This window comes from Pleurodeles waltl, chromosome 6 (genome assembly GCF_031143425.1).
Source record: "Pleurodeles waltl isolate 20211129_DDA chromosome 6, aPleWal1.hap1.20221129, whole genome shotgun sequence".
Taxonomy (NCBI): Eukaryota; Metazoa; Chordata; class Amphibia; order Caudata; family Salamandridae; genus Pleurodeles; species Pleurodeles waltl.
This window is the reverse complement of record NC_090445.1, coordinates 1,648,973,229-1,649,261,586: the sequence shown is the minus strand read 5'-3', so window position 1 is coordinate 1,649,261,586 and position 288,358 is coordinate 1,648,973,229. Positions and strand designations below refer to the sequence as shown.

Here is a 288,358-nt window from a genome sequence, read left to right as displayed (position 1 = left end):
GCACTATATCCCCTTCAGACAAAGACATCATGTTTCAAGTAAAAACAAGAGAAATTAATTATATTCCCTTGGCATGTGATGTGCGCACCCTAATATCAGGGGTGGCTCCTCTGCAATGGCAGAGGAGTGTTGCCCCACTGGCTAAGAGCCAGCAGCTGAAAAATAAAATGATATTTCATTACTGTTTTATTTTTCAGCTGTTGGCTCAGCCGGCATGTGCAGGGAGAGACGGGGCTGGACCATGGGAGGGGGGGGGAGTGGCGTGTACTAAGTGCGCATGTCACTTCGGCCGGCCATCTTAGGCAGACCAAGCCAGTCAGACTAATCCTGGCACTGCTCTCATGCTAGGAATAGCATGAGAGCAGGCCCAGATTGCGTGGGGAGCCTGTGCTGGTGTACCAGGGACCACTGGGACACCAGGGGTGCAGAGGAGCGAGGCAGTTTATGGTAATGGTAAGTTTATTTTGTTTAATATTTGTGTTTCCCCGTCCGCGTGGTCTTCCCCCCCACCTCTTGACATGTGCAGCAGCCACCACTGCCTGATATAGATGAAATCTAAAATAGACATTTGTATTGTGTTGTTATATTTATCATGCCGTCATTATGGAACTTCAGCAAAATCGAAGTACCGCGATGTCAGCAAGGTTATCGTCTTGTGACATACTGGAAAGATTCAGGGACAAATGTCAATTCCTGGGGTGTTATTGAGGTCAAAGAGTGAATGGTATCCCTTCTGCTCAGCGATCTTCAGAGATTCATTATTTCTGCAACAGAAGCATCTGTAACACGAGATGCTGTACAGAAAGTCTCATGGAAACCAGAATATGACGGGAAACAGGATCAATGTTGCTTTTGACATTACATAATGATCCGCATTCTCTTCAAACCTGTGAATTTTGTCTGCTCTGTTTTTTTGCGGTGTGAGCTTGTATCAAAACGAGGATCTGCCTTTCAGTTACTAACTTGTAATTTTGTTAATAAAGTGGGCATTCCTTGTTCTCGTTGCCAGGCTCGTCAGAAAAGATGGAGGGCAGAGGGGTTATTTCCCCTAAAGCCCCTCTCCTGCATATTTATGTATGGATTTTAAAAAACAAATCTGCCGTTTTTGTTAATATGAGCCAACTAGGACGGCTAATTCCACCATATGGCGCCAGATGCTAATCTGTCTTGTGCACTTTTCCCTCCAGGACATATTTAATTTTGAAACAAGTTCTCTTCCTATAAAGGCCACCGCTTCAATATGGGCTCAGCAGATTTCTGACATGGCTGCCTCTTGCCTCCAGTGGAAAACATTTGCAGTCATTTCCTTTACCGCCTTTGTGCCTTACATCATCTGCTTCGATTTAAAAAAGATTTAAAACAGCTTAATATTAATAAAATAGAGGCTTCCTGATTAAACATGACGACACTTCTATGCGTTTCCAGGTCCTGTCAGTTGATTGTACAGCCGCTTACACCATCATAATGTCCAATCAAAGAGCTGAATGTGGGCAAAAGATTTGAAAAAAAAGATCGATGGATGCAGCACAAAAGGAGGGGATGAGGCAGGGAGGTGGAAGGAGCCTTGAGCACTGAGTTGGGTTCCCCTAAGTGCTAGCATCCCACTGCACAGAGCTGTAGTGTAATGACATTAGCTGGTCCTAGGAGTTTCATGGACCATCCTCAGTGCCCACCAGACTGTCCATGAAGCTATACCTTTGAATGGTATGTAACTGAGCAATGAACCTGGCATGCATATGACACTTTTCTTTGAAACATCAAGCACAGCTCTGTTTACTTGCTGGTATCAGGCCAGCTCTGGTGCTGTCAGCGGGGACCTGGGGTTCTCCCTGACATGGAGGAACACGTTTGTGTCTTTGTGCATTTCTACACCTGAGCTAGCTTTAGTCTTGCTCTTTTCTTTCCTCCCTCATTTGTGTATGAGTGACCCACTGCTACTGTGGTATATTTCTTCAGTTGAGGCCTGGTGATGTTGATTGCTCATCCCTGCTGTCTTGTACTTCCCTTTGGCCCAGTGTATTCTCAGGCAGCAGCAGATCCACTGCTTGGACTCTGGTGGTGCAATGACCTTGGTTCTGTTTTCACCTCGGTGGTCTTGTTGCCTGGTGACTTTGTGGCTCTTAGTGGCAACTATTCTATTCTCCAAGATTTATAGAGTGCATGGCTACCCAGAAATGCTTCCCGGCGCTAACTAGCCACAGGAAAGCTATCATGCAGAAGCTACTGGAACAGTCAAGTCTTTAGAAGTTTCATAAAGTTCAGTTCTGATTCCATTGGTCTCATTTATTGTGGAAGAGAGTTCCAAAGTTTCAGGGCAAGGTGAGCAAAAGAGCGACCACCGGCACTGGCTTTCTTGATTCTGGGGAAAGTGAGCAGAAGTTGATTAGTGGATCGTAACAATCTCATTAGAACTTAAGGAATATTAAGGTTTTGGATCAATTTAGAACCTTTGTTGTGGATTGCTTTATGTACAAGGCATAGAGTCTTAAAATTAACTCTCTTGTCCACTGAGAACCAGAACAGGGCTCACAATTCAGGGCTCCCGGCTGCTTCACAACTGACAAGCCAACACAGTGACATGTTTACTGTCTTCACGTTTCCTGTTTTGACTGCTGTTCAATGATGGTATTACAATTTAAAGTTCAGGTGTTGCGTTCTATGTTCTCCTAGAAGGTGCAAATCCTTTCTCGGGTGTGGCCACAGTGTTTTCAGTTCTACTCTCTTGCAGGTAATTCTGATATCCAGGATATTTGTTTCTTTGCACCTATTCTGTATTTTTGTTTTGATGTGTAAGTGGCTCCAATGTCCTTTTGGTTACGTGGCCTCTCATTTTCCGCTTCTCATCAAAGTGGTTTGTACTTGCTTGATCTAACAAGCAGCATGGCCTTACTGACCAACCATTCTTGGTTTACATTGATGTCCTGGCTCACGGGTATTTGCACCTGTTCTTTGAACGTGTTCCAGCTGCCTCCTTCCTGGTTGCTGTATGACCATCTACCTGCCATTGTACTTTTGTATCCCCACTCTAGTAGGTTTTGTTCCTGTGCTACTGAGGTGCTTCCCTGTTTTCTATCAATGCTTCGGTCCTACAAGGGTATGTTTTATAGCTCCTAAACATAGCTCAAGGTGAATGTCATGTGTAGCATTGGTTTGATGATTCATGAAAAAGTGGTTCACCTTGATGACTGAGTCTGCCAAAAGCTGTGCAGACTCATGAGGAACTACAAAGAGGTGTCAGTCGAAGACTAAATTAAACTTGCTTAACCCTCGTGATATGAGTATTGGCTGTGGGTAGGAAGAGGGACAACATGGTATTGCTCTAGTTACTTACCAATAATCCTCAATAAAGCCTAATCTTTTTTGACCACGTCTTGGGTTACCTCCTTTGTCTTCAACCATGATGGTGCTGCTTGGGTTTTACAAACAGAACTTCCAGGTGAGAGGTCGAGGCCCAGATTTACAAGCAATTTGCATCGGGTTTGCGTTATTTTTTTTACTTAAACCTGTTGCAAAGTGTTGTGGGATTTACCGTTCAGCACGTCGTGATTTGTGTTGGATTGTAACTCAAAATAACTAAAAGCTATGTTTTTATTGTCTTGCGTTACTTTGCATCAAGGGAGTTTCATGCGTGGTCCGTGCACGTTCCCTTACAACCACCCATCATTTTGACAGAAATATACATCTACTAGGCATTGAAGAAGGAATTGACAACTAAATCCTGCACCTCCTAAAATCATACATAATGAAGAGAAATGTGAAAAAGAAGTTAGTTGATCCCCCCAGCATTAAAAGTCGAGACTAAGGGCCAGATGTAGGTAGGGAAAAATTTGCGACTTGCAATTTGCGAGTCTGACCGACTCGCAAATTGCAACTCGCAAAAGTGCATGCAGAAAGGTGTCTCAGACACCTTCTGCGACTCGCTATGGGGTCGCAAAGACCCACCTCATGAATATTAATGAGGTGGGTTGCAATTTGCGAACCCATAGCGAGTGCCGAAGACAGCAGACCTCCATGTCTGTGACTGCTTTATTAATAAAGCAGTTTTTTTTTTCTTTTTGCAGCCCGTTTTCCTTAAAGGAAAACGAGTTGCAAAAAGAAAAACTTCCGAAACCATTTGGTTTCGGTTTTTTCAGAGTAGGCAGTGGTCCATAGGACCACTGCCTGCTCTGAAAAAACATTTTTTTTGTCATTCACAAAGGGGAAGGGGTCCCCTGGGGACCCCTTCCCTTTTGCAAATGAGTTACCACCCACTTCAAGTGGGTGGTAACTGCGAGTTGGTTTGCGACCGCCTTCGCGGTCACAAAGCAACTCAGCATGGCGATGCGGTCGCAAATAGGAAGGGAACATCCCTTCCTATTTGTGAGTCGCAGCCTCAAATTGCGACTCGGTACCGACTCGCAATTTGAGGTTGTGCATCGCGTTAGGCCTTTTGCACGTCTCAAAATGCGTTTTTCACAGTTTGCGACGTGCAAAAGGCTTTCTACATCTGGCCCAAAGTATCTTGCTGCTTGAATACTGATTTTTTAATACAGACAAATTTCTTCCTATTGGTTGTTACAACAATTAAGGCTGTTTATGCTTAATTTATCCAAGTTCTTCAATACAAAGATTTCAGAACATAGCCGGGCAGCAAAAAAATAGCCCATTCTCCTGCAAAGCAAAAAGTCAATATATTTCCGATCTAACAAACACGAACTTGTCTGCTAAAAATACAGGACACGTTCACAATCCAACTAAAGTGGATAAAGAGCAAAATACCTGACATGCAAGCCCATGATTCCTGTATCAATGTGTTTAGATGCCTCTAGTTTGGAATCCTGGAATTTCTACAGATTCTAATGGACGCACCCACTGAAGAAGGACGCCTACTACAAGACGGGATGCATTGCCCTGTGTTAGCAGATCTGCACCAGATGTATAATGATCACTTTCTCAGCCCATACTGCACTCTCATCCAAAGACCACAAGATGAATTCATCTAAAATAATCACCAAGGAAGATGTCTGGATGGACACTGGGCACTTCGTAGGAAGCCAGGACTCCTCCTGTGGTACGGCGGCTGGATAAAGTGACTTCCTTCCACCAGAGACAGGCACTCTATTGCAATTATCTCTTATTTAAATTCTGCTAAATGTGTCAACAAGACCTCCAGAAGACCTCTACACCACTGATGTGCTGGTATATTACATGTGCATGAAGCTCTTAGCTGCAAAAAATGAAGGATGAGACCTATGAAGTTCAATGTCAATACCTTACTGTTCACTTATATTTTATTTTGATATCGTCTGGCAAATAACTTTGGAATCATTTACACATTCAATGAGCACGAAACAATAGAAATGGGCAGATCCTCCTCTTTGACCGATATCTCGGCCGAGGTCTCCTCTTGTCTGTACCCTTCCGCTATTTTCAGAAGATTAGAATTATTATCACAGACTTTATTTGGGCTTCCAAGGGAGGAATGCATACAGGAATTAAATGTTAAGGGGTCTCATTCCTAGGGCAGCAGTAGTCCCAGTATGGCCAATCTCAATAGTTACCGGCCCAATCAGAATTAAAAGCTTCTAGATCTCCCCTGGGGATCCTGGCTGCTAGAATCACAGTTCTCGGGCATTATACAACAAAAATGTAATGCAGGGCATATCCTTATGCCACCAGAGTTACCAGTGCGTCTGTTATCCATAACTCAGGAGTGGGAAGAGAATGTCGGGCTGAAATCTGCCTGCCTTGCAATCCTACTTTATGACCTACTTCCCACACCCCAGACTTAGGATACCTGATGTCAGATTTTATTATTCAGCTGAACTAGTCTGCAGTCCATCTTCACACAAACACTATTCAGAGTTTGCTGCTTAGTAAAGTGGCCAAACACAAGGATTGGCACATGAGAAATTCGATCACCGCATGTATTTCGAGAAAATTTGCCAGAAAATGGTGCTAACAATGGTTCAATACTTGGTAAGATATTGACAGATATTGAGATGCTTGAAATCCGCATGATAACCTAATTACCACTGTGGAACAACTCTCTAATCAAGATACAATTTTACACTTCATGTTAGACAGCAAGGTGCTTACTGGATTCACTCAAGCAATATCAATGTAACCCAAGTATGATACAGAAATATCTACAAATTCGTTTTCAAGCATTAATTTATAGTGACATAGTTATCCCCATAGGGGGAGTCTGAAAAAGCAGTTTATCATACTAGAATTGGTGACCATTCTACCTATTCCATCAACTGATGGTCATTTGGGAAACATTGTCACAGATGTTGAAAGAACAAAACATTGATTTGGGTTGTGCTATATTTGTGGTCGTCGCTCTCATTGTTTCCCCAACCCTGGTATTATTTTAATACCAGCTAAGGTACAGTCACAGCGCTAGTTTACCACATGCTCCATTTTGAGAACACCGCACAGTTTGTTTACCAACCTTAGAATAGATTAGATGTGGCAGGGGAGGAGGAAGCTATGTTATCCTACATCATGGGCAATACCTCTCTAGTATACAACGAGGGGGCTGTAATATGTTCAACGCTTTCAGCGATACGCCTGTGCACTCTAGAAAGAAGTCTGCACATAATTCTACTTACATATAGTTAAACGTGTACCAATAGAAGCATTGTTAGGTCTGTGTATTGACAGTGTAGTTTTCAACCTAGCTTTTTGCTTAATATTCTCACAGAGTGAGCTTTCGTCCATCCCATTCAACCATTGAATTTGTTGGACCAGGTTTCCCGCCATTAGCTTGAGACTTTGTCAATCAACCCTTGGCTCAGCCTGTTGAGTATTTGTCTCCTACTTAGGCCCAGATTTATGTTTTTTGCCGCAAAACTGCGCTAACGCAATTTTGCCGCAAAAGGTTTAGTGCAGGCATGAGTCATTTTACAACACCAGCCGGGCACCATATTTAAGTAATTGTGAATGCCGCCGCTAAGATTGGGCTAGGGTCATCAAAAATGACACTAGCCGGGTGGGGTTGTCGGTATGGGGCGAGGAGGTTGTGCACTACAAAATGACATTAGGCTGGTCATTTCCAGGTGCACAACCATCCTAAAGCATGACTCTTGTCTTAGGAAAGACAGGAGTCATGTCCACCACCCCAATGGCCAGCACAGGGGACCAGTGTCCCCTGGGTATGGCCATTGCACCCAGTGCTCTGACCCCATGTTAGGGCTCCCAATGGCACTTAAAAAAAAAAAATACTAACAAAACTTAGCAGAGATGGGGTCCCCCATCCTCTGGTGTGGGTGGGGGTGTTCCTGGGGCTTCGGGTGGGCGCCTGTGGGCCCATTCCATGGTGTCGAGGGAGACTTGGATAATGTCTCTTTCGTTTCTAGTCTGGCTTTGATGTGCTTAAACTTCATAGGTTAGTACTGTAACACCAGACCTTTTGCTTCACCCAATGCTTGTTTTTATGCCATGCTTTGACCAGGCTAATATTAGCCCACCACTGGACTGGATCCATTCCTCTCAATCATCTTGAATGGCTGAATACATTGATTGACTGCTCTATTCTGGGCAGAACATTCACAATACGGAAATTGAACCAGGGAGAATTAGCGAAGGGGATGATTTTACTATGCCTTTGAAATTGTGGAAATCCAGCCCGTACATATGGCAAATATCTAGACCTAGGATTGGTTGTGTTATTTGTATGCTTTTTGTTCCCATTGTTTGATGTTTATAGAATATACCTCGTAATTTACTAAATGTTCTGCTTGGTTTAACCAACTGTATTTTTGTATTCTTTCTATACTTGCCGTTTTACCCTTTTGCTACTTTTTGGTGCACCTCTTGATGTCAGTAAAAAATGTAAACTTTTCTTAGAGTTAAATATCAGAAGGAGATGCAGTATACTGGAGACAAAAGAGGGAGCAAGGAAGAGATGTAGTTGAGATTGGATTGCCAAAAGACAAGAAGTAGCAGTTATTATGTGAATCCTTGGGGTCATGTACAAAGAAGCTGGTCCTGGGGCATCATGTAAAACAAAACTGGTCCTTGGGCCTCATGTGCAAAGAAGCTTGTCCTTGGGTGTCATGTACAAGGAGCTGGTCCTTGGGCATCATGTACAAAGAAGCTGGTCTTTGGGTTTCATGCACAAAGAAGCTGGGCCGTGGACCTTATGTACAAAGAAGTTGGCCTCTGGGCCTCATGTACAAAGAAGCTGATCCTTGGGCCTCATGTACAAAGAAGCGGGTCCTCGGGCATCATGTACAAATAAGCTGGTCTTTGGGTCTCATGTACAAGAAGCTGGGCCTTGGGCATCATGTACAAAGAAGCTGGTCTTTGAGTCTCATGCACAGAGAAGCAGGGCCTTGCGCCTCATGTACAAATAAGCTGCTCCTTGGGTCTCATGTACAAATAAGCTGCTCCTTGGGTCTCATGCACAAAGAAGCTGGGCCGTGGACTTCATGTACAAAGAAGCTGGGCCGTGGACTTCATGAACAAAGAAGCTGGGCCGTGGACTTCATGTACAAAGAAGCTGGCCTCTGGGTCTCATGTACAAAGAAGCTGGTCCTTGGACCTCATGCACAAAGAAGCTGGGCCGTGGACCTCATGTACAAAGAAGCTGGGCCGTGGACCTCATGTACAAAGAAGCGGGTCCTTGGGAATCATGCACAAAGAAGCTGGGCCGTGGACATCATGTAAAAAGAAGCTGGTCTTTGGGTCTCATGCACAAAGAAGCTGGGCTGTGGACTTCATGTACAAAGAAGCTGATCCTTAGGTCTCATGTACAAAGAAGCTGATCCTTAGGCCTTATATACAAAGAAGCTGGGCCTTGGGCATCAGGTCTGAAGAACTGGTCCGTGGGTCTCATGCATAAAAAATATGGTCATAGTTCTCTAAGGCCAGTCTCATTTTTTGGGGTGTGAGTGTGAGTGCATGGGCACTTTGCAAAAAGTAGCAAAGAACCCACCTTAAGTATAATAATAGGTCACGAATTGGCTAGCAACTCGTTGCAGAACTTTGTGAATACTGGGACGGAGACCTGTCTGGGTAAGCAGACCTCCATCCCAGAAGTCTCACTGACAACGTGTCTGCATTGCACCCATGTTCCTTAAAGAGACAGAAGTCAGAATGCCACTAATACTGGCACACAGTGACTTGCACACCTGGTAGTACATGCAGTGGCCTGAGTGCCACTGGCTGTCTGACTGTATACCCTCTCTATGCGCAAGGACAGTGTAAGCTTAACCTTGGGAATGCTTACCACATGCTCGGCAGATGCTAACCATTCCTACTTTGCAAATGCAAAAATGGTTGAAAAAAACGAATTTTTGCATACATCTGCAAGTCGCAAAGTGAAAAAATGCACCACGGCCACCCCATTTCCTTTGCAACGTGCAAGGGATCACAAAGTGTGCATTGTGACTCGTAATAGAAATTCTCAATGACAAAGCAATTCTAAGCATTGTTAATTGAGTCCTTGTATGTCCAAGTCGGCTACATTGACTGTGATTGCAGGGCCTTTTGGACAAGAGGCTCTGCGTCTCCTTGAACTAATGCATTAACCCACTTGGCTTACCAGAGAGTATTCTGAATTTCCACAACAGATGGAAATGTTCATCCAGCTACCCCAAGAAAAGAATCTCAAAGTGACTTAAGGCTGTCGTGCGGTGATGGCAGCAAACACATTGTATAAGGTGGAATGCTAGTGGGATATCTATCTATCTATCTATCTCTTTACCTTCCTGTCTATCACTTTTTCTCCCTGCCTGTCTTTCACTGTTTCCCCTTCATCCTCTCACACTCGCTTTCTCGTTCTTTCGCTCTCTTTTTCTTTGTCTCTCTCAATATCGCTATCTTTATCTCTTTCTCAGTTTTTCTCTCTGTTTCTGTATGTTTCTGTCCCTCTCTTTAGTTTTATATTGCTATCTCCACGTCTTTGTACTTCACTTTCATTCACTCACACACTCTCTGTCCCTACCTGCCTTCTCCATGTATCCCTCTGTCATGTCCGGCATGTCCTCCAGTGCATGCCTGCGTGTGCTGAGCATTCTAAAACCCGGGTGTGTGGTGATGCGGGTTCTGGATTGGTCGGCACGGAGGACAATTGGAAGAGTGATGCGGTGGTGATAACAGCTTTCCTGTCGCTGCCCCATATCTGTCCTACATAAATAAACCCACTTTTTGGTAATTACCTTCAAGTCTCTGACAGCTTTACCTTTATTGCGACACTGGCGACGCGGATGGGATTCGAACCCACGTGGTGGGGTCACATGAGCAAAATGAAGAAGGTCCTCGGGGCATATTTATACTTTTTGATGCAAAACTGCATTAAAGCAGTTTTGCATCAAAAAGTTTAGCACCGGCTTGCGCCATTCCTGAGCGCCAGCCAGGGGCCAAGTTTATGGAATGGTACAAGCCGGTGCAAAAGGAGGGTTAACGTAAAAAAAATGACGTTAGGCTGGTTAGAGGCAAAAAAATGCCTCGGACCAGCCTAGCTTCATTTTCTGACGCGAAACCATCCATACCACATGACGCCTGTCTTAGAAAAGATAGGAGTCATGCCCAGCACCCCAGTGGCCAGCACAGGGGACCAGTGTCCCCTGGATACGGCCATTGTACCCTGTGTCATGCAGGGGGGCCCAAGTTGGGCCCCTGCTGGCACTTTAATTTAAAAAAAAATACTTACCTATACTTACCTGGGATGGGGTACTCCATCCTCCGGTGTCTGTCTGGTGTGGGTGGGGGTGTTCGTGGGGCCTGAGGAGGATACCTGTGGACCCATTTCATGGTGTTTAACCATGGAAATGGGTCCACAGGTCCCCTAACGCCTGGTCTGACCCAGGCGTTAATTAATGGTGCAAAGCTTTGCACCATTATTTAGCCCCTCCTCCCACCCGTGTGTCATTTTAGCATGAGGGGATAAATAAGGGGGTATGGGGTTAGCACCATTTTTTAGATGGGAAAGCCTACCTTGCATCTCATTGACGCCCGGTAGGTTCACGCATCTAAAAAATGGTGCAAACTCCAATATTTTAACATTAGGCATGTCTAACATCAAAATATAAATATGGAGTTTGTTTTTTGCCGAATTTGCGTTAAAAAAAGATGCAAATTCAGCGCAAATGGAGTATAAATATGTCCCTCGAATGCCTGGTTGCAAACGTATTTTGTGCGTCTCAAAAGCATGTGGGTGAAAATTAATGAAGGACAGAGTTGTCAGCAGATAGCACACTTGCCAAAGTCATGAGCTATGTAGTGAAAGGCTGGCCATGTGAAAATACTAAACCCACTCAGTACCAAACCTACAGCAAGATGCAGAATGAAATTAGTATGAAAACAGGTTTATTTTTTTCATAGTGACAAGTTACTTCCTCCATGTAAAACCGGGAACAGGCTGTTGGAGTTCTCTAGTGATGGACATATGGGTATGACTGCCAGTAAGATGAGGTTGAGAGAAAAAGTTTGATGGTTTGCAATTGTCAGAGACGTTGAGAGTTGGATTGAATGACGTGTGGTGTGCACAGCCAATGATAACGGTTTGCAAAGCAGGACTCCTCCTCTAGGGAGAGTAGAATTTCCAAGTGAGGTATGGGAAAAATTAAGCTTTGATTTTCTTGTTCATTTTCAGGTTTTGCATCCCATCAAAAACATGCCATTGTCGTGGTAGATTATGTCTCAAAGTGGCTGGAGGTAAGATTTCTGAGGGAACCTAATACTAGGAGTGTGATTGAGTTTTTCACTGATATTGTTTCTAGAGAAGTTTTTCCATCAGAGATTGTCTCGGATAACAGAGTGAACTTTACATCTTCTGAAATGAATGTTTTTTTTTTGTGTGATGCTGGTATCAAGCATAAGAAGTGCAGTCTGTATCAGCCCAAGAGCAATAGCCATGTGGAAAGGATAAACAGTTTGGTCAGTGAGTGCAGTAGAGGCAGTTGCATAACAAAACTTGAGAAGCCCCGCTCCCCCCCCCATGCAAAGCTCATGGAGGGGGGCTGAGGCAAACTAGCACCTTGTTGCAGTCCCCCCCACCCACACACTGTATACTTTTTGCCTAGTTTCCAGATGCAACTGGAGTGCACTGGAATCCTGCTAACCATGTCCCTAGTGCCAGAGTTCTTTCCCTAACAATTGCAAAGGTATTGATACAATGGGCACCACCTTTAGCTGCCACTGTAAGTCCCTAGTAAATGGTACTTAGGTACCCAGGGCATGGGGTACTAATGGTAGGCCCTTGTGGGCAGCAGCACAGATTATTCATCAAGGGAAACAAGTTCAGGAGAGAAGTTGTTTCTTCTCAACAAAGTTCTATGGATTGCGTTTTATCATGATTCATGTTTGTTTTGTTGGTTTTGCTCAGGACTTTTATCTTCTAAGTCAAATATTTATTTTGTTATGGTTTCTCAGATTGTTTTATTTAATCTTATTTATGTTCAGCTGGAAGTAAGGAGATGTGTTATGATCGGCATGTCCTCCAGCGAGTGCCTGAGTGGGTTGAGCATTCCAGAACCCAGTTGTGCGGTGATGCGGGTCCTGGAATGGTCAGCAGGGAGGACGATAGTTAAAATAAGGATGTGGTGGTGACAACAGCTTTCCTGTTGCTGCCACTGCCCCATGTCTGTGCTACATAAATAAATCAATTTTTTGATAATTACATTCAAGTCTCCATCGATTTTACCTTCATTGTGAAACCCTCTTTATCTTTGTCCCGTCTCTTCCTCTCTCTTTATTACTGTATTTTGTCCTTCTTCATTTTGTTTCCCCTTCATCCGCTCCTTCTTTCTCTCTGTCTCAGATCTGTCTCTGCCTCTCTCTCCCTTTCTCTTTGTTTCTCTTCCACTACCTCCCATTCCCGCTCTGTGTCTCTCTCTCTTCTTATCCTCTTCATGCTCCTCACAATGTATATTTCTCTTTTTCTCACTATCTCTTTCTCTATATTTTTTTCTATCTTCATTTCTTGTTCCCTATCTATATCTTTTTTTCTGCCCCTCTCCCTGTTTCACTCTGTCACTTTGCTGTCCCTCTCCACTGTCCTTTCCTCATTCTCTCTACTCCTTCTTTGTTTCTCTCTGTCTCTTTTTCTGACTAATCCAGTTTCCCTCTCTTTTTTCACTTTCTCACTCTCTCATTTTCCCAATATGTTTCTTCCACTCTCACTGTCTCTTCCTCCCTCTTTCTCTTTCTGTCCGTTCCATTTTAAGACATTTTAGAGTCCTGGATAAGACATACTGTGGGGCTCCCAGTTGGGAATAACTTTGTTTAAAAAGTGTTAGCACCCAGAAAGGTAAGGCTGCCAGGCACATAGTATCACAGGAAAGCATGAACAAGCATTGACATTTTTTCTTTTACCAGATTTAGTTTTTTTGCCTTACAACAACATTTTTAAGTGGACTCTGGGGCCATATTTATGATCCATTTGCATATATATATATATATATATATATATATATATATATATATATATATATATATATATATATATATATATAATATATGTGTATATATGCATATATATATATATATATATATGTATATATATATGCATATATATGTATATATATATATACAGTCACACAAAAAACAAAGGTTACAGGGAGGTTATAGTTAGGTTTATATTTTACATGCACAGAACCATTGAAATGTAGCAGTTATAGTCATCTCAAGAAATTATAACTAGTGCCCGCCCACCATGCACCCTTTTCTCATCAATAATCATATTGCAAAAGTTGCAGTGATATTATTAATTATCTCAGAGGAGATGTCATCATTGAAGTAATATGTGGGGAATTAGCAGTGCATGGCAAGGGCACAAGTTATAGTTACCCCGGGTGGCAGGGTAGGGGGACCCATATCCCTCTATGCCCTATGGAAGGGTCCCATAGGGACCCCCCTTGGGCCAAAATATATATATATATATATATATTGTTTTTTAAAGTTGTGATCTAGCAAGACTCCCAGAAGAGTAGGTTTTTTTAAATTGCCCGTCAGTGTTTATATTTTTATATTCTTTAGGGTAGGAGAGCATACAGCCACCCTCCACAAGCCAGAGGTGGGCCTTCAGAACTCCATTCCCCAGGGCTAAATTAATCAAAAGGGGAGTGTGTATGCACAGCCCCCATTCACAAGCATATGAGGCGCTTAGGACCCTATCCCCAACTAAAGGTTGATCCCCTTCCAGCCAACTCTTCCTTTCTTGATACATCTCTCTCTCTTGAATTCTTACCACCCACTCTCCCTTACTTTACCAGTCCCTCAGCACTTCTTCATCTTTCTCACCTGTAACAATGTACTCTTTCTCTGTGGCTCTCTTCATCCCATTTTATGACCCCACCACTGGGGTTGAGGATGCTGGACTGCTGCAGGACGTTTGGCTCTGGTGTCCAAAATGCTTCAACTCCCCATAAAAATAAAAACAAAATGCTCCAACCCTGCTTTCTTTTTCTCCTTTAACTTTCTCTCATTTCGTTCCAACCTTCTCTTAACTCATCTAAGTGCCTTCCTTCCACTTCCCCCACCTCTCCATAACCCCATCTTTGTTCACTCGCCCTCTTCGCCAATCCCTCGTCAATGCCAACTTACCTGCCCACTTCTGTATTTACATCAGACAGTCTCACCCCTGAACCCTCATCCTCCATCTTTGTACCTCTCTCTGCAGTGGCCCTGCTTCTTTTATTTAGCGTCTCTGCCCAGCTTGGCTCTCCTCCCCAGGTCTGTAGCGTCAAACATACTCGTTCCAAAAAGTTGATCACTTACTCCGGCATCTGAGCCGGCGTTCATTTCAATCCCCATCAGAGTGAATCGAGGCAGTCAGCAGGTCACGACCTAACCTGCTACCTGTATCTGCATACAGGTCTGTGCCGCAAGCCCACTAGCCTGCTACAATAACTAAGCGGCCTTACTGTGCGCATGCCTCCTCATTGTCCTATCTCAGATGGATGTATAGGTGCAAAATAAAGCTAATATGCAAAGTTTTTGAACCTCGGTTGAAACCTCCTTTCCGTCTTTCGTCACAACCAACAACCCACATTAAGAGACATAAAACTCAATAATGGAAAATGAATTAATAAATACATACTGAAGAACAACTCAACAAGGACTGCAGCATGCATACTACAGACAGAATTCGGTCTAGTCAGTCACTTGTTGACTGCAGAACAAGGAGATCAGAGGTCTAGTCATGGCTTAACCCCCTTGGCCAAATTGTGTGATCCTGGGCAAATCACTTGAGCTCCCTACCCAAGTTTACTCATCTCCAACAGTTTACCCTTCACCAAAAATGTAAATTTACATTCAAATGACTTACCCTTGCAAACAAGCAGAGCTACGCCAAGCAGCATTAGAATCCCAGACATTGTTACCAGCGCACTCCGTCAACTCCTGGATCCTTTAGGGTCTGTATGAAAATACTTCTGCCTCGTTGACTGCCATCCTGTCACTTGGAAACCCTGCTTTCCGATTGGGAATGGATTCTTTTGTCCGCACCAGTAAACCTCAAGATTATCTGGTTCCTACTCATGTAAGCTTGTTCGCTCTACACGCGCACTAGGGAATTGTGTATCTAATCATGGTTGGAAAACCAGTGCTGATATCCCCCCTCGTCGACTGGTGCGTGTGAGGAGGTACACTGGGTGCTTGAAATGAATTCCCACCTGCCCTAGATCCTCAGTCGGCTCTGCGTTGATAACTGGTACGCCCCCCGCCAGCTCTCCGAGGCAAATTCTCCTTAATAAAGATTTAGACCTAAATCCAAGAGAATACTGTAATTCGACCGGATTAGGGAAGAGGCTGGTTTCTTTGTGTTTCCTTTGTGTTCATCATGTTTCCATCTTTTGTGATAGTTCGGGGTGTGGTAGTGGACATTGTGCGCCATCCAACCAGCTGTAGAATCGTGGGCTACGTCAGGTGTGTGGAATGATGCTGTTCGCTTACTCTTCCCAAAAGTATTAATTTCCTCTCTGTCTGCTTTTCAATCTTGCAACAGCATTTTCATAATCCCAGACGCTCAGTTTAATGCTCTTACCATCATCCCGCCTCGGCTGCGGGAAGATACCTTCCCTTGTCTCCGGAAAATTGTTTTTGTCAGGTGCAGTCTGCTAAATGTGCATTGGTTCGCGATGACTCCCTATTTTAAAGCAGATTTAGAAGTCTTCTCTGAAAGAAAGAAGTGTCAACGTGACAGGTTTTTAGGTTCTTGTCTCCTAGCAACAAAATGCGTGCAATTCCTGCAATATTTTTCAAAGCACACTAGTTTTGGGCAAGCCAAGAACGTGGCCATGAAACCAAAGAATTACACAATGGACGCGTTTTCTCTTTATTGTTAGGAATGTTTATTTTTTATACTTGGACTATGTTAATGACCCTCTCACATCCCCTCCCTCACAGACACACAAACACTGCGACGTCACCGAAGGCTACAGTGATTTATGGCCCATTTTACAAGCCTGCCGTCCTCTGTACAGTGAATCGAACCGGTCTAGCTGTTGGACAGGTAGATTTGAATAATGTTTACCTTCATGTCCAGAGTTGTTCTCTGCCACCTAAGGGTTAAACCCTATACTAATGTTTGGACGGGTAACTTTGCTCCAGAATGTGCCAGTCCCATCTGTACTTTGATTTTGATACTATTTTCTACTGCGTCATTCCACGTACCTGCAATTAATGCATGTTCTTCATAGAAGGGACAGCTCCGGAACGACGTTCACTTATAGGCCCATATTTATACTTTTTTAGCGCTACATTTGCGTCATTTTTTGACGCAAAAGAGGCGCAAAGTCACAAAATATAGGCCCATATTTATACTTTTTTTAAGTTAGCGGCGCTTTTGCGTCACAAAATGACGCAAATGCGACGCAAACAAAGTATGAATAGGGGCCATAATTGTGTTTTGTAAGTTTGCGCTGCTTTTGCGTCAAAAAATTATGCAAATGCGGCACTAAAATAGTATAAATGTGGGCCTTAGTGAGTTATATACAGTGGTGTGCAGTGGGGAGGTTTCGGACCCACTAACACTTCCTGGCAGGGGCGTAGCTCGGTCAGTGAGGGGTGTGAGCTTCAGATTTTCTAACAATCATGCTGGCATGTGATATTAAAATACATTTTTTAAGACTTTCAAAACAGAGAGAGGGAAAGTGTGTTTGTCTGTATGTAAACATTTCTTGTGAAATCTGACAGACAACTGCCATAACCGACTGAAAACACGTTTATTAGGGGAAGTGGGGTGTAGAGTAACACCCCAAACACCCCCCTTGAAGCTACGTTCATGCATCCTTGAGTAAATCACTGCTCGACTTCACTATCCCTTGAGAGTCAACTGCCCAAAAGGATTAACTTGGTTCTTCGGCTCGTGTGCACCAGTACGGGTCGCTACAAGGCACCAGTGGGACATTGACGGTAGCCACCAGGGTTGCTGCCAAGAAACCCCTCACTGCCCCAGGATCCAAAGAGCAGGCCTCTAAGATCATACTCAAGCAAGCAGCTAAGAACACATTGCTGTGCATGTCTACACGCATCCTGCACTCTCTCATTATCTTTTGTAACATTCCAAGTATGAGGCTCACTGCATTTGGTGTCCATCTGTGTTTGTGTGGCAAAGAGTGATTCACAGGCTACACCCTCCGTGACCCATTTCTTCTGGTCTTGAGGAAACTGCTCTGATGCTGATAAGTCTTTTCATCCTCACTCAGGTGGAGCTGCTCCGAAACCCCTCTCCATCTTCTTTCAATAGAGGCAAGGAGTGTCATGATCTCCCTCCCCATAAACTATAATCTTCACTTCTTACCCCCATAGTTTTCCCCCAGCTACAGCATAATCTCCAGTCCCAAGCCAGATGCGGCCAATTGAACCTCTGCCCCTCGCGCCCTCACATGCCTTCCATTTCCATAAGTGGTTGATCATGTCAGGATGGCAAAAGCTCTTGAACTATTTATGCCTGGTGGTTATTCTCATCCAGGGCTCTCAGTCATTCCTTACTTGCTATCTAGTGTAGACTATACTTTTGGCTAGTACAAGACCTAATTGTCAGCTGTGTAGGAGGAGGAAAGTTTATTGGTGTGATCGGGCTGGAATCCGTTCGAAGGACTTTTGCTAAGGTCCTTAGAACGGATCTAAGGTCTAAGATCAGTCGGTAGCTTGACAGGTTGTTCACGTCTGTATCGGTGTGGGAGTGACTATCAGCTTTTTTATTTCGGTGGAACCTCAACTTCGAGAAATGACAAATTTGTACAGTCGTTAAAAGCTGCGGCAAGAGTAATCATTTGAACTTGGATGCAGCTGGCTGTATGAGAGAGTTTATGGGCCAGCAAGACTTTACTATTCCTATTTTAATTTTTCACTTACACTGGAGTTGAATTGAAAGTGGCCGAAATGGTGTGGCAAATGCTGGAGTCATCACTTTGAAGGAAGTTGATGCTGATTAGCTGGCAATTTCTTTGCTCGTTGCCACTTTGTTGATAAAAACTGAAGTGAGCAGCTCATCTTCTAGGTCTTGGGAAGGGGTGATCATATTTTTCACATGGTTAGGTGTCATGATTTCTATCAAAAATCCTTCATAATTCTGTGGTTGTGTACCCAGTATACTCCATCTCGAGTCCAGATTTCTGCAGTGGCTTTCAAAGGTTGTTCCACCCATGCCTTTGAAAGTCAGGCATCTCTCTTAAACTATTTGTTCACTGTCTTGTGTTCACATTTGATTTTTGTTTCTTGTGAGAAACCCATACATCTAGATTCCTATTAGTTCCTCACGGCAATTGTTCAGGATCCCTCTTGGAGCTGGAGTTACCTCCATGTTCTATGGGTGCTAAGGAAGACTTCACTAGTTACTTAGGCCCATATTTATACTTTTTAGCGCCGCATTTGCGTAATTTTTTGACGAAAAAACAGCGCTAACTTACAAAATATAATTGTATTTTGTAAGTTTGCACCGCTTTTGCGTTAAAAAGCGGCGCAACTGCGGCACTGAGAAAGAATAAATATGGGCCTTAGTGATTTGGAGTGCAGCATATCTGCCTGGCTGGATTAACCATTGAGCAAAATCGGCACATGCTTAGGGAATCAAGGGAAGGGGGGCACCCAGGAAATTTCCACTGATGGATGGACCATATGGTGCAAAACTGCAAATGGTGCAGCTGAACCAGGTTCCACAAAAAGGGGCCCCCACAATGAATGAAAAAATGCATACATATATAGATACAATAATAATAGAGGTTAATAATATATATTAATTTTAGGAATACAACAAAATTAGAATCTGGTAATTGCCACACAGTCTGAACTCAAGTTATGTGCTGATCGGTATGGATTTTTAGCTGACCAACTGTGCACCTCATGAGATGAATTCAAAAGATATGAAGCAGCTACAAAGGAAATGCTACCAGATGTTGATTACAGGGCACCTCAAGCTCACAAATGTATCAGAAAGAAACTACCCAATGATGGAGATGCTGCACCAGAAGTATATCTGAATGCCACCACCTATCACACAATTGTTGACAAACTTAAAACTGAGATAAACAGAAGAGGAGAAATATACAAAGATATACAAAGAAACAGCAGAGAGATGTTCTTTTCTGATTGATGTGCCACATAATGTCACTTCATCATCTACTGAAATTGATAGGTATTCTCGGCTTATTGGTGCTCACCCAGAGGACTTGGACACTGATTTCTCAGCTGAGCTTAAGCAGGTTCTCTCATATGTGCATTATAAGTTCAGTTCAACAAAAAAAGTAAAAACAAGATTCAGTCATTTTGAACTTAATAAACTAACTGTAGAAGACAATATTGAGTGTGCCTTTCCAAATGTAGACATTTGCTTTTGTATATTTGTAACATTAATGGTCACAAATTGCTCAGCTGAGCCTTCATTTTCTCAGATGAAGTATATTAAAAATCCAAAGAGAACATCTATGCAAAAAGGCAGGCTGGATGCCTTACCTCTACTAAGCATAGAAGTAAATGTGTTACGTAAGAATAGTTTTGAGGATCTGATCAAAAACTTTGCAATTAGAAAAAGTAGGGGTAAACTTTCCAAATATAAATAAAGTGGAACTATACAAAAATAAACATTATTTTCCATCTTACTGTAAGTTTTGTTTCATTTAAAAAAGTATATATATATATATATATATTTTACAGTTTATTATTGTTGTTAATATTCTGAATTTTATATATATATATATATATATATATATATATATATATATATATATAGGGGCACCAAAATCTTTTAAGTGCTTAGGGCCCTCTAATGATCTTAATCCGGCCATGCATGTCTGTGATTGTCTTTGATTGGTAGTTCGTGTCATTGATCGGTAGTGGTGAATTTCCACATGTGAATAGAGAATGGTCCGATCAGAAATGAGGGAAGTTTATATCTTATACCTCAAACCCCATGTACTGGGTTATACGTTTATGGAATGTTCTGGTAACCCTTAGTTGGACCATTCAAGGAACTTTGTGACATTGCCTGCCACTTAGCTATGTCTTCAGTGATGAAGAGAAGCCGCATATGTTTTGGCCTTGTGACTGTTATCTTCTGTCATCGCCCTCAGGTATCTTTCCATTGTCGAAGTCTTGGAACTTTTTTTGGTGCTGGCAGAGATGGCGTCTCTGGGGTAGACTATTTTAACCTTTCACACCATAGTATCTTGCCTTGTCTGTATTACTCAATTACCGTTCAGGGTGGTGGGGTATAGGTTCAGGGCAGATGGTAGGTGGACAGGGGTAAGAATATGAGAGGCCTTCACTACAAGCAAGCTGGACACAAAGGGCAGTGAGTATACCAGTGATTTATTTGATATCTTTTTTATTTCTCATTCATTTTATTGTTTATATTTTGTATTTAAGTTTAATTGTTCAGTTATCAAGGTTTGGTTAGAGATCTAGAGGCTTAAAGAAAGGAGCTCCTTTGCAGCAATACTGGGTATCAAATAACTGTTCAGAGACAGATGTACAATCTCTTTAAAAAGCATGGTCCATTCATTTTGGAGATGTGAGTGTTCTATCACGCTTACGACATGATGCCAGTTACGGTAATGTCACTCTTGAAAATTTTGCCATTCACCCCTGGCAGGCTTCCTCACAAAAACATAAAAATGATTTAGGTTACAAACATGAAAAAAATCAGAATAGCAACAGCGGGCTCTGAGAAGCTGGCTGCACTTCAGCCATATGTTCAATCTATTTTATCCCTTCATTGAAGATAACAAAGGGTAGTTTATCGCACACATGCTATAAACAATGAGGGGCATATTTATCATCATATCACACAGCGCAACGCAGCAAGTCACCTTGCCGTGTTGCTTGAGAGGGAGAGGGCAAGCATGCGCCATACTGAACATTGTACGTTGCATTTCTGGCTTTTCCTTGCTTCGGTGCATAATGTGCTGCCTAGCGCCAACACAGGTACACTTGCACTATGGTGCAAAGGTGCCTGGGCTGTAAGCAGAATTTGTTTTGTGCAGGAATGGACACTTTCAATCCCCTGAGGCATATTCTCCTTTCTATGTGTGCTGCAGAAAGGGGAAGCAATGAGTAGAACTAAAGGTATTTCTCCTCCTTACGTCTCACCCGGGGAGGCACAGGTTTTTGACTCAATCCCAAGTCTACCAGTGATGGTAAACATGGAAATGCACCAAACTCTGTTTGTGGATGCTTGGGAACATCCACACATGGAGCACCTTCCTAAGGCAGAGTAAATGCAACCCAGCGATTTACCCTGCGTTGCGGTTCTCTAGATTTATCAAGCCTGGCAAGGCCATGCAAGGTGATCTTGCCAGGCTTGATAAACGTGCCTTAAGATTTGCTTCACGCTTGCACCACATTGGTGAAAGAGCAACGCAAATCTTTGAGAAATATGGCTGTGAATGCTTTTATCTGCCCAACATTTGCACCAGCATCACAATGTTCACTCAGAAGAGAGGTGTAGATTGATTGATCAGGTTGAGCAAGGCTTGAGATTTCTACCAGAAGACATGGGGTTAACTTACAGAGCTATAAACATGAATGGCTATAAAGACCAGTGTGTGACTGATAAGAATGGTAACTAAGTAGAGGGTTTCTTTTGCAAGAATGAAGATATGCAAGAGTGACACATGCATGCGCAATCTTGTAAGGAGAGTCTGGAATGCTCTGAAACAATAAAGTCATTGTAGATGTGGCTCTCAGCATGAATGTCAGACCCCCTTAGGGTGCCACACGCAGAAAGGTGCTATTGTGTCCAACCATTGGGAGTTGAGGTCATTCAATCAATCATTTCATTTGTAGAGCACAATGCTGTACCCCTTGGGGTATGTGGGCCCTGGGGTGCGGTGTCTTTGTCAAAGAGCCAGGTCTTGAGTCTCTTGCTGAAGTCTGCAAGCAAGGGTTCTGTTCTGAGGGGAAGGAGCAGGTTGTTCCAGGTCTTGGCAGCAATGTGGGAGAAGGAGCGGCCACTGCTGCGGCGTATTCTGGTGGTGTGTGCGAGGGACAGTGAGGAGAAACGCAGTTGTCAGGCAGGCTGTAGGCTGATCCTTGGTCATGTAAAGCTTTGTAGGCATGTGTGAGGAGCTTGAACTGGCATCTCTTCTGGACAGGAAGGAAGTCTGTAGTCTTGTGAAGAGCTGGGTGGCGATGTCGGCATAGAGTACGTTGCTGTAGGTCGATGGGGATGGTGATGAGGGCATGGGTCACGGTTTTCCTGGTGTTGAATGGACCCCACTTAAAGATTCTGCAGAGCATGCAGAGGGTGTGGAAGCAGGAGGAGGAAACTGTATTGATTTGCTGCTTCATAGTCAGCTCTCTGTTGAGGACGATACTGAGGTTGTATGCATGATCAAGTGGTAGTGGGTCACAGTTTGGCTGGCCACCAGCTGTGGTCCGATATGGATATGTTTATGTCAAAGATCAGTGCATCCATTTTGTCGGAGTTGAGCTTGAGGCAGTTTGTTTTCTTCCAGTTGAATACATTGGTCATGGCATTGCAGAAGTTTGTTCTGGTGGTGGAGGGGTCCTCAGTGAGTGAGAGGATGAGCTGGGTATCATTTCCATAGGAGATGCTGTAAGAAAGTGGGATCTGACAAGGTCAGCCAGAGGGAGTCATGTAGATGTTAAACAATATGGGGCTGAGGGACGAGCAATTCATGTTCTTGGGTGCAGAGGTGAAGGGAGGCAGTCGGGCGCGCTGGGTGTATCCTGTCAAGAAGGAAGCAATCCACTTGAGGGGATTCCCTTGTATTCCGATGCTTTAGAGTCTGTTGATGAGGGTGTGGTGAAAGAAGGCGTTCAATGCCGTGGGTAGGTCAAGGAGGGTCAGGGCAGCGGTTTCTCCATGATCAAGAAGTGCTCTGATGTCATCCGTGGCAACGATGAGTGCAGTCTCAGTGCTGTGGTTGGCGCCGAATCCTGATTGGGAGATGTCCAATCGGTTGCTTTCTTCCTAGTAGTTGGTGAGCTGTTGATTGATGGCTTTCTCGAGTACTTTGGCAGAGTAGGGACGGAGAGAAATGGATTGATGAATTGGTAATTTTTGAGTTTGCTGGGGTCAACGGAGGGTTTCTTTAGGAGGGGTCTGACTTCTGTGTTTTCCATTTGCCTGTAAAAACTGCCAAGATGATGGAGAAGTTGAGGATGCTGGTGAGTTTGGTACTGGTATGGGTGATTCCGAGGTTGAACATGTGCTGGGGACATCGGTCACTTACCACTGGTGACCTGGAGTCCATCCTACTGTGGTTCTGCAAACTGGGCTAGTACAAAGCTTTGCACACTTGACTTTCAGTGTTCTGAGGACATTGAAGTCACAGGTTTATCGGGGAGTTGGTGTGTGAGGCACAAGCCCAGAACTCAACAATCAACCAAAAAGAGTTCCTTTTTAATCTTACAGCAATGCTCAGTACCACACATACAGGGTAGTATTAATCCTGGTCACGCTGTCTTGTGGTCACGACTGTCTTGTGGTGCTAAACTCCTTATCTCCCTCTGTGCTATGTCCCGCATGGGTGACCCTAGATGAAAAAGTCCCCCTGCAATTTATGGCATAAGTATGAACAAGGCTCAAGTGTAGATTGTAGTGCCCCACAAGTCAAATATGCAATCAGTTCACTTGTTTGCTCATGCTCTTACCCCTGATGGTTTAGTGGGATGAATTCAGTCTCTTAGTCTGTCATGCCTGACTAGCGCAAACTCTTTGGCTTGATCCCACTGTAGGTGGAGGACCACAGTGATTGGACACAGTCTCTTGGATGCTTGGATTAGTTCAGTGTTGTTTGGCAGTCCTGGATCCACTGTTGACATGCTGGATAAACAGCTCCAGCTTTGACCTAGCTACTAATATTGTCAAGGGAGGTTCCGTCCCAACTGGGCGAGTGAAAGCATCAAGGCAGTTGCAGCCCTGACTGGACAAATGTGCAGGAACATATTGACATTTTGTGGTTCTCAACAGGAACCGCAAGGCGATCAGGAGACTCTTAGAATGCTTATCTCCTGGCTTCACTCTGAGGCATGCCACTTTCTCTGGCTGTTCTTCCAACCAGGAACACATTGGACTTCTGCTTCTGGATAGTCTCTACTGCTGTAGGGCCAAGCAGAAGCCTTCCCTAGATATACCTTCAGATCACCCAGCAAAAAATGCAGACTTTAGGTGATGTTACCTCACCACTTCTAAACAGACATCAACCATGGCCATACAGCAGTTCTTAAGTACTCTGCAGAGCACACCCTTCCCTGGTCATGATGATCTTGGAACTGAGTGGGGTGGTTTGGGTTCCACTTTTATACATAATTTCTAGACAGGGAGTGTAGATCCACCACCTCAAACTGCATAAAAGTTTTGTGGTGGGTCTCTTTCAAGTGTAATTTACAGGCTGCTCTCCAGATATAGCATTTGCGTAAAGTGATGCTTCTCACAGCTGGTAGTACTGGGGCTGACTTCAAACTGCAGCACCCACAACATGGGCACAATGAAGTGTGAAACTTCTGTAGTTCACTTTCATCAGCCTCTCAGAAGTAGTAATCAGGGATAGAAAGTGGGAAGGCATGACCCATAAACTTTTTCACCCTGAACAACAGAAACCACACTTCCAACCTTCAAACCACCATGTACCAAATGACAGTGCTCAAGAAGAAGCACATCTAACCGGCAATAATTTGCTAACAAGTCGTCATGGAATTTCTAAAAGTATTCCTGTGTATATCCTCCTGTCTTCAGCATCTAGACCTTCATCTTCTAAGCAGAGTAATGCAAGCAATACACTTACACTGTATGGGGAAGCAGTCGTCACCCTCCATCTTGTGCCATACTAAACCAAAAGGAATACCACTGGCTTCACTATGCAGATGTGTACTCACACCAAGTCCTACTACTACACATGTGCCACATGCACAAAACATGAGCACTCACATGAAGTGGAACTGTACACAAGAAGGCAAGTTGTCAGTGCTTAATTTGAGCCGGAGGTTTCTGGTGCAGGGCACTGTCACTTATTTTTGAGGGCTGGCACTTATTTTTCTGCCTAAAGCATTTACTGAGAGCAAAAGACACATATGGGAAAGACGGAGGAAGAGAAAAATTAAAAAGCTTCACAAAGGGAGAAAGTATAAAGCTGCAAGAGTGAGCTGAAGGGGTAGGGAGTGGCCATAAATGGATTAAAGAGGACCAATATGGCTTTAGTATTACGCTACCTCAGTATTCCATGCTTGCACATTTAATTGCAGCAGCCGCGTGTTTCAGAGGAAGGCTTTGGGCACCTGCACGTTTTTATTTACGAATTAAGCACTTCAAGTAGTCAACTCTCTCATTGACTCAGATAAAAATGTCTGAGCACAATATCATCTCAAAACACAGTGTGCTTCCATCACCACTTTATGTGCTACACCAAGAAATGGGAGAGAAGACCTTTGTCCAGTATGAGGGCAGGGTTATTAAGCCCCTGCAGGTCACATAAGAGGCCTGGCCTTAGTCAGGGAAAGGCCTATGTGCAAACGTTAGATTAGTCTGATGAGAGCGCCAAAATTAAAGTAAGCGCCCCAAGTCCATATTTATAGTTTTTGTTGCTAAACCGCGATAACGCAGTTTTGCATCAAAAACTTTACCGCCGGCTTGCATCGTTCTCAGATGCATGCCAGGTGTCATATTTATTGAACTGTGCAAGCCGGCAGTAAGGCCTGGTAGAGTCCTGAAAAATGACACTAACTGGTGGAGGTGGCAGTGGTGAAGGAGGCGGTTGTGCCTCAAAAAATGGCGTTAGCCTGGTTAGAGGCAAAAAAAAATGCCTCTAACCACACTAGTGCCATTTTCTGGTGCACAACCACCAAAAACAAGACCCCTGTCTTAGGAAAGACAGGAGTCATGCCCACCACCCCAATGGCCAGCACAAGGGACAAGTGTCCCTTGGGCATTGCCACTGCACCAAGTTAGGGTCCCTGATGGCTAAACATTTTCTATTAAAAATACTTACTTGGACTTACCCGGGATGAGGGTCCCCGATTCTCCGGTGTCCCTCTGGTGGGGGTGTGGCGGGGCTTGGGGAGGGCACCTGTGAACCCATTCCATGGCGTTTAGCCAAAGAAATGGGTCCACATGTCCCCTAATGCCTGGTCTGACCCAGGCATTAAACAGTGGTTCTAGGCAAGCATAGCACCATTATTTACCCCTGCCTTCCACCCGTGCGTCATTTTAGCAGAGGGGGATAAATATGGCGCTATAGGGATAGCACCATTTTTTGGATGGGAACACCTACCTTGCATCTCATTGACACAAGGTAGGATCATGCAACCAAAAAGTGGTGCAAACTCCATTATTTTGACGCAGACGTGTCTAGCGTCAAAATATAAACATGGAGTTAAGTTTGCGCTGCATTTGCGTTGAAAAAATGACGTAAATGCAGCGCACGCAAAGTATAAATGTGCCCCCAAATGCACTAGCAGTATGGCGCTCTGGGCATGGGAACCTGTCTATATAACACGTTAGACTTTCCAGGCCCAACGAGTGACGCTGAAGATTCTGGAAATGAGTTGGCAAGAAGTTAGATAAGGGTCTTTGAGACATAGGCATTGAAAAGCAACAGTGAAAAGCAACAGTGTCTTGTACCATGTTACATCATTGGGAGACATATTTTTCTTGACGTCTCTTGACATTTATGTACGATACAAATAGCAGAAAGCGTTCCACCATTGAACTAGATGAGAACCTTCACCTAGTCCAGGAGACAACTTCTTTTGATACGCTGACACGTCACTCACTTCTAGCACAGCACATAAGTCCGACATAAGCTGGTCTGGCCGCTTTAGGTTCCCTTAGCAAACCCTAGCACACCTCTGTGACCATGAAACCTTTCTCTGCAAAGAAGGCTTAGCTCCTGCTTGCACCAGCATATGTTTTACCATTACTGTGTGGTCTTTCTCTCCTTGCATTTACTATCTTGCATTGAATCGCTTCGAGATAAAGCACCACATTGCAGGGTTTGCTGCTTTGGTCAGTCAACATTCTACACGTTCTCACTTCCGCCTGTGTCATTTCCTGTATCATAGATTGAAAGCAGTTCACAACATGGACGACGGACAAGTGAGAAAAGAGCTAAAAAAACATTACGAATAAGATACCTTTTGATTGGTACTTCTGGTAGGAAGACAAGAAATTGATTGGAGCATTACATTTACTTTTAAGAAAAATGTATGTTCCCATATCAGAGGATCCTTATGAAATGTTTCTCCCTAGCAGAAAATTCAACTTTTTTTTCTCGCAAATTGATTATAAATTCAAGTGGTGGAAACAGAACTGGCAAGCTCTCTGCACATCTGGTCCTGTGCTGCAGAGGCTGGAGTCACTTGATACATGTGCAGTATATGGGAGTGCATTTCCCTGACATCACTTCTATTTGGAAGAGTCTGGTTTCTGGAAAGTCCCGCGCGTGGGCGAGTTTGTTGAAAAGGTTGTCAAGTATGCATGGATCTTACAATGTGATTAGCTAGAATTTTCCCAATTCAAGGCATTGAGCTGGATAAAGTTTTTGTTTTTGCTTTTCAGAAATCTACCGTCAACCCATATTTCTTTTCATGTAAGTGCCTAAAAATAAAAATAGCAAATTATTTTCTGTAATGTTTGAGTTCTCTTGGCCTTCCTCCAGTTGTGGAAGTGTCTGCAAAGCACATACCTCACAGAGTTATGGGTTGTGTTTCAGACACAAGCATTCCAGTTAAGAACATTGCCTCTCCATCAGCAGTGAAGTGGCAACATTGCTTCCCTTCCAGTACAAAAGCTATGCTTGACAGAACACACACACCCTTTCACTAAGGTGCAAGAGTCTGCACGTTGGAGCACTGCAGCCAAAACTGCTCCAGTGTGGGAAGAGAAAACCAATGGCATATGTTATTGCATCGGGCCATGGACGTCATCCAGTGGTCCATGTGACCCCTGGCACTACCTTTGCGACCCCTGGCCTCAGAGGTGACAAAATCAGTCCCAGGCACACAAGCACAGCCCCAAAGTTCCTTCTTTTTTGGTCAATTCTTTATTACACTCATTGTGAATAATATATTCATATATTATTCACTAATTGTGAATAATATTTATTCCCAATCAGTGTCATAAAGAATTCATTACAGTTAGCTGGAATATGACCCTCCCTGGCAGCTGAGGTAAGTAAAAAATGATTTTAAAAGTATGTTGTGTGGGTACTTGTGGGTTAGTGTGAGAGAGAGTGTGTGTGTATGTATGAATGTATGTGTAGGCATGCATGTGTAAGTGAAAGTAAAGGTTAAATGGAGTGTGATCTCACCTCCGCTACCCCAGGCATTTTGGTGAATTGACGTTCAAGGATCGGGCACTCTCCCTTTGACATAACACTGCACATCAACTTTAGTTGCTATGCTGAATTGCTTCACATTTTAGTAAACTTCCCCAAGGATTTTTTTCTCAAGGCCTTAGGACCGCAATCTTTTGCACTTCTTCCAACAGCAGTTTGCTTCTTCCATCAGTGTCTTTCTTTTCAGTACTATAAGAGAACAGCAGTATGTGCTTCCTCCATCAGTGTCTTTTCAGTATTATAGGACCCCCAGCAGCTTGTGCTTCCTCCATCAGTGTCTTTTCGGTACTATAAGACCCCCGGCAGCTTGTGCTTCCTCCATAAGTGTCTTTTCAGTAATATAGGACCCCCAGCTGCTTGTGCCTCCTACAGCAGTGTCTTTGCAAGGATATGTGTGTTCTCTGAAGCTTAGGTTTTGACCAGGAAGGAGTTTCTTCCAGTATAAAAATCTTTGTTTTAAGGCTCTTCCCACTTTGTATGTGTGGTATACCATGCAGCAAATATGTAAAAAAACGAGGAGAAACTGGCATTTCTTCTTGTGACCGCTGATTTGAGAAGGTGTAAGATTTTGGTGCAAATTCAAAATAATGCAAAGAAGAGCATAGGGCAATTTTGCGTCCTCTCGGCTACTATGCCACAAAAATATTGTTTTGCGTTGGATAATAAATCTCAGTCTGACACTTTGTGCAACATTTGCATCACAAAATGGATGCAAGCACAGTGCAATGCATTAGTAAACCTGGACCTAGGTGTCAGTAAGCATGAATGAATGAGAATGAGGGGGATTAAGAGTGAATGCAAGTCAGTGAGTGAGAATGAGTGTAAGGAGGAGTGAGAGTGAGAGTGTGAGGGATAATGAATGAGAGTGAATGAGTAAGTGAGTGTGAATGCGTGCATGTGTGTGTGAGCAAGGATGTGATGTGATGTTATCGAGTTTGTTGTTGGCCCTAGTATACTGCAGGTAATTATTGTCTTACAAACATACCCAGGTCAAAATACTGAGGCTGGCATGCTTGCAGCAGTACTAAGCATAGCATACATCTGTGACAAAATACTGGCACTGGCTCACTGGTGTAACTGTCGGCATGAAGGGCATCAATGGTAAATTAATGGTACTGGCAAACTAAAGGAAATTTGTGGCATTAGCGCACCCTTGGAAAAATAATGCCATACTTGAGGAAATACGTGGCATGTGAACCCCAGTGGCAGAATCCTGGTGCTAGCACAATGGAGGTAAACATTGGCATAAATGTGAACAACCTAGGATATGGGAGGGTGGCAACTATGACAAAGTCCAGGTCTTAAAATACTGAGGTATTTTTTTTTACATAAGGGTCATCTATGGTATATAGACAGCATGCATTCCAAAGTTCTAGTACTCGCATATTTTATGTATCATTTTTGATACACGGGGGGAGGAAACATGACAAAATGCTGGGCCAGAAACAATGGGGGTAATTTTTCACATATGGAGGCACTCATAGCACATTCTGAATAAAGTGGAGTCACCTCCTGGGGAATGTCAGGTTTCATTGGCTTGGTACACCATGAAAGGATTTGACTATGTAATGAGTGCCCCCTCAGTGCCTACAGCATTTTAGCAAACTTATGTGAAAACTGTACTTTAAAATACACAACTTCACCTCGTTCTTTTCGTATTTTTCTCAGAGGGAGAAACCCCCAAAAGAGGTCTGGCTTACTCACTTTGCTCAGTCACTACAGATTATGGCAAGTCAGATGCCCGTGAACTTTCAAAGATCAAGGACCAGATGTAGCAAAGGGCTTTACTCATTCTGTGTCTATGGGAAAATGCTTTAGTACATATGGCTCCAAGTCAGCACCATCATATTGGTGGCATCTAAAATAGACGTTTGTCTGTGTCTTGCTGTTATACTAATTTTCCCCTTATTATGGAACTTCAGCATTGTTGTGAAATGTTGTGATCTGAAGGTCGTGTGATATGTCCTCCTGGAAAAAAATCAGGGCCAAGGAACATACAATGTCACTTCCTGTGATGTTGTTAAAGTCAAAGGATATTTGATGTCACTTTCGCTACCTCTGCCATTTTGGTGAAACAAGGCCCATGGTCTTACTTGATCACGTATTATGTTTTTCCTGTTTCAGCTGTGTTGGTGAATGTATATGTCATATAACTCAGTGACTGCAGATATGTTCATTTAAATCACTGCTACCAAGCCAAATGCTTTTGTTGCTTCAAATTATGTGGCCACAAGTGATTTGGAATATAAGCTTCAGTGAAAGTTGAAGACTTTTGGCCAGTCTTAGAAAAGTGGTGCTGCATCCAATAGAGTGCCACTTTTCTTGCACCCTTTATTGCCCCCTCTAACGCCACCATGTGTGGGCCGTAGTAAAGATAGGGAACTAGAGTCAAAAGTTTTTAAACTAGTTTGGCGCTTTGCAGGATTATTGTCACAAATGTTAACGCTAATCCTGCAATGCACATTGAAGCCTATTATAAATAATGGTGTCTCTCCTTTTAATGCCTGCTTCGTGCAGGCATTAAGAATGCAGCAAAAAATGGCGCAAATATTTTTTTTAGATTTCTCTGCACCATTTTTTCAGCCCTCCGAATGGGGGAACACCTCCTTGCATACATAATACCCGATAATACCTGGCGCAGGCATAATGTGGTGCAAGGGGTTCCAAAGTGGCACCATGCATGCAATGGGCCACATTAGCGTAAAATAAAATGACGCTAATGTGGCTCAAGGAGGCTCTCTTAAATCTGGGCCTTAGTGCTTTTAAAATTAATTGAAATTAGCAACAAAAAAATTCTTCACACTTTGGATCGAATTTATAGCCCCTTTACAGGCATCATCATCATCATGTATGTGGCAGTATTGCAACTTGGTGCTGTTTTCGCATAACATCTGTGCTGCAATCCAGCTAGGTCTTTTCTTGGCTCTGGATGTGGCAGTCTTTCACGGTAAATAGGGGCTATTCACCAGCTGCATAAAAGTCACATCTCAATAATATTTGCACAACGATATTTCGATCTGGGCCTCCTTGGGAACCAGGGCAGGGATGGAGGCCTGCAAGGGACAGCAGACCTCCACCTCTGCGTTAGTTGTCACAGCGTTCTCAAATTGTCATCGGTGTGAGGCACAGAGCTCCCGGTGCTAAAAGGGATGCCACAGTGCAGTGTTGCCATAGTGATGGGAAGCAGACAGGAGTTCAAGGGGACGATTCCACCAGTGAAACAGTCCACTACGTATGATTCAACTTTGGGAATGTCTACTGCGATCAGTAAGGGGTGGTGAACGCTACTGTACCAGGTCCTTCTCCTTTGCAGCTTGCAGGCATTCCTAGTCTTGAAAAGGTGCTTTAAAAAGCTGCATTGCAATGTCACTTTTGTACATTGCACAATGGAACATTGCAATCTGGCACTTTGCGTGAGTAAGACATGTAATTTTGCAGAGTCCAGACTGGTTTGGCAGAAGTGGTGCTAAGATGTTCCGCTGTAATATAATGGATCCCCCGTTGAGATTTATGTGGCTGCTGTCTATTGGAAGAACCATGGATTTGAAAATCCCTTTGGTGCCTTTGGTGTCACTATCATGTATTTGTGCTTTATGGAAATTTAACCTGTAACACATATAACCACTACTTACATTTGTGTACACATTATTTTACACTTAGACTTAGTGAAGTAAGTGATTTATATGTTTTTGTTTAACTATAGTTAGAATATGTACATCTTAGCATAGACATGAGTGGGACTAGGCCGTATTTATACTTTTTTTGGCGCCGCTTTTTGAGGCCAAAGCAGCGCTAACTTGCAAAATACAGGGCCATATTTATACTTTTTGACGCTAAACTGCGCTAACGCAGTTTAGCGTCAAAAAGTTTTGCGCCGTCTAACGCCATTCTGAAGCGCCATGCGGGCGCCGTATTTATGGAATGGCGTTAGACGGCGCAATCAGACCGGCGCTGCCTGGTTTGCGTGGGAAAAAACCACGTAGACCAGACAGCGCCGGCGTAGGGGGAAAATGGCGCATGGGCGTCTTAAAATGGGGCAAGTCAGGTTACGTCGAAAAAATCGTCTTAACCCGACTTGCGCCATTTTTTAACGACGCCCATCCCCCATCAACATGACTCCTATCATTGTAAAGATAGGAGTCATGCCCCCTTGCCCAATGGCCATGCCCAGGGGACTTGTGTCCCCTGGGCATGGTCATTGGGCATAGTGGCATGTAGGGGGGCACAAATAAGGCCCCCCTATGCCACCAAAACAAAATATAAAAAAAAAAAAATTATACTTACCTGAACTTACCTGAATGTCCCTGGGGTGGGTCCCTCCATCCTTGGGGGTCCTCCTGGGGTGGGCAAGGGTGGCAGGGGGGGTCCCTGGGGGCATGGGAGGGCACCTGTGGGCTCATTTTGAGCCCACAGGCCCCTTAACGCCTGCCCTGAGCAGGCGTTAAAAAGTGGCGCAAATGCGCCGTTTTTAGCCACGCCAACTCCCGGGCGTCTCTTTTGCCCGGGAGTATAAATACCACGTAAAGTCCTGGGAGTCATTTTTTAGACGGGAACGCCTCCCTTGCATATCATTAACGCAAGGAAGGGGTTCACGCTAAAAAATGACGCACATTCCGGGAACTTTGGCGCTATTCGCCTCTAACGCCATAGTATAAATATGGCGTTAGTTGGCGTTAGTTTTGCGTCGAAATTGCGTCAAAAAAAACGACGCAATTTCGGCGCAAACGGAGTATAAATATGGCCCACAATTGTATTTTGTAACTTTGTGCCGCTTTTGCGCCACAAAATGATGCAAATGCGGTGCTAAAAAAGTATAAATATGGACCCAAGTGCCCAACTCCATCGTTTCAGGCAGTCATCATGCCGTAGTTAAAAATTGTTTCTGTTAGCTTACCTTGTGCAAGTCATCTTTATTGCAAATAATTGGCTGACGATGTTTCTCAGCACCTGCAGAGGAGGTGAGCACTCCTTTGTGAGAAATCGTGACGGCTGCAATGATGGAAAAAAATGCCATTGAATTATTGGTGAGAAGGAGATTGACAGAGCACAACAAGAACACTGGTCTTCGATTGGTTCTTACTCGCTGGGAAGCTGTAGAATGTATTATTGTGAGGAAATGTAGGCCGATATTTATACTTTTTGAACACTGCATTTGCGTCATTTTTTGACGCAAAAGCAGCGCAAACGTACAAAATATAATGGTATTTTGTAAGTTTGCGCCGCTTTTGCGTCAGAAAATGGTGCAAATGCGACGCTAAAAAAGTATAAATATGGGCTGTAATGTTTTAACTGTGTGAAGGATTTTAATTAGTTAGAATACTTGCCCCTGTCCCCCTTTGCAGGCAGATGTCTCTTTCTCTCTCTCTCAAGACCCAATGCTCCTTATATTTTTGCTCATAGACATACTTTGTTTTAGAGTAAGCAACTTTCTCCTTTTCTTGATTGGGAACCTTCATTTGGTTCTGCTTTCGAAGCTATGTTCGCTGACACCTGCTGCTTCTAAAGTCCCTGTCTTACCCATACCCTTAGCTTAGCAGTACTGAGGTTCCCTTTTTGAGAAATAAGTTTTACCTTACATTGCCTATGCTGTCCTTAATAATGTGTACTTGTATTTGCCAATTAGAACTGACTGGATTATCTTCATAAATGCTGTTTTCAGGTGACTATTGATGTATTCTTAATTGATTCGATTTGACATTGGAACTTTACTTTATCTATGATTCTAGCCTCAGTTCAAGAGAACAGTCCATCCCTGTAGACATAGTGGAGATTCTAGTTTGCACCAAATTTATGCAAAGTAAACACCAACGACGGCTCCTCCCCTGTGGTGGAGGAGCCCCCCTCCTTCCCCCATGCCAGCATCCTCAAAAGTTGAAAAATAAAACAGGTTTATTATTGTTTTATTTTCCATGTTCTAAGGGCCAAGCTGAGTTTTGGGGGCAGGGCCAACACGGTGACGGGGATGGAGGTGGCGTGGTGTGCACTGTTATCAGTGCTTATGTGGGTTTGGCTGGCCATCTCAGTTCAACCAAATCGACATGCGCACTGAGCTGTCTCCAACCCGAGCTTCGTTGCTGCGCTGGAGACAGCAGGCACAGGCTCCCAGTCTCTCTGGGAGTGCAAAGTCAGGGCACTCAGGCCAATCCCGATGCTGCTTGCATGCTGCCAGCAGCATGTGAACAGCATCTGGATTGGCCGCAGGGGAGGTTGGGAGCTTGTGCTCAGTGGAGAGGACCAGAAGAGCTTCGATGCGGCGGACAGCAGGTAAATTCTTTTATGTTTTTTTTTGTGTTCATCTGTATGTTGTGTTTTTTATGTTCCTGTCATCCACTCCGCCCTGCCACGCTGCCCTAACACCAGCCGCTACTGTTAAACATCATCCTTATCTCTAAATGCAATCACCTGCTGGCAGCAGATACAGAGGTGATGATCATTGTGCGCACACATATACGATTAACACTTTAACATAGGGTTCTCAAATAACTCCATACAACAACAGACATAAGACCAGATTTTGGAAACCAAAAACCAGGACATTCGACAAATATAGAAGAAGGGCTATAATTTGCACTGTCGAAGGAGCACAGAATAACTTAATTGACCGCACTGCCCACCTTGAAAAACACAGATAATAAAGGATTGAATAGTGAGAAAAATGTTGAGCAGGGTGGGAGAGGTAAAGATAGATGGAAGGGAACTGGGCCACAGGGGAGAAAGTTAGAGAGATGTAAGGCCTCATTATGAGTTTGGTGGTCAGACAAGCCAACTGCCAAACACGCGGGCGGGACGTCCTCCCCCCCTTAGTCTATTACAATGTTCCCGCCAGATGACTGGCTGGAACATTGTATTGCGCCGTTCCTGCCAGGCTGACGGACAGGAACAGTGCTGCAGTGTTGGGCTCGGCTCCGAGACCAATAACGCAACACACTAGCACTATCGGAATGTGCACTGTCTGCAAATCAGACAGTGCACATTTTGATGGTGCTGGGGAGGGGGGCCCCCGGCACTGGCTTTCCGACAGCCTTTCCATGGTTGGGTGACCACCGTGGAAAGTCTGGCGGAAAGCTGAGTTGTAATCAGCATGGCGGCACTGAATTCAGCACTGTCAGCCTGTTGGGAACGATGTTCCTTTCAGGGACAGCGGTCCCCTGGCGGGTCCGCCCCCCAGGGTTGTAAAGTGGCAGTCAGACTGACTAGAGTGCGGCGGTCCAACCAGCACTGCAAGTGTGGCAGTGTTCCGACTTCCACGCTCGTAATGAGGCCCTTAGTAAGAGTGATGATCAAGTAGGGAGATTTTGTGAGAAATGGGAATGCTCCAAATTTCTTTTTTAAAAACCTAGTAAAAAAACAACACTTTTGCTTTCTTTTTTGGATAAAAAATTCACTATGATGCTTGGAGGGTGTATGTGAAAGGATTCATTGCACTTCGCACATCACGTATGCCAAAAATGGACTGTGTAATAAAATAATTGACTGTATGTGTTATTGTGCACATATCTACTGAGAGTATTGCGTTGTTCTTAGCCCAGTTTGCAAGAACTTCACAAAACATGCCTGTGTTTGTCTGTATGTTGCCTACCCAAGGGCTTTGAACTGTGATGGCGAACTTGTACAAGCCCTCAAGCTCTCCTCACCATCAGAGTGTTCTCTGGACGTGCTCTTGATGTCTTGTCCCTGTCAATTTTCCGAGACGCCCAGGAGCAGATGAGAGAGCAAATGGATTTCTCAAGCACGACTAATGAGGCAATCATGTACCCAGTTCCAAAGTCTTTTAGTTGCCTTCTCAAGCATCCTCTGTGTTTGGATACTTGCAGTCATTAATCTTAGTTTAAAAGTCTAATTAATCCCAGTTACAGTTTATTCTGTGCAGAACGGAGGTGGGACCAGGGTGTATGCCAGCCATGGTATAATGCAGCTCAGCACGCAAAACCTCTGTTTACTAATGGTGTTTTGTAATGACGAGGCATTGAAGCACCACAGTATGTTTCGTACAAAGACTCTTACTACACGGAGATACCGCTGCACAGAATACAATTGCATCCAGGTTCCACTACATAAACTTTTTTAAGTTTGCGCTGCTTTTGTGTCAAAATGCGGCGCAAATGAGGCATTCAAAAAGTATAAATATGGGCCCTAGGCCCTTATTTATACTTTTTTGGTCCAAAACTGCACTAAAGCAGTTTTGCACCAAAAACTTTAGCACAGGCTTGCACCATTTATGTGCACCAGCTGGGCACCATATTTATGGAATGGTGCAAGCCGGTCCAAAGGGTAGGCTAGAGTAAAAAAATATGACTCTAGTCAGGTTGGGCTGGCGGTTTAGAAGAAGGGGATTTAGCACCAAAAAATGACTTTAGGCAGGTTAGAGTTAAATAAAATGACTCAAACCAGATTAGCGTCATTTTATGGTGCTAAACCTACCATGCCACATGACTCCTGCCTTCAAGCCCACCACCCCAATGGCCAGCACAGGGGACAAGGGTCCCCTGAGCTGGCCATTGCACCCTGTGCCATGTATGGGGGCACATCACAGGGCCCCCATGGCACTTTAAAAAATAAAATGCAATACTTACCTGTACTTATCTGTACTTGGGGTCCCCCATCCTCCGCAGTTCCTCTGGTCTGGGTGCCCCTGTGGAGGACACCTGCGGGCTTATTCCATGGTGTTCCACCATGGAAATAGGCCCAAAGGTCCCCTAACGCCTGCCCTGACCCAGGAGTTAAAAAACGGGGCAAAGCAAGCTTTGCAACATTTTTTGACCCCTCCTCCCTCCCGTGCACCATTTTTGCACGGGAGTATAAATATGGCGTTAAGGCCATATAGTCTTTTTTGCACAGGAACACCTACCTTGCATCTCATTAAGGCAAGGTAGGTTTCCACTTCCAGAAAATGACTTCAACTCCATAAGTTTGGTGCTAGACGGGTCTAGCACCAAAGTATAAATATGGAGTTAGTTTTTCACCGAATTAGAGTGAAAAAAAAAATGATGCTAATTTGGTGCAAACAGAGTATAAATATGCCCTTTAGTTGGTTAATCTCCTTACTCCATACATACTTAAGTCTTCTGACATTGTAATTTTAGTTCTTAAATGTTGATAGACATCCAGCTGCATAAAGCTTCACTTTTGAATTCATATACTGAAGTAGGTTTTCACTAGCTTTGAGAACCCCATTGTAAAGCCCTTGTGAGAACCTGGCAGATAAAATATAGCCAATATAGCCAAGGCAATTTACTATTCCTCTTAAACTCGAGTCAAGAAACTCAGCTAAAGTTGCTGTCAGCATAGGAAAATCCTTAGTCAATCCCTCCTTCCTACATACTTCTGTATGCCCATCCCTTGAGCTTTGGAACTTTTTCAGATTACTTTCATAATATTGAAGCTATCCGTACCGCCTTTTCCACTGTCTCTCAGCACTCCTATAATCTCTAACCCTTTTGCTTCTCTGTTTTTTCACCTCCTTGTCTTTCTTAGACCAGTGATCTGTGCAATCTCATCAAATCTGGCCCTTCACTGTATTGCCCAGCACTTGTTTTCCTCTCAGTCATTGCCCCAGCACTAAAGGATTTCTGTAAATATAACAAAGGTTCACATTGCCTGGAAAAAAGCTCTCAGATTGCATGCCAGAGGATCATGGCATCATAACTGCCATCACCCATCACCCAACTAGTCACCAAACTAGCCTCAGTCAGTAGTCGAGGACAGCTGGACAGCTCCTCGCCCTTCCACTGCAGGAAAGATCCTTGGCAAGTGGATCAACGAAACCCTCTTCTTTTCTGTGCACATCACTCGCACTTCTGCTTCTTGTTTCTACTACATCCGCTGGTGTGTTGTGGTATGTAGTATGTTTTAATGTTACCCTTGTGATGTAGAACCACTGTGTAATGATTTAAATGCTGCCCGTGTGCGTGTGCGGAATGGTAGATGAAGACTCCAACAGCAGCAGCAGGGGGGGGTTCTGAGCTTGCTGCACGCTCCACATCATGGTCTAAATCCTTTAGAAGTAAATCCTACTTATCTGCATTACCGTCTGCCTTTGTTCTTCACTGCATTTGGAGACAGAACTCTGGATTTGCCCACTGACATTGCCGCTCTGGAGTTGTGGCTGCTTACCGGGCTTTCTGTTCATTGGTTTCTCGCTCTGCTTCATTGACATGGTTTGGGTGGTGAGTCTTTCCTTGAGGCTCCAAGTATGCTGACTTAATTCTTTGGAAGGTGGTTGTCCGATGTTCTGGGATATTATATGTGGTGTATTTTGTAGATCTAACTGTAGTGCCGTTGAGTCTGTGCTGTGTGAAGCAATCGCAAGCTCCTGTGGCACGCTACAGCTGTGAACTGCTCCACCAAGAGCCATCCTCGACCATGTGACAGTGGTTCAGAACTCTCTGTCATCGCCCCGTGGCATGTGCTTTGACAGTGCCCATGTCTGTGCTCCCCTTGACGGCCATCTTAGTTTGGGAGGCATCATTTGCATGGCGTGAGGGTCATAATAAAGAAGTCCTACAATACGGTTGCCACAGAGTACTGTTTATCATTGGCACTTTTTAATAAGCGGCAGTTTACATTTTGTGGTGAAGGTATGAACTTGATTTAACTCAAATTTACAGCATCCATTTTAGGACATCCTCACTCTTCACTCCTCATCCCTACTTCTCATTCCTGCTTCTCATCCATCATTCCTGCTTCTCATCCATCATCCCTACTTCTCATCCATCATCCATCATCCCTACTTCTCATCCATCATCCCAATTTCTCATCCATCATCCCTACTTCTCTTCCATCATCCTTACTTCTCATCCCTGCGTCTCATCCCTGCTTCTCATCCATCATCTCTACTTCTCATCCCTGCTTCTCATCCATCATCCCTACTTCTCATCCATAATCCCTACTTCTCATCCATCATACAGCATCCCTACTTCTCATCCGTAATCCCTACTTCTCATCCATCATCCCTACTTCTCATCCATCATCGATCATCCCTACTCCTCATCCATCATCCCTACTACTCATCCATCATCCATCATCCCTACTTCTCATCCCTGCGTCTCATCCACCATCTCTACTTCTCATCCATCAAACATCATCCCTACTTCCCTGTTTCTCTTCCATCCTCCTTACTTCTCATCCCTCATCCCTATTTCTCATCCATCACACATCATCCCTTCTTTTCTTCCATCATCCCTGCTTCTCATCCTTCATTTCTGCTTCTCATCCCTACTTCTCATCCCTCATCCCTGCTTCTCATCCCTACTTCTCACCCATCTTTCATCATTCCTACTTCTCATGCCTCAGTCATCACCCCTACTCCTCATCCATCATCCCTACTCCTCATTCCTCATCCCTCAGTCATACCAGCACATTTTCAGTTTTAAATGCATCCCGTTTTCCTTTAAAGAAAACGGGCTGCATTAAAAAAAAAAGATTGCTTTATTTAAACGCAAACACAGACATGGTGGTCTGCTGAGCCCAGCAGGCCACCATCCCTGTGGTTGTAGCCATTCGCAATGGGTTGCAAATTGCGACCTACCTCACGAATATTAATGAGGTAGGTCCATTTGTGAGCCCTTGTGAATCTCTATATTTAACTCCTGGAGTTTCATACATTCCCATAGTGATGACTGAATTGTGATTTGCAAAAAATCGCAATTTGGTAATCCCTATCAGAAAGAATGATAAATCTGGCCCTATATTCCCGAGGTATCATTGAGAAAAGTGATTCATCTCAGTGAGTTGACCTGTGGTGGTGGCGTGAAAAAAAATCAGGGAAAATCAGATTGTGCATTGATTTACACACCCTCAAAAGGTACGTATTGGTAGATTGTAATCCCCTTCCCAAGATACACAAGCTGCTAGCCAATTTGGGTGAGGCAAAATGGTTTTCTGTTATTGGCTTAAGGTCAGCTTTCCATCAGATTGCTTAGACTCCTGAGTCTCAGGAACTGACAACCTTTGTAATGCTATTTGGGGCCTATAAATACCTCAGATTACCATTTGGCCTCGCACCAGCTGCCTGGGTATTCCATAAATTAATAGGTAATCATTTTGGTGATCTTAAAGGTGTACAGGCGTATCAGGATGACATCTTGTTTTTTTTTCTGATAGCCGGGAAGTACATAATCAAATTTAGGTCAATTTCTTGTGGCACCTGTGGAGTATGCACACAGATGACACATTCAACCCAGGTAGATATTGGTATCGTTAAACCCTGGGAGCAGAGACACCATTCCAATTGCAATAGTGACTAATTAATATATTTTATCTCTTGCCCATGTGGCCTAAGATACATTGGAATGACAACACGCAAGGTCAAGCCCCGCATCATCTAGCATAGAAGCATGATAAGGTGCAGGAGACAAGTGACTAAGCAAATCAATCACTTCTTATAGAAATGCCACTCAGCAAAGGATTTACGACGGACTGTTCTGGACAAACCAGACATACCCTCATCAGTGACCAACATAACACAATTCTTGTTTATTAAAGAGCAACTGTGGGTGTTCCTTCTATGAAGTGACAGGATTGGCCTGAATCATGGCTGTCCATTCTCTGATCCATATTAATAGCGCTTCTATGAACAACATAACATTGTTCATATGCACTCTATTACAGTATCTGCACTTATCAGTGTATAGCAGAAGTTGCTGTTACCATCATGCTTAGTTTGGATTTCCCCCTAAAAGAGCACTTCCCAACATGAGGTGAATCACATTTGACCTTATTCACTGTCCCTCTTAAATGTGCTTGAGTGGCTGCAGGATGACTAAACACTAATGTGATCTATTACAAATTAAACACTGCCTGGGGTGTGTTCTTCCTGATTTGTGGGGCATTGTGCCAGCAGGATACGATTAACAGCTCTTTAGCAGAGGGTGGTTAAGCCTCTTATGTTATTTTCAAAAACAAGCATGTGAGCTGTCTGTGATATGGGTATCTCAAGGACAAAATCCACCAAGCCCTTGCACGAGTGTTGGTGGGCTAATTGTTAAACCACTAAGTAGTTTCACTTGGATTAACTAGGTATGGCTTTTAACATACGGCAACACCCTCTACATAGGAACCACGGCCCAGCTCCAGAAAAGACTACTACGCATACAGAATGCCTCCACACGCCTCATCCTGGATGTCCTCCCCTACAGCCACATCATAGCCCACTTGAAAGACCTGCACTGGCCCCTCCTCAACAAGAAAATCAAGTTCATACTCCTCACCCATGCCCACAAAGCACTGCACAACACCAGACCAGAATACCTCAACAGACAGCTCTCCTTCTACACACCGACCTGACAGCTTCGCTCCGCTGACTTTGCCCTCGCCACCGTCCCACACATCCACAGAACCGCCACCGGTGGCAGATTGTTCTCCCACCTCGCCACCAAGACGTGGAACACTCTTCATATTCACCTGCGACACACACACAGGACATACTAACCTTCTGGAGACACCTCAAGACATGGCAGTTCAAGCAGTAGCAGCACGCCCCCCCACCTCAACTCCCCCTCAGCACCTTGAGACCCTCAAGGGTGAGTAGTGCGCTTTACAAATGCTTTGATTGATTGATTGATAGATTGATTGACATGGGAGGAACTACAATTGCCAAGTATCTAAACTATCAAATCGTACTGGTGCAGCACTAGTACTAACTACACTTCCGGGCAGGCCGGGGTCACGTGTCATGCCACCAGACAGCAGCTCCCAATAGAGTCAGCAATAGTACTGCCTACATATCCCAGCAGTTCAGTACTACATGACTTGCCCTTAGACAACTGCTTTTAATTTAGCCAGCACTTTAAGTAGTATAAAGACTACAAGACGCCAGGTGATTTTGTTGTGTCCCTGCCCGTGAGGAGGAGCAAGCACAGTGACCCACCACGCCAGGTGAGGACATCTCTACAGCGTCACTCAGGGTAGACAAAGAGGCACTCATTTCTTTTACTGAGGTGCCTAAGGGTGGGACATAACCTTTCACAGTTGTCATTACCCTTGGGTTTAACATTTAGACCCTTTGATTCTGGTACTGTTTGTGCCCACTTGAAATTCTTTGGAACACAGCCTTGGCACATGTGTGGTGGATCTTAGCCCATTGGGTCACGTAGTCTGCCACGAGTAGCACTGGCCCATGTTATGTTGTGGGACCACTCCAAGTATGGAGGGGTGAAGTTCCACTGAATTAGGTGTCGCACCCCTAGTGGGGACAGCACAATGGTATGCCCCTGACGCAAGGGGCTGAGTTAATAAAAGAGCCCACGGTTCGGCGTGAAGGGCGAATCTTACTATCAACCAATGTATGTGTCATAATTACGAGCACAGCGCAGCGTTGAGGGCAAGGCCCTTTAATACTGGCACACACAACAAACTGGCGACGAGGGCCACCACGATGGCCCATGCATGCTCTACTGAATGGGAAGCCTGGCAGAGTCTACCTCAGCACCTTACGTCCTTTGGTCCTCCGGTGAGCGGTGGTGCACAGGCTCACGGCTGCCTCCATTCTCAGGCGCGCTGCCCCCTGGCACTCCTGGCAGTGCTGTTTTACCCTGTCCTGGGTGGCAGTGAGAGACAGGCAGAGAGGGGAGCACCTCACCACATGCCAGAACAAGGCAGAGGACGCACTGAACGCGCGCATCATGACTGAGCTGTAGCCCCGCCCCCACAAATGGTGAGAACACACGAAGAGGAGTGTCTGCCCAACAAAACAGGCTACTGAGGTGTCGTCCAGCTCTGAAATGCCGGCTGGGCATTTCAACTAATCCTTCATAGTGAGCAGGCCCAGTGCACACACCTGCAGTTCACACAAGCGTACGCTGGCACCAACCACACCGCCCACTGCACCCACAAGGAGAGGAGGAGGACCCTGTTGTTACTATCACAGGTGAGCTGGGTGAGCACACTTTTTGCAGAACTAGCAGAAAAAAAAGGGGCAACTAAAATAAAGGAGCAAAGCCACAGCTCTCGGTCACACCTACCTCATCAGGCCTCCAGCTCCAACGTGCCATGGCGTCCATTCCGGCACTGGAGGCGTTTGTGGTCAAAGGACCCCCGTCAGCTCAGGCCGTGAGGTGGAAAACATGGGTCAAGAGGTTGGAATATTACCTTGAAGCCGTGGCACAGGACCCTGACCGGAGATGGCCCATGCACATCAATCTCAGAGGTGCCACCAATAAAATCAGCAAGTTGGCAGTGGAGGAAGGTCCACCCTACTCCTATCAATCCCTGGAGCGGGCCTTCACTGCCTACTTTGAACCCCTCACCAACCCGGACTACGAGAGGTTCCTTCTTCAGGCCCGGCAACTCCCAGAGGAGTCAGTAGACACTTTCTATGCCCAACTCAAGGACCTAGCCAGCAGCAGCACACTGCCCGACACAGATGACAAGTTTATTCAAGGATGCTACTCAACCAAGCTGAGAGAACACAAGGGGCTTAGTTAATAAAAGAGCCTACGGTTTGGGGCGAGGGGCGGATCTTACTACCAACCACTATGTGTGTCATAATTACTAGAGCAGCATTGCGGGCAAGGCCGTTTAATACCGGCACACACAACAGCCCAGTTGTAATTCTGGAAACCAGCCGGCAGGGTTGATCCATCAGCCCCAGCCAGGCGAATTGAGTGGTATATATGTGCTTGAACAGCGGGAGTCCTGGCCCCCCCCCTCACTCTAGTATTTTTTCATCACACTTTTGCTCTCCCACATTCTGTACACATGAGACACTTGTGACAATGATCAGAGCTTTGAGGCATTCTGGTTATTTACAATACAGTAAGGGTCTCTGAGATATGCCTCACATCAATTTAGGGACACTGTATATTGCTTTTGCTTGGCTTGAGCCACACCGTTCTTTTTTGTTCATGTTCTCAGAAATGTCTGATTTTTACCTACTGCTATAGAGGTGAACAGTACACCTGGGCTCTTCGACAGGGCCTGAGGTGAGGCGTTTAACCTCAACCAACTATGGGTAAGTGACCCTTTGTTAGTTTCTTTTTATGTTTTTATGTTGTTATGAACCTATTTGAGTTCTATAGATATTGAAACTTTATGCACCCCTACAAGATACATTACAGACTCATCTATGTGAGGGGGCGAGATGCCCTAATTCCATGATGTGTGCCCCTGTATAATGTTTTGGTTTAGCTGTGACACTAAAATTCTGTCATAGTATTTTATTTTTATTTTTTTCACAGGTTCCGCCAGTGAACTGCAGTAACTGCGTCAGCCTGTTTGGTAAGAGTCAGGAATCACTGTATGGTGCTGTACATATCTTATACACAATTTAGTTCACTAGTCTATTAAGCGTACAGAAAGGCAGAAGTTTACGTTAGGTACTGAGGAATGCCGCTACACCTCTGAGGAGGATGACAGGCAGAAACATGTCGACCACTTTTATTGTAAATACAAAGGGTTAATGCTGTGCTGTCATGGTTTTAAGAGATGCACACATATAATTCTTTGGCATACAATGGAGTTAGTTTTAATGCACATCACTGCTTTCTCCTTTACATTTTGGCTTTTCCTACTCATTAGTTTACACTCTGCTCCCACACCACACCTGACTTTTCAAGAAAGGTTGTAAGTACCTCTTGAAAACATCCATAAGTGGAAGGAGTTGTAGCCTGCACCGTGATTAGCTATCACAGGGCGAGGAGGTTCCCTATGATGAAGAATGCCACCTGTAGGTGGGTAAGACAATGTATCCTATAAAATGGATATCCCTATTGTAGGAAGTTGGCTCTGTATATACTATTTCAAAGTAAGAAATAGTGTGCACAGAGTCCAAGGGTTCCCCTTAGAGGTAAGATAGTGGCAAAAAGAGATAATTCTAATGCTCTATTTTGTGGTAGTGTTGTCGAGCAGTAGGCTTATCAGAGGGTAGTGTTAAGCATTTGTTGTACACACACAGGCAATAAATGAGGAACACACACTCAAAGACAAATTCCAGGCCAATAGGTTTTTATATAGACAAATATATTTTCTTAGTTTATTTTAAGAACCAAATGTTCAAGATTTACAAACAATACTTTAAATGAAAGGTATTTCACTCAGGTATTCTAGGAACTTTGAATAATCACAATAGCATGTACAGATTTGAAGACAATGGCAATAAGCTATTTTAAAAGAGGACACAGTGCAAAAATCAACAGTTCCTGGGGGAGGTAAGTAAATGTTCAGTTCACAGGTAAGTAAAACACTTACAGGGTTCAAAGTTGGGTCCAAGGTAGCCCATCGTTAGGTGTTCAAGGCAACCCCAAAGTTACCACACCAGCAGCTCAGGGCAGGTCAGGTGCAGAGGTCAAAGTGGTGCCCAAAACACATAGGCTTCAATGGAAATAGGGGTGCCCCGGTTCCAGTCTGCCAGCGGGTTTCGGAGGGCAGACTAGGGGGGTTTTGTAGAGCACTGGGGGGACACAAGCAGGCACAGAAACTACACCCTCAGCAGCACAGGGGCGGCCGGGTGCAGAGTGCAAACTGGCGTCAGGTTTCTAATAGGAATCAATGGGGAGACCCTGGGGACTCTTCAACGATGCAGGCAGGCACAGGGGGGCTCCTCAGGGTAGCCACCACCTGGGCTAGGCAGAGGGTCGCCTGGGGGTCGCTACTGCACTTGAGCTTGGTTCCTTCAGGTCCTGGGGGCTGCGGGTGCAGTGTGGTTTCCAGGCGTCGGGTTCCTTGAAGCAGGGAGTCGCGGTCAGGGGGAGTCTCTGGATTTCCTCTGCAGGCGTCGCTGTGGGGCATCAGGGGGGTCAACTCTGGCTACTCACAGGCTCGCAGTCACTGGGGAGTCCTCCCTGTAGTGTTAGTTTTCCGCAGGTCGAGCCACAGGCGTCGGGTGCAGAGTTGAAAGTCTCACGCTTCAGGCGGTAAACGTGTGGTCTTTAAATGTTGCTTCTTTGTTTAAAAAAGTTGCAGTTTCTTGAACAGGGCCGCTGTTCTCTGGAGCTTCTTGGTCCTTTAGATGCAGGGTAGTCCTCTGAGGCTTCAGAGGTTGCTGGACCCTGTTGGATGTGTTGCTGTTGCAGTTTTCTTCGAAGTAGGGAGACAGGCCGGTGGGGCTGAGGCCAAATCAGTTGACGTCTCCGTCTTCACTGCAGGGCTTCAGGTCAGCAGTCCTTCTTCTTCTTTAGGTTGCAGGAATCTATCTTCCTCGGTTCTGGGAGCCCCTAAATACTCAATTTAGGGGTGTGTTTAGGTCTGGGAGGGCAGTAGCCAATAGCTACTGGCCCTGAGGGTGGCTACACTCTCTTTGTGCCTCCTCTCTGTGGGGAGGGGGGCACATCCCTAATCCTATTGTGGGGAATCCTCCTTCTACAAGATGGAGGATTTCTAAAAGTCAGAGTCACCTCAGCTCAGGACACCTTAGGGACTGTCCTGAATGGTGGGTGACTCCTCCTTGTTTTCCTCATTATCTCCTCCAGCCTTTCCGCCAAAAGTGGGGGCAGTGGCCGGAGGGGCGGGCATCTCCACTAGCTGGGAATCCCTGTGGCGCTGTAACAAAGGGGGTGAGCCTTTGAGGCTCACCGCCAGGTGTTACAGTTCCTGCATGGGGATGTGAGAAGCATCTCCACCCAGTACAGGCTTTGTTCCTAGCCACAGAGTGACAAAGGCACTCTCCCCATGTGGCCAGCAACATGTCTGGTGTGTGGCAGGCTGGCACAAACTAGTCAGCCCTCACTGGAAGTCGGGTATGTTTTCAGGGGGCATCTCTAAGATGCTCTCTGGGTGTATTTTTACAATAAAGTGCACACTGGCATCAGTGTGCATTTATTGTGCTGAGAAGTTTGATACCAAACTTCAGAGTTTTCAGTATAGCCATTATGGTCCTGTGGAGTTCGTGTCTGACAGACTCCCAGACCATATACTCTTCTGGCTACCCTGCACTTACAATGTCTAAAGTTTGGCTTAGACACTGTAGGGGCATAGTGCTCATTCACAACTGCCCTCACTTGTGGTATAGTGCACCCTGTCTTAAGCCTGTAAGGCCTGCTAGAGGGGTGACTTACCTATGCCACAGGCAGTGTGAGGTTGGCATGACACTCTGAGGGGAGTGCCATGTCGACTTAGTCCTTTTCTCCCCACCAGCACACACAAGCTGGCAAGCAGTGTGTATGTGCTGAGTGAGGGGTCCCTAGGGTGGCATAAGACATGCTGCAGCCCTTAGAGGCCTTCCCTGGCATCAGGGCCCTTGGTACCAGGGGTACCAGTTACAAGGCGCTTACCTGGGTGCCAGGGTTGTGCCAATTGTGGAGACAAAGGTACAGTTTAGGAAAAGAACACTGGTGCTAGGGCCTGGTTAGCAGGGTCCCAGCACACATTCAAATCATAACTTGGCATCAGCAAAGGCAAAAATTCAGGGGGTAACCATGCCAATGAGGCATTTCCTTACACAACCCCCCCAAACGAAAGAGGATGAGACTAACCTTTCTCAAGAGAGTCTTCATTTTCTAAATGGAAGAACCTGTAAAGGCCATCTTCATTGGCATGGGCAGTCCCAGGTCTGTGTTCCACTATAATGTACATTCCCTGTAGGGATATGGACCACCTCAACAGTTTTGGATTTTCACATTTCATTTGCATTAGCCATCTGTGAGGTCTGTGGTCAGTTTGAACTACAAAGTGAGCACCAAAGGTATGGTCTCAGCTTCTTCAGGGACCAAACCACAGCAAAAGCCTCCCTCTCAATTGCAATCCAACGCTACTCCCTGGGAAGTAACCTCCTGCTAATGAAAGAACAGGCTGGTCAAGGCCATCATCATTTGTTTGGGACTGAACTGCCCCATTCCATGTTCAGAGGCATCAGTCTGCACAATTAACTGCTTGGAGTAATCTGGAGCTTTGCGAACTGGTGATGTACAAATAGCTTGTTTCAGGGTGTCAAAGGCCTGTTGGCATTATACAGTCCACTTTACCTTCTTGGGCATTTTCTTGGAGGTAAGTTCTCTGAGGGGTGTCACTATGGATCAATATCCCTTCACAAACCTCCTATAGTAACCAGTCAAGCCAAGGAATGCCCTGACTTGAGTCTGGGTTTTTGGAGCTACCCAGTCCAGAATAGTCTGGATCTTGGGTTGGAGTGGCTGAACTTGGCCTCCACCTACAAGGTGTCCCACGTAAACCACAGTACCCTGCCCTATCTGACATTTGGATGCCTTGATAGAGAGGCCTGCTGCTTGCAGGGCCTGCAAAACCTTCTTCAGGTGGACCAGGTGATACGGCCAGCTGGAGCTAAAGACAGCAATATCATCAAGATAAGCTGCACTAAAGGACTCCAAGCCAGCAAGGACTTGGTTCACCAACCTTTGGAAGGTGGCAGGGGCATTCTTCAAGCCAAAGAGCATCACAGTAAACTGATAGTGCCCATCAGGTATAGAGAATGCGGTCTTTTCTTTTGCTCCTGGTGCCATTTTAATTTGCCAGTACCCTGCTGTCAAGTCAAAGGTACTCAAGTATTTGGCAGCACCCAGTTTATCAATTAACTCATCTGCCCTTGGAATGGGATGGGCATCTGTCTTGGTGACAGAATTAAGGCCCTCATTCCGACCCTGGCGGTCAAAGACCGCCAGGGCCGCGGGCAACGGAAGCACCGCCAACAGGCTGGCGGTGCTTCAGTGCCCATTCCGACAGCCGCTGTCGGAAAACCGGGTCCGGCGGTTTCCCGCCGGATTAGCCCCGGCTGGGCGAATCCTCCATGGCAGCGCTGCAAGCAGCGCCGCCATGGGGATTCCGACCCCCTTCCCGCCAGCCTGTTTCTGGCGGTTTTCACCGCCAGAAACAGGATGGCGGGAACGGGTGTCCTGGGGCCCCTGCACTGCCCATGCCACTGGCATGGGCAGTGCAAGGGCCCCCTAACAGGGCCCCAGTATGCTTTTCACTGTCTGCTTAGCAGACAGTGAAAAGCGCGACGGGTGCAACTGCACCCGTCGCACACCTGCAACACCGCCGGCTCCATTCGGAGCCGGCTTCTGTGTTGCAGGCCCTTTCCCGCTGGGCTGGCGGGCGCTCCCTTGGCGGGCGCCCGCCGGCCCAGCGGGAAAGTCAGAATGGCCCCCGTGGTCTTTTGACCGCGGAGCGGCCAATTGGTGGTTCCCGCTTGGCGGGCGGCAACCGCCGCCCGCCAAACTTGGTATGAGGGCCTAAGTCCTCTGTAGTCCACCCAAAACCTCATTTCTCTCTTGCCATCTTTTGTGTGAGGTTTGGGGACTAAGACCATTGGGCTAGGCCAGGGGCTGTCGGAGTGCTCATTGACTCCCAATTCCAGCATCTTGTGGACTTCCATTTTGATGCTTTCCTCAACTTGGTCAGACTGTCTAAAAAGTTTGTTTTTGACAGTCATGCTGTCCTCTGTATCCACATCATGGGTACACAGGTGTGTCTGACCAGGGGTTAGGGAAAAGAGCTCAGCAGCTGTTGTAGGACTTTCCTACAGTCAGCTTGCTGTTGGCCAGAGAGGGTGTCTGAATAGAGCACTCCATCTACTGAGCCATCTTTAGGGTCAGTGGAGAGGAGATCAGGGAGAGGTTCACTCTCAGCTTCCTGGTCCTCCTCTGCCCTGTCATTAAAGAGTTTGAGGCGGTTCACATGGATCACCCTTTTGGGGGTCCTGCTAGTGCCTAGGTCTACCAGGTAGGTGACCTGACTCTTTCTCTCTAGTACTGGGTAAGGACCACTCCATCTGTCCTGAAGTGCCCTGGGAGCCACTGGCTCCAGAACCCAGACTTTCTGCCCTGGCTGAAACTCAACCATAGCAGCCTTTTGGTCATACCACATCTTCTGGAGTTGCTGGCTGGCCTCAAGGTTTTTACTTGCCTTTTCCATGTACTCTGCCATCCTGGAACGTAGGCCTAGTACATAGTCCACTATATCTTGCTTAGGCTCATGAAGAGGTCTCTCCCAGCCTTCTTTCACAAGAGCTAGTGGTCCCCTTACAGGATGGCCAAACAGAAGTTCAAAGGGGGAAAACCCTACTCCCTTCTGAGGAACCTCTCTGTAGGCGAAAAGCAGACATGGCAAGAGGACATCCCATCTCCTTTTGAGCTTTTCAGGGAGCCCCATGATCATGCCCTTCAATGTCTTTTTAAACCTTTCAACAACACCATTGGTTTGTGGATGGTATGGTGTGGTGAATTTGTAAGTCACCCCACACTCATTCCACATATGTTTAAGGTATGCTGACATAAAGTTGGTACCCCTGTCAGAAACCACCTCCTTAGGAAATCCCACTCTGGTAAAGATACCAATGAGTGCTTTTGCTACTGCAGGGGCAGTAGTGGACCTAAGGGGAATTGCTTCAGGGCACCCACTCTTTCAAAGGGGACCCCCACCACTGGAAGTGGAATGCGGGGGGCCTTTGGATGGCCACCTGTTTTACCACTGGCTTGACAGGTGGCACAGGAGGCACAACACTCCTTTACTTTCTGGGACATGTTGGGCCAATTGAAATGGTTGACTAACCTTTCCCAAGTCTTGGTTTGTCCCAAATGCCCAGCAAGTGGAATGTCATGGGCTAAGGTCAGAATGAACTCCCTAAACTCCTGAGGCACTGCCACTCTCCTAGTGGCACCAGGTTTGGGATCTCTTCCCTCAGTGTAAAGCAGTCCACCTTCCCAATAGACCCTGTGTGTTCCACTGACTTTTCCTTTTGTTTCCTCAGCAGCTTGCTGCCTAAGGCCTTCAAGAGAGGGACAGTTTTCTTGCCCCTTACACAGCTGTTCCCTTGTGGGTCCCCCTGGGCCTAAGAGTTCAACCTGATAAGGTTCCAACTCCATGGGCTCAGTTCCCTCAGAGGGCAGAACTTCTTCCTGGGAAGAGAGGTTCTTTTTCTTTAGCTGTGTTGAAGCTGGTTCCCCAGTCTTCTTTCCCTTTCTCTTGGAGGGTTGGGCCATTATTCCAGGCTCCAACACCTCTTTTTCACCCTGAGCCTTGCAATGTGCCCTTGTCTTGACACACACCAGTTCAGGGATACCCAGCATGGCTGCATGGGTTTTGAGTTCTACCTCAGCCCATGCTGAGGACTCCAGGTCATTTCCAAGCAAACAGTCTACTGCAATAGGTGGTAGGATTCTCTGCTGTTTCAGGCCAGTGACCCCTCCCCATTCTAAAGTTACCATAGCCATGGGATGTACTTCAGCCTGATTGTCAGCGTTGGTGACTGGATAAATCTGTCCAGTCAGGTATTGTCCTGTGGAAACCAGTTTGTCTGTCACCATTGTGACACTTGCACCTGTATCCCTCAGGGCTTCTACACTAGTCCCATTAATAAAGAGTTGCTGCCTGTATTTTTGCATATTAGGGGGCCAGGCAGCCAGTGTGGCTAAATCCACCCCACCCTCAGAGACTAACATAGCTTCAGTGTGAACCCTGATTTGCTCTGGGTGGCTACACCCTCTTTGTGCCTCCTCCCTGTGGGGAGGGGGCACATCCCTAATCCTAGTGGGGGGAATCCTCCTTCTACAAGATGGAGGATTTCTAAAAGTAAGAATCACCTCAGCTCAGGTCAGCTCAGTAAGAGTCACCTTAGGGGCTGTCCTGACTGGTGGGTGACTCCTCCTTGTTTTCCTCATTATCTCCTCCAGCCTTGCCACCAAAATTGAGGGCAGTGGCCGGAGGGGCGGGCATCTCCACTAGCTTTGTTGCCCTGTGGCGCTGTAACGAAGGGGGTGAGCCTTTGAGGCTCACCGCCAGGTGTTACAGTTCCTGCAGGGGGAGGTGAGAAGCACCTCCACCCAGTACAGGCTTTGTTCCTGTCCATAGAGTGACAAAGGCACTCTCCCCATGTGGCCAGCAACATGTCTGGTGTGTGTCAGGCTGGCAAAAACTAGTCAGCCCACACTGGAAGTCGGGTATGTTTTCAGGGGACATCTCTAAGATGCCCTCTGGGTGTATCTTTACAATAAAGTGCACACTGGCATCAGTGTGCATTTATTGTGCTGAGAGGTTTGATACCAAACTTCCCAGTTTTTTGTAGCCATTATGGTGCTGTGGAGTTCGTGTTTAACAGACTCCCAGACCATATACTCTTATGGCTACCCTGCACTTACAATTTCTAAGGTTTGGCTTAGACACTGTAGGGGCATAGTGCTCATGCACTTATGCCCTCACCTATGGTATAGTGCACCCTGCCTTAGGGCTGTAAGGCCTGCTAGAGGGGTGACTTACCTATGCCACAGGCAGTGTGAGGTTGGCATGACACTCTGAGGGGAGTGCCATGTTGACGTAGTCCTTTTCGCCCCACCAGCACACACAAGCTGGCAAGAAGTGTGTATGTGCTGAGTGAGGAGTCCCTAGGGTGGCATAAGACATGCTGCAGCCCTTAGAGGCCTTCCCTGGCATCAGGGCCCTTGGCACCAGGGGTACCAGTTACAAGGGGTTTACCTGGGTGCCAGGGTTGTGCCAATTCTGGAGACAAAGGTACAGTTTAGGGAAAGTACACTGGTGCTGGGGCCTGGTTAGCAGGGTCCCAGCACACTTTTATATCATAACTTAGCATCAGCAAAGGCAAAAAGTCAGGGGGTAACCATGCCAAGGAGGCATTTTCTTACACCTATCACATCTAAGCCACGACATTGACACATTCTCAGCTATTGGCTCTTCATTCCCTTCTTTTGCCTTCAAGTATTTTGGCAATAGACCTAGGTGTTTTACAGTGATATTTTAAGTTCTTATCACACCATGATGTCAAACTTTTGAAAGTGGCTGTGTATTCACCATCTTCAAATGGTTTGGTGGAGAGAGGAACAAGCTTATAAAAGAAGGAATAAAAACTGTGGTCACATCAAGTCACGATGTGTGACTTCATTAAGCGCAAAGTAGGGAGTTTTAATACATCAACACACAGTACAGCTAGTATGACTCGTTTTATCGCTACTGATGGGGAACGAGGATCACACTTGGTTATTTTCTTTGTGGTATGAAGAGCATGGGTGGAGAGACAATGCTGGGATGCACAAAAACATCAAAGAGGTCACATCAAAAGTGGTTTGTAGTCAAGCTAAAATGAAAAGTGACATTCATAAAACAAAACACAATGTGAATGGCCAAAATCTAGTTGCTGGTGACTGGGTGATGATTAGAAGTTTGCAGAGGCGCAGTTTTGCTTGAAAGTAAAACGTGGTGGAATATGAAGCCGTTAGTGAAGCTCCTTCAGCAACAAACTGAAATCATTGGAAAAAGAACTTGTTCTAATGCTGAATCTGGTTGGTCATGTTATTTACAACCCATGGAGAGGTTTCAAGCACAGGCTGAGGTCAATAATTCTGCATCAACGCTTGCAGCAGGTCTTGAAGGAAGGATAAATGGTGACGTTACTGGGGATGGTGTCAGGAGATGTGTTGGGTCTCCCAGTATAAAGGTTCCTATTAAGTATAATGATTAGTTAAGGTACTGAATGTTTTTTTTTTCTTATTTTAAGTTTGTGGTAGTCTTGATTTGTTTCTAAAGGGTGGAATGTTATGTAGTATGTGTTATTGTTACTCATGTGATGTAGAATTACTGTGTAATGTTTGAAATGCTGTCCGCATGCATGTGTGGGACGGTAGGCGAGGATTCCAGCAGCAGTTGCAATGGAGATCCGAGATTGCTATACACTTTACATTGTGGGCTAAATCCTTTAGAAAAAAACCCTGCTTGTCTGCATTACTGGCTGCCTTTGTTCTTCACTACATGTGTCAAAGTCTTTCTTTCCTTACTGAGGATTGCATGAAAACTGTCATTCAAATTCTGTAAAATGGCAGCTGGCCCTGTCTGGTTCCACCAAAGGCATCTCTCACTCAACTTTAGGTGATACAGAATGCCGCTGCCCACGTCCTGTGGCATTCTGCCAGGGCAATCATCTGTGGTCCATCTTCTGCCCAAATTGCACTGGCTACCTATTGTGAAATAGATCTTACTAAAATCTCTGCCTCTTCCTCTGAGAATAATATTATAGGGAGCTCCTTTACTTTTGAAAATCTGTTTCACCTCATACTCTAACTTGCCACCTTCACACCTCTCATCTCCACCTCCTCCCATTACCAAAGACAAGAAATCTCACCCTGGGGACCTGCTCTCTCCTGCAGTGCAGCTAAACATTGGAATCTAGTTCCTGGCTTCATTAGAGATTTGTACTCTCACGTGCAATATCCAAAGTCTCTAAAATCTTGCCTCTTCTCCCTATGTGGCTAATATGGTCTTTCTGACCCTGTCCATTTACTGCCAGGACACTCTCTGGGTGACAGCAGAGCACTACAAATACCTACATATAGATAGATATGGTAGGACAACACAGGTCTTTCGGGCTACCACTAGAACCTTTATCTCTACATTATATAAAATAACTAGTCTTGCTCTTTCAAATGTATACACAGCAATTTTTTCAAATTTCTGACTTTTGTATCTTCCAGTATGTAAGGGAATGAAGAGAGAGCAGAGGCTCACAGGAAATGGTATCACTGGTCCCAAAGATTGGCATCAAGGCCTTTTTGGAGCCTACTTGGGGCTGACTTTCGGTGTTGACTTTTGAGTTGAGTCCAACTTTGAGGATGATTGAACAGCGACTCTAGGCTGAGCGGGTGTTGTCAGGAGACAAGGCTCAGTGCTCTTCACTGAAGGCTTTCCTGAATTTGAATGGGTCTCTTGAGGTCAATAGGTCTTGGAACCAGAAGCCAAACCTGAAGTTCAGAGCCTTATGTGGTCGGTCTTGAGGCTAGACACCGGACTTCCTCAGGAGCAGGTCTCTCCCTCCAGCTTGGACCTTGTCAAGGCCAGTCCCCTCTGGGTCAATGCTCAAGTTGGGGTCAACATATAGTGGCGGTATGAGGGTAATCTTTGACTTAGTGTTAGAGAGCAAATATTATTAATAAAATATGAGTAAATAAATTATATAAATTACATGTACTAAAAGGCCTAATTAGAGAAACTTGTAATAGAAATGTAAAACGTGCATGTTTGAAATAAGTTTGACATGGTGTTCACCAACTCGAGTTCTAGATTAAATAATACATAACTTTGAAAACATATTGTGATGAAATCATAACCATTTGTACTGACAAAAAAGATAATATGGATGAATACAACTAATTATTTGAAATGACTATTGACTGATTAAATAATGTACTAAATATGTTTTGAAATGCTTGATACTAATTAAGAGTCAATGAAAACTAATTATAAGGCTTATATGGTTTAAATATTGAATTTGTTGTATTCTTCATGTATTAGCATTAGTCAAAAGGCCTAAGCTTTAGTATTTTTCCACAACACAGTGTTGAGATGTTATGCTGACAATTTAAATCCTTTTGAAAAATGTTGTCTATTAGCTATTCCATTCAAAGCTCATAGTGGAAAACTGGTACCTTTTTCATTCTGTTCGTTCTGTACTTCCTTGTAATAAATATTGAATGTTTTATCAATGGACATTAGTTTCTGGTAGGAAGTAACGTTAGTAAATTGTCATGTTCTGTGCTGTGTTTTCTATAATGTTAATATTCTGTGGAAACTGTCGCCCGGAGAAGAGTATCAACATGGGCCAATCTTGAGAAAGAATGGGAACAGATACAAAATGGAGAAATAATGAAATTCACGTGGTTGCTCATTGTCACACCTCGTAGATTGTCCAATAGGATCTAGCTAGTAGGTTTGGGACTTTAATTAAGTAAAATTCTAGATGAAGTTGGGCAGATGTCAGTTCCGGATGGTGTAGTACAGACTTACATGTTTATGATTCTAACAGCTCAGATACCTTAGGCCCAACACTACAAATCTGTTTCCCTCACCCTCCTAGACCTATCTGCAGCTTTTGACACTGTAAGCCACTAAACCCTCCGTGCACGCCTTTTCAATGCCGGAATTCACCACAAAGCCCTGAACTGGCTCACCTCCTTCCTCTCTGAAAGAACCCAAAGAGTTTGCCTCCCTCCTTTCTGGTCTACAGCCACCAAGATCATCTGTGGGGTCCCACAAGGATCCTCTCTCTGCCGCACCCTCTTCAACATGTACATGGGTCCTCTCGCCAACATCCTCCACCCCCACAGCATCACCATCATTTCATATGCTGATGATACCCAGCTCATCATCTCCCTCACTAGCCAAGAATAACCTGCACGCCGTACTCCTCGACATCGCCAACTGGATGACAGCAAGCCACCTCAAATTGAACTCAGACAAAACAGAGATCATCATCTTCAGCCCCAACAAGGCCGCATGGAACAACTCTTGGTGGCCCACCACCCTCGGACCACCCCCAACACCCACCACCCACCCACGCAACCTTGGCATCATACTGGACTCATATCTCTCCATGACCCAGCAAATCAACGCCATATCATCCTCCTGCTTCAACACCCTTCGCATGCTACGCAAGACTTTCAAATGGATTCCTTTAGAAACTAGAAGAACAGTCACCCACGCCCTCATAAGCAGCAGACTGGACTACGGCAACGCCCTCTATGCAGGGACCAGAGCCAAGCTTCAAAGAAAATTCCAGCGAATCCAGAACGCAGCTGCACATCTCATCCTCAACCTCCCTCGCCACGAACACATATCCACCCACCTCAGATCCCTACACTGGCTGCCCATCAACAAAAGGATAATTTTCAAAATCCTTGTCCATGCTCACAAAGCCCTCCACAACACTGAACCGGCCTACCTCAACGAACAAGTCATCTTCCACATACCAACTCGACAGCTCCGCTCCGCCGACCTCGCCCTCGCTACAGTCCCACGCATCCAACGCACCACCTCTGGCGGCAGATCCTTCCCCACCTCGTCGCCAAAACCTGGAACTCCCTCCCCACCAACCTACGCAAGACCCAGGACCTCCTAACCTTCAGAAGGCATCTAAAAACATGGTTTTTCGAGCAGTAACCGCCCCCCCCCAGCGCCTTGAAACCCTACAGTGTGAGTAGCGCGCTTAAGAAATGTATTTGATTGATTGAGTCAACAAGAGAATCACCTTCAAACTCCTCACCCACGCTCACAAAGCACCTCACAATACTGGACCAGAATACCTCAACAGACGACTCTTCTTCTACACCGTGACCCGGCATCTCCGCTCCACTGACCTCACCCTCGCAACCGTCCCACATGTCCGCAGAACTACAACCAGCGGTATATCTTTCTCGCACCTTGGTGCCAAAACGTGGAACACTCTTCCCACCCACCAGCGCCAGACCAAAGACCTCCTTACTTTAGGAAACTTCTGAAGGCCTGGCCGTTCAGGCAGTAACCTCCCCACATTCTCCCCCCTCCCCTTCTTCAGCACCTTGAGACCCTCACGGGTGAGTAGTGTGCTTTACAAATGCCTGATTGATTGAGATTGACAACATAAATGATACTCATGACAAATCAAGACCAAGATTAAAAAGGGAAAGCTTTTCAAAAATAGTTGGAGATATATTTGGAGCAATAATTCCTTCTGTAGGAGGTGTTTGGTCAACCATTGTGGACAGAATGTTATCAGATTTTTCTGGGGTGATACTTCTCATGGATACAAAAATGGCTGCGGTCCATTCCATGGTTCTTCAGAATCGTCTTGCATTAGACATTCTTTTAGCAAAAAAGGGCGGAGTCTGCAAGATGCTTAAGGTGCAACATTGTTGCACTTTTATTCCAGACAATAGTAAAGAAATTAGAAGCTACCTTAAAAATTTGACAAATTTGAATTCTGATGTAAAGGACTTGATACAACCAAGTAAGTGGGAAAATGTAGGTAAAATGTTTACAAAAATGGGAAATTGTTTGGGAAATCTTGGTCAAGGTTTTGTGGGAATGATACTGAAACAATTATTAATAGTAGTTGTGTGTCTGATTTGTATAATCAGATTTTACAGCCTGTACAGAGTCATACAAATACAAAGGATAAAACATAAACAGAGGAGGGAAGAAATAGAAATGGAAAAAATGAGAAGCAAATACTTTCGTGATTTGAGACATTTTGGAGAATGGCATAAACCTAACTGTAGATATACTAAACAAACTAAGCTTTGAATTGTCACATAAATTAAATGTTCTTTTGTGATGCCACATATAGCCGGCAGAGGAGATATTGTTAGAGAGCAAATATTATCAATAAAATATGAGTAAATATTCCCACCCACCTGCGCCAGATCAAAGACCTCTTTACGTTCAGGAAACTTCTCAAGACCTAGCTGTTCGGGCAGTAGCAGCAGCCCCCTCTCCACCATCTCCCCCCTACCCTCCTCAGCGCTTTGAGACCCTCATGGTGTGTAGTGCACTTTACAAATCCCTGATTGATTGATTGATTGATTGAGATGGACAACATAAATGATACTCATGACAAATCCAGACCAAGATTAAAAAGGGAAAGCTTTTCAAAAATAGTTGGAGATATATTTGGAGCAATAATTCCTTCTGTAGGAGGTGTTCTGAATGACATGAAATTCAGAAATTGTCAACCATCGTGGACAGAATGTTATCAGATTTTTCTGGAGCAATACTTCTCATGGATACAAAAATGGCTGTGGTCCATTTGATGGTTCTTCAGAATCGTCTTGCATTAGACATTCTTTTAGCAAAAAAGGGCGGAGTCTGCAAGATGCTTAAGGTGCAACATTGTTGCACTTTTATTCCAGACAATAGTAAAGAAACTAGAAGTTACCTTAAAAATTTGACAAATTTGAATTCTGATTTATAGGACTTGAAACAACCAAGTAAGTGGGAAAATGTAGGTAACGTTTACAAAAATGGGAAATTGGTTGGGAAATCTTGGTCAAGGTTTTGTGGGAATGATACTGAAACAATTATTAATAGTGGTTGTGTGTCTGATTTGTATAATCGTATTTTACAATCTGTATAGAGTCATACAAATACAAAGGATGAAAAATAAACAGAGGAGGGAAGAAATAGAAATGGAAACAATTAGAAGCAAATACTTTCATGATTTGAGAAATTTTAGAGAATGGCGAAAACCTAACTGTAGACATACTAAACAAACAAAGCTTTGAATTGTCACATAAATTAAATGATCTTTGTGACAGCACATATAGCCGTCAGAGGAGATATTGTTAGAGAGAAAATATTATTAATAAAATATGAGTAAATAAATTGTATAAATGAAGTCTACTAAAAGGCCTATTTAGAGAAACACATGCTAGAAATGTAAAATGTGCATGTTTGAAATGTGGTTGACATGGTGTCCACCAACTCGAGTCCTATGAGAAATAATAAACAACTTTGAAACCATTTGTTGATGAAATCATAACCATTTGTACTGACAAAAGAGATGATTATATTGATGAATAAAATGAATGATTTGAAATTACAATTTACTGATTAAATAATGTACTAAATATGTTTTGAAATGCACAATATTAATTGACTCAATGAAAACTAATTATAACACTTATATGGTTTAATTTTGAAATTGTTTTATCCTTCATGTATTAGCATTAGTCAAATAGCCTAAGCTTTAGTATTTTTTCACAGTAGAGTGTTAAGATGTTATGATGACTTCATTAAAATCCTTTTGCAAAACATTGTCTATCAGCTGTTCCATTGAACGTTCACAGTGGAAACCTACTGCCTTTTTCACTCTGTTCATTCTGTACTTCCTTGTGATAAATATTGAAAGTTTTAACAATGGTCCTTAGTTTCTGGTAGGAAGTAACGTTAGAAAATTGTCATGTTCTGTGCTTTGTTTTTTACAATGTTAATATTCTGCGGGAACTGTTGCCCGGAGAAGAGTGTCAACATGGGCCTATCTCGAGGAAGAATGGAAAAAGTTGCAAAATGGAGAAAGAAAGAAATTCAATTGGTTGCTCATTGTCACATAGTCACATAGTCTTGTCCAAGAGGAGTCTAGCTAGTAGTTTGGGGACTTTAAGTAAACTTCTGGATGAAGGGCGGCAGATGACAGTTCCAGATAATGTCGTTAAGACTTAAATGTTTATCATTTTAACAGTTCAGATACCTTAGGCCCAACTCTACGGAACTGTTGCCATTTCATGTTCCTGATGCTGATCGTTGAAGACCTGCTGTTCCTTTGCTCCCCTGATGAAGACTTTGCTAACTGTTGTCTCTTTTAATAGAGGTATAACCAATGTGCTTTTCTTTGTAGGTTTTTCCTTAGAAATCCACCCGCATTTTTGATAGTGCCATAGTTTAGATGTTTTCCAAATTCATTTTTACCTTATTTTAATTTTGCATGTGCCAAAGCCCAGCCCCACACGTTTTTCTTAAATTAGAAGTAGAAATATGCTACCCAATAATTGAATTGAATATTTATTAATTGATTATGTTTGATTCAGCTGAACAATTAATGAAAACGGTTGCTATTTCTCAAGCAATTATTTTGTTATTTTGTATCATTCTTTTGGAGTATTTAGTAGTGATTGCCCTTGTCAGATTAAGATTCTACAGATGTTTTGGACAGCCTGTGTTGTTTCTGTGTTGCTATCATCTGTTTTTGCGTATTATTTATGTGACTTTAGCATTGTTAATATAAGGGTAATAAATGTATGACTTTACTAAATTGGTGTAGTGATTCACGGCCACGGAGATCATGGTTTGTATAAATTACTGACTTCTTTTTTCATATTATTGTTGTTTATGACTATTGGTTCTTATTGTTTGATTTGATGATCTTATAACTCCTATCTGAATCGAAAGATTCAAGTCAACCTCTGAGGTTAGTAGATGTCACTGCCCTATTACGTGTCACCTAAGCCTAATTTAGGATTCACATGCCCAAACTGGTCTCTTGGTAGGCTGTGGGACATGGGATCTTTCTCCAGTGCCTCTCTTTTTTTTTGCATTGTCTCATCCCTGATGGACCACCACTATTTCTCTTCAGCCTCCTCCATAGCCTCAGCACCAAAGGTGTCCGGCAAATCAGTCATGTCCTGGTGCTGCATGTTCTGGGGATGGGCGAATGTGTTAATACCAAAGTGTCATCTTGTTTATGAAGGCCTGGCAGGCAGTGCAGAAGGACTGTTTGCTCTAGAGAGATAGGCAGAGGTTACACACCCTGTGATGATCAGACCAGTAACACCTTATGCAAATCTGGATGGGTGTTTTCTCCTTACCACCCTCTCCCAACAGTCATTCTAACTATGACCTGAGTCTTGGAAGGGAAAAGCTCCTGGGAGGTTTAGAATTGGACATGCCCTCGCCAGTGTTCAACAGTGATGCTTCCTCCAACGATGTCCAGGAGCCTTGATGACTGGAGCCGAAAGAAACAGAAATATCTGAACCTGATGGCAGAAACAAACAATCCAAGGATTAGTAATTTCTCTTGCTGCATTGTGAGTTAAGGGAAGGGTCACAGAACATCGTGTGACTAAAGGTTTTTCGATCAAAACCAACTTGTAAATGTCCATGCACACACTAGATGACAGGAATGACAGGAGTGTGCATTGCATGAATATCTACAGCCATGCATGCTTTGAACACCAAAGTACAAACCAAGGTAGGTAATTTAGCCAAATGTAAGAAAAAAATATACAGACCTAATTACATGACTAAATGGCCTCCTTGTAATGGAGTATTTAAAATCCAATGCTATTCTTCTGGGCCTTCAAGTCAAAAACATCTCTGTCATTTTCACAGACTATCCTAAATATATAGAGGATTTCAGTTTTCTATTTACCAAACAAATGATCCTGCTGCTAGTTACAATTAAGAACTAATAAAGCACTATAGCTCACAGACTGACTCAGACACACTGAGAAACGTCTTACAAAAAGTGTGAGCAACAGATCTTTGATGATCTACGGCTTATCATTGCAAAGCAAGCAGTAGCCAGTCTAGAGAAAAGTCCACAACATAACCTTGAACCAAAAATTGAACACGCTGAAGAACGACCAAAGGGTTGAATATGCTTATTTCTCTGACAAATTTACCAACAACCCACACAAGGTAAAGTCTTGGCCTGGCAATATGACTGATCAAACGTAGCCCTGTAAACCTTGAAGCATCCTGATTATGCCTACCCAGGCGATGCTGCATGGATTGATGATGTAGGCAACCATCTTGACTACAGGCAGAGAACAATCAGAACCAGAGCAATGAGCAATGGATACACTTTGATTGAATAAGGCTGCAACCTGAAGAATATACACTGGACCTTGGTGAGTCTAGGTAGAGGCCCTCTGGGCACAACAGCAGGTGTAGGCAGATACAGCAGCAGAGCAGGGTGCTGGACCCTCTGAGTTAGGAGTGTAGAACTGCTTGCGGACATATCAGGCCTTGTCAGAACAGGCGTGTGGAGCTGCATACCAAGGAGAAAGGGCACTACAGAGAATCAAAGAAATGCAATCAGATGCAATATTATAGGACTCAAGCAATAAGAGCAGGAACGAGGGTGCTGGTAGAGGAGTGCACCGAAGCTGAGTTCCATATTGAGAAAGACTACCTGCGGCCTTTCAACTGGTCATGTCCCCAGAAGTGAAGATGGTGACACCTGGAACTGTCTGGAGCTATGAAACCTGATCCAAGTGCAAACAGTAAGAGACCTATGCAGAACAGAACAGACTGCATGTGGCAACCATACTAGACCATGGCTCTCTTAGATTATTGGAAAATCAAAAGTGCTGTGATACGAGTTGCCCCAAAGAGGTGCTGAAGAAATATTGTGAGAAAATCAACCCTCATAAGCATGCCCAATAGTTAAAAAAAAAAACAGCACAGCAGCACAAGTCAAGAAAAACAATTAGTGTGTGTCAGTGCTTGTAGTTGAAAAACGAGAGACAACACAGCATTCACAAGGGTAATCATCTGGATCTTCACAGGTGCATATTTTTCAGAAAATTGAGTGTTCCAGAGCATCGTTTGAGACCAAAATTTATACGATATCTTTATAAGTTAACATTCTCAGGGCACACGAGCTAGAAACACAGGAAGCAGTTGAACACATATAGGGGGTCATTACGACCCTGGCGGTTGACTGAGAAGTGGCGGTTTTACCGCCAACAGGCTGGCGGTAAAGAAATTTGAATTATGACCATGGCGGTTACCGCCATGGTCATCCGCCACTTCTCCGATCAGACCGCTAGGGCGGAGACGACCGCTGGGCTGGAGACTTGGGTCTCCAGCCCGGCGGCCGTCACAAGACCGCCAGCGGTATCATGACCCGGCTTACCACCATGGATTTCATGGGGTTTGGAACCGCCATAAAATCCATGGCGGTAAGCACTATCAGTGCCAGGGAATTCCTTCCCTGGCACTGATAGGGGTCTCCGCCACCCCCCCGAGTCCGTCCCCGACACCCCCCACCCACCCCGAGTCCGTCCCCGACAACCCCCACCCCCCCGAGTCCGTCCCCGACACCCCCCCACCCCCCTGCTACCCCTCAAAGGTGGCAGGACCCCCCCTCCCCACCCCTACCCCTGACATCACAAAACAGACACACACCCGACATGCATGCAGGCACCACCAACACACATTCCCGCACACACATGAACAAACATGCCAACAGACACACACACAGTCATACACGCACACTCACATTCAGATATACACGCACACATCCATACAGACATACATACAGACAGACATGCACACATTTCCATTCACACTACACACCTGCATGCATACACGCACTCACGCACCCTCTCTACATACTCACACGCACACCCCCATGCACCCACACATCACACGTGATACCCCTCTCCCCTAATGGACGATCAACTTACCTTGTCCGTTGATCTTCCGGGAGGATCCATGGGGGCTGCTTCGCCGCCACCACACCGTCAACAGAACACCGCCACGCCGAATCACAGAACGTGATTCGGTGGGCGGTGTTCTGTTGACGTGGCGGTGGAGGTGGAGCAACCTCCACTTTCCCGCCGTCCGCCAGTATGGCTGCTGGCGGCTCCCTGTCCGGAAATGGACGGAGGGCTGCCAGCAGTCATAATACACCGAGTGGAAACCCGGCACCACTGGCGGTCTCTCGGCGGTCTTGTCAAAAGACCGCCGAGGTCAAAACGACCCCCATAGACAGATGTGCTGGAGATTCTACAAAGAGTGAAATCATAATCCGAGCTCACTTGTGTGCTGGAGATAGGAGCAGAAGATGGTACAGGCAGATGAAGAAGAAATAATCTTAGGCTTGTAGGTTTTCAGGAATGAACAGATGGTGCATCTGCAGAACTATTCTTGGAGTTCTGGTTACAGAACTACCTTATACCAAAAGGTCAGTCCACGTTCTTTCAATTAACAGAGCTTACAGGTTGTTGGTGCCAACACCACACCTGTGGTGCCAGTGAGGCCTATCATAGCTAAACTGCTTACTACATTGACAGGCATAATATTGCAACATGTCAGAAAGACTGGCACACTTAGATGTGAATAACATATTATGAAATTCCTGGACTAACGGCAGAAAATATAAAAACTCTGGAAGCCAATTGTAGAAGTAAAATAATAGTGCTGCGTTACAAACATATATGCTTCTGCACATAGCTAAGCTTCGAGTGCTCTATGACACAAGGCACACTTGTTCCCTGGACCAGCAGCTGTGTGGGAATGGTTGGAAATAGGGTAAGGAGAATGACTACTGTTGATCTCACCAAATGGCCCAGCGGGTAACTCAGGAGGGAACAAGCAGTAGCAGTGGAAAAACTAAGGGGCTCATTTACAAGCTCATTTTTTGATGCTATAGCGGCAGCTATAGCGGCACAGAACTGTCCCCCACCCTGCGGCATATTTACAAACTGGTGCAATGGGACAATTGCGCCAGTTTGTAAACTTTTGCCCCACATTATACTTGTGCCATGTATAATGTCTGCCAGGAAGGCGTTCCCCCGCTAGGAGGCCTGCAGGAATGGCGCAGTAAAATCTAGAAGATTTCACTATGTCATTCTAGCGTCATTTTTTTTTATACCTGTCAAGGACAGGCATTAAAGTGATGCTAGGCTGTTTTAAATGGGCAATCCCTGAGCTTGACACTAGTCCAGCGAAGTGCCACAACTGCGTCAGAAATTCTAGTTTGTTGATGCTGAACGCTTGGATGCGGTCATCCAGATCCATGACCTCTACCTCGAAAGGACTGAGAGTTCTGTTGCTGCATCCCTCTTTGGAAATCTAAAAATGAGCAATATTGCTGGGGAAACTGCTGTAGAGGCAGTGTAAGGCAAGAAAGCAAGTGATCATCATCAATGATCTTTATTTTGATTTAAACAATAATCCATAAAAGAATAAAAACATACACACACAGTGCATACTTTAAATAGCCTTATTGCCATTATTAAAATCAGCATCATTACTTAAAGTGCCTAGAATCTTATAGGGCTTATAGTGCACATAAACACTTTAGTGTGCAAACAGTCATTGGCCGTTATAAATCAGTATCATGATTCAGTATCAGTATCATGATTCAGGTTATGTAAAATCTTATAATAACTATTTGTTGCGCTAATAATCACGAAACGTGAAGATAAACAGAATGTAATGCAAAACGGGCATATGTGCAAACTGGCAATAGCCAATAAGAACAATACAGACTTTACGTAGGCTTATCTCCATTATTAAAATCAACGTACTGCTTTAAAGTGCATAAAGTCTTATAGTGCAAAGAACATGCTAAAGTGTAAACAAACACTGACTGTTGAGAATCAACATCCTTGCAATAAAAGCCTTTTGTTGTACAGATAGTCACAGGACGTTAAAATAGAGGGATTATAGTGCAGAATGATCTTATGTGCACACTGACGATGGCCGATGGAAACATCATTGTAATATATTTCCAATTACATTTTAATCAGATAAATACCATCACTAAAAAGTCAAATTTGTTATCCAGGCAAAACACAAGATGCTGAGGATGAGGGGAGACACATATTGTTGGAAAAGTGATAAAAACATTCTAAATCATTCTGCAATAGTGACTATAGACTTTGCATTCCTTTATTCTATCTCATATGATGGTCTTTGTAGGTATAAAAGGGATTTCCATCCCTTGATCACAGACTTAATGTATGCCAATACTGTATAACATATACGGACATTTGACAGTTTACATAAAAAAGGAAAAGTGTACTAATAATAAATAGGTTTGTTCTCTAAAAACAAGGCGTGCAAAACGCTTGTTCTGATGTCCTTGTAGAACTTGCAAAACAGCATAAAATGAAGTGTGGCTGGTTTTCCCATTACATGGACAGCTGGGTAGCTTTGCTGTTCGTGCCTCAATGTTTGGAAAAGTCAACTGATAATCCAAGAGGCTAAATTGCATTCTAGTTAAATAAAACCTTTCTTGTTCTTTAGTTCTGGCAATCAGATACCCATGTATTCCCTGTTGTGTAGGTCCTGAGTAGTATCTATTCACTGTTGGCTTAATTCTCTCTCTATGGGCTCTACCAGCCTCTCTTTTCCCTTTTAAAATCAATTTCAATTCATTGTTACTGTATTGCAAGACACTGCTAGGTGCCTTCATGTTAACATTTTCATCAGTTTCCTGTAAGGCTTTATTTATGTATGCCAACCATGAAATGTTGTCACAGTGCTCTAATTTTCAACTCCTTCTGGTATGTCCTTTGTAAACTTTGTACCCGCCTTGCTCCTGATACTATCCCAGCAAATCACCAGACTTAACTATATCACATCTTCTAGCTATGGAGTATGTAATTCTCTATGGGTGACAAAGGGTGAAGTAGAATGAGGGACTGCAAGCGGTCTATATAAAAAGGAATTCTCCTGCGTTTGCAGCATCACACTATTTGTCGTGCCCCAGACTGTCGTCCCATAGGTAGACATTTAGGTGGTCATTACAACCCTGGTGGTCGGTGTTAAAGCAACAGTAAAAACACCAACAGGCTGGCGTAAAAAAAAAATTGAATCACGACCGTGGCGGAAACCGGTAACAAAGACAGCCACTTTAACACTCCGACCGCCAAGGCGGTACAAACAAACACCGCGGCGGAAACCGCCAACAGACAGGCGGAGGACAATGTATCACAGTATCACAAACTACCAATCCGCCACCTTACACGGGGCGGATTCACAGCGAACAAAAACACGGCGGAAACAGGACTTCGAAGGGAAAACGCTCACCTCTACACACCCCACGAGGAACCAGGACACCATGGAACCAGAGCTTCACATTTTTCCTGCCCTTATCTTCTTGCTCCTCTACTAGGAGCATGAACGCCGGCGGTGAAGACCACAGTGAGTACTGCACCTACGACACAGGGGAGGGGGAGGGAAAAACCAGGGACACACACATGCAACACCCCTCCACCCTCACCCACGACAACACACACACTAATACAGCATGATACATTACAGTTACACCCCCCAACCCCTCCTGAAGAATGCAAAGACAAAAGGAAATGAGTGTAACCATTGTAATCTATTAAAATCCAGTACGCAAAAATATACACTATAAACAAATGTATACACCAAGAATTCAAGTCCAGGTATTGCTCCATTGAAGTCAGTGGCACACTGGGCCCACACTGCATGGACGAGGCCCACACTCAATACCCGAACATTACGGAGAGAACACTGCAGGGGGATCCAATAGCAATAAAACAGGCACCTCAGGTGGAAGGGAAAGGTGGGGCACCTCAGCCGGTTGAGTGCACGACGCCAAATCCACGAGGGGGCCCCATGCCCACTGTTCAATCCTGGGGAGTGCAAAGCCAGTCTCTCAAGTCTCTACAGGGGGTGGTTTGCCCACTGTTCAGTCCTGGGGAGTGCAAAGCCACAGTCTCTCAAGTCTCTACAGTGGGTGGTTTGCCCACTGTTCAATCCTGGGGAGTTCAAAGCCAGTCTCTCAAGTCTCTACAGTGGGTGGGTTGCCCACTGTTCAATCCTGGGAAGTGCAAAGCCACAGTCTCACAAGTGGATAACAGTCTCCACTGGTTCTGGAGGGGGCTTTGTGGCCAGAGTGCTTCATCCTGCCAAGGACTGAGGTGGTGGATGAATCTCTCCACTGGTTCTGGAGGGGGCTTTGTGCCCAGAATGCTTCATCCTGGCAAGGACTGTGTGAGTGGATTTATCTCTCCAATGGTTCTAGAGGGGGCTTTGTGCCCAGAGTGCTTCATCCTGCCAAGGACTGTGTGAGTGGATGTATCTCTCCACTGGTTCTGGAGGGGGCTTTGTGCCCAGAATGCTTCATCCTGCCAAGGACTATGTGAGTGGATGTAACTCTCCACTGGTTCTGGAGGGGGCTTTGTGCCCAGAGTGCTTCATCCTGCCAAGGACTGAGGTAGTGGATGTATCTCTCCACTGGTTCTGGAAGGGGCTTTGTGCCCAGAGTGCTTCATCCTGCCAAGGACTGTGTGGGTGGATGTATCTCTCCACTGGTTCTGGAGGGGGCTTTGTGCTCAGAGTGCTTCATCCTTCCAAGGAGTGAGGTAGTGGATGTATCTCTCCACTGGTTCTGGAGGGGGCTTTGTGCCCAGAGTGCTTCATCCTGCCAAGGACTGTGTGAGTATATGTATCTCTCCACTGGTTCTGGAGGGGGCTTTGTGCCCAGAGTGCTTCATCCTGCCAAGGACGGTGTGAGTGGACGTATCTCTCCACTGGTTCTGGAGGGGGCTTTGTGCCCAGAGTGCTTCATCCTGCTCGTGGTGGACTCAGTAGCGTCAGTGCCCTTGGCGCTCATGGGCCAGCGGTGCTTGTGGTGGTGGTGTCCTGTCCAGCGGTGCTTGTGGCTGGGGTGTCCTGTTCAGCGGTGCTTGTGGCGGCGGTGTCCTTGGCAGCGGTGCCTGTGGCAGAGGTGTCCTGTTCAGCGGTGCTTGTGGCGGTGGTGTCCTGTTCAGCTGTGCTTGTGGCAGCGGGGTCCTGTTCAGCGGTGCTTGTTGCGGCGGGGTCCTTGGCAGCGGGGCTGCTACTGGCAGTCCTGTCTGGGCCAGCGGGGCTGCTGCTGGCGGTCCTGTCTGGGCCAGCGGGGCTGGTGCTGGCGGTCCTGTCTGGGCCAGCGGCGCTGGTGCTGGCGGTCCTGTCTGAGCCAGCGGGGCTAGTGCTGGCGGTGCTGTCTGGGCCAGCGGGGCTGGTGCTGGCAGTCATGCCTGGGCCAGCGGGGCTGGTGCTGGTGGTCCTGTCTGGGCCAGTGGGGCTGCTGCTGGCGTTCCTGTCTGGGCCAGTGGAACTGCTGCTGCCGGTCCTGTCATGGCCAGCGGGGCTGATGGGGGTGCCTTCTTGGCCAGCAGGGCTGATGGCGGTGGCCTCCAGGCCAGCGGGGCTGATGGCGGTGGCCTCCAGGCCAGCGGGGCTGATGACGGTGGCCTCCTTGGTAGCGGTGGCCTCCTGGGCAGCGGGGATGATGACGGTGGCCTCCTGGGCAGTGGGGCTGATGGCAGTGGCCTCCTGGGCAGCGGGCTGATGGCGGTCTTCTCCGCCGTGCTGCTTTTCCCAGACTTGCCGGGTTTCTTGTGCCCCTTCCCCACCTTGGAAGGTGTCACAGCTGACTCCACACTCCCACCCGTACTCCTGGGAGCGGCTTTGGTGGATGGAGTCTTCCCCCTCTCTCGCCGGGCACTGGCCAACTTTTGATGCTTGACAGGTGGGGGACTGTCCGTGCTGTGGCTCCAGAATCCGGTGACTACTGGCACCACTGATCCTGCCGATGTCGTGACTGAGGTGCTAGGTTGGGACCTGGAGAGTCGGGCCATGGAGACTGACGGGGTGGGGGAGGTGAGGGAAAGAGGTCAAGGGTGGACAGGAAAAGTTTCTTGGGAACACTGGGACGGGTAGCTGGAGGGGGTTTGGGAGTGGAGGAAGAGGTTGTGGTTGTAGGAGGTGTACGTTTGGAGACATTGGGTGAAGGTGCATGCGCTGGAGGCTGTCGTGAGGTGGATGGCTGTTGGGTGGGTGTGTGCCTGCGTTTGTGTACCTTTGGAGGTGGCGTCACAGACACACTGGGAGAGGACACAGGGGATGTGTGAATGGTAGTGGGGGTGGTGACTGCACGACAGCGGGGTGTGGTGGTGTGTGTGCTGGTGATGGAAGTAGTGGCTGTAGATGTAGTGTATGCAGGTGTGAGTAGAGACGAGACTGGGAGGGAGGAGGGAGACGAGGAGGAGGGGGACACAGTGGAGGCAGTGGATGTTGGTGTGTCTGCATGTGTGTGATGCTTGCGTGAGTGCCTGTGGGATGTGTGGTGCTTATGTTTGCCTGAGCTTCCTTTGTGTGTTGAGGTGTGTGCATGCTGGTCTGATGGTGTGCTCGGGGTAGGCTGAGGTACAGGGGTGTGGGTCTGGGTGGAGGAAGTTGGAGGGAGGAGGCTAGAGACAGGGACAATGGCTGCCATCAGTGCTGAGGCCAGAGTCTGAAAAGCTCACTGAAGGGCTGCCTGACCAGAATGAATGCCCTCGAGGAATGCATTGGTTTGTTGCAACTGCCTCTCCACACCCTGGATGACATTCAAAATGGTAGACTGCCCAACAGTGAGGGACCTAAGGAGGTCAATGGCCTCCTCACTGAGGGCAGCAGGGGTGACTGGGGCAGGACCTGAGGTGCCTGGGGCGAAGGTGATGCCCACCCTCCTGGGTGAGCGGGCACGGGGCAAAGGCTGAGGGGCTGCTGGGAGGGCGGTGCTGGTAGGGGGGGTGGCGGCTGTACCTGTAGATGCGGGGGGCACAGATGTGGCCGCCACCACAAGGGAGCTCCCATCAGAGGATGAGTCCGTATCACTGGTTTTAGCTCCTGTCCCCGCCGTGGAGCTCCCCTCGCCCTCTGGTGAATTCAGACTCCGTAGTGTCGCCCTTCAGGGCCATGTGGGATGCAGCTCTGTTGCCACTGCTCCTCCGCCTGATGATGCTAATGCACACAAGAGCAGGGAGACCACAAAAAGGGGGGGAACGACAGAAGAAAGACATGTTGAGTGCATGCATTACCGCTACCGTTGGCAGACACGACAGACACAGAAGCCCCCTGCACTACGCCGCGCACTTGGGGTCCACTCTTCAATCCCTGGGACATGGCCTACAAGGCTATGACCGACATCTGCACACATGGATGTCACAGGAGCCTGACTAGGTGTAGATGGCACTGTATGCAGGTGGGGTGGGATGCCACAGGGTCTGCCAGAAGAAGGGGACCTAACTAGCACACTCACCCTAGCCTAGGGAAACCCACAGCCCACCTCCCCCACCCAGGCACCTCCACTGCACGCTGAATCAGCTGAATGAGAGTGTACTCACCCCCTTGTGGCTGCTGTGATGCCCTGAAGCGCCCATCCAACTCTGGGTACGCCACCGCCAGGATCCTAATCATCAGGGGGGTCATGGTGCGACGGGCCTCCGCCGTCTTCTTGCTCCAGCTGCGAATGTCCTCCCATCTCTAACGGCAGTGGGTGCTCCGTCTGTGATAGACCCCCAGGGTCCGGACGTCCTTGGCGATGGCACGCCAGATGTCCTTCTTCTGGTGGGCGCTGACCTACATGAATTGTACAGGGGAAAAATAAAAGTTATTACCAACTGCACTGTCACACTCATTGGCCCCTATCCCTGCCCTTGCCATGTGGCACATGCACTCACCGTCGTTTCATGCATGCCTCATTCTCCCCCACCCATCTTTCATCCACCCCACTCCACACAGGCATAGCCCATACAGCATGTTCCCAGTGTACTTACCTGTTTGTCTGGAGGACCGTAGAGTAGCGTATACTTGGGGAGGACCCCATCCACGAGTTTCTCCAACTCCTCCGTGCTGAAGGCAGGGGCCCTTTCCCCAGACGCACAAGCCATTGTCTCTTCCAGACTGAGGTCACAGCAGCACTTGCAGTGTAAGTCCTCTCCTGTCGAAGATCAGGTATCGAGTGATTGAACAGATAGAAAATGGCGGTCACCGCCAGCGTACATCGTCATTGGCTCCTGGGACCCATAGGGTCCAATGTAAATCAATGCAGAATTGCACCGCCGTCTTTGACCGCCTACCGTGACGGTGTACAACGCCAGCGCAGTTACCTCACATCCCATTGTCCCACTTTACAGGTCAGGCAGCTGCCATTTCAGGGGCCCACATGGCTTAATTTTTAACTGTGTCACACATACCTAGACCTTGCCTCAACACTCATCCATGCAAATTTCGGATTATGAATCGTGTTTTGTGTAAGCTGTGTGTATGTACCTCTGAGTTGGTTGACTCTGTGCTCGCTGTTGTCCTTCATAGGCACCATCCGCTGGGACATGTGAGGCGATGGCAGCATCCTCCGGTATACAGAGCGCTGGTGGACCTGTCGACAATGGAGGAAAGACATGTTATCATCATCTACAGGCTTGACCGTGCCACAATCCTGGAACTGTGTGCCCAGTTGGAGCCAGACCTGATGTCAGCTATCCACCATCCCACCGGAATCCCCCCTCTAGTGCAGGTGCTGTCAGTACTCCATTTCCTTGCAAGTGGGTCATTTCAAACAACAGTGGCCATAGCATCAGGGATGTCCCAGCCTATGTTTTCCAACATGTTGTCCAGAGTGTTGTCTGCCCTGCTGAAACACATGTGGAGCTACATCGTTTTCCCTCAGGTGGAGGATTTGCCACCAGTGAAAGGTGACTTCTATGCCCTGGGACATATCCCCATCATCATAGGTGCCAATGATGGGACACATGTGGCTTTGGTACCCCCCCCGCAGGAATGAACAGGTGTACAGAAACCGGAAGAGTTATCATTCGATGAATGTGCAGATGGTGTGTTTGGCAGACCAGTACATCTCCCATGTGAATGCCAAATTCCCTGGCTCAGTGCATGACACTTACATCCTGCGGAATAGCAGCATCCCTTATGTGATGGGTCAATGGGTCAACTCCAGAGGCACCGTGTGTGGCTATTAGGTGAGCATCTGGAAGCAAGTCAGTGGGAATGGTTGTCTGGGTCTGGGGATATCCCTACAGGTTAGTGTGTGTCTAACAGTTGTCCCTCGCCATTTGCAGGTGACTCTGGTTACCCCAACCTGTCATGGCTACTGAACCCTGTGAGGAATCCCAGGACAAGGGCAGAGGAACGCTACAATGAGGCCCATGGGCGAACTAGGAGGATTATAGAGCGGACCTTCGGCCTCCTGAAGGCCAGGTTCAGGTGCCTCCATATGACAGGTGGTTCCCTATTCTACTCACCAAAAAAGGTGTGCCAGATCATCGTGGCCTGCTGTATGCTTCACAACTTAGCTTTGTGATGACAGGTGCCTTTTCTGCAGGAGGATGGTCCAGATGGAGGTGTTGTGGCAGCTGTGGAGCCTGTGGACAGTGAAGACGAGGAAGCAGAAGAAGAGGACATCGACAACAGGAACTCGGTGATCCTGCAATACTTCCACTGAGACACAGGTAAGAATACAAACCTGTCTACTACATGTACTTTAACACTACTACCTCTCTACTGTCTGTCGTTTTCACCCAGTGTATGGTCACTGAGTTGTCACTTTCCCTTACGATTTCACAGATGTGGGTCCCACTGTGTGAAATCTGCTATGTTTCCTCATGGACTAGAGCTGTGTGACATAGGTATGTTGACATTACAATTGAAAGAGCATTTTGTCACTGTAATTGCTAATACACTATTTCGAAATCACAGACAGACTCCAGATTGTTTTGTGCTTTAAGGGTGTTTATTTAAGTGCTCAATATTGGAGGGTGCTGTAAAATGGTGAGGGGTGATGGTGGAGGAATGTCCATGGCAGGGTGCAGTCTATTAGTCTCACAGGTGCATTGCCAAAAGGGGCATAGGAAGTGGAGCTGGGGCAGTTTGAGGATGGACAGGGTGACAAGGTGGGACAAAAGGATGATATTCAGGGTGGTCTCATCTCTTGGCGGGGGTCTTGGCATCGTTCTCTGTCTTTGTCCTGGATCTCAGGGACCGTTTGCGGGGTGGTTCTCTATCTGCAGGGGGTGGGGTGCTGGTGTGGTGGTCCTGTGGCGGTGCCTCCTGTTCACTAGCGCCGGCGGAGGTGGTGGGCAGTTCATCATCCAGGCTAGTGTCAGGGGCCCCTTGTTGTGCCACAGTGTCCCTCCTGGTGTTGAGGACTTCCTTCAGCACCCCTACGATGGTGCCCAGGGTGGAATTGATGGATCTGAGTTCCTCCCTGAAGCCCAAATACTGTTCCTCTTGCAGCTGCTGGGTCTCCTGAAACTTGGGCAGTACCATTGCCATCATCTCCTGGGAATGGTGGTAGGCTCCCATGATGCTGGAGAGGGCCTCGTGGAGAGTGGGTTCCCTGGGCCTGTCCTCCCCCTATCGCACAGCAGCCCTCCCAGTTCCCCTGTGTTCTTGTGCCTCTGTCCCCTGAACGGTGTGCCCACTGCCACTGCCCCCAGGTCCCTGGTGTTGTTGGGGTAGTGGGTTAGCCTGGGTTCCCTGTAGTGGTGGACACACTGCTGATTGACGTGTCCTGGGGACAGAGGTATGGGCCCTCTGGGTGAGTGCTGTGATGGTGTTTCCAGAGGGGGGAAGCTCTGTGGTGGCCTGGGCAAGTGTGAGGGGAACCGACTGTCCCAAGGTCCCAGATGGGCCGGGCTGGTCATCTAGATCCAGTCGGACAGAGCTGCTGTCATCACTGTGGGCCTCTTCTGTTGGTAGTGTGGACATGTGTGGACCCTCCTGTCCGGTGACGTTGGGTAGGGGTCCTGCAGGGGTATAAAAGGATGTTTATTGCATCTGTGTGTGCCATGGTGTGCTATCGGTGGGTGACCGTTTACCCCAGTGCTTTCATTCCTGTGTGGGACCTTGTGTGATGGTGGTTTAGGGGGGTGTATGGGTATCTGCAGTGGCCATGCTTTGGTGATGGGTGTCCATGCTTTGTTGTTGCATGCAGGGCTTGGTGTTGGGATGTGTGGTTTGTGATATTGGGACATTTGTGAGGAGTTGGAGTGATGGTGGTGGGGGCGAGGGTGGGGGTATGTGATGGCATGCAGGTAGTGTGGGGGATATAGTAGTAAAGCATTGCCTTACCAGAGTCCATTCCTCCATCTACTCCTGCGAGGCCATCAGGATGCAGAATCGCCAAGACTTGCTCCTCCCATGTTGTTAGTTGTGGGGGAGGAGCTGGGGGTCCGCCGCCAGTCCGCTGAACCACAAGGTGGTGTCTTGATACAACAGAACACACCTTCCCCCATAGGTCGTTCCACCTCTTCCTGATGTCATCCCTATTTCTTGGGTGCTGTCTCACTGCGTTGACCCTGTCCACGATTCTTCGCCATAGCTCCATCTTCCTAGCTATGGAGGTGTGCTGCACCTGTGATCCGAATAGATGTGGCTCTACCCGGACGATTTCCACCATGACCCTAAGCTCCTCCTCGGAGAACCTGGGGTGTCTTTGCCATGCCATGGGGTGATGTGTGGGGTGGTGTGTGTTGTGATAAGTGGGGTGAGATTTAGTGATGTGTTGTGTGAGGTGCGTAGAAGTTATGTGGGTGATGGTATTGTGTGCCTGTGGATGCTTGGTAGTAGTTTGTAGTCTCTCTCTCTGGCCTTCTTTCGGTATTTTGGTCGTAGGGGTTTGTGGGTGATGTGGGTGGGTGTTTTATATTGTATTGGGTGTGTGGGAGTGGTGTGTGTGTATGTGTATCAGGTGTGTGTATTTCGATTTGTCCAATGTGGCTGTGTTTTGTAAGAGTGTGTGTATTTTGAGCGCGGCGGTGTGTACCGTCAATGGAATACCGTAGTTGAAAGACCGCTGTGTGGATTCATGGGTCGTGATAGTGTGGGCGTATTTCTGTTGCCGTGACGGTGGAGGTTTTGTTTTCGCCAGTTTATCACTGACCTTTGGTGTGGCGGACTTGTGTGGGTGTCTAAATTTTGGCAGATTCCGAGCAGTGGGTCATAATGACCGTGGCGGAATTCCACTGCCGCCAATGTTGTAATGAGGGCCTTACTCCTGTACAATTACAAGATTTCTCTGACCGGTTTAGTACCTATCTTTTTTGCGAATTCAAATAGGGCTTCTGATGTCCTTGTACATTTGAGTTCCACAATTCTTATCTGTGAGCCCCAATTGCCTCCCAGTGAGAAAGAAATGCCAAAATGGCTTACATTTTGCATTTCAGCTCATTTATAGCCCTTCACATATTGGGCCTTTACCTTGGTTTACCCCATTCCATAAACTATTATATAAGTTGTTGTTAGTTTTAGTTTTAGATCTTTCTCCTCCACGAAGATGACAAAATGGTTGATCCAGTGTTTGCAGTCCATCTGCAGTCCTAGAAAGCAACACCCCATCATCTGCGTAGAGGAGAATTGGGGGTTAAACGGATTCCCACACCGGGTGAATCTGCTTTTACCTGTTGTAAAAGGCTAGCCACCCCATTTATATATAATGAAATAAACAGGGAAGAACGCAACCTTGCCTAATTCCTCTCGTCACCCTAAATCCCTGGGTGCATTCCCTGTTCATGCCATGCCGTACTCGTGCTGTGAGGGATTCCCATGTCTGTGACAGATATGAAATGATATAAACGGGTGCTCCCATTTCACCCATAGGGTGATGCACTGTGCATGGTTCACTAGGTCAAAGGCACTACTCAGGTCAGCAAAGCAGAGGTAAACATGCCCTTGTTGGTGACTGTACATTTACTAATTAGGAGGTTCAGGTTGTTGCACTGCTTCACTGTATCAATATCCCATCCTGTGTGTCAATCAAGGCCTGGGCCCAGGTTTACAGACAGTCTTGGGCTGCGTTGCGTGACAGGGAGGGAGCATGAGAGCGCCATATCTACAGAGATATGGCACCCTCCACCCCGCTTCCTAGCGCCTGCGTACATTTTAGCCGCTCTGTGCCATGCACACACTTTTGTACCATACTGCAAGGATGTGTGTAGGTCTAGCATAGGCTTTGTGCTGGAATGGTAACCTTCCAGTACAAAATACTATGCTTAGACTTAATGTAAAACTTTCCCTACTTTTTATGTGTGCTGCACAGTGCAGCACGCATGCAATGTCAGAAAAGAAAGGAGAAATATTAACATTTCTCCTTTTTACATCTTCTTTCAAATGGCGTTAACTTTTGGTGCAAAAACCTGTCTACTATTGTTAGCAGATAGGGTTTTGTGTCGAAGGGCATGGGTGGTTGCATGGAAATGCCCATGTACCACCCATGCAATGTCCTTGGCTCTAAGTAATGAACAACAGTGCTTTGAGCTGCGTTGCATTACTTTTAGGGTATTTTCCACTGGAAAACCAGTTTAGCACTGGAAAGTAAATTTGGAAAGCAACATTTTGTGCTGGTTTGCATCACTTTTGTGAAACTAACCCAGAGCAAAATGTTTGTAAATATAACCCTGGTTCTCTAAGGCCAAAGTTTCTAGCCTCTCTAAAATAACTCTACCCATTAGCTTAGCAGATGAGTCCAATACAAATTTTGGATGGTAGCATTTTGTGTCTTCTCTACCCCCCTTCTTAAACTTGGGGACTATTATACTATCTCTCCATGTAAGTACCATTATGCTGCTGTGTTCCAGATTTACATCAAAATTGGTGCCCAGAGCATTATATGGGATTTAAAAGCGTCTATTGGAACCCCATCGTGGCCCAGAGCTTTCCCATTCACAGATGTTTCAATGGCTAAGATGACCTCTTCTATACAGGGAGTGCAGAATTATTAGGCAAGTTGTATTTTTGAGGATTAATTTTATTATTGAACAACAACCATGTTCTCAATGAACCCAAAAAACTCATTAATATCAAAACTGAATATTTTTGGAAGTAGTTTTTAGTTTGTTTTTAGTTTTAGCTATGTTAGGGGGATATCTGTGTGTGCAGGTGACTATCACTGTGCATAATTATTAGGCAACTTAACAAAAAAAAATATATACCCATTTCAATTATTTATCATTACCAGTGAAACCAATATAACATCTCAACATTCACAAATATACATTTCTGACATTCAAAAACAAAACAAAAACAAATCAGTGACCAATATAGCCACCTTTCTTTGCAAGGACACTCAAAAGCCTGCCATCCATGGATTCTGTCAGTGTCTTGATCTGTTCACCATCAACATTGCGTGCAGCAGCAACCACAGCCTCCCAGACACTGTTCAGAGAGGTGTACTGTTTTCCCTCCTTGTAAATCTCACATTTGATGATGGACCACAGGTTCTCAATGGGGTTCAGATCAGGTGAACAAGGAGGCCATGTCATTAGATTTCCTTCTTTTATACCCTTTCTTGCCAGCCACGCTGTGGAGTACTTGGACGCGTGTGATGGAGCATTGTCCTGCATGAAAATCATGTTTTTCTTGAAGGATGCAGACTTCTTCCTGTACCACTGCTTGAAGAAGGTGTCTTCCAGGAACTGGCAGTAGCACTGGGAGTTGAGCTTGACTCCATCCTCAACCCGAAAAGGCCCCACAAGCTCATCTTTGATGATACCAGCCCAAACCAGTACTCCACCTCCACCTTGCTGGCGTCTGAGTCGGACTGGAGCTCTCTGCCCTTTACCAATCCAGCCACGGGCCCATCCATCTGGCCCATCAAGACTCACTCTCATTTCATCAGTCCATAAAACCTTAGAAAAATCAGTCTTGAGATATTTCTTGGCCCAGTCTTGACGTTTCAGCTTGTGTGTCTTGTTCAGTGGTGGTCGTCTTTCAGCCTTTCTTACCTTGGCCATGTCTCTGAGTATTGCACACCTTGTGCTTTTGGGCACTCCAGTGATGTTGCAGCTCTGAAATATGGCCAAACTGGTGGCAAGTGGCATCGTGGCAGCTGCACGCTTGACTTTTCTCAGTTCATGGGCAGTTATTTTGCGCCTTGGTTTTTCCATACGCTTCTTGCGACCCTGTTGACTATTTTGAATGAAACGCTTGATTGTTCGATGATCACGCTTCAGAAGCTTTGCAATTTTAAGAGTGCTGCATCCCTCTGCAAGATATCTCACTATTTTTGACTTTTCTGAGCCTGTCAAGTCCTTCTTTTGACCCATTTTGCCAAAGGAAAGGAAGTTGCCTAATAATTATGCACACCTGATATAGGGTGTTGATGTCATTAGACCACACCCCTTCTCATTACAGAGATGCACATCACCTAATATGCTTAATTGGTAGTAGGCTTTCGAGCCTATACAGCTTGGAGTAAGACAACATGCATAAAGAGGATGATGTGGTCAAAATACTCATTTGCCTAATAATTCTGCACTCCCTGTAGTTACTAACTTGAATGGTACAGCTGCCAGTAGATGTGATTTGCCCATAATTAATGCAACATCAGCGTTATTAGAATTAAAAATCCCTCCAAAGTGGGCAATCCAATCCTCACGTGCATCATGTGCCGCTACTTTGCGTGAAAAAATGTCCCAGAAAAAAGGACTATTTATTGTTTTCCAAAACAAGGAGGAATTTCTAGTTTCAGGCGCCTATTCCAAGCTGGCCCATGCCTGCTCTTGAAGTTCATTTTTCCACATGTCCACTGCTTGCAAATAAATCGCCCCTAGCGTTTTAACCTCCTATCTATTTCTAGGGATTGACTGTAGTACTCTTCTTAGATTTTGATTTGCCTTTTAGCAATGCTGGTCAAACCAACCCAGATTCCTTTCATTAGTGGCTTATGTGGGGCTCTCAGTTTGTTGGCAATTGCAGAGGTTATGTTGCCAAATGCTGCCAACAGCGTTTCTGGAGGGGACATGCTCTTTGGTACAGGTAATAAAATCTTCAGTGTTCTTTTACTATTGTTTCCAGTAGCATGGATTCATTTACCCCGGTCTACTTAAGGCTTATCCTATTTGTACCTGCAGTTTCAATATGTGCCGCTGGTAGCACCCTTCTCTTTGGTTGCGATGAATGTTAAGAGTAATGGTCACTGTGCAAAGAGTCCAGGGGTTTCCTTACCAGTGGACAGGGGCTTCCTCTAGCAATACCAACGTGCTCTTTTAGGGGGTAGTATGGTTGAGCAGCCTTAGGTTTATCAGAGGACAGTGTTGGACATCTGCAGATACACACAGAGTCAATAAATGAGACACACAACTCAATAATGAGATCCACACCAATTTATAAAAATAAAAAGTACCTTTATATACATGTAGGCACCAGAATCAATACTATCAGTTAAGTACGTTTCACAAGAAAAACCTTTATAGTTTTGAAAAGTCGGCAGTGCAATTTTTGGAAGCTGCACTGTTATCCTATAGAGGAAAAACAAATACTGCAAACAGATACAGCACAGCGATTTACAGGACTAATCTGCTGGACTTAAGGTAAGTATTGGTCAAGGGTCAGGACCACACCGGGTGGCTGGGTGCAGAGGTGTAGTATGGTGTAGGGTGCTCATTGTTAGTTAATGGGGATCGGTCTGGTTGAAAAGAGGCTGCAGGTTTGGACAGGGAGCCCAGTCGAGGAGAACCAACAGGTGGGTTCAAGCCTTGAGATGCTTAGGGAACCGTGGACACCTTCAGTCCTCTTCTCCATGGGCGACAGATGTAAAGGTGTCCCGAGGCATCGGGTTTTCTTCACTGGGAGCTCTCGTGGTTGAGGGGACCTGTGAACAGATGCTGCATGCAGGGGATGTCAGGGAGTCCACATTGGGTAAGACCAAGGTGAGCTCTGTCCCTGGAGGGCTGGGGGACCACATTGACACCATTAACCCACTTCAGCTCGGGATATATGGCACAAGATGCAGTGGTGCTTTCCAGTGTTGGGCTTTTTCAGTCTGCAGTCCTCACAGGTCTCTTGGGGTGCCTTTGCTGCTCCACTGGAGTTTCTGGTTCTTTGTTGAAGGCAGGCAGTCCTCCCACACCTATTGAGGCACAGCAGCTTGCAGGACAAGTCTAATTTGGCTCAAATTGGCGGTAACAGCAGACAGGCTAGCAGGGATGAGGCCAAGTCAGGTGCTTCTTCCTCCTTTTTTGCTATTGCTGCTCTTAGGTGTCCTTCTTCATCAGTCAGCAGGAATCAGCTTTTCTGGTGTCAGGGGCTCTCCCAAATACTGAATTTAGGTGTGTTTCAGGCAGTTTAGAGTAGTAGCCAATGGGTGCACTCCACCTTCTCAACACAATTCCTCCCATCATACTTAGCTTTGCAGCTGCCCTGGTAACTCCCTTCTGTCCTGCACACTAGTCGCCAACCACCTCTCTCACCTGGGTCCATTCAATGTTTGCAACCCCAACCATGCTGGTTTGAGCTCTGAACATGGGACCCTACCCTTCAACATGGTGACTTCAAGGTGATGGAATTAGTAGTATTATGATTTGCCCACCATGTTTCTCTCATTGTCCGTGATGACCACACATGAATACCTTCACATGCAAACATTTCTGAGGCAATCAACCACAATACCAGTGTTCACAGCACTTACACAAGTTACCACCCATTTGGTTGTATAGTTAACCAGTAGTAAAACATACCATTCCCTAGGTGACAGCAACTCAACCCTAGTTTCTTCCAAGGCTATGCAGGAATCTGTTGGAGAAAGTGGTGCAGCATGGGTCACCTTGCTCTTTTCATTTTTGGCACTTAGCCAGCAATCCTTAACTTGTTCAACCAGTCAATCAAAGTTTGGCCAGCAATAGAATTCATGCATCCAAGATTTCATCAGAGTTCTTCCAGACCTGCATGCCCTGAATTTATAATGCTTTCCTGAAAACTTACTGGCAGCACAAGATGAGTCGCTCTGAATAGGTCACCGCCAATAAAACTCAACTCCCTTCTTACATTCAATTTTTTTTTCACTTGACTAGACATCTGTAAGACCAAGCCACCACCTCAACACATACTCTGTCAAGATCTGAAAATTATCATCACTCCCCCTTGCCTGTTCTAAGTCCTGCTCTCACTCTTTCCTTCCCCCATGACACAGTCACAGCATCTGCTATCAACCCTGGTTAAGTAGTTTCCTCCTCACCCTTAATGGGTAGTCTCGACAAGCAATCTGCTGACATTACTCTCACCTGGTAAATACTGTACTTGCAAATTATGCTTTATCAAGCCCTCCATCCATCTCCTAATTGTTGGTGTTAGGTTACCATGATCAGTACAGGTAAAGATTTGCACTAATGGGTGATGATCAGACAACACTATGAAAGGAATATCCCACAAATAATATCGTCGTCTTATACATATCAAAATGTCCCATTGTGGGCAGTTTACCAATGGATTGCTTGACCGACTGTAAAGTTACCTCACACTCATCAGACCATGAAAAAAACACACCTTTCTTGAGCAAACGTCTCAGTGGTTGAACCACACTTGCAAAATTATCAATGAACTTTGAACATAATTCTGCCAAATCAAGGAATGATCTCACTTGCTCCCTCCTTTTTGGGGGTGGTTGCCTCAATGATACTTTTGGCCAGACGTAGAAACCGTGTGCCCAAGATACGTGACCATTGTAACAGTGAGCCTGCATTTCTCTTTCCTCATAGTTAGACCAGAGGATTATAGCTTTTCCAAACCATGCCTCAAGATGTTATCATGATCTGCCTTGCCCTAGGCATACACCTTAATGTCACCCTGGAAGAACAGAACTTGTAGAATACCTTCCAACACCTTCTTCATCACCCTCTGAAAAGAGGTAGCCGCAAATACTAATCCAAATGGCATGCTTTATAATCAATAGCCGCCTACATGCATTGCAAACAACGTAACATGCCTTTATTCCACAAGCAGCATAGCCTATTGGTAGACCAAGGCCAAATTCATAATACTGAACATCCCAGCCCCCCTGAGAACTGCTGGAATCTCTGAAATGTTAGGAAGGGAATGGCAAACTACCCAAATGTGCTTGTTTAGTCCCCTGAGATCCACCTGCATCCACTTTTTCCACCATCTTTAGGAACAAGAATCACTGCTGCAAGCCTTTCTAAAGACTCAATTTCCTCAATAATACCCAATTACAAAGGTTTCCCAAATTCTGCTTTCAGTGGTTACCTCATCAAATTTGGTACTTTACAAACCTAATATACACAAGGCACAGCATTTATTTTCAACACAATCTTGTCTTCAAAGCCATGTAACAATCTTAACCCGTCACCAAGCAGTTTGGGAAACTCATTCATAACATCATGCTCATCTCCAGTGTTTGCCACCAACAGAACTGGCTCCAGGGTATTAGGTCTAACAACAATAGCCCTAAACCCCTTCATGTCGCCAACCCTGTAAATCATTCTCACACTTAGGGCCATATGTACCAACAAATTTTCCCATAGACACAGAATGGGTAAAACCCTTTGCTACATCTGGCCCTTAGCCACATATAATTTGCTCAGTCTGTCACAGAACTGAATTTTCATCACCTTGTACCCAAACACCTCAATCTTAGCCACACCATAATGTACAGGATTGATACCGGATGGTAGTAGTTTAATTCACCAAAGTGTTCACTCTGTTGTTCATCTTCCACCATGGTGTAGGGAGACACTGAATCCATTAAGACTCAATGTCTCACCCCCAAAATCCACCACATTCTCCCGCATTTTTAACACACCACCAACCACACTACCACCTGTCACTGTCAAAACTACTTTGTTTCCAACCTCTAGTGCCTCCTCTATAACATTCACTCTCCCACTCTTACATACTCTAGCAAAGAGCCCTTTTGTCACCACATTTCTTGCACCACGCATATCTGACATAACAATTTAAATTGCTAGAAAGGACTGCAGTGCTACCACACCTGTAAAATTTCACATCTTTACTGTCTAGGTTCATCTGACGGGTTTTAACACTGGGTTATGATCCTTTGTTGTCTAATCATTACTCTTTCCTGACACCTCATTGGTCGCATCAACCAAAGTTATGTGTTCCAAACCCCTTCTATTTTGCATTGTAACCATGTGAAAAATTGTGTCTCTCAAGAACGATGTTTATCCTGGTGCAAAAAAAATGTTTTTCCAACATCATAGACATCTCAAACTGATCTCTAGCCTCCCCATCCACAGGACCCAGAGGCAATTCCTCAAAAGCTTTCATAAAAATTCCTCCCCTTCAAGCCAAGACTGTGCAGTAAAACTATGTGCTTCCTAGTTGCTGAAAATCTTTCTCTAACTGTGGCAACCAAGTAGCAATTAAACAACTTCATCCATTGTTCCCCTTTTTCAGACAAAAATTCTGGAGGCTGGGACTTAGCCCCTTCGGTGCCGGGGACGTCCTCGGCAGCACCGCTTGGGTGCTGAGGACATAACTGTTACGTCCTGCACCAGGCCCATGGGGGGAGCGCTTGCACTCCCTACTGGGCCTCCCACTCCGCTCCCCTGGGCAGGGATGGAAGAGGAATCTCTTCCCCTACCACCCCTCTCCTAATGACGTCTGTGCATGATAGTCCGCTGACATCATTAGAGGCCGCCATCGTGCTGGAGGCCATTTGCTTCCAGGGCATCTACAGTGAAACAGGTAAGGGATTGTTTATGAAAGAGGCATCGAGGCAAAGGAGAGGCCTTGCCTTTCCCTCAATGTCTCTTTCAGCATTCCTGCTGCCTGATCGCACTGCGATTGGGCAGCAGGAATGCCCACTAGATACCAGAGATTTTATTTTTGTGTCTATTACATGTGGGGGGTGTGGCAGCCCTTTGAGTAAGGGTCACTCCCATTGGGGGGGCATATTATTTATCACTGTTTCTGCCCCTCCTTGGGGGCGGATCGGCCCATTATTTTTAGGCCGATCTGCCCCCAAGCGGGGCAGAAACCACTAGGACACCACGCATTGTTTGTTTTTTGTGTGGGGGCGGCCCCTTGGACAACGGTTGCCCCCCAAAGGGGGCACAGCACTGTTGGGCAGTTCTGACCCCTTTGGGGGCAGATCGGCCTAAAAATAATGGGCCGATCTGCCCCATTGGGGGCCAGTAAACACTTAGCATCAGGGATCTTGTGTGTGTGTTTTGTGTAGGGGGGTGGTCCCTTGGGCAAGGGTCGCCAATATTACTTACCCCATTTCTGCACCCCTTGAGGGCAGATCAGTCTATTAATTTTAGCCCAATATGCCACCCAAGGCGGTAAGAAGCCACAGTGACGCCAGGGAGTTTTGCTCTTTGATTTTTTTGTGTGGGGAGGGGTGGCCCCTTGGGCAAGGGTCGCCACCCAAAGGGGGCACAGCAATGTTGGGCATTTCTGCCCCCGTTGGCACATCGGCCTATTTTTTTTTTTTTAGGCCCAGCATTCCCCTCAGCCTCCCAAGTAAAATGATACCTCACTTGTGTGGCTCCCCAAAGGAGAGTCAGCCTAAAAATGTATATATAAAAAAAGAAATTGTGCTTATCAACTCACTGTGCTATCCCCTCAATCTCTACACGTTTTTGGTCTTTTTCTGTTGCAGGCACCCGGGCCACCCACACAAGTGAGGTATCATTTTTATCTGCAGCCCGAGGGGAACATTGGGTGGTAGGAAATTTGTACCGGTACAGTGATCGTACAATGAAAAGTGTGGAAAATATTATAATTTTTTGCTATATTTGAGGTTTGCAGAGGAGTCTGGGTAAGGGCATTTGGGAGGATCCACGCAAGCCACATCTCCCTGGACTCCTCTGGGTATCTAGTTTTCAAAAATGTCAGTGTTTGGTAGGTTTACCTAGATTACCGCCGCACCTAGGACCAAAAACACAGGTGCCCCCCCCGCAAAAGCAGGAGTTTTGTAATAGATCATTTTAATGTGTCCATGTTGTGTTTTAGGGCATTTCCTAACGAGGGCACTGTGTCTACCCACACAAGTGATGTACCATTTTTATCGGGAGACCTGGGGGAACGCTGGGTAGAAGGAAGTTTGTGGCTCCCCTCAGATTCCAGAACTTTCCATCACCGAAATGTGTGGAATTTATTTATTTTTTTGCCAAATTGTGAGGTTTGCAAAGGATTGTGGGTAGTAGAACCTGGTGAGAGCCCCACAAATCACCCCATCCTGGATTCCCCTAGGTGTCTAGTTTTAAAAAATGTACAGGCTTGGTAGGTTTCTCTAGCTGCTGGCTGAGACAGAGGCCAAAATCCACAGCTAGACACTTTGCAAAAAACAGGTCAGTTTTCTTTGGGAAAATGTGATGTGTCCATGCTGTGTTTTGGGGCATTTCCTTTCACGGGCACTAGGCCTACCCACACAAGTGAGGTATGATTTTTATTGGGAGGTTGGGGGAACACTGGGTAGAAGGAAGTTTGTGGCTCCTCTCAGATTCCAGAACTTTCCATCACCGCAATGTGAGGAAAAAGTGTATTTTTTTTGCCAAATTTTGAGGTTGGCTAAATATTCTGAGTAATAGAACCTGGTGAGACCCCCCACAAGTCACCCCATCCTGAAATCCCCTAGGTGTCTAGTTTTCAAAAATGCACAGGTTCCTAGGTGCCGGCTCAGCCGGGGGCCAAAATCCACAGCTAAGCACTTTCCAAAAAACAGGACAGTTTTCTTTGGGAAAATGTCATTTGTGCACGTTGTGTTTTGGGGCATTTCCTAACGCGGGTCTACCCATACAAGTGCAGTACCATTTTTATCAGGAGACTTGGGGGAACACTGGGTATAAGGAAGCTTGTGGCTCTCCTTAGACTCCAGAACTTTCCATCACTGAAATGTGAGGAAAAAGTGTTTTTTGCTAAATTTTGAGGTTTGCAAAGGATTCTGGGTAAGAGAACCTGGTGAGAGCCCCACAAGTCATCCCATCCTGGATTCCCCTAGGTGTCTAGATTTACAAAATGCACAGGTTTGGTAGGTTTCCCTATGGGCTGGCTGAGCTAGAGGCCAAAATCCACAGCTAGGCACTTTCCAAAAATCATGTCAGATTTCAATGTAAAAATGTGATGTGCCCATGTTGCATTTCCTGTCGCGGGCATTAGGCCTATCCACACAAGTGGGGTACCATTTTTATCAGGATACTGGGGGGGGCGGGGGGAGGGACACAGACCAGAAGAACAAGTGTTATTACCCCTTGTCCTTCTCTACATTTTTTCCTTCTAAATGTAAGACTGTGTAAAAAAAAAAAAACATCTGTTTGAGATATACCTTGTAATTTACATGCTAGTTTCGAGACCCCGGAATTCAGAGATGTGCAAATAATCACTGCTTCTCAACACCTTATCTTGTGCACATTTTGGAAATACAAAGGTTTCCTTGATATCTATTTTTGAATCTCTATATTTTACCAAATAAATTGCTGTATACCCACTATACAATGAAAACCCATTGCAAGGTGCAGCTCATTTATTGGCTCTGGGTACCTTGAGTTCTTGATGAACCTACATGCCCTTTATATCCCGCAACCAGAGGAGTCCAGCAGAAGTAACGGTATATTGCTTTTGGAAATCTGACATCGCCGGAGAAAGTTACAGAGTAAACCGTGGAGAGAAGAACAAGTTACCTACCTTCGGTAACGCTTTTTCTGGTGGATACAGTAGCTACCTGTGGATTCCTCACCTTATGAATTCTCCCAATAAACCATCATTCGACGGAAATTTTCTTCCTAGCTCTTCACAAGGACGTCACAATTGCCCGCCTCTGCACGCGGCTCCGTCTGACATCATCGTGGCAATAAGAAGTCCTTGCCGGCGTGCTGACGTCAGTTTCACCATTTTTTATGTGCCTTTGAGGCGAACAGGTGAATACCGACTTCACAAGAACAATATATATATACCAATCCAAATATAAATCACAATATTTGTTTATATAAAAAAAAACACCCAAAACGTATATACATTTATAGCAAAAGAAGTCTTGGTATGACCAGACAGGCAACGGGGAGGCAGGTGCCACTGTGAGGAATCCACAGGTAGCTACTGTATCCACCAGAAAAAGCGTTACTGAAGGTATGTAACTTGTTATTCTGATGGATACAACTACCTGTGGATTCCTCACCTTATGAGTAGAATCCCAAAGCAGTCCCGCACTCAGAGGTGGGTGCCTGAACAGTCTAACCACGAAATCCTGCAAAACAGAACGTGCAAAATGGCTGTCTCTCCTAACTTCGAGTCCAAGCAATAATGCTTTGCTAAAGTGTGGAGAGAAGCCCAAGTTGCGGCCTTACAAATACAGCAACTGGGACACCTTTAGCCAAGGCCAAAGTAGCAGACTTAAGCTGGTGGAATGGGCCCGAATTCCTTCAGGAGGAACCTTCTGTGCCAGTGAATATCAAATCTTTATGCAAAGAATGACCCACCTGAAAGGGGTTCTCTTGTGGACGGCTCTGCCCTTCATCTTGCCGACATATTCAACGAAGAGTTGACCATCAATACGAAAGTCTCTTCTCCTTTCAATGTAAAAACTCAGAGCCCTGCTTGGATCTAGGCGATTAAGTCTTTCCTTCTCCTTTGAAGGATGGGGAGGAGGGTAAAAGGACGAGAGTGTTATAGATTGCCCCATATGAAAGGGAGTGACAACTTTAGGAAGGAAAGCCGCCCTGGTTCTCAGCGCCACTTTGTCAGCATGAAAAAATGTAAAAGGAGGTTTCAGGCTAAGAGCCTGGAGCTCACTCACATGCCTAGCAGATGTGATAGTTGTGAGGAAAACTGTTTTCAAAACTAAAAGCCTCAACGGGCAAGAATGCATAGGCTCAAACGGTGAACCCATTAAAAAAGTAAGAACCAAATTCAAATCCCACTAAGGCATGAGAAACGGAGTAGGAGGAAACTTGTTAGTCAGGCCTTTCAAGAACCTAATAACTATAGGGGATTTACATAAGGAAGGCTGATCAGAAAGGCCGATAAATAACCCTTCACAGTCACAACAGCACATCCCTTCTGTGCCAAGGGAAGGGCGAAAAGCAAAACATCAGACAAATGGGCCTTTAGGGGATCAATTTTCTTCTCTCCACACCAAGCAACAAATTTTGCCTGTTAGTATAGACAGTCTTTTTGGAGTGTCACCTGGCCTATAAGATAACATGCACCACTTCTGGAGGGAGAGGAAAGGAACTCAGATTGCCCTGTTCAATCTCCAGGCATGTAGGTGCAGGTTCTCGAGGTGGGGGTGTAGAACCTGTCCCTTCAACTGCGAGAGGAGGTCTGCCCTGAGAGGGAGACGGAGTGGAGGGTATAATGACCGTTGGAGAAGGTTTGTGTACCACACCCTTCTTGGCCAATCCGGGGCTATTAAAATGACTTGAGTTTGATCTTGGCGACTCTTCCCCAGAACCCGAGGAATCAAGGGTATGGGGGGGAAACACATAAAGTAACTTGTTGCACCAAGACATCTGAAACACGCCGCCCAACGCTCCCTGCACCGGATACTGGAGGCTGCAGAACGACAGGCAGTGCACGTTCTCCCAAGTGGCAAACAGGTCTATCTGTGGAAATCCCCACATCCGGAAGATGTGAAGAACCAGGTCTGGATGGAGACGCCACTCGTGACCGGCCGAGAAATGCCAACTGAGACTGTCTGCACGCACGTTGAGAACTCCGGCCAGATGGTTTGCCACTATGAAAATCTGATGGTCCTGTGCCGCAGAGCCTCTCTACAGAGAAGATACAACCCTACTCCTCCCTGCTTGTTGATGTACCACATCGCAGTAGTGTTGTCTGTCAAGACTTGAACTAATAGACCACGAAGAGATGGGAGGAAGGCCTTGAGAGCCAGACTCATTTCCCGTAATTCCAACAGATTGATATAAAACATCTGTTCCACTACAAAGTCCATTCCCTGTAGGGATATCGACCACCTCAACAGTTCAGGGTTCTCTCCTTTCATCTGCATGACCCATCTGAGAGGTCTGTGGTCAGTCTGAACTAAAAAGTGAGTACCAAACAGGTATGGTCTCAACTTTTTCAGTGACCCAACCACAGCAAAGGCCTCCCTCTCAATGGCACTCCAACGCTGCTCCCTCAGTAATAACCTCCTGCTAATGAAAGCAACAGGCTGGTCAAGGCCATCATCATTGGTCTGGGATAGGACTGCTCCTATCCTATGTTAAGAGGCATCTGTCTACACAATGAATTGCTTAGAATAATCTGGAGCTTTCAGAAACGGTGCTGAGCACATAGCTTCCTTCAGGGTGTCAAAGGCCTTTTGACAGTCCAAGGTCCAGTTAACCTTCTTGGGCATCATTTTGGAGGTGAGTTCTGTGAGGGGAGTCACTATGGATCCATATCCCTTCACAAACCTCCTATAGTATCCAGTCAAGCCAAGGAATGCCCTGACTTGAGTCTGGGTTTTTGGAGCTTCCCAGTCCAGAATTGTCTGGATCTTGGGTTGTAATGGTTGTAATGGCTGCACTTGGCCTCCACCTACACGGTGTCCCAAGTAAACCACTGTACCATGCCCTGTCTGACATTTGGATGCCTTGATAGAGAGGCCTGCTGCTTGCAGGGCCTGCAGAACCTTCTTTAGGTGGACCAGGTGACCCTGCCAGTTGGAGCTAAAGACAGCAATATCTTCTAGATATGCTGCACTAAAGGACTCCAAGCCAGCAAGGACTTGATTCACCAACCTTTGGAAGGTGGCAGGGGCAATCTTTAATCCCAGGGGCATAACAGTAAACTGATAATGGCCATCAGGTGTTAAGAATGCTGTCTTTTACTTTGTTCCAGGTGCCATTTTGATTTGCCAGTACCCTGCTATCAAGTCAAAGGTACTTAAGAATTTGGCTGCACCTAATTTGTCAATTAATCTGCCCTTGGTATGCGGTGAGTATCTGTCTTGGTGACAGAGTTGAGCCCTCTGTAGTCTACACAAAACCTCATCTCTCTCTTTCCATCCTTGGTGTGAGGTTTGGGGACCAAGACCACTGGGCTAGCCCAGGGACTGTCAGAGTGCTCTATCACTCCCAATTCCAGCATCTTGTGGACTTCCACCTTGATGCTTTCCTGGACTTGGTCAGACTGTATGAATATTTTATTCTTGATAGGTAAACTGTCTCCTGTGTCCACATCATGGGAACACAAGTGTTTCTGACCAGGGGGTCAAAGAAAAGAGCTCAGCAAACTGCTGTAGGACTTGCCTACAGTCAACTTGCTGTTTGCTAGAGAGGGTGTACGAGTAGACAACTCCATCCACTGAGCCATCTGTAGGGTCAATTGAGAGGTCAGAGAGGCTCACTCTCTGCTTCCTGATCCTCATCAGTAACCATCAACATAGTTATGTTTGCCCTGTCATTGTAGAGTTTAAGGCGGTTAACATGGACCACCCTCTTGGATGTCCTGCTGGTGCCCAGGTCCACTAAGTAAGTGACCTGACTCTTCTTTTCTAGCGCTGGGTAAGGGCCACTCCATCTGTCCTGGAGTGCCCTGGGAGCCACAGGCTCCAGAACCCAGACTTTCTGCCCTGGCTGAAATTCAACCATTGCAGCCGTTTGGTCATACAACAACTTCTGGAGTTGTTGGCTGGCCTCAAGGTTTTTGCTTGCCTTTTCCATGTACTCTGCCATCCTGGAGTGGAGGCCTAGTACATAGTCCACTAATGAAAATGTCACTTACCCAGTGTACATCTGTTCGTGGCATCAGTCGCTGTAGATTCGCATGTTTTGCATAGCTCGCCATCTGGTGTTGGGCCGGAGTGTTACAAGTTGTTTTTCTTCGAAGAAGTCTTTCGAGTCACGGGACCGAGTGACTCCTCATTTTGTCTCCATTGCGCATGGGCGTCGACTCCATCTTCGATTGTTTTTCCCCGCAGAGGGTGAGGTAGGAGTTGAATTGTAGTAATAGTGCCCATGCAATGGAGTGACTAAGTATGTACCTATTTAAGGTTGAGATGATACATATACAAATAGTTGAAGGTAACTTCCAAACTGCTACAGGCTCCCGGGGAGGCGGGTGGGCACATGCGAATCTACAGCGACTGATGCCACGAACAGATGTACACTGGGTAAGTGACATTTTCAGTTCGATGGCATCTGTCGCTGTAGATACGCATGTTTTGCATAGACTAGTAAGCAGTTATCTCCCCAAAAGCGGTGGCTCAGCCTGTAGGAGTGGAAGTAGTTTGAAATAATGTTCTTAATACGGCTTGACCTACTGTGGCTTGTTGTGCGGATAACACATTTACACAGTAGTGCTTGGTGAATGTGTGAGGCGTAGAACATGTGGCTGCCTTACATATTTCTTGCATTGGGATGTTTCCTAGAAAGGCCATGGTAGCACCTTTCTTTCTGGTTGAGTGTGCCCTTGGTGTAATGGGCAGCTGTCGTTTAGCTTTAAGGTAGCAGATTTGGATGCATTTAACTATCCATCTGGCTATACCTTGTTTTGATATTGGGTTTCCTGCATGAGGTTTTTGAAATGCAATAAATAGTTGTTTAGTCTTTCTGATGTTCTTTGTTCTGTCAATGTAATACATTAATGCTCTTTTGACATCTAATGTATGTAGTGCCCTTTCAGCTACGGTATCTGGTTGTGGAAAGAACACTGGAAGTTCCACTGTTTGATTTAGATGGAACGGTGAAATAACCTTTGGCAAAAATTTAGGATTAGTCCTTAGGACGACCTTATTCTTGTGTAGTTGTATAAAAGGTTCTTGTATTGTAAACGCCTGAATCTCGCTTACTCTTCTTAGGGAAGTAATGGCGATGAGAAATGCAACCTTCCAGGTTAGGAACTGTATTTCGCAGGAGTGCATGGGTTCAAAAGGTGGACCCATAAGTCTAGTTAGGACAACATTTAGGCTCCATGAAGGAACAGGTGGTGTTCTTGGTGGTATAATTCTCCTAAGGCCCTCCATGTATGCTTTAATGACTGGTATCTTATATAGGGAAGTTGAATAGGTAGTCTGCAGGTATGCAGATATTGCTGCAAGGTGTATTTTAATGGAAGAGAAAGCCAGGTTAGATTTTTGTAAGTGAAGCAAGTAACCCACTACATGTTCTGGAGTTGTGTGTAATGGTTGTATTTGATTAATATGGCAGTAGCAAACAAACCTCTTCCATTTACTTGCATAGCAGTGCCTGGTGGATGGCCTTCTGGCTTGCTTTATGACTTCCATACATTCTTGGGTAAGTTGTAAGTGCCCGAATTCTAGGATTTCAGGAGCCAGATTGCTAGATTCAGCGATGCTGGATCTGGGTGTCTGATCTTTTGGTTGTGTTGTGTCAACAGATCTGGCCTGTTGGGCAATTTGATGTAGGGTACTACTGATAGGTCTAGCAGCGTTGTGTACCAGGGTTGCCTTGCCCAAGTTGGTGCTATTAATATGAGTTTGAGTTTGTTTTGACTGAGTTTGTTTACCAGGTAAGGAAGGAGAGGGAGAGGAGGAAAAGCGTAAGCAAATATCCCTGACCAGTTCATCCATAGGGCATTGCCTTGGGACTGTTTGTGTGGGTATCTGGATACGAAGTTTTGGCATTTTGCGTTCTCCTTCGTCGCAAACAAGTCTATTTGAGGTGTTCCCCAGAGTTTGAAATAGGTGTTCAGAATTTGGGGGTGAATTTCCCATTCGTGGACCTGTTGGTGATCTCGAGAGAGATTGTCTGCGAGTTGATTTTGGATCCCTGGTATAAATTGTGCTATTAGGCGAATTTGGTTGTGAATTGCCCAACGCCAAATTTTTTGTGCTAGCAGGCTTAACTGCGTGGAGTGCGTCCCCCCTTGCTTGTTTAGATAATACATTGTTGTCATGTTGTCTGTCTTGACGAGAATGTATTTGTGAACTATTATTGGTTGGAAAGCTTTTAGTGCTTGAAAAACTGCTAGAAGTTCTAGGTGATTTATATGCAGTTTTGTTTGATGTACGTTCCATTGTCCTTGTATGCTGTGTTGATCGAGGTGTGCTCCCCACCCTGTCATGGAAGCATCTGTTGTTATTACGTATTGTGGCACTGGGTCTTGGAAAGGCCGCCCTTTGTTTAAATTTATGTTGTTCCACCACAGAAGCGAGAGGTAAGTTTGGCGGTCTATTAACACCAGATCTAGAAGATGACCCCGTGCTTGAGACCACTGTGATGCTAGGCACTGTTGTAAGGGCCTCATGTGCAGTCTTGCGTTTGGGACAATGGCTATGCATGAAGACATCATGCCTAGGAGTTGTAATATCATCTTTGCTTGTATCTTTTGTGTTGGATACATGCGTTGTATGATGGTGTTGAAATTTTGAATTGTTTGGGGACTTGGAGTGGCTACTCCTTTTGTTGTGTCTATTATGGCTCCTAGGTATTGTTGTACCTTGCACGGCAGAATGTTGGATTTCGTGAAGTTGACGGTGAACCCTAGTTTGAAGAGGGTTTGTATGATCTGATTTGTGTGATTTGAGCACTCTATTAACGAATGGGCCTTGATTAGCCAGTCGTCTAGATATGGGAACACATGTATTTGCTGCCTTCTGATGTGTGCAGCGACTACCGCTAGACATTTGGTAAAGACTCTTGGTGCGGTTGTTAATCCGAAAGGCAGTACCTTGAATTGGTAATGTATTCCTTTTAATACAAACCTTAGGTATTTCCTGTGCGATGGGTGTATTGGTATATGGAAATACGCGTCCTTGAGGTCTAAAGTTGTCATGTAGTCATGTAGTTTTAGCAATGGTAATACTTCTTGTAGTGTGACCATGTGAAAGTGGTCTGATTTGATGAATGTGTTCACTATTCTGAGGTCTAGGATTGGTCTCAGCGTTTTGTCCTTCTTTGGTATCAGAAAGTACAGTGAGTAAACTCCTGTGTTTATTTGTGTGTTTGGCACTAATTCGATTGCATTCTTTTGCAATAGTGCCTGCACTTCTATCTCCAGGAGATTGGAATGATGTTTTGTCAAATTTTGTGCTTTTGGTGGTATGTTTGGAGGGAATTGTAGAAATTCTATGCAATAACCATGTTGGATAATTGCTAGAACCCAAGTGTCTGTAGTGATTTCCTCCCATGCTTTGTAATAATGACTTATTCTTCCCCCCACTGGTGTTGTGTGGAGGGGGTGAGTGACATGTGAGTCACTGCTTAGTAGTAGGGGTTTTGGGGCTTTGAAATTTTCCTCTATTCCTAGGGAATTGCCCTCCTCTATATTGTCCCCGAAAACCTCCTCTGTACTGTCCCTGGTAACTGGACGGTGTTGCCTGTGAGGTGCTGGCTTGTGTGCTCTGACCCCGAAACCCCCCTCTAAAGGGTGTTTTACGGAATGTGCTGTAATTCCCTCTGCTCTGTGGGGAGTAGAGTGCGCCCATGGCTTTAGCAGTGTCCGTGTCTTTTTTGAGTTTCTCAATCGCTGTGTCCACTTCTGGACCGAACAGTTCTTTTTCGTTAAAAGGCATATTGAGAACTGCTTGCTGAATCTCTGGTTTAAATCCAGACGTTCGGAGCCATGCATGCCTTCTGATAGTTACAGATGTATTAATTGTCCGTGCAGCTGTATCTGCAGCGTCCATGGAGGAGCGGATTTGGTTGTTGGAAATGGTCTGTCCCTCCTCAACCACTTGTTTTGCCCTATTTTGTAGGTCCTTGGGCAGATGGTCAATGAGATGTTGCATCTCATCCCAATGGGCTCTGTCATAGCGCGCAAGTAGTGCCTGGGAGTTAGCGATGCGCCACTGGTTTGCAGCTTGTGCTGCGACTCTCTTACCAGCTGCATCAAACTTGCGGCTTTCTTTATCTGGGGGTGGTGCATCTCCAGATGTGTGGGAGTTGGCTCTTTTCCTAGCTGCTCCTACAACGACAGAGTCTGGTGGCAGCTGTGTAGTGATGAAAGCCGGGTCTGTAGGAGGCGCCTTATACTTTTTTTCCACTCTTGGTGTGATTGCCCTACTTTTGACCGGCTCCTTAAAGATTTCTTTTGCGTGCCGGAGCATACCAGGGAGCATAGGCAGGCTTTGGTAGGAGCTGTGGGTGGAGGAGAGTGTGTTGAATAAAAAGTCATCCTCGACCTGTTCTGAGTGGAGGCTTACATTGTGGAATTGTGCTGCTCTAGCCACCACTTGAGAATACGCAGTGCTGTCCTCTGGTGGAGATGGCTTCGTAGGGTATGCCTCCGGACTGTTATCTGACACTGGGGCGTCGTATAAGTCCCATGCGTCTTGATCTTGGTCACCCTGGCTCATGGTGGTGTGAGCTGGGGAATGTGATGGAGTTTGTGCTGGTGAGACGTTAATCACAGGTGGAGGAGAGGGTGGTGGGGTAACTTTTTTCACCACTTTTGTTTGTGGTGTTTGTTCAGTTTGGAACTCCAATCTTCTCTTTCTTCTAATAGGGGGAAGGGTGCTTATTTTTCCTGTCCCCTGCTGTATGAAAATACGCTTTTGCGTATGGTCTACATCAGTTGAGTGTAGCTCTTCCTCAAACCTATGCTTTTGCATTTGGGAGGTTAGCGAGTGCTCTTCTGTATAAGAGCCTGAAACTGGGTCGGTTGCAGTTTGTTTTGGCACCGAAACCCTGTCTGCATCTTTTTTCGGCTCCGAGGTGACTTTTTTCTTTTTCGGGGCCGAAACCTCTCAGCGTCGATCTTCTTCGGTGCCGCTGTCTCGGCGTCGAGCCGTGTCTACACCGGTATCTCGGTGTCGATGCTTGTCTCCAGCACTTTCTCGGTCCCGAGAAGGCTGCGTGCCGGTGTCTCGACCGGAGTCGGACGATCTCGGCACTGTTTGGGCCTTTTTCGGTGCCGACGGTCGGTCACCGAATTTATGGGTCGAGCCATGGCCTGGTGGCAGTGGCGTCCCCTGGGCCTTGTAAATCTTCTTCTGAGTGGTTTTCGACTTCTTACTCACTGTTTGTGTATCGTCGAATCCTTCGGAGTCCGATTCTTGGATCGAAAAGGTTCCCTCCTCTTCTTGTTCCTCGAACTCCCGGTGGGCTGTCGGCGCGGACGCCATCTGAAGTCTTCTGGCTCGACGGTCTCGGAGTGTTTTTCGGGACCGGAACGCACGACAGGCCTCGCAGGTGTCTTCACTGTGCTCAGGTGACAGGCACAGGTTGCAGACCAAGTGTTGGTCTGTATAGGGGTATTTATTGTGGCATTTGGGACAGAAACGGAACGGGGTCCGTTCCATCGGCGTTCTTCTGCACGCGGTCGGGCCGACCAGGCCCCGACGGGGGATCGAAAAAATTACCCCGAAGGGCACCGGAGCTCTTCGATCTTAGACGCGGTGTTGAATCTAACTACGCCGATCCCGAACGCAACAATACCAACGAAAATCTTCCGAAATTAGCTATCTTTCCGTTCCGAAACTCGGAGCGACAGGAACACGTCGAAACCCGATGGCAGAAAAAAAACAATCGAAGATGGAGTCGACGCCCATGCGCAATGGAGACAAAAGGAGGAGTCACTCGGTCCCGTGACTCGAAAGACTTCTTCGAAGAAAAACAACTTGTAACACTCCGGCCCAACACCAGATGGCGAGCTATGCAAAACATGCGTATCTACAGCGACAGATGCCATCGAACATCTTGTTTAGGTTCATGGAGAGGTCTCGCCCATCCTTCTTTTGCAAGTGACAGTGTTCCCGTTACAGGATGGCCAAACAGAAGCTCAAAGGGGGGAAAACCCTACTCCCTTCTGTGACACCTCTGTGTAGGCGAAAAACAGACAAGGCAGGAGGATATCCCATCTCCTCTTGAGTTTTTCAGGGAGCCCCATGATCATGCCTTTCAATGTCTTGTTAAATCTTTCCACAAGCCCACTGGTTTGTGTATGGTATGGTGTGGTGAATTGGTAAGTCACCCCACACTCATTCCACATTTGTTTCAGGTAAGCTGACATGAAGTTGGTACCTCTGTCAGAAACCACCTCCTTAGGAAAACCCACCCTGGTAAAGATACCTATGAGTGCTTTGGCTACTGCAGGGACAGTAGTCGACATAATGTGAATTGCCTCAGGGTACCTGGTATCATGATCCACTACTACCAGTATATATTGGTTCCCTGATGCTGTGGGAGGTTCAAGTGGATCCACTATGCCCACACCAACCCTCTCAAAGGGGACCTCCACCACTGGAAGTGGAATGAAGGGGGGGGCTTTGGATGGCCACCTCTCTTGCCACTTGCTTGACAGGTGACACAGGAGCTGCAATCTCCCTTACCTTCTGGGACATACTGGGCCAATAGAAATGGTTGACTAATTTCTCCCAAGTCTTGGTTTGTCCCAAATGCCCAGCAAAGGGAATGTCATGGGCTAAGGTGAGGATGAACTCTCTAAACTCCTGAGGCACTACCACTCTCCTAGTGGCACCACGTTTGGGATCTCTTGCCTCAGTGTCAAGGAGTCCATCCTCCCAACAGATCATGTGGGATCCACTGACACTTCCTTTTTGTTGCTCAGCTGCTTGCTGTCTTGCTTCAATAGTGGGACAAGTCTGTTGTCCCTGGCACAGCTGTTACCTTGAGTGTCCCCCTGGGCCAAGAGCTCTACCTGATGAGGCTCCAGCTCCATGGACTCAGTTCCCTAAGGGGATAGGACATCTTCCTGGGAAGAGAGGTCCTGTTTCTTTTGCTGTGTAAGAGCTGGTCCCCCAGTCTTGTTTCATTTTCTCTTGGAAGGTTAGGCCATTATTCCAGACTCCAACACTTGTTTTTCACCCCGTGCTCTGCGATCATGTGCATGGCTGCATGGGTCTTGAGCTCTACCTCAGCCCATGCTGAGGACTCCAGATCATTCCTTGGCAAACACTACTGGAATTGCAGAGGAGACTACCATCTGTTTCAGGCCAGTAACCCCTCCCCATTCTAAAGTCACCATTGCCATGGATGGACTTTAGTTTCATTGTCAGGATTGGTGACTGGGTATGTCTTTCCAGCCAGATACTGTCCTGGGGAAACCAGTTTGTCTGTTGACACTGGCACCTGCATCCCTCAGGGTTTCTACCTTATTTCCATTTATCAAGACCTGCCGCCTGTATGTTTGCATGTTAGGCGGCCAGGCAGCTAGTGTGGCTAAATCCACCCCACCGTCTGAGACTAAAGTAGCTTAACTGTGAACCCTGATTTGCTCTGGGCACACTGTTGATCTCACCTGGAGGCTGGCTATTTCAGTGCTAACTGGAGTAGTAACTGTGGGACTTTTCTTGGGTAAGGCCTTGTCTCCAGTTTGGTATCCATGCTGTCTACAGTTGTGACACCAGGCCTTCTTGGGATCAAAGTTTTTACCCTTATACCCATTTGTGGACTGCGAAGAGGCTCGGGCCCATCTTCCTGCACAGGTTTTTGGGGCCCTTGAGAAGACTCTTTGTTTTTGTCCTAGGCTGTCTCACCACCATCCCTAGGGAGGCTGTGTGACCCCTTTCTTTTGGTCATCCCCTGTGGAAGTCTTGTTCACTCTTGTCTTGACCTAGTGGTCTGCCTGCTTACCCAATTCGTGGGGAGAAATTGGACCTAGGTCTACCAGATGTTGATGCAGTTGATCAGTGAAGCAATTACTTAACAGATGTTCTTTCACAAATAAATTATACAGCCTATCATAGTCACTTACTCCACTGCCAGTTATCTAACCATCTAGTCTTTTGACTAGAGATGTAAACAAAATCAACCCAGGTCTGGTTTGAGGTTTTAGGAGCCCCCTTGAACCTAATCCTGTCCTCCTCAGTTGAGAATCCAAAGCCCTCAATCAAGGTAGCCTTCATGAGGTCATAGGATTCTGCATCCTTACCAGAGTGTGAGGAGTCTATCCCTACACTTTCCAGTGAACATTTCCCAAAGGAGAGCTCCTCAGTGAGATCTGCTTACTTTTCGGGTTGCACAAGCCCTCTCAAAAGCGGTGAATCATTTGGTGATGTCCTCATCTTCATATTTAGTTACAATCCCTTTGGGGATTTTTAGGATGTCAGTATTCTCTCTGACCCTTTGTAAATTGCTGCCACCATTTAAGGGTGTTAAACCCATTTCTTTTCTTTCCCTTTCTATAGCTAGGAGCTGCTTCTCCAAAGCTAATCTCTTGGTCATCCTTGCTAGAAGGATGTCCTCTTCATTGAGGCTGCCCTCAATGCTTATAGAGGTACTAGTCTCCCCTGTGAAAGAACCAGGCTCTCTGACTATAATTTGTGGAGACAGGGTTCTAGGAGCCCTGGTCTGCCTAATTAGGACAGGAGAGGTGAGTCCATCGTCCTGTTCACTAATTTCTTCCCCATCTGAGGGAGGATCCTCTAACTCAGAGGGATGGTCCCTTGTATACTCTGCCAAGAGCTCCTGGAGCTTGACTTTGGTAGGGTTGGACCCAGTTTTGATCTTTTTTTATCTTACAGAGAGACCTTAGCTCTGACATCCCTGGATGCAGATAAGGGGTGAGGTCGAGTTCCATCACCATCTCATCTGTGTTACTCATGACTCTAAAAGTTGGGATTACTTTTTAAGAAACTAAAAACTACTTATAGTACTTAAATCCTAACTTTTAAACTTTAAAAATAAATGTTAACAGAGACTTACACAAGGCCCCAGCAGGACTTTTAAACATTCAGAAAAATAGTAAAAAAATTCAAAAATCAGTTTCTAATGACAATTTTTTTAATTTTGTCGTGTGATCAGGTATTGCCTGAGAAGTCCAGCAAATGCACAGTCTTAGACCCCACCGCTAATCCGCCAATGTAGGAAGTTAACTCTGTATATACTATCTCAAAGTGAGAGATAGCGTGCAGAGTCCAAGGGCTCCCCTTAAAGTTCGATAGTGGCAATAATAGATAATACTAATGCTCTATTTGTGGTAGTATGGTCGAGCAGTAGGCTTATCAGAGGGTAGTGTTAATCAGCTGTAGTACACACACAGGCAATAAATGAGAACACACACTCAAAGACAACACCAGGCCAATAGGTTTTTATATAGAAAAATATTTTCTTTTATTTTAGAACCACAAGATTTAGAATTCAGTTAAGTACATAAATTGTAAGGTACTTGGCATAGGTAAATATAGTAAAACAGTAGTGTACACAGTTTGGCATAAAATGGCAATAAGCTATTTTGAAACTGGACACAGTGCAAAATTCAACAGTTCCTGGGGGAGGTAAGTAAAGCACTTAGAAGTTCAGTCTGCCGGGCATAGGTAGCCCACCGTTGGGAGGTCAAGGTAACCCCAAACACCCAGCACCGGCAACACAGGGCCGGTCAGGTGCAGGGGTCAAAGAGGGGCCCAAATAACATAGGAGCCTGTGGAAACTAGGGGTGCTCCGACTACAGTCTGCTAGCAGGTAAGTATCTGCGTCCTCGGGGAGCAGACCAGAGGGGGGTAGTAAGCCACTGGGGTGGGGGAGGGAAGAGTCCCAAACAGGCACACAAAATACACCCTCAGTGGCACAGGGGCAGCCGGGTGCAGTGTGCACAGAAGGTGTCAGGTTTTGTGTTAAAATTAATGGAGGGACCCAGGGGTCACTCTGGTGATGCAGGCAGGGCACCGGATTGGGGCTTCTCGGGCCAGCCACCGACTGGGCAAAGATAAGGGCCGCCTGCTGGTCACTCCTGCACCAGTAGTTGGTTCCTCTCTGGTCTAGGGGCTGCGGGTGCAGTGCTTCTTCCAGGCATCGGGTTCTTGGTTACCAGGCAGTCGCTGTTTGGATTCTCTATGCAGGCGTTGCCGTGGGGGTGCAGGGAGGTTGTCTCAGGGTGGACACCTCGTGAGAGTCCCCTGGCAGTCCTCGCTGCAGTGTTGGTTTCTCTGGACACAGGCCGGGGGCGTTGGGTGCGGAGTGTTGGGGACTCACGCTTCAGGAGTGAGGTGGGAGTCCATTTAAAGACGGTTTATTTTGGGATGTTTTGGACAGAGCCGCTGTCCAGGGAGTTTCTTGGTCCTTTGAGCTGCAGGGCAGTCCTCTGGGTCGGCAGAGGTTGCTGGGCCCCCTGGATGCGTCATTGTTGCAGGTTCCCTGAATCTGGAGACAGGCCGGTAGGGCTGGGGCCAAAGCAGTTGTCGTCTCCTCCTCCTCTGCTGGATTTTCAGGTCAGCAGTCCTTTGTTTTAGTTCATCTGGAATCTGATTTCCTGGGTTCAGGGTCGCCCCTAAATACTAGTTTTAGGGGGGGTGTTTAAGGCAGGAGGGCAGTAGCCAATGGCTACTGACCCTGAGGGTGGCTACACCCTCCTTGTGCCTCCTCCCTTTGGGGAGGCGGGCACATCCCTAATCCTATTGGGCTAAATCCTCCAAAGCAAGATGGAGGATTTTCTAAGGAAGGGGTCACCTCAGCTCAGGACACCTTAGGGGATGAGGGGGACTCCTCCTTGTTTTTCTTATAATCTCCTCTGGACTTGCCGCCAAAAGCAGGGGCTGGGTCCAGGGGGAGAGGGGGCATCTCCACTAACTGGAGTGCCCTGGAGCGTTGTAATACCAGACTTGAGCCTTTGAGGCTCACTGCCAGGTGTTACAGTTCCTGCAGGGGGAGGTGTGAGGCACCTCCACCCAGGACAGGCTTTGTTCCTGGTCACAGAGTGCAGAAAGGCACTCACCCCATGTGGCCAGAAACTTATCTGAAAGTGGCAAGCTGGCAGAGACCGGTCAGCCTAGCACCAGCAGTTTGGCTGGCATGCAGGGGGTATGTCTAAGATGCCCTCTGAGTGTATTTTTCAAGAAATCTCACACTGGCATCAGTGTGGATTTATCGTGCTGAGAAGTTTGATACCAAGCTTCCCAGTATTCAGTGTAGCCATTACAGAACTGTGGAGTTAGTGTTTGACAAACAGTACCATGTCGACTTAGTATTTTTCTCCCCACCAGCACACACAAACTGTGAGGCAGTGTGCATGTGCTGAGTGAGGGGTCCCCAAGGTGGCATAAAACATGCTGCAGCCCTTAGAGACCTTCTTGCCACAGGGCCCTTGGTACCAGGGGTACCATTTACAAGGGACTTATCTGTGTGCCAGGGCTGTGCCAATTGTGGTAACAAAGGTACAGTTTTAGGGAAAGAACACTGGTGCTGGGGCCTAGGTAGCAAGGTCCCAGCACACTTTCACTCAAAGCTGGCATCAACAAAAGGCTAAACGTTAGGGGGTAACCATCCCAACAGTGGCATTAACCTACAAACCACAGATGATGTTCTGTGCAAAACGAATGAGAGGGAGGGATGGGAAGGGGAAACACCCGAAAAGGAAGGGCACAACCTTTCCCCACAGTATTCAGCACCCAAGAGTTCGATGTGACTAACTCCCACTTGTAGAGAAAATGAAATAGCGACCCACAGCGAAACCCCCTGAACCTCCGAAAAGATCTAAAGAGTGTGGACGCTGAAGCCTGGAGCCCCAAGGGCCTTGCAGTAGCCCTGCTGTCTTTAAAACGTTCCAAGTCAGAGTCGGCCTTGGATCCAAACAACTTCTCCCCAAATGGAAGGTCCAACAAAATTGTCTGAACGTTCGTGGACAAGCCAGAAGACCTAAGCCACGCATGCCTCCTGGTCACCACCGAAGTGCCCATTGCCCTGGCAACTGAATCAGCTGTATCCAAACCCGACTGGATAACCTGCTTGGCTGACGCTTGAGTGTCCAACAGGAGCTCATCAAGCTGCCCCTGCAAATCCTGAGGCAGGCTCGGCACCACAGCTCTTGCCGTGTCCATCAGGGCATGAATATACCTTCCCAACACACAGGTAGCATTGACCGACTTCAACGTCATACTGCATAAGGAGAAACCTTTCTTAGCTGCTTGCTCCAGCCTCTTAGACTCTCTATTCGATGGAGTAGCAGGGACCGAATCAGATGCATATCGGGCAGAACAAGATGCTTGCACCACCAAGCTCTCAGGTGTTGGATGCTGAGACTAAAATTGTGGATCCCCAGGAGCAAATCTGTACCTCCTAGTCACAGTCCTGGAAATCGCTGGAGTCATGACAGGTTTCCTCCAAAAGTCTAAAATGGGCTCAGTAAGGGCATCATTAAAAGGGAGTAGGGGCTCCACAGACGTAGAGGAAGGATGGAACACCTCAGTCAAGATGTTCGTCTTCACCTCGGAAGCTGGTAATGGAAGTTCCAAGAATTCAGACGCCTTCCTTTTAACACTGTGATAAGATGCTGCCTCCTCTGAATTCGCCCGGGGATGAAAGATCCCACTCAGGAGATTTATCTAGGCCACTTGCAGGGCCCAGACCCTGAAATTCCCCCATAGGCTCAGGAATCTCCACTGTCTCCAACAGCTGTTGCTGATACTCCTGCTCTTCCATGAGCCTCAAAGCCCTCCCTTCTTGACCTCAGTCTGGCCTCCAACCGCGGTGTCCACAGGATTAGTGGACGTCTACGACACGGTTTCAAACCAGATAGACACTCTGGTGGAGGAGATCGTGGAGATATACTGCATCCCGATCGTGATCCATCTGGCGCCGGCATCTACTCCATTGGCAACATCTGGGGCGACGTCATCAGCACCGAACCAGCACCTTCAGCTAGATAGAAGGGTACAAACGGGGCCTGTTTGTACGGCGCTGGCAAACCCAGAGAGAAAGCTAATGGACCCATAGGACTAGCTGGTGCACCAGCAGGGGCCACAGCCCTGTTGAAAATGATAAACATAGCATTAAGAAACACCGCTGGATCCGCTCCTGGAGTCAGGAAGGCACAAAACCTCTGCTCATCTTGAGGCACTTGGGCCAAATACGAAGCCTGTGCCACCGGCTCCTGAGTGAACAGGTGAAAAGTGAACCGGAGGACTCGCCGGTGACTCGAAGACCTCAATCAACGATGGCACCGGAGAAGCCTGTGGACTCTGAGGCTGAGGAGTGATCGTTAGACTGACTTCCCATGCTGCCGGCGCCGTCTCGCAGGGGACCGAGACTGATCTCTGGAAGAAAGGCATCAAGAATCGTGTTGGCGCAACTTCTTATGAGATCTCGAGGACTTATGTGAGGAAGAGTCCCTCGCCTTAGATCTTCGATGACCCTTATGCCCATTCTTAGCTTTTGCCAAGACAGCTTAGCCTCCCTCCCTTTCAAGGACTTAGGGTTCATCTGCTGGCAGGATACGCACCCCTCCATGTTGTGGTCCGAGCTTAGACACCACAAGCAGTCCTAATGAGGATCTGTGACCTACATGCGACCCCCGCACTCATGACAAGGCTTAAAACCTGATTTCTTCGGTGGAGACATTGTAATTAGTACAACAAGAACACCTTCGAAACAGTAACTGTTCCAGAGGCAGGAAAAACTGTTAGCATCGAAGGTGCGGAAAAAAGGGAACGGACGCCAGCGAGGCCCTCTTCTTGCCACAATGACATCCAACAGATTCGTGTGCGGAGCCGTGCAATTGCCATGTCCTCGTAGATGTGAAGAGCTAGGAAGAAAATTTCCGTCGAATGCTGGCACATTGAGCGAATTCATAGTGCGAGGAATCCACAGGTAGCTGTATCCATCAGAAATAGCAGGTTTTTTTCACCTCAATTTCATTTTTTATTTTTTTTATTTCAGCTGTTATTTTCTGGAGGAAACCCTTGTAGGTCTACACAACCGAACACTTGCTGAATTCAGAAATGTGTTTACTTTTCAAAAACCTGTAACTGTCCGGGATCCAGCATTGCTTTCACACCTGTAGGAAAATGGCCCTTGTTTCAGTTACCCCCTCCTCCCCCACACACACTTTTTGCCTGATATTGATGCTGACTTGACAGTTTGTGCTGGGTCCCTGCTAACCAGGCTCCAGCACCAGTGTTCTTTCACTGAAAATGTACCATTGTTTCCACAATTGGCACACCCCTAGCACACAGATCCTTTGTAAAAAGGTACTAGTGGTACCAAGGGCCCTGTGGCCGGTGAAAGTCCATAAGGGCTGCAGCATGTGTTGTGCCACCCTAAGGGACCCCTCACCTAACACATGGACACTGCCATTGCAGATTGTGTGTTGGTGGGGAGAAAAAGGCAAAGTCAATATGGCATCCCCCTCAGGATGCTTCACACCTCCCCCCTCCAGGAATTGTAACACCTAGCGGTGAGCCTCAAAAGCTTAGGCTTCGTCTTACAATGTCCAGGGTACTCCAGCAAGTTGAGATGCCCAGCCCCTGGACCAAGCCCCACTTTTGACAGCAAGTCCAGAGGGATAATTAGGAGAATAAAAAAAACAAGGAGTCACCACCTCAGCCAGGACCACCCCCCTCCTTGCAGAATCCTCCATCTTGGTTTGGAGGACAGGGACCAATAGGGATAGGAATGTGCTACATTCCCCAAAGGGAGTGAGCACAAGGAGGGTGCAGCCACCCTCAGGGACGGTTGCCATTGGCTAATGCCCTCCAACACCTAAAAAAAAAAAAAAAAAACTAAATCTTGTATTTAGGGCTCCCTAAACCAAGCTAGTCAGATTCCTGATGACCTCATAAGAAGGAGGACTGCTTAGCTGAAACCCCAGCAGAGAAGGAAAGGAGACAACAACTTACTTGGCCCCAGCCCTACCGGGCTGTCTCCTGCTTCAAAGAATCTGCAGAAGAAAGGCGATGCGTCCTGCAGGTCCAGTGACCTCTGAAAAACCTCAAGAGGACTGCCTGCATCACAAAGCATCAAGAACTCCCGTGGACAGCGTCCCTGTCCAAAGAAGAAACCTCTTCTAAAGGACTCCTACCTCACTCCAGAAGAGTGAGTCCTAACCACTCTGCACACGACGCCCACGGCCCGAATGCAGGTAGCTCAACCAACTAGAGAGGATCCCCAGGCGACGGCGACCAAGTGCCCACCCTGGTTGCCCTCTCCACTGCTCCACAACACCACCTGCAGAGGGAATCCTGACCGCAATTGCCCCGGACGAAGATAACAGACGCCAAAGGACAAACTGCACCCGCTGCCCCCAAGGCTTCGGAGAACTCGACACCCAGTGCAGCAACGATCAACAGGCTGCCCTCTTCCCTGTCTGACATGTTGTGGTGTGCCCGAGACACCCCCCTGGACCTCGTTAGCAGCACCTGAGTGACCCCTGGGGTCCCCCCCCATAGTTTCATTTGAAACCTGACACCCTGTACCAGGTCGCCCCAGTGTGGCTGAGGGTGTGGGATTGGTGCCTACTTGGGGCCCCTCCAGTGCTCCTCTAATCCACCCCCCCTCCCCCCCCGGACTGCTCTACGAGCCACTGGTACTTACCTGCTGGCAGACCGAATTCCGAGTAACCAATGTCTCCACAGAAGCCCACATTCAAATTGCTCGACTTCGACCTCTGCACCTGGCCAGCCCCGTGTTGCTGGTGGTGGGTGGTTGGGGTTGACTTGAACCCCCAACGGTTGACTACCTATAAACTGGAGACTGGAACTATAAGTTGTGTACTTACCTCCAAAACTGTACTTTATTTTCTTCCCCCAGGAACTGTTCTGAAAATGCAGTGTCCACATTTAAAATAGATATTCTGTTTTCTTAAAAACTGTTACTTGGCTAAAGTGAAACAAAGTTACATTGATGTCTATGCTAAGTACTCACCTACAACAGTATTTACTTCTGAACTGAGTCTTGTGGTTCTAGTAATAAAGTATCAAATATATTTTTCTATATAAAATCCTATTGGTCTGGAGTTAGGTCACTGAGTGCGTGTTTCTTGTGTGTGTACAACAAATGCTCAACACCACTCTCTGATAAGCCTAACTGCTCAACCAACGTGCCACAGAGCATAAGTAAGATCTATTATTGCCTCTGTCAAGCCTCTGGGGAACTCCTGGACTCTGGGCACACTATATCTCACTTTGATATAGTATACACAGAACCAGCTTCCTACCAACACCCATTTCTGTCACTAACTGGAAGGAGGCTTAAAACCCCAAAAAAGTAGTAAAAATGGGGTATGCCCCAGTAAAATGCCAAAACTGTGTTGAAAAATGTGGTTTTATGATTCAAGTCTGCCGGTTCCTGAAAGCTGGGAAGATGGTTATTTTAGCACAGCAAACCCTTTGTTGATTCCATTTTCAGGGGGGAAAAACACAAGCTTACTTCTGCAGCACTTTTTTTTGCTGTTTTTTTTTTTTTTGTAAAGCAAAAAAAAAAAAACGAACGACATTTTAGCTGTAAGCTGTATTTTGGCTAATTTCTTGGTCTCCTCCAGGGGAACCCACAAACTCTGGTTACTTTTAGAAACCCTATGATGTTGGGGAAAAATGATGCAAATTTAGCATTGGTAGCTTATGTGGACAAAACGTCGTGAGGGCCTAAGGGCAAACTACCCAAAATAGCCAAAAATAAAGTCTTGGCACCGGAGGGGGAAAAGGCATGGCAGTGCAGGGGTTAACTGGTGGTCACCAAGATCCCAGAAGGTGCTTGAGAATACATGGTCACAAATGGTAAGGTTTATGCAATCTATATGTGACTCACAATGGAAAGAGTGAAATTAAAAAAACAATAATGGTCAAACCTGGCTCAGCGATTCAGTCCACAGGGAAAAGATATAACATATCGTGTTCGGACAAGAGTTCCAGTAATGTTCCAACCATCAAGTACTGAGTCGTCTGAAAATCAGATTGAATCTGTATGAGGAGTTCCTAATCCAAAATGGCATCTGTGTGTTTGATATCAACACAGTACACGCTGACGTGAGGAGCAGACTTTATAAAAGTAACACCAGTGTCCAGGATTCAGCGTCAGAATAGGTGGTGCAAGAGGAGGAAAATAGGCTCAAGCTTAATAAGCATGTTTGAATAATAACACCTAATTCTACTTACACTAAACCTTTGAGAAACCACATATTAAAATAAAATAAAAAATGTAAATTGCCAGGTTTACTCTATGGTCTTGTCTCCCGCCACCATACACCAAAAGCAGGCGCCGAGTGAGTCTCTAAAAAGGCCTTGCACTCAGGTGTCTGGTGACAGTCTCTCCAATATCTTTTCACTAACCAAATAATCGGTCAGGATCTTTACATGAAACGTCAGTGCTGCCCCAATGGGGGAGCGCGAAATCATTCAATTCGCCAATTGCCTTTAAAAGTTCAGACCCATCAATTAAGGCTACAAGGATGATTTATCAAGCAGCGTCAAACACCACATTTAGATTCCATATATGGTTGAGTTTTCGGTTGGTGGTCCGGCAACTACAGTATACAGACACACTCATCACCAAAAGTGTTATGGTGTGCAGCAGGAACAGAGACACGATCCTCCAAAGCCTTTAAATACATTTATTAGAATAACTTTGGAACAGCAGGAACACACAACCATCAGCAAAGGCACCAGCTCCAATTGTATTGTTGATAACTTTGATTCCACAGGCTGATGAATCCTAATTTCAAATTCTAGCACTAAATTAATCTGGCCCTGGTCTGAACAGTACATTAAAAGATCCTAACCATAAAAATACGGCTCCAGCCACAACAGGATAGAAAACCAATTTTAACTCATTCATTTAGGGTGAGACCAAGAAGCTTAAAACAGATCTGCTTGGTGGCAGCTGGTTATTTTCATTTTGAAACAGTGGTTCCTCTGTAATTTTAATGTAATTTGAAGAATAGATCGTGCAAACTGAGGTAGCGAATTGAATGAACATTTATTGGTTCGGGTGGCAGAACTTCTCTTCTCACTGGTAGTGCACAGGGTAAATATAACCCCCTCACATCCTAAGACCTGGACCTTGGAACATTCCATCTGGAGAATGGCCAGCTGAAGAAGGATCCTGACCTCGGACTCCTGATGGAAGGAGGGCATGCACAGGGGCTCGAGGACCCCAGAGTCCTGCTAGCTTCCAAAATATTGAACTACTCTCCAAGAGTCAAGTGGTTGGTCTTTTGTATATATGTTTCAGGGACACAAGCAGAACGTCTCCTACATGCCCATCTGACTTAAGAGAGCTAGACCCTGGAGGAGCACTTGCTAAAGACACCTGGTGCCCAGAACCCAGTCTTGAAGAGCTTGGGGCTGCAGGACTGACCAAAAAAACCTCTCCCAGCAGTCGGAGACAGTTTGAAGGTAAAATGTTCGACAGGGACAATCTGCTTACTGTATCCTACCTCCGCTCCATTACAGTCAGCCTGAAATTGTGCCTAGGTCCAAGCCCACTGCAAACTGTTGTTCCATAGTGCCTGACCTTTTCTAGGCTGTGTTTGCCACGAACCTTAAAAAAAAAAAAAAAAACATATACATGGTTTTCCTTAACCTATTTGGATAATATAAATATATTTTTGGACATTAAATTTTTCCTCTATATTACTGAATGTTGTGAATTTTGTTGAGCTGTTCTTTACTTTTAAATTGGTATCATCACTTGAGCATAGCACACTTTTCTCGGGATTACCTACTGCTTTTCCTTGCTACCAGGAGCGAAGCATAGCATCTATCTTAACTGTGTTTTGGTCTAATCGAAATGGATTTATTGAGTTGGCAGGTGTACCTCATTCAAATATTTATGAACACATTACCTACCTTCAGTAACGCTCTTTCAGGTGGTTAAATTAACTGCAGATTCCTCAACTTAGGATACTCCAAGCGCCAGACTGGACCTGGAAAATCGATCTGGAAAACTCAGCAATAGTCCTGCACATAGCTAAGTGGCACAGTGTAGCTCTGCGTTGGCTCATTACCTCCCTAGAAGTTAAGAGTGAAGCAGCTCCTAAACGCCACCTCTGTGTGCTGTCATTCTTGCTTGCCCTCTCACACAAAGCATGAAATAATTAGTGGAACCAGTGTGCTGACCTGTAAACTGATTCCTTTTTAGATCTCAAAGAGGCCACTCTACAGGATGAGGGGGCAGTAAGAAATATGCAATTAGATGCAGTATCTACCAGGAAGATCATTGATGCAAAACCAAAGCAGTAAACCACGATGTAGACACAAAACATAGGTGCACCAAAGGATTAAGGGTTACAGAGAACTCAAGAGGCCCAGACAAATATCACCATGCAGCATCGACTCTGAGCCCCCACAAAGCAAGCCAGACCCCAACAGCAGAAGAAAATCTATTCATGCAGTTGATGCCCATGCACATTGCCAAATAAGCCAGGAGTCTCTACAACTCATGACTCAAAAGACTTCTTCAAACAGAAACAAGTTGTACATGTACAAGACCAACACTGGATGGCAGGAGTATGCACAGCAAGTATATCTACAGCTACACATGCCATGAACAGTGTGTGATCAAGGATAAGTAAGTTTTTCCTTCTGAAGGATACTTCTAACCTTAGATTCATCACATTACAATGGATAACAAAGCAGTAATTTACCAAGGGGAGCCGTCTGAGGAGTGGGTTTTGAACAAGAAGTTCTGCAGTACCACTTGGGTAAAAGTTCTTTCCCAACAGATTTGGTTATCAATGCAGAACTCTGTCACAGCCTGGAAGATATCATAGCTGTACACTCCACATGCCAATGTAGTGGTAGCAGCCTTCACTCTGCTGGAATAGACTTTCAGATCTTCTGTGGGCTGTTTTTGGCTAGTGCATAGATCTTAATGCAGAAAACTATTCACCTTGACAAGGTCCTCTTCTGCAGTCTTTCCTTTCTTTGTCTCTGACAGGCTTACAAAAGGCTGACCATCCACATGGTTTCTTGGCATAATCAATGTAAACGCTTAAATGACTGAGGGACCAGCCCATGAATCCTCTCCTTCCCTTTTGAGGGGTGAAGAATGCTAGCAGGGCGGTGGATTGCTCAATGTGAAAAGGAGTTACAACTTTAGGCAACTGGAGGCAAGAATGCCTACAGTCCTCAGTGCCAGTTTGCCTGGAAAAAAGGTGGTACCAAGAGTGCCAGGAGTTTACTCATGCAATGAGCTGAAAAGATAACAATAATGAAGACAGTCTTTAAAGTCAGACGCAATGAGTAAGTGTGCATTGACTCGAAGGGTGCACACATCAAAAACTTCAATACCAAGTTAAGGTCTCTCTGTGCCGTCACAAACAGTTTGGGAGGAAACATATTGAACCTGTAATAATGAAAATGTCACTTACCCAGTGTACATCTGTTCGTGGCATCAGTCGCTGTAGATTCGCATGTTTTGCATAGCTCGCCATCTGGTGTTGGGCCGGAGTGTTACAAGTTGTTTTTCTTCGAAGAAGTCTTTCGAGTCACGGGACCGAGTGACTCCTCCTTTTGTCTCCATTGCGCATGGGCGTCGACTCCATCTTCGATTGTTTTTCCCCGCAGAGGGTGAGGTAGGAGTTGAATTGTAGTAATAGTGCCCATGCAATGGAGTGACTAAGTATGTACCTATTTAAGGTTGAGATGATACATATACAAATAGTTGAAGGTAACTTCCAAACTGCTACAGGCTCCCGGGGAGGCGGGTGGGCACATGCAAATCTACAGCGACTGATGCCACGAACAGATGTACACTGGGTAAGTGACATTTTCAGTTCGATGGCATCTGTCGCTGTAGATACGCATGTTTTGCATAGACTAGTAAGCAGTTATCTCCCCAAAAGCGGTGGCTCAGCCTGTAGGAGTGGAAGTAGTTTGAAATAATGTTCTTAATACGGCTTGACCTACTGTGGCTTGTTGTGCGGATAACACATTTACACAGTAGTGCTTGGTGAATGTGTGAGGCGTAGACCATGTGGCTGCCTTACATATTTCTTGCATTGGGATGTTTCCTAGAAAGGCCATGGTAGCACCTTTCTTTCTGGTTGAGTGTGCCCTTGGTGTAATGGGCAGCTGTCGTTTAGCTTTAAGGTAGCAGATTTGGATGCATTTAACTATCCATCTGGCTATACCTTGTTTTGATATTGGGTTGCCTGCATGAGGTTTTTGAAATGCAATAAATAGTTGTTTAGTCTTTCTGATGTTCTTTGTTCTGTCAATGTAATACATTAATGCTCTTTTGACATCTAATGTATGTAGTGCCCTTTCAGCTACGGTATCTGGCTGTGGAAAGAACACTGGAAGTTCCACTGTTTGATTTAGATGGAACGGTGAAATAACCTTTGGCAAAAATTTAGGATTAGTCCTTAGGACGACCTTATTCTTGTGTAGTTGTATAAAAGGTTCTTGTATTGTAAACCCCTGAATCTCGCTTACTCTTCTTAGGGAAGTAATGGCGATGAGAAATGCAACCTTCCAGGTTAGGAACTGTATTTCGCAGGAGTGCATGGGTTCAAAAGGTGGACCCATAAGTCTAGTTAGGACAACATTTAGGTTCCATGAAGGAACAGGTGGTGTTCTTGGTGGTATAATTCTCCTAAGGCCCTCCATGAATGCTTTAATGACTGGTATCTTATATAGGGAAGTTGAATAGGTAGTCTGCAGGTATGCAGATATTGCTGCAAGGTGTATTTTAATGGAAGAGAAAGCCAGGTTAGATTTTTGTAAGTGAAGCAAGTAACCCACTACATGTTCTGGAGTTGTGTGTAATGGTTGTATTTGATTAATATGGCAGTAGCAAACAAACCTCTTCCATTTACTTGCATAGCAGTGCCTGGTGGATGGCCCTCTGGCTTGCTTTATGACTTCCATACATTCTTGGGTAAGTTGTAAGTGCCCGAATTCTAGGACCTCAGGAGCCAGATTGCTAGATTCAGCGATGCTGGATCTGGGTGTCTGATCTTTTGGTTGTGTTGTGTCAACAGATCTGGCCTGTTGGGCAATTTGATGTAGGGTACTACTGATAGGTCTAGCAGCGTTGTGTACCAGGGTTGCCTTGCCCAAGTTGGTGCTATTAGTATGAGTTTGAGTTTATTTTGACTGAGTTTGTTTACTAGGTAAGGAAGGAGAGGGAGAGGAGGAAAAGCGTAAGCAAATATCCCTGACCAGTTCATCCATAGGGCATTGCCTTGGGACTGTTTGTGTGGGTATCTGGATGCGAAGTTTTGTCATTTTGCGTTCTCCTTCGTCGCAAACAAGTCTATTTGAGGTGTTCCCCAGAGTTTGAAATAGGTGTTCAGAATTTGGGGGTGAATTTCCCATTCGTGGACCTGTTGGTGATCTCGAGAGAGGTTGTCTGCGAGTTGATTTTGGATCCCTGGTATAAATTGTGCTATTAGGCGAATTTGGTTGTGAATTGCCCAACGCCAAATTTTTGGTGCTAGCAGGCTTAACTGCGTGGAGTGTGTCCCCCCCTTGCTTGTTTAGATAATACATTGTTGTCATGTTGTCTGTCTTGACGAGAATGTATTTGTGAACTATTATTGGTTGGAAAGCTTTTAGTGCTTGAAAAACTGCTAGAAGTTCTAGGTGATTTATATGCAGTTTTGTTTGATGTACGTTCCATTGTCCTTGTATGCTGTGTTGATCGAGGTGTGCTCCCCACCCTGTCATGGAAGCATCTGTTGTTATTATGTATTGTGGCACTGGGTCTTGGAAAGGCCGCCCTTTGTTTAAATTTATGTTGTTCCACCACAGAAGCGAGAGGTAAGTTTGGCGGTCTATTAACACCAGATCTAGAAGATGACCCTGTGCTTGAGACCACTGTGATGCTAGGCACTGTTGTAAGGGCCTCATGTGCAGTCTTGCGTTTGGGACAATGGCTATGCATGAAGACATCATGCCTAGGAGTTGTAATATCATCTTTGCTTGTATCTTTTGTGTTGGATACATGCGTTGTATGATGGTGTTGAAATTTTGAATTCTTTGGGGACTTGGAATGGCTACTCCTTTTGTTGTGTCTATTATGGCTCCTAGGTATTGTTGTACCTTGCACGGCAGAATGTTGGATTTCGTGAAGTTGACGGTGAACCCTAGTTTGAAGAGGGTTTGTATGATCTGATTTGTGTGATTTGAGCACTCTATTAACGAATGGGCCTTGATTAGCCAGTCGTCTAGATATGGGAACACATGTATTTGCTGCCTTCTGATGTGTGCAGCGACTACCGCTAGACATTTGGTAAAGACTCTTGGTGCGGTTGTTAATCCGAAAGGCAGTACCTTGAATTGGTAATGTATTCCTTTGAATAGAAACCTTAGGTATTTCCTGTGCGATGGGTGTATTGGTATATGGAAATACGCGTCCTTGAGGTCTAAAGTTGACATGTAGTCGTGTAGTTTTAGCAATGGTAATACTTCTTGTAGTGTGACCATGTGAAAGTGGTCTGATTTGATGAATGTGTTCACTATTCTGAGGTCTAGGATTGGTCTCAGCGTTTTGTCCTTCTTTGGTATCAGAAAGTACAGTGAGTAAACTCCTGTGTTTATTTGTGTGTTTGGCACTAATTCAATTGCATTCTTTTGCAATAGTGCCTGCACTTCTATCTCCAGGAGATTGGAATGATGTTTTGTCAAATTTTGTGCTTTTGGTGGTATGTTTGGAGGGAATTGTAGAAATTCTATGCAATAACCATGTTGGATAATTGCTAGAACCCAAGTGTCTGTAGTGATTTCCTCCCATGCTTTGTAATAATGACTTATTCTTCCCCCCACTGGTGTTGTGTGGAGGGGGTAAGTGACATGTGAGTCACTGCTTAGTAGTAGGGGTTTTGGGGCTTTGAAATTTTCCTCTATTCCTAGGGAATTGCCCTCCTCTATATTGTCCCCGAAAACCTCCTCTGTACTGTCCCTGGTAACTGGACGGTGTTGCCTGTGAGGTGCTGGCTTGTGTGCTCTGACCCCGAAACCCCCCTCTAAAGGGTGTTTTACGGAATGTGCTGTAATTCCCTCTGCTCTGCGGGGAGTAGAGTGCGCCCATGGCTTTAGCAGTGTCCGTGTCTTTGAGTTTCTCAATCGCTGTGTCCACTTCTGGACCGAACAGTTCTTTTTCGTTAAAAGGCATATTGAGAACTGCTTGCTGAATCTCTAGTTTAAATCCAGACGTTCGGAGCCATGCATGCCTTCTGATAGTTACAGATGTATTAATTGTCCGTGCAGCTGTATCTGCAGCGTCCATGGAGGAGCGGATTTGGTTGTTGGAAATGGTCTGTCCCTCCTCAACCACTTGTTTTGCCCTATTTTGTAGGTCCTTGGGCAGATGGTCAATGAGATGTTGCATCTCATCCCAATGGGCTCTGTCATAGCGCGCAAGTAGTGCCTGGGAGTTAGCGATGCGCCACTGGTTTGCAGCTTGTGCTGCGACTCTTTTACCAGCTGCATCGAACTTGCGGCTTTCTTTATCTGGGGGTGGTGCATCTCCAGATGTGTTGGAGTTGGCCCTTTTCCTAGCTGCTCCTACAACGACAGAGTCTGGTGGCAGCTGTGTAGTAGTGAAAGCCGGGTCTGTAGGAGGCGCCTTATACTTTTTTTCCACTCTTGGTGTGATTGCCCTACTTTTGACCGGCTCCTTAAAGATTTCTTTTGCGTGCCGGAGCATACCAGGGAGCATAGGCAGGCTTTGGTAGGAGCTGTGGGTGGAGGAGAGTGTGTTGAATAAAAAGTCATCCTCGACCTGTTCTGAGTGAAGGCTTACATTGTGAAATTGTGCTGCTCTAGCCACCACTTGAGAATACGCAGTGCTGTCCTCTGGTGGAGATGGCTTCGTAGGGTATGCCTCCGGACTGTTATCTGACACTGGGGCGTCGTATAAGTCCCATGCGTCTTGATCTTGGTCACCCTGGCTCATGGTGGTGTGAGCTGGGGAATGTGATGGAGTTTGTGCTGGTGAGACGTTAATCACAGGTGGAGGAGAGGGTGGTGGGGTAACTTTTTTCACCACTTTTGTTTGTGGTGTTTGTTCAGTTTGGAACTCCAATCTTCTAATAGGGGGAAGGGTGCTACATCCGTTGAGTGTAGTTCTTCCTCAAACCTATGCTTTTGCATTTGGGAGGTTAGCGAGTGCTCTTCTGTATAAGAGCCTGAAACTGGGTCCGTTGCAGTTTGTTTTGGCACCGAAACCCTGTCTGCATCTTTTTTCGGCTCCGAGGTGACTTTTTTCTTTTTCGGGGCCGAAACCTCTCGGCGTCGATCTTCTTTGGTGCCACTGTCTCGGCGTCGAGCAGTGTCTACACCGGTATCTCGGTGTCGATGCTTGCCTCCAGCACTTTCTCGGTCCCGAGAAGGCTGCGTGCCGGTGTCTCGACCGGAGTCGGACGATCTCGGCACTGTTTGGGCCTTTTTCGGTGCCGACGGTCGGTCACCGAATTTATGGGTCGAGCCATGGCCTGGTGGCAGTGGCGTCCCCTGGGCCTTGTAAATCTTCTTCTGAGTGGTTTTCGACGTCTTACTCACGGTTTGTGTATCGTCGAATCCTTCGGAGTCCAATTCTTGGATCGAAAAGGTTCCCTCCTCTTCTTGTTCCTCGAACTCCCGGTGGGCTGTCGGCGCGGACGCCATCTGAAGTTTTCTGGCTCGACGGTCTCGGAGAGTTTTTCGGGACCGGAACGCACGACAGGCCTCGCAGGTGTCTTCACTGTGCTCAGGTGACAGGCACAGGTTGCAGACCAAGTGTTGGTCTGTATAGGGGTATTTATTGTGGCATTTGGGACAGAAACGGAACGGGGTCCGTTCCATCGGCGTTCTTCTGCACGCGGTCGGGCCGACCAGGCCCCGACGGGGTATCGAAAAAATTACCCCAAAGGGCACCGGAGCTCTTCGATCTTAGACGCGGTGTTGAATCTAACTACGCCGACCCCGAACGCAACAATACCGACGAAAATCTTCCGAAATTAGCTATCTTTCCGTTCCGAAACTCGGGGCGACAGGAACACGTCCGAACCCGATGGCGGAAAAAAAACAATTGAAGATGGAGTCGACGCCAATGCGCAATGGAGACAAAAGGAGGAGTCACTCGGTCCCGTGACTCGAAAGACTTCTTCGAAGAAAAGCAACTTGTAACACTCCGGCCCAACACCAGGTGGCGAGCTATGCAAAACATGCGTATCTACAGCGACAGATGCCATCGAACATTGCATTACAAAAGGTGATTTAAACAAAACAGTTGCTCTGGCAAATACAGAAATGGCGAATGGGCTGACAACCTTCAATACTGCCCACGGTAAGACCTTGCTGGGCCAAAGACAGAAAGAGCAGGATAAGACATTTTAGCTTTAAAGGGTTTGTCTCGCAAACTCAATACCAGGCCACAAATTTGTTCCAATTTGGAGCCACAAGAATGACTTGGGCTCAGTCACTCCTGATCTTTTCAGAACTCAGGGGAAGAGGGGCAGGAACAAGTACAGGAGTCCCAGTGAGTACAGGAGTCCCTTGTTCCATTTCACCTGGTACACATCTAGCAAATGTCTTTGAGGTTTTATCCATTGGAGTTTCTTCAGACACTGCCCTTTTGACAGAGGTTCTCTCATGTCAGAAAATGCCCTGTGTTACCTCAGGGAGTAGCTTCCATTTGTAAGCTGCCAGGGGCCACCTGCTTCAGCTTGTGTCCCCTGGCATTCAAGGATCCCACCAGGTGGTCTGCGACTAGGGAAATGTCCCAGTGCTGCAGCCCAAAGCAAGAACCACAGCGCCACCTGGCACAGGTCCCAGGACCCCCATACTGCCCTGCTTGCAGCAGTACCACGTGGTAGTGTTGTCTGTGTGAACCTGCACCAGCCTCTCCTAGGACAGTGGGAAAGATTTCAATTCCAGACAGATAACCCCAACTCTGACAAACTAATATGGAGCCAGGCTTCGTCAGAGACCAGTCCCCCTGACCTTCAAACCAGCAGTGTTTCATCAGTTACCACTGCTGGCTCAGGATGGGGGAGGGGGAGGATTCCATTGGCAGGGCCAAACGCAGTACAAGCACCACAACTGAAGATCGATGTCATCCGGATTTCAAGAGAGATGACTCCAGTCATATTCCCTTGGTGCTGGGCCCACTGGATTAGCAAATTACATTGCAGAGTCCAAACGTACCACGTGGAATAGTGGACCAGGGAGATGCAGGAGGCTGTGGCCAAGATGCCTCGTTGATGGTGAATTAAGTCAATTTTCGAACGACCAAGGTTATGGAGACAAGGTCACAGCTAGATAAAAACCACTACTGAATAGTGGATTTGGGCAAGTAGGAAAGGATTATTTATGTGACACAAACATATTGCTGAATCTTTAAAGAAAGTAACATATTAGAAGGGCATGAGTGTAAGAAGGGACTACAGACGTGACAAACTTGTTGCTTAAATTCCATGTAACATTAGCAGGGCAGGATATTGAATAAGAAAACTGTGGAAGGGACAAGGATATGCTAAAATGTAACCAAGGAAACAGGGATGAGGCGGTGTGACAAAGTGGTCATTCGAAAACAGGCATCTGTGGAAGCAGAGAAGGAGAGCCTGTGACCTGAAGAAAGGAGTCATCCTCGGTAGAGTCATGTGACAAACAGCTATTCTGCCAGATACAGGATAATTATCTTTTGACCATCATCGTAGGCGTGTTTGCCACATATATAAATTGAAGCTAAGTAATACTTCTTTGTTGGACATCAAGAAGTTTGATTATATTAATGAAGAGGCAGGCTGAAATTTAACACCACACATTACAACTATTTTCACAGAGATACAGGACATAACCTGAACGTCCTCAATTTGCTGCAGTAGAGAGCACGGTCTCTGAATATTGCCTCAATGAATGACCACCTCTGTGAAGGAGTCAGGTACAATTAAGAGGAACTGAACTGGAACCCCGAAGATGTCAAAAGGTTTGCCATCATCTGGTGGTGGTCCATGAACGACTGTGTTGAGTACACCTTCAACAGCCAGTCAGAGATACGACAAAATAGGTATCCATCACCTCTGAAGGTGGTCCCACAATATAGCCATTACCTTCATGAACACCCGAGGGGCACTGGTGAGGCTAAATGGGAGTAATGGAAATGCTTCTCTCTGACCTTGAACCTCGGGTAACATCTATGGGACTACAAAACAGGTATATGAAAATACAAGTCTGCAGGTCCAAAGAGACCATCTAAAACTACAGACTGGTCAAGATCGGACCCAATGTAAGCATTTTTATTTTAACTGGTCATTCCACAGGAAGGCATTCGGAGTTCAAATGTCCAATATAGGCTTAATCCTTCATTCTTTTTTAGCAAAATGAAACAGCGAGAGTAACAACCCTCTTCTTGGTCTCTCTCAAAGTCAGGCATCCTCTTTATAGCACCTCTGGCGACCAGTACTTGCACCTCCTGCAGCAGAATAGAGAAATGCTCCTCTGCAAACCAATCAGGTGAGGGGGAGATGTGGCACAGCAAACAGAAAATGCTGGGCATTAACTATAGTGAACGATTTTTGATGGAAACCCATCCTGGAGGAAATACTAGATCCTGCCCTCCACATGATAGGTTTGTGGTGTTAAAGGCAAACAAAAGAAGCTTGGAGGGAGATGTCTCAGCTGAGGGGAGTTGGTACTCCTGCTGATCTGTGCAATGTTTGCCAGACCAATGTTTTCAGCCTTTTAAGGACAGAGGTAACTGTTGCAGTAGTTAAGACAATTTACACTGACTGAATGCCAGCCCCCTGGAGTAGTTGCTGACTTTCTTAAAACTGATGTCGGCACTGCTTGGCGGGAGTCAACTGTCCAAGGGAAGGTATAGTGGCTCTAGTGAGCTTAAAATGGGCCAGGGCAGAACTTGTTTTTTTTCACCAAAAAGGTCAGATCTAGGAGACAGGCTTGCACATCTCTAGAAAATCCAGCGAATCGCATTCAGGCATAGCAGGGGAGCAGAATGCTGGTGCCAATTGCCCCCCCACAGGGACCGTACTATTTATGCCATCATGAATCACATACGTGGCCATGTTCTGTCCATATATTTGCTGGCCACGTCCAAGACAGTATACATATAGCAGCCCTGCAAACAGTGCATTGACCACTTTTACTACCAGACTTGACAAAGAACATTCATTGCTGCGTTTTAGTAACTTAGGAGTGCAACATCAGGCTGAAGTTGGTTCGGAATGAGACATTAGGATCAGAATCAATCCTAAGGTACCATTAGCACCAGCGTTTGCGAGTGGTAGCAGGCGCAGGTCCAGACGCTGGAATAGGTGTCTGTACCACAGTGGGTACTGGACACAGAACGGGACCTAAGGGGTCAGGTAGCATTGGACAGGTCCCTAAGGGGTCAAGGCAGCATTGGGGAAAGGGCCACTGGAAGTAACTCAACTGGCGGCACTAGCGCATCATTTGTCGCAAAGGGCATCAAAAAACTGATCAAGATTTGCAGCATGGCTTCTGTTTGCTGCAGCATCGCTACTGGCCCTAGAAACCCAGGGTGTACGTGGATCAGTTGTGGAATCTACTCTGCTTTCAGGAACTCCAGGAAAGAACTTGTGTCTTTTCTGCGGACATAGAGTGGCAGAAAAGGGGGGGGGGGGGGGGGTCTAGGCTTCAATTTCCACTTACTGGAGGGCTGCGACAATGCAACAGACCTCTTGCAAGAGCACACACGTGACCTGGAGCATGCGTGGGTCTCAAAGATATATTGAGTTTAGCAATGCACAGCTTTGCCTCCTGGTCCCGGATCACTTTTGGTTGCATGAGAGTGCACTTGCAGCACAACTTCAAGTCATGTCCTGAACCCAGACGAACAGTGTTCAGGTCCATGTTTTCTGCACTCATTACACGACACTTGAAGCCAGTAGTTTTAGAAGGTGCCAGCGTTCTTTTGCATACTGGTTATAACGTTTTAGAAATCGTAGTAATGCTGACAAATGTGTGAACCAAGCTCTAGCTCTGTATCAGAATGCATACGAAGGGGGTGGGTGGCAATATCAGCATGCCGGCCTGGTGCTTATTATGCAGCGCATACTGTGCCAGCTAGTGAAATACATGTGCACTGCTGAGAACGATTCTGGATCCAGACTGATCTGGGAGCATTCCAAGGTGAGCAATCTGCAGTTAGAAGTATCTTTCAGAAAATCAAATTCTGACACTAAGGTACACTGCGGCACAAGCCCGTGCCTTACTATACAGAAGGACATGAAAAATAAATGGCAGCGGTCAAAAGTTTCTAATTCAATTGTGCATGGATATTTAGTCTCATAACTTTAGAGCCATGGCAGTTTCCACTACCACTCTCTAGATGGCAGTATTTACCATCACAATCATCATCCTTTTAAAAGGAAGGAAGCTATATATAGACATTGACTTACTTTCCTACGTAATTCAAAAACTTTTGTTGGTGTCGGCTACAAGTCTTGTCTAAGAACATGCAATAACTTTGCTGAAGTTAAAATGAGAAACACTGATGGGTATTTACTAGAAGCGCGTGCACACATACAAAAAACCTCACTTTGATTTTATTACGGCTCACGGTTCTGAAGTTTAATGTCACATACTGCTTAAAAAGTGACGAAAAAACACAAGATACCGCATCTAAAAGACAGAGCCATGCCACTGCAGCAATACTTTCCAATACTATGAATATTTAAAATATGAAAAAACAGATTGCTTTTTTTTAACACCTAAAAAAACTGTCAAATTGGTTCACACCTTAAAACTGAAAAAGAATGTCTAACAAAGCAGGTATTGTTTAATGTAAAATGTTCTAGGATTGCATCTATTTGCACACACAGCAAGAAATGTAAGCAATATACAGACAGGCAAAATGCAGATATTAACTGGAAGGCAGTTTTGCACTGATTGAAGACTGAAATTACATTATTGGTTTTATTTGGTCACAAAAAGAAAGCAAAAGTAAAAACCGTCAGAACACGGTGTTCAATTGGTCTTCATACAAGACCAAACTACGTTGCACAGAGATTCATTTCCTGATATTCCTGGGACTACTCCGATATCACAACACGGTAAACAGTCTTTTTTCAGTGTCCAGGTCTAATTCCATTGTTGACTTTAGATTCATCCTCGCAAACGGGTTCATACCTACCCCCAAGGTAAGGTGGTGGTCCAAACTGTTGATGCAAATCGTGGAAGCTGCATCTGCAGGTTGTGCTTTCCAGTCCGAGTACAGTATGCGTACCCACAATAACACCATTTCCTCAAACACTTCTGTGGTTTGAAGACTGGGACGAAGAAAGTGAAGGCAGGTTCTATCCCCAGGACTGAGCTTCAACCTTTATGATGTTCTAAAGGCTCTTCTTCGAATCTTTGTTATGGTCTCAAGATCAAGATGTGATAAACTTCAGATCAAAAGTGCACCTGCAAAACCTTCAGATTTTGTACAACTCGTCCTTTGCACCACAGGTCATCTTCCATCAGTTACAGTTCTCCAAAGTAGTTTGTGAAATATTTTAGCAGTCACTTTTCCACAGCTTGATGGTTTTGTCGTTCTCTAGTGCAGCTGATGCAATTATGTTTTCTGTTGGATGACAGGCAGTTGAGATCACAACATCTGCAGAAAAAGAAAAATCAATGCTCAATCAGCATTCAATCTTGACTTGTAATAAATACATCCTAAGAAAAACTGAATATTCTAATACTTTTTGCAGATATGGTCGCCAATATGCCATCCCTAAACGACTAACCCCACCCACAAATATTCTACCTCAATTAATCTCAAATTCCACAGACATTCAATACTCCATTTCCCTCTACCTACACTAGCACTCTATGAACACGAATACAAGAAGAAAAAAAAAGTCTGGAAAAGGCCATTGGTCTGGATTTAATGAGATAACTCATGCAACATAGGGCAAAGGAAAGACTATTAAAAGGTTTGCTTACCTTCAATAAAGTTCTGTTGTTCCCTTAGTCGAATAAAGACAAACTAAGAAGCGCATGTTCATTACAGTTCTCCAATAGTTTCTCAAAAACAGAAAGCAAGGGCTATAATAAAGTTTCCCTTCCCACACACCACTCGATAAATACAAAGAGAGGCCTGTAATGAAGGAAAGGGAACCTTCAAGATAACCCAATCCTTTGCGCATGGGCGTCGACTCCATCTTAGATTGTTTTCCCCGCAGAGGGTGAGGTAGGAGTTGTGTATTATAGTAATAGTGCCCATGCAATGGAGTAAATATGTATGTACATGATGTGGTTTCAAGTGATATATTTACACATTTTCAAGATCAATTTCAAACGGCTACAGGCTCCTGGGGAGGCGGATGGGCGCATGTGAATCTGTAGCGTCTCATGCCACGAACAGATGTACACTGGGTAAGTGACATTTTCCGTTCGATGGCATGTTTAGCTGCAGATACACATGCTTTGCATAGACTAGTAAGCAGTTATCTCCCCAAAAGCGATGGTTCAGCCTGTAGGAGTTGAAGTTGTTTGAAACCGAGTTCGCAGTACTGCTTGTCCTACTGTGGCTTGTTGTGCTGTTAACACATCCACGCAATAGTGTTTGGTAAATGTATGAGGCGTAGACCATGTGGCTGCCTTACATATTTCAGTCATTGGAATGTTTCCTAGAAAGGCCATGGTAGCACCTTTCTTTCTAGTGGAGTGTGCCCTTGGTGTAATAGGCAGTTCTCTTTTTGCTTTGAGATAACAGGTTTGAATGCATTTAACTATCCATCTAGCAATGCCTTGTTTGGATATTGGATTTCCTGTATGAGGTTTTTGGAAAGCAACGAACAATTGTTTTGTTTTGCGAATTTGTTTTGTTCTGTCAATGTAGTACATTAACGCTCTTTTGATGTCTAATGTATGTAGTGCTCTTTCAGCTACAGAATCTGGTTCTGGGAAGAACACTGGTACTTCTACTGTTTGATTCAAGTGGAACGGTGATATGACTTTAGGTAAGAACTTCGGATTTGTTGGTAAAACTACTTTATGCTTGTGTATTTGAATAAAGGGTTCTTGTATGGTAAATGCTTGTATCTCACTTACTCTTCTTAGAGATGCGATGGCAATTAGAAATGCTACTTTCCATGTTAAGTATTGCATCTCACATGAGTGCATGGGTTCAAAAGGTAGACCCATGAGTCATGTTAAGACAATGTTAAGGTTCCACGAAGGAACTGGTGGCGTTCTTGGTGGGATAATTCTCTTTAAGCCCTCCATAAATGCTTTTATGACTGGTATCCTAAATAATGAAGTTGAGTGCGTAATTTGCAGATAAGCTGAAATTGCGGTAAGATGTATTTTAATGGATGAAAAAGCTAGCTTTGACTTTTGTAAATGTAGTAATTAGCTTACGATGTCTTTAGCAGATGCGTGTAATGGCTGAATTTGATTATGGCAATAATAAGCACATCTTTTCCACTTATTTGCATAGCAATGTCTTTTGGTTGGTTTTCTTGCTTGCTTAATGACCTCCATACATTCCTGTGTAAGGTCTAGATGTCTGAATTCTAAGACTTCAGGAGCCAAATTGCTAGATTCAGTGATGCTGGATTTGGATGTCTGATCTGTTGAGTTAACAGATCTGGTCTGTTTGGAATCTTGATATGAGGCACTACTGAGAGGTCTAGTAGTGTTGTGTACCAAGGTTGTCTTGCCCAGGTTGGTGCTATTAGTATGAGTTTGAGTTTGTTTTGACTCAATTTGTTTACCAGATATGGAAGGAGAGGGGGAAAAGCGTATGCAAGTATCCCTGACCAACTCATCCATAACGCATTGCCCGGAGATTGATCTTGTGGGTATCTGGATGCGAAGTTTTGTCATTTTGCGTTTTCTTTTGTTGCAAATAGGTCTATTTGTGGTGTTCCCCATCTTTGGAAGTAAGTGTTTAGTATTTGGGGGTGAATCTCCCATTCGTGGATCTGTTGGTGAACCTGAGAAAGATTGTCTGCTAACTGATTCTGAATCCCTGGAATAAACTGTGCTATTAGGCGAATGTGGTTGTGAATCGCCCAATGCCATATTCTCTGTGCCAGGAGACACAACTGTGTTGAGTGTGTTCCTCCCTGTTTGTTCAGATAATACATCGTTGTCATGTTGTCTGTTTTGACAAGAATGTGTTTGTGGCTTATTATGGGTTGAAAAGCCTTCAGCGCTAGAAATACTGCCAGTAGTTCTAAGTGATTTATGTGAAACTGTCTCTGCTGAGTGTCCCATTGTCCTTAGATGCTGTGTTGGTTGAGGTGTGCTCCCCACCCTATCATGGAGGCATCTGTCGTTATCACGTATTGAGGCACTGGGTCTAGGAAAGGCCGCCCTTGGTTTAAATTTATATTGTTCCACCATTGAAGCGAGGTGTAGGTTTGGCGGTCTATCAACACTAGATCTAGAAGTTGACCCTGTGCCTGTGACCATTGTGATGCTAGGCACTGTTGTAAGGGCCGCATGTGCAACCTTGCGTTTGGGACAATGGCTACGCATGAGGACATCATGCTTAGTAGTTTCATCACCATCTTGACTTGTATTTTTTGTTTTGGATACATGGCCTGTATTACATTGTGAAATGCCTGTACCCTTTGTGGACTTGGAGTGGCAATCCCTTTTGTTGTGTTGATTGTCACCCCTAAGTATTGCTGTGTTTGACACGGCTGAAGGTGTGACTTTGTGTAGTTGAGTGAGAAACCTAGTTTGTGGAGGGTTTCTATGACATACTTTGTGTGTTGTGAACACCGTTCTTGCGTATTGGTTTTGAATAACCAATCGTCTAGGTACGGGAACACATGTATTTGCTGCCTCCTGATATGAGCAGCCACTACTGCTAGGCATTTTGTAAAAACTCTTGGCGCAGTTGTTATCCCGAATGGCAACACTTTGAATTGGTAATGTACCCCTTGGAATACAAACCTTAAGCACTTTCTGTGTGAAGGAGGTATCGGTATATGGAAGTATGCATCCTTTAGGTCCAGTGTTGTCATGTAGTCTTGTTGTTTGAGCAATGGGATTACGTCCTGTAATGTTACCATGTGAAAGTGATCTGATTTGAGGTAGATATTTAATGTTCTGAGGTCTAATATAGGTCTTAGAGTTTTCTCCTTTTTGGGTATGAGAAAGTACAGCGAGTAAACTCCTGTTCCTCTCTGATGAATTGGTACCAGTTCTGTTGCACCTTTTTGTAACAGCGCTTGGACCTCTAGTTGTACAAGATCCATGTGTTGTTTTGACATTGTGTGTTTTCGGTGGGACATTTGGAGGGAATTCGAAAAATTCTATGCAATAACCATGCTGGATAATTGCTAGGACCCAAGTGTCTGTTGTTATTTCCTCCCAATGTTTGTGGAACTTGGTTAGTCTCCCCCCCACAGGTGTTATGTATTGGGAATTTGTGACGTCGAAGTCACTGCTTGTTTTGAGGAGTTTTGGGACTTTGGAACTTCCCTCTACTCTTTTGGAATTGGGCCCCTCTATATTGTCCCCGAAAACGTCCCCACTGATATTGGCTCTGATAAGTGGGCCTTGTTTGTGAGGTTGTGGGTTCCGTGCTTTGTCCTCGAAACCCCCCTCGAAATTGTGTTTTACGAAATGTGCCTCTGCTCTGTGGGGAGTAGTGCGCGCCCATGGCTTTGGCCTTATCAGTGTCCTTTTTAAGTTTTTCTATAGCAGTGTCCACCTCCGGCCCCAAACAAATGCTGTCCGTTAAATGGCATATTCAGCACGGCTTGCTGTATTTCCGGCTTGAATCCTGATGTACACAGCCATGCGTGTCTCCTTATAATCACTGCTGTATTTATTGTCCTAGCAGCTGTATCTGCTGCATCCATTGCCGAGCGTATCTGATTGTTCGAGATACTCTGTCCTTCCTCCACCACTTGTTGTGCCCTTTTTTGGAACTCTTTGGGCAAGTGTTCAATGAAATGTTGCATTTCGTCCCAATGAGCCCTATCATATCTCGCCAGCAATGCCTGTGAGTTGGCAATGCGCCATTGGTTGGCCGCTTGTGCTGCAACCCTTTTCCCCGCAGCGTTGAACTTGCGACTCTCCTTGTATGGAGGTGGTGCGTCTCCCGAGGTGTGCGAGTTCGCTACTACCACAGAGTCTGGTGTTAATTGCTGTGTGATGTATACAGGGTCTGTTGGCGGCGGCTTGTATTTCTTCTCCACCCTTGGAGTTATGGCCCTGCCCTTCACAGGCTCCTGAAACACCTGTTTGGAGTGTTTTAGCATTCCAGGTAGCATAGGGAGACTTTGGTATTGGCTATGTGTGGTGGATAGTGTGTTAAATAAAAAGTCATCCTCAATAGGCTCTGCATGAAGGGTGACATTATGAAATGCTGCTCTTGACACCACCTGTGTGTAGGCTGTACTGTCCTCAGGTGGCGACGGTCTCGCTGGATAGCAGTCTGGGCTGTTATCTGATACTGGCGCATCATAAAGATCCCATGCGTCGGGATCATCCTGACTCATTCCAGTATGAGTCGGGGACTGCATCAGTGGTGGAGTGGCTACCGGTGATGTTTGTGTTGAGCGTGGTGGAGATGGTGGCGGGGTTACTTGTCTTGCCACCTTTGCCTGTGGCTGCTTGTCTTTTTCTTGGAAGGCAAGTCTTCTTTTCATCCTGATTGGGGGAAGAGTACTTATCTTCCCTGTGTCTTTTTGGATGTGGAGCCTTCGGAGTGTAATCTGGCTCCATTGACTCTAGTTCTTGTCCGGACCTATTTCCTTGCATTTGTGAGGACAGTCCCTGTTCCTCTGTGTAGGAACTTGTTTTCGGTTCCGAGGCCGGATGTTTTGGTATGTAAACTTTTACGGCAGTCTTTTTCGGCTCAGACAACACTTGAATTTTCAGCGTTATGGTCTCTCAGTGCCGAATTGTTTCGGTGGCGAACTTGCACTGACCCGCTGTCTCGGGGTCGAGTCTGCTCTGTGCCGGTATCTCGACCGGAGTTGGATGCCTTCGACACATGCGTGCCCTTTTTCTGTGCCGATGATCGGTCACCTATTTTTCGGGTTAAGCCATGGCCTGCTGGCGGTGGCGTCCCCTGGGCTTTAGTGGTCTTTCCCTGAGTTTTGTGTGTCGACGTCTTACTCACGGTTTTCGGCGTCTGTTCGGGATCAACCTCATCAGAGTCCGAATCCTCAATGGAGATGGTTTATTCTTCTTCCTCCAAGTGCTTTTGTCCTGTCGGCGCAGACGCCATCTGTAGTCTTCTCCCTCTTCGGTCTCTTAATGTCTTCCTCGACCGAAACGCTCGACAGGCTTCACAAGTATCTTCTTTGTGTTCTGGAGACAAACACAAGTTACAGACCAGATGCTGATCTGTATAAGGATACTTGTTGTGACATTTGGGGCAGAAGCAGAATGGGGTCAGTTCCATTAGCCTTGAAGAGACACGTGGTCGGGCCGACCAGGCCCCGACGGGGGATCGAAAACCCAAAAGGGCCACCGGAGCTCTTCAAAATTCGGTGTCTATCTGTTGTAACTAACCAGATACCGAATGCAAACAATACCGTCGATTTTTCCGAGATTCTAACTATCTTTCCGAACCGAAACGCGGAGCGAAAAGGAACACGTCCAAACTCGATGGCGGAAAGAAAACAATCTAAGATGGAGTCGACGCCCATGCGCAATGGAGCCGAAAGGGGAGGAGTCCCTCGATCTCGTGACTCGAAAAGACTTCTTCGAAGAAAAACAACTTGTAACAATCCGAGCCCAACACTAGATGGCGGGATGTGCAAAGCATGTGTATCTGCAGCTACACATGCCATCGAATATATATATATATATATATATATATATATATATATATATATATATATATATATATATATATATATTAGGTTGAATTTTAGTAGCTTTTATACATAATTAGGCTTTGAACCGGCAAGGGGAGGATGTTGTGCAGCTATTTTAGTTATAGCTTCATACAAGTTATTTTAGCGAACTAGGCTTGCCGTTGTGCACTTTAACCTAGACATAATTTATTTAGCTTCGTTTATTATTTTAACAATAGCCACAATTGCGGTCTTGTTTTATTTTCTAACTTTGTCTAGGTAGGAACTATTCTAAGAAACCGTAGTGACAATATGGTAGTGTTATTTTTAGGTTTCACTCTCCTTGTCACAATTTTAATCTGGTCATGCTTCATCGTCCTAGTTATTGCATTACATGTTTTATTATCTAAGATGGGTACTTCAATAAAACCTTATTGAACTGTATTCTGCCTTAGCGTGTCCTTGTATACGTGTGACTAACGTAACAGAGAAACTGATGCGATCTGAGTGACCACGATTCACCTGAGGAGTCATCTGTGTCATGCGCCCGGTTGCCCAATCATCCCTGCTCTTGGATGGAGATGAGGCACTGCTAGTTAGCCGGAACAAAACCCGGATTAGGCAGACAGGTGTTGTAGGAAGTTGGCTCTGTATGTGCTATTTCAAAGTAAGGAATAGCATGCACAGAGTCCAAGGGTTCCCCTTAGAGGTAAAATAGTGGTAAAAATAGATAATACTAATGCTCTATTTTGTGGTAGTGTGGTCGAGCAGTAGGCTTATCCAAGGAGTAGTGTTAAGCATTTGTTGTACATACACATAGACAATAAATGAGGTATACACACTCAGAGACAAATCCAGCCAATAGGTTTTGTATAGAAAAATATCTTTTCTTAGTTTATTTTAAGAACCACAGGTTCAAATTCTACATGTAATATCTCATTCGAAAGGTATTGCAGGTAAGTACTTTAGGAACTTCAAATCATCAAAATTGCATGTATACTTTTCAAGTTATTCACAAATAGCTGTTTTAAAAGTGGACACTTAGTGCAATTTTCACAGTTCCTAGGGGAGGTAAGTATTTGTTAGGTTAACCAGGTAAGTAGGACACTTACAGGGCTCAGTTCTTGGTCCAAGGTAGCCCACCGTTGGGGGTTCAGAGCAACCCCAAAGTCACCACACCAGCAGCTCAGGGCCGGTCAGGTGCAGAGTTCAAAGTGGTGCCCAAAACACATAGGCTAGAATGGAGAGAAGGGGGTGCCCCGGTTCCGGTCTGCTTGCAGGTAAGTACCCGCGTCTTCGGAGGGCAGACCAGGGGGGTTTTGTAGGGCACCGGGGGGGACACAAGTCCACACAGAAATTTCACCCTCAGCGGCGCGGGGGCGGCCGGGTGCAGTGTAGAAACAAGCGTCGGGTTCGCAATGTTAGTCTATGAGAGATCTCGGGATCTCTTCAGCGCTGCAGGCAGGCAAGGGGGGGGATTCCTCGGGGAAACCTCCACTTGGGCAAGGGAGAGGGACTCCTGGGGGTCACTTCTCCAGTGAAAGTCCGGTCCTTCCGGTCCTGGGGGCTGCGGGTGCAGGGTCTCTCCCAGGCGTCGGGACTTTGGATTCAAAGAGTCGCGGTCAGGGGAAGCCTCGGGATTCCCTCTGCAGGCGGCGCTGTGGGGGCTCAGGGGGGACAGGTTTTGGTACTCACAGTATCAGAGTAGTCCTGGGGTCCCTCCTGAGGTGTTGGATCGCCACCAGCCGAGTCGGGGTCGCCGGGTGCAGTGTTGCAAGTCTCACGCTTCTTGCGGGGAGCTTGCAGGGATCTTTAAAGCTGCTGGAAACAAAGTTGCAGCTTTTCTTGGAGCAGGTCCGCTGTCCTCGGGAGTTTCTTGTCTTTTCGAAGCAGGGGCAGTCCTCAGAGGATGTCGAGGTCGCTGGTCCCTTCGGAAGGCGTCGCTGGAGCAGGATCTTTGGAAGGCAGGAGACAGGCCGGTGAGTTTCTGGAGCCAAGGCAGTTGTCGTCTTCTGGTCTTCCTCTGCAGGGGTTTTCAGCTAGGCAGTCCTTCTTCTTGTAGTTGCAGGAATCTAATTTTCTAGGGTTCAGGGTAGCCCTTAAATACTAAATTTAAGGGCGTGTTTAGGTCTGGGGGGTTAGTAGCCAATGGCTACTAGCCCTGAGGGTGGGTACACCCTCTTTGTGCCTCCTCCCAAGGGGAGGGGGTCACAATCCTAACCCTATTGGGGGAATCCTCCATCTGCAAGATGGAGGATTTCTAAAAGTTAGAGTCACCTCAGCTCAGGACACCTTAGGGGCTGTCCTGACTGGCCAGTGACTCCTCCTTGTTTTTCTCATTATTTTCTCCGGCCTTGCCGCCAAAAGTGGGGCCTGGCCGGAGGGGGCGGGCAACTCCACTAGCTGGAGTGGCCTGCTGGGTTGGCACAAAGGAGGTGAGCCTTTGAGGCTCACCGCCAGGTGTGACAACTCCTGCCTGGGGGAGGTGTTAGCATCTCCACCCAGTGCAGGCTTTGTTACTGGCCTCAGAGTGACAAAGGCACTCTCCCCATGGGGCCAGCAACATGTCTCGGTTTGTGGCAGGCTGCTAAAACTAGTCAGCCTACACAGATAGTCGGTTAAGTTTCAGGGGGCACCTCTAAGGTGCCCTCTGTGGTGTATTTTACAATAAAATGTACACTGGCATCAGTGTGCATTTATTGTGCTGAGAAGTTTGATACCAAACTTCCCAGTTTTCAGTGTAGCCATTATGGTGCTGTGGAGTTCGTGTTTGACAGACTCCCAGACCATATACTCTTATGGCTACCCTGCACTTACAATGTCTAAGGTTTTGTTTAGACACTGTAGGGGTACCATGCTCATGCACTGGTACCCTCACCTATGGTATAGTGCACCCTGCCTTAGGGCTGTAAGGCCTGCTAGAGGGGTGTCTTACCTATACTGCATAGGCAGTGAGAGGCTGGCATGGCACCCTGAGGGGAGTGCCATGTCGACTTACTCGTTTTGTCCTCACTAGCACACACAAGCTGGCAAGCAGTGTGTCTGTGCTGAGTGAGAGGTCTCCAGGGTGGCATAAGACATGCTGCAGCCCTTAGAGACCTTCCTTGGCATCAGGGCCCTTGGTACTAGCAGTACCAGTTACAAGGGACTTATCTGGATGCCAGGGTCTGCCAATTGTGGATACAAAAGTACAGGTTAGGGAAAGAACACTGGTGCTGGGGCCTGGTTAGCAGGCCTCAGCACACTTTCAATTGTAAACATAGCATCAGCAAAGGCAAAAAGTCAGGGGGCAACCATGCCAAGGAGGCATTTCCTTACACAACCCCCCCCCCAAACGAAAGAGGATGAGACTAACCTTTCCCAAGAGAGTCTTCATTTTCTAAGTGGAAGAACCTGGAAAGGCCATCTGCATTGGCATGGGCAGTCCCAGGTCTGTGTTCCACTATAAAGTCCATTCCCTGTAGGGAGATGGACCACCTCAACAGTTTAGGATTTTCACCTTTCATTTGCATCAGCCATTTGAGAGGTCTGTGGTCAGTTTGAACCAGGAAGTGAGTCCCAAAGAGGTATGGTCTCAGCTTCTTCAGGGACCAAACCACAGCAAAGGCCTCCCTCTCAATGGCACTCCAACGCTGCTCCCTGGGGAGTAACCTCCTGCTAATGAAAGCAACAGGCTGGTCAAGGCCATCATCATTTGTTTGGGACAAAACTGCCCCTATCCCATGTTCAGAGGCATCAGTCTGCACAATGAACTGCTTAGAATAATCTGGAGCTTTTAGAACTGGTGCTGAGCACATTGCTTGTTTCAGGGTGTCAAAGGCCTGTTGGCATTCCACAGTCCAGTTCACTTTCTTGGGCATTTTCTTGGAGGTGAGTTCAGTGAGGGCTGTCACAATGGATCCATATCCCTTCACAAACCTCCTGTAATACCCAGTCAAGCCAAGGAATGCCCTGACTTGAGTCTGGGTTTTTGGAGCTACCCAGTCCAGAATAGTCTGGATCTTGGGTTGGAGTGGCTGAACTTGGCCTCCACCTACAAGGTGTCCCAAGTAAACCACAGTTCCCTGCCCTATCTGGCATTTGGATGCCTTGATAGAGAGGCCTGCAGATTGCAGAGCCTTCAAAACCTTCCTCAGGTGGACCAGGTGATCCTGCCAGGTGGAGCTAAAGACAGCAATATCATCAAGATAAGCTGTGCTAAAGGACTCCAAGCCAGCAAGGACTTGATTCACCAACCTTTGGAAGGTGGCAGGGGCATTCTTTAAACCAAAGGGCATAACAGTAAACTGATAATGCCCATCAGGTGTGGAGAATGCTGTCTTTTCTTTTGCTCCAGGTGCCATTTTTATTTGCCAGTACCCTGCTGTCAAGTCAAAGGTACTTAGAAATTTGGCAGCACCTAATTTATCAATGAGCTCATCAGCTCTTGGAATTGGATGGGCATCTGTCTTGGTGACAGAATTGAGCCCTCTGTAGTCCACACAAAACCTCATCTCTTTCTTTCCATCTTTGGTGTGAGGTTTGGGGACTAAGACCACTGGGCTAGCCCAGGGGCTGTCAGAGCGCTCAATCACTCCCAATTCCAGCATCTGGTGGACTTCCACCTTGATGCTTTCCTTAACATGGTCAGATTGTCTAAAGATTTTATTTTTGACAGGCATGCTGTCTCCTGTGTCCACATCATGGGTACACAGGTGTGTCTGACCAGGGGTTAAGGAGAAGAGTTCAGGAAACTGTTGTAGGACTCTCCTACAATCAGCTTGCTGTTGGCCAGAGAGGGTGTCTGAGTAGATCACTCCATCTACTGTGCCATCTTTCGGGTCTGATGACAGAAGATCAGGGAGAGGTTCACTCTCTGCCTCCTGATCCTCATCTGTTACCATTAACAGATTCACATCAGCCCTGTCATGGAAGAGCTTAAGGCGGTTCACATGGATCACCCTCTTGGGGCTCCTGCTTGTGCCCAGGTCCACCAGGTAGGTGACCTGACTCTTCCTCTCTAGCACTGGGTAAGGGCCACTCCATTTGTCCTGGAGTGCCCAGGGAGCCACGGGCTCCAGAACCCAGACTTTCTGCCCTGGTTGGAACTCAACCAGTGCAGCCTTTTGGTCATACCAAAACTTCTGGAGCTGTTGGCTGGCCTCAAGGTTTTTGGTTGCCTTTTCCATGTACTCTGCCATTCTAGAGCGAAGGCCAAGTACATAGTCCACTATGTCTTGTTTTGGCTCATGGAGAGGTCTCTCCCAGCCTTCTTTAACAAGAGCAAGTGGTCCCCTTACAGGATGACCAAACAGAAGTTCAAAGGGTGAGAATCCTACTCCCTTCTGTGGCACCTCTCTGTAAGCGAAAAGCAGACATGGCAAGAGGACATCCCATCTCCTTTTGAGCTTTTCTGGGAGCCCCATGATCATGCCTTTTAATGTCTTGTTGAATCTCTCCACCAAGCCATTAGTTTGTGGATGGTATGGTGTAGTGAATTTATAAGTCACTCCACACTCATTCCACATGTGCTTTAGGTATGCTGACATGAAGTTGGTACCTCTGTCAGACACCACCTCCTTAGGGAAACCCACTCTGGTAAAGATACCAATGAGGGCCTTGGCTACTGCAGGGGCAGTAGTCGACCTAAGGGGAATAGCTTCAGGATACCTGGTAGCATGATCCACTACTACCAGGATATACATATTTCCTGAGGCTGTGGGAGGTTCTAGTGGACCAACTATGTCCACACCCACTCTTTCAAAGGGAACCCCCACCACTGGAAGTGGAATGAGGGGGGCCTTTGGATGCCCACCTGTCTTACCACTGGCTTGACAGGTGGGGCAGGAGAGGCAAAACTCCTTAACCATGTTGGACATATTGGGCCAGTAGAAGTGGTTGACTAACCTCTCCCACGTCTTGGTTTGTCCCAAATGTCCAGCAAGGGGAATGTCATGGGCCAATGTTAGGATGAACTCTCTGAACAGCTGAGGCACTACCACTCTCCTAGTGGCACCAGGTTTGGGGTCTCTGGCCTCAGTGTACAGGAGTCCATCTTCCCAATAGACCCTATGTGTTCCATTTTTCTTGCCTTTGGACTCTTCAGCAGCTTGCTGCCTAAGGCCTTCAAGAGAGGGACAGGTTTCTTGTCCCTTACACAGCTCCTCCCTTGAGGGTCCCCCTGGGCCTAAGAGCTCAACCTGATAAGGTTCAAGCTCCAAAGGCTCAGTTCCCTCAGAGGGCAGAACTTCTTCCTGAGAAGAGAGGTTCCCTTTCTTTTGCTGTGTTGCAGTTGGTTTCCCAACTGACTTTCCTGTTCTCTTGGTAGGCTGGGCCATTCTTCCAGACTCCAGCTCTACTTGTTCACCCTGTGCCTTGCATTGTGCTCTTGTTTTCACACACACCAGTTCAGGGATACCCAGCATTGCTGCATGGGTTTTTAGTTCTACCTCAGCCCATGCTGAGGACTCCAGGTCATTTCCAAGCAGACAGTCCACTGGGATATTTGAGGAGACCACCACCTGCTTCAGGCCATTGACCCCTCCCCATTCTAAAGTAACCATTGCCATGGGATGTACTTTTCTCTGATTGTCAGCGTTGGTGACTGTGTAAGTTTTTCCAGTCAGGTATTGGCCAGGGGAAACCAGTTTCTCTGTCACCATGGTGACACTGGCACCTGTATCCCTCAGGCCCTCTATTCTAGTCCCATTAATTAAGAGTTGCTGTCTGTATTTTTGCATGTTAGGCGGCCAGACAGCTAGTGTGGCTAAATCCACCCCACCCTCAGAAACTAGAGTAGCTTCAGTGTGGACCCTGATTTGCTCTGGGCACACTGTTGATCCCACTTGGAGACTAGCCATACCAGTGTTACCTGGATGGGAGTTTGGAGTGGAACCTTTCTTGGGACAGGCCTTGTCTCCAGTTTGGTGTCCATGCTGTTTACAGCTATGACACCAGGCCTTTTTGGGATCAAAGTTTTTACCCTTGTACCCATTGTTTTGTGAAGAGGCTCTGGGCCCACCCTCCTGTGCAGGTTTTTGGGGGCCTGTAGAAGACTCTTTACTATTTTTAGTTTTGGTTGTCTCATCACCCTTCTGCTGGGGAGTCTTTGTGACCCCTTTCTTTTGGTCACCCCCTGTTGAAGTCTTGGACACCCTTGTCTTGACCCAATGGTCCGCCTTCTTTCCCAATTCTTGGGGAGAAATTGGTCCTAGGTCTACCAGATGCTGATGCAGTTTATCATTGAAACAATTACTTAACAGGTGTTCTTTCACAAATAAATTGTACAGCCCATCATAATTACTTACACCACTGCCTTGAATCCAACCATCTAGTGTTTTCACTGAGTAGTCAACAAAGTCAACCCAGGTCTGGCTCGAGGATTTTTGAGCCCCCCTGAACCTAATCCTGTACTCCTCAGTGGAGAATCCAAAGCCCTCAATCAGGGTACCCTTCATGAGGTCATAAGATTCTGCATCTTGTCCAGAGAGTGTGAGGAGTCTATCCCTACACTTTCCTGTGAACATTTCCCAAAGGAGAGCACCCCAGTGAGATCTGTTCACTTTTCTGGTTACACAAGCCCTCTCAAAAGCTGTGAACCATTTGGTGATGTCATCACCATCTTCATATTTAGTTACAATCCCTTTAGGGATTTTCAACATGTCAGGAGAATCTCTGACCCTATTTATGTTGCTGCCACCATTGATGGGTCCTAGGCCCATCTCTTGTCTTTCCCTCTCTATGGCTAGGATCTGTCTTTCCAAAGCCAATCTTTTGGCCATCCTGGCTAACTGGATGTCCTCTTCACTGGGGCTATCCTCAGTGATTTCAGAGGTGTTGGTCTCTCCTGTGAGGGAACCAGCATCTCTGACTATTATTTTTGGAGTCAGGGTTTGAGGGACCCTGTTCTCCCTAGATAGGACTGGTAGGGGGGAATTGTCCTCCAAGTCACTATCCTCTTCCTCTGAGTTGCCACCCTCAGAGGGGTTGGCCTTTTCAAACTCTGCCAAAAGCTCCTGGAGCTGTATTTTGGTAGGTTTGGGCCCATTGTTATTTTCTTTATTTTACAGAGTGACCTTAGCTCCCTCATCTTAAGATGGAGGTAAGGTGTGGTGTCGAGTTCCACCACAGTCACATCTGTGCTAGACATTTTGCTTCTAAAAGTTGGAATACTTTTTAAGAATCTACAACTGGTTCTAGAATCTAATTCAAACTTTTACAAACTTTTAAACTCTAAAAAGAAATGCTAAACAGGATCTAACACAAGGCCCTAGCAGGTCTTTTAAGAATTTAGAAAACTTTTCAAATTGCAAAAATCAATTTCTAATGACAATTTTGGAATTTGTCGTGTGATCAGGTATTGGCTGAGTAGTCCAGCAAATGCAAAGTCTTGTACCCCACCGCTGATCCACCAATGTAGGAAGTTGGCTCTGTATGTGCTATTTCAAAGTAAGGAATAGCATGCACAGAGTCCAAGGGTTCCCCTTAGAGGTAAAATAGTGGTAAAAATAGATAATACTAATGCTCTATTTTGTGGTAGTGTGGTCGAGCAGTAGGCTTATCCAAGGAGTAGTGTTAAGCATTTGTTGTACATACACATAGACAATAAATGAGGTACACACACTCAGAGACAAATCCAGCCAATAGGTTTTGTATAGAAAAATATCTTTTCTTAGTTTATTTTAAGAACCACAGGTTCAAATTCTACATGTAATATCTCATTCGAAAGGTATTGCAGGTAAGTACTTTAGGAACTTCAAATCATCAAAATTGCATGTATACTTTTCAAGTTATTCACAAATAGCTGTTTTAAAAGTGGACACTTAGTGCAATTTTCACAGTTCCTAGGGGAGGTAAGTATTTGTTAGGTTAACCAGGTAAGTAGGACACTTACAGGGCTCAGTTCTTGGTCCAAGGTAGCCCACCGTTGGGGGTTCAGAGCAACCCCAAAGTCACCACACCAGCAGCTCAGGGCCGGTCAGGTGCAGAGTTCAAAGTGGTGCCCAAAACACATAGGCTAGAATGGAGAGAAGGGGGTGCCCCGGTTCCGGTCTGCTTGCAGGTAAGTACCCGCGTCTTCGGAGGGCAGACCAGGGGGGTTTTGTATGGCACCGGGGGGGACACAAGTCCACACAGAAATTTCACCCTCAGCGGCGCGGGGGCGGCCGGGTGCAGTGTAGAAACAAGCGTCGGGTTCGCAATGTTAGTCTATGAGAGATCTCGGGATCTCTTCAGCGCTGCAGGCAGGCAAGGGGGGGATTCCTCGGGGAAACCTCCACTTGGGCAAGGGAGAGGGACTCCTGGGGGTCACTTCTCCAGTGAAAGTCCGGTCCTTCCGGTCCTGGGGGCTGCGGGTGCAGGGTCTCTCCCAGGCGTCGGGACTTTGGATTCAAAGAGTCGCGGTCAGGGGAAGCCTCGGGATTCCCTCTGCAGGCGGCGCTGTGGGGGCTCAGGGGGGACAGGTTTTGGTACTCACAGTATCAGAGTAGTCCTGGGGTCCCTCCTGAGGTGTTGGATCGCCACCAGCCGAGTCGGGGTCGCCGGGTGCAGTGTTGCAAGTCTCACGCTTCTTGCGGGGAGCTTGCAGGGATCTTTAAAGCTGCTGGAAACAAAGTTGCAGCTTTTCTTGGAGCAGGTCCGCTGTCCTCGGGAGTTTCTTGTCTTTTCGAAGCAGGGGCAGTCCTCAGAGGATGTCGAGGTCGCTGGTCCCTTCGGAAGGCGTCGCTGGAGCAGGATCTTTGGAAGGCAGGAGACAGGCCGGTGAGTTTCTGGAGCCAAGGCAGTTGTCGTCTTCTGGTCTTCCTCTGCAGGGGTTTTCAGCTCGGCAGTCCTTCTTCTTGTAGTTGCAGGAATCTAATTTTCTAGGGTTCAGGGTAGCCCTTAAATACTAAATTTAAGGGCGTGTTTAGGTCTGGGGGGTTAGTAGCCAATGGCTACTAGCCCTGAGGGTGGGTACACCCTCTTTGTGCCTCCTCCCAAGGGGAGGGGGTCACAATCCTAACCCTATTGGGGGAATCCTCCATCTGCAAGATGGAGGATTTCTAAAAGTTAGAGTCACCTCAGCTCAGGACACCTTAGGGGCTGTCCTGACTGGCCAGTGACTCCTCCTTGTTTTTCTCATTATTTTCTCCGGCCTTGCTGCCAAAAGTGGGGCCTGGCCGGAGGGGGCGGGCAACTCCACTAGCTGGAGTGGCCTGCTGGGTTGGCACAAAGGAGGTGAGCCTTTGAGGCTCACCGCCAGGTGTGACAACTCCTGCCTGGGGGAGGTGTTAGCATCTCCACCCAGTGCAGGCTTTGTTACTGGCCTCAGAGTGACAAAGGCACTCTCCCCATGGGGCCAGCAACATGTCTCGGTTTGTGGCAGGCTGCTAAAACTAGTCAGCCTACACAGATAGTCGGTTAAGTTTCAGGGGGCACCTCTAAGGTGCCCTCTGTGGTGTATTTTACAATAAAATGTACACTGGCATCAGTGTGCATTTATTGTGCTGAGAAGTTTGATACCAAACTTCCCAGTTTTCAGTGTAGCCATTATGGTGCTGTGGAGTTCGTGTTTGACAGACTCCCAGACCATATACTCTTATGGCTACCCTGCACTTACAATGTCTAAGGTTTTGTTTAGACACTGTAGGGGTACCATGCTCATGCACTGGTACCCTCACCTATGGTATAGTGCACCCTGCCTTAGGGCTGTAAGGCCTGCTAGAGGGGTGTCTTACCTATACTGCATAGGCAGTGAGAGGCTGGCATGGCACCCTGAGGGGAGTGCCATGTCGACTTACTCGTTTTGTCCTCACTAGCACACACAAGCTGGCAAGCAGTGTGTCTGTGCTGAGTGAGAGGTCTCCAGGGTGGCATAAGACATGCTGCAGCCCTTAGAGACCTTCCTTGGCATCAGGGCCCTTGGTACTAGAAGTACCAGTTACAAGGGACTTATCTGGATGCCAGGGTCTGCCAATTGTGGATACAAAAGTACAGGTTAGGGAAAGAACACTGGTGCTGGGGCCTGGTTAGCAGGCCTCAGCACACTTTCAATTGTAAACATAGCATCAGCAAAGGCAAAAAGTCAGGGGGCAACCATGCCAAGGAGGCATTTCCTTACAGGTGTCACCTGCTGCCCAAATCCACTAGTCTCAGAGTAATGAGAGCTTACACAACACCGGCTCCTGCAGGAGGTGGGGAGCCGGTTGGGACTGAGGAGGCACACAGGCATGGCTGCATCCCGTAGGATCTGCTCCCTGGAGCCAAAAATCGGTCCCGGGGAAAGGGTGTGGGGGCGCTGTGGGGGGACGGGTTGTGATATTGCACATATACCCCACCACCAAAATAACAAAACCATCTTGAGGCCAGGCCCTAGGGGATGGGGTCCCCAGGGCAGAAATCTGTCATTTCCACCCCCGTTCTACAAAATATAAGGCTGGGCCCCAGGGGCAAAATCGGCCTGGGGATGGTGGCACAGCTCCCTCCCCTATTCACTGAAGGCCTGGGCCCTATTAAAATCTGAAAGCCCTAATGGAAGTGAATGCACCACTGATCTATAAACTGTAAACTTTGCACTTGTATAGCGCACTACTCACCCGTTAGGGTCTCAAGGCGCTGTACTCCTACCGCTATGGAACCCCTCCTGGCTTTTCCCTGTGAGGTGCCCACTCCTGGGCACCCCCAGGGTGAAGCCAGGCATCCAAGCGCTGTTGGGGCCGTTGTGGAGATTAAGCAAGCTATTGCCCAGAGTTGCAGAGTGGGACCCATTAATTAGATTAGGCACCGAGGCGAGAATTACCTGGTCCAAGGGAATTGAGCCCAACACCTGCCGAAGCGGGACTTGAACCCTGGTCTTGAGCCAGATCTCTGCTTCAGGGTCTGCCGCTCTAACCATTGTGCCACCCTTCTACACCTATTGGAGCGCAATCTGTATGTCACTGTGACAAGTATTTTTTGTCCCTCTTCCGGTGAGGCCAGAGTCCACAGTTCTCCCTTTAAAATGCTACAAGTATGTAAATGTGCAAATCACCTGGAAGCTGCGTCCGCTTGGTACCGCACTGTCCACCTTAGTAGTATGCAAAGGTCTTCATACATTTTGCTAGGTTGATGGAGAGCTTACCAAAGGGTCCCCCCCATTGCTTTCCCCGCCAATTTTGATGGCGCGTTCTCAATGCCAAGGAATATGAGGACATCCCCAAAAACAAAGCACTTACTTCTTATAGATAAGGACTCTGATTTGGTGGAGATTGACGTCTTTGTAGTCTCCCTTGCCTCTCTATAGAAGGATTCATGTTATCACATAATTCTACAGAAAGACGCACAAGGAACAATCACATTGCCAAACGCACATCACTGGTAATAGTTCCTCGTGGCCCTTTACAGAGCTGTAGTGTAGAATATACACTGTAGATTTAACCAAGGAGGCAGAAAGAACTGCGCCTGTGTAGCTATTTTGTGCAAAGCTGTGAAATCTTGTTGGATAAACGAGCAGGTGAGATCCCTGTTACTTAGTCACTCACACCACTACTGACACACCCACACACTCACAACCCCACTTACAGATGCGCTCACACTCATGCACCCCCTCAGACTCCTACTCTCACAGACCCACTCAAATACTCACGCATTCACCCACAGACCCACTTTGACACTCATGCACGCACTCAGATCCACTCAAACATTCATGCACCAACACACAGACCCACTTAGACACACACACACACCCACTTACAGACCCACTCAGACACACTCACTCACAGATGCATTGAAACTCACGCACTCACTTGTACCCACTCACAGACCTACTCACAACACGTACTCAGACTCACACCCACTCACAGGTACTCAGACCCAGACTCACAAACCCGCTTAGACACACACACCCACTCACAGATGCTTACACACCCACTCACACATCCAGAGACTCCCTCTCACATCTACTCACACCCAGCCAACCACACCCACTCACACCTATTCTCACACCCAGAGAACTCCTGCAGCCAACCCGCACCATGCATGGCTTGGGTTGGAGTTGGGTGGTTATAAGGAGTTGGCTGCAGTGACTACTGTGGCCAACCTAGGCTGTACGCGGAGATGGTTGGATTAACGCACAATACCTAAAATTACTTTACCCTAAACTAAATAAATAAATACCAAAAAAAAAAAAGGAAGGTTACCGGGGCATTACAGGTAGGAAATAGAATTTAAAAAAAAACATAGAAATTAATTTAAAAAACAAAACAAAGGTTACAGTGACGTTATAGTTAGGTTCTGAATTTACTCGCACAAAACCACTGAAATACAGCTGCTATAGTTAGTTATTTCAAGTAACTGTAACTAAAGCCCCAGCTATGCACTGCAAATTACCTAAGATATAGCACTCATGACAACTTCTGTCAATAAAAATATCAATGAAATATTAGCAGTCAATTTATTAAAGAAAAAAACTGCATGGAATGGTGAAAGTTATAGTTACCTTAGGGTGCGAATTATGCTTACTTGAAATAACTAAATATAACTGCTGAATTTTTATGGTTGTGTGCTAGTAAATTCAGGACCTAACTATAACATCCCTGTAACATTTGTTTTTTTAAGTGGAATATATAATGTAAAATGTCACTTACCCAGTGTACATCTGTTCGTGGCATGAGACGCTGCAGATTCACATGCTGTGCATTATCCTGCCATCTAGTGTTGGGCTCGGAGTGTTACAAGTTGTTTTTCTTCAAAGAAGTCTGTTCGGGTCACGAGACCGAGGGACTCCTCCCTTTCGGCTCCATTGCGCATGGGCGTCGACTCCATCTTAGATTGTTTTCCCCGGAGAGGGGGAGGTAGGAGTTGTGAATATTCTAGATGTGCCCATGCAATGGAGTAGGTATGTATGTATATAATGTGTACTAAAATAATATTTATTTACAAATTTACAATTTTCATTCAACTAATAACGGCTACAGGCTCCCGGGGACACTGGGTAAGTGACATTTTCCGTTCGGTGGCATGTGTAGCTGCAGATACACATGCTGTGCATAGACTAATAAGCAGTAATCTCCCCAAAAAGCGGTGGCTTAGCCTGTAGGAGTTGAAGTTGTCTGAAATGTTCTTAATACAGCCTATCCTACTGTGGCTTGTTGTGTTGTTAACACATCTACACAGTAATGCTTCGTGAATGTATGAAGCGTAGACCAGGTGGCTGCTTTACAAATTTCTGTCATAGGTATATTCCCCAGAAAAGCCACTGTGGCGCCTTTTTTCCTAGTGGAATGCACTCTTGGTGTAATAGGTAGATCTCTTTTTGCTTTAATATAGCAAGTTTGAATACATTTAACTATCCATCTGGCAATGCCTTGTTTGGATATAGGATTACCTGCATGAGGTTTTTGGAAGGCTACGAACAATTGTTTTGTTTTACAAAATTGTTTTGTTCTGTCAATGTAATACATTAGTGCTCTTTTTATGTCTAATGTATGTAAGGCTCTTTCGGCTACGGAGTCTGGTTGTGGAAAGAAGACTGGGAGCTCCACTGTTTGGTTTAGGTGGAATGGCAATATGACCTTTGGTAGGAATTTGAAATTTGTATGGAGAACCACTTTATGTTTATGTATTTGTATAAAGGGTTCTTGTATAGTAATGAAAATGTCACTTACCCAGTGTACATCTGTTCGTGGCATTGGTCGCTGCAAATTCACATGTTGTGCACAGTCCGCCATCTGGTGTTGGGTCGGAGTGTTACAAGTTGTTTTTCTTCAAAGAAGTCTTTCGAGTCACGAGACCGAGGGACTCCTCCTCTTTGCTTCCATTGCGCATGGGCGTCGGCTCCATCTTAGATTGTTTTCCCCGCAGAGGGTGAGGTAGGAGTTGTGTGTGTTAGTAATAGTGCCCATGCAATGGAATGAATAAGTATGTACAAATTAAGGTTAGGTAATATATATATATATATATATACAAATGTACAGATGTTGAAGATAACTTCCGACGGCTACAGGCTCCCGGGGAGGCGGGTGGGCACATGTGAATCTGCAGCGACCAATGCCACGAACAGATGTACACTGGGTAAGTGACATTTTCAGTTCGATGGCATCTGTTGCTGCAGATACACATGTTGTGCATAGACTAGTAAGCAGTTATCTCCCCAAAAGCGGTGGCTCAGCATGTAGGAGTGGAAGTAGTCTGAAACAAAGTTCTCAGTACGGCTTGACCTACTGTGGCCTGTTGTGCGGATAGCACGTCTACACAGTAGTGTTTAGTAAATGTGTGAGGCGTGGACCATGTGGCTGCCTTACATATTTCGTGCATTGGAATATTTCCTAGGAATGCCATGGTAGCACCTTTTTTCCTGGTTGAGTGTGCCCTTGGTGTAATGGGCAGTTGTCTCTTTGCTTTAAGATAGCAGGTTTGGATGCACTTAACTATCCATCTGGCTATACCTTGTTTTGATACTGGGTTTCCTGCATGAGGTTTTTGAAATGCAATAAACAGTTGTTTTGTTTTCCTAACCTCCTTTGTTCTGTCGATGTAGTACATTAGTGCTCTTTTGACATCTAATGTATGTAGTGTCCTTTCAGCTACTGAGTCTGGCTGTGGGAAGAACACTGGTAACTCTACCGTTTGATTTAAGTGGAACGGTGAAATAACCTTTGGTAGGAATTTAGGATTGGTTCTTAGTACAACCTTATTTTTGTGTATTTGGATAAAAGGTTCTTGTATTGTAAATGCCTGAATTTCACTTACTCTTCTTAGAGATGTGATGGGAAATGCTACTTTCCAGGTTAAGAATTGTATTTCACAAGAATGCATGGGTTCAAAAGGTGGTCCCATGAGTCTTGTCAAGACAATGTTAAGGTTCCATGAAGGAACTGGTGGTGTTCTTGGTGGTATTATTCTTCTTAGGCCCTCCATAAATGCTTTAATGACGGGTATCCTAAACAGTGAAGTTGAATGAGTAATCTGCAGGTATGCAGATATTGCTGCAAGGTGTATTTTTATGGAAGAGAAGGCTAGGTTTGACTTTTGTAAGTGTAGTAAGTATCCCACCACATCTTTTGGGGATGCGTGTAATGGATGAACTTGATTATTATGGCAGTAGCAAACAAACCTTTTCCATTTGCTTGCGTAGCAGTGTCTAGTGGATGGCCTTCTAGCTTGTTTTATGACTTCCATACATTCTTGAGTGAGGTTTAAATGTCCGAATTCTAGGATTTCAGGAGCCAGATTGCTAGATTGAGCGACGCTGGGTTTGGATGCCTGATCTGGTGTTTGTGTTGTGTTAACAAATCTGGCCTGTTGGGTAACTTGACGTGTGGTACTACTGACAGGTCTAGTAGTGTTGTGTACCAAGGTTGTCTTGCCCATGTTGGTGCTATCAATATGAGTTTGAGTTTGTTTTGACTCAATTTGTTTACTAGATATGGAAGGAGAGGGAGAGGGGGAGGGGGAAAAGTGTATGCAAATTTCCCTGACCAGTTCATCCATAGGGCATTGCCTAGAGACTGTCTGTGTGGGTACCTGGATGCGAAGTCTCTGCATTTTGCGTTCTCCTTTGTTGCAAATAGGTCTATTTGCGGTGTACCCCAAAATTTGAAGTAAGTGTTTAGGATTTGGGGGTGAATCTCCCATTCGTGGACCTGTTGGTGATCTCGAGAGAGATTGTCTGCTAGTTGATTTTGGATCCCTGGAATAAACTGTGCTATTAGGCGAATGTGGTTGTGAATTGCCCATTGCCATATCTTTTGTGCTAGGAGACATAGCTGTGTCGAGTGTGTTCCCCCTTGCTTGTTTAGGTAATACATTGTTGTCATGTTGTCTGTTTTGACAAGAACGTATTTGTGGGTTATGATGGGCTGAAATGCTTTTAGCGCCAGGAATACTGCTAGGAATTCGAGGTGATTTATATGCAGTTTTGTTTGATGTACGTCCCATTGTCCTTGGATGCTGTGGTGATCGAGGTGTGCTCCCCACCCTGTCATGGAAGCATCTGTTGTTATTATGTATTGTGGCACTGGGTCTTGGAACGGCCGCCTTTTGTTTAAATTTGTACTGTTCCACCACAGAAGCGAGATGTATGTTTGGCGGTCTATCAACACCAGATCTAGAAGGTGACCCTGTGCATGTGACCATTGTGATGCTAGGCACTGTTGTAAGGGCCTCATGTGCAGTCTTGCGTTTGGGACAATGGCTATGCATGAAGACATCATGCCTAGGAGTTTTAAAACCACTTTTGCCTGTATTTTTAGTGTTGGATACATGGCCTGTATGACCTTGTGAAAATTTTGAACCCTTTGTGGACTCGGAGTGGCTAATCCTTTTGTTGTGTTGATTACCGCTCCTAAGTAGTGCTGTATTTTGCACGGCACAATGTTTGATTTTGTGTAGTTGAGGGAGAACCCGGGTTTGTATGACATACTCTGTGTGTTGTGAACACTTTGTTAGCGAGTTGGTCTTGATTAGCCAATCGTCTAGATACGGGAATACGTGTATTTGCTGCCTTCTGATGTGTGCGGCTACTACCGCTAGGCATTTGGTAAACACCCTTGGTGCGGTTGTTATACCGAACGGTAAGACTTTGAATTGATAGTGTATTCCCTTGAATACAAACCTTAGGTATTTCCTGTGCGAAGGATGTATCGGTATGTGGAAATACGCGTCTTTGAGATCTAAGGTGGTCATGTAATCCTGTTGCTTTAGCAGTGGTAACACTTCCTGTAGCGTGACCATGTGAAAGTGGTCTGATTTGATGTAGGTGTTTAGTATTCTGAGATCTAGAATTGGCCTCAGTGTTTTGTCCTTTTTGGGTATTAGAAAGTACAGTGAATAGACGCCTGTGTTTATTTCTGTACATGGTACCAGTTCTATTGCTTCTTTTTGCAGTAGTGCTTGAACTTCTATTTCTAGGAGGTCTAAATGCTGTTTTGACATTGTTTGTGTTTTGGGTGGGATATTTGGAGGGATCTGTAGAAATTCTATGCAATAACCATGTTGGATAATTGCTAAGACCCAAGTGTCTGTTATATCCACCCATGATTGATAAAACTGACTTATTCTTCCCCCCACTGGTGTTATGTGGAGGGGTTGAGTGACCTGTAAGTCACTGTTTGGTTGTTGGGTTTTTGGGGCTTTGAAATTTCCCCCGGTTTCTCGGGAATTGTCCTCCTCTGTACTGGCCCCAAAAACCTCCCCTTTGGTACTGTCCCTGGTAGGTAGACGGTGTTGATTGTGAGGTGCTGGCTTGTGTGGCCTGACCCCGAAACCCTCCTCTGAATGTTGTTTTACGAAAGGTGCCGAAAGTGCCTCTGCTCTGCGGGGAGTAGAGCGCGCCCATGGCCTTGGCTGTGTCAGTGTCCTTTTTCAGCTTCTCAATCGCCGTGTCAACCTCTGGTCCGAACAATTGTTGTTCGTTGAACAGCATGTTGAGTACCGCTTGCTGTATTTCTGGCTTAAAGCCGGATGTGCGCAACCATGCGTGCCTTCTGATGGTAACTGCAGTGTTTATTGTTCTTGCAGCTGTGTCCGCTGCATCCATAGAGGAGCGTATTTGGTTATTGGAGATGTTTTGTCCCTCCTCAACCACTTGTTTTGCCCGCTTCTGAAATTCCTTGGGTAGATGCTCGATGAGATACTGCATCTCATCCCAATGGGCTCGGTCATAGCGCGCTAGGAGCGCCTGAGAGTTGGCGATGCGCCACTGGCTGGCAGCTTGTACAGCGACTCTTTTCCCAGCTGCGTCGAATTTTCGGCTTTCCTTATCCGGGGGTGGTGCATCGCCCGATGTGTGTGAATTGGCTCTTTTGCGAGCTGCCCCTACCACGACTGAGTCTGGTGGCAGTTGAGAGGTGATAAAAGCAGGGTCTGTGGGAGGTGCTTTATATTTCTTCTCTACCCTTGGAGTGATTGCTCTACTCTTGACGGGGTCTTTGAAGATTTGTTTCGCGTGCCTTAGCATTCCCGGAAGCATAGGCAGGCTTTGGTAGGTGCTATGGGTAGAGGAGAGGGTGTTAAAAAGGAAGTCATCCTCAACAGGTTCTGTGTGTAACGCCACGTTGTGGAATTCTGCTGCCCTAGCTACCACCTTCGCATACGCTGTGCTGTCCTCTGGTGGTGATGGCTTGGTAGGGTATGTGTAGGAAGTTGGCTCTGTATGTGCTATTTCAAAGTAAGGAATAGCATGCACAGAGTCCAAGGGTTCCCCTTAGAGGTAAAATAGTGGTAAAAAGAGAGAATACTAATGCTCTATTTTGTGGTAGTGTGGTCGAGCAGTAGGCTTATCCAAGGAGTAGTGTTAAGCATTTGTTGTACATACACAGACAATAAATGAGGTACACACACTCAGAGACAAATCCAGCCAATAGGTTTTGTTATAGAAAAATATATTTTCTTAGTTTATTTTAAGAACCACAGGTTCAAATTTTACATGTAATAGCTCTTTTAAAAGGTATTGCAGGTAAGTACTCTAGGAACTTTGAATCATTACTTTAGCATGTATACTTTTTACATAAAACACAATAAGCTGTTTTAAAAGTGGACACAGTGCAATTTTCACAGTTCCTGGGGGAGGTGAGTTATTGTTAGTTTCAACAGGTAAGTAAGGCACTTACAGGTTTCAGTTTTTGGTCCAAGGTAGCCCACCGTTGGGGGTTCAGAGCAACCCCAAAGTTATCACACCAGCAGCTCAGGGCCAGTCAGGTGCAAAGGTCAAAGAGGTGCCCAAAACACATAGGCTATAATGGAGAGAAGGGGGTGCCCCGGTTCCAGTCTGCCAGCAGGTAAGTACCCGCGTCTTCGGAGGGCAGACCAGGGGGGTTTTGTAGGGCACCGGGGGGGACACAAAGTAGCACAGAAAGTACACCCTCAGCAGCGCGGGGGCGGCCGGGTGCAGTGTACAAACACGCATCGGGTTTCCTTCAGTTTTCAATGGGAGACCAAGGGGTCTCTTCAGCGATGCAGGCAGGCAAGGGGGGGGGGGGCTCCTCGGGGTAGCCACCACCTGGGCAAGGGAGAGGGCCTCCTGGGGGTCACTCCAGCACAGAAGTTCAGTTTCTTTAGGGGCTGGGGGCTGCGGGTGCAGGGTCTTTTCCAGACGTCGGGAAATGGAGTTCAGACAGTAGCGGTCAGGGGGAGCCTGGGGATTCCCTCTGCAGGCGTCGCTGTGGGGGCTCAGGGGGGACAACTTTGGTTACTCACAGTCGTAGAGTCGCCGGAGGGTCCTCCCTGAGTTGGTTGTTCTCCACCAGTCGAGTCGGGGTCGCTGGGTGCAGTGTTGCAAGTCTCACGCTTCTTGCGGGGAGTTGCAGGGGTCTTTAAATCTGCTCCTTGTAACAAAGTTGCAGTTCTTTTGGAGCAGTGCCGCTGTCCTCGGGAGTTTCTGGTCTTTTTCGAAGCAGGGCAGTCCTCAGAGGATTCAGAGGTCGCTGGTCCCTTGGAAAGCATCGCTGGAGCAGGTTTCTTTGGAAGGCAGGAGACAGGCCGGTAAGTCTGGGGCCAAGGCAGTTGGTGTCTTCTGTTCTTCCTCTGCAGGGGTTTGTCAGCTCAGCAGTCCTTCTTCTTGTAGTTGCAGGAATCTGTTTTTCTAGGTTCAGGGGAGCCCTTAAATACTAAATTTAAGGGCGTGTTTAGGTCTGGGGGGTTAGTAGCCAATGGCTACTAGCCCGGAGGGTGAGTACACCCTCTTTATGCCTCCTCCCAAGGGGAGGGGGTCACATCCCTAATCCTATTGGGGGAATCCTCCATCTGCAAGATGGAGGATTTCTAACAGAGTCACTTCAGCTCAGGACACCTTAGGGGCTGTCCTGACTGGCCAGTGACTCCTCCTTGTTGCTTTCTTTGTTTCCTCCAGCCTTGCCGCCAAAAGTGGGGGCCGTGGCCGGAGGGGGCGGGCAACTCCACTAAGCTGGAGTGTCCTGCGGTGCTGTGACAAAGGGGTGAGCCTTTGAGGCTCACCGCCAGGTGTTACAGCTCCTGCCTGGGGGAGGTGTTAGCATCTCCACCCAGTGCAGGCTTTGTTACTGGCCTCAGAGTGACAAAGGCACTCTCCCCATGGGGCCAGCAACATGTCTCTAGTGTGGCAGGCTGCTGGAACCAGTCAGCCTACACTGATAGTCGGTTAAGTTTCAGGGGGCACCTCTAAGGTGCCCTCTGTGGGTGTATTTTACAATAAAATGTACACTGGCATCAGTGTGCATTTATTGTGCTGAGAAGTTTGATACCAAACTTCCCAGTTTTCAGTGTAGCCATTATGGTGCTGTGGAGTTCGTGTAAAACAGACTCCCAGACCATATACTCTTATGGCTACCCTGCACTTACAATGTCTATGGTTTTGCTTAGATACTGTAGCGGCACAGTGCTCATGCAATGGTACCCTCACCTATGGTATAGTGCACCCTGCCTTAGGGCTGTAAGGCCTGCTAGAGGGGTGTCTTACCTATACTGCATAGGCAGTGAGAGGCTGGCATGGCACCCTGAGGGGAGTGCCATGTCGACTTACTCATTTTGTTCTCACTAGCACACACAAGCTGGTAAGCAGTGTGTCTGTGCTGAGTGAGGGGTCTCCAGGGTGGCATAATACATGCTGCAGCCCTTAGAGACCTTCCCTGGCATCAGGGCCCTTGGTACCAGAGGTACCAGTTACAAGGGTCTTATCTGGATGCCAGGGTGTGCCAATTGTGGAATCAAAAGTACAGGTTAGGGAAAGAACACTGGTGCTGGGGCCTGGTTAGCAGGCCTCAGCACACTTTCAATTCAAAACATAGCATCAGCAAAGGCAAAAAGTCAGGGGGTAACCATGCCAAGGAGGCATTTCCTTACAGTAGGACTCTGGGCTATTGTCTGACACTGATGCGTCGTATAGGTCCCAAGTATCTTGGTCATCTTGGCTCATGGTGGTGTGAGCCGGTGAATGTGACGGAGTTTGTGCCGGTGATATTTGAGTTACAGGTGGAGGAGAGGGTGGCGGAGTTGCTTTCTTTGCCACCTTTGCTTGTGGTGTTAGTTGTTCAGTTTGGAACTCTAGTCTCCTTTTTCTCTTGATTGGTGAAAGAGTGCTAATCTTCCCCGGTCCACTCTGGATGAAGATCCTCTTTTGTGTATGGTCTACATCAGTAGTCTGTAGCTCCTCTTCAAACCTGTGCTTACGCATTTGAGAGGACAATGAATGTTCCTCTGAATACGAGCCGGTAGTGGTTTCGGTTGCTGGTTGTTTTTGCACCGAAACTGTGTCCTTTTTTGTTTTCGGCTCCGAGGCGAATCTCTTCTTTTTCGGAGTCGAGCCTTCTCGGCGTCGATCATCCTCGGTGCCGCTGTCTCTGCGTCGAGCAGCGTCGGCTCCGCCTTCTCGGCGTCGATCTTTTTCGGCAACAGTTTCTCGGTCCCGAGAGTGTTGCATGCCTGCGTCTCGACCCGAGTCGGACGATCTGGGCACCAGTTCGGCCTTTTTCGGTGCCGATGGACGGTCACCTTTATGGGTTGAGCAGTGGCGTCCCCTGGGCCTTGTCTATTTTTTTGTGCTGTGTGCTTTTCGACGTCTTACTCACAGTTTCGTCGACGTCGAATTCATCTGAGTCCGTTTCATGGATGGAGAAGGCTTCCTCCTCTTCTCCTTGTTCCTCGAACTCTCGGTGTTCTGTCGGCGTGCACGCCATCTGTAGTCTTCTGGCTCGACGGTCACGGAGCGTTTTTCGGGACCGGAACGCACGACAGGCCTCACAAGTTTCTTCTTTGTGCTCGGGTGACAGGCACAAGTTACAGACCAAATGTTGGTCCGTATATGGATATTTATTGTGGCATTTAGGACAGAATTGGAACAGGGTCTGTTCCATCGGTGTTGATGGAACACTCGGTCGGGCCGACCAAGCCCCGACGGGGGATCGAAATTACCCCGAAGGGCTACCGGAGCTCTTCACGATTCGGTGTCGATTCTAACTATCCCGATCCCGAGCGAAACAATACCGACGTCATTTTTCGAAGTTTTGACTATCTTTCCGTCCCGAAACCCGGAGCGAAAAGGAACACGTCCGAACCCGAGGGCGGAAAAAAAACAATCTAAGATGGAGCCGACGCCCATGCACAATGGAAGCAAAGAGGAGGAGTCCCTCGTCTCGTGAATCGAAAGACTTCTTCGAAGAAAAACAACTTGTAACACTCCGACCCAACACCAGATGGCGGACTGCACAACATGTGTATCTGCAGCAACAGATGCCATTGAACATGCTTGTATCTCACTTTCTCTTCTGAGTGATGTGATAGCTATTAGAAAGGTGTAGGAAGTTGGCTCTGTATGCACTATTTCAAAGTAAGGATTAGTAAGCACAGAGTCCAAGGGTTCCCCTTAGAGGTAAGATAGTGGCAAAAAGAGATAATACTAATGCTCTATTTTGTGGTAGTGTGGTCGAGCAGTAAGCTTATCAAAGGAGTAGTGTTGAGCATTTGTTGTACATACACACAGGCAATAAATGAGGAACACAATTCCAGGCCAATAGGTTTTTGTATAGAAAAATATATTTTCTTAGTTTATTTTAAGAACCACAGGTTCAAATTTTACATGTAATACTTTGAATAAAAGGTATTGCAGGTAAGTACTTTAGGAACTTGGAATAATCACAATAGCATATATACTTTTTACATAAAACACATATAGCTATTTTAAAAGTGGACACAGTGCAATTTTCACAGTTCCTGGGGGAGGTAAAGTAATGTTAGTTCTTGCAGGTAAGTAAACCACAGGGTTCAAATTGGGGTCCAAGGTAGCCCACCGTTGGGGGTTCAGAGCAACCCCAAAGTCACCACACCAGCAGCTCAGGGCCGGTCAGGTGCAGAGGTCAAAGAGGTGCCCAAAACACATAGGCTTCAATGGAGAAGGGGGGGCCCCGGTTCCAGTCTGCCAGCAGGTAAGTACCAGCATCTTTGGAGGGCAGACCAGGGGGGTTTTGTAGGGCACCGGGGGGGGGGGGGGGGGGGGGGGGACACAAGTCAGCACAAAAAGTACACCCTCAGCAGCGCGGGGGCGGCCGGGTGCAGTGTGCAAACACGCGTCGGGTTTCCAATAGGTTTCAATGAGAGAACAAGGGGTCTCTTCAGCATTGCAGGCAGGCAAGGGGGGGGGTCCTCGGGGTAGCCACCACCTGGGCAAGGGAGAGGGCTTCCTGGGGGTCACTCCTGAACTGGAGTTCCGATCCGTCAGGTCCTGGGGGCTGCGGGTGCAGGGTCTTTTCCAGGCTTTGGGATTTCAGAGTCAGGCAGTCACGGTCAGGGGGAGCCTCGGGATTCCCTCTGCAGGCGTCGCTGTTGGGGCTCAGGGGGGACAACTTTGGTTACTCACAGTCTTGGAGTCGCCTGGGGGTCCTCCCTGTAGCGTTGTTTCTTCACCAGTCGAGTCGGGGTCGCCGGGTGCAGTGTTGCAAGTCTCACGCTTCTTGCTGGGATTGCAGGGGTCTTTAAATCTGCTCCTCTGGAAAAAAAGTTGCAGTCTTTGTTGAACAGGGCCGCTGTTCTCGGGAGTTTCTTGGTCTTTTGGAAGCAGGGCAGTCCAATGAGGATTCAGAGGTCGCTGGTCCTGGGGAAAGCATGGCTGGAGCAGTTTTCTTCCGAAGGAGGGAGACAGGCCGGTAGGGCTGGGGCCAAAGCAGTTGGTGTCTTCTTCTCTGCAGGGTTTTTCAGCTCAGCAGTCCTCTTCTTTAAATTGCAGGAATCTAAATTCTTAGGTTCAGGGGAGCCCTTAAATACTAAATTTAAGGGCGTGTTTAGGTCTGGGGGGTTAGTAGCCAATGGCTACTAGCCCCGAGTGTGGGTACACCCTCTTTGTGCCTCCTCCCAAGGGGAGGGGGTCACATTCCTATCCCTATTGGGGGAATCCTCCATCTGCAAGATGGAGGATTTCTAACAGTTAGAGTCACTTCAGCTCAGGACACCTTAGGGGCTGTCTTGACTGGCCAGTGACGACTCCTTGTTATTCTCATTATTTCCTCCGGCCTTGCCGCCAAAAGTGGGGCCGTGGCCGGAGGGGGCGGGCAACTCCACTAGCTGGAGTGCCCTGTGGTGCTGGAACAAAGGGGGTGAGCCTTTGAGGCTCACCGCCAGGTGTTACAGCTCCTGCCTGGGGGAGGTGATAGCATCTCCACCCAGTGCAGGCTTGGTTACTGGCCACAGAGTGACAAAGGCACTCTCCCCATGTGGCCAGCATGTCTAGAGTGTGGCAGGCTGCTAAAACCAGTCAGCCTACACAGGTAGTTGGTTAAGGTTTCAGGGGGCACCTCTAAGGTGCCCTCTGGGGTGTATTTCACAATAAAATGTACACTGGCATCAGTGTGCATTTATTGTGCTGAGAAGTTTGATACCAAACTTCCCAGTTTTCAGTGTAGCCATTATGGTGCTGTGGAGTTCGTGTTTGACAGACTCCCAGACCATATACTCTTATGGCTATCCTGCACTTACAATGTCTAAGGTTTTGCTTAGACACTGTAGGGGCACAGTGTCATGCACTGGTGCCCTCACCTATGGTATAGTGCACCCTGCCTTAGGGCTGTAAGGCCTGCTAGAGGGGTGACTTATCTATACTGCATAAGCAGTGTGAGGTTGGCATGGCACCCCGAGGGGAGTGCCATGTCGACTTACTCGTTTTGTCCTCACCAGCACACACAAGCTGGCAAGCAGTGTGTCTGTGCTGAGTGAGGGGTGCCCAGGGTGGCATAAGATGCTGCAGCCCTTAGAGACCTTTCCTGGCATCAGGGCCCTTGGTACCAGAGGTACCAGTTACAAGGGACTTACCTGGATGCCAGGGTGTGCCAATTGTGTAAAACAACAGTACAGGTTAGGGAAAGAACACTGGTGCTGGGGCCTGGTTAGCAGGCCTCAGCACACTTTCAATTCAAAACATAGCATCAGCAAAGGCAAAAAGTCAGGGGGTAACCATGCCACAGAGGCATTTCCTTACAAAAGGCTACTTTCCAAGTTAAGTATTGCATTTCACAAGAGTGCATGGGTTCGAATGGTGGTCCCATAAGTCGTGTTAATACAATAACAAAGTTCCACGAAGGTACTGGTGGTGTTCTAGGGGGAATGATTCTTTTTAGTCCCTCCATAAATGCTTTGATGACTGGGATTCTAAAAAGCGATGTTGAATGTGTAATCTGCAGATAGGCAGATATTGCTGTGAGATGTATTTTAATTGAAGAGAATGCTAGCTTAGACTTTTGTAAGTGTAATAAGTAGCTTACAATGTCCTTTGCGGAATCATGTAGTGGTTGAATCTGAAAGTGTGGCAGTAGTAAACAAATCTTTTCCATTTGTCTGCGTAACAATGTCTTGTAGTACGTTTTCTAGCTTGTTTAATGACCTCCATACATTCTTGCGTAAGGTCTAAGTGACTTCAGGAGACAGATTGCTAGACTGAGCGATGCTGGATTCGGGTGTCTGATCTGTTGTTTGTGTTGAGTTAACAGATCTGGCCTGTTTGGTAATTTGATGTGAGGTACTACTGATAAGTCCAGCAGTGTTGTGTACCACGGTTGGCGAGCCCAGGTTGGTGCTATGAGTATTAGTTTGAGTCTGTTTTGACTTAGTTTATTTATCAGATAAGGAATGAGTGGGAGAGGGGGAAAAGCGTAAGCAAATATCCCTGACCAACTGATCCAGAACGCATTGCCCTTGGATTGAGGGTGTGGGTACCTGGACGCGAAGTTTTGGCATTTTGCATCTTCTTTTGTTGCGAATAGGCCTATTTTTGGCGTTCCCCAGTGTAGGAAGTAATCCTGTAGGATCTGGGGATGAATTTCCCATTCGTGTGTTTGCTGGTGATCTCGACTGAGATTGTGGGCCAACTGGTTCTGAATGCCTGGGATGTATTGTGCTATTAGGCGAATGTGATTGTGAATTGCCCAATTCCAATTTTTTTGTGCTAAGAGACAGTTGTGACGAGTGTCCCTCCTTGTTTGTTGAGATAATACATTGTCGTCATGTTGTCGGTTTTGACAAGAATGTGTTTGTGGGCTATTAGTGGTTGAAATGCTTTTAATGCTAGAAACACTGCCAACAGCTCTAAATTATTTATGTGGAGTTGTTTTTGTTGATTGTCCCATTGTCCCTGTATGCCGTGCTTGTTGAGGTGTGCTCCCCACCCCATCATGGAAGCATCTGTTGTGATTACATCTTGAGGCACTGGGCCCTGGAATGACCACACTTGGTTTAAATTTGTAGGGTTCCACCATTGAAGCGAGAAGTGTGTCTGGCGGTCTATCAACACTAGATCTTGGAGTTGACCCTGTGATTGTGTCCATTGTTTTGCTAGGCACTATTGTAAGGGCCGCATGTGTAATCTCACGTTTGGGACAATGGCTATGCATGAAGACATCATGCCTAGAAGTTTCATTACAAACCTTACTGGGTAGTGTTGGTTTGGCCGTATGCTTGATGTTATATTTTGGAACGCTTGGACCCTTTGTGGACTTGGAGTGGCAATCGCTTTTTGTGTGTTGAGTGTTGCTCCCAAGTATTGTTGTATTTGGGATGGCTGCATATGTGATTTCTGGTAATTTATAGAAAACCCTAGTTTGTGTAGAGTTTCTAAAATGTATTGCGTGTGAACAAGGCACTGTTGTGGAGTGTTGGTTTTTATTAGCCAGTCGTCTAAGTATGGGAATACGTGCATGTGCTGTCTCCTTATGTGAGCGGCTACTACTGCAAGGCATTTTGTGAATACCCTTGGGGCTGTTATTCCGAACGGTAACACTGAATTGATAGTGTACGCCGTGTATTACAAACCTTAAGTATTTTCTGTGAGAAGGATGGATGGGTATGTGGAAGTAGGCATCCTTGAGATCTAACGTTGACATGTAGTCCTCCTTTTTTAGTAAGGGAACCACGTCTTGAAGTGTTACCATGTAGAAGTGATCCGACTTGATGAAGAGATTCAGTGTTCTGAGGTCTAATATAGGTCTTAACGTTTTGTCTTTCTTTAGAATTAGGAAATATAGTGAGTAGACGCCTGTTCCTTTCTGATGGTTGGGTACCAACTTTATTGCTTGTTTTTGTAATAATGCTTGGACCTCTAGTTGTAATAGGTATAAGTGTTGTTTGGACATATTGTGTGCCCTTGGGGGCACATCTGGCGGGACATTTGTGAATTCTATGCAATAACCATGTTGGATAATGGCTAGGACCCATGCGTCCGTTGTAATGTGTGCCAGTTTTGATAGTATGCGGTAAGTCTCTCCCCACTGGTGTTAAGTGTTGGGGTTTTGTGACACTGAAGTCACTGTTTGGTTTGTTTTAGGTGTCTGGAACTTTCCCCTTCCTCTTGGGAATTGTGCACCTCTATATGAGCCTCAAAATCCTCCCCTCTGGTAGTGTGCCGGATAGGTGGGTCTGGTTTGCGAGGTGGAAGGCTCTGGTGTTTGCATTCAAAACCCCCTCTAAATTGTGGCTTTCTAAATGTGCCTCTGCCCTGTGGGGAGTAGAGCGCGCACATGGCTTTGGCCGTGTCCGTGTCCGTGTCCGTGTCTGTAGGAAGTTGGCTCTGTATGTGCTATTTCAAAGTAAGGAATAGCATGCACAGAGTCCAAGGGTTCCCCTTAGAGGTAAAATAGTGGTAAAAATAGATAATAATAATGCTCTATTTTGTGGTAGTGTGGTCGAGCAGTAGGCTTATCCAAGGAGTAGTGTTAAGCATTTGTTGTACATACACATAGACAATAAATGAGGTACACACACTCAGAGACAAATCCAGCCAATAGGTTTTTGTATAGAAAAATATCTTTTCTTAGTTTATTTTAAGAACCACAGGTTCAAATTCTACATGTAATAGCTCATTCGAAAGGTATTGCAGGTAAGTACTTTAGGAACTTCAAATCATCAAAATTGCATGTATACTTTTCAAGTTATTGACAAATAGCTGTTTTAAAAGTGGACACTTAGTGCAATTTTCACAGTTCCTGGGGGAGGTAAGTTTTTGTTAGTTTTACCAGGTAAGTAGGACACTTACAGGGTTCAGTTCTTGGTCCAAGGTAGCCCACCGTTGGGGGTTCAGAGCAACCCCAAAGTCACCACACCAGCAGCTCAGGGCCGGTCAGGTGCAGAGTTCCAAGTGGTGCCCAAAACACATAGGCTAGAATGGAGAGAAGGGGGTGCCCCGGTTCCGGTCTGCTTGCAGGTAAGTACCCGCGTCTTCGGAGGGCAGACCAGGGGGGTTTTGTAGGGCACCGGGGGGGACACAAGTCCACACAGAAATTTCACCCTCAGCAGCGCGGGGGCGGCCGGGTGCAGTGTCGAAACAAGCGTCGGGTTTGTAATGGAAGTCAATGGGAGATCTAGGGATCTCTTCAGCGCTGCAGGCAGGCAAGGGGGGGGGTTCCTCGGGGAAACCTCCACTTGGGCAAGGGAGAGGGACTCCTGGGGGTCACTCCTCCAGTGAAAGTCCGGTCCTTCAGGTCCTGGGGGCTGCGGGTGCAGGGTCTCTCCCAGGTGTCGGGACTTTAGGTTCAAAGAGTCGCGGTCAGGGGAAGCCTCGGGATTCCCTCTGCAGGCGGCGCTGTGGGGGCTCAGGGGGGACAGGTTTTTGTACTCACAGTCTTAGAGTAGTCCTGGGGTCCCTCCTGAGGTGTTGGATCGCCACCAGCCGAGTCGGGGTCGCCGGGTGCAGTGTTGCAAGTCTCACGCCTTTTGCGGGGAGCTTGCAGGGTTCTTTAAAGCCGCTGGAAACAAAGTTGCAGCTTTTCTTGGAGCAGGTCCGCTGTCCTCGGGAGTTTCTTGTCTTTTCGAAGCAGGGGCAGTCCTCAGAGGATGTCGAGGTCGCTGGTCCCTTTGGAAGGCGTCGCTGGAGCAGGATCTTTGGAAGGCAGGAGACAGGCCGGTGAGTTTCTGGAGCCAAGGCAGTTGTCGTCTTCTGGTCTTCCGCTGCAGGGGTTTTCAGCTAGGCAGTCCTTCTTCTTGTAGTTGCAGGAATCTAATTTTCTAGGGTTCAGGGTAGCCCTTAAATACTAAATTTAAGGGCGTGTTTAGGTCTGGGGGGTTAGTAGCCAATGGCTACTAGCCCTGAGGGTGGGTACACCCTCTTTGTGCCTCCTCCCAAGGGGAGGGGGTCACAATCCTAACCCTATTGGGGGAATCCTCCATCTGCAAGATGGAGGATTTCTAAAAGTTAGAGTCACCTCAGCTCAGGACACCTTAGGGGCTGTCCTGACTGGCCAGTGACTCCTCCTTGTTATTCTCATTATTTTCTCCGGCCTTGCCGCCAAAAGTGGGGCCTGGCCGGAGGGGGCGGGCAACTCCACTAGCTGGGGTGTCCTGCTGGGTTGGCACAAAGGAGGTGAGCCTTTGAGGCTCACCGCCAGGTGTGACAATTCCTGCCTGGGAGAGGTGTTAGCATCTCCACCCAGTGCAGGCTTTGTTACTGGCCTCAGAGTGACAAAGGCACTCTCCCCATGGGGCCAGCAACATGTCTCGGTTTGTGGCAGGCTGCTAAAACTAGTCAGCCTACACAGATAGTCGGTTAAGTTTCAGGGGGCACCTCTAAGGTGCCCTCTGTGGTGTATTTTACAATAAAATGTACACTGGCATCAGTGTGCATTTATTGTGCTGAGAAGTTTGATACCAAACTTCCCAGTTTTCAGTGTAGCCATTATGGTGCTGTGGAGTTCATGTTTGACAGACTCCCAGACCATATACTCTTATGGCTACCCTGCACTTACAATGTCTAAGGTTTTATTTAGACACTGTAGGGGTACCATGCTCATGCACTGGTACCCTCACCTATGGTATAGTGCACCCTGCCTTAGGGCTGTAAGGCCTGCTAGAGGGGTGTCTTACCTATACTGCATAGGCAGTGAGAGGCTGGCATGGCACCCTGAGGGGAGTGCCATGTCGACTTACTCGTTTTGTCCTCACTAGCACACACAAGCTGGCAAGCAGTGTGTCTGTGCAGAGTGAGAGGTCTCCAGGGTGGCATAAGACATGCTGCAGCCCTTAGAGACCTTCCTTGGCATCAGGGCCCTTGGTACTAGAAGTACCAGTTACAAGGGACTTATCTGGATGCCAGGGTCTGCCAATTGTGGATACAAAAGTACAGGTTAGGGAAAGAACACTGGTGCTGGGGCCTGGTTAGCAGGCCTCAGCACACTTTCAATTGTAAACATAGCATCAGCAAAGGCAAAAAGTCAGGGGGCAACCATGCCAAGGAGGCATTTCCTTACACAACCCCCCCCCAAACGAAAGAGGATGAGACTAACCTTTCCCAAGAGAGTCTTCATTTTCTAAGTGGAAGAACCTGGAAAGGCCATCTGCATTGGCATGGGCAGTCCCAGGTCTGTGTTCCACTATAAAGTCCATTCCCTGTAGGGAGATGGACCACCTCAACAGTTTAGGATTTTCACCTTTCATTTGCATCAGCCATTTGAGAGGTCTGTGGTCAGTTTGAACTAGGAAGTGAGTCCCAAAGAGGTATGGTCTCAGCTTCTTCAGGGACCAAACCACAGCAAAGGCCTCCCTCTCAATGGCACTCCAACGCTGCTCCCTGGGGAGTAACCTCCTGCTAATGAAAGCAACAGGTTGGTCAAGGCCATCATCATTGGTTTGGGACAAAACTGCCCCTATCCCATGTTCAGAGGCATCAGTCTGCACAATGAACTGCTTAGAATAATCTGGAGCTTTGAGAACTGGTGCTGAGCACATTGCCTGTTTCAGGGTGTCAAAGGCCTGTTGGCATTCCACAGTCCAGTTTACTTTCTTGGGCATTTTCTTGGAGGTGAGTTCAGTGAGGGCTGTCACAATGGATCCATATCCCTTCACAAACCTCCTGTAATACCCAGTCAAGCCAAGGAATGCCCTGACTTGAGTCTGGGTTTTTGGAGCTACCCAGTCCAGAATAGTCTGGATCTTGGGTTGGAGTGGCTGAACTTGGCCTCCCCCTACAAGGTGTCCCAAGTAAACCACAGTTCCCTGCCCTATCTGGCATTTGGATGCCTTGATAGAGAGGCCTGCAGATTGCAGAGCCTTCAAAACCTTCCTCAGGTGGACCAGGTGATCCTGCCAGGTGGAGCTAAAGACAGCAATATCATCAAGATAAGCTGTGCTAAAGGACTCCAAGCCAGCAAGGACTTGATTCACCAACCTTTGGAAGGTGGCAGGGGCATTCTTTAAACCAAAGGGCATAACAGTAAACTGATAATGCCCATCAGGTGTGGAGAATGCTGTCTTTTCTTTTGCTCCAGGTGCCATTTTTATTTGCCAGTACCCTGCTGTCAAGTCAAAGGTACTTAGAAATTTGGCAGCACCTAATTTATCAATGAGCTCATCAGCTCTTGGAATTGGATGAGCATCTGTCTTGGTGACAGAATTGAGCCCTCTGTAGTCCACACAAAACCTCATCTCTTTCTTTCCATCTGTGGTGTGAGGTTTGGGGACTAAGACCACTGGGCTAGCCCAGGGGCTGTCAGAGCGCTCAATGACTCCCAATTCCAGCATCTTGTGGACTTCCACCTTGATGCTTTCTTTAACATGGTCAGACTGTCTAAAGATTTTGTTCTTGACAGGCATGCTGTCTCCTGTGTCCACATCATGGGTACACAGGTGTGTCTGACCAGGGGTTAAGGAGAAGAGTTCAGGAAACTGTTGTAGGACTCTCCTACAATCAGCTTGCTGTTGGCCAGAGAGGGTGTCTGAGTAGATCACTCCATCTACTGTACCATCTTTTGGGTCTGATGACAGAAGATCAGGGAGAGGTTCACTCTCTGCCTCCTGATCCTCATCTGTTACCATCAACAGATTGACATCAGCCCTGTCGTGGAAGAGCTTAAGGCGGTTTACATGGATCACCCTCTTGGGGCTCCTGCTTGTGCCCAGGTCCACCAAGTAGGTGACCTGACTCTTCCTCTCTAGTACTGGGTAAGGGCCACTCCATTTGTCCTGGAGTGCCCTGGGAGCCACAGGCTCCAGAACCCAGACTTTCTGCCCTGGTTGGAACTCAACCAGTGCAGCCTTTTGGTCATACCAAAACTTCTGGAGCTGTTGGCTGGCCTCAAGGTTTTTGGTTGCCTTTTCCATGTACTCTGCCATTCTAGAGCGAAGGCCAAGTACATAGTCCACTATGTCCTGTTTAGGCTCATGGAGAGGTCTCTCCCAGCCTTCTTTAACAAGGGCAAGTGGTCCCCTTACAGGATGACCAAACAGAAGTTCAAAGGGTGAGAACCCTACTCCCTTCTGTGGTACCTCCCTGTAAGCGAAAAGCAGACATGGCAGGAGGACATCCCATCTCCTTTTGAGTTTTTCTGGGAGCCCCATGATCATGCCTTTTAATGTCTTGTTGAATCTCTCAACCAAGCCATTAGTTTGTGGATGGTATGGTGTAGTGAATTTATAAGTCACTCCACACTCATTCCACATGTGCTTTAGGTATGCTGACATGAAGTTGGTACCTCTGTCAGACACCACCTCCTTAGGGAAACCCACTCTGGTAAAGATACCAATGAGGGCCTTGGCTACTGCAGGGGCAGTAGTCGACCTAAGGGGAATAGCTTCAGGATACCTGGTAGCATGATCCACTACTACCAGGATATACATATTTCCTGAGGCTGTGGGAGGTTCCAGTGGACCAACTATGTCCACACCCACTCTTTCAAAGGGCACCCCCACCACTGGAAGTGGAATGAGGGGGGCCTTTGGATGCCCACCTGTCTTACCACTGGCTTGACAGGTGGGGCAGGAGAGGCAAAACTCCTTAACCATGTTGGACATATTGGGCCAGTAGAAGTGGTTGACTAACCTCTCCCACGTCTTGGTTTGTCCCAAATGTCCAGCAAGGGGAATGTCATGGGCCAATGTTAGGATGAACTCTCTGAACAGCTGAGGCACTACCACTCTCCTAGTGGCACCAGGTTTGGGGTCTCTGGCCTCAGTGTACAGGAGCCCATCTTCCCAATAGACCCTATGTGTTCCATTTTTCTTGCCTTTGGACTCTTCAGCAGCTTGCTGCCTAAGGCCTTCAAGAGAGGGACAGGTTTCTTGTCCCTTACACAGCTCCTCCCTTGAGGGTCCCCCTGGGCCTAAGAGTTCAACCTGATAAGGTTCAAGCTCCAAAGGCTCAGTTCCCTCAGAGGGCAGAACTTCTTCCTGAGAAGAGAGGTTCTCTTTTTCTGACTGTGTTGCAGTTGGTTTCCCAACTGACTTTCCTTTTCTCTTGGTAGGCTGGGCCATTTTTCCAGACTCCAGCTCTACTTGTTCACCCTGTGCCTTGCATTGTGCTCTTGTTTTCACACACACCAGTTCAGGGATACCCAGCATTGCTGCATGGGTTTTTAGTTCTACCTCAGCCCATGCTGAGGACTCCAGGTCATTTCCAAGCAGGCAGTCCACTGGGATATTTGAGGAGACCACCACCTGTTTCAGGCCATTGACCCCTCCCCATTCTAAAGTAACCATTGCCATGGGATGTACTTTTCTCTGATTGTCAGCGTTGGTGACTGTGTAAGTTTTTCCAGTCAGGTATTGGCCAGGGGAAACCAGTTTCTCTGTCACCATGGTGACACTGGCACCTGTATCCCTCAGGCCCTCTATTCTAGTCCCATTAATTAAGAGTTGCTGTCTGTATTTTTGCATGTTAGGCGGCCAGACAGCTAGTGTGGCTAAATCCACCCCACCCTCAGAAACTAGAGTAGCTTCAGTGTGGACCCTGATTTGCTCTGGGCACACTGTTGATCCCACTTGGAGACTAGCCATACCAGTGTTACCTGGATGGGAGTTTGGAGTGGAACCTTTCTTGGGACAGGCCTTGTCTCCAGTTTGGTGTCCATGCTGTTTACAGCTATGACACCAGGCCTTTTTGGGATCAAAGTTTTTACCCTTGTACCCATTGTTTTGTGAAGAGGCTCTGGGCCCACCCTCCTGTGCAGGTTTTTGGGGGCCTGTAGAAGACTCTTTACTATTTTTAGTTTTGGTTGTCTCATCACCCTTCTGCTGGGGAGTCTTTGTGACCCCTTTCTTTTGGCCACCCCCTGTTGAAGTCTTGGACACCCTTGTCTTGACCCAATGGTCCGCCTTCTTTCCCAATTCTTGGGGAGAAATTGGTCCTAGGTCTACCAGATGCTGATGCAGTTTATCATTGAAACAATTACTTAACAGGTGTTCTTTCACAAATAAATTGTACAGCCCATCATAATTACTTACACCACTGCCTTGAATCCAACCATCTAGTGTTTTCACTGAGTAGTCAACAAAGTCAACCCAGGTCTGGCTCGAGGATTTTTGAGCCCCCCTGAACCTAATCCTGTACTCCTCAGTGGAGAATCCAAAGCCCTCAATCAGGGTACCCTTCATGAGGTCATAAGATTCTGCATCTTGTCCAGAGAGTGTGAGGAGTCTATCCCTACACTTTCCTGTGAACATTTCCCAAAGGAGAGCACCCCAGTGAGATCTGTTCACTTTTCTGGTTACACAAGCCCTCTCAAAAGCTGTGAACCATTTGGTGATGTCATCACCATCTTCATATTTAGTTACAATCCCTTTGGGGATTTTCAACATGTCAGGAGAATCTCTGACCCTATTTATGTTGCTGCCACCATTGATGGGTCCTAGGCCCATCTCTTGTCTTTCCCTCTCTATGGCTAGGATCTGTCTTTCCAAAGCCAATCTTTTGGCCATCCTGGCTAACTGGATGTCCTCTTCACTGGGGCTATCCTCAGTGATTTCAGAGGTGTTGGTCTCTCCTGTGAGGGAACCAGCATCTCTGACTATTATTTTAGGAGTCAGGGTTTGAGGGACCCTGTTCTCCCTAGATAGGACTGGTAGGGGGGAATTGTCCTCCAAGTCACTATCCTCTTCCTCTGAGTTGCCACCCTCAGAGGGGTTGGCCTTTTCAAACTCTGCCAAAAGCTCCTGGAGCTGTATTTTGGTAGGTTTGGGGCCCATTGTTATTTTCTTTAGTTTACAGAGTGACCTTAGCTCTCTCATCTGTAGATGGAGGTAAGGTGTGGTGTCGAGTTCCACCACATTCACATCTGTGCTAGACATTATGCTTCTAAAAGTTGGAATACTTTTTAAGAGACTAAAACTGATTCTAGAATCTAATTCAAACTTTTAACAAACTTTTAAACTCTAAAAGAAATGCTAAACAGGATCTAACACAAGGCCCTAGCAGGTCTTTTAAGAATTTAGAAAACTTTTCAAATTGCAAAAATCAATCTCTAATGACAATTTTGGAATTTGTCGTGTGATCAGGTATTGGCTGAGTAGTCCAGCAAATGCAAAGTCTTGTACCCCACCGCTGATCCACCAATGTAGGAAGTTGGCTCTGTATGTGCTATTTCAAAGTAAGGAATAGCATGCACAGAGTCCAAGGGTTCCCCTTAGAGGTAAAATAGTGGTAAAAATAGATAATACTAATGCTCTATTTTGTGGTAGTGTGGTCGAGCAGTAGGCTTATCCAAGGAGTAGTGTTAAGCATTTGTTGTACATACACATAGACAATAAATGAGGTACACACACTCAGAGACAAATCCAGCCAATAGGTTTTTGTATAGAAAAATATCTTTTCTTAGTTTATTTTAAGAACCACAGGTTCAAATTCTACATGTAATAGCTCATTCGAAAGGTATTGCAGGTAAGTACTTTAGGAACTTCAAATCATCAAAATTGCATGTATACTTTTCAAGTTATTGACAAATAGCTGTTTTAAAAGTGGACACTTAGTGCAATTTTCACAGTTCCTGGGGGAGGTAAGTTTTTGTTAGTTTTACCAGGTAAGTAGGACACTTACAGGGTTCAGTTCTTGGTCCAAGGTAGCCCACCGTTGGGGGTTCAGAGCAACCCCAAAGTCACCACACCAGCAGCTCAGGGCCGGTCAGGTGCAGAGTTCCAAGTGGTGCCCAAAACACATAGGCTAGAATGGAGAGAAGGGGGTGCCCCGGTTCCGGTCTGCTTGCAGGTAAGTACCCGCGTCTTCGGAGGGCAGACCAGGGGGGTTTTGTAGGGCACCGGGGGGGACACAAGTCCACACAGAAATTTCACCCTCAGCAGCGCGGGGGCGGCCGGGTGCAGTGTCGAAACAAGCGTCGGGTTTGTAATGGAAGTCAATGGGAGATCTAGGGATCTCTTCAGCGCTGCAGGCAGGCAAGGGGGGGGGTTCCTCGGGGAAACCTCCACTTGGGCAAGGGAGAGGGACTCCTGGGGGTCACTCCTCCAGTGAAAGTCCGGTCCTTCAGGTCCTGGGGGCTGCGGGTGCAGGGTCTCTCCCAGGTGTCGGGACTTTAGGTTCAAAGAGTCGCGGTCAGGGGAAGCCTCGGGATTCCCTCTGCAGGCGGCGCTGTGGGGGCTCAGGGGGGACAGGTTTTTGTACTCACAGTCTTAGAGTAGTCCTGGGGTCCCTCCTGAGGTGTTGGATCGCCACCAGCCGAGTCGGGGTCGCCGGGTGCAGTGTTGCAAGTCTCACGCCTTTTGCGGGGAGCTTGCAGGGTTCTTTAAAGCCGCTGGAAACAAAGTTGCAGCTTTTCTTGGAGCAGGTCCGCTGTCCTCGGGAGTTTCTTGTCTTTTCGAAGCAGGGGCAGTCCTCAGAGGATGTCGAGGTCGCTGGTCCCTTTGGAAGGCGTCGCTGGAGCAGGATCTTTGGAAGGCAGGAGACAGGCCGGTGAGTTTCTGGAGCCAAGGCAGTTGTCGTCTTCTGGTCTTCCGCTGCAGGGGTTTTCAGCTAGGCAGTCCTTCTTCTTGTAGTTGCAGGAATCTAATTTTCTAGGGTTCAGGGTAGCCCTTAAATACTAAATTTAAGGGCGTGTTTAGGTCTGGGGGGTTAGTAGCCAATGGCTACTAGCCCTGAGGGTGGGTACACCCTCTTTGTGCCTCCTCCCAAGGGGAGGGGGTCACAATCCTAACCCTATTGGGGGAATCCTCCATCTGCAAGATGGAGGATTTCTAAAAGTTAGAGTCACCTCAGCTCAGGACACCTTAGGGGCTGTCCTGACTGGCCAGTGACTCCTCCTTGTTATTCTCATTATTTTCTCCGGCCTTGCCGCCAAAAGTGGGGCCTGGCCGGAGGGGGCGGGCAACTCCACTAGCTGGGGTGTCCTGCTGGGTTGGCACAAAGGAGGTGAGCCTTTGAGGCTCACCGCCAGGTGTGACAATTCCTGCCTGGGAGAGGTGTTAGCATCTCCACCCAGTGCAGGCTTTGTTACTGGCCTCAGAGTGACAAAGGCACTCTCCCCATGGGGCCAGCAACATGTCTCGGTTTGTGGCAGGCTGCTAAAACTAGTCAGCCTACACAGATAGTCGGTTAAGTTTCAGGGGGCACCTCTAAGGTGCCCTCTGTGGTGTATTTTACAATAAAATGTACACTGGCATCAGTGTGCATTTATTGTGCTGAGAAGTTTGATACCAAACTTCCCAGTTTTCAGTGTAGCCATTATGGTGCTGTGGAGTTCGTGTTTGACAGACTCCCAGACCATATACTCTTATGGCTACCCTGCACTTACAATGTCTAAGGTTTTATTTAGACACTGTAGGGGTACCATGCTCATGCACTGGTACCCTCACCTATGGTATAGTGCACCCTGCCTTAGGGCTGTAAGGCCTGCTAGAGGGGTGTCTTACCTATACTGCATAGGCAGTGAGAGGCTGGCATGGCACCCTGAGGGGAGTGCCATGTCGACTTACTCGTTTTGTCCTCACTAGCACACACAAGCTGGCAAGCAGTGTGTCTGTGCAGAGTGAGAGGTCTCCAGGGTGGCATAAGACATGCTGCAGCCCTTAGAGACCTTCCTTGGCATCAGGGCCCTTGGTACTAGAAGTACCAGTTACAAGGGACTTATCTGGATGCCAGGGTCTGCCAATTGTGGATACAAAAGTACAGGTTAGGGAAAGAACACTGGTGCTGGGGCCTGGTTAGCAGGCCTCAGCACACTTTCAATTGTAAACATAGCATCAGCAAAGGCAAAAAGTCAGGGGGCAACCATGCCAAGGAGGCATTTCCTTACAGTGTCCTTCTTTAATTTTTCAATTGCTGTGTCCACTTCTGGCCCAAACAATTGTTCCTGGTTAAAAGGCATGTTCAACACTGCTTGTTGGATTTCTGGCTTGAATCCAGAGCTTCGTAACCATGCATGCCTGTGAATGGTTACCGCAGTGTTGACCGTTCGTGCTGCTGTGTCTGCAGAGTCTAATGCGGACCTCATTTGGTTGTTGGATATTGCTTGTCCTTCACAACATGCTGGGCACGTTTCTGGTGTTCTTTCGGCAAGTGTTGTATAATGTGTTGCATCTCGTCCAAGTGTGCCCTGTCGTAGCGAGCAAGTAGGGCTTGTGAGTTTGCGATCCGCCATTGATTGGCTGCCTGTGCGGCCACTCGTTGGCCCGCTGCATCAAACTTCCTACTCTCTTTGTCAGGCAGTGGAGTGACTCCTGACGATTGAGAGTTTGCCCTCTTTCTTGCCACCCCTGCAACCACAGAGTCTGGTGTAAGTTGCTGTGTTATAAACACAGGATCAGTTGGGGGAGGCTTGTATTTTTTCTCCACCCTAGGCGTGATAGCCTTTCCTTTAACTGGCTCCTGGAATACCTGTTTTGCATGTTTGACCATGCCCGGGAGCATTTGCAGACTCAGGTAGGAAGTGTGGGTGGATGCCAAGGTGTTGAACAGGAAATCATCCTCTATTGGCTCAGAGTGCATTGCTACATTGTGGGACGTAGCTGCCCTTAATAGTACCTGCGTATATACAGTACTGTCCTCTGGAGGTGACAGCTTTGTTGGGTAACAGTCCGGACTGTTGTATCATACAAGTCCCATGCATCAGGATCATCCTGCGTCATCCCTGTATGCGTAGGTGAATGCATAGAAGGTGTTCTCACAGACAACTGTAGTGAGTTTAGTAGGGAAGGTTGTGGAGAAAAACTTGGTGGTGGTGTTTTTTTCTCTGGCCCCCTTCGCCTTCGGCTGCATTTCGGATTCTTGAAATGCCAGTTTTCTTTTTGTTTTAATTGGAGGAAGAGTTTGAATTTTTCCAGTCTCTTTCTGGATAGGCAACGTCCTTTGCGTATGGTCTGGCTCAACCATACTTATTTCCTGCTCAAATCTGTGCTTTTTATACATTTGGCTGGAAAGTCCTTGCTCTTCTGTGTAAGAGCTTCTTTTCGGCTCAAAAGCCGCTTTTTTCGGTACTGATGTTTCCGATGACGTCTTTTTCGGTTACGTTATTTTTCTCACCTTGGGTGAGTCGAACTCTCGGTGTCGAGATCGTTCGGTGCTGGAATCTCGACCGGAGTCGGCAGTCTTCGGCAAATCTCTGGCCTTTTTTCGGTGCCGATGTTTGGTCACCTTCTTTCCGATGGGTTAAGCCAAGGCCTGCTGGCGGTGGCGTCCCCTTGGCCTTAACAATGTTTGTGAGAGTTTTGGATGGGCAGTTTTACTCACTGTTTTCTGCATCATCATGGTTCGCTCACTTTCAGAATCGTCAGAGTCCGCCCCTGGATAGAAATTCTTTCCTCATCCTCGAGTTGTTCTCTCGATGTCGACGCCATTTGTAGTCTTCTTGCTCGATCACGCAGGGTCTTTTTTTGATCGAAACGCTCGACAGGCCTCACAAGTATCCTCCCTGTGTTCTGGTGATAAACACAGATTACAGACCAGGTGTTGGTCTGTATAAGGATACTTCGGGTGGCACTTCGGACAGAAGCGGAAGGGGGTCCGATCCATTAGTCTTCGTCGATGGATGCGTTTGGGCCGACCAGGCCCCACTGAGGAGTGGAAGCCCCGAAGGGCTGCCGGAGCTCTTTTTCTTCGGTATCGATGTGCTAGCACTAACCAGGTACCGAGTGCAAACAATACCTTCAAATTTTCCGATAACTAACTAACTTTTCCTAACCGAAATACGGAGAGAAGAGGAACACGTCAGAACCCGATGGCGGAAAGAAAACAATCTAAGATGGAGTCGACGCCCATGCGCAATGGAGCCAAAAGGGAGGAGTCCCTTGTTCTCGTGACTCGAAAAGACTTCTTCGAAGAAAAACAACTTGTAACACTCCGAGCCCAACTCTAGATGGCAGGATAATGCACAGAATGTGTATCTGCAGTTACACATGCCACCAAACATATATATATATATATATATATATATATATATATATATATATATAGAAAATGTCACTTACCCAGTGTACATCTGTTCGTGGCATTAGTCGCTGCAGATTCACATGCTGTGCATAGTCCGCCGTCTGGTGTTGGGTCGGAGTGTTACAAGTTGTTTTTCTTCGAAGAAGTCTTTTCGAGTCACGAGACCGAGGGACTCCTCCCACTTCGGTTCCATTGCGCATGGGCGTCGACTCCATCTTAGATTATATATATATATATATATATATATATACACACACGCACACACAACCCAACACATAGTGGCACTTGACTGGAAATGGCAACTAGAGCAGGTAGTGGGTGCAACCCTGCCAAGTTTCCCCGGTTGATGCAGGTTGTGCCAGTCCATGTGTTTCTTTTTGAATCCCCAGGACTTATTCCATTACAAAACAGGAGTACAAGTCTCAGGATTCAAAGAAAAAGCCTGGCCTGAAGTAGACATCACATAGGGATCGGGGAAACTTTGCAGCTATAAGGATGGTGGAAAAATGGAGCTTACAATGAAAGAAAGAAAAAAAGTGGCAGGAGAAGGAACAAAGAGTGCAACAAGGAATATACCCAGGTGTTCTTGTGTGCACCACCAGCTTCAGATTCTTTTTTCTCTTTTCTTTCCTTTTTTCCCCCCCCACCAGTTTGGTAAGTTGTTCCACAAACTTCCTCTAGTCTTGAAACAATGTTCTCCTTGCCTGTTTACCTTCCACATTTCTGGGGAAGCAGGAGGGTCACATATGACTGCAGAAAACTCTTCATGCTGCAGAATTACTCCTACTGGCAAGTAACCATTTCGTTTTGCAGCATGAGTACTTTTCTGTATACATGTGCTGTGCACCTGATTACACTGCTGTGTTTGGATCAAATGTGGGTGAATTGGCAAACAGGTGTCGTAGTACTTTTTGTCCCAACCATTTTGTCCAAATGGATGTCCACACAGTAATGTTTTGTGAAGGTGTGTGGAGATGCTCAGGTTGCAGCCATGCACATGTCCGCAAGTGGTAGGTTTGCTAGGAACCCTAGGGTTGCGCATTTTGTCCTGGTAAACGGTGCCCTAGGGCATACGAGTATGGTATTTCCCACACGTGCATTGCTTATTTTGAAGGTGCACAAACGCAAGGTATTCAAGAGCCACATCAATAGGTTGAGTGTGGCTGATTCTGGGCGACACAGTCCTCCATTCTGCATGGTTAACAGGTCCTGAGTTGCCTTGATTGGTATGTAGATATCTCCAGTTAATCCTAATAGCTGGTCTATCTGGCTCATTGTGGAGCGATTTTTATGAGTGATGGTTCTGGTCGTCTGGCCTGGTCAAGTACACTTGGGAAACAGGGGAATCAGTGGAAGGGCGTAGGCAAACCTCCCTTGACTAGTCCATTAACAGGGCATTCCCCTCAGAAAGGCGGTGGGAGAAACCTGGACGCAAAGTGTCAGCATTTTGCATGTACTGAGGTTGCAAACAAATCTTTGCTTGGTGTTCCCCACTGTTTTTGCACTCTGTCCAATACTTTCAGTTTTATCTCCCATTTGTGGGAGGTGTTCTCTTGCCTGCTTAGTCTGTCATTTACCTTCTGAATTCTGCTACCCAGAAAGGTGTATTGTTACCAGGGTCATGTTCAGTTGGATTGCCCATTTCCAGATTTTGATAGTAGGTATGACTGCTTCAACACCCCCCACCCCCCACCCCTTACCCCCCCTGCTCAACCCCCGAAACACCCACCCACACCACTTGTTGAGGTAGAACATTGTTGTATTATCCATCAGTATAAGCACTGTTCACCCCTTCAAATGTGCCTGAAAGACTTTCAGCGTTACAAAGACAGTCTTTAGTTCCAGATAGCCTCCATAGTGCTTCAGAGACCTTTGGTCTTCAAATTCCCTAGTTGGTAGCTTGAAAGTTCTCCCTACAGTCACGTTCATCAGGTTCCACTCTTATCTTCTTCTGAAACCTTGACGTGACAACCACTGGAACCTCCCAGCTCCCTGTGGCTTATGACCATCTGTTGCAGATCCATTCCTGTATGGGTCGCATATGTAGTGTTGCATGTGATATGAGGTGAATTCATGAAGCCATCATGCCCATCAGCTTATTAATAGCTCTCACTGTAAAAGCCTGTCCGGATCTCCCTTCTGGTAGAGAAGTTTACTCCACTATTGCAGATGCTCTCTTGGGGACTGGGTATGCTCACTCTGTCCTCAAGTTAACTGTATACCCCAGGGACACCTTCATCCTCTCCAGGAGTGGTGACAATTTTTCATGGTTTAACATAAAATAGATTTTGAAGTGTGCTGATGATCATGTGCATGTCCCTATGGCATTGCTGCTTCAACAAACCAGTCATCCAAGTATGGGTAGACATGTATACTCAGTCTTCTCAGGTGTGCTGCCACCACTGGCAGGCATTTTGTGAACACCTTTAGTGGGGATTTTATCCCAAAAGGTAGTGCTCAGATTTGGTACTGTACTCAACCCACCATGAAACTGTTGTATATCGTGTGCCTCTGGTTCATTGGTATGTAAAGGTCAGCCTCTTTTAGGTCTAACGTGGCCATGTAGGCTTCTCTTAGGAGCAGGATCACCTATTTTGTCACTTTGAAATATTGTATTCGTATGAACTGTGGTTGCTGTGTGACCTATTGCTTGAAGACCTTCTGTTGGTGTTGCTGCTGGGTTGTTGAGAAACCCACTCCACCTAGGGGTTTTTTCCACTCCTGAAGGACCATCTGAACTGATAGGTCCCCACGGTCTTTGCCGTTTAGTTACCTTCTTGGTATGTTGTAGTGCCTCGTCCACTGGCTGTCCTGAAGAGACCCTCCCTGTAAATGGCATGTTGGTGCCTGTAGAAGTCTGTCTGCTGGTGGTGTTCACTGCCGTCCAGTGCAGAGTTGATGCAGGAGTTATCAATGTTCTTGCCCTCTTGGATGACTGCTTTCACTTTTTTTTATTTTATTCATTTTTAACTCCTCTGGGAGGTGCAGCATTTGCAATTATCCATTGCGTCATCGCCTCCCTTTCCATCTTCCTACCTACAAGGTCAATTCTCTTGCTTTTCTTCTCTGGAGCTGGTATGTCCATGTGGGAATATTGTTGCTCTTTCTGGCGGTGGCAACGAAGAGCCCTGCGTTCCTCAGGGATTCGTATCTAGATCATGTCACTCGCTGCTGAATTGGCCATGTTTCTCTATCACTCTAGACTACTCACAATCAAAGAGATCCTCCTTCTCTTCCTCGTGTGGTTGCAGCATTAATGTGCCTTGATGTCTGGCAAATCTTCTCCCAAGTCTCTCAGTTTCATTGGAATACAAATGCTTTGGGGGAGTTATCGGACTCCTTACGCTGGAGCGCTGTCTTTTCAGCAACACACTATATACATAAGCATAAACTATTTATTGTCGGTGTGTATAAGGAATGGTCATGACTCACAAGAGATTAGCTTTCAGTAGGTCATGATGCCCTCTTGCTCCCTCAACAATAGTAATAAAAGGCATATTACTCAATGAGGACCTTCATGTATGGTTTACACCATGCAGTACAATACAATGTGTAAATGTCAAAAAATGAATTGAATCAAAACCAGAGGAGGTGCATTTCACAACCTTTGTAACAAGCATTTGCAATGGAATAGGTATCACATTAGTGAGAGTTAGAGCTGTTGGTGTTGTAAATTATGACAATCTAGCTTTTGGCACCTCAAATATTTAGCCATGCAGCACATTAAAACTTTCAGAAATAAACTGGTTGTGCATACCTTCATACACTTGGCATTAAACTGTAATGGTCCGAAAAGCCCCAACAGAGCTCCGCAGTAAAAATAGCATTTGGATGAAACATGGTTATGTAACCATATATAGTCAGCCCCTAGGGGGCACAATCACATAAAAAAATGCAAATGAACATTGCAGTGTAACTATATAATCAAACCCTTGAGGGCATAGTGTATTAGCCATTTTCAGGACTAGTAGGCCTTTTAAACAACATTTAACTGTGGAGTCAGCACAACGGGGCAGTACCATAGTTCGTTACTAGATGTCCCTGTAGAGTCAACAGCAGAAGGTGCAGTACCACTGGTCCTGGCTGGATGTCCCTGTGGAGCCAAAAGCACTCAGAGTACAGCGTCACAGAATAGATTCCGACTGAGTTAGTTGTGCCTTGAGGCAGTTATGCTTCAGCCTCTGTAGAGCATAGTGCATTACACTTTTGCAGGCCTATCAGGGCTGTCAGAATATTATTACAAACAAGGCCCTTATAACACAAGCTCCTCATCTGTATAAACAAAAAAGTTCCAGCTATAGGAGTTTTAATATACATTGAATGGTGGAAGAGGTTAGGATTTTGGGACATTATTGATTATGTAAAGTAAGGACCAAGTGAAGAGCAAACGTGGAAAATAAGCCATCTTCGTTTCGGTGGGTATGTGAGTGCTTAATGACAAACAAGAGAGGCAGTAAATAATTTTAAACAATAGTCTGTCCACACCACAGAAAAACAATCCAGTCGCAACTAAACTGTACTTGGCCGGTGCTCCACAGCCAAGAACAGGAAGTGACGTATCGGCTGCCAAACCAGTTAGGCGGCAGCAAAACAAGAGCAACACTGCCTTCAACCTATAGTAAGCGGCAGGCAGTGGCAGGTGGGAACAAAGTCCTTTTCTCATTCCAACAAGTCTTGCAGACAGCGAATGCGTGCTTTCTAGGCTCAACCAAAAAATGTATTCAGTTATTTTCACTGCAATATTGATCTTCAAATCTGATAATCAGCATATCAAGGTCCAAAGATTTAAGACCCAGAAATTTGTAAAAAGTTTTTTTTTTTTTTTTTTAAAGAGAAATGCTGCTTTTCAGGTTCATAAATCAACACTTAGTGCAAATTTCAATTCAGCAATGTTATCCTACGGGAGGAAACCCAGAATACAGTTTATTACAGTCTTTGTTTTCAGGATGAAGAATCAGCACTAGACAAGGTTCAGGTAATTAGCAATTCTGCACTTCCAGTGGCACAGGGGCGGACGGGTGCAGGGTTCAAACTCGGAATATGCCGGCAATGTTACCAATGGAGAGATGGGGTAATCTAACGGATGCTGCTCACAGGTGCGTAAAGCGGTTTGGTATCCCAGTCTCTGGGGATTAAGGTAATCATAGGAGGAGGGCCACAAGGCAGCACTAATCTTACACGCTCAGTGACACGGGGCAGACGGGTGCAGAGTGCCAACACAGCAGTTGGGTGCTCAATGTTTTCCAATGGGAACAAGGGGGTAGTCGAAGAGATGCTGGGGGATAGTCCTAGCCCGGAATGATTTAAGTCCTACCATCTTCAAGATGGTTGGCACTGAAAAACGTGCTTCACTTTGCCTTCAGTACCTGAGGGGTGGAGTTGGCGAAAGTGGGAAAACATCCTATTCTCACTTGGGTTTCCGTCTGCTTCCCCTGCACAAAGTGGGGGAGGGGTGTGAACTGGGGCGGCCATCTGCTGCTAGCAGCAGAGGCTGGGGTTCCATTACAAAGGAGGCAGGCCTTTGAAGCTTCTCCCTCAGTGTAGGAAGTTGGCTCTGTATGTGCTATTTCAAAGTAAGGAATAGCATGCACAGAGTCCAAGGGTTCCCCTTAGAGGTAAAATAGTGGTAAAAATAGATAATACTAATGCTCTATTTTGTGGTAGTGTGGTCGAGCAATAGGCTTATCCAAGGAGTAGTGTTAAGCATTTGTTGTACATACACATAGACAATAAATGAGGTACACACACTCAGAGACAAATCCAGCCAATAGGTTTTGTATAGAAAAATATCTTTTCTTAGTTTATTTTAAGAACCACAGGTTCAAATTCTACATGTAATATCTTATTCGAAAGGTATTGCAGGTAAGTACTTTAGGAACTTCAAATCATAAAATTTGCATGTATACTTTTCAAGTTATTCACAAATAGCTGTTTTAAAAGTGGACACTTAGTGCAATTTTCACAGTTCCTAGGGGAGGTAAGTATTTGTTAGGTTAACCAGGTAAGTAAGACACTTACAGGGCTCAGTTCTTGGTCCAAGGTAGCCCACCGTTGGGGGTTCAGAGCAACCCCAAAGTCACCACACCAGCAGCTCAGGGCCGGTCAGGTGCAGAGTTCAAAGTGGTGCTCAAAACACATAGGCTAGAATGGAGAGGAGGGGGTGCCCCGGTTCCGGTCTGCTTGCAGGTAAGTACCCGCGTCTTCGGAGGGCAGACCAGGGGGGTTTTGTAGGGCACCGGGGGGGACACAAGCCCACACAGAAATTTCACCCTCAGCGGCGCGGGGGCGGCCGGGTGCAGTGTAGAAACAAGCGTCGGGTTCGCAATATTAGTCTATGAGAGATCTCGGGATCTCTTCAGCGCTGCAGGCAGGCAAGGGGGGGGTTCCTCGGGGAAACCTCCACTTGGGCAAGGGAGAGGGACTCCTGGGGGTCACTTCTCCAGTGAAAGTCCGGTCCTTCAGGTCCTGGGGGCTGCAGGTGCAGGGTCTCTCCCAGGCGTCGGGACTTTAGGTTCAAAGAGTCGCGGTCAGGGGAAGCCTCGGGATTCCCTCTGCAGGCGGCGCTGTGGGGGCTCAGGGGGGACAGGTTTTGGTACTCACAGTATCAGAGTAGTCCTGGGGTCCCTCCTGAGGTGTTGGATCGCCACCAGCCGAGTCGGGGTCGCCGGGTGCAGTGTTGCAAGTCTCACGCTTCTTGCGGGGAGCTTGCAGGGATCTTTAAAGTTGCTGGAAACAAAGTTGCAGCTTTTCTTGGAGCAGGTCCGCTGTCCTCGGGAGTTTCTTGTCTTTTCGAAGCAGGGGCAGTCCTCAGAGGATGTCGAGGTCGCTGGTCCCTTCGGAAGGCGTCGCTGGAGCAGGATCTTTGGAAGGCAGGAGACAGGCCGGTGAGTTTCTGGAGCCAAGGCAGTTGTCGTCTTCTGGTCTTCCTCTGCAGGGGTTTTCAGCTAGGCAGTCCTTCTTCTGGTAGTTGCAGGAATCTAATTTTCTAGGGTTCAGGGTAGCCCTTAAATACTAAATTTAAGGGCGTGTTTAGGTCTGGGGGGTTAGTAGCCAATGGCTACTAGCCCTGAGGGTGGGTACACCCTCTTTGTGCCTCCTCCCAAGGGGAGGGGGTCACAATCCTAACCCTATTGGGGGAATCCTCCATCTGCAAGATGGAGGATTTCTAAAAGTTAGAGTCACCTCAGCTCAGGACACCTTAGGGGCTGTCCTGACTGGCCAGTGACTCCTCCTTGTTTTTCTCATTATTTTCTCCGGCCTTGCCGCCAAAAGTGGGGCCTGGCCGGAGGGGGCGGGCAACTCCACTAGCTGGAGTGTCCTGCTGGGTTGGCACAAAGGAGGTGAGCCTTTGAGGCTCACCGCCAGGTGTGACAACTCCTGCCTGGGGGAGGTGTTAGCATCTCCACCCAGTGCAGGCTTTGTTACTGGCCTCAGAGTGACAAAGGCACTCTCCCCATGGGGCCAGCAACATGTCTCGGTTTGTGGCAGGCTGCTAAAACTAGTCAGCCTACACAGATAGTCGGTTAAGTTTCAGGGGGCACCTCTAAGGTGCCCTCTGTGGTGTATTTTACAATAAAATGTACACTGGCATCAGTGTGCATTTATTGTGCTGAGAAGTTTGATACCAAACTTCCCAGTTTTCAGTGTAGCCATTATGGTGCTGTGGAGTTCGTGTTTGACAGACTCCCAGACCATATACTCTTATGGCTACCCTGCACTTACAATGTCTAAGGTTTTGTTTAGACACTGTAGGGGTACCATGCTCATGCACTGGTGCCCTCACCTATGGTATAGTGCACCCTGCCTTAGGGCTGTAAGGCCTGCTAGAGGGGTGTCTTACCTATACTGCATAGGCAGTGAGAGGCTGGCATGGCACCCTGAGGGGAGTGCCATGTCGACTTACTCGTTTTGTTCTCACTAGCACACACAAGCTGGCAAGCAGTGTGTCTGTGCTGAGTGAGAGGTCTCCAGGGTGGCATAAGACATGCTGCAGCCCTTAGAGACCTTCCTTGGCATCAGGGCCCTTGGTACTAGCAGTACCAGTTACAAGGGACTTATCTGGATGCCAGGGTCTGCCAATTGTGGATACAAAAGTACAGGTTAGGGAAAGAACACTGGTGCTGGGGCCTGGTTAGCAGGCCTCAGCACACTTTCAATTGTAAACATAGCATCAGCAAAGGCAAAAAGTCAGGGGGCAACCATGCCAAGGAGGCATTTCCTTACACTCAGGCACTGTGCCTTCCTGGGGGTGGGGGTGTGACACCGCTGCCCAGGATGGGCTTCGTTTAGCTCAGAGAGCAAGGGCTCTCACCCTATGGGTCCAGAAACATGTCTGGTTATGGCAGACTGGCTACAACTAGTCAGGGTCCACACCTGGGTTGGTAGGTTCTCACCCCTTACACGCTCAGTGACACGGGGCAGACGGGTGCAGAGTGCCAACACAGCGGTTGGGTGCTCAATGTTTTCCAATGGGAACAAGGGGGTAGTCGAAGAGATGCTGGGGGATAGTCCTAGCCCGGAATGATTTAAGTCCTACCATCTTCAAGATGGTTGGCACTGAAAAACGTGCTTCACTTTGCCTTCAGTACCTGAGGGGTGGAGTTGGCGAAAGTGGGAAAACATCCTATTCTCACTTGGGTTTCCGTCTGCTTCCCCTGCACAAAGTGGGGGAGGGGTGTGAACTGGGGCGGCCATCTGCTGCTAGCAGCAGAGGCTGGGGTTCCATTACAAAGGTGGCAGGCCTTTGAAGCTTCTCCCTCAGGCACTGTGCCTTCCTGGGGGTGGGGGTGCGACACCGCTGCCCAGGATGGGCTTCGTTTAGCTCAGAGAGCAAGGGCTCTCACCCTATGGGTCCAGAAACATGTCTGGTTATGGCAGACTGGCTACAACTAGTCAGGGTCCACACCTGGGTTGGTAGGTTCTCACCCCTTACAACTAAATCCTAAAGCACAACCCACCTGAGAGATGGGAATGAGTAGTGCTGGTTAACCAAGAAAATAATGTAACATAGCCCAGGAAAAATAACATTGAGCTCCTGAGAGAAGTAGGTATTGCTTTGCAAATACTTCAAACTTGATCATCAAAGAAGAGGCTTGGATGCAGCCATCGCAGTAGAGGAACTGGGACAAATTCCCTCTGGAGGATGTTTGCTGGACAGAGCATAGTGGATCTTAATACAGAGGATAATGCAACACATGGTGTTTTTGGTCACCTTTTGTCCTTGTTGGCTCCACCAAACCCACAAGAAGCTTTTCATCAACACTATACAGTTGCATGCATTAGACAAAGTACAACACCACACGCTCGCTGTCCAGTCTAGGCAGATGTTCCTGGACTTTGTGTGGGTGAGAAGGAAGGAAAAAAGATGGAAGAATAATATAGTGGCCCAGATGAAGCGCAGACAATAATCTGGGTAAGAAGATGGACAGGTGACAAGGACCATCTTATTCAGGTTAAACAAAGAATGTCAGGCTACTTGTAAAAGACCTGAAGTTCTCAGACCCTGCAAGCCCAAGTAATCGCCACCAACAGAACTGTCCCGAAAGTAAAAAACAAGGTTAGAAACCAACTGTTAAATAGATTTAGTGGAAGGGAACAAAGCAGAACTAAAAAAAAAAAAAAAAAAAGGAACCAATAGTGAAATCACGCAGATTCTAACAGGCAAGCCCACGAGCCAATGAAAGACACTGACATGACGTGGACGGGGCTCCAAGCCCTTTTTAATTCCTAAAGCGTCTCGCTCAGCGAAACGCAAGCGCATGCGACGCAGGCTCGACCCTAAAAACATGAAGATAAAATGTGAAATGGCAATGAAGGGGCGCTGAGAAAGGAAGGAAGAAAGAAAGGGATAAGTAATAAAAATCCCAGGGCAGGCAGCAATAGAGAACATGAAAGAAGAAACAGGAGACTGCTACCAGAGGCAACATGACACTCAAAGGAACGGTGGAAGTGAGCACATGTACAGTTTAAGGAGATGGCAAGAAGTAACATTAGTGTAACAGACCTGTCTGCTTCAAGGCACACAACTCCATAATCAAACAAGCATCTGCAATTATTATTATTTTTTAAATAATTGGTTGATTGTTTTGAACCATATACAGATGATCTTAAATCATAATTTCCTCTACGTATTAAGCACCAAGGAACAGGTGCTTGCAGGTGTATGTACCTGCTTTTGCCCATTAAATGTCAGTCAATGGCAGATCAGTGCCATGCTATTATATCGTGGGCATTAGTCACATTATATTTGGGTTATTAAACTTATAATTTATGCCGAATCCCTTGGCTTGTAAATCTTTTAATTTACCTTGGGACATTTTATCAGGAATTTATATTTGTGATAATATCGACTACTATGAAAGTACAAGTCTTAACATATTAAGTGCTATTGACTGAGGAGGCAGGACTGGCAGGCAATGTCACACAACATGAGGCCACCCACACCACAGCTTTTGGGTCCCCCCCCCCATGAATGTGAATTCATTTTGTAGGGAAAAATGCATTTCAATAACTATGAAGTAAGTATTACAACCACAACACTTTAAGAAATCACATTGTCAGAGGAACACAACCCGAGCAAACAGCTCCTGTCTTTAACTCATCACTGCAACATGGGGCTAGTTAACACATTAGCTCAAAGGTGAAGGGAACTGGTGAGCATGTGGATTGGACAGTCACCGGTCTTCTCCATCCACATGATGTGATAACCGGCAAGAGACTTCATCTGTGCCAACCCATAGAAAGCCAGAGGCACAGTCTCGAAAGTGGGCCTTATCTGAAGCCTTCAGACAGAAGATATTTAAACAAAAAGAAAGGATTGGGGCGGAGACTAAAGGCATAACTGGAACAAGAAGGGAGGAGGGACCATCACACGCTGTAACAGGAGGAAGCGTAACTTAGTGAAATCCCCTGGACGGGAACTTAGCACACAAAAGGAGGGACATTTAGCAAAATGTACGGCTACAAATACAGCATTTACGACTAGCATGACAAAGAACAACTGGAAAGAGTGGGCGTGGTTAAAAGCTCATATTAAATTAATGTCTTGCAAACAGCATTGCGCGCTGCCAAGCTCAACCTAAAAATTGAGGCAGAAAAGAACGGCTACCAGCACACAATGGTGGACGCCTAAATCTCCAGCTCTTGGAAACATTATATATCCGTCAGAAACAACCATCGTCCACGCCCCCAGATGCCGTTAAAGACACACGTGATCTGAACCCGCGTGATGCGGATCTGGACAAGTGAGGTAGGCTGCGGCAGTAGAGCTGCTGGACTGGACGAAGCCTACTACTGAACTGCAAGGGATTGGCAAACAGCTGAAGACCACCTAAGCCGCGGGCGGAGGCCTTACCGATGCCAGAGTTGGGCAGACAGAGAGGATCCGTGCAATCGCCTTTCCTGCCTCGACTTTCGTAGGTGAGAGCCAAAGTTCTAGGACACAAAGTGGGAGCCGGCGCACACAGGCCTCTCCTGCAGTAGCAATGCATGGTTGGGACTGGCACGGGCCTGTTCGGGGCTCTGTGGAGCCCGCCTGCGAACGCCTCAGCTGCCTCACTCAGAGGGCCTGGGGCTTGCGGCGCAAATGTGCCCAGCACGGTGGCAGCCTGACACGCCACTGGGAGTAACTGAGGCCCCCTCTCGGAGAGCCCGGAGGACCCACAGCATTACGTGGGAGAGTTAAAACATCCTCAGCCCCCTCTGGGGGACCCTGAACACCCTTGGCAGCACAGACTAGCTCTGTGGCCAAACCACATGAGACCCTTCTGAGGTTTCCCAGGGCTGCTAGCCTTGAAGCGCTATCTACGTGGTCTGACATTCACATCAGTGGTCCATACCAGCTTTCAAAAGCCCGCATGCTGACTGGATTTAGCATGAGGTCTGTACACTAATAGTGAAGGAATGACCCATGGCCGCCTAACAAACCAAAAGATAAGGGAGACAGGGAGATTATAAATTGGTCCAGAGTACAGCCTCCCTACATACAGTACAAGTCAAAAAAGTACACTGTTCCACAAAAAGGACCATGGGGCGAAACGTCACTTCTATAAATAGAAGCTAGAGCCCTCACACATCCACTGGATGTCATGCTTCATCATAGGGCCTGTCCTCATCGGGCTTGCTCCTCATCGGGCTGGTGCTGCCACGTCCAACAGGCCCCATGATGGGACTGCTTGCTGGAGATCTTTTGAAGTGCATGCCGTAGCAACGTGCAGGAATAGCTTCAAAACTATACAAAAATAAAAATAAAATAAAAAATAAAAAAGCAGCTGGGGAAGAAAAGTTGAAATTGGCTCGAGAACCTCACAGCAGTATGTTTATTATACACAAAGGATCTAGGTCAAGGTTAAAAACATTGGGGAGTGGGACAGAAATAATGTTCCTCCACTCTACCAAAAGGAAGGTGGGCAAAGGAAAAATCTTCCTTCAGCCCTAAATAGAGGTCAACATGTTTCACACCTTAGTTGTCCCTACGGATCAGGTGGTGTTTCGTTAGGACCAAAAACAGAAACAAACGACTCCTAAGCTACACTAAATAACCCAAGTGAGTGTAGAAAATATGAAGAAAAAATGTAACTTACATAATGAGCTACGCAACAGAACCTAAATAGGTGTGGACGCTTCTATATTAAGGACAGGGCACCTTGGAAAAAATGTGACCTGGAGGACTGTCATCGCCAATTTACGATGAAGCCCCCTCAATTACATAGGAGAAAAATACACATCACTTATATTCAGGAGATACATCTCACGCTAATAGAAGCGCAAAAAATGCGAAACAAAATGAAGGGGCCAACTGTATCATACTTCATATTCAGCATATGCCAGAGGGGCAGCAATATGGGTAAGGGTGGGAGTTCCCTTCCTACATCAAGAATCTAAAACAGACATGCAGGGGTGGTATGTCCTGCTACGGGGCAGCTTGGAGGGAACACGGGTCGTACTCTGCTGCATCTATGCCCCAAATTCAGAACAGGACGCATTTCTATCCCATTTATCTAAGGCATTAGAGGACTGGGCACATCTCCCACGGGTACTGGGATGGGACTATAACAGTAATGGACACCATATTAGACTGTTCCCAACCTCCCTTTCCAAGCCAAAGTCCTGCAACAATGGGCAAAGGGCTGGGAACTCAGATGTACGGTGTAACTCTAATATAGGAATGAGAGAATACTCATCCTAGTTTCATCCACATGCACTGCATTCCCACCTAGACTGGTTCCTCTGCACCTCCACTCTTCAACCCAAGTCACCCAATCCACATACTTAGGTAAGACACTGGCTGATCATAATTCATTAGAAAGAACACCGACATGGAGCAGTGTCCCACCGTGGATTCAGATATGGCGAATCAAACCAATGTTACTGGAAGACGTATCTCATGACATATTAGCAACAACCATTAATCCATACTTTACAGACATTGCTGGTACTGCCTCTTCTGCACTGGTTGAAGGGACGCCTTCAAGGTGTTGATAAGAGGTGCCTCTATACAGGCATTGGGGATGGTCATGCGAGAACTCATTCAGCTAGAGAATAGTTTAGGCCCCCCTAGAACGAGCGGCCACACATAGCCAAGACACTCCTCGGCTCCAAGAAGCACGAGCGATTTATGCTGAATTATAGAGAACAACTCAGAATTATTGACTATAAGACTTATCTTAACAAGACGCTTACAGAGGCAGACAGATCAGGCACCCTCCTTGCCCACCTAGTTAAACCAGTACTATAACCCACCCAGATTCTCCTTATACACACACCATCCCATGGTCCAGTTCAATAAATAGTGCATTTCTAGAATATTATACAGACCTGTACACTGCAACGCCTGTGGCCGATTGTAGGAAGTTGCCTCTGTATGTGCTATTTCAAAGTAAGGAATAGCATGCACAGAGTCCAAGGGTTCCCCTTAGAGGTAAAAAGAGATAATACTAATGCTCTATTTTGTGGTAGTGTGGTCGAGCAGTAGGCTTATCCAAGGAGTAGTGTTAAGCATTTGTTGTACATACACATAGACAATAAATGAGGTACACACACTCAGAGACAAATCCAGCCAATAGGTTTTGTATAGAAAAATATCTTTTCTTAGTTTATTTTAAGAACCACAGGTTCAAATTTAACATGTAATATCTTGTTTGAAAGGTATTGCAGGTAAGTACATTAGGAACTTTGAATCATTTCAATTGCATGTATACTTTTCAAGTTATTCACAAATAGCTATTTTAAAAGTGGACACTTAGTGCAATTTTCACAGTTCCTGGGGGAGGTAAGTTTTTGTTAGTTTTACCAGGTAAGACAGACACTTACAGGGTTCAGTTCTTGGTCCAAGGTAGCCCACCGTTGGGGGTTCAGAGCAACCCCAAAGTTACCACACCAGCAACTCAGGGCCGGTCAGGTGCAGAGTTCAAAGTGGTGCCCAAAACGCATAGGCTCCAATGGAGAGAAGGGGGTGCCCCGGTTCCAGTCTGCCAGCAGGTAAGTACCCGCGTCTTCGGAGGGCAGACCAGGGGGGTTTTGTAGGGCACCGGGGGGGGACATAAGCCCACACAGAAATTTCACCCTCAGCGGCACGGGGGCGGCCGGGTGCAGTGTTAGAACAAGCGTCGTGTTCGCAATGGAAGTCAATGAGAGATCAAGGGATCTCTTCAGCGCCGCAGGCAGGCAAGGGGGGGCTTCCTCGGGGAAACCTCCACTTGGGCAAGGGAGAGGGACTCCTGGGGGTCACTTCTGCAGTGAAAGTCCGGTCCTTCAGGTCCTGGGGGCTGCAGGTGCAGGGTCTTTTCCAGGCGTCGGGACTTAGGTTTCAGAGAGTCGCGGTCAGGGGAAGCCTCGGGATTCCCTCTGCAGGCGGCGCTGTGGGGGCTCAGGGGGGGACAGGTTTTGGTACTCACAGTCGTAGAGTAGTCCGGGGGTCCTCCCTGAGGTGTTGGTTCTCCACCAGCCGAGTCGGGGTCGCCGGGTGCAGTGTTGCAAGTCTCACGCTTCTTGCGGGGAGTTGCAGGGGTCTTTAAATCTGCTCCTTGTAACAAAGTTGCAGTTCTTTTGGAGCAGTGCCGCTGTCCTCGGGAGTTTCTTGTCTTCTTCGAAGCGGGGCAGTTCTCAGAGGATTCAGAGGTCGCTGGTCCCTTGGAAAGCGTCGCTGGAGCAGGGTTCTTTGGAAGGCAGGAGACAGGCCGGTGAGTTCTGGGGCCAAGGCAGTTGGTGTCTTCTGGTCTTCCTCTGCAGGGGTTTTCAGCTTTGCAGTCCTTCTTGTAGTTGCAGGAATCTAAATCTTTAGGTTCAGGGAAGCCCTTAAATACTAAATTTAAGGGCGTGTTTAGGTTTGGGGGGTTAGTAGCCAATGGCTACTAGCCCTGAGGGTGGGTACACCCTCTTTGTGCCTCCTCCCAAGGGGAGGGGGTCACATCCCTAATCCTATTGGGGGAATCCTCCATCTGCAAGATGGAGGATTTCTTAAAGTTAGAGTCACCTCAGCTCAGGACACCTTAGGGGCTGTCCTGACTGGTCAGTGACTCCTCCTTGTTATTCTCATTATTTTCTCCGGCCTTGCCGCCAAAAGTGGGGGCCGGGGCGGGCAACTCCACTAGCTGGAGTGCCCTGGGGTGCTGTGACAAAGGGGTGAGCCTTTGAGGCTCACCGCCAGGTGTTACAGCTCCTGCCTGGGGGAGGTGTTAGCATCTCCACCCAGTGCAGGCTTTGTTACTGGCCTCAGAGTGACAAAGGCACTCTCCCCATGGGGCCAGCAACATGTCTCTAGTGTGGCAGGCTGCTGGAACCAGTCAGCCTACACAGATAGTCGGTTAAGTTTCAGGGGGCACCTCTAAGGTGCCCTCTGTGGTGTATTTTACAATAAAATGTACACTGGCATCAGTGTGCATTTATTGTGCTGAGAAGTTTGATACCAAACTTCCCAGTTTTCAGTGTAGCCATTATGGTGCTGTGGAGTTCGTGTAAAACAGACTCCCAGTCCATATACTCTTATGGCTACCCTGCACTTACAATGTCTAAGGTTTTGCTTAGGCACTGTAGGGGCACAGTGCTCATGCACTGGTACCCTCACCTATGGCATAGTGCACCCTGCCTTAGGGCTGTAAGGCCTGCTAGAGGGGTGACTTACCTATACTGCATAGGCAGTGAGAGGCTGGCATGGCACCCTGAGGGGAGTGCCATGTCGACTTACTCATTTTGTTCTCACTAGCACACACAAGCTGGTAAGCAGTGTGTCTGTGCTGAGTGAGGGGTCTCCAGGGTGGCATAATACATGCTGCAGCCCTTAGAGACCTTCCCTGGCATCAGGGCCCTTGGTACCAGAGGTACCAGTTACAAGGGACTTATCTGGATGCCAGGGTGTGCCAATTGTGGAATCAAAAGTACAGGTTAGGGAAAGAACACTGGTGCTGGGGCCTGGTTAGCAGGCCTCAGCACACTTTCAATTCAAAACATAGCATCAGCAAAGGCAAAAAGTCAGGGGGTAACCATGCCAAGGAGGCATTTCCTTACACCGATCCATCAGCAATAACCTATCTTACTCAGCTAAAGCTCCCCCGGGTAGAGGCTCCTGATCGTTAAATCCTAGAAACTCCCATCTCTACAAATGAGAAATGTGGTACCATCAAAGAATTAACCTGTAACAAAATGACTGGCAACGACAGGCTACCAGCAGAATTATATTCTACCTATGCTCCGAGTCTAAATCATCTAGTTAAACTATATAACGTTTCACTGGAGAAGAGTATACTTCCCCTTCGACAGGAGAAGCACTAGTAACGTCCCTCCTCAAACCTTGAAGCTCGAAGACCCTCCACTGAAGTCCTCCTACAGACCCCTCTCCCTTTTTTAATACAGAATATAAGATCCTCAGTAAAGTACTGGCGTGCCGATTGCTCCCGCTGCTTCCATGTTTGTTACAAGTTGATCAATGCGGCTTTATACCTTGAAGCTAAACCTCCTTAAACATACTTGGACCGTTTCATGTCCTGGATGCAGCCCATGTGCATAGCCCATAGACTGGCTGTCTTTCCCTAGATATTAATCAAGCCTTCGACTTCCTCAACTGGGACTTAATGCTAACAGCTCTCTCTCACAATATATTAACTGGAGTAAGATTACTTTATTGAAACATCACTGCGTGAGCCAAAACTGGATTTCATATCTCAGCTCCCTACCAGATGGTATGAGGCACCAGATAGGGATGCCCCCTGTCCGAGCTACTGTTCATTTTTAGCTGTAGAACCTCTGGCCCAAATTTGTTGTCAACAGAACTACGGTTGAGGAATATATGCAGACTGATCGCTCCATCAATCAATAATTTCTAGAGTGTGCTACTCACCCATAGGGTTTCAAGGTGCTAGAGGGGGACCTCAGAGATCAGTTGAAGAGCCAGGTCTTGAGGTCCTCCTTGAACTGAGGCAATGATGGCGACTGTCTGAGGTACAGTGGTAAGGTGTTCCAACCTTTGTCAGGTATGAGAATGATCTTTCTCCAGCCAAGGACTTATTTATGCTGAGTATGTTGGCAAGCGACTGCTGGGACAAGTGGAGAGGTCTGGAGAGGGAGTACCAGGTGATGCAGTGGTTGAGGTAAATAGGTCCGCTGTCATGGAGGGCTCTGTAGGCGTGTACGAGGAGTTTGAAGTTGATCCTCTTCTCCAGAGCCAGTGGAGGTTCTTTTGGTGTTCTGTGATGTGTTCTCAGTGGGGGATATGGTCCCATATTTCAGAGACCTGCTGCATCATCTTGGGGAAGCGGCACACCTAATGTCAGATTTCAGTGACACTTGCTTTTATTCGTAAACCTGATACAAGTCTTATGCTTTTTTTTTTGTGGACTATATTATACCCCACAGGACACATTTGGACCGCTACAGATCCAACCAGCTACACAATTGTTCCGCTATTTGAGGGTGCAAGTGTACCGTAACCTAGAGGACCTCCAAGACAGCAACCTAGGCAGCGCTATCGCTGTTAAAATTGATTGGGGATGATCACTGGCACAAACTAAAATAATGTATACTAGGCCTATATCCCAGACGCAGAACAGACCAGGTGTCCTCCCATTTTGCAGCCAGTCACTATTACAGACCAAACGTTTGTTGATACAACATTACAAGTCTTCAGGGCTCCCTTCAGTTGTCTTTTGGAGGGAGGAGGGGGCACACCAGGGGCTATACAGTGTATCGAACAAACCTAAAAACACTTATTGACAGAATGCTGATGAAACACGTGTTTTCCATCACTATTGAAATTCTGCTGTAAGATGCGCAACTCCATATAAGTTGAAAACTGAAAATGAAATAGATTGTGTTAAAAGAAAAATTAAAAAAGAAGAATCTGGAGGAAATGATAAAATACCAGCAGAATGGTTTCTACACGTCTGCACTGCTCCCATCTGAAAGTATTCAAGATATCCAGCCAAAGAGTAAAGCTGGTAACCCAATAGCATTAAGATATTGCATGAACACCGACAACACACATGAATGTTGCTTCAATTTCAGTGTCCCTCTTATTTTATTCTATTCTATGTAGGTCTAACTCACACCTTACGAATTAGTACATGGTTTCCACACCAAGTGCTTACCTGTATGCCCCTGTAACTTCTGTACAATTTCCTTAGTCTGGAGGTTCCAGATGTAAACCAAGTTGTCTTCTGAACCAGAAACAATCCACTATAGAGAGATAAGAGGAAAGACATACATACATATTAAAACAGGCTTAGCAGTTATAGCCACATTACAGATTCCCACAGTGCACCGATACACATTAAAATGCAAAACAATCTCAAATAATCAGCCATGGTCACAAAAGAAAAGCGTAACAAGATCATAGATTTGTTATACAGAAACATTTGAATCCCCATTTTTGACTAACTGATTCAGAGTTATTTATTTGGCCCACCACTTATTTCACTCATCATTCAGGATCCAGGGAAACAACATTAGTTAGTGCTTCCAATAAGTGAATCTTGTTTAAGTTTAAAATAGTCCTCCTGCCTGCAAGAATATAAGTAATGAGATTTCCCTTCTGCATCAGATTCTACAATGAACTCATCAATAACTGGATCAGTTAATCAAACAGACTGCACAAAAAAGTCTGACCCATCTGCTACATGCTGTGGATTCCAAATCTAGGCAGAGTCCACAAAGATGAGGGTTGAGTGTAATGTAGCTGCTATACAAATTTGAGATGGTAAGATTGCCCATTTAAATCACAGTGGCAGTTCACTTGCTTGTGGAATGAGCCTTTGGTCTCCAAAAGGGTGATTACAATTTATTTTCCTTAAACAAAATCATACAACATGATATCCACATAATTACCGATTGTTGTTAACAGGTTGTTTAACTTTTCTAATGTCCTTTATTTTCCCCCCCATAATAATATTGTATCCCTCCTCTAACATGCAAATTAAACTGGTTTCTAGAGAGAATTGCTTTTAAAAGAAGAAAAAGGTGGATATATTTTTTATTTGGATCTCAGAAACTACTTTTGGCAGGAACGACTGAGGACTTGTTAACCATGTTCAAGTTGACTGCTTGCATCATGCCTACTTTACAAGTACCTTTGCTGTAAGCAGTAAAAGCTTCAAAATGTACCTTAACAGAAGATAAATGTAGGTTGAACCTTCACTGTATGCCAGAGATACATCACCGCTTTCTCCTAGCAAGTGGAGGGGTTTCCTGCAAGAGTCAGAATTCAATTCTTTCCCTTATAAAAGTTTTGGACAGTCTACAGCATGTGTAGTTTGCCTTAAGTATGTGCATATAGTCTTGAGGCAATTTTGGATGGCCATACTCTATGGCTTCAGGAGCCAAGCTAGGTGATGCAACATTAGTGGATGATTATGCCCTCTGGGTCAGCTAGGTGATCTGACATGCATCACAACCTCCTCTAATGCAATTTAATATTTGGAGGGATTCTAGAAATCACAACTACAAATGTAGTTCACATGCAATTAAGTATCATCCTCGTCTTTAAATCTTCAACATAGCAAGGGCTACAGAGTGGAGGGCTAGGGCCTTTGTGGCACTAGTCAGACTTTTCGGATTACAAAAATACTGTGTGGGTCTGTCAGTTTTGAATGTTACCCAAGTGTCTTATCTGTAAACCTACCACTGCTACTCACACCCTCAAACTACTTAAATTCCTTCAAAAATAAAAGTCACTGATTGGGAACCATGGTGGTCTATTTTACAGCTCCAACTGTTCACTAACAAGAAGACAATGACAGCGAATCTATTTTCCTTCTCCCTCATTTGTGATTAGGCATTTTAAAAAGGACACCATATTTGTTATTTATTTCCAGTATGACAGAAATAAGCCTGCCCAGATGGCATCGTAGACATTCGTGTATGAAACATTTTCTCAAATAACCCTGGCCAACAGCAGAAAAGCCTAACAAGAGCATAGACATGCTAATAAAGACATGTTCCAATCCCTAGTTTTGATGTGTTGGAATACCAATCCTTTCTCCAATTATCCAAAAGAAAAGTCAGTTAGTGCCTCCAATATGTGAATCACAGATGCTGAAAATGTCAAAATGTTTAATTATTAACTATACTTTAACACATCAAAAAAGTGACTTTCACACCCTATAAACCTAAAACATAATGAAAGAAAAAATAAATGAAACCACAATCAGAAATACAAGGAGTCGATGAGATGAATGAAACTTTATTATGGACTATCAATCCCACACAAAGCCAGAAAAAGAATCCTAAAGTACACTTAATGGTAACTTTAAAAAAAAGTTCCAGAGGTATTAAGGGGATATTATACAGAACTTCAGAGATCCAAAATCTGAGTTATAAAGTTATATTTAAGAGTTTCTGTCCAATGTGTCAATCAATGGTTTACCGACGAACACTGAATGCTATTTTTGGTACATACTGATTAATCTGGAGATCATCCTCCACACACCGCCAGCTAAACTCAATTGTCCTAGCATTTAGATATCCCGCCAGGAGAATTCACAATCAGGAAGATGCCCTATTGCCCTAGCCAACACCAGAGGTGCAGAGCCTCGTAGGACAGAACCCATTACCCCACTCAACTCTGGTTGTTACATTATTACCTCATGGCGATGGTGTTGTCATGGGAACATGAACCAGCCTTCATTTAATGGATGGCAGGAAGGTCTTCAGAGCAAGGTGAAAAGTCAGAAGCTCCACCAGACTAAAATGGAGCTGTTTCCACAGAAGCCTAGTGCCCCCTGATCTACACCTCCCCCAGATGGCTTCCCCAACCTAGAAGTGATGCATCAGTTATTTGTGTTTGTTTGCATTTGTCACCCTAAGTGCACCGGGTATGCCCAGACCCACTATGCCACTAGATTCAAGCTACCCTGGCTGACGAAGGCTGATACTCTGAAACCAGTCCCAGGATACTTGGCCTCACAGTTTTGGCTGGACTGTTCACATGGGGAACAGGGTCAATACTGATTTGCATATGGCTGGGTCCAAACTGGGATGGCATGGTGAGCAAAAGGATTGATGAATTAAACCCAGATCTATGACTGGAGCTGAATGTTTGATTGGATCCGCATTCCATCCATCATTTGTGTTTGTTTTCATCGGTCACCACCACCAGCTTTGGGTGTGACAGGGAAAAGGGGGTGCCACTAATCCAACTGCGGTCGAGCAGTCACTACTGCAAATCTCATTCTGCCACCTACAAAATCTGGATAGAATACAACAGGTTCTTTGGTGCTGTGCCCACAGAGACTTCAGATTCTATTGCAGAGCCTGTATATGCAACCTAGAGTAGTCGACAAGTAGGATGCAGGAAGTTACAAGGCCATGCTCCCACCCAGTCCCAGGACCAATGCTGGAAACTCAGGATCATAGCCCAAATGTCATGGTCTCATGACTGAGAAAAGACCCTGAACTGCACTGTATCCAAGTCACTCTCCCCTGAAAGGAAGCCTTTATAAAGGAGTTTCGTGCAGCTTGGCACATTGATCACAAACCTAGATATCAGGTTTGCTAGGGAGGTGGTCTATTAATGACTACGCTGATTCTGCCTTCAACAGAAATCATTGAGGAAGGAGAAAACGTGCACCCCCAATACATGAAGGTGGACTTCAATCACATCCATGGCTTCCATTAACACCTAAGGGGAGCAGGTGAAGCCAAAGGGGAGCACAGCAAATGGGGAATGCTCCTGGCCTATCTTACTGCAATTAACATGTCAGGTTGCAGGAGTGGTGTATGAAAGGAATGTAATGGACTGCCACCCTGGGAAAAAGTGATTAATCCTGCCTCTAGAAGAATGAGGTGGGAGCTGTTAAAGACAAAACATAGTGGGCTTGGCAGCAGATGGCTTGGGGGCTGTGGTTCCATGCCACTGACCTAGAGTGGTTCTTACTCAAAGTGCAAGACTCCTTTTGATGGACATCAAGCTGCCTGGAGGTCCATAATGAGGACACCAATGTCAAGAATTACGAGGCAATATGGAAACGACTGAAGACTTTCAAATAATGTTAAGCAGATAAGAAAAGTAGTATAATACTGGGTAGTAGTGGGTATTAAACATAAGCCTGGAAAAGTGTGACTAGCCTGTTTTCTTTCTCGTTTCAAGGACTCTATATTCCATGTGTAGATCTGTAACATACAATGTGTGTTCTAAGCAGAAAAGGTGTTGTAGCCAAAAAAGTTTGTTTTGTGCAAAGAAAAGGCGAGTGTGCACATTACAATGTTACCATTCAAATGAGCACATGGTGAGACCTATTTCTATAATGTAAGGTGAGCAGACATTAGTAGGCCCAATACCTAGAATCAATAGGTGCAAAATCACAAATATTCCTTTCTGCAACCTCTATATAAGGCCTAATCAGCTCAGCTAAATGTATTTGATATTGCTGAAGTCAACAACAAAATCTGAGCATGTTCATTTTTAGAGTATTTAGAAAATACAAGAAATTAGGCCCTGAACAAGGGAGTTAAAAGCAAGACTGTCAAGGAAAAGACCTGAGGTGCTTGTGCTGGAAATTTCTAGACAGCCTAAATTCATCCTGTGGACCGAGGACATAAATATGTTAAAAGGCACATTCCTAAATATCACAGCTTGGCTAAACTGTATGAATACAGACCCACTGTGCAGATTTGTGAACCATGTCATGAAGTCCCCAATTGAACATATCAAAGCAAAGATGGAAGTAACACAAGTTAAATGTGGCTAATCAGAAGGGCAAGCGAGGATCTGCCAGTTCGAGTTGAGGAGCATTTGTAGTTGGATTTGGAATAATAGACATCTAGGGTAAAGAGTCCTAGGATCAGACCAGCAAGAGAGGCTGTTCCTGCTTCTCCACGAATTGACTTAGGTCCCATGAATGAATAGAAACGTGCCAGGATTAGGTAACACACTTAATTAAATGTTTAATGTGTTTTTCTGTATTTACATTTACAATTACAATGCAAGGTTGCTTTGGCTGGGTGAAATTTGTCCAACAAGCTCCCAAGCAAAATTATGAGTAGGAAGGAGTAATTGTCCCAGACCAGTATGTAAAAAGATGGCAAAGTTCTCAGCTATGAGTATCTGTATTTTTAGGTCTCACCTGGTTGCGAAAAACTGGTTGTGAACTCACACTGGACTTCCACAGCCCACCCACTGCTTACCATTATCTGGCTTTGTGGTCACTCATTTACTTGCTTCTTATGAAGGCTTGTCTTTTGTTTTTTCCTCTCCTGGAGCACAGCCCCCTTACAATCTATCTGATTAGCCGACATCTTTTCACTGGTCACATTTAAGTAACTATTTTGTGTATGTGTTTTCTTGCAGTCTCATGTGCTGCTTCCCCCATTCAAATAACACCTCCTCTATGTGTTCTTCCCCACCCCTCCCAGTCCGTCTGTAGAAGCACAGCAATAGGGATAATTCTCCTGGTGTATAGGTGAGAGTTGCTTTTGTTTTATCACCAGCATTGCACCTATTACAAGAAAGCTCAAACGCTGGCACCCAAAGTCATTTATGGCGCTGGGGGAAAAGTCCATCTAAGGCACTCACTCTGCTGGCATCTGATGCAGATAGTGTCTGAGTTATCCTACTTAAGCAAATATATAGGACCAAACGGTTGAATTCTGAGGAAAGGAAATTAAGTCTTGGCAAGCATTTCACTTTACATTCTGACACCTCATTATTTTTACTTTCTCCTCAGTTTTTCCCCGCCGAGTGCAAAGCATTGAAAAAACATGCCATTTAGAAAGACTGTGAAAATTAAATTCAATATACAGTTCTAAGACTCTACAATATGGGTTTGCTTTTCCTCTAGCATTATGAAAAGTTTTTTTTTACTTTTTTCCAAACAATGCTTTACAATCATTAGCAAAACCAAAAGGCACACCACTCCTATTATAAAGGTGGTATTCTATTGGCTTTGCCAATGTTTGCTATAATATAAATTAACACACAATGATTAAATGAGATAGCCTAGTGTCACTGAATGAGAAGAAAATACAGGAAACAAGTGCTAAAATGGTTTCCACACTGAGAAGTTGTATAGAGTTCATGAACAAGTAAGACCATTATCTCTAAAGATCAACAGAGTAAACTTTCTACATTGAAAAGTAACCAAGCTAGCACACAATTCAAGATCATGCTTGCGGAAGAGGAGATTATCATGCAAATTTGTTGACATTCATGCCAATAGGAAGGTATTTCAATGTATCATACACTTGCACATGGAACTGGTAAAACAAAGTGAATGTGACAAACAACATGTTTATCTTCACTGCTTAGAATTAGAAGAGTGGACTTAAAAACATTGTTAGTGTTTCTGAAAAGAATTTAATTTGATGTTTCAGATGGAAATGATGCATAGGCAGAGCTCTAATGTTTTAATGCTTTCTCAACCTCTATGGAAGGCATGTAAAAAAAAAAAAAAAAAAAAAAAGTATAACAAAAGGATGTCTAGCTCCATCGCAACATACCTTGCCGCCAGTCACGGAGAAGTTAGCAAATATGCAATATTTTTCGTTCTTGTGACAAGTGTAGGTTTTCAGGCACTGAACATAAAGGAAATGTCAAATAAAAAAGTAATTTATAACTTTTCTAAGAAGCGCACAAGAAAAACAGTGAATCATCAAATGGTTTACCAGAAACAGTACTTAATCACTAGTAGTAGACTGACCCAAGCAACAGATGCTCTTATGCACAATACTCAACCATTTTGGGAGACTTCTACTGCCTATCATTATCAATGAAATGATTCATGCTGCCAAAGGTCAGCATTAACATCACAAGGACTGTCCTTCATTACGTTTTGCAATCCAAAATCACACTAATTTTATTCTTATAAAGGTCGATCTAATTAAACAAGTGTATATAAAAATAAAATAAAAAAATAAAAATAAAAAAAACACAAGCACACAGTTTAAAAAATAAAACTATTCACAAACTTCAAGACTTGAAGACTGGCGCTGGCTCCAACTAGTGCCTGCCATCTTATCTACAAACCCTATTACATTACAGATGTACATTTGCCACCCTTAAACAATAACGTGCATAATCAAGAAATGGTTTGTGAACTGAACGGGAAAGTTTGGAGTCTTGACGATTGAAGAGAGGCTATCACCCAACAAGTTGTGTTATTTGGACACTGTTTCAATAAGCAAAGGTACAGCCTTAACAGCTGTCAAATAAGTTATAAGTGGCATAGCTTGCATTAAGCACGGACAATAACTATTGACAGTCATGATGTGCAATTGAGACAGATTTCAGCTAAAATAGAAGGTCAGCAGAAAGATCATTTAAAAATGTGACACGTATGCATACCTTTCCTTTGCTGTAGTCCCAAAGTTTTAAAGTACTGCAAAAATAAATGGAGAAAATTAGTTTATATTAAGTGCCATAAAGGTCGTCTTGCATTTACTAGTAGGTCTTATGCTCTATGAAAGTTGGTCCAAGCACTGAAGCTCAAATCCACTCAGCCATCAACACTACAAGGTACACACCATCCACATTCCCACTTTTTCAGTCACTGACATGGTTAGCCATCATAAATTCTTAATGAACAATGCTTTACAAGGTTATCAATTTGACATGAGGCTTTTTTTGGTGACACCCTTAAATATTATATCTTGAACACAGAGAGCATGCCTCGGTAAACATGCCTTTGTAATGTACAAACAAAATCCAATTCAAACAGTCACGGCTACCTAATACAATTATAAGGAAAATGTCACTTACCCAGTGTACATCTGTTCGTGGCATGTTCCACTGCAGATTCACATGCTGTGCATTTCTTCTGCCATCTAGTGTTGGGCTCTGAGTGTTACAAGCTGTTTTTCTTCGAAGAAGTCTTTTCGAGTCACGAGATACAGGGACTCCTCCTCTTCGGTTCCATTGCACATGGGCATCGACTCCATTGTTAGACTGTTTTCTCGCAGAGGGTAAGGTAGGAGTGAGAGTATATAGGTAAAAGAAAAGAGATGTCCATGCTAATGCAAATATGTATATATACATATGTACAAAAGTTTGTAACTTAAACGACTACAGGCTCCTGGGGAGGGTGCATGTGAATCTGCAGCGGAACATGCCACGAACAGATGTACACTGGGTAAGTGACATTTTCCGTTCGGTGCTATGTGTAGTTGCAGATACACATGCTGTGCATAGACTACAAAGCAGTTTGTCCTCCCATAAAAATAGCAGTGGTTAGCCTGTAGGAGTTGAAGTTGTTTAAAATAATGTTCCGCATACAGCTTGGCCTACTGTGGCTTGTTGTTGTGATAAAACATCTACACAGTAGTGTTTAGTGAATGTATGTGGTGTTGACCAAGTGGCCCCTTTACATATTTCAGCCATTGGCATAGTGCCTAAAAAAATCCATTGTAGCACCTTTTTTCCTTGTAGAATGTGCTTTAGGAGTAACTAAGAGTTGTCTTTTGGCTTTAACGTAGCATGTTGGATGCATCTTACAATCCATCTTGCTAAACCTTGTTTTGATATGGGGTTGCCTGTATGAGGTTTTTGGAAGGCTTCAAACAATTGTGTAGTCTTTCTAAATGGTTTCGTTCCGTCTATATAGTACATTAAAGCTCTTTTGATGTCTAATGTATGTAGAGCTCTTTCTGCCACAGAATCTGGCTGTGGGAAGAAGACTGGTAGTTCCACTGTTTGATTTATATGAAAAGGTGATACAACCTTTGGAAGAAATTTTGGGTTTGTTCTTAGTACAACTTAACGCTTGTGTACCTGAAAGAATGGTTCTTCAATAGTAAAGGCTTGAATTCCACTTACTCTTCTTAAAGATGTAATTGCCACTAAGAAGGCAACCTTCCATGTTAAAAATTGCATTTGGCAGGAGTGCATGGGCTGAAATGATGGGCCCATAAGTCATGTAAGCACTATGTTTAAATTCCAAGAGGGGACTGGAGGTGACCTGGGTGGAATGATGCGTTTTAAACCTTCCATGAAAGCATTAATGACAGGAACTCTAAATAAGGAGCTGTGCTGTATATGTTGTAAATATGCTGAAATAGCAAGCAGTAAGATTAAGTTTTATGGAAGAGAATGCTAAATTTGTTTTTTGTAAATGAAGTAAATAGCATACAATGTCTTGTATTGATGCTGTAAGAGGGTTAATAGGTTTAGATTGACAGTAATATACAAATCATTTCCATTTGTTTGCATAGCACTGTGTAGTAGTGGGTTTTCCTGCTTGTTTAATAACTTCCATACATTCTGATGGGAGTTGTAAATATCCAAACTCTATGCGCTCAGGAGCCAAATTGCTAGATTGAGTGTGTAGGAAGTTGGCCCTGTATGCACTATTTCAAAGTAAGGAATAGTATGCACATAGTCCAAGGGTTCCCCTCAGAGGTAAGATAGTGGCAAAAAGAGATAATACTAATGCTCTATTTTGTGGTAGTGTGGTCGAGCAGTAGGCTTATCAAAGGAGTAGTGTTAAGCATTTGTTGTACATACACAAGCAATAAATGAGGAACACACACTCAGACAATTCCAGGCCAATATGTTTTTGTATAGAAAAATATAATTTCTTAGTTTATTTTAAGAACCACAGGTTCAAATTTTACATGCAATACTTCAAATGAAAGGTATTGCAGGTAAGTACTTTAGGAACTTTGAATAATCACAATAGCATATATACTTTTCAAATCAATCACATATAGCTATTTTAAAACTAGACAGTGCAATTTTCAACAGTTCCTGGGGGAGGTAAGTATTTGTTAGTTTTTGTAGGTAAGTAAACCACCTCAGGTGCCGGTCAGGTGCAGAGTTCAAAGTGGTGCCCAAAACGCATAGGCTTCAATGGAGAAGGGGGTGCCCCGGTTCCAGTCTGCCAGCAGGTAAGTACCCACGTCTTCGGAGGGCAGACCAGGGGGGTTTTGTAGGGCACGGGGGTGGGGGGACACAAGTTAGCACAGGAAGTACACCCTCAGCAGCACGGGGGCGGCCGGGTGCAGTGTGCAAACACACGTCGGGTTTCCAATGTAAATCAATGGGAGACCAAGGGGTCTCTTCAGCGATGCAGGCAGGCAAGGGGGGGGGGCTCCTCGGGGTAGCCACCTGGTCACTCCTGCACTGGAGTTCCGATCTTTCAGGTCCTGGGGGCTGCGGGTGCAGAGTCTTTTCCAGGCGTCGGGATCTGGGAAGCAGGCAGTCGCAGTCAGGGGGAGCCTCGGGATTCCCTCTGCAAGCGTTGCTGTGAGGACTCGGGGGGGGGGGGTCAACTCTGGCTACTCACAGTCTCGTAGTCGCCGGGGAGTCCTCCCTGAAGTGTTGTTTCTCTACAAGTCGAGCCGGGGGCGTCGGGTGCAGAGTTGCAAGTCTCACACTTCTGGCGGGAAACGCAGTTGTCTTGAAGTTGCTTCTTTGGAAACAAAGTTGCAGTCTTGGGTGAACAGAGCCGCTGTCCTCGGGAGTTTCTTGGTCCTTCTAGAGCAGGGCAGTCTTCTAGGAGGATTCAGAGGTCGCTGGTCCTGGGGAAAGCGTCGCTGGAGCAGTGTCTTTTCGAAGTGGGGAGACAGGCCGGTAGAGCTGGGGCCAAAGCAGTTGGTGTCTCAGTCTTCTTCTGCAGGGTATTTCAGCTTAGCAGTCCTCTTCTTCTTAGGTTGCAGGAATCTGAGTTCCTAGATTCAGGGGAGCCCCTAAATACAGAATTTAGGGGTGTGTTTAGGTCAGGGAGGGCAGTAGCCAATGGCTACTAGCCCTGAGGGTGGCTACACCCTCTTTGTGCCTCCTCCCAAGGGGAGGGGGTCACACTCCTATCCCTATTGGGGGGATCCTCCATCTGCAAGATGGAGGATTCCTAGAAGTCAGTCACTTCAGCTCAGGTTGCCTTAGGGGCTGTCCTGACTGGTCAGTGACTCCTTGTTTTTCTCATTATCTCCTCCGGCCTTGCCGCCAAAAGTGGGGCCGTTGCCGGAGGGAGCGGGCAACTCCACTAGCTGGAATGCCCTGTGGTGCTGTAACAAAGGGGGTGAGCCTCTGAGGCTCACCGCCAGGTGTTACAGCTCCTGCAAGGGGGAGGTGATAAGCATCTCCACCAAGTGCAGGCTTTGTTACTAGCCACAGAGTGACAAAGGCACTCTCCCCATGTGGCCAGCAACATGTCTCGAGTGTGGCAGGCTGCTAAAACCAGTCAGCCTACACGGGAAGTTGGTTAAGGTTTCAGGGGGCACCTCTAAGGTGCCCTCTGGGGTGTATGTTACAATAAAATGTACACTGGCATCAGTGTGCATTTATTGTGCTGAGAAGTTTGATACCAAACTTCCCAGTTTTCAGTGTAGCCATTATGGTGCTGTGGAGTTCGTGTAAAACAGACTCCCAGACCATATACTCTTATGGCTACCCTGCACTTACAATGTCTAAGGTTTTGCTTAGACACTGTAGGGGCACAGTGCTCATGCACTGGTGCCCTCACCTATGGTATAGTGCACCCTGCCTTAAGGCTGTAAGGCCTGCTAGAGGGGTGACTTATCTATACTGCATAGGCAGTGTGAGGTTGGCATGGCACCCTGAGGGGAGTGCCATGTCGACTTACTCGTTTTGTCCTCACCAGCACATACAAGCTGGCAAGCAGTGTGTCTGTGCTGAGTGAGGGGTCCCCAGGGTGGCATAAGATATGCTGCAGCCCTTAGAGACCTTCCCTGGCATCAGGGCCCTTGGTACCATGGGTACCAGTTACAAGGGACTTACCTGGATGCCAGGGTGTGCCAATTGTGAAAACAAAAGTACAGGTTAGGGAAAGAACACTGGTGCTGGGGCCTGGTTAGCAGGCATCAGCACACTTTCAATTCAAAACTTAGCATCAGCAAAGGCAAAAAGTCAGGGGATAACCATGCCAAGGAGGCATTTCCTTACAGAGTGTCTTGGGATTCGGGTGCCTGATTTGGCCTTTGTTTTGTGTCAACAGATCTGGTTGGTCTAGGAGCTTGGAATGTGGTACTACTGATAGGTCTAACAATGTTGTGTACCACGGTTGACATACCCATGTTGGTGCTATGAGTATCATGTTGAGTGAAGTTTGATGTAACTTGTTGACTAGAAACGTAACGAGTGGGAGAGGGGGAAAAGCGTAAGCAAATATCCCTGACCAATTGATCCACAGAGTATTGCCCTTGGATAGGGGATGTGGGTGTCTGGATGCGAAGTTTTGGCATTTTGTGTTTTCGCTTGTGGCGAACAGATCTATGTTTGCTCCCATTGTTGAAAGTATTTTTGAAGTACCTGAAGATGAATCTCCCATTCGTGTGTAAGTTGGTGATTTCTGCTGAGGATATCTGCCAAATGATTGTCTATCCCTGGAATATATTGTGCTAACAGGTGAATTTGGTTATGGATTGCCCATTTCCAAAGTTTTGGGGCTAGAAGGGAGAGTGGAGACGAATGTGTCCCTCCCTGTTTGTTTAGGTAATACATGGTTGTCATGTTGTCTATTTTGATAAGGACATTCTTCTGTGTGAGAAGAGGTTGAAAAGCTTCGAGTGCTAGGAAGACCTCTAACAACTCCAAGTGATTTGTGTGTAGCCGTTTGTGTTTGGCATCCCATTGTCCTTAAATGTTGTGATTGTTTAGGTGAGCTCCCCAACCAATCATTGATGCATCTGTTGTAATTATGGTCTGAGGCACAGGGTCTTGAAATGGCCGCCTTTTGCTTAGATTTGTGGAATTCCACCACTAAAGGGACATGTATGTTTGGCAGTCTATCAACACTAGATCTTGAAGTTGAGCGTGTGCCTGTGACCATTGTTGTGCAAGGCACTGTTGTAAGGACAGCATGTTTAGCCTTGCGTGTGGAACAATTGCAGTGCGTGATGCCATCATCCCTAAAATCTTTGACAAATCCGACAGTGTACTGTTGATTTGTTTGTATTTGTGAGATTTCATTTTGGAATGCTTGTATCCTTTGTGTATTTGGACATGCTAGTGCTTACCGAGTAATCAGTATTGCACCCAAATACCTTTGTATTTGTGCCGGTTGTAGATGTCATTTTTGGTAGTTTATTGAGAACCCTAGTGTGTGCAAGGTTTGTATTACATGATTTGTATGATTTTGGCATTGCGTATGACTGTTTAATTTTATTAACCAATCGTCTAGCTATGGAAAGACATGTTTATGTTGTCTTCTTAGGTAGGCTGCGACTACCCTAGGCACTTTGTGAATACCCTTGGAGCTGTTATCCCTAAGGGTAACACTTTGAACTGATAGTGCTTTCCTTGAATGACAAACCAGAGATATTTTCTGTGTGCAGGATGGATGGGTATATGAAAACACGCATCTTTGAGGTCTAATGCTGTCATATGATCTTGTTTTGGAGTAGTGGGATAACCACCTGTAGAGATACCATGTGAAAATGTTCTGACAGGATGTAAAGATTGAGGGTCCTGAGATCTAATATGGGCCTGAGGGTGCCATCTTTTTTGGGAATTAGAAAATATAGTGAGTAAACTCATGTCCCTATTGGAGATTGTGGTACCGATTCTATTGCTTGTTTGAGTAATAGAGATTGGACCGCCTCTTGTAAAAGACTGATGTGCTCTGTGGATAGTTTGTGTGACCTTGATGGTATATTTGGAGAAGTGGGTTTCAATTCTAGGCAATAGCCACTGCGGATAATTGGTAGCACCCAGTTGTCTGTGGTAATGTTTTGCCAATTTTTGTGGAACTGTTGAGGTCTTCCCCCCCAAACCCACACAGGAGAGGTGTGGAATGGAAGGGAATGAGAAAAGTCACTGTTTGGGGTGCTGTGGAGGTTGCTTAGAGGTCTGAAATTTCCCTCCATTTCTGGGGTACTGTCCTCTATATGTGCCCCTAAAACCATCTCGTTGGTATGGTGGTTGGTAGATTGGTTTTGCCTGTTATGTGGACGCCTCTGTCATCTGTGGTCGGAACTCACCTCAAAAATGAGGTTTCCAAAAGGATCCCCCTGTATGGAGTCGAGTGTAGTGCGCCCATTGTTGTTGCAGTGTCTGAATCCTTTCTTAATTTTTCTACGGCTGTGTCAACTTCTGGCCCAAAAAGATGTTTTATCAAATGGCATATTTAACACAGCCTGCTGGATTTCAGGTTTAAAGCCTGAAGATCTGAGCCATGCATGCCTACGTATTTGTCACTGCAGTATTGACACTTCTAGCAGGGGTGTCTGCTGCATCTAGGGCAGAACAAATGTGATTATTAGTAATGGCTTGCCCTTTTCCCACTACTTTTGGTGCCCTCTTTTGCTGTTTTTTTGGGGAGATGCTGAATTATGTCTTGCATATCGTCCCAATGAGCTCTGTCATATCGAGCTAGCAGTGCTTGTGAGTTGGCTATCCTCCACTGATTTGCTGCCTGGGATGCAACTCGTTTCCCAGCAGCATCAAACTTCCTGCTCTCTTTGTCAAGTAGGGGTGTATCTCCTGATGACTGTTTGCTGTTTTTCTGGCAGCACTAACGACCACAGAATATGGAGGTACCCGATGGGTGATGTAATCAGGATCTGAGGGTGGAGGTTTATACTTATTCTCTATCCTGGGTGTTATTATACGTGCCTTAACAGGTTCACTAAATATCCGATCGGCGTGTCTTAACATGCCTGGGAGCAAGGGATATTTTGTGTATGTTGAGGATAGGGTGTTAAACAAGAAATCCTCTTCAAGGGGCTCTGTATGCATAGTGACCCCATGGTATGCTGCACTCCTAGCTAAAACTTGATTGTACACAGTGCTATCCTCGGTGGTGAAGGTTTAGAGGGATAGCTGTCTGGGTCATTACTAGGAATGGGATCTGGATCATAAAGGTCCCATGGGTCAACAGTGTCCAGTTGTGAGTCGAAAGAGTGAGTGGCTGACTGCACTGGTGAACGACTAGGAGAGGTAGGTAGGTGTGGAGAAGGAGAATGAGGAGGAGACGATTGAGGAGGTGGTGGTGGTTTCTCCTTCTGCTTTGGCACTTTTGCTGGAGGCTGCATAGTGTCCAATTCCTCCTGAAAGGCAAGCTTTTTTTTCTGTTTTTATAGGAGGTGCTATCTGAATGCTGCCTGTTTCCTTATGGATGTGAATCCTGGACTGCCTTTCATCCATAACCTCAAGTACTGGTTGTAAGTGATACTCCTCTTCAGAGGTTTTGTGGCTTTAAGTTGTTTCGAAAGTCCATGCTCCTCTGTGTATGCTGGCCTTTTCGGGATCGAAAAAGAGGATGCGGTTGACGCTCTCGGCTCCAAAATCGATTTTATAATTTTCGACTCCGATAAATGATGTTTGCTGGAGTCAGACACGGAGCTCTTTGTTGCCTCCGATGTTTTGGGAGGAGTGGCCTTTTTCGGTGCCGAACTGGCAAGTTGGTCACTGGTAGTCTTTTTTTGGGCCGAGCCATGGACTTCCGGCAGTGGCGTACCCAAGTCCTTATATTTTTGCTTTTGTGAGGGTACAGGGGCAGGTGTACTCACATGTTGTCCTGCTGTGACCGGTCTGTCTTCTTCCGATTCCTGTTCGAAGTTGGAATCTCAAACCAAGACTGTTGTTTGCATGATTTCTTCCTCCTCCACGTCGAGATGTTTGCTGCTTCTCAACGCCATTTCGAGTCTCTGTGCCCTCCTGTCTCGAAGAGTCTTTTTAGATCGGAAGGATCGACAGGCCTCACAATTTTCTTCCCGATGATCTGGGGAAAGGCAAAGACTGCAAACCAGATGCTGGCCCATATACGGATATTTCACGTGGCACAGAGGACAGAACTGGAATGGAGTCCGATCCATGAGGCTTCCACGCAGTTGGCCTGAGTTGGGCATGCACGCCCCGAAGGGCGAGTAAAGTTGTCTTCTCCGGCAGTACCGTTGGAAGATGTAAACCCGATCGATACAATACCGACGAAAAATAAAGTGTTTTCAAAGTTTTCCAAATCGAAATCTCGGAGCGAGAGGAAACACGTCCAAACCAGACGGTGGAAAGAAAACAATCTAGCAATGGAGTCGATGCCCATGCGCAATGGAACCGAAGAGGAGGAGTCACTATCTCGTGACTCGAAAAGACTTCTTTGAAGAAAAACAACTTGTAACACTCTGAGCCTAACTCTAGATGGCAGAAGTAATGCACATCGTGTTTATCTGCAGCTACACATGCCACCGAACATATTATTATATATACACACACACTTAAAATTCCATTAATCCAAAGAAAGCATCAAAACAGAGCTTTCATTGGGCTAACAAATTCATTAATTTGCAATTATTAATGAAAGATTAATTCTTCAGGTAGTGTCCACTTAAGAATCCACAGAGAGAAATTATGTGGAGTAGTTTAGAATATTTCCTATTAAGACCTTAATCATACCTGCTTGGCTTAAAGAATATGGCAAATAAAGCCAACCATACGCCATCTATGGCAGTTGTAGGAGCAGCTCATATAAGCCTTCTGAACTTCCAAGAAGAAAGAAAGAAAGAAAGAAAGAAAAAAAAAAAAAAAACCTTTCCCCTTTTCCACTGGCTAACAAGCACAACTGTGCATGCCCTAAAGGGGTTCCTGAGCTTGGTTGAAAGTATCATAAGGCCTTTGGTCATCAGAAGATGAACCACTAAAAAAAAAAAAAAGAAGAAAAATGCAGCTCTGAGAAAACAGTTGAGCTTTTCATGCTCACTACTTCTAAAGTATACAATAAGTAGGTCTGAAATCTTGGCAGCACAAACATTTTACATTTCTTCATTTGTAGATCAATGTTACAAGTACATAATCTACAAGTGTGTTAAATTCTCCTGCCTTGCTTGAAACGCTCCTCTGTAGACATTTTCTGAAAATGCACGTGGACTTAAATTTCAAATGTAAGCATTCATACTTGTCTAATGTTGCTGCTAGAATATATTTGCCATTTGGGGAGAATTTCACAAAAGACACTGGAGGGTTGTCGTCATCTGCAAACAAAAAAATATATAATTTACTAGCATGTTAATCCTATTTAGCTTAAAAATACTTAAATGCAATCATAACAAAAACCACTTCAAAATCCTATCTCTAGGTTACAGGAGACCTGAATGGGTTATGAGCTCAGCGTCGGAGCCACACAAAGAAAAAACACAACTTACTCTTAACTTAGGTTCCCAGGGCTGCTCTTTCATACAGCACATACTTATGAAATACTACTCATCAGTCTATCAATTCCTGGTACTTCAATACAGTCGCAGTGTACATTAAAATACTACACAGGAAACCTTAGCAGCATTTCTGTTTCACTTAGATTCTAGCCAAAGAAGGGACACACCCCATATGACAGGACTCAAAAGGCATTTTGGAATTTAATAGCAGAATATGTGCAGAATTTATGGCATCTGAATCTTTGGTTAAAAGGTCCACCTTTTCCTTAGCCACTTTTTAATCTTTCACAGACTCATTGCAAAACAACGTTACATGGGGAGGTGCAACAGTAAGCCTGACTGTCTCCAGTGGGACTTCTCATAGCCCATGGCAATAAATGTTATGATTTCTGTGATTTACCATCCTTGTCCTAGGGGATAGTACTACATTACCAGTAACACTTCTGCACTCTGAATAACCCAGCACTCCCTTTGTAGCATTTGACTCAAAGGCAGTCAAATCTTATCCGAGGAGGTGGTGAGTGGTTAGAAACTCAAAATGTAGGCAACTACCATTCTGTGCTGCTCACTTACAGTATCCCAAACAGACACCACTGCCAGTAGAGTTTGTGGTGAATCATTTTAGTTTTATTGAGTCTCAGGAGCTTGGCTTTGGCTTGCAGCTATGTGCCCCGTCACCTAGTGATGTTTTACTTAGCCGTCTCCGTTTTATTGCATTTATTTTATTATTTCTTTTAAGATGGCTGCCATTATTTATATTTTATAAAGATGTTTTGATTTGCATTATACGTGCCACTCTGAGGAGACATTATCTGCGTCATGATCATAGATGTACATAGGATCATCATCATGTCCCTTTCTTACCTATATGTGATAGGAACATAATGTACACTTGTTGGGGATTGTTTATGTACTTGGGGCCACAGGTCTGCCTCCTTATCAGTCATTTAGGAGCATACCTGTGTCAGGGATCCTACATGATCTGTATAAATACATCTCACACGGACAAGGTCATTAAAGGGGTTCTTTCCAGATACCATCTATGCTGCATGTCACCTTGCTGCAGAACTCTGCCTTTGTGTCACCACAGAGTCTGACCTAGAGACCTCAATCCAAGGTAGTGAGGGTTAGGGGGCGCTTCTCATGGACTGGTACTGGCAGATCAGGTTTATCACACCTAGCTCTCACTAGGGTACAGATTAGGTTCTCTTGGTTAGGAATTTTATATTCTCATGTTTATAAGTTGGTGGTAGTTTTACATTCACAATATCTTCACAATTCTGCTTCTTGTACGGTGCATTGTCCTTATCATTGCAGCTCATGCATTTTATTGAAGATTGTAGTCTTTTCAATAAACACATTGAAAGCTTTCCTGCATCTCCTTCATTGCCTTGATGTGTATGAGACTTGTTGCTAACATGAGAAAAGGGTAACTTCTGTCCCACTAAAACTTCCCTGAGAGGTCTTATTTAGAGTCCATGCGTAAGGGTACCAGAAATCACCTTTGCTTTCTGAGCTTTGGTGAGCTACTGCTTGTGAGCCGGGAGGGTTGGTCCAACAGTTGCGACTTGTTGTAGGAGTGGCTTAGTCACCTACAAACAAAACTGCGGTCACCCCTAACCCAGCAGTCTCGCCACCACCAACAATGGCGTTTTGGCACTAATTTACAGATATCCCAAGTATAGGTTGCACACAACAGGTACCCTAAGTATCACTATAAGGAGACATCTGTGGTCTTAGGGATACTCCTCCTCAGCTGAATAGGGAAGTACCCAAGTAGGCTGTATGTTGTTCAATCTTGAAATCTTTTAAAGGATCTTTCCACATTTGGTGTTCCTTCTCTGTACCCAATATGGCTAACGCCACAGACATTCCAGAAATTGCAGACATGCATTAACACAACATTTAGTAACCCGTGGCTTAACAGATGAGGGTGGGATGTCACATTTATTGTGGAAGCTCATGAAGCTTACCAAACAGAAACATTCTATTCCTGAGTCATCTACATATACATTTCAGACATACCAAATAGCAAACGTACCACAGAGGAACAGAGCATATCAGTATCTAAAGATACCCCTCTTTTCCTACCAAGATCATCAGAATTGGTTCTAGGGTGCCCTGGAACATGGAATACAAGTCCTGAGCTTAAATGCCTTAAGTAATGATGGATCGATGTTGCCCATGTTTGCCACATATAAACCACATCCTGGTGTATAGGCAAGGCAGATAGCTAACGTACACGCACTTTATAATGATCTAGTACAACTTTACAAACGAGTGGTACAATTCGCTATGAAAACCTTAAATACAGCCCCAGCACAAGCTGCACCAGCTGGTCACCAACTGGCCGTTACTGGGATTAACCCACAAACAATACATTCTATCATGGGCAGAAAAAAAAAAAAACTAACCAGGTGGAAGCAGTGTTTCCCCATAAGGAAACAAAGATAAACAGAATTCTCACAATATGCTTGCAGTTCAGAATGGTTACCTCAGTGGATGACTGCACCACATGGAGTACAGTCTTGCTGCAATTTACACTATCACGCATGGTACCCCGACACTTGCCAGCTTACTGAAAGTGTTAAAAGAAATTCAAAATGAGCACGAGCTGCTTCAGCGCTAGATTTGGGGGCGAAACTGATGCACAATTTTGACACAGTCTCCTCAATAATAATCAGTAACATTAAAGGGGAAGCAGTAGCGTTGGCTATACGCCAGCCGTTACAGGAGACTCCACAGTTGGAACACAAGCATCAACTACCGAAAATTATTTCTAAAACCTATACTAGCATAGGACAGGATAGTTTGGAAGTCAAGTCGAAGAAGCCTGAATTTCAAAGTACCACCCCCTACGGAAGGTACTAAACAAGCACAAGAGGGTTCTAAAAACACTAGGATAAACAAAAACAAAATAAAGACAGAAAGTGAGAGAACAGACTCAGTATCTGGAGAGCTCCGAAAGGAGATATAATCTCAGAAATAGAAAAACTTTTTAAAAACTGACAGATATACTGATTCACGTCCCTCTCGTTCCTTTCAGGATGCACCAGATAGATGAAGTGAGAGAGTAGGCAGGTCAGAGCAACGTACGGACAATGTGAAACAGAAGACAGACCTACAGCAGTCTTTATACAAGAAACAAGACAAATCCCCACAACAAAAGACACAACTTAAAAAGAAAAAGGTGGCAGCAGTTTCAATAAAACATGCCAGCAAACTTGAGAACATTGTTGAGGAACAAGAGGTGGGCAGTGACCCTGCTGGACAGCAGGGCAGAAGTCACAATATGTCGCCAGAGTCCGAAAGATCATCTGGATGTGACAGCATCCAACTCCTTTTTTGTAGTCGAGGCTTCAACGGGCACGTTCTCCCACCCGACAGGATTTATGATTTAAATATCCAAATTGAGGGAGACAGAGCGCACTAATAGTGTAATATTTTGGGAAGAACCTAATTGGGATATCCTATTAGCAGAAGGACTTACCACCTAAACATGTCTGCAAGCTCCCACATAGGGAAGATGTCATTTTGCATTTTTCTCAGATCTTCTTCAGAATGTGGTAAAAGAAGCGTATGCTGTTAACTGGGCTTCGGAAGAGGCACCAACGCAATACTGTAACCACGTAGGGTGGGATAAGGATTTCCCCCTACCATGTAATACCTATCAGGTCTACACTCTGGCCTCAGCCACAATATCCTGTGAAACATGAGGCTAAAGCTCCAGTGAGGGAAAATCCTCACTTAGCTTGAGTACCAGGTGTAAGGAAATGCCTCCTTGGCATGGTTGCCCCCTGACTTTTTGCCTTTGCTGATGCTATGTTTACAATTGAAAGTGTGCTGAGGCCTGCTAACCAGGCCCCAGCACCAGTGTTCTTTCCCTAACCTGTACTTTTGTATCCACAATTGGCAGACCCTGGCATCCAGATAAGTCCCTTGTAACTGGTACTTCTAGTACCAAGGGCCCTGATGCCAAGGAAGGTCTCTAAGGGCTGCAGCATGTCTTATGCCACCCTGGAGACCTCTCACTCAGCAGACACACTGCTTGCCAGCTTGTGTGTGCTAGTGAGGACAAAACGAGTAAGTCGACATGGCACTCCCCTCAGGGTGCCATGCCAGCCTCTCACTGCCTATGCAGTATAGGTAAGACACCCCTCTAGCAGGCCTTACAGCCCTAAGGCAGGGTGCACTATACCATAGGTGAGGGTACCAGTGCATGAGCATGGTACCCCTACAGTGTCTAAACAAAACCTTAGACATTGTAAGTGCAGGGTAGCCATAAGAGTATATGGTCTGGGAGTCTGTCAAACACGAACTCCACAGCACCATAATGGCTACACTGAAAACTGGGAAGTTTGGTATCAAACTTCTCAGCACAATAAATGCACACTGATGCCAGTGTACATTTTATTGTAAAATACACCACAGAGGGCACCTTAGAGGTGCCCCCTGAAACTTAACCGACTGTCTGTGTAGGCTGACTAGTTCCAGCAGCCTGCCACACCAGAGACATGTTGCTGGCCCCATGGGGAGAGTGCCTTTGTCACTCTGAGGCCAGTAACAAAGCCTGCACTGGGTGGAGATGCTAACACCTCCCCCAGGCAGGAGCTGTAACACCTGGCGGTGAGCCTCAAAGGCTCACCCCTTTGTCACAGCCCAGCAGGGCACTCCAGCTTAGTGGAGTTGCCCGCCCCCTCCGGCCACGGCCCCCACTTTTGGCGGCAAGGCTGGAGGGAACAAAGAAAGCAACAAGGAGGAGTCACTGGCCAGTCAGGACAGCCCCTAAGGTGTCCTGAGCTGAGGTGACTCTAACTTTTAGAAATCCTCCATCTTGCAGATGGAGGATTCCCCCAATAGGGTTAGGATTGTGACCCCCTCCCCTTGGGAGGAGGCACAAAGAGGGTGTACCCACCCTCAGGGCTAGTAGCCATTGGCTACTAACCCCCCAGACCTAAACACGCCCTTAAATTTAGTATTTAAGGGCTACCCTGAACCCTAGAAAATTAGATTCCTGCAACTACAAGAAGAAGGACTGCCTAGCTGAAAACCCCTGCAGAGGAAGACCAGAAGACGACAACTGCCTTGGCTCCAGAAACTCACCGGCCTGTCTCCTGCCTTCCAAAGATCCTGCTCCAGCGACGCCTTCCAAAGGGACCAGCGACCTCGACATCCTCTGAGGACTGCCCCTGCTTCGAAAAGACAAGAAACTCCTGAGGACAGCGGACCTGCTCCAAGAAAGGCTGCAACTTTGTTTCCAGCAGCTTTGAAAGAACCCTGCAAGCTCCCCGCAAGAAGCGTGAGACTTGCAACACTGCACCCGGCGACCCCGACTCGGCTGGTGGAGATCCAACACCTCAGGAGGGACCCCCAGGACTACTCTGATACTGTGAGTACCAAAACCTGTCCCCCCTGAGCCCACACAGCGCCGCCTGCAGAGGGAATCCCGAGGCTTCCCCTGACCGCGACTCTTTGAATCCTAAGTCCCGACGCCTGGGAGAGACCCTGCACCCGCAGCCCCCAGGACCTGAAGGACCGGACTTTCACTGGAGAAGTGACCCCCAGGAGTCCCTCTCCCTTGCCCAAGTGGAGGTTTCCCCGAGGAACCCCCCCTTGCCTGCCTGCAGCGCTGAAGAGATCCCGAGATCTCCCATAGACTAACACTGCGAACCCGACGCTTGTTTCTACACTGCACCCGGCCGCCCCCGTGCTGCTGAGGGTGAAATTTCTATGTGGGCTTGTGTCCCCCCCGGTGCCCTACAAAACCCCCCTGGTCTGCCCTCCGAAGACGCGGGTACTTACCTGCAAGCAGACCGGAACCGGGGCACCCCCTTCTCTCCATTCTAGCCTATGTGTTTTGGGCACCACTTTGAACTCTGCACCTGACCGGCCCTGAGCTGCTGGTGTGGTGACTTTGGGGTTGCTCTGAACCCCCAACGGTGGGCTACCTTGGACCAAGAACTGAACCCTGTAAGTGTCTTACTTACCTGGTTAACCTAACAAATACTTACCTCCCCTAGGAACTGTGAAAATTGCACTAAGTGTCCACTTTTAAAACAGCTATTTGTCAATAACTTGAAAAGTATACATGCAATTTTTATGATTTAAAGTTCCTAAAGTACTTACCTGCAATACCTTTCGAATGAGATATTACATGTAGAATTTGAACCTGTGGTTCTTAAAATAAACTAAGAAAAGATATTTTTCTATACAAAAACCTATTGGCTGGATTTGTCTCTGAGTGTGTGTACCTCATTTATTGTCTATGTGTATGTACAACAAATGCTTAACACTACTCCTTGGATAAGCCTACTGCTCGACCACACTACCACAAAATAGAGCATTAGTATTATCTCTTTTTACCACTATTTTACCTCTAAGGGGAACCCTTGGACTGTGCATGCTATTCCTTACTTTGAAATAGCACATACAGAGCCAACTTCCTACATTGGTGGATCAGCGGTGGGGTACAAGACTTTGCATTTGCTGGACTACTCAGCCAATACCTGATCACACGACAAATTCCAAAATTGTCATTAGAAATTCATTTTTGCAATTTGAAAGTTTTCTAAATTCTTAAAAGTCCTGCTAGGGCCTTGTGTGTTAAGTCCCTGTTTAGCATTGTCTTTTTAGAGTTTAAAAGTTTGTTAAAAGTTTGATTTAGATTCTAGAAACAGTTTTAGATTCTTAAAAAAGTATTCCAACTCTTAGCAGAATAATGTCTGATACAGAGATGCAGGTGGTGGAACTCGACACCACACCTTACCTCCATCTTAAGATGAGGGAGCTAAGGTCTCTCTGTAATATCAAAAAAATAACCATTGGCTCCAGACCTACCAAAATTCAGCTCCAGGAGCTGTTGGCAGAGTTTGAAAAAGCCAACCCCTCTGATGATGACATCACAGAGGAAGAAATTAGTGACTTGGAGGCCAATGTCCCTCCTCCAGTCCTAAATAGGGAGAACAGGACCCCTCAAGTCCTGTCTCCAACTGTGTTAGTCAGAAATAGTGAGTCCCTCACAGGAGGGTCCCACATTTCTGAAATCACTGAGGATGCTCTCAGTGAAGATGACCTCCTGTTAGCCAGGATGGCCAAAAGATTGGCTTTAGAGAGACAGCTCCTAGCCATAGAAAGGGAAAGACAAGAGATGGGCCTAGGACCCATCAATGGTGGCAGCAATATAAATAGGGTCAGAGATTCTCCTGACATGTTAAAAATCCCCAAAGGGATTGTGACAAAATTTGAAGATGGTGATGACATCACCAAGTGGTTCACAGCTTTTGAGAGGGCTTGTGTAACCAGAAAAGTGAACAGATCTCACTGGGGTGCTCTCCTTTGGGAAATGTTCACTGGAAAGTGTAGGGATAGACTCCTCACACTCTCTGGAAAAGATGCAGAATCTTATGACCTCATGAAGGGTACCCTGATTGAGGGCTTTGGATTCTCCACTGAGGAGTACAGGATTAGGTTCAGGGGGGCTCAAAAATCCTCGAGCCAGACCTGGGTTGACTTTGTTGACTACTCAGTGAAAACACTAGATGGTTGGATTCAAGGCAGTGGTGTAAGTAATTATGATGGGCTGTACAATTTATTTGTGAAAGAACACCTGTTAAGTAATTGTTTCAATGATAAACTGCATCAGCATCTGGTAGACCTAGGACCAATTTCTCCCCAAGAATTGGGAAAGAAGGCGGACCATTGGGTCAAGACAAGGGTGTCCAAGACTTCAACAGGGGGTGACCAAAAGAAAGGGGTCACAAAGACTCCCCAGGGGAAGGGTGATGAGACAACCAACACTAAAAATAGTAAAGAGTCTTCTACAGGCCCCCAAAAACCTGCACAGGAGGGTGGGCCCAGAGCCTCTTCACAAAACAATGGGTACAAGGGTAAAAACTTTGATCCCAAAAAGGCCTGGTGTCATAGCTGTAAACAGCATGGACACCAAACTGGAGACAAGGCCTGTCCCAAGAAAGGTTCCACTCCAAACTCCCATCCAGGTAACACTGGTATGGCTAGTCTCCAAGTGGGATCAACAGTGTGCCCAGAGCAAATCAGGGTCCACACTGAAGCTATTCTAGTTTCTGAGGGTGGGGTGGATTTAGCCACACTAGCTGTCTGGCCGCCTAACATGCAAAAATACAGACAGCAACTCTTAATTAATGGGACTAGAATAGAGGGCCTGAGGGATACAGGTGCCAGTGTCACCATGGTGACAGAGAAACTGGTTTCCCCTGGCCAATACCTGACTGGAAAAACTTACACAGTCACCAACGCTGACAATCAGAGAAAAGTACATCCCATGGCAATGGTTACTTTAGAATGGGGAGGGGTCAATGGCCTGAAACAGGTGGTGGTCTCCTCAAATATCCCAGTGGACTGTCTGCTTGGAAATGACCTGGAGTCCTCAGCATGGGCTGAGGTTGAACTAAAAACCCATGCAGCAATGCTGGGTATCCCTGAACTGGTGTGTGTGAAAACAAGAGCACAATGCAAGGCACAGGGTGAAAAAGTAGAGCTGGAGTCTGGAAAAATGGCCCAGCCTACCAAGAGAACAGGAAAGTCAGTTGGGAAACCAACTGCAACACAGCGAAAGAAAGGGAACCTCTCTTCTCAGGAAGAAGTTCTGCCCTCTGAGGGAACTGAGCCTTTGGAGCTTGAACCTTATCAGGTTGAGCTCTTAGGCCCAGGGGGACCCTCAAGGGAGGAGCTGTGTAAGGGACAAGAAACCTGTCCCTCTCTTGAAGAAGGCCTTAGGCAGCAAGCTGCTGAAGAGTCCAAGGGCAAGAAAAATGGAACACATAGGGTCTATTGGGAAGATGGACTCCTGTACACTGAGGCCAGAGACCCCAAACCTGGTGCCACTAGGAGAGTGGTAGTGCCTCAGCTGTTCAGAGAGTTCATCCTAACATTGGCCCATGACATTCCCCTTGCTGGACATTTGGGACAAACCAAGACGTGGGAGAGGCTAGTCAACCACTTCTACTGGCCCAATATGTCCAACATGGTTAAGGAGTTTTGCCTCTCCTGCCCCACCTGTCAAGCCAGTGGTAAGACAGGTGGGCACCCAAAGGCCCCCCTCATTCCACTTCCAGTGGTGGGGGTCCCCTTTGAAAGAGTGGGTGTGGACATAGTTGGTCCACTGGAACCTCCCACAGCCTCAGGAAATATGTATATCCTGGTAGTAGTGGATCATGCTACCAGGTATCCTGAAGCTATTCCCCTTAGGTCGACTACTGCCCCTGCAGTAGCCAAGGCCCTCATTGGTATCTTTACCAGAGTGGGTTTCCCTAAGGAGGTGGTGTCTGACAGAGGTACCAACTTCATGTCAGCATACCTAAAACACATGTGGAATGAGTGTGGAGTGACTTACAAATTCACTACACCATACCATCCACAAACTAATGGCTTAGTTGAGAGATTCAACAAGACATTAAAGGGCATGATCATGGGGCTCCCAGAAAAACTCAAAAGGAGATGGGATGTCCTCTTGCCATGTCTGCTTTTCGCTTACAGAGAGGTGCCACAGAAGGGAGTAGGATTCTCACCCTTTGAACTTCTGTTTGGTCATCCTGTAAGGGGACCACTTGCTCTTGTTAAAGAAGGCTGGGAGAGACCTCTTCATGAGCCTAAACAAGACATAGTGGACTATGTACTTGGCCTTCGCTCTAGAATGGCAGAGTACATGGAAAAGGCAACCAAAAACCTTGAGGCCAGCCAACAGCTCCAGAAGTTTTGGTGTGACCAAAAGGCTGCACTGGTTGAGTTCCAACCAGGGCAGAAAGTCTGGGTTCTGGAGCCTGTGGCTCCCAGGGCACTCCAGGACAAATGGAGTGGCCCTTACCCAGTGCTAGAAAGGAAGAGTCAGGTCACCTACCTGGTGGACCTGGGCACAAGCAGGAGCCCCAAGAGGGTGATCCATGTGAACCGCCTTAAGCTCTTCCATGACAGGGCTGATGTAAATCTGTTAATGGTAACAGATGAGGATCAGGAGGCAAAGAGTGAACCTCTCCCTGATCTTCTGTCATCAGACCCAAAAGATGGCTCAGTAGATGGAGTGATCTACTCAGACACCCTCTCTGGCCAACAGCAAGCTGATTGTAGGAGAGTCCTACAACAGTTTCCTGAACTCTTCTCCTTAACCCCTGGTCAGACACACCTGTGTACCCATGATGTGGACACAGGAGACAGCATGCCTGTCAAAAACAAAATCTTTAGACAGTCTGACCATGTTAAGGAAAGCATCAAGGTGGAAGTCCACAAGATGCTGGAATTGGGAGTAATTGAGCGCTCTGACAGCCCCTGGGCTAGCCCAGTGGTCTTAGTCCCCAAACCTCACACCAAAGATGGAAAGAAAGAGATGAGGTTTTGTGTGGACTACAGAGGGCTCAATTCTGTCACCAAGACAGATGCTCATCCAATTCCTAGAGCTGATGAGCTCATAGATAAATTAGGTGCTGCCAAATTCTTAAGTACCTTTGACTTGACAGCAGGGTACTGGCAAATAAAAATGGCACCTGGAGCAAAAGAGAAAACAGCGTTCTCCACACCTGATGGGCATTATCAGTTTACTGTTATGCCCTTTGGTTTAAAGAATGCCCCTGCCACCTTCCAAAGGTTGGTGAATCAAGTCCTTGCTGGCTTGGAGTCCTTTAGCACAGCTTATCTTGATGATATTGCTGTCTTTAGCTCCACCTGGCAGGATCACCTGGTCCACCTGAAGAAGGTTTTGAAGGCTCTGCAATCTGCAGGCCTCTCTATCAAGGCATCCAAATGCCAGATAGGGCAGGGAACTGTGGTTTACTTGGGCCACCTTGTAGGTGGAGGCCAAGTTCAGCCACTCCAACCCAAGATCCAGACTATTCTGGACTGGGTAGCTCCAAAAACCCAGACTCAAGTCAGGGCATTCCTTGGCTTGACTGGGTATTACAGGAGGTTTGTGAAGGGATATGGATCCATTGTGACAGCCCTCACGGAACTCACCTCCAAGAAAATGCCCAAGAAAGTGAACTGGACTGTGGAATGCCAACAGGCCTTTGACACCCTGAAACAAGCAATGTGCTCAGCACCAGTTCTAAAAGCTCCAGATTATTCTAAGCAGTTCATTGTGCAGACTGATGCCTCTGAACATGGGATAGGGGCAGTTTTGTCCCAAACAAATGATGATGGCCTTGACCAGCCTGTTGCTTTCATTAGCAGGAGGTTACTCCCCAGGGAGCAGCGTTGGAGTGCCATTGAGAGGGAGGCCTTTGCTGTGGTTTGGTCCCTGAAGAAGCTGAGACCATACCTCTTTGGGACTCACTTCCTAGTTCAAACCGACCACAGACCTCTCAAATGGCTGATGCAAATGAAAGGTGAAAATCCTAAACTGTTGAGGTGGTCCATCTCCCTACAGGGAATGGACTTTATAGTGGAACACAGACCTGGGACTGCCCATGCCAATGCAGATTGCCTTTCCAGGTTCTTCCACTTAGAAAATGAAGACTCTCTTGGGAAAGGTTAGTCTCATCCTCTTTCGTTTGGGGGGGGGTTGTGTAAGGAAATGCCTCCTTGGCATGGTTGCCCCCTGACTTTTTGCCTTTGCTGATGCTATGTTTACAATTGAAAGTGTGCTGAGGCCTGCTAACCAGGCCCCAGCACCAGTGTTCTTTCCCTAACCTGTACTTTTGTATCCACAATTGGCAGACCCTGGCATCCAGATAAGTCCCTTGTAACTGGTACTTCTAGTACCAAGGGCCCTGATGCCAAGGAAGGTCTCTAAGGGCTGCAGCATGTCTTATGCCACCCTGGAGACCTCTCACTCAGCAGACACACTGCTTGCCAGCTTGTGTGTGCTAGTGAGGACAAAACGAGTAAGTCGACATGGCACTCCCCTCAGGGTGCCATGCCAGCCTCTCACTGCCTATGCAGTATAGGTAAGACACCCCTCTAGCAGGCCTTACAGCCCTAAGGCAGGGTGCACTATACCATAGGTGAGGGTACCAGTGCATGAGCATGGTACCCCTACAGTGTCTAAACAAAACCTTAGACATTGTAAGTGCAGGGTAGCCATAAGAGTATATGGTCTGGGAGTCTGTCAAACACGAACTCCACAGCACCATAATGGCTACACTGAAAACTGGGAAGTTTGGTATCAAACTTCTCAGCACAATAAATGCACACTGATGCCAGTGTACATTTTATTGTAAAATACACCACAGAGGGCACCTTAGAGGTGCCCCCTGAAACTTAACCGACTGTCTGTGTAGGCTGACTAGTTCCAGCAGCCTGCCACACCAGAGACATGTTGCTGGCCCCATGGGGAGAGTGCCTTTGTCACTCTGAGGCCAGTAACAAAGCCTGCACTGGGTGGAGATGCTAACACCTCCCCCAGGCAGGAGCTGTAACACCTGGCGGTGAGCCTCAAAGGCTCACCCCTTTGTCACAGCCCAGCAGGGCACTCCAGCTTAGTGGAGTTGCCCGCCCCCTCCGGCCACGGCCCCCACTTTTGGCGGCAAGGCTGGAGGGAACAAAGAAAGCAACAAGGAGGAGTCACTGGCCAGTCAGGACAGCCCCTAAGGTGTCCTGAGCTGAGGTGACTCTAACTTTTAGAAATCCTCCATCTTGCAGATGGAGGATTCCCCCAATAGGGTTAGGATTGTGACCCCCTCCCCTTGGGAGGAGGCACAAAGAGGGTGTACCCACCCTCAGGGCTAGTAGCCATTGGCTACTAACCCCCCAGACCTAAACACGCCCTTAAATTTAGTATTTAAGGGCTACCCTGAACCCTAGAAAATTAGATTCCTGCAACTACAAGAAGAAGGACTGCCTAGCTGAAAACCCCTGCAGAGGAAGACCAGAAGACGACAACTGCCTTGGCTCCAGAAACTCACCGGCCTGTCTCCTGCCTTCCAAAGATCCTGCTCCAGCGACGCCTTCCAAAGGGACCAGCGACCTCGACATCCTCTGAGGACTGCCCCTGCTTCGAAAAGACAAGAAACTCCTGAGGACAGCGGACCTGCTCCAAGAAAGGCTGCAACTTTGTTTCCAGCAGCTTTGAAAGAACCCTGCAAGCTCCCCGCAAGAAGCGTGAGACTTGCAACACTGCACCCGGCGACCCCGACTCGGCTGGTGGAGATCCAACACCTCAGGAGGGACCCCCAGGACTACTCTGATACTGTGAGTACCAAAACCTGTCCCCCCTGAGCCCACACAGCGCCGCCTGCAGAGGGAATCCCGAGGCTTCCCCTGACCGCGACTCTTTGAATCCTAAGTCCCGACGCCTGGGAGAGACCCTGCACCCGCAGCCCCCAGGACCTGAAGGACCGGACTTTCACTGGAGAAGTGACCCCCAGGAGTCCCTCTCCCTTGCCCAAGTGGAGGTTTCCCCGAGGAACCCCCCCTTGCCTGCCTGCAGCGCTGAAGAGATCCCGAGATCTCCCATAGACTAACACTGCGAACCCGACGCTTGTTTCTACACTGCACCCGGCCGCCCCCGTGCTGCTGAGGGTGAAATTTCTATGTGGGCTTGTGTCCCCCCCGGTGCCCTACAAAACCCCCCTGGTCTGCCCTCCGAAGACGCGGGTACTTACCTGCAAGCAGACCGGAACCGGGGCACCCCCTTCTCTCCATTCTAGCCTATGTGTTTTGGGCACCACTTTGAACTCTGCACCTGACCGGCCCTGAGCTGCTGGTGTGGTGACTTTGGGGTTGCTCTGAACCCCCAACGGTGGGCTACCTTGGACCAAGAACTGAACCCTGTAAGTGTCTTACTTACCTGGTTAACCTAACAAATACTTACCTCCCCTAGGAACTGTGAAAATTGCACTAAGTGTCCACTTTTAAAACAGCTATTTGTCAATAACTTGAAAAGTATACATGCAATTTTTATGATTTAAAGTTCCTAAAGTACTTACCTGCAATACCTTTCGAATGAGATATTACATGTAGAATTTGAACCTGTGGTTCTTAAAATAAACTAAGAAAAGATATTTTTCTATACAAAAACCTATTGGCTGGATTTGTCTCTGAGTGTGTGTACCTCATTTATTGTCTATGTGTATGTACAACAAATGCTTAACACTACTCCTTGGATAAGCCTACTGCTCGACCACACTACCACAAAATAGAGCATTAGTATTATCTCTTTTTACCACTATTTTACCTCTAAGGGGAACCCTTGGACTGTGCATGCTATTCCTTACTTTGAAATAGCACATACAGAGCCAACTTCCTACACCAGGGAGTACTAGAGCCCTCTGTTTCTGCATTTTTCCCTGTTGCAAAACCAAACCCTTTCATATAGAATTGTCTAAGAATACAGACACTTAGAACACTATACACACACACACACACACACACACACAATACAAAATGCGCACAGCACCACGCTAATTAACAGTGCGTAAAAAAATAAAAACAGCCTTGGGTATTTCCAATGCTTTTCTGCCTCCACTTAGTGCATGAAAGTCGGGACTCGAGTGCATTCTCATTTGGCTCACAAAAACACTTCTGTTTGCCCCATGGCTATAAGAGAAGCCCAGGATTGTTCTCAGCCCGTGTAAAGCCAAAATTACATGATATTTATCCTGATGCGTTGTCCTATGTGGATGACATCCATCTCAAGAGGACAACCTTAACATTCATATTGCCAGGGTCGATCGGATCGTCTTAGGATTCGCAGCCCTTGGCTACAAATTTAATTTTAGGAAAACTTAAATAGCCTCCCTCAGTGTATTGTTCCTGGGATACGAGCTATCAAATGAAGGTAAGAGCCTGACCTCACACTTTCTAGGGAAATGCGATCACCTTCAACCTCCAAACAATCAAGAAACTGCAATCTTTACTTGGTTTCTTTCAATTTGGCAGAACTTACATTTCTGGTTATGAACAAAACATAAAACCACTATGATTTAATTCACCCAGATTTCCCAAGCAGACACTGGACAGCTGAACACGAACATGACTCGCTGAACAAATGCATCTTACTCCTAACTTGTAACCATCCTGCCTGCTGATACAAGATCAGAACTGTTAAAATTCATGAATCTGGCCCTACGGCCCTTGTTTCCTATTTTTGTACTGGGGTCAAGACATGATGCTTTGCTGATTCACTTCTCGTCTAATCTGCTGTCCTGTATTCCTCACATAAGAAAGGGGGTGTCCAAGTGCTGCATCGAGGAGAGAGGCTACAGGGAGACTTGTGCTCTCTCACTTATATCCACTTGTCATCTACTCGCTCTCATATCTCCATGCCAGTTGGATCACCCATTAACCCTCTTATTTCTTTGGTTTTCTTTATATATAAAGAAAAGAAAAAAAAAAAAAAAACACAGCCACAATCCGTCTATTCTTGACCATTTATTCCTTAGAATTGCTTTTAAGTGAATTAAGACACGTTTTCAATAATCAAATTGCCACCTCTTTTTCCTTCAGCATTAACATTTTCAGATTTAAGATCTAGCAATAATGAAGGTATCGAAGTCAGCAGAAAGCTAAAGAAGGAATACTGGTACTGATCCTGTTTTGGTTGTGATGTGAATAGAGGCACTAACGCTGCCAAATATGGTGATTTAAAAAAAAAATTTTTTTTAAATATATCAACATTACAGGTGGTGATGACAGGTGACCAAGTTGTAGGCATTCAAACAGATTGCAAAATTTCAATCCCGATTTCTCCATAATACTATGTTTTGCCAGGCACATTTTCTAAGCAGAAACTTGGTGCATCTATCACGATTCAGTTTGCAGTGTGGATTAAACAAGAAAATGTATTTATTTAAAATTTCAAGCAATGTTCTGGGACAGACTGAACAGTGTACTTTCAGAAGCTTGCACTTCGGAAGTACTGACGATGTACATCTAAATGTTTATAAGAATGTAGCCCTTTAGTTACATACCAATAAGCGTTTTTAAGCACTGGCCTGACGCAGTGTCCCAAATTCGGCTGTCAAAAAACAGGGAGGGAAAAGAAATTAAATCACTTCAAATTCAGTTTACAGAAACAGAGAAAGAGTGGAGTTTATAAAATGCCAGTAGAAGAGCATTTACGTTATCTGTACACAAATCTAAAGTGGCGATCAAATTTGTAATGTTGTTTCAAACTTGTAAGTGCATGCTGTGTATGACTAAAACTGCTACATAATACAATAAAATGTTTACTTACCAAAGACCATCATAGCTGCTTGAAACTATTAAAGAACCATCACGATTAAAATGGACCTAAAAAGTGAATAAACTTGAGAATTAACATCTCTATAAAGGCATAACCATCTGAGAAGAAACAAGCTGCTTTCCACAGAAAAGCAGTTTTAGTTTTCTCTAGATGGAAAGGCACAATTGCTCTACATTTAGGAAGACACTTACAGCGGACACAGGATCGGAGTGTGCAGGCAGGGTCTTAAGGCACTTTCCAGTCTTCACATCCCAAATCCTGACACTTTCGTCAAACTGTAGAATGAAGCAAGCAAAAATATGCAAATGCACGAAAATGTTTATAGCGCCACATCTTGTTCATAACCAACCCCAAACATGAAGGCAATCATGCATATATAAAAAAAAAAAAAAATTTTTTTTAAAAGTACTGCATTCTAGGTGCCCTATATCATCCAGTCAAGATCTCCTGCAGGAGTTTAACATGAGAAAGAGCCAGACAAGGGCAATCAACACTCACCGATCCGGACACAATGAGGTTAGACTGGGGGTTGAAGTTGCAACAGAAAACATAGTTACTGTGACCCTTTAGAGTCTTTAAGCATTTCCCCTAAAAAGGAAAAACACAAATTTTAATTTGTTGCTTCCATTAGAGGTCCAGCTGTGTTAAAAAAGGCAATCGACAATTCCATTAGATATTATAGTTCAAGATGAAGAAAAAAAATTAGCAATCAGAAACCTGTCGCCTTCTTAGGCTACTCCCCACTCCAAGTATAGAATAAGTGTAAAAAACGTCTTGTAGTTCTCTCCCCCCCCCCCCCCACCACTCCCATTTTTAGTTGTTCACTTAGGAGTGCATTGATGTGCCACATTCTGCATATCGTAGTGGCTTCAACCTTGACCGGAGGGACTTAGAACTAGCAGGAATGGGTCACTGGGTCGCAGGGTAGGCCAGTGCGGAGGAGACTGGTCATCTGGGCACCTGCTGAGAGTGCAGTGATGGCAATCACGTTAAGAGTAGACTAGGATGTCCTATCTGGAATACAGTGGAAGATCAGAAGAAAAGGGAGAGGACTTTAACTTAATGATAATTGTGGCCAATCAGATACTGCTAAACGTCCACTGGGTGCATTAAATCTCTTTGGCCCATTCCCTCTCTGCCTCTGTGCTACAGTACAGTAGATGTTAATAGCATTTCTGAAAGTGAAAACGTGATTCTAAAAATATATTTTACAACCACAACTCCTTAACCTAGCCATCAGGTAAGCAAGAATTTGGGCACAGCAAGTGGCTTAAAGCCTGTCGAAGGTAGGTCCATCAGCTCAGCGTCATGATGCCAGGGACTGGTATTAGAGGCCCAAGAAGAGCAAAGAACCAGTGGCAGGCATTCTTTCAGAGTTAAAGCAGAATGATAAGTGTAGCGAGAGGATAAAGATCATGTTCTGGGAAAGTAGGGAGTGAAGGTGAACAAATGGAGGTGAAAGGATGGCGGCAGAGCGTAAGGGATATGGCATTTGGTCTCAGCTGCAATATTCTTGGAAGCAGCGAATGGAGACTGCGGAGGTGACTAAACTGCTGGAGTAAAACAACTACACTGTATAATAACACTCCAAAGATTTTATTCTCTCAATAAAAAAAATTGAAACTTTACCGAACTGACGTCCCATATCTTTAGTGTTTTGTCATCGGAAGCAGACACAAGGAGGTTGGAATCAGACGACCAAGCAACATCAGAGATTCCCTAATTAACACAGAAATGAGGAAAACAGGTAGAATATTACTTCCCAAATCATTCTTAATCTTTCAGCCATTTGGTTTCAAAATGAGGTGATCTAATTTTTTTTTTCCTGTGTAGTGTAGCAGTTAAATCAGCAACCCTTACAGGTCCCTAATATTCCTCCCTTATGAAATTGGTATCTTCCTAACAGAGAAACCACCACGTCTCCAAAGATTTTGTGGGAAACAAACATTTAAATACAGTAAGATATAGATGTTATTATTATGATTTCCAAGATGTATACTTTGTACTGCCGACTGTCCTACACCCACTTTCAATCAATCCAACAAACTTAAGTCCTTCTGCTTGAACCTCCGTCTCAGCTACCCTACAGTTAGAGGTGATTGATAAACATATGCAATTAATCACAGAATGCCGAAACACTTATTCTCCTACAATGTTATTTAATACAATTTATTTTAGGTTTACGGGCCAATATCCCACTCCACAGCTTCATTTTAATCTGTTCTTGACTTGGTGTCCTTTTCTATTGTTTGTACAAGATTTGATAAAACGTTTTTTCTAACAAGTAGTACATCTGTCCATGTACCACATTTACCATTTTGTTTTAGGTACCACTTCCAAATCGCATACTTTCATTCTTCATTTCCACCGTTTACTTAAGTGACTTCCACCAACTGTAATCCAATCTCCTTTACTGCTTCATGGCTCAGGCTCTACTTTTATCATTAAAGCACATCATCAAATCAATCCTTTGCATATTTAGTGGTTCACTTAGATGTAATTTTACCATTAGACTACCGGAACTTCCTCATTTAAGGGAAGGGCAACCACTGTTTCTGATAGCGGAGTCTCCACCTTCTGTCACCTCAAACACTGTGCCTTCTACTGGTTATAACGGCGCTGGGTGGGTTATACCAATTTAGAGCTATCCATCCAACACTATTCCTGTCAACTTCGTTCATGCCCAGGTCTTCCAGCAGACCACAGCATCCTAGGCATGAAAAATTTGCAACGAGAATCTTTTATTTTCCGAAAGCATAGGTTCGGAAAACAAAATTAATGCAGACTGATGCAGAGTGTCTACAGCAGGAAAACTAGCACTGCACGGTTTACATACATCATTGGCCCACCATATCAGCATTAGGAAGTTACCATCATGTAGGTGGGGAATTCTAAAATGGAAGAGTTAGTCTTTAATATATGGCCTGGTAGTTCTTGACCCGGTTCCAGCTTTCAACATTCTGCTGTTTCCCCAGTTTGTTGCTAATCTCCTAAATTCTTTTCTTTGCTTTTCCCAGATCTTGGAATATCTTTGCCACAAGCATGATCCTATGAAGAAAGATATCCATTGAAGATCCGGATTAAAGTTTCTATTCTGGTTATAGGAAAATGCCTCTAATCGGAGGAGAATCCCTACCCGGTCTTCTCCCCACGCTAATTTTTGTGGACTGATGCTGCTGGTTTTTCTGACTCAAATGACCGTGCCCTGCTGTCCTGGCACCAGTACATGTGCTCTGACCTCCAAAGTATGTGTGTGACTGACTAATACCAGATAGGCTTACTTAACTTGAGCGTACGTCCCTAGTATCCAGTACAAGAGCTACAAGGGGCTAGTAAGTTAAGTGTCACTAGTGGACTGCAGTATTAGTTAGGCCAGCATTGCTGTGACAGAGAGAAAACGTGGCTTTTGGTCTAGCATAGCGGCGTACTCACTATACGTGGTAAAATTACCATTTTACCAAGCCTAACCTGCATTTTTAAAATGTGTATGTCATGCGTAAGGTAGGGCATATAAGCCATAAGGCGGATGCAGATATTAGATTGAAGGACATGTTATAATCACACCCTGCATGCCCTCATAGTAAAAACTCATGACTGTCAAGTTTACTGTAGTAAGGCCGGTAGTCCCACTGATTAACATGGAATTTCACTATCCCTTGTGTTGTGTTAACTTCCCTAAGGGACCGCTGAACACGATAATTCAACCTATTAAATGAATCGTTGTATTAAACCAGACTCATAGTTGAAGTTGGATTTAAATGACCTTTTAAAGGCAAAGGTGGCTTTAGAAAATTTCCCCATTGTTGTCCAAACTCGGGTATCCCTTCCTGACTGCCGCAGCAGTTTAACACCCCCAACCCCCGTTCCCGAGACAGACTGCGACCCGGCTAGGAAGTGCTTTTCCAGAAAAGGGAACAAAACTGCTGGTGGGAGAGTGGTGGGGGTGAGAGGGAGGCAGGGAGAGTCTACAGATGACCCAGCTTCAAAGTGGGTACCACCTCGGACAAACATATGCGATCACACCTTAGCCTGACTTCTTTGTTTAGCATAACAGGCTAGTATCAACTCCAGGGGAGGAGAACTCATCGTACAACCGGTTTTCTGGGAGGAGGGACTCATTATGCTGGGGACACACTAGGAGTGTGCCCAGAGGCCCTCAAAAGGAAAGAAGGCTGTCTTGGATTCAGACAGGGAAAGGGACACAGATTTGTTTGGGGGTCAATCCTCCAGAAAGGGATGTCAAGTGACAAGGGTTGCCCTATGGAATTGTTGCCTTATTGGATAATGAGCCCTCCCCTCCCACAAACAAAAATATGGCATAAAAGTCGCATCTGTAGCACTCAGTCCTCAGATCACCACAGGACTGGAAAGCCTGTCTTGCTGTTCCTGGACCAAGCAAAGCAAAGCTGCACCAAAGACTGGAGTGCACCTGCTATGCCCAAGGGACCCACAAAGAGGAATGTGCATGCTGTGCCCACACGTGGAAAAAAAGCCCCACTTATGTCAACACACAATGTGTCTGCAAGGGATACTTAGCTAACCTCTTGTTACACTTAAGGACCATTGTAGGAAGTTGGCTCTGTATGTGCTATTTCAAAGTAAGGAATAGCATGCACAGAGTCCAAGGGTTCCCCTTAGAGGTAAAATAGTGGTAAAAATAGATAATACTAATGCTCTATTTTGTGGCAGTGTGGTCGAGCAGTAGGCTTATCCAAGGAGTAGTGTTAAGCATTTGTTGTACATACACATAGACAATAAATGAGGTACACACACTCCGAGACAAATCCAGCCAATAGGTTTTGTATAGAAAAATATATTTTCTTAGTTTATTTTAAGAACCACAGGTTCAAATTTAACATGTAATATCTTGTTTGAAAGGTATTGCAGGTAAGTACATTAGGAACTTTGAATCATTTCAATTGCATGTATACTTTTCAAGTTATTCACAAATAGCTATTTTAAAAGTGGACACTGCAATTTTCACAGTTCCTGGGGGAGGTAAGTTTTTGTTAGTTTTACCAGGTAAGTACGACACTTACAGGGTTCAGTTCTTGGTCCAAGGTAGCCCACCGTTGGGGGTTCAGAGCAACCCCAAAGTTACCACACCAGCAGCTCAGGGCCGGTCAGGTGCAGAGTTCAAAGTGGTGCCCAAAACGCATAGGCTTCAATGGAGAGAAGGGGGTGCCCAGGTTCCAGTCTGCCAGCAGGTAAGTACCCGCGTCTTCGGAGGGCAGACCAGGGGAGTTTTGTAGGGCACCGGGGGGGGACACAAGCCCACACCGAAATTTCACCCTCAGCGGCGCGGGGGCGGCCGGGTGCAGTGTTAGAACAAGCGTCGGGTTCGCAATGGAAGTCAATGAGAGATCAAGGGATCTCTTCAGCGCTGCAGGCAGGCAAGGGGGGGCTTCCTCGGGGAAACCTCCACTTGGGCAAGGGAGAGGGACTCCTGGGGGTCACTTCTGCAGTGAAAGTCCAGTCCTTCAGGTCCTGGGGGCTGCGAGTGCAGGGTCTTTTCCAGGCGTCGGGACTTAGGTTTCAGAGAGTCGCGGTCAGGGGATGCCTCGGGATTCCCTCTGCAGGCGGCGCTGTGGGGGCTCAGGGGGGACAGGTTTTGGTACTCACAGTCGTAGAGTAGTCCGGGGGTCCTCCCTGAGGTGTTGGTTCTCCACCAGCCGAGTCGGGGTCGCCGGGTGCAGTGTTGCAAGTCTCACGCTTCTTGCGGGGAGATTGCAGGGTTCTTTAAAGCTGCTCCTTTGGATAAAGTTGCAGTCTTTTTGGAGCAGGTCCGCTGTCCTCGGGAGTTTCTTGTCGTCGTCGAAGCAGGGCAGTCCTCAGAGGATTCAGAGGTCGCTGGTCCCTTTGGAAGGCGTCGCTGGAGCAGAGTTCTTTGGAAGGCAGGAGACAGGCCGGTGAGTTTCTGGAGCCAAGGCAGTTGTTGTCTTCTGGTCTTCCTCTGCAGGGGTTTTCAGCTAGGCAGTCCTTCTTGTTGTTGCAGGAATCTAAATTCTTAGGTTCAGGGAAGCCCTTAAATACTAAATTTAAGGGCGTGTTTAGGTCTGGGGGGTTAGTAGCCAATGGCTACTAGCCCTGAGGGTGGGTACACCCTCTTTGTGCCTCCTCCCAAGGGGAGGGGGTCACATTCCTATCCCTATTGGGCGAATCCTCCTTCTTCAAGATGGAGAATTTCTAAAAGTCAGAGGCACCTCAGCTCAGGACACCTTAGGGGCTGTCCTGACTGGCCAGTGACTCCTTGTTTTTCTCATTATCTCTCCTGGACTTGCCGCCAAAAGTGGGGGCTGGGTCCAGGAGGCGGGCATCTCCACTAGCTGGAGTGCCCTGGGGCATTGTAACACGAAGCTTGAGCCTTTGAAGCTCACTGCTAGGTGTTACAGTTCCTGCAGGGGGGAGGTGTGAAGCACCTCCACCCAGAGCAGGCTTTGTTTCTGTCCTCAGAGAGCACAAAGGCTCTCACCGCATGAGGTCAGACACTCGTCTCTCAGCAGCAGGCTGGCACAGAGCAGTCAGTCCTGCACTGAGTAATTGGGTAAAATACAGGAGGCATCTCTAAGATGCCCTCTGTGTGCATTTTTTAATAAATCCAACACTGGCATCAGTGTGGGTTTATTATTCTGAGAAGTTTGATACTAAACTTCCCAGTATTCAGTGTAGCCATTATGGAGCTGTGGAGTTCGTTTTTGACAGACTCCCAGCCCATATACTCTTATGGCTACCCTGCACTTACAATGTCTAAGGTTTTGCTTAGACACTATAGGGGCATAGTGCTCATGCACATATGCCCTCACCTGTGGTATAGTGCACCCTGCCTTAGGGCTGTAAGGCCTACTAGAGGGGTGACTTACCTATGCCACAGGCAGTGGGAGGTTGGCATGGCACCCTGAGGGGAGTGCCATGTCGACTTAGTCATTTTCTCCCCATCAGCACACACAAGCTGGCAAGCAGTGTGTCTGTGCTGAGTGAGGGGTCACTAGGGTGGCATAAGACATGCTGCAGCCCTTAGAGACCTTCCCTGGCATCAGGGCCCTTGGTACTAGGGGTACCAGTTACAAGGGACTTACCTAGGTGCCAGGGTTGTGCCAATTGTGGAAACAATGGTACATTTTAGGTGAAAGAACACTGGTGCTGTGGCCTGGTTAGCAGGGTCCCTGCACACTTCTCAGTCAAGTCAGCATCAGTATCAGGCAAAAAGTGGGGGGTAACTGCAACAGGGAGCCATTTCTTTACAACCATCAAAAGCTAAGGAAACCTCCAGACCCTGGAGAACCCAGCTATGCAGAAACGGCTGACCGCTGCTAGATGCCAAAGTACATGGTTGGCAAACATGTCCGACCCTCATGAGTTGCCTCCAGGTCCGTTTGGCCCAAGTCCGAATGGACTCTGGTCTCCAGAGAGAAAGATTTACTTACCTGCAAAGAACCGAAGATACCGCTGTAACCAGGAGACAACTTCACCAGTGGTCTCCCCAGGTGCACTGTGGGAGATAGGATTCAGAGGCCTGAAACGACTTAAGATGCTCATGCATACCACAGTGGCCCCAGGAACACTTCCTACAGTACTCTGCTCTGCATCAGGACCAGGGGGACTTTCTTCTGAAAGTGGACCTGACTGGTAATGTTCTCCCTGGTCTCCAGTGGTCCGTGGGGCTGGGCCTCAACCTGTATTGGCCCACCCGAGTGTAGACTAATAGTTATTCTAACCATACACCAGTCAATTTGGTACAAAACTAATAACCCTCCACAAAGTGATGAAAACACTTGTTTGCTTATATAACCTGCACCCCCCAGTCTCACTAAACAGGGTTGCCCCCTGGTGACATACTTCATCATTAGATCCATCTAATAGCTGTTCGATCAAGAACCACAAAGGCGTTTAACACAATATATTGCATACTTTTTAAAGTGAACAACAGTGATTTATGTACATTTGAAAAAGCATTTCTCCGGCTTCTCTCTACAGATTTTTGTCATTTTGGCAGCTATCTAAAGATGAAACACAATCCTAATTTTTATAAACTAGTGTCAGATGTTCTGTGTTTTGTTTCTTACTGACTGTTTTGGTACTTCCAAATGCTTTACACTTTGTTCCTTTGATTAAGCGTGACCATTTTAATTAAGCCAGAGCTCTCTAGGTCACAGTTGCAAAAGGTTTTACTAATGAACATAACTGGACCTGGTAGAGATTGTGACATTATATGAGGAGGTTTTACAACCACCCCAAATAGTAATCCACTTTCCTAAACTGGTTAACTTCTCTCTGCCTCCATTTCATTTGTCCATCACAAAGTCATGCTTCTTGGTGTTCATGTTAAATTTGGCTTCTTCTCTGCATATATTGTTCCTGTTAGAAGTCCATTGCGATTTCGCCTTTTAATCCCTTCTTGACACTACTGCAAGTTACTTGTAATCTCACCTTTAAGTTCCACCTTAAAACGTATTCAGCATTTATGCCATTTGAGGTTTCATTTAAGGTCCACATTAAAATGTACGTACTTTGCAATTAAACCTGACCCATTTACTACTGTGTGCTTTTGACATCTGTAAAGCAGTGTGGTGTTTCCAAGGTCCATGTCTGCACTACATAAAATTGCATACAACCAATATTCAAACATTCTATCGCATCTCATGGCATGGCATGGCATCAATTCTATGTATGGTAAAGAGAGAAATCAGCAGTCATGCTATTACTGTAAACTCCTCATCCAGTTAGATTTTTTCCTACTGCGGAACACTTATACTCAACAGCCCGACTACATATACGAAGAATACACTTTAAGTTGGACTGACAATGATTTTGTACAATTACATCATCCTTTAGCCATGAAAAAGTCACCAGCGTGACGAAACACGTGTTGGCTGTGTTTGGATGGATGTTCTCTCTCAGTGAATTTAACTGTGCCTTCAAATAAAGAGACTTTCTTCTAAGAACATGTGAATACCTACGTGCCTTCTTCTTCTTCTGGTTAACGGAACTCACGCACCGCAGATCCTATTACCTACATCATACTGCTGTTTACACTGTGTGCTGTGGTCTGTTTTGCTCATTATTATTTGTGTATAGCCTAACACATTGTCTGTGCCTATGGGTAGTAAGGCACTTTGACCACCTGCACCATGAGTTCCACTACTGTGATTACTCCTCTGGAAGTGCGGCTATCTTCACCCTTACTACCCCATCAGTTCATATACATTGCAACATTTGGCTACATTCTTTAGTAGCTGAACAAATGTTGTATTTATAATTTCCAAAATCTAACTTTTAAAATATATATTTGCATGAATATTTTAAAACCTCGGACTACCTTTGTTTTTAAAATCTTACGTTCCTATCCTGCCTAACATTTCCAAGTTCTGTAGATTCATTATGAACACATCCATGCAAGTTTTTTCAGTTTCTCAATTCACTCACCCTTACTACCACTTCTTATGGTCTACATTGCACCTTGTGAGCTTTCACCTTTTTTGAATATCTGCCTAACATCACATCACCAAGATTATGCTTATCAAACGGGCGCAACCACAATTAGATGTAGCTGATCACTTGAAAGGTCGAGATGCAAAAATAATCTTACTTACTCTCCATCACTAACCTGGTTGAAACATGTAGGCACATGGCGTTCCACTTTTACACAAATCTTTTCAACCACCTGCTTTTAATTATAGACTGCTTAGAGATCTCTACATATTAAATTAACAAGCATTCTTCATGATACCCACTTCTGTTAAGTGAAGAATAAAAAGGTCTGCCTGAAAAGTTACACTAACAAAAAGATTCAACTTCTGTGCTACAAGACTTGATATTAGCTTTATATTGAGCTTTTAGAGTCTTCTTTACACCCATTGCAGCAGACAGTTCATCTTGCTTATAGATAGCAGTAGTAGGAGTATTATAAATATTGGTATTTTCATATTACATTTGATGCAACTAACTTATTTGACTTCATTATTGAAGAACATGTTTCATGATACAGTGGATGTCCACTTTAATTCACAAGATGTACCAATATAGAAGAAACTCAAAACAAACAATGAGTCAAGGGTTTGATTCTAGACACAAAATTAGCATGAATTAGGGAGGCATAATGATAAAACTGCTCAAACATCTATTTTGCATTGCATTCAAAGAATTTGCCAACACTAATTACAAAATGCTTACCAATTTATGACCAGATATAGTCTTCTCAAATTTTCCATCAAATGCTCCCCAAATTTTGATTAGCTTATCAGCAGCTTAAAAGACAAGCAAAAGAACATTATGAAATGGTGCTTCGTAGAAGAAAAGGATTGTTATAAGAGATCTGGAATAGTTTAACTAGGATAAGATTATAACTAAGTTTCACTTCTCCAACATGAAATCCTTACTGATATTCGTGTAAACATCTGTTCCACAAAAAGAAGGAGGGAATAGTCAAACTGACAACTGTACAATCAATAAAAACAAACAGATGAACTCTTCGGGAAAGGAATTTGTGAGGGAAGCTTAGCGGACCCATGACTCAGTGGCTGCTTCAAAAGTAAAGCTGTAATGCATAGTGAAACTGCTGAAATCCTTACAAGTCACATTTTGTTGACTGGAGTCACACTGGGCGGAATGGCCTGAGGGGTGTAAAACAGTGGCATCAAGTGGGGTGGCATTATGTGGAATGGAAAGTTGCCAGAGTTTTCAATTAATTGCCCTATACTGCTTCAAAGTCTCATTCCTGGAACAAGTTGGGACATCCGAGAAAGTGACCTGACACAGCTGCAGAAACGTTGGTGGGAGTCCAGCTGTATATGTGGCATTCCTAGACGCGATTGTCTACAAAAAGTGCACAAGATGAAGAGGATATCTACTGCAAAAGAATTTGGTGAAGAGGTGGTGGATGTCGGTTGAAGCTAGTCACTGGTATGAGTAATTGAAAAGGCAGTTAAGAGCATCTTGACAAACTGTGGAGAGTGGTTTGCATGATCCTCTACATTGTACCAAGGTACATTTAATGCCATTCTATTATTAGTAAAAACCTAACCATTAGAAAACACAAAAAAGGTGGCCAATGTGCATATCCAGGGCTTTCCTCTGGTTAGGGATAGTGGGATTCTGGTCCATTTTGTGGAGTAACTCTTCCTGCCCTGGTGCAAGGGTATACAGTTCTTCCAAAGTGTCTGCCTGCATCAATTCAGGCGATTCCAAACTTCCCTCAAACAGCACTGAGAAAGTGGATATCCTCCATCACAAAGTATCGAGAGCTGTACACAATGGGTTTTAAAGAGGACGGAACAGAAGGCAGAACAAGAGCCCAAGGATAGAGCATTAGGGGCAGGTTGTTTACAGGATAGAATTGGTGCTGGTGATAAGCATACAGGGAGGTTCAAGGAAGCCAGGAGTGAAGTCATTAAGGTATGATTCACAGTTTGGGTGTTTACCTTGTGACTAGGGGTTGTTTTAAACAAAAGCATCCTTCAAGGTAGTAAAGTTCTAGAGTGATATTTGCATTTCTGGAGCCTACTTCCCGCGCTATGGGCTTTTCTCTGTGGTGTGGAGTTAGTTACGGACTGGCAGCCTGGCGATTGTGTGAGACTTGACATCTGAAGTAGAGGTTGGCACCAATTCAGAAGTGTAGACATTTCTCTCCATCGAAGTATTGAAGAGTGAAACCATCAACTTGCATTTGCTGGTGAGGTATAAAAGATGGGTTCAGTTTAGGGGAGGACTGGGACAGATGATCTCATAACATGACAATGAAATTCTTCAGACTTTCAAAATGCGGAGCGTGACTTCACACTAGTATAATTAGGCATAACTGTCAGCAGAAATCACAGATGCTCCCTGTATGAGCTAGAGTACTGTTAAAAGGGCAGAGCCCTAGGTAATGACACAGGAGACAGGATAGGACTTGGATCTGAAGGGAACACAGCCAAATATTATACAAATACATCATGTAGTCTAAGTGCAAGTGCAACTGTGATTTTATTCTGATTTAGCTATGATTAATTTCCAGGTCTCCACTGGACTATAAGGCAGAGACCAGCACATTGCCAAGGGGACTCTGTTGTGAAGCATTAGTGGCTTGTGCAAGCTTCACAACTTTTATTGGTAAGTTTGTGTAAGGAAATGCCTCCTTGGCATGGTTGCCCCCTGACTTTTTGCCTTTGCTGATGCTATGTTTACAATTGAAAGTGTGCTGAGGCCTGCTAACCAGGCCCCAGCACCAGTGTTCTTTCCCTAACCTGTACTTTTGTATCCACAATTGGCAGACCCTGGCATCCAGATAAGTCCCTTGTAACTGGTACTTCTGGTACCAAGGGCCCTGATGCCAAGGAAGGTCTCTAAGGGCTGCAGCATGTCTTATGCCACCCTGGAGACCTCTCACTCAGCACAGACACACTGCTTGCCAGCTTGTGTGTGCTAGTGAGGACAAAACGAGTAAGTCGACATGGCACTCCCCTCAGGGTGCCATGCCAGCCTCTCACTGCCTATGCAGTATAGGTAAGACACCCCTCTAGCAGGCCTTACAGCCCTAAGGCAGGGTGCACTATACCATAGGTGAGGGTACCAGTGCATGAGCCTGGTACCCCTACAGTGTCTAAGCAAAACCTTAGACATTGTAAGTGCAGGGTAGCCATAAGAGTATATGGTCTGGGAGTCTGTCAAACACGAACTCCACAGCACCATAATGGCTACACTGAAAACTGGGAAGTTTGGTATCAAACTTCTCAGCACAATAAATGCACACTGATGCCAGTGTACATTTTATTGTAAAATACACCACAGAGGGCACCTTAGAGGTGCCCCCTGAAACTTAACCGACTATCTGTGTAGGCTGACTAGTTTTAGCAGCCTGCCACAAACCGAGACATGTTGCTGGCCCCATGGGGAGAGTGCCTTTGTCACTCTGAGGCCAGTAACAAAGCCTGCACTGGGTGGAGATGCTAACACCTCCCCCAGGCAGGAGTTGTCACACCTGGCGGTGAGCCTCAAAGGCTCACCTCCTTTGTGCCAACCCAGCAGGCCACTCCAGCTAGTGGAGTTGCCCGCCCCCTCCGGCCAGGCCCCACTTTTGGCGGCAAGGCCGGAGAAAATAATGAGAAAAACAAGGAGGAGTCACTGGCCAGTCAGGACAGCCCCTAAGGTGTCCTGAGCTGAAGTGACTCTAACTTTTAGAAATCCTCCATCTTGCAGATGGAGGATTCCCCCAATAGGGTTAGGATTGTGACCCCCTCCCCTTGGGAGGAGGCACAAAGAGGGTGTACCCACCCTCAGGGCTAGTAGCCATTGGCTACTAACCCCCAGACCTGAACACGCCCTTAAATTTAGTATTTAAGGGCTACCCTGAACCCTAGAAAATTAGATTCCTGCAACTACAAGAAGAAGGACTGCCTAGCTGAAAAACCCCTGCAGAGGAAGACCAGAAGACGACAACTGCCTTGGCTCCAGAAACTCACCGGCCTGTCTCCTGCCTTCCAAAGATCCTGCTCCAGCGACGCCTTCCAAAGGGACCAGCGACCTCGACATCCTCTGAGGACTGCCCCTGCTTCGAAAAGACAAGAAACTCCCGAGGACAGCGGACCTGCTCCAAGAAAGGCTGCAACTTTGTTTCCAGCAGCCTTGAAAGAACCCTGCAATCTCCCCGCAAGAAGCGTGAGACTTGCAACACTGCACCCGGCGACCCCGACTCGGCTGGTGGCGATCCAACACCTCAGGAGGGACCCCAGGACTACTCTGATACTGTGAGTACCAAAACCTGTCCCCCCTGAGCCCCCACAGCGCCGCCTGCAGAGGGAATCCCGAGGCTTCCCCTGACCGCGACTCTTTGAACCTAAAGTCCCGACACCTGGGAGAGACCCTGCACCCGCAGCCCCCAGGACCTGAAGGACCGGACTTTCACTGGAGAAGTGACCCCCAGGAGTCCCTCTCCCTTGCCCAAGTGGAGGTTTCCCCGAGGAACCCCCCCCTTGCCTGCCTGCAGCGCTGAAGAGATCCCGAGATCTCTCATAGACTAACATTGCGAACCCGACGCTTGTTTCTACACTGCACCCGGCCGCCCCCGCGCCGCTGAGGGTGAAATTTCTGTGTGGACTCGTGTCCCCCCCGGTGCCCTACAAAACCCCCCTGGTCTGCCCTCCGAAGACGCGGGTACTTACCTGCAAGCAGACCGGAACCGGGGCACCCCCTTCTCTCCATTCTAGCCTATGTGTTTTGGGCACCACTTTGAACTCTGCACCTGACCGGCCCTGAGCTGCTGGTGTGGTAACTTTGGGGTTGCTCTGAACCCCCAACGGTGGGCTACCTTGGACCAAGAACTAAGCCCTGTAAGTGTCTTACTTACCTGGTAAAACTAACAAAAACTTACCTCCCCTAGGAACTGTGAAAATTGCACTAAGTGTCCACTTTTAAAACAGCTATTTGTCAATAACTTGAAAAGTATACATGCAATTTTTATGATTTAAAGTTCCTAAAGTACTTACCTGCAATACCTTTCGAATGAGATATTACATGTAGAATTTGAACCTGTGGTTCTTAAAATAAACTAAGAAAAGATATTTTTCTATATAAAAACCTATTGGCTGGATTTGTCTCTGAGTGTGTGTACCTCATTTATTGTCTATGTGTATGTACAACAAATGCTTAACACTACTCCTTGGATAAGCCTATTGCTCGACCACACTACCACAAAATAGAGCATTAGTATTATCTATTTTTACCACTATTTTACCTCTAAGGGGAACCCTTGGACTCTGTGCATGCTATTCCTTACTTTGAAATAGCACATACAGAGCCAACTTCCTACAGTTTGTTTACAGGGATTGGCTTCTCTATAGTGATGTATGGCTCGCCCCATGTGAGGTTGTCCTCATTTTGACTTTTTATCTTCTCTAGGCCTACTGGAACGAGATGGCAGGGACATAGACCCTTTATGTGCTGATTCCTGGATGAGTACTGCTAGGTGCCAGATGGAGGGGAATATATAGTGAGTTTATGCTATCCTTCGTGAGATCTACCTAGATATGTGTGTGTGTGTGTGTGGCGGGGGGGCTTCAGGGCATTTTTTACCTTTAATAGCCAAGTAGCCTCCTTGAGTTGGTGAGGAAATACAAACAAGATGTATTTTTACTAGAGGTCACAAGCTTTAATTTTCAAAAGTAGGCACGCCATACCACTGTTTGTACGCCATACCACTGTGTAATTCACTCCTGCAATGAGATTATGGTTCTGCAAATACAGGTTGTTTATGTGAGCAACTAAGATGGGCATAGTTAGGACCGAGATATATCATGTACACACAAATGACAATTATCTGATTTTTCATTTATAGGTTCTTCCTTTTTCATATGTTTAAGCAACAATTTTTTACTGTGATAAGCTTTCTTTTCAAAAAGGTTTTATTCTCGGATATGAACATTTTAATAAGTAATGATTTTGTTTAAATTTGAATAAAGGTTACAAATGACTGAAAAACCTTCTTCCTAGGTAAGGTTTTTGTTCAATCATGATTTGCCGTGGAAGTCCACGGCTACACTTCACACGCAAGGACCACTTGTTTGATGATAGTTCTTCTCACCCTGGGTCCACGAGTTATGGGGCTGCCCCTTTTGGGTTTTAGACTGATCAAATTAAGGGAGCTATAGTGTTCAAATGGGAGTAAAGAAGTCAGATTTCGTTAGAAAAGGATAAAGCTTTAAGGAAAGCATGGATCAGCAAACAAAATGCCTTGCAGATTTAAAGCAGCTTCCCACTTAAAAGGCATTACATTTTGAAAGGATTCCAAGGGTGCTTCTACATATGCAGAAGCACTACATCCACCACAATCTTCATCTGGAATGACCTAAAACAGATGTGTACAGAAATGGAGAGCCTGCATTGCTAGAGTTGGACCCCACTGCACCTTTTGGACAGGACATTACCAGATCTTTGTGAGGCTAAAGAAAACTGATATCTAATAAGTTTCCTAGCCTAGATACTCACCACAAGACACAGCATGGTCTCAATTCAACCAGTTCCAACTAGCACGGATTTATGTGTTCCTCAAAGCTCCATCACAGGAAACCAACCTAATTTTTAGCCTCCTATTTAAAATTCCTTCACATTTACAGAATTTTCAAATGTATGTTTTGCTTCTTTATTTATATGCACTGCATTATTCTGTGATTGTTATTCCATTTTCTAAGCAGTCGTGGACCTACACAGCAAGCTTGGTCTACTCCCAGGGATCCCCAGACCACAGGTTAAGAACCACTGCTCCATTATTGTCCTTCTGCTCTTAAATTACATACCAAAACCCACTGAGGCCCTATTAATCTCATGAAACCAACCAGTAACATCTAAGCTACAGACCCACAGGTCGTCCTGAAGCTAGGGAACACACAACTAGACAACCTAAGACTAAACCAGTGCCATTAAACTAGTGTTAAATGAATGCTGGGAACCACCCAATATCAAACTCTCCCAGAACAGATTCTAGCCATAGAGAAAGGAAGAAGTACCATTCTACATAACTCCGAATCTAGAAGCCTGACGAATTGCCAGCAACACAGACTAATGCAAGAAACCTGAAAAAATCTGCCTTTCCATGATAACCCAAGTAAACCAAATCAAACCGACATCTTCCAGAAAACAAGACACACACTTGCTTGTTCTTTCTCACGCACTTTACACAAAAAGACTAAGTACGTGCAGACCCTTTAGTACTTTGAAGACTTGGAGAAAATCAGAAATGAAGAAGCAAGACAATAGCTCCATCTTCGATCAGACCCCACCCCCCACCCCCAATCTCACTATCCCACCAAGAGCTTAACTTCTCCCATAACCAGATGTTTCATCTTCAAGACCCCCTCAAACTCCAAAGACAATGGAAGAATAGCACTCTTCACTCTAGCCATACAACTATTAATCCCACTGTAAAGGTAGGGGCACATAAGTGGATCCTCTTTCTCCATACTGGAAGCAAAATTATGGACTTTACGACCAGCAAATACAACACGCATCAAAGATCACTTGGAATTCAGGAACGCAAAAAATTAAGAACAAGAACCAAAACTAGCAAATCAAAGTGAGACAGCATAAACAACTGATCTCCACCCAAGGACTAAAGCCTACCTCCCGCATAAGGATTGTAGGGATGATCACACGCTCTGCCTCATTTCACTCAAGGTGCACAGTCACATGATCTTGTAAGACAATTAGCCAGGCTGTTAATCATTGCACATGAAACAAAGATATTTCCCTTGTAGGACAACTCAAACCGCATGGGTACAATCAGAAAATTATAGTGAAGCACAATCACTGGCAGATTAAAAAGTACGGACACCATTTAAGTGATCAAAAAAGCCACCAGAGAACTCACATCGGCCGTGGTACCAAATCACACCTTGCCAACAAAACACATCTTATAGAGTGGTAGCCAATCTGTCAGCTAATATGCTACATGTCTTTAAGGAAAGAAGCATTATATAACTGCAATGACACGTGAGCCAGTATGTTCCCAGAGGTATTACAACTGGTGGAGGGTTACAAATACTTAATGCAATTTAGAAAACTACAAAACTTTTCGTTGAAGCAACCCTTTTGTTGCATCTGTAACTTTATTGTATCCTGAAAGATGAAAATGCTAATAAAACTCTTGCGAAAGGGAACAAGAAAAGTGTCACAAGAGTACTAGAACGAGTAACTACTGCACAAGGAGATATATACAAGTAAATATTGACATGTTTTACCTCGATGCAAACTTCAGATTACTAATATACAATACTTACATGAACTGGCTAACCATTCTCCATTTGGACTGAATTTCACAGAGGATACTGCTTTGGTATGTCCTGCTAGAGTAAACTTCAAGGCATAGTTGGGCTTTACAGGTGCAGGCTGCAAAAGAAAATATGGAAGATTATTTTTTCTGGTCTTTCATTTCAGAAATGCAACACTTTTAAAGCTGCTGCCACAGTGTGCCATAGAAAGCAGAGTATAATTCTGAGACAACACAGGAATGCCCTTTCAACAAGTTTAAAATGCCTCTAAGACATGCTCTTGCATAACTGTTGAACTGACGTCTACAAACTGCCAATGCTTATTAGCACAGGTGACTGTGAAACAATAAGCCACACATGGTAACCTAACTTGTCCAATTAAGAAATGGTCTTAACAAGACTTGTAACATATTAGAAGCTTTGCCAAATAGTGCCCTTGTAGCACATGTACTTTAAGAGAAAGACTGTTAAAATGGAATTCTCGCTCTCCAAGGAAGCCCAAGCAATTCATTTACCCATTTACTTGGAGTTATCAGATTAACAGTATATCCATCATTACACTTTTGATTTATCAATTTATAATATGAAGCCGTAATATAGAGGTACACACAATTTTTGGTTGCATCAATATTAACAGCAGAAAATAGTGATCGAGGAGAAAATCCAGGTCAGTCCAATAACTAATGACATCAAATCTGGAAGCAACACCAACACAAAGTTTTAGATGGCTCACAAACTAAAACCACCACCACCCAGTGTAGTGGCCAGCTCAAGCTGTCCTCTGCACCAGTCCTTGTGTGCTGAGGATGGCTCCTGACCGTTCCAACACAAGACAGGAAATTCCAAGCTGTGGGCACCAGTGGAATTTTCTTTCGATTAAAATAGTCTCAGCAGCTGGGGAAACAGCTTCCCCAACTCCAAAGCTATTTTATTTGTTCTTTCTTAGACCATCAGCATGCGGGGCTGGGGGAGGGGTTCTAGCAACAAAAGGGTTAAACAAAGGCTCCAGTCAATCACAAATACTACACAAAAGCAATCTATCTAATCTCAGAAACATAATGGAACACCAGCAGCAAACCACACAGTTCTTAGCATGCACTCAATGGCACCATTAAATCCAAGTTCAAACCATCTCCTGTATTTCACTAGCATGCATGCCATCGACACAGTGCAACAATGCAAAAATGTTACAAAAAAAAAAAAACAGGGTAACCACTTTTATGTGAATTAGTGGTGGTTTTCACAGGAAATTTTGAAATAACCAAACGTAGTACATTATATTCTGCAAATTTTCTGATTGACAAAAAATTTTCTCAACTCAAACAAATTACATTCAAAAAAATAATAATAATATAGTACCATATGTTCCTGACCAGAGAAGACATATCTTTGTAAAGATTAACGTTTTAGTTGGTTATTGCTGTATTTGGGTGTTAAGCTAGTACTAGTAGGGTGAAATATTTGCCTAGGCAGTATTAAGGTGATAAAATGACAAATCAGTAAATAGTACCACTACAGGAAATGCCTTACTTCTCTCCATAATCGGACTTTACTCCTGTTTAATTTAATCAACCACGTCACATCATATGGTTCTCAATTATCCTAATATTCCAGTGGGCCAGACTTCAGCTCTGCAAGAAACTTCCGATATCCTACATTCCGATGACCAAATATCAAGTCAAGCTAATAAAAAATACTGAGTCAGGCAATAATCCTATTATGGAGAGGGAATACCTTGCTTTGATTGGATGAAGAGGAAGGTGTTGATTGTGTTTTGGTAGCTTCCGTTTCAGGTTTCTTCTCTTCTGTTGCCATGGCTGTGTGGTTCGAACAGTAGTATTTGATGCAGATCGAAAGAGGGTTTAAATTGAGGCCCTTGAAGCACAGGAAACGGGTATGCTATCCAGTTATCTGTAAGTGCCCAAACAAATGTAAAATAAATGGCGATTAAGGCTTCATAAACGGAAGGAAAATAAATACCAAGAAAGTTTAAGAATTAAAAACATTCAAAAGCCTAAATTTACAAATTGGATTCAAAACCATTTTCGACAGTACAAGAACATGGCTCTACAGTCAACCATTTGTGGACTTCTTCCTCCTGTTCACATCAGTCGAAGCTGTAGAAACTGCTAAGTAATGTGTTTTGCAAGTTCACACTTAATAGCTCAACGAAGGACAGGAAAAGGGTTACACTTTCACAAAGTCTAGTTCAAGACTAAAAAGATTAAGGTACACTCAATCTGAGGAACAAATTAAACATTCTTCATAATTACTGGGATGAGCCAACAGTTTGTCGAGAACCCTTAAATTGTACAGATTTATACGATCAAAGCCAAGTCCTTTTTTTTGTTTTGTTTTTAAGTAGAAGGAATAATTTACTATCCTACCATGAAATGACAGCAAGACAAGCACAAAATGAAATCAATGGCAATGAAAACCTCAAACATTTAAACAGAAAGAAAGCGTTAGCTACTTTCGATGTGGGACTCCTCTTACGAGACAAAGAAAAACTTGGGACAGAAAGTGACAGACATTAATTCACAGGAAGCTGGACCTTTACTACAGGGAGTGGAAAATTAAGTAGCAAGGAAAACAAATAAATTTTCTTTAAAGTCAGTCCGCAATGGACATGCTTTCCATCGCAATTATGAAATACTACAATCCATGCCAGAAGTAAAGTTCTGTTAAATTTATTCTGTGAATAACCACTGAAGAAAACACATTTGCAAAGCCAATAAGTAAGACATAGGCTGCCCTTGGCTTTTGTAATGCTTGCTTGGTTTTGTAGTGTTTTTGTACAACCTTAATGCCAAGGAAGGTGCTGGACACTTGTCAATTAAAGAAAACACTGCCTAAAAACAAAAATATTTCTTGGATTCAAAAAGCATACATGGACATAGGAGTCCCTGGCTCCTAAGGTGTCTACTTTGTGAGTGGTTCGGCTCCTTGTTAAAGGATAGGATACTGTCATTACAATGAAGTTAGTCAGTGGCAAAAATGGGTTGACCCACTGCCCTATGCACTATGCACTAGTGCACTAGTGGGTGGAAGAACAAATGTGAATGGCAACTGCCCAACTGATGAGGGATGAAAGCCCCTGTAAGAAAATAGATTACAAGAGTGTGGAATTCCCATAGCCCAACGCTCAGGACATATTGTTTGGGGTCAAGGACAACCAGTTTACATGTTTATTTTGTCCTTGGTACAAGTAGGCCCAACGCCCTGCAGCACAAACCCTTTGGCTACCAGTTTACAGGGAAGGGAACTGTCTGCAGTTGAGGTAATGTTTGTGTCCATATGTTAATGCTGTTCGAACTTGTATTTATGGTTCATTAATACAAAGCTTTTATTGTTAGGGTGAGTGCTCTAAATAAACACTAATATCACACTGCATTACTGACAGTGAAGCATACGTTTGAAAAGTTTAATATGAAGCTACGTAAACTGCTCCCAAAATGCTCTCTGATGAGATGTAAATGCTTGCAGAAGCTTAGAAGTAAGACTGATGATTTTTTGCTTTCAAAATACAATGTTCAGAAAATAAATGCAAGTAGGTGTTGGGAGGGGGGGGGACCTTCTGCCAAATTACTGCAACATTTTCTGTGCCATTTCTTTGAAGCATCATTAAGTAAAATGTGTTGATGCATGCTAGTATTTAATAAAAATATTCATAATGGAAAATCAGTGTAACCATTTTCAACAAGATTATGTGAAACATGAAAATAAACTAGCACTGGCAAAGCCAACCGATCCAACATGGTTTGTCATTCTTTTGGTTTTGTCAATACAGGTCTTGTTTTGCCAAGGCTTTTGTGACACTTCATTGTTGTGGAAGCTGCCGGGCTTCACCATTGTAACAAACATTGGCAAAAAGCAAAAAAAAAATTGGGTCTCAAAAAGCACGCAATGCCACAGTAGTTCCTGGCACACAACAAAATTATTTTGTGTGCCAATATGCTTCTTGTAGAAGAGCAGAATGCCATCGCTCACAATAAAGCCAGCCGATAGATGGATAGAGAGAGAAATAGAATTTTAATAAAACCAAATTATGTTTTGGATAATGCCAGACCAAATTAGGACCCCAATTCTTTAAGAAAAGTCACAAAAGGGCACCCATGGTATGTCTGCCTTTGTGCCCTTCGTGAATTTGCAAGAATTTACAGAAGCAGACCGGGAATTCGCACTCCTAGAAAATTTGTGAACTGTACTTTAGCACAAGCAAATATGCATGTGTACATTTGCTCATGCAAACATCTACTGAGCGTTTACAAGTTCACTTTCCCTCCAACTACTTTTTTCCCCCAACCTAGGAAGAGCTTCTACTTCTGCCCTTATCAGGAGTAAGTTTCCAACCTCTTTCAGTATGGGACAACATTAGAGAAGAGCTGGTGAAAATCCTTAAAACATGCAAGTTAATAGGCTTGCACAGACTCAAAGATGTTCCAGCCCTGGAACTATTACTTACTGCTTTCCCCAGCCCCAATATGCAGATCTGCGGAAAGGTAACAAAATGAGGCAATTGCTATAGCAGGGCTGGAAATTGCTAGCATTCGAGTCCTACTATAGTATTAGCCCTGGCATAATCAGAGAGGCTATTATCAGAGCTCTTACATAATAAGATTGCATCCATAATTTGTCGGCACACCACATAGCACCAAATGGACAAGTAGATTTTTATTTTATTTTTTACAGGACAAGAGGATTTAAGAAGCAGCCTGTCCCATGGACAAGTAGATATTTTATTAAATTCCAGACCCCTGGGATTACATATAGCTTTAAATAAGCTGAATGTTCTTGGCTAAAGCCAGACCTCAACAGACATGCTTCTGGCCTTTTCAGTCCAAAAAAGGTGGGTGAACATTGTTGAAACCATCCATGTAGTTCTTCACATATTTAATGGCATGACCAGGTTATTAAAAACACAGTAAGACAGACTTTTGTTTAATATCTCATTTCTGCCTTTGATGTCCTGCTATACAACGACTGGAATTCATTCTGTAGAGACTTAAGTGATATCTTTTCTAAAGCTGCACACATGTTCAGAAATATGCACAGAATTTAAAACAATTAACAGTATGCGAAAGTAAAATGCAAGTTGAAGTAATACAAACTCACTGGTGCCTTGTATTTCAGGCACAAGATAATTTTGGTTCCTGCTCTGGAGGGTGCAATATGATGAGCAGGCTATAGAACCAAAGGCCAGAGACGTCAGATTCACGTTACATTTTTAGGATAAACCACATGAGAAAATAAAGCAAACGTATGCAGACTTTTTCAAAGCATTTACATTTTAAAGTGGTACTCCTAAAAAGTCTGGCACAAAACTGGTTCGGCACAACCTTTGTTGGGAAACACTGATGTAGACAAACTATTTTTGTTTAAGTGATGGAGAGAGCTTTCTCCCTAACTAATGTCCGAGATAATCAACTGTAGAAATTACAAGGCAGCCTGCCTCATTAATGGAACAGCAATTTCAGTTACACAAAAAAAAGCTTCAGCAAGTTAAATTGTAGTCACCAATACTGCTGACTGTTCTATGGCACGAGCAACAGAAAACACTTCAGTTTAAGAACGTGGTAGCTAGGGGGCGTGGCCAAGATGGCGGCCGGAGCGGACGCTTGAGAAAAGAGCTCCGCTCGCGGCCCTCCTTCTTGCCGAATATCCTGGTCCCTGGTTCCCGGTCGGCCATAAAATGCTGAGGCTACCCCCCCAGTGCCGGGGGCAGCCCTCAAGGACACAGAAGTAGCTGCGGATGGCCCCGTGATCAACTGCTGGATTCGAGGAAGCAAGACGCGCCTGGTGCTGTGGATCGGGAGGTGAGGCGGCCCTCCCGCGGCCGGCGAGACGTGGGCACGGCGGTCGGGTCGCCCCGTTCGGCTTCCCCGTGGGATCGCCGGGGGGGTCGAGGGCTGTTGGGCCTGGACTGCGGTGGGCCCTGGGAGCGGGCCTGCTGGCTGGGGCGCGGCCTGGGGGACGCCGCGGCTTCCGGTTCGGCCGCGCTCCATCGGAGCAACAAGAAACACGGGGGCGCGCGGCAGTGAGCGAGCCCCCCCTGATATGGCTTAGCATCCCTACAGCTCCACGTGGCCCCCCTACCAAGAACTGGTAGCAGCGTCGTGCGGTGACGCTGCGGCGAGAGCACTGGGCGGTGTTTCCTTGCGGGGTCGGGCCTTGGACGTGTCGGCGCCAGGAACGGGCGTCTGGCTCACCCTGGCACTCCGCCCTTGATCTGTGGAGGCGGCCGGCGGACGCGTGCTCGGGTGGAGTGGGGGCCCCGGCGTGCCTTTGGTGGAGTGTACCGGACCGGCTGAGGGGACCTTCGGCCTCTCCTCCCGTGCAGGGCACTGGGCCAGCGACAACGACCCTCAAGCACCAGCACCCAGCACAGAAGATAAAACAGTGGGAAGCAGAGGCGGAGGAGTGGGAAAGAAAGGAAGAAGGAAAAAATTTACAAAAAATAAAATAAAAATACATAAATAAAAAAGAGAGGAGGAGCCAATAAAATCAGAATAAAGGAAAAAAAGAAATAAAAAAGAGAAAAAAAAAAAAAAAAAAAGAATGAAAAAGCGCTGGCACAGAATAAATTAAACGCACATAAAACAACCACGTTGGGTCACCAAAGTATCAAGCCACAAGCAAATAAGTGAAAAACCCAACGCACCTGTACCAGGCCAGTGGCATTCAGCTCTCTGCCTTGCAACGAGGAGGGCCTCAGTCAACAAATTAACATACTAACTCCTAATATCCCTGAAAATAAGCAACCACGCCTGGACCACTGATAACGCTAAAATCACCCACTTTGACGTGCATGGCTCTGCTTCGCCCCACCAGTACACATAGCTGATTTCATACGGCATAATTCTCCCCGGTCGCATAGTGGTCACAATGGTCAAGCCTAAGCATTCCAAAACAGGGACTTCTGCGGAGGGAGAAACCCCCCCCTCCATGGGCCAACTGGACATGCAAAAGGCAACGCAACTTCAACTGAGCGAGACGCTACGCGCACACTCCCAGCAATTTGATAAAATTATGCAGGCAATTATGGAAACCAAAACTTCGCTAGAAGGGAAAATTGATGCCGCAGTGCTGGAGGTCTCCCTACTCCGAGCTGACCACCGCAAACTGTCTGACAGAGTGCATAATGCTGAACTGTCGCTAGAAACGGTTCACCCGGAAATGAAAGACATGAAAAGCAAATTCAAACAGATGGAAACTGAGTTGGCACAGCTACAACGCCGAGCTGAAGAAGCAGAGGGGCGCTCAAGACGTAACAATATCAGATTCATTGGCATCCCAGAACGAGTGGAACTACCCAAAGCCGAGGATTTCTTAGAAAACTGGCTGAAAGAAATAATGAAAACTCAGGATGCCACAAAATCACCAATGATAGAAAGAGCCCACAGAATACCGGGCAGACCCCCTCGGCCTGGAGCGCCACCCCGACCCATGATAGCTAGATTTCTTAACCACAGAGACAGAGATTCTGTTCTTCAACACTTTAGATCTTCCAGTCAAATCAGCTTGGAAAATAATAACATATCTGCATACCCGGACTATACGCTGGAAGTACAACGTAGAAGAGCAACCTTTGTAAAGATCAAACAAATCTTGCGACAAAATAATATAACTTATTCTCTCATGTTCCCAGCCCGCCTGCGTATCACCATAGATGAGAAAACGCTCATATTCCCTACCCCAGAGGATGCATGGACTTGGATTCACGCCAAAGGTTTGATCAGCCCGCCAACGGAAAAGACAACAACTGAGGACTGGATAACACCCAGCTCCAGGAGGAAAAAAAAACAAAGCAAGACCACATTGCGCCCAACGAAATCGCAAATGGAATCAGAGCAAGCTCAAATATTAAGGGAAACTAGCTCCTTCACTCGACCACAATCCAAAACCCGAAGTGACACAGATGCTACAGACAGCGGATCCCCAGGAGGGGAATCAAGTGCATCCTCCTCCTTCCTACTGGCCGGCCCTGACCTTACACCGCGCGTTGCGGATGATCTCTAGACCTCGTGAGGGAATATGAACTGCGCCACAGACATGAGTCCGGCGTTGGGACACGCGACCTCCCGCCCTTATGCGGCCTAGAGCGGTGCTTGGTGGTTTCTTTGGGATGGGATCTGGCCGCTAGCTTCCTTGACTGGGACTAACAGGGTAACCAAAGCGGTTGTACTTACAATTTGGACCGAGCAGGGACAAAATTATCCTGGAGACGGGTCGGTTCCCGCCCGGCTATACCAAAACCACGCTCTCCGACAACCAAGTCACTCCCGAATGGAACTTAACTTCGCAGTTTGCAGTTTAGGCACCAGTTGTGCCATTATGTTTATCTCCGGGCTTTACCCGAAATATCCTTTTGCCTATTATTTCTTTTGCTCTCATTTTTATTATTCTCTTTTGATAATGTTGTTTTGTAGGACTGGGGGGGCTGGCGGGCGGGCGCTGGTGGCGGAGGGGAGACGTGGGTGGGCGGCGCGCACTAGACTAACAGCAGTCTCTGGACGCGTCACGGGATCGACCCAACTGTACAAAAAAATAGGTGTGCAACAACCTAACTTAACATGACAAAAAAGGAACCAACATATAATATAATGACGTGGAATGTTAAGGGTATGGCGGGCATAAGAAAGCGCAATAGGATACACGCGCACCTAAAGCGTCACAATATTCATATAGCCATTCTCCAAGAAACGCACATTACCCCTGTAGATATTCCCTGGTTGGAAAGAAAGTGGGGCGGGCAGGTCCACGGGTCGGGAAATTCATCATACGCAAGAGGGGTTTTGATATGGATAGCCCCGGGGGTCCCGTACACTGTGCGGCGCGGCGTTTTTGACATAGAGGGCAGATACATACATTTAACAGGCCACTTAGATGGGGAACCAGTAACACTGAACGGACTGTACGTCCCGAACGTCGGACAAAGTGAATTCCTACACAAAACAATCTCACACTTCTCAAACGACCTATCCTCTACATGTATCTGGGGCGGGGATATGAACTGCGTTCCACATATAGATACGGATAGATCACACCCCCCCATAGCAGCCTCCCAAGCAATCAAAAATTCGCAGATGCTGCGTCAATGGATGGTAGACCACCGTCTCATAGATACCTGGAGGCATATACACCCCCATGATCGCGAATACTCATACTACTCCCCAGTACACCTCCTCCACACTCGCATAGACCTTATCCTCATCTCCCAAGACATCACCCACAAGATCACTAGCGCTGATTACACCGCTAGGGTAATCTCAGATCACTCCCCTCTCATCGCTCATTTCAGATGGGGCAGCCCGCGCGCATGCATCCCAACTTGGCGCCTCCAGACCCGATTGTTACAAGACCCCCCTTTCCGAGATGAATTAGCCATACACATATCCTCTTACTTCATCCAAAACAAGGGGACAACGGGCTCTAGATCAACAGAATGGGACGCACATAAGGCAGTCATACGAGGAACATGCATCTCAGCAACAGTCGGCGCGCGTCAAACACTAGCACGTGAGCTTAGTAACTTAGAAAAGGAAGTACATTCTTTTGAGAAAGACTTCGCCAGGGGCGAGATTACACACACAGAACTAGCTGGAAAGCGCGCACAATGGTACGAAGCTGATAGACGACTAGGTCTGTTTGACCATCGACACTACATAGCTCGTAACCACGCAGAGGGTGACAGATCGGGTAAATTACTGTCATGGCTCATACACAATGGTGGCCGGAAATCCCCCATAGGAGCCATCCGATTAGAAACAGGACTAATAGTAAATGCACAGGCCGATATTAACCTAGCCTTTAAGGAGTATTACAGCACACTATACAAAGCTCCCGTCCCCCCACCCGAAACATCACTGAGCGAGTTTTTTACTGTTATCGAGCTGAAACAACTAACGACCGCTCAGGTTGCAGACCTGGAAAGACCAATTGATATCAATGAGATACAGCAGGCCCTAAAACAATTGCCGCATGGCAAAGCACCAGGCAACGATGGACTGCCTATTGAATACTATAGCATGTTCCCGACTCAAACACAAACCCCATATCTAGAGATGCTGACGGAGGCGCTAGAGCGTGGACAATTACCAGACACATGCCGTGAAGCGCTGATAGCAGTGCTACCTAAGCCGGGGAGAGACCCATTGGATGTACGTTCATATAGACCACTATCACTACTGAACACAGACTGTAAGCTACTCGGTAAACTGCTAGCCAACCGTTTGCTCCCATGTATGCCGGACCTGATACATCACGACCAGGCTGGATTTATACCTGGCCGGAGCACATTTAGCAATATCCGAAACTTATTGCGCCTTATGGCGAACTCACGAACGGATGACTATGCTCAAGTGGCAGTATCACTGGACATAGAAAAAGCATTTGACACGCTGAGTTGGCCCTTCTTGATGGAGACGTTGCGCCGTATGGGCTTCGGTCGAACATTCATCAGATGGATAGAGGTACTCTACACTAACCCTTCTGCAAGAGTCAAAACGGGCGACACGATTTCGCAACCGTTTAAAATAGAGAGAGGAACCAGGCAGGGCTGCCCATTATCCCCGCTTTTATTCGCCCTCGCAATCGAACCCTTAGCAGCTCACCTACGAGCGGTAGCCCCTGCATGGGGCATCCGAGACGACCACACACACCGTATAGTGTCGCTATATGCAGACGATGCACTTATTTTCTTACGAGATCACCAAAAATCCCTACCTGAAGTGCTGAAGTTACTGCACAGGTTTGGCACGTTGGCCGGACTCAAGGTAAATTGGTCTAAGTCGTGCATATTCCCTATGTGTCCTGTCCCTGAAGCACACAGATTATCCTCCAACCCTGGCGAACTGAAATGGTGTTACACCACTTTCAAATACTTGGGTGTAAACATATATCACGACGCACGAGATCTCAGGGACGGCAACTTGGGGCAGGCGATTCGATCCATTAGAGGCTCCCTGCCCTTCTGGTGCTCACTCCCTCTATCACCATTGGGCAGAGTAGCCATAGCGAAGATGGTGATCCTGCCCCGATTGTTGTACTTCTTCATGGCCCTCCCACTGACTCTCCCAGCCTCTTTCTTTAAACCTCTGAATAGCCTATTAATAAATCTCATATGGGGCAACGGCAGACGCCGAGTGGCACTAACAAAATTATACCACCCACTAACAATGGGTGGAATGGGAGCGCCTAGATTCGAAATGTACTACGCAGCTTCCCAGTTACAATGGATCTCATCCTGGCTAAGCCGTCCAGACGGAGCTGAATCACAGATGATCCACTCGTCTTTGGGGAACAGGGGCTTAATACAATACTTGATGAATCGCGAATCCCCCAAACACCCACGCAACATACTACTGAAAATTGCGCACTGGATATGGGGCCACCATGTGATCATGAACAATAAAACACCACAATATTCCCCCAGGCTTCCATTTTTGGCCATCTCGAAAATAGCCAACATAGCAGCTAGAGTTGGCCTGAACAGTTGGTCAGAAAAGGGAATACGCACCATCGGCGACATCTATAGTGAAGGACGCCTCCTAACTTTCAATACACTAATTGATAAATATGAACTGGGGCGCGGAAGCTTTATAGCATATGGAGCTGTACGCCAGACACTAAGGTTTTGCTGGGGCAATGAAAACTCAGAACCAAATATCTCCCCTAGATTGCATGAGTTGCTAGGTAGCATAGAAGATTCAATAAATGTGTCAAGAGCATACATAATCTTAACTTCTTGCGCTGAAGATAAACAAGTACAATCAAAGAACAAGTGGGATGCAGTGCTAGCAGAGCCTCTACCACAACCCGCTTGGAATCAGGCGTTGACAATGACAAAAGAAGTATCACGCAACCCGCGTTTTCGTTATACCCAGTTTAATTATTTACATCAAACATATTTATCACCTCATCGAATAACCCGTATTTTCCCCCACTCAAAGCAAACATGCCCTAGATGCGCCACTCCCGAAGCCACCTTTTACCACATGACCTGGGAATGCCCCCCAATCCGGAAAGTATGGGAAGACATAATAGTACTGCTTGTTGATTGGACAGCTGTTGAAATGTCCCCCACCCCGGAGCTGTGTTTGCTGGGTGTAGGTCCAAGCCTTAAAAGACGGAAACAAACCCTAAGATGCATAGCGCTGGCACTGGTGTTGTACAGACGCCTCATAGCCATGCACTGGAAGGCACCAGCCGCGCCGAGCATTGAACAATGGCGATCGGAGCTGCGGCGTTGGGCCAGGGCCGAAGCCGACACGCTTCAGCTCCTATCAACAAAGGGTGTTCTGGTCAAAGGTCTTGACACCTGGAACTCTTTCGTAGCAATAATAGAAAGAAAAGATGACGAACGCCCGCCCTGAACGATCCCCCCAACGAACATTAAAATCTGCATTTTATAGTCCTAAATAGCTGTAACCCCCCAGTGATAGCGCGCAACCACCCTTCATCAGGCTCGAATCAGAATGTCAAATAGAGGAAGGCGGACAGGAGCTGGGAGAGACAACATGAAATTGTATAACCTAACAGGCGGTAACCAACTAGCAATAACACCAGCACACAAAGGGACGCATGACCCAATGCTCGCGCGCGTGCCTTCCTTTCCTCCTCTGCCCCCGCTTCCTCCGTCTTGGGGGCCCCCCCCGGCCTTTATCCCCCCCCACAGTATTTCCCCTCTTTCTCTTTCTTTCTTTTCTGTTTTTTTTTTTTTTTTTCTTTCTTTCCAATGCAACAGGATGCTTTAATATGATGCCCAGTCAGGACTATTCCCCCCCCTGCTCCAGCCCGTGGCAACACGTTCTCTCTGGCAGTGGCGCGGAAGTGGGCGAAGTACAACATAGCCCAGTCATGGTACATAAGCCGTCTAGGGTGATGTGATGAACGAACCTGTTGCAAATGTTATTCTTATTGACAGCTTTCACTTGTGTAATTTTGTTGTGTGATAATAAATAATAAAAACACATTTAAAAAAAAAAAAAAAGAACGTGGTAGCTTCTGGTTATTTTCTAGTAATTAAAAACAACACAAAAAAAACACACACACAAAAGTACATGCACTCATTTTCTGGTATGCGACTCACTAGTAATAGTAACCAAGGGAGAAAACCTAAGAGGAATGGTATCACCATTTAGAGTGGAGTATGGGGTAGTGTGTGATGCTCAGAGTGTGCTTCAAACTTGGCAAGGTGGTATATGAGTTATATTTATATGTATGGTGGACAGTGGCCTATGGTAATCAGTGTAGCTCATGGTGGGCAGGAATATGGTCCTGTTTAAGTTCATGTCTTGTCCCATTACAGTATTCTTTGTATTTTGGCAATTGATTTTTCAGTTTTAGTTATACCGATTAAAGACCAATTGCATAGCCCAGTCTCCATACAGCTAGAGATACCTGTATCCATTATGGAAATGTGAGGGAGGGGTGAAAATATTGTAGAATTTTATATCTTCAGAATGAGTCGCCAGACTGTGTTGACTTTAATTTCACAAGAGAGTTTGAAGACCATAATCACTTGTACAATTTTTCACTTCAGCTAAAGCAGAAGGAGGTCAATCCATATCCTGCAGTCAAGAGGAAATGAGGTTGCAGTTTTGCCACAGTCTCTAGCCAAGTACTTGCGTTTTTAGGGGTGGACTTTGAGATGATTCCTAGCATACTTTGCCCTAAAGGTACCAGGCATTCACTGTCTTGAAGATCTGACCTTTGAGGTATGGTCGCAGTTTAAGATTATCAGATTGTAATGAGAACATTATAAAAATAAAAATAAAAATCACCAGTTCCAGAAGAAATCGTTGAAGAGTAAATAACGCAACAGCTAAGCCTTGGGGACACCTTCTGAAATGGAAAATGGTAGGAAGACAGTTTAGGCCCTGGCCTTTAAGAAACATTTTATTCAGTTGATAACTGTGCCCTGTATCCCAGTTTGAGACTACCTTTGTGCAAGCAGCAGCTGGTCAACAGAGTCACAATGAGACAACATGCAAAGCAGTAGTAGACCAGCAACCATTAACTGAGATTCAAGGAGGAGCCAAGATGGCGGCCAGGATGGACAGCTAGAGCGAGCGCTCCATCCCGGCCCCACCACAAATATCCTGCTGGAAGCCCCCGGGGCGCGGGGGACGAGGAAGCATCCTCAAATGGAATGCGCAGGAAAAGGAGAGCTTGGTTTCGCCGATATGGGGGCCCCCGCTCGCTGACTTTCCCCAGGATGGAGGATCGGAGGACTGAGCGCCCGACATTTTGAGCCCAAGGACGCCGGAGGTGCCGTCCGAGGCTCCTGACTGCCGAAGCTATGAAGTTGCACTGTGTGCCTGGGGGCCACACCGGGACCTCCCGTGATGGTCGAGAACAGGACGTCGTGACGAGATGAGGCTGAGAGGTACCCCAGACCAGATGCACTAGCTGGGGTGGGGGCTATCATCCTGAGCCCACCGCACGGACAGCAGGCGTGGAGCACCCACCTGACTGGCACAAGGTGGCTACGGGCGGCGTCCGAAGGTATGGGGCGCGCGGAACAAGTCTGTGAGCGGAGAGCTCACCGCAGGGCTCTTTAAGCCCGTATAATATTCCACAAGTGGATCTTGCAGCCAGGCCCCCTTGGGCGAATCTGCCAGAGTGAGCACGACCGGCGCTGAGGCCTGGGAGACCCGGGCGCACCAAAGTTAAATAGAAGTGAATCGCCTCTTGGCCCCCAAAGTAAAGGAGAGACGCTGCTCCGGAACGAGCAGCTCAGTTTGGATCAAACGGGGGCAACGGCACAGGATCACACCTCCCTACATGCCGCCAGAGCGAAACGCGTGACAAAGAGCAGAGGAATAGTAGCAGTGGTCAATAGTCTACGGAGGGGGCGACGAGGCCGCTCCTGCGTCTCCCATCTCCCCCCCCCCTTTTTTTGCCAGACTTGGCGTTTGCTCAGAGGGGCGCACCCCCCCTGGAACTGGCCACAACAGGGTCAGGGGCTTGTGCAGAGGGCCCAGGGGACCGTACCTAGAGACGGGAGGAATAAAGTCCGGCACAGATGCTCTCCAACCAGCCTAGTATAGACAAATATCAGTGTACGCTGAACCCCGCTGCCTCTTCAACACCCCGCAAGCAAACAGGGCCATAACCAAAGATGCTAGGCCTGCACAACAGGCCCTACTAAAACCTGCCCCTCTGACACGTGACCGAACGGAAGGGGATTACAACTTTATTCGACGGAGAGGGACTGAGGAGTAGATAAAGTGGTGGTGAGCGGAAGGAGGAGAAGAGGGGGAACCGGTCATCACAATGAGACACCCCACGGAACGAACACAATGGCGGGCAGGCTGAAATCAGCCAAAAATCAGGACAGAACCACGCAAGGTTCAGCTTCCACCGACCAACCAGGAAACCCGACCCTACAGTCACTGGAGAGTACACTTGCATCGCAATCCGCACAACTAGAGAGGGTGCTGGAAGCGATAATGGACACTAAAACTTCCCTGGAGAACAGAATCGACGCAGTATCGCACGACTTGAATTTACTCCGTGTGGACCACCGCAAGCTAGCGGAAAGAGTTAAGGTGGTGGAGGAGGGGGTGACAGAGGCATCTCCCACGATTCAGGACAACCAAAAACAGATTCAACGCATGGACGCGTAATTGAAGGCATTATGGAGGCGGGCGGAAGAGGCCTAGAGCAGGTCGCGCCGGAATAATATCCGTTTCCTGGGGTTTCCCGAAAGCACGCAACAGCAAAGCACGGAAATAATGCTAGAACAATGGTTAATCAAAGAGGTGCTAGGCGGGGCCCCATCCAAGCTGTTTACAGTGGAACGGGCACACAGAATTCCGAATAAGCTCCCGCTCCCCGGACAACCACCCAGACCACTGATCGCCAGATTCCTAAATTTCCGGGACAGAGATAAAATCCTACAACAGCTCCGCAACAAAGGCCCATTTAACTTTGAGGAATCACCTATTAACGCATATCCAGACTTCACACAAGAAGTGCAAAGAAAACGCAACTCATATGTTAAGGTTGAGCAACGCCTGCGCAAACTCAACATTAAATACGCATTACTTTTCCCCGCCAAGCTGAGAGTGACGTCAGATGATCATAACCACATATTTAACTCTCCGGAAGACGCCTGGACATGGCTGCATGCCAAAGGCCTTGCGAGCATGGTAGACTAAGCCGATAGAGAAGAGTGGTCGACCTTGACATCAAGGAAACGCTCAAAAAAGCGCACTAGAGCCCAACCGTCCGCCCAACAGGTAGCAGAGGAGAGAGCAAAAGTTCTGAAAGAAACTCCTCTGTTAACACAAAACACATTCGAAATAATAAGGGAGCTACCGGAGATAAGCTCGGACTCGGACACGTTCAGCTCTGTCTCCACTATAACGAACAATGCAAAAGGTCCAAGGATCACCCCTAGAGCGGCAGATGACCTCTGAACACGACCGAGAACACTGCTCATGCACTGCTGCTGGGGGGATGGAGGGCTGGACGTCCCGGAGTCCCCCTGAAGCTTCGGGGTAACCTGGAACACAAGCATCCTTCAAAAATGTGTATCTCAAGTACTCCTTTTCCCTTTACTCTCTATTTATGATCTTATGCGGGGGGAGGGTGCACATGTCCCGGGGCGACCGCTAACAATGGCGGACGTAGTCTGTGGTCTGATGTGAGCCCCACAAATGAGCCACATTAGGCAGTTATGATGACACCACCAAGGATATCCACAAGGATACAGGATTTTTCATATATAAACAAGTTAAGTAGTTTTATATCAGTAGATAAGAGTGAGTGGGGATTAGTTTGGGGGGGGGGTAGTTGTAAATCAACAAAAACACATAACACAGATCCACTACAAACATGCAGTCACTGCTGGTTCAAACAAATAGATCCAACAGCTTTCTCAGAGGCAGCGAATCAGAAGTCTAATGATCGAGATTGCGGAAAACGCACAGACGCACCCCACACTGCGCCATGGTAACACAAACTAAACGCAACAGCAATCAACCCGACATAATGACATGGAATGTGAGGGGGATGGGTACATTAAATAAGAGATCTCGTATTCATGCGCGCCTCAAGAGACTGGGAATACATATTGCTATCCTACAAGAAACACACTTATTGGAACCAGATTTGCAGGAAATACACGCGAAGTGGGGCGGACAATTGATAGGCACAACATACTCTGCGTTTGCACAGGGAGTACTGATATGGATCGCAAGAGGAGTCCCATATCACCAAACAGCACACAGAATAGACCCAGGGGGAAGATTCGTGGTGATGGAAGGCCAGCTAGACGGCAGACAACTTTCTATAGTCGGTATATATGCCCCAAATGGGGGCACAGCGGGATTCTTGGGTACCCTTACTCCGGCATTGTTAGCAAACCCATCAGCCCCGGCTGTATGGGCAGGGGATTTTAACAGTATACCAGACCCCATATTGGATAGAACCGGCGCCCCATCGTGCGCAGTAGCGAGGAAGAATATCTTAACCCATCTGCAACATTGGGTGGGCGACTTGAGGCTGTATGATATAGTGTGTACAAAACACCCCCTTCAAAAGGGAATACTCATTTTACTCGGCTCCACACAGAACACACACTAGAATAGACAACATCTGGGGCACCTTGGATATAGCCGCGCTGGTAATTGGAACGGAATATCTAGCGAGGACACTCTCGGACCACTCGCCGCTGAGAGTGTCACTTAGTTGGGGTAGGAGCCGGCAAGTGATCCCAACTTGGCGTCTACAAGTAGACGCGCTCCAAGACCAGGCACTTGTGGATACGTTAAATACCACAATTCGAGAGTTCTGAGAAATAAATGAACTAACGGCAAACACACGTGCGGTGGAATGTGACACCCATAAGGCAGTAGTCAGAGGGCAGTGCATTACTACAAGCTGGGGAGTAAGGCGCACACTACACACTGAAATTGGAAAATTGGAAAAGGAACTAAGATCAGCTGAAATAGCAAATGCGCGGGGGGATTCCCCATACACGACATTACAAGCAGCCCGCAGAAAGTATAATGAAGCAGACAATAGACTCCGTTACCATGATTATAACTACCACTTAACACTCTTGCAAACAGAGGGCGACAGGTTGGGTAAAATGCTGGCTTGGTTATTGCGAGAAGACAAACAACATTCTCCCATAGGCGCCATCCGGGTCGATGCTCACAACACGGTTACCACACAGGTAGAGATAAATGAAAAGTTCAGAGATTACTACAAGGATTTATACACTAAGCGCACCTCGTGCACAGTTACACAATTTGAGTCATTCCTGGGGGGGGCTCCCCCCTGCCGCAATTATCTCAAGCAGACAGGGATACACTAGAAGCACCTCTAACAACAGGGGAAATAGACTTAGTCTTATCACAGATGCCCAGAAACAATTCGCCGGGAACAGATGGCCTCCCAACAGAGTATTACTCCACGTTTTCGCCCCGCCTGAAACCCCAATTTTTGAAGGTGTTCAAGGAAGTGTGGGCTACTGAACGGTTGCCTCAGTCTCTGACGGAGGCTATGATAGTAGTACTCCCCAAACCGGGCCACGACCCCACGGACGTAAAATCCTACAGACCACGTTCACTCCTGAATTCCGACTGTAAGATACTGGGTAAAATATTGGCTAATAGACTCGCTCCCATCCTTCACTCTCATACACGAAGACCAAAATGGCTTCATCCCCAACAGAAACACCTTTTTAAACATCCGCAGACTCTTGAGTGTAATGGGAGAAACCCCCTCAGATGCATATGATGAAATGGTGCTGTCACTAGATATTGAAAAGGCGTTCGATACATTGGAATGGGATTTCCTCTGGACAACAATGAGGCAGATGGTAATAGGTCCCAACTATGTACGATGGGTCCACACACTATACACAAAACCACAAGCTAGAGTGAAGACAGGCGTGGTGATTTCCGAAAGTTTCCCTATAACAAGAGGTACGAGACAGGGCTGTCCCCTCTCTCCACTATTAATTGCAATTGCAATGGAGTCACTAGCAACTAAAGTGCGCTCCACGGCAGACGAATGGGGATTAACTAGGAACGAAACACATCACGCAATCTCGCTATATGCAGACGACGCTTTTATATACACTCGGAAAGGTGTGGAGTCGATACCCTCCATAATGACACTCCTAGCGGAGTTTGGTAGGATTTCTGGGCTGGCAGTAAACTGGGACAAATCGTGTGTGTTCCCACTGACTAGATGGCCACCAGAACGGCAGGAAAGGGTACCACGCGGGTGCCTGAAATGGTGCTTTGAAACATTTAAATACTTAGGGGTCCATATTTATTTGGGGGTAATTTGGGGAGAGCCCTAACCTCCATGAAGGGCTCTTTACGCTTTTGGAATAAACTCCCCCTCTCTCCACCGGGCAGGGTTGCGATCGCAAACATGTTGGTCTTGCCCAGACTACTGCATTACTTCACGGCTCTGCCAATTGTTCTCCCATGAAGCTTTTTCAACAACCTGAACACAATGCTGATACAGCTCATATGGGGGGGGGGGTAAGAGCGCGGGTGGCACTATCCACACTGCAGCGACCAGTGGAACTGGGCGGACTGGGGGCTACCAACTTAGAGCTGTATTACGCAGCGGCACAACTTCAATGGCTGCAGCACTGGCTCCACAGGCCGCTGACAGCTGAAGCTACATGGATGCAGACCCAGTTAAAAGGAGAACACTTGTTAACATGGCTATCACATAAGCACCCTAAAAACGAGCCTATCAATGCACTACTGGCTGTGGCACACGCTTGCTGGGGGAGATATGTCCAGAAGGGACAAGGTACAGTCCCATACACCCCGTACGTCCCACTGGAGCAGCAGAGGATCGCGCCGCACACATCATTAGTGTGGTCGGAGGCAGGTATACGACTGGCGGGTGATTGTTTTGAAGATGGTAAACTAATGACATTTGAGGCTATCCAGGCTCTCACGGATGTGAACCCTGGTCAATTCTTATCGTATTATACGATATGCCACGCAATTAAGAAAACATGGGGAATGGGTACTCTAGAGCCAGAGACTTCCCCCACAACACATCACATACTACAGGACGGCACCCAAACTAAAGCAATCTCCAACCTATACAAAATACTTAGCAAGTCTTCAGAACCCCACTTAGAAAGAGCTAGGGAAAGGTGGAACACGGTCCTCCCCACCCCGATCCTACAGGAGGACTGGCTGAAAGCACTGTCACACGTCCGGGGGGTATCAAGGAACCCTAGATTCCGCTACACCCAGTTTAATTTTTTACATCAGACGTATCTGTCTCCGGCCAGGCTGAAACGTATGTTTCCTGAAACGCCACCGACGTGTCCTAGATGCATGGAACCAGCTGCCCATTTTTACCACATGGTTTGGGAATGCCCCCGGGCGCAAACAGAATGGAACAGGGTGGTGAAGGAGCTATCAGAATGGACGGGACTAGAATTGGAAGTGGACCCTAGATCTTGCCTATTGGGTGGACAAGAACAAACAAGCACAGATATTTACATAAATTTGTGGATCTATCCTTCGCAATGTATAAAAGGTTGATAGCAATGCACTGGAAAGCCCCCAACGCTCCGGACCAGAAAGCTTGGCATGCCCTCACATTACGGTGGGCCCGCACAGAACACCAGGTGCTTATAAAAATGACACGAGAAGGTCAGACACACACGGGATGCAACACCTGGGAAACAATGGTAACCAAACTTGAAGCAAACAATTACGATAAACCTCCATGAAGGGGATTAGATAACACTAAATTGCACCTAACAGAAACACCCAGACACAACAACATAGGTCAAGATCAAGACAAGAAAACGGCTGCAGGGGCGCACACTCTCGCCCACATCTAGGAGGTACCATTTGGTAAAAACACACTCTCAAAGGAACATAAGAGAGGAAGCCGAGGAAATTAGGCATTCCCACTACCTACCCTCAATTAAGGCTAGGAAGCACACCTATGGCTTCCAGGGGGGCGCAGACACAAATAGCAAGTGCCACACCACAACCACAGAGAGAGCCTCTCTGACATCCAACAACAGAGCAACATCACGAACTAAGCAGCAGAAAATCATCACTGTAGGTATAAAATGGCAGTTAAGTGTGATAATGAGGGGGGGGGGGGGGGGGGGGGAGGTTGTGTGGTTTAAAAGTTAAGGTAACCAGATAAAAGTGACCCTGTAAGTATCTCTGAATACCGAATGTATTGTACATCTGCTTTATAAAAACTAATAAAAAAATATATCTTTTTTTTTTATGGAGAAAAAAAAAACTGAGAATCAAAAAAATATATTAGTGTTGCTTCTATGCATCTTCCCGTTCTGAGTCAATTTCACATGACAAATTGTTTTGTTCCATGAAAGTGGTTAACTGAGTGAAAACTGCCTATTCAACAAGTTTACATAAGACAAGCACGTTCAGCCTGGTAGAGTCCCTCTTAATTTACAATACTTATGACCGGAGTTGTTTTCATGTCACTTTAGGATTCAACCATTTGACAGAGGACTTAATGATCAATTAGGATTGATGTGAATATGTCTGAATGGTAATGAGCCGCTGGGAAACTAAATATGCTGGTGGCTTGAACATGGTAAGTGTTTTTTGTGTCAATATGTTGAATGAGTGCAGTGCAGTCTCATTTGGTATGGGAGGCTCTCAAGGAACACTTCTTGGTTCTAAGTTAGGTTAGAGGCTTACTTAATGAAGTACATTTCTAAGGTATCAGAATTTCTCAGTGTTTTTCATTAGCTCAAATGCTCAGTTACAGAATTTATTAGTGATTCTGAAGAATGTTTTGGCTGAGTATATAGCCTTCAACATGTGTTGTGCGCAGGAGGAACCACCTGGCCTTTCTGATGAAAGTTCAATCAATTCTATATTGCTTTTGCAGCCACTTTTAACATTAAGGTTAAATGTTTTTCTCCAAAGTATTTTTTTCATCTGGTTTCTTTTGTTCGTGGATTCCCCAGAGCTGATACAATGAATTCTCTTTCTGCAGTACTGTAAGTGTATGGTTGTCAGTTCGTCAACAAAGTCAAAGGGCCCTGGTTTCCGTTAATGGAACTATTTTATAGACCTTTCTAAACCTGGATTGGAAGCGGGGGTAGAGTTGCATTTTAGCACTGAATTTCCTACATGGGGCCAATACTTTTAGTTATATTATACAGGGAGTGCAGAATTATTAGGCAAGTTGTACTTTTGAGGATTAATTTTATTATTGAACAACAACCATGTTCTCAATGAACCCAAAAAACTCATTAATATCAAAGCTGAATATTTTTGGAAGTAGTTTTTAGTTTGTTTTTAGTTTTAGCTATGTTAGGGGGATATCTGTGTGTGCAGGTGACTATTACTGTGCATAATTATTAGGCAACTTAACAAAAAACAAATATATACCCATTTCAATTATTTATTATTACCAGTGAAACCAATATAACATCTCAACATTCACAAATATACATTTCTGACATTCAAAAACAAAACAAAAACAAATCAGTGACCAATATAGCCACCTTTCTTTGCAAGGACACTCAAAAGCCTGCCATCCATGGATTCTGTCAGTGTTTTGATCTGTTCACCATCAACATTGCGTGCAGCAGCAACCACAGCCTCCCAGACACTGTTCAGAGAGGTGTACTGTTTTCCCTCCTTGTAAATCTCACATTTGATGATGGACCACAGGTTCTCAATGGGGTTCAGATCAGGTGAACAAGGAGGCCATGTCATTAGATCTCCTTCTTTTATACCCTTTCTTGCCAGCCACGCTGTGGAGTACTTGGACGCGTGTGATGGAGCATTGTCCTGCATGAAAATCATGTTTTTCTTGAAGGATGCAGACTTCTTCCTGTACCACTGCTTGAAGAAGGTGTCTTCCAGGAACTGGCAGTAGGACTGGGAGTTGAGCTTGACCCCATCCTCAACCCGAAAAGGCCCCACAAGCTCATCTTTGATGATACCAGCCCAAACCAGTACTCCACCTCCACCTTGCTGGCGTCTGAGTCGGACTGGAGCTCTCTGCCCTTTACCAATCCAGCCACGGGCCCATCCATCTGGCCCATCAAGACTCACTCTCATTTCATCAGTCCATAAAACCTTAGAAAAATCAGTCTTGAGATATTTCTTGGCCCAGTCTTGACGTTTCAGCTTGTGTGTCTTGTTCAGTGGTGGTCGTCTTTCAGCCTTTCTTACCTTGGCCATGTCTCTGAGTATTGCACACCTTGTGCTTTTGGGCACTCCAGTGATGTTGCAGCTCTGAAATATGGCCAAACTGGTGGCAAGTGGCAGCTGCACGCTTGACTTTTCTCAGTTCATGGGCAGTTATTTTGCGCCTTGGTTTTTCCACACGCTTCTTGCGACCCTGTTGACTATTTTGAATGAAACGCTTGATTGTTCGATGATCACGCTTCAGAAGCTTTGCAATTTTAAGAGTGCTGCATCCCTCTGCAAGATATCTCACTATTTTTGACTTTTCTGAGCCTGTCAAGTCCTTCTTTTGACCCATTTTGCCAAAGGAAAGGAAGTTGCCTAATCATTATGCACACCTGATATAGGGTGTTGATGTCATTAGACCACACCCCTTCTCATTACAGAGATGCACATCACCTAATATGCTTAATTGGTAGTAGGCTTTCGAGCCTATACAGCTTGGAGTAAGACAACATGCATAAAGAGGATGATGTGGTCAAAATACTCATTTGCCTAATAATTCTGCACTCCCTGTAGTTTGTAGGTTTATCTGCCATGCAAATGTTCAGTGAAAAAAACGACAATATGGTAACCGCTCCACGCACCCAGAGACTAAGAGAGATTAATCTTATTGGGTCAAATATAGCATGAAGGCTTTGGCCAGCATAATGGTGAGCACGTGCGACAAACTGGTAGAGGCCAAGCACCTCAAAGTTAAAAAGAAGAAAGGAGTACTCGTTTACAGAACCAGATGCTGAGATCCCCTTGTATGCAGAAGTAGATAGAGTCACATTCCTAAAAGGTGAAGATCATACAATCCGATACAGACCGGGTAATTTCCAGAACCACTATTAGACCTTCACTAATCTTATATCACGATTTCCGAAGAGGGCTACAGAAGAGCCCAGTACTGCTTCATGGAGAATGGGACCCATAACTTTACCATATCCGGATTCCAATGCTGAAAAGTGACTTTTGAGGTTTGCTAGCAGGTTTTAACTAGGACTTTTGTTTTGCGGATGTATCTCACATTGATGAGCATGCATGCTAGCTGGGTTAAATAATGTTTGGGTGGGGTTGAAATAAGTGGTTGTTTGAATGTGATTGACAGGATCACTGGAATTGTGGCATGGGAGGTCCACATTATGTGGCAGGGTTGACTGAACTATGCAGTGAAAAATGGCAAATAATGTTGCATGATACAACACATTCTGATAGTAATATGTTATTATTTATTTTTAAACATGCCAACACTGTTTGTATGAATGTTACACCTCATTACTACCAGTTTAAACACTCACATTTTCATGAACTTTTGATCAGCTTGAGCTAGAAACATTTTTTTTAAACCTGCAGATTATGTAGCAAATGATGGATCACATGGCAAACACAAAATTAAGAGATTAATGCCACGGAATTACATACTTCCAGCTGCACTGTTGAGTACTGGAGTTCTGAAAGGAACAAATGCTGGCATTGTTACTGGAGTTTTGTATAGGGTACGTTGTAGGAAAGTCTAAATTCAATGAGAATTATTTTGGTTCAGACTTGTGCATTATCTCCTACATTAGTGGAGGAGCACATCCTTTGGCTTTTTGGAGCTCATGCTTCTGCTGTCACCCCAGCCGGATTAGTAACAGAAGTAGTTATCTTGGTCTACCGCACAGTACCTTCATATATGCAAGCCAGTTGGAGACTAATGGGTTTGATGTGCTTTTCACAATCAGGAAACATTCAATCACAAAGTGACATACACTTCATAGCTCAGATTCACCACACTACTAAAATACATTCCTGTCCTAACACTGCACAAGATCTGAAACTCCTGAACACCTACAAAAATACCCACTGAGCTGTGCCCCAGTCTCATCTACTCCATGCATCACCACCAAATACCATCATCATTTAGTGAGTAGTTTGATGTTCTAGTCGATAAGCATTCTTAATGCTCAGAAAATATATTTAGAATTTTTTTTTTTTTTTTTTTTTTTTTTTTTTTTTTTTTAACTGAACATGACGGTGTCTGTAACAAACGAGTGACTACAGTTTTAGTTGTCTTTTGGCAAGCTAATCAATCACATACTACCGACGTATGGTATATCACTGCTTAACTGACCCCATTGTAGCTAGATAAAGCCTCTTCATCTTCTGCTCACAATTTGGAAAATAACTCAGTTATGGTGTTATGTGCTTGCTGAAAGAATTACAGGCAAACTAGACGTGATCATGTCTACAATACTTGTTTACATTATCCAGTATATGTTCTTTACCCCATGTGTAGCGATCACACAATATTAGGGTGTAAAAGACAACATTTTTGATTATCGGCAGCATGAAAGGTGGGGGGAGCTTCTGTTCGATTTATTTTAATAAACTGAAGGAAAAAATAAAAAAAGTCCTTTACTATACCACCCACCATGCCCCAAGACCAAATCACACTTTACCTCATCTGGTTATTTTAAAGACTAGAAGCCAAAATGGACTCCAGGAATGCACATTAAACATCTGGTTTCTGTGGCGTTTCTTAAATCATCAAAATGAGCCACTATATTACAGAAGTGAGTGCCCAAGGTAAAACGTGAAAAAATGCATGTAGCAGACCAGTATCAACAGTTTGCAGGACTACACAAAAATAAATGTAAAAAGCAAAGACACAACCCTGTGACTAAATTTACTAGAGACTGAGTGATACACAGAAGCTGGCACCGTGTTAAAACAAAACTTCTGGGATGAAGCATTAAAAATAGCGCATGTCACGCTGCATTAATACACCCTTACTAAAACAATCATAACATATGATCAATATCTTGCACAGCAATGACAATTTGGCATCTTTGTTGGCCATCCGTTAGAAACTGATAGGAGTGTACTTGTGAACACATCCTTACCTTAATAAAGGGAGAGGGACACAGTTTCCTCAAAACATTAACATTAATTTAAAACTTAGTATAGGTTTTAGGACATTTGAAGAAAAAAAGGATATACACATTTTAAGTAAAACTGTATGCAATCCAACTGTCAAAAGGCTTATCTTCACCAGTGTCTTGCTTGTCAGTTATGTAATATATTTCAGTTACATGATGCAGCAGTTTAATACTCATATTTCAGAGCCACTAGCGCTAAAACCATATAATGGCATTGATGTGTTCTGTTTATACAAATATCAATCTCTCTCTGGTTCCAAACCAAGCCCCTTCCAACTTCCTCCTCTGTTAAACCCGAAAACAACTACCGGTTCTAAATAAAATGTCAGGAAGGTATGTCATCATAAAGGCAAAGATGTTAGTTTAGGCACTTTGGGAAGGAGCAATGGTTACAGCATCTTACATTGTCAATATTCTCTATACCCAATTCATTAGACACACCAAATTCTATATTTCCCAGTGTACTATTAGTAATGACTTCACATGTTTAAAAAAAAAAAAAAAAAAAAAAAAAGAAGGAGTTTTGGGAAATGAAAGGCTTCAATTACTTTGGAGAAAGCCATTTTTTTTTTTTAAATAAACATAGGAACTCAGGAATGTGGAATTCCTATTGCCCGGGACATATTATTTGGGGGCAAAGGCAACAATTTTCCATCGTTATTTTGGCCTTGGGACAAGAAGGCCCAACCCCCCCCTGCAGCATAAACCCTCTGGCTGCCAGTTTACAGAGAAGGAAACTGCCTGCAGTTTAGCTAATGTGTCCCCATATGTTAATGCTGTTCAAACTTGAGATTACGGCTCATTAATGAGAAGCCTTCATTAATAATGTGAGCGCTGTAAATAAATGTTTTAAGGTCACACTGCACTACAGTCAGTGGTTCCAGTAATAAAAATGTTTTAAATCATTTTTAAAAAGTGTACACACGTTTGAAAAGATTAACAATATGAGGATGAGTATAATGCTCCCAGAATGCTCTCGGATTAGACACAAATGTTTGCAGAAGCTTGTCAGAAAGAGTGGTGATTCTTTGCTTTTAAAATAAAATATTCAGAAAAAAAATGCAAGTAGGAAAAAAAAAGTTTCACTACTATGAAATTGTAGGTGCTATTTCTTTGAAGTGTCATTTAGTAAAATGTGTTGATGCATGCTAGTATGTCCCAAAAATATTCGTAATGGAAAATCAGTGTAACCATTTTCAACACGATTATGGGAAGCATGAAAATAAACTAGCACTGGCAAAGCCAACTGATCTGACATTTTTAGTGTCTTGATTTTGTCAATGCATTTCTTGTTTTGACATGGCTTTTGTTAACACTTTATTGTTGTGGGAGCTGCCAGGCCCTCAGCACTGTAACAAATACAGGCAAAAAAAAAAAAAGTTTTTGGTCTCAAAAAGCACACATTGCCACCAGTGGTATAACAAAGGCCCTGCATGCCCCTTTGCACTGCACCTGCCATAAGTGAGTCTTGGTGCGGGAGCCTCCATATTCTTTGCAGTGGGCCCCCTCCAATTTTGTTACGCTACTGATTGCCACAACACAATAGTTCCTGGTACTGAACAAAACTACTGTGTGCCAATATGCTCCTTGTAGAAGAGCAAAATGAGATCACTCACAGTAAAGCCAGCCGTTAGAGAGAGAAATAGAAGTTTGATAAAAAACAATACGGCTTTGTTAATGCCAAACCTTATTAGGGACACAATTCTTAAAGAAAGTCACAAAAGTGCAACCATGGTATATGTCTTTCAAATAGTGGCTTTCATGAATTCACAATAACTTACAGAAATAGACCAGGAAATCGTACTCCTAGAAAATATTTGTGAACTGTATTTTAGCACGAGCAAATATGCATGTTTAGATTTGCCCGTGTGAAAATCTATTGAGTGTTTACAAGTTCACTTTCCCTCCAGCCACTTTTTTCCCCTAACCCTGAAAGAAATTCAATTTCCAACCTTTTTCGTTATGGGAAAAGGTTAGAGGAGAGCTGGTGAAAATCCTTAAAACATGCAAGTTAGTAGGTTTGCAGACTCAAAAGCATTCCAGCCCTGGAACTACTGCTTACTGCTTCCTCCAGGTCCCAGTATGTAGATTTGCGGAATGGTGGCAAAATAAGGAAATTGCTAAATTGTAGGGATTGAAATTGAACGTGTTCAAGCTTACTATGGTTGTAGACCTGGCATAATCAGAAAGACTATTATCAGAGCTCCTACATAATGATACTGCTGCTATAATTTGTCGCCACACTACATGGCAACAAAGGGACAAGTAGATTTTTTTTTTTTTTTTTTACAGGACAAGTAGATTTAAGAAGCAACCTGTGCCATGGACAAGTATTTTAATAAATGCCACACCCCTGATGTCTTGTTTATTGCTTTATGGAAAACTAACAATTATTTTTTTTTAAAAACCCTACTGAGAACATTTTGTAGCAATAAAGAACCAAGCTGCACAATAAATACATATTTTCCTAGAGAGTAGCAATTAGAGAGCAGGGATTGGGAAGGGATAGAACTGACAGACAATGACGTTGTTATAACTCACTATGGCTATTACAGATCAGTTTCCCCAATCTCCAAATCCAATCAACCAACTGACTGTAACTACTGCACAGTATACAAAGATATGCCCTCTTTTCCATAGCAAGGGATTTTGAAGAGCACACGCGATATTGCCTTAACTATAACTGGATTTAAATAGGTGAGACCCCGGCGCCTTATATAGAGCTTTACTTACCAGGAGTGGCTCCTGTGTCGCAGGATCAGTATCAGAAAGTAGGGGCTGTAGTTTGGTCCACTTGTAGTTGGTAAAGTAGTGCTGCCACTGTCGCTCAGCTTTAGTGCTACTGATTTCTTTGGGGAGGGCTGTAGGTAAAGATAATAGTTCTAGCGTGCAGTTGCTCTCCTGCCTTTGCTCGACAGCCTATACCTGTCCGAAAACAATAGTGATGCTGATTAGACAAAGTAATAGGAATTATGCTGTCCAGTATCGAGCAGAGAGGCATCGCCACTAAGGGTTATCTAAATTTCCCTGAAGCAAATACTCTCTCTAAATCGCTACAGATCGTGTTACTTTCTTTTTTAGCAGATGGGAAAACGAGAGGATATATCTAAAACAATACACATCAGCTGAGTTCTAAATGAGATACTTATTTTATTTAAATCATTCCACTTATAAAATAAATGGGGTCTTAAACATTGTAAGAACGCAACAACGTGGCTTACTGGCTAGATAAAATGCCCATTTGTTACCTTCTGTTCTCCCTACCGGTTATTATGTTGCCTTCAACTGTGTCCATTGGGCAGTAACTGCAACAACTGGGCCATAATTACATTGCACCCCAGTCTAACAATAGTTGGGTAATTTTATTTCACCCTACAGCATTCCAGGACTGGAGTCAGAATAGTAACTACACCAACTCACCGGACTAGTTTGTGTAAAGCTGCACTTACCCAAAATATTATACGAATTCGGTTATAAAAGTGATTTAGCAACACATCTATAGCCTTAAAGTTCACTGCCCGTTGTTCTAGGCCCTTGAGTGCATGAAGGAAACAGGCGTCAACAACCCCTGTCAAGCTCTCCCCACCCCCAATTAAAAACAAAAAACGAGCTCAAGCCAGTCACAGAGACCACCTTGCCGGTCTCAACCCGCACACTGATTCGTGGTGAAGGGCCCTTAAAACACGTGCTAAGCAAAGCTTTAACGCTCATTCAATTCGTAACGGCGCTGTGTGCTATTGGGCTATTTATGCATATAATTGCTGTCAAATAATAGAACAACAAAGCAAAAAAGGGTTTGCCGGAGAATACTACCCTGGTTTGTTTCCCAATACTGCTTTTATGGGTGCAGGAGACTAACAGGTACCAACCCTACCACCAATACGAAAACCGGCAAGCCCCAGTCGTGGGGGATATGCAACATAGTGACACAATCCGGCAGGCCCAACCCCCTTCTCCATAACCTGGTGCACGCTGACGCCGCGAGGCACCTTTCCCGACTGGTAAATTTCACCATAATTCGCAGTAACACAGGCCTGGCGTCAGGCCGGTGCAGGAGAGCGACCGTCCGGGCGGTAAGCCACGCAGGGCAGCCCGCATACACTCACAGGGCGTCGTGGAGAGCCTAGAGCCGAGGAGAGTTCGGCCTGCACGCAAGGAAGCCCTCGACACGGTGTCTCGCGGTAAAGCGGGCCATGAAGCGGGAGGGGACGCCTGAGACCTGACAAGCAACGAGTGCAGACGGTAGCAGGAGATGACGTCCCATGACGTGAATAGAAGCCGCGTGGCTCTGGTCTGGGAACGGCGACCGCTGCGTAGGTGTGTTTATAAAAAAAAGACCGGCTCAGTTTGCTTTTCTTACCTGTCACAGTTGTCCTCCTGCGGGCTTAAGATTTGTCTCCCACCTATAGACAAGTTAGGTTTCAGGCCGGCGGAAATCAACCCAGAACAGTTATTAGTACACAATACCCCCGCAGAAACTTGGTTCCGTCCGCCCGCTTTTGAGAGGCGGAGCCGCGTTGTAAAAGGTCTGAGATTCTAAAGGAGCACAATTTGCTCTGCGCGCGGAGCAGTGATGCGGGTTAGTGCCGTGGGTGCGTCACGGGAGCGCGCCGTTGCCATGGCTGTCGGTTCGAGGCCATGAGGGTGAGTGTTTTATTTATTTTTGTTATTTTATATAGTACGGACATGGCACGAAGGCATCAGCCTTAATATGTCAATAAAAAATATACCTGTACATTAAAGGTGGAGTGAAAGGATGCTCATTCTCTTGATGGAGGTAGAGCTTCTCACACATTCATATCAAAGAAAAGCAGGTGGTACAGTACCCCTTGAGGCTCATCAGAAGATCATGCAAGTTGAGGTTGCTATGTGATTGGAGGGAGCGTGTTAGGCCAGGTCTTATTCAAAGAGAAGAGGTTTGAGGCCTTTCTTGAAGGTGAAGTATGTGGTCAGGTGGAGGGGTTAGCTGGAGGGGGCGTTTCATATTCTTGTGACGCTTTCGGAGCAGGTTAATGTATTGCTTGTGCTTAAATGTGGGGGAGGTGGGCTCAGGAGGAGCAATTGAGCTTTCCTTGAATCTCTGACGGTGCCTGAGCTTTTCAGTTTCTCTGAGAGGTATAAGAGTGACGAGGAATAAAGAGTTTCATGATGGTGCAGGTAGTTTCAAGTTGAGCTCTCGCCTCAGTGGGATGCCATTGAAGGGAGGGCAGTGTGGGTGAAATGTGGTAACGTTTCTTGTGTCCTATTCCGAAACGGGGTGCCCGCCTGAATGAGTGGCTTGCTTGGACCCAGGGAGACTTTGGAAATGCCTGCAAGGTTTGAGTGCAATTCTGTAGTCCAGTCTGGATAGTCCTTATCGCTTGATGAAAAATTGTTGTCCAGAGATTTTCTTTTCATTTTTGATTCGTGTTTTACTGTCATTAGAGAAGTATTTTAGCTTGGGAGAACGTTGTTGTTCCTGGCTGATGTTTTTTTTTCTTTCTTTTCCTGGACAACATTTTTAAAAATGATAGATGTGTTGCAGTGATGATGTAATATTTCAGGAACCATGAAACCTATATACTCCAAAATAACAGCTATAATAGAAAAAGAAGAGGCAATTATAGAAATGAAACAAATAATAATGTTTTTTAACCTTTTTATGTTTACACCAAACAATGTTTATGATTTGACATACATTGAAATACCTGAGTCAGACGTGTACAAATAAATAATGGAAGTTAAGCAAAAGCCAAATAATAACAGAAACCTTATAAGACTCCATCGTTGATTTCATATGCATGTCCGATCTGACAGCTGTGCGCCCCTTACCTCCTCTCACCTCTTCTGCTCTATCTTATTCCCATCTCTTCTTCTGTTTCTTCACTCTCTCTGCCTTGTACTTCCTGTAATGGAGGTTCTGTTTGTTGTTTCTTCTACACATCGGGGGGGGTCGCATTAATCAGTTTTTTGATAATAATCATGCTTTAAGATGTTGATTGCCTCCTCAGCGCAGGATGCGACTACTGGATATAAGCGTTTGATGATTCCCTTTTGTGTATTTGGTTATGATTCATGCTTATGGCCTTCTCGCTGTGTCTGTCTGATGTTCTCCATGTATGCTAAATAAATAAATAAAAAACTTATAAGACACCATGAGTGGCTCATTCTTTTTGTTAGACTGACAAAAACGAAATCTGACATTCTACATTCTCACCAGAAAAAAAAGTAATTTCATTATTATGGATCAATACAGGTTCATCAACGTTGACCATTATTTCTGTAATCTCACTGAGTGTGAACCCGCAGTCAACACTCAAGTGGCTTTAAAAATTAATTTGCTTTTTCGAAGAGTGCAAAACTTAACTGAAGGCTGGCGGTTATGTTGCTGCTGGGATCTCATTGTACATTTATGTTTTCAAATGTATGCGTGCATGCAGTTTGGGTGGGCATACAAATCTGCTGCAAATACATTAACCTCACTGTTTAGATCAGCTAGTCAGCTGAAAACTTAATCTTGGAAGAAACTAGCTGCAGATAAAAACATGTTTTCCCATTGAGACTCACATACTCTGTACTTTGTTCTTTCGTCAATCTCTTTGGTCATTGTTCTGGGTAAACCACAGATAAAGATCCTCTGCTTTCTGATCAGTTGTTGGTGGTGGGTGAGCGGGAGCCATTGATTTTCTAAGTGGATGGCACTGGGTTTGGTTGTCATCACTTTCTCAGAAGACTGATTCCTGTTGTGATTCACTAGCTTCAGCTATTTTTTATACTTTTTCCAGGCTTTTTTCTATTGTATTCAACTTGTAGCACTTGTTATTACAATGATAACATTTTGATCCGCTTCACCCATCAGTTTCAATCTTTTGTAAACTTCGTCTTGCCATATTCCTGGAGCATCTTGAACCCTCTTCTGTCCAGCTGCAGTTGTTAGCTTTTCTTTCGGATTAGTTTGGCATATGACACATTTTTCTTTGCTGAAGGAGTCCTCAGATTTTGTAGTTCACACTCTGTCAGGACATAAGGATCCTTTGCTACCACCTGCTTCGCTTCTGTTTACAAATTTGAATCAACGGAAAACCTAAAACAAAAACATTATTAAAATAAATTACAACAATGATGGCTAAAACACAACATTATAGAGTCGCCATTTTGGAAAATGGCGGAAGGTTTGCTCCGAGGAGTTATTTTCTGTCTCTGTAAGACTTCTTGACCCCCAAAACCAAGTTTTAATTCAGTAAGGTTTAAACAGGGTCAGCCGCAGGACCTGACACAGCCCAATCATTTAATCAATTTGTGACAATGAATTTGAGGCATTTGGCTTGACAGACGCTGAATGTAATACTGCGTTTGCACTAAATCTTGAATGGAGTGACATATACCAAAACATGGTTGCTCAAAGCCTACCAGCATGCCTTCCGTGCAACTGTAACAGCAGATGTTTCCCTAAAACAAGCAGAAATACTTATTTATGGACACAAAGTGCATCTGTATGTTCCCTACTCAGTAGACATGCTGTTAAACAAAACTCAAACATGCCAGATTAACACATTGAGTTAGCTTGTTCAGTCCTCATGTTATCATACATCAATGGAACACACTTAATCCAGCAACCCTCTTGCATCTTCCCCAGATTGATACTGACACGTCCCATGATTGTGTACTTATCACAGAAGAACAAACCAAAGGGAGAATAGATTTACAGGAAACACTAATGGAAGAAAGAATGGTGACTTAGGGGTTGATGGCTCTTTCTTTAAGCTCAAGGATGGGACAACCACTGCAGCCTATGCTGTTATCACATTGCATAACAACATCAAAACTGTAGACCATGGGTACTTGCAAAGGTTTTCAGAGGAGCCACAAAGTATGGTCTATGAAGAGGCTGAGGGCAACACGGATGGCAGTAAGGTGTAGGTCGCTTGTGAGGAAGGTATGCAAGGTGGATGTAGAGGAAGCAAAGCATCTACTTTTAGTTGCTAAATTGCACAATGTTAAATCAGAAAACCTTGGATCAATCCTGGCTTCCCCACTTGACCAACTTGTGTGATCGTAGGCAACTGTATTTTTCACTTTACCTTCTTTTTCTTCACTATCACAAATAAGAGAACTTCAAAATACATGAGTTCTAGATGTGTGCAGTGCAAAACCTTCCCTTGTGTTTGATTTAATAAATTATAATGTCCATGTTTTAATAGCAACCCAGGCCACCCAGAGGATGCGCATGGCAACTGACCTGCCTCTTAGTTCACTACTGGCTTTTTTGTCTGGAAGGATGGAAGCAATAATGTTTCTAAATATTGTTTGAAAACTATCATGTAAAAAAATCTCTCTTAATGCAGTAATATGATCTGATTTACTAAGGTGAACGCTTCTTTCTACATGTTAATGAAATACACTTTTGGTAATTTTTACGAGACAATCTAATTTTTATATGTTTGTTCTAAGATGTCTTAAGAATGAAGGAGTTTCTAAAGTCAAGCAGTTCTAGACACCCTAGTTATTCTTCTTTATTTAACTTCAGGTAACATGTAAATAAATACTTGCCCGTTCATTTAACATCTTTCTGAATGCTAGTGGTCAATAAAGTAAACACCAACACAGCACAGCTTTTGACCAGGGGGCTGCATATAAAGGTCAGCCCTTACTTTGAGTATCACTGTTGTAGCTTATTTGAATTATCAGCACAAGCAGTCGAATTAATAGCATTAAGAAGAGCCTGTGAGCTCAGCCCCGAATTAATTGTGAACATATATACGGGTATCCATTGTCAGCTATAATGTGCAAAGAAAAGAAAATAACAGGTTATGTGGTTAAGGGAAATGCTTTTGCTGATGAAACAGCCAGACAAATAGCACATCATTAACAAATGTTTCTCATTGAATGTTCATTGAAGAGAAAGTGCACTTAAGTGATAAGGCCAAAGCAGATTTGCAAAAACGAGCAACTAAAGAAGAGATACAAAATGGCAACAATATGGTACTCTGCTGAATGGCTGTTGGAAGCATTGATTCATGCCACCTGACAAATGGTTATATTCTATGACATTGATGTGGTATGGCCCTTCCTATTTGCAAACAGATGGCATGAAACGGTTTGCAAAAACATTAATATATGGAAATATGCGGACAAAAAATGTAAAAACTGCATGGTATGCACATAGGTAAAGGAATTCCTGCACCTACAGAGCATTTTGCACCTGATGAGGCACCCTTTGAACCTTTGTAAATGGACTTAATTGAGTTGCCTCCTACGAATAGGTATGAGTGAAAGATGCCTATCTATGGACGCTGAAGGGGTCTGGTGCATGGCTGATGGGCAGAAAAAACTTTCAGAAATCAAATTGGTTGCAACCACGCTGGAAGGGTCCAGTACATTTTCTATTGGCAATGCAAAGAGGCCTGAAGTATACAGGATTAAATAATTGGATTCTTCTTTCAAATGCAAAAAGAGATACCTTGCCATAGGCTGTAGCACATAGGATTGCCCAAAAACTGTCTCGCCTCATCCCATCAAGGTTGCTGGCCCTCGATGCACCCTACGCTTACGACCTACAGTAAGTCCATTTTCTTGACCCAATCAACGATAGTTTTCTATCGGACCCAGAGCCGCAAAGTACTAGTGACCTCTCACTGCCTAAGTGATGGTGAAAAAGAAGGAACAAAAGGGCACAACTGCTCAGGAGGAACAATTAAGATGGAAAGGAACCATACTTTACAATATTACTGGATTTAAACAACACCACGCTTACAGAAGATCTGCATGACAACCATTCCAACGAGTACCATGAAAACATCGCCATACAAATGATGAATGCCTATCACAAGGAATTAAATGCCTCACATTGTTGAATTTGTCTAAACGTTTCTTCTGTATCACAATACTGGATGCCCTTTTTGCCTTTGAGTTTGACGCTTAATCATTTTTGTTATATTATGTTTAAGCAGTGATCACGTGGTTTGGTGGCCAGAAGGATATTGGTGTCAAACACAAATACATAAATGAAACAGTGATACCATTGGGTTGTTCAGTCAGAGGGCACGTTCACCCTACAAGGAAGCCTTCAATGATAGTGTCATAAAAAATGATTTAAATAATTTGTCCTTGGGATGATATTTCTTCAATATTTGGAGCCTCAGGTTGAAATATATTAAAGGTAATAATAGTTATAGTTGTTGCAATATTAGCTGTTTGTTAGTGTGTAAATAAGGTTACTGTTTGCAGTCAGGCATGTACAAAATTTTGCATTCAGCCACCAAGTAATGTTCACTTTCAAGTGTCATGATATCGCGGGAAGAAGTAGCTACACTAATAAAAAGAAATATTAAATAGCAAAATTACAACAACATGTAGAACAGTTGGCCGAAGGGCGGTTTGTTGGAGCATAAACTTGATATTGATCAACTATTCTCCATGTTGTTTCACTGAGATTTCATGAACCCTGCGGTTGTACAAACCTTGGCTTTTGCCAAGGAGGGTAAAAGTCCATGATCTATTTATTCTTGTCCGCTTCCTCCTTGTTTTCAAGAATTGAAGGATAAGGTAGGTAAGAAGTAGATAATAAAGGACGACAAACAGCAGATGTTTAAACATCACCTGTCCTCAGCACTGTGAATGTATCTATGCTTTGATAATATTCCTCTTAGTATTTGGCTTCAGCTAAATCTCCATTATTTATTTGTGCTCACATGTCTGACTCAGCTATTTCAATGTATGTCTATGAAGTTCAGATAGTATATAAACATTGTGCCAGCTGCATCTGGTGGAGTACATTTGAACGCAAACAGCCTCGTGTCTATGTAAGCTTAATCTTAAATAAATATTCCTCCAGAAGTGGGTTTCATTGCTTTCGGTCATTAACAGACATGTGTACCTGATTTGTGTGTTTACGGGGTGTGTCAAACAAAGCCTGGTGGTTGACTGTGTCAAACAGAGGACAGGTTGAGGAGCACAAGTAGAGAGGAGTCACCAGTGTCGAGGATGCAGAGGGCATTGTCCCCAGTCTGCAGAATTGCAGTCTCTGTGCTGTGTCCGTGACAGAATTCAGAGACTCACGGAGGTTATTGTCAAGGATGTGGAAAGATAATTGGGAGGAAGTCCAGAAATTATATTTTTTAGAAGACGAGAAATTTGACCCTTTATTAGATCATCAGAAAACGAGCCCTGGTCCAGGAACTAGTTAACCAGGGTTGTCTAAAAGGCAGGAAGCAGTTTAGCTAGGGATTTGCTGATGGAGCCTAGAATACCATCCCAAAGATGGTTTCACCTTGGATAGAGTTAGTAGTGGATCTGCCTCTGAGATTGGGAAGAAAGAGGACCATTGCTACAGTGGCTTGCAAGTCTGTTTCTCCTCGCTTATTTTGTCACATTTGACAGGAAGGGAGATGTCAATGTCTTCAGATTTTTGTTGACGAACTCTGCAAAGGTATCGCATAGAATCTTAGATGCCTTAAAAGTGTGGGGGGGGGTGATGGAGGAATGGTTGTTGGCTTGATTAATTACTTCAGATCATTGTTTTTTTGTCTGTTCTTGGACAGATCCAGGAGGGATCTGATATTTGATGCCTTGGCTTTAAAGATATGCCTTTGTAGTTTTGTTTCGCAGCACAAAGCTTTGATAGATTTAATGGTGAAGGTACCAATCAATAGTCTTTCTCCATTTTTCTGACATTTTTTCTTTCTTCATAGAGGGCTTTGAAGTATCGGGGACAGGAAGGTTTGGGTGTACTGTATTTGCTCTAAACTGGTGTGAATTTCCCGATCAAAGAGTCCATGCATGAGCTGAAATTGTCTGTGGGCCTAGTTGATGTCGAGTTGGGGAACTGTGAAGGAGAGGTTTGAAAGAGCAAGGTTAGGCATGGTTTCAGTATCAATCTTACTGGTGTCTCTGAATCTGATTTTATTTTTCTTTGGTTGTTCAATGGTTTTCTTGTTTGAGAAAAACTGTGACAGGAGTCTTCAGTTGGTCAGACCAGTCAACCAGAAGGGGTTACTGGTAGATAAGTGAGCTGTTCCTGGAGATGATTACAGGGCTCGAAAAATCTACTCTATTGTATGACGGAAAGCTATTTTTAGATCTTACTCTCCCCTGCTGGTGAGTGAACAAGTGTTCTATTCAGTCAGAAAATGAATTAGCAATTAGGATGCCTTTAAATCTTATTCTTGTCACATTTGCTCTGTGTTCAGAGAAAGAGGTAAAAAATCAGTTTGTCTTCTTACAGTGCAAATACTATTCCTTGTGCTTCCATAGCTCAGGAGTTTGTAAGGTGACCTGTCTTGACCAGTGTGAAATTAAAGGCTATTCTGTCAGGTTTTTCCTAACGCACTACAGTTATATAACTTAGTCAACTTTAGAAACATTTCAAAATACATTTCAGAAGCTGTGGAACACCATTTATTTCGTACTTCTGTGTGATGAAAAAAATATTTTAATAGGATGGAAAAAGAAGTCAGGCCACTTTACTTGGTGATTTGAAAATGATACATATGTTTTCTGAAACCCACTTTTCACAAATTGTTGTAAATAGCACTATATCGTTTTATCAATAAAGCTGCACATTAGTGGGAAGGCTTTTGAACATTTCTTGGTAATTTACTGTCTTTAAATGACGGTGCGCCACCACATCATGCTTTAGTAATATACTTATTACAAGTGAGTGTTTAAACATAAACTGAGAAACACTCCTACCCTGATGGCAAAGCTATTAGTAAACTAATAGGCAAGTCATGCATGGATCATGTGTACCCTAAATGTGGGCTAGATTTGTTAAACATGGAGCAAATGTTTAGTGTATTTAATCAAACAAAAGAGGATTTTTTTTACAGCAGAAATGCTGAACTCACATGGTGGAAGGTGCACTCGTGAGAATGAAGAAAAAGGCGAATGTAAAGTACTATATTTGCCTAGGAACACACGGTTTGAGACCTGTTTCCAGGTCAAGTATATTACAGTTAGGTCAAGAAGATTATTCAAGCTACTCGACCTGCGGGGCTAATAAAAAGTTTTATGATTTTTCGAGGCCTGGATCAGATTAAGAGTGGTGTTTTTGCAGTGTATGGGTTTCTGGAAATGTTGATGGAGGTTATTGGCTTCTAACAAAGCAGCCAAGCCATCCAGTGGTTTATTTCCTTCAGAACCACAGTGTGGGTTGAACTCGCAAGAAAATGTCTGAGATGATTAATTGTGCTGTGATGAATTCAATGCGTTCTTCGATTAAGTCATTGTTTTTACGGGGGGAGGGGTGGTGAATGGGGAATGGTAATAGATCACAATTAACTTGAGGTTAGAAGTAGCTTTAAAGATGATTTCCAGTGATAAATACTCAAAGGATTGATAGCAGGTATTGGGGAGTAGCCTACAGTTCAGAGAGTTTCTGTATATGAACGCTGGCCCCTTCTTGTTTGCCTTTCTGGTTGCTTCTCAAAATGGAGTAATGGGAGGCAGCTGAGTGGAAAAATACTACTTGTAATATGGTCCACCCAAGTTTCAATGAGTACCAGGATATCAGTGTTGTGGCAGAACTCAAGGCAGTGTTTGACAGCAGAGTGGCAGTTGTGCAGCATGCAAGTAAAGGAGGAACTGGGGAATATTTGCTCAGTTTGACCGAGAGGAAGAGTGGTAGTATGGCTCAGATTAGATGGGCATGAGGAATGGATCTCGCCATTAGTTCGAGATACTCGTGGGACTAGACAGGCAGTTTTCGGTTTCGCTTGGATCTGAGTGTTGGAGGCTTTGGTGTTTTCATAGTTTTTTACAAGGTTGTGTGTTTCAATCTCTGAGTGGAAGGTAAGTCTGTTTGGGCCTGGGGATTGATAGTCCCTAGGAATCATGTTTGGAAAGGAATTATTGAATTGCACCTGCTGTGCTGTGTAGTGAATCCTAGTTTGTTTTAATGGGATAACAGGAGTTAGCATAGCCTATGGCTTGCAGACTTGTGCCCCTGTCACCTAGTGACTTTTAACCTACTTAACTTGCTCTGTCTTAGTCCATTTATTTAATTAATCCTTCTAAGATGGCTGCCATGTTTATAGTTAGGCTGTTTGTTTAAGTTTATGTTATCAGTGCCACCGCGCTAAGGCATCAAATCAAGCGACAAAGACAAACAAATTGTAGGTGTTCACATTAGGTACTTTCCCTCTTCATGCTTTTGAGGGAATTGTTTATATTAATTACCGTCCCAAGCATGCTGTGTTATCTGCTGTTTTGGAACAACCTATGTCAGGGGTCCAAGTAGATTTGTATAAATACACCTCACTTAGACAGATAATCAGAAGAATTACGACCAGATACCATTGCTGCTATCGATGCTGCACGTCGTCTTGCCGCTGACCCGGACTTCGTGTTCCTACGGAGTCTAAGCTAGAGATCTCATTCCAAGGTAACAAGGGTTGGGGGCTCTTCTCAGGGACATGGCATGAGCAGATTACGTTTAACATACCCAGCTCTCCTTTAGGTGGAAAGTTAAGTCTATCAGAGTAGGGTAATAAGACATATTATGCACTCTGTCTTTCCATGTTACTGCAAGATGGTGGGGGTCTTTATAATCATGACTCTTGTCTTTACCATTCTGACTCTTGCACTGTTCATTATCCTAATCATTGCAGCCCATACAATTTATCGCAGATTGTGTTGAATAAAAACTATTGAAACCTTACTGCATTTTCGTTATTGCCTGTGTTTGGTTGAGACATGATGTATCTGTGAGAAAGTGGTAATCTCCGTTTAACCACGACACTCCCTGAGATGTCTTACTCTTGAGTCCATGTGTAAAGGCTGCCACAAATCAACTTTAACTGTTTGGGGTTTTGGTGAGGTACTGCTAGTGAGCCAGAAGGGTTAGGACTACAGTTGTGACTTGTTTTAGGATAGGCATAGTCACCTACAAACATAAGTACTGTCATCCTTAAACCAGCAGTCTTGCCTAGAGCAAGAGTCCAACTACGACAGCTGGGTAGCATTTTTGGAAGGTAAGTGAGTTGCTGAGATTAACGAACGCCTGGGTGGGCTGTTTATTTTCTTCGTGAGATAAGATATAGAGGACAGGAGTGCTGAGAACCAGGAGGAAGTGGTGTACAGGGGAGAGCTGAGGTTTATTTTATTCTTTCATGGTAGGCGTTGGGATGTGCTCGTGGTTCCAAGGAATCGATGCGGGTGCAGTGGGCAAAAGTGGAGATTTAAGGTGAGATAATTTCAGAAGTTGATTGCTCCTGTTGGATGTGACAGTGAGGAAGGTAGACGTTAATGACATGGAGAGGAGTTGTCGTGCAAATTGTGGGAGATTTGGATACTGATTTGAAGGTTGGTTCTTGCACAACAGGTGGGAGGTTATGTGCACTCTTGTCTACAGTAATTGGTGTAGTTGTCTGGGTACTGCTGGGGTGCTTGGCATGTGGATGAGTAAGGCCAGGGAGTAGTTATATGAGGGGGGGAAAAGGAATTGTGGGAGATGTTGGAGTTAGATGAAGTTTTGTTAAGTGTTGGAGTCAGTGGTGCGAAGCATTGAGTGTTAGGTGGAGTTGAGGGAGGGGGAGTAGGGTAAGAGGGTGAGAGACCAGATGGATTGGGATGTGAGTAAGCTGTAGAGGAAGTGTGAGAGTTAGAAAGATATTGTCAACCAAGGCCAGGATACTGTCGTCAGGCTTGGAACATGATTTTCCACTTATCAAAGATAGATATTGTGAGGTTAACCGGGTAGACCTAGGGCAGAAGTAATTTTGATTTTTCATCCAAAGGCCATGTTGGACAGTGAGGCTCCAAACTTACTTTGTAAAAAGATGTAGCATAGGTCAGTGGTGTGTGTGAAGAGGAGGAGGTCTGTTTTAAGACCTCCTTCCGTCATGCAGTGGTATTTTTTTGCAAAACGGAATTCAGGGAAATCTCTCAAGATTTTGTGTTTCACATTTTTTTCCGAGGTTTGGAGGGCATGTAATCTTGAAAGCATAGCGTTGACACCTGGTTTAGAAAAGCGGTTTGAGATTGATGCGGTGTCAGGCAGCATCATTGCCATGATTATGTGAAGTGTGGGTCAGGAGAGAAGGGAAAAGGAACTAGTCAAGAAAACACTTTAGAATGGTATCTACAGTTGCCTTTGGAGAATGGTAAAATGAGAATAGAAGGCTGTAATTTGTTTTGGGGGAAAAGAGCAAGTCGAGGCAAGAGGGATGCCAAGGGGTAGGGTTCTAAGGGTAGATTCAATATATAGATGACCAACCTAATTGTTAATGCTCTTGCTGTGAAAGCTGTATTGGCAACTATAATGTGGTGAGAATAGCTTTTTCTGTTGAAGAACTCTATCTATTCTAAGTGTTAACTTGGGGCAGATAATCTCAAGTTGTTTTGTATCTGGTATTGTTTAATGACTCTATCAAGTCAAAAAGGGGACACATACATTTTCAGATAGTTGAGCACATTGTTTTAGAATATATGTATCCCAGACGTGGCCCTCAACCTAAGAGGTAAGAATTTAAATTGAATGTGCTCACAGTTGAGTTACAGAGTCAGAGGGTTGTAAATATGACCAGGAGAGCTATCCCTTGCTTTTTTAGTGAATATGACACTGTATATTTTCTTCTGTTAGCTTATTGATCCCTATATGATGAAAGCGATATCTTAAAAATCAAGGAAGACTAAGGGCCAGATGTAGCATTATCCGAATTTGCGATTCAGAAATTGCGAGTCGGTGCAACTCGCAATTTCCAAATCGCAAATTCGGATGCAGAACGGTGTCTCAGACACCGCCTTTGAGTCGCAATGGGGTCGCAAAGACCCACCTCATTAATATTAATGAGGTGGGTCGCATTTTGCGACCCCATAGTGAGTCCCTGCACTCACAGGGATGGTGGCCTGCTGAAGACAGCAGACCTCCATGTCTGTGACTGCTTTTTAAATAAAGCAGTTTTTTATTTTTTTATTTTGTAGACCGTTTTCCTTAAAGGGAAAACGAGTTGCAAATTAAAAAAAAAATAGCGAAACCATTTGGTTTCGGTTTTTCAGTGTAGGCAGTGGTCCATTGGTCCATTGGACCACTGCCTGCTCTGAAAAAACCTTTTTGGCAACATTCACAAAGGGGAAGGGGTCCCATGGGGACCCCTTCCCTTTTGCGAATGGGTTACCAACGGTGTGACACTGGTGGTAACTGCGAATTGCTTTGCGACCGCATTCTCGGTCACAAAGCAATTTTGCATAGGGATGCGAGTCGCAAATAGGAAGGGGACACCCCTTCTTATTTGCAAGTCGCATTCACAATTTGCGAGTCGGTACCGACTCGCAAATTGTGAATTCGCATCGCATTTTGCATGGCACAAACTGCTATTTTCGCAGTTTGCACCATGCAAAATGCTTGCTACATCTGGCCATAAGTTCCCTGGTATAGGGAGAGTGCTTGGTGATTTTAATGATATGATAAGACAGAAGTAACACATCTGGTAAGGTTTTAAGAATAATAGGAGATTTAAAAATTAGGAGGATTAGAAAACAAGCATTTGTGATGCAATAGGTCGCACATTTACTTGAGTTGGAGCTATTGGCATTGTAAGTTTATAAGTGCACTTATTTTGCCACATTAATTGGTCAACCCTGTGGCATATTTTGGTCCTTTCTGCCACATAATTCCAGTGGCTCTGCATGTAACTAAAAGGCTAGTAAGCATAATGGAATATTTTTTCAAAGAAGGCTCTTAAAAACCAAACTACTCCCAGGTGCAAAACAAAAGTTCCAGCCACAAAAGAGCTTACAAATACACTGACCGGTGAGATGGGTTATTATTTTGGGATCCCACTAACCTAGTCTGGGGACCGAGAGATGATCTAGACGGAAGTGCACGTTGTGGTGAACACGTTTTGAAGGTGGTCCCATTGTCCTAGGACCACCGCAGATGAGTTTGAGCAAACATTTTTCGTAAAAGGAATGCCCTGCAAAGCATTATGGGGAAACTTTGCGAGTGCCGCAAATATTGTAGTACATTGACTGTAATGCTCAGAACAGTCCCTAGAGGACACCACAATAAAAATAGCATTTCTGAGAAATATGGGCTCTCATTATGAGTCTGGTGGTCAGTGTACCGTCGCGGTGGAGTTGGCCACACCGCCGTGGGCCTGGTGGCGAAGACTGCCCCATTACAAGTCCCGGAAAGGTACCTGCAGAACACAAGCAAGTTACCGTCCGGGCCGCCACAGCAGAAGTGCTGGCACGCCAGGCAGCAGCCATCTCCAGCCTGGCGGTCAGGCCGTATCCCACGACCATATTCCGAGGTTGCACACCACCAGGATTTCCAGGGCAGAACCACCGCCAACAAAATTCTGGCAGAAACCAACAAGATAAAGGCAACACCCACCTTCAGGCACACAGGCACGTCCGTAGGCGCCATGGCACCTGAAATGGAACTCCTTCCAATCCTCTACCTGTCCCTGCAACTCCCAGGCCAGCATCGGCGACCTCAACACCAACCATAAGTACACCAGCCTAGCACACACAGGAGGGAACGGCGTTAATACACACACACACATTATATATATATATATGGACTAGGTAGGTAATGACACCAACGGTGTAGTGCTGCATGATAACCATATTTAAAAAATTTGATAAAACGTTATGTACATACAGGTCAAAGGGCCAGTCCAAAAACCATGGTGCCCCGAGCAAACTGGGCACAAGATGATAAGCCAGCTTGACTCCTGACTGCAAAGTGCAGACCTCCACAGGGCAGGGGCATCAATGAGGAATGCAGGCACCTGAGGGGTGAGGGAGGAATGAGGGGGAGGGTGTTCTTGAGTTTGGGGGGGGAGGGGCCCATCCACCTGGGCCCAGTTGGGGCCCCTTAGGGGTGCCCCTTAGATGGGGGGGTCCCTGAGCTTGCCCCTGGATGGTGGTTGCTTAGCAAGGGGCTATGGTTTGGGCTTGCCCTTGGATGGTGGGGGCTTAGCAAGGGGGGGTGGGCATGGGCTTGGAGGTGGAAGGGGTGGGGTTGGCCTGGGAAGAGGAGGGAGTGGGCTTGGGTTTGGCAGCAGGAGCAGTGGACGTCCCAGGGGCGGAAGTGGCAGATGGCGGAGGGGCAGGGGCAGTGGAAGACTGGGATGTGGAAGGCTGGGCCAGAGGAAGGGTAGCAGGGCACTTGGGAGGGAGGGGGGCAAGGACTGGGTCAGTGGAGGGGGACAGGGACTGCGTCATTGGTGGGGAACAGTAAAGACTCGTGCAGGAAATGTTTTTTGGGAACATATGGGAGGTCACTGGAAAGATGTTTGGGAGTGGCTATGGTTATAAGGTGTGTATGTGGGTGCGCCTTGTGTGCAGGTGCGTGGGTGGATGAAATGTATGTGCTGGGGGACTGTTGGGTGGGTGAGTGTGTGCGTTTTAGATGTACTGGGAGGAGGTGGGGAGGAGATGCAAGGAGATCGCAGGGGAATGTGTGAGTGTATGTTGGGGTGGTGCCTGCAGGTAGGCTGGATGTGCTGCATGTGGGTGTGTTGATAGTTGTGGTGTCTGTGTCAGTGCTGTATGGGGAACAGTGATTGATGTGATGCTGACTGCAGGTGTGAGTGTAGTGTCGACTGTGAGAGGGGGTAGGTGGTTGGGGAGTCGGTTCAGGGTGTGGATGTTGACATGTCTGCCTGGGTGTGTTGAGTGTGTGCATGGTGGTGGTGGCATCTGTGGTGCCTATGTTTGTCCTTGCGTACCGTTGATGTGGATGCATGTGGGTCAGTAGGTGTGCTTTGGATGGGTAAGGGGAGAGGGATGTGGGATTGGGAACGGGTAGCTGGAGGGGGGATGTAAGAAGGGACACTGGCTGCTGTCAACAAGGAGGCCAGAGCCAGAAACAATATCTGTAGGCCAGACAAGGCACTGTGAATGCCTTCCAGGAACGCATTAGTCCATTGCATCGGGAAGCCAGTCCCTGGATGGCATTCACAATAGTTGTCTGCCCCACAGAGATGGACTTCAGGAGGTCAATAGCCTCCTCATTGAGGGCAGTAGTGATGACTAAAGCAGGGGCAAAGGTGCCTGCGGTGAAGGAGATGCCCACCCACTAGGGCAGTGGTCTCCAAACGTTTTAATGCCGCACCCCCCCTCCCCCCGTTTGAAAAATAAAAATCATTGGGCCCCCCTCAGAATTTGTCACTATTGTTTTATAAAGATGGCAATGTTTAAATAGGTCTAGACCTATTTAAACATTGCAGTTAAGCACTGTTACCGTTATAAAAATGCAATAACATGCTTCTGCTTTAAACAAAGGCATGTTATCTATATAATGCTTCTTTTGGCCAGTGTCTGACGCTGTCCCTCCCCACTCCCCCAGATAACTTGAGGCCCCCCTAGTTTGAAGACCTCTGCACTAGGGTGAGCCGGCACGGGCAAGTGGGTGGGGACCTCCAGGGAGGGCAGTGCTGGTGTTGGGGGTGGCGGACAAGTTGGTGCTGGACATGGGTCCACCACTGCCAGGGAGCCGCCATCGGAGGAGGAATCAGACGATGTAGTGGTTGATCTGGTCTCTCCAGTGGCACACCCCTTGCCCTCCATCCCACTGGTCCCCTTGGCTCTGCTGGTGTCGGCCTCCTGGGTCCCGTGAGCAGGAGTTTCCCCACTCGCCGGTGCCCCTTCTCATTCGCCAGATGATGCTGATGCATACAAAGACAGAGGAGGACAGGGAGGGGGAGAGAGAGACAGGGTGCAGTCAGTCAATTCCAGCACAAGTCACACCGGGTAGTACATCTGCATTTAATGCCATGCCAGGATACATTTTGCCAACCCTGAACACCCTACTACTTGGTGACAACACGGGGGTCAGAGCAACAATGCATATGTCAACTGCTGATGGACTAACTGAGGTATATCTCAACATAAGGAGTGTCATACCCGCCACACCTGTCCAGTACTTGCCCACCACCCATGGCTGTTGTGACACGCATGCAAAAGACTGGACACCCAAGAGGATCCAGCACGACTAGTTGGATGACCCCTTTGGCTAATGTCAAGAAGCACTGTCACCACTTGGTGCACCCACCCCACCATACATGCAGTGCCTGCCAGCTGATTGAGGTCATGGATACACACCTGGCACAGTGGTTGGCCAGGACCAATCACAATGCCCTGACACCCCAGCTCTGAAGATCCAGTTGCCATGTGCTGGGAGACAGATCTAGCAAGTAGGTAGCCAGACAGTACTACATTGAGGAGTCTGCCCCGCTGCCACTGACTGCATGGCATTACTCACAACTGTGATTTCAATCCTGCCCAGATGGACACAACCTATAGTGGAGATCAGTGTACCAAGCATCCACGCTACAGCTACCCAAACGTGCCCACCCAGAGCCACCATGTCAACACATGTCACAAGTGAGAGTGAGTACTCACCCCCGTGTGGCTGCTGTGCTGCCCTGAAGCGCCCATCCACCTCAGGGTAGGGCTACTGCAAATATGCAGGCCATGGGGGGGGAAGGGTCTGACGGGCACCTCTCTCTTGTTCGGTGCTCCTCCAGGCATGGGCCCCCAGGGTCCGCACTTGCTTGGCAATGGCATGCCAAATCACCTTCTTTTGATGGGCGCTGACCTGCATGGGTGACACAGACAGACGAACACAGTCATGTCGGATGGTATACCTGGGACAGTAGTGGACCTTACGCATTACACATCCATGCCCACATGTCGTTAGGCAACCTAGCCCTCGGCCCCTCACCCATGTGCATGCTCCATTCACACTGCCACCTACCAAGGCCCCCCCATCCCCGTGCGCGCAACTCACATAGAGAACAATGACAAGGGCCTCACCTGCTGCTCTGGTGATTGAAACAACTGTCCATACAGGGGCATGACCCCGTTCGCGCACCAGCTATTCCTGACTGAATGCTGGGGCACTGTCTCCTGCAGGACGCGTCATCTTGGCTACCAGAGTCCGTACACAGCAGCACACACAGTGGAGGTCTTCAGTGCACGAGGTTCAGGAGTCAAGTGAGCATGAGCACATGAAATGGCGGACGCGGCCGAAGTGGACATCACAGACACCGCTGGCAGCGAAAACCATTGGCTCCTGCCTCCCATCAGCAACAGTGTGAACCAATAGTGAGTTGCACGGCGGTCGTGACCGCCTACTGCCATGACACGTTACGCCGGCGGGATGATCTCACTTCCACCTGTCCCATGCATGCAGACAGGTAGCAACCATTTTCCAACTACAATGTGTGAAATTTAGTGTGTCATACGTCTATGCTGCACGACCTGTTACCACCTCTCTCCCGTTCCCAGGTACTATGCACGGTTGAGGATGAGGAATGCACCAGTGTACAGGCCCCTAGTCGACCTTGTTACCCTGGAGGAGCGTCACATTATCCAAACCTATCGCCTGAACTGTGTGACCATAATGGAACTAGTGGCCCAGTTGGAGTCAGATCTGTTGCCTGCCAG

At 45.8% G+C, this 288,358-nt stretch overlaps 1 protein-coding gene across 2 annotated transcripts; it reads right to left on the bottom strand.

Annotated features, from left to right (window-relative positions):
• Positions 1–122,453: 122,453 nt before the first annotated feature.
• On the bottom strand, positions 122,454–270,571 carry WDR5 (WD repeat domain 5). 2 transcript variants are annotated; one of them, XM_069241570.1, is made up of 15 exons: positions 270,342–270,571; positions 268,715–268,906; positions 241,609–241,785; positions 239,884–239,992; positions 232,310–232,383; positions 223,769–223,858; positions 222,638–222,727; positions 222,331–222,414; positions 222,131–222,186; positions 221,865–221,911; positions 205,734–205,809; positions 196,235–196,268; positions 195,391–195,465; positions 189,048–189,135; positions 122,454–123,292 (listed from the first exon to the last, which is right to left on the bottom strand). In XM_069241570.1, the coding sequence occupies exons 3-15, from the start codon at positions 241,687–241,689 to the stop codon at positions 123,192–123,194; spliced, it is 1,005 nt and encodes a 334-aa protein (XP_069097671.1). In that variant the 5' UTR covers positions 241,690–241,785; positions 268,715–268,906; positions 270,342–270,571; the 3' UTR covers positions 122,454–123,191. The 2 variants fall into 2 exon arrangements, with proteins under 2 accessions (XP_069097671.1, XP_069097670.1); XM_069241569.1 differs by lacking the exon at positions 270,342–270,571 and adding an exon at positions 270,088–270,235.
• Positions 270,572–288,358: the final 17,787 nt, after the last annotated feature.

What these genes read in the sequence shown, in the direction of transcription:
- WDR5 (XM_069241570.1), bottom strand. Translation starts at nt 241,689, where the DNA reads ATGGCAACAGAAGAGAAGAAACCTGAAACGGAAGCTACCAAAACACAA. An exon ending in ACTCCGATCCTGTGTCCGCT is followed by an intron (nt 222,187 to 222,330) that starts GTAAGTGTCTTC and finishes TTCACTTTTTAG; the next exon opens with GTCCATTTTAATCGTGATGG. An exon ending in GTGCTTAAAAACGCTTATTG is followed by an intron (nt 205,810 to 221,864) that starts GTATGTAACTAA and finishes TTTTGTTTGCAG; the next exon opens with ATGACGACAACCCTCCAGTG.